Here is a 288,358-nt window from a genome sequence, read left to right as displayed (position 1 = left end):
GCCAAGTCCACCACTAAACCGTGTCCCTCAGCACCACATCTACACATCTTTTAAATAGCCCCAGGCATGGGGACTTCCCTGGGCAGCCTGTTCCAATGCCTGTCAACCCTTTCGGTGAATAAATTTTTCCTAATATCGAATCCTGGTGCAACTTGAGGACATCTCCATTATTAAATATGAAACGTTATTTCAAACAGCAGCTTTGCTCCTGGGAAATACCCAGAGCTTCCCAGACCGCCTGGACCCGCTCATTTGTCCGCACCATCATCCCATCACAGAGCCAAGGGCTGGGGCAGAGGGAGCTGTTGGGACAGAGGGAGCTATCAGGGCGAAACACAGGCAGGGGCAGTGGGGAGATAGCTAGCCCTGCTCGCCGCGCCCCGGCGGGACGGGGTGGCCCCGAGAGAGGTGCTGCCCGCCCGATGGGACAGGGATGGGAGAGGGACGGGATGGGCTTCACAACCAGCTGAGTGTCTCTGCTCAGCAGGGCTTTGGTGGCAGCCCGGAGCTTCTGCTCGGGAGCAGCCCAGCACGGGCTCCCTGACGCTTCGCTGCAGCACGTCCGCATGCGGAAAGGCCACATCAGCCCTCAGCAAAAAGTCGTGCGGTGGCCAGTAGCGAAGGCAGCGAGTACCCCGGCTGCAGTGGCTGCCAACCGCTTTCGCAAGCCAAGGAGTCTGCAGTGAAAAAAGGAAAAAAAAAAAAAAAAGAAATCCCGAAGTAGCAAACTGAAGCGTCTCTGAGCTATAACCCTGTGCCCCACAGGAGCGCTCAGCAGACCGGACACGCCGGAGACGTTGTGCAGAGCCGTGCTGGTTTCGCTCTGATCGCATGAGGATGAGGTCGGTTTTGCAATTTGTGATAACAGCATTTTGCAAGCACGATGGAAATGTGTGGTAAACCCCAGGCGAACTGGGGCAGCCCGTGCACACAAACCCTGCGACACGGGGTTCCAGCAGAGCCAGGCTAAGGGCTTTAACTCCGCCGTGCCCGTCCCCTGCGCTCCCGCGGCACAAGGCCAGCCCTGCCACCGCTCCCCAGCCGTCGGCCGCTGCCCGGGGCTGCCTTGCTTCCTTTGGGGCCGGCACCCGTGTGTTGGCCGTGCTGCCATTTGCGGAGGTGACCTGCGGTGCGGGTGGCCCCGGTCCTGCAGGGGCAGCAGGCAAAACCCTGCAGCCGGGCCGGCGGGGACAAGGAGCGCCGGAGGAGCACGGCAAGGCAAGGGGCGCGCTTGCTAGCCGGGGAAGAGCATTGCCGGTGGCTGCCCAAAGGCTTGCAGCGGGTGAGCAAAACAGGAGGAAAAAACCAGTTTGCTTTGACAGAGCGTCCCTACTGCCTGTGAACTGGTCCTTTTAATACAAGCCTTACAGCAGGGTAGCGAGCTGCTCATTTCTCCCATTAGTTTGCTTTGCACAGAACCCGACATTTACATATCCTTCGCACCCACTTTCTTCGCTCCTAAAATACACATACTGGGATTAATTGACAACATCCGCACTGGCACAGGGAGCGGCCGTGTGTCCTGCCCTCGCTCCAGCTGCTGAGGGACTCATCCAAAAGACAAGTAAGATGCCAGTATTTTGAAAGAGTATCACAGAATCATACAATGTTTGGAGTCAGAAAGGACCTTCAATGATCATCGAGTCCCAACCCCCCTGCCGTGGGCAGGGACACCTCCCACCAGCCCAGGTTGCTCCAAGCCCCCTCCAGCCTGGCCTTGAACACCTCCAGGGACGGGGCAGCCACAGCTTCTCTGGGCAGCCTGGGCCAGTGCCTCACCACTCTCATTGTAAAATATTTCTTCCTCATCTCCAATCTAAACCTGCTCTCTTTCAGTGTAAAACCATTGCTCCTTGTCCTGTTACCACAGGCCTTAGCAAAACGTCCCTCTCCGTCTTGCTTGTAAGTCCCCTTTATACATTGAAAGACTGCAATAAGGTCTCCCCACACCCTTGTCTTCTCCAGGCTGAACAGTAAACAGGATAACGCCAGAGGAGAGTCACCATGACCCGGAGCCCAGGCACATGCTGATTAATTCAGTTCCCCTCCCTTAAATGGTTTATTTCTGCTAATCAAGAAAGATTGACAGAAAACTGAACCGGTCACAGTAACTTGCTGTGGTGCTGATACAGGATGCTTACACAGTGGCACATCTCCTACTTGATATTGCATTTTGACTGAGAACCAGAATAACGTAACAGGTTAACACAACACATAATAGCTGTGGCAAAGTCTGGCCAACTCATAGGTCTGAAAACGAATTCTAAGTCATCAACCAGCATCACACAGAAGATTTGTCAGAGAAGAATGTTCTTCTTCCCTCTTCAAAATTTCACATTTTTAATCCATGACCTGGACGAAACCACCATAATTAACACAGAATGCAGGCGCCAGCTCCAGAGCTGGGCTCACTGGACACACAGTAAATGTTTTGCTAAGGACAATATAAAAATCACAGCTAACGCTCAGACAGACTCAGGGATGGGTCATGGGTCAGGGATGGACCACCCCTGGGGGGGCATGATAGACCCTCATGGGACTAACAGGGCTCATCCAATTTTTGAGCATGGGAACACGCCTAGTAGGGCCTAGTATGAGTGCTTCTGGGATGGCGTGTCCCGTTCTGGTGTCCACAACCTCACCCCAGCAGACAGCTTCAGCGACAGCTTCAGCACAGGAGCTTCTGCGCTGCTGGAGGTGAGACATACAGCAAAACCCTTTTCTGGCAAGACCAGCTAAGACCAGCCAGACACACAGACACTGAACTGAATTTTAAAGCAAACACTATGTCTGGGGGATCTTTTTTACAATTGCACATACTTTTCAAAGTCCATGGTGAGATTATCAGAGGCTGTTCTGGCAAGTGAGAAGCCACAAACCATGCAGAGCAAAAAGTACCCTGAAACCACCACCGAATCCATGAGAAAGCCTCTCCCCGAAGGGTTCCACAGGCCCACAACAAGCACACCAAAAATACCCTTTGGTGGGAGATGGTTAACCCGTGCTGGCCCAGGCAGCCGGACACCTGAGACATGGACTGCTGTAGCCTTCTGCTCTCATGCAGTATTTTTTCCCCAGTTATGAGCTGAATCAGCTTTGAGAATTTCCTCCTCAAAACAGCTTCAGTTATCCAGAGGAGCAAGGAGGCAAGAAACCTCAGTCGCAACCTAAGCAAGACATTGGCAGAGCCCTTTCCTTCTCTTTGTGACGAATACGGGTGACCAAGGCTGGCCAAGAACCTTGAGCTATTCCCCAGTCTCAACCCTCAGAAATAAACGCTCTTGGACTTCTTTTTTGTTTGGTTGTTATCTCCTTGAGGAGTCTCTAGGACACTTTGGAGGCTTCAGATAAGATTATGGCCAATTATGAAGGGAAGAAAGAGTTCATCTCTCAGTATCTTTTTGGACAAACAATCTGAGGCAAACAAAGTTTAGCAGCTTCTCTGGGCTTGCAGGGTTCAGGATCCCAATAACTCATTCTGATGCTGTAAACCCACAACACAGCCCAGCCAGTTTTCCGGCGTGGCAGCTATCTTATCTGCTCCGACCCCTCGCTCCTGCTGGCCAAACCCACCCAGCCCACCTTTTTATTGCAACCTGCCCATGAAACACTGTAGGGATGATTTGGTTTCTTCACCTTTTGTCCCGCTCCTTGGAGCCGAGAGTGGCCCTCAGCCGCCTTGCACCCTGGCTGGGTCAGTGCCAGCTGTACCCGGGGGGCCTTTGTGTCCCCAGCACCAACCCTGCACGTCTCCTCTCTGGCCCTCACGCTTTGCGAAACCCCGATGCAGCTGTTCACCAGCAGATTGGTGAATGGGTCCCGATCCCTGTCCGAGAAGAAATATCTCCTACAGAGGAGCGGCTATTCCTGGCATCCCCCTTTGTTTGCATTACTGTCGTTACACCCCACGCCACACACCTGGCGCCACCAAAGCTCTGCTAGACTGGAAGAAAAATGAAAAGAAGGTAAAATTCCTGTGCCCACACAGAAAGATCTTTTTATAGCCAAGGGGATGAGGTTTTTTACTCTCTTCCTATTTTCCACTTAGGGAGTAAACAGGAAAACCAACCTGGTCTGGTAGCTAATTTGGGAGCACACAGTGTCTCTCCGTGTGCCTCCCAGTGATGCTTCCCGCCCTCTCCTGCCATGGTCCAACACCCCGTGTCCCCAGAGCGTCCCTTCGAGAGAGCCGATGGCCCTCAGGCACTGCTGGATGGGTACAGAGACCCTGCTGGGACTGTCACCCAGAGCCAGCATTGGGCACATGGGGCTGGTCAGCATCTGTGCTCGTCTCCCCAGCATGTTCAAAACTTCTCTATGGGTCCCACCACAGATGGGCTGGGATCCAGCCCCTCCGAGCGAGCTGCAGATGGCCTTACACCTCTCTGCATGTGGCTGAACGGGTTTGTGTGCACTGGCATCCACACAGCCCGAACTCAACCTCTACCTGTGGACCTTCACTCGCGTTCGTGTTTGTGCTGCCACATCATGGCTAGAACAAAGAGGAACCCGGTTTCCCCCAGGAATTGGAGTACGGCACCGCCATGCATCATCCTTTGTTGCCCCGCTGGGCCACACGGCTGGGCGACAAGCTACCCACACGCACACACGCACACACGTGGGTATCACTACCAACTCTGGAAATTCCTCCCTCTAACCCCATCCACGTAGAACAAAGCTGAAGAACCCCCCACCGTGGTGGTGTTTCCCCCTCCCACCTCGCTCACCATCCCCAGTGAAAGTGGTGCGTTTAACCCCCTGTCGCTGCCTGTGCCTCCATGCTCACCACCCTGGGGGATGATGGACGCATGTCCCCAGGAGAGTGACCGCCGTCACCAAGCAATTGCTCTTACAGCAAAGCATCACCTCCTCCATGACACTGCCCAAGGGAAAACACGCCTTTGCCTTTAGCCATGGTCAACTGCAAGACAGAAAAAAAAAAAAGTAGCAGAGCTGGCAACAAGTGGAACCCAAAGAGCAGCAAGCGTAGCAGGTCTCTACCCGCTCAGCGAGACAGCCAGCGTCGAAGCAGTGAGCCCAGCAGAAGGAGCCTTGGTGGCAGCACGATGACTTTAGTCATAGTCACAAGGCTAAAACAGCCAGGAGGGGGAAGTTTTCTCAAATACCAGATAGGAAAGTTGTGTAACCACCACCCAGAGCCTTCAAACAGGGCCTGATTTCCCCCTCCTAAAATTAGGATGACTTCTCCATGCAGTTTCCAGCTGCATCTGTGGCACAGAGCAAAGCGGGGCGGTTGCGGTCCCTGTCCACGGGGTGGGCTGGGACGGGAGGGGGGGCTGCGGGAGGAGAGCGCCCACCCCATGGCGATGGCTCGGCAGCCTCCGGGGAGTCCCACATGCTCGCGGGGGTGGAGAAGCATTTCAAAACCCATCGCCTGCAAGGCTAATGACAGCAAACAGCTTTGAAGCTCCTTTACTGAGAGATCCCAGGCTGGTAAGCAAGGGGTGGACCCGGGGGATGCGCTCTGCCGCGACGCCTCCTGACGGGAGCCGGGGCAAGGCGCTGTGCCGAGGAGAGTTCCGAAGGACTCTCTTCTTGGACAAGCAGGAAAGCTTCAGGAGGCTTTGTCAACAAGACTACAGTAAGGGTTTAGGCTCGGTTCTTTTTGATCCCCTTCCAAAGCGGACAGCGGAAGCGAGGCAAACAGGACGCAGCCACGGGCGTGGGAGCTCACTGCATACGAACGGGTACGTGCCCGGTGCAAGGACATCCGTGAGAGCGGCGCTGGTACCCCCTCAGCAGCGGGAAGCGGGCTGGATGCTGGAGTTAAAGGCCGTCTCGGTCAGTGTTGCTCATTCCCAGGCACCATTCGTATGTGCATGAATCACCGGCCCTCCCTTTGAATCATCAATCACTGCAAAATCAATAAAGGCCACATACGTTTTTCATGTATCAGCCATTAGTCTGACCTTGTGTCTATCTCTGCAGAGGGTACGAAATAAAAGCATTTCAGATCAAAGCAATCAGCGCTAAATTTACTCAGCACCCGGTGGAGCCCGCTGATTTACAGCCGCTGAGCTCATACTGAGGTTGTTTCGGTTCCCGAGAGCCCTGGGCAGTTACAAAGCCCTCATCGTCCTCTAGAGACACAAGCAGGCGGGAGGGGGCTGCTCCAAAAGGATGTTCTTTGGGATTTGTTTATTTCCTTAAAAACAGGGACTGCTTTCTCTCCCAGGAGCAAGTGTCTATGCCCCACTCGGGGACGATGCATCCCCTTCCCCGGGCACCTGCATGGGGCGATGGCACCCGGGGCTGCGGGTGAGCCTGTCCCCCTCCCGCAGCACCTCCCTCCAGCCCAGCCTTCTGCGCTCTGCTGCTGCAGAACAAACACCTTGCACACCAAAACCTTCCGGAGACACGCCAGCACCATTGGGGAGACCAGAAGGGCTCGAGTCATTCACCAGGGCTGGGACACCGTAAACTCAGCCCTCTGCGAGCCTTGGACCACAGGCTGAAGCTGCCTCCAGCCGATGCTCCAGCCACCAGAACCGGACTGCCTACATTTTTTCTGAACGCATTTATTTCTTTTGGGACTAAGATGCCAAGAGCCTCCAAGCAGTGCCGCTGATGAATTACCAACACTATTGATCGCTCCTGCATCCGGCTTTCTGGGTTGGGCAGGCCCACTCTAATTTTGTTAGGGGCAGGCAAAGGGCCAGCGAACCAGGGAACACCAGTGCTCAGAGATGCCCCTGGGGCACAGAGACAGGTCAGCCAGGTCCAGAAAACCCAAACTCCTTCCAAACGCCCACCAGCCGGAGGTAGGTATGCCACTCTCCTGCATGGACCACTGATGACTGCACACCAACCCCTCGTTAGCCCATCACAGTGCCCGTAACGATCTCTGGCTAATGCTACTGCAGAGGCCACAGAAATACTTGCCTAAGGAAAGAGGATTGTTTGCTTTTTGGAATAAAAAACTGATCTTTGCACTAAGTGGGGAGATAAGAGGGTGGGTTAGGGCACTGCAAAGTAAAGCTCAGTAGCAGGAGACACACAGCTCGGACCTAAACAGTTTCAAAACTTCTCAAAACCTGAAATCAGAAATAACTCCGCTTACTAGAGGCAGCGCTTTATTATGGCTTGCTTTGGTTTTCACTTAAAATGATCTCCTGCCTACCCTTCCCCAGTTCTGAGTCTAGGGACTGTATCAGGTCCCAGCTATCCAAAGCCTCTCTCAGGAATGCCGCGGTCCTGGCAAAGGTGCAGGGGCCACGCAGGACAGATTTCATCCCCTTCTCACTGCCAGTCCATCATTCAGCCATCCTCCCCGAAACATTGGAGTCTACCTTCCTACCGCAGTCAAAGCACCATTCGCCGCACCGAAGGCACCCAGCAGGCACCATCCCTTCGCCCCCTCCCTATTAGCCACGGTGTCATTTCGCTGTGCCCCTCCATCCCACCTCCCTGCTTGACACCAGTGCATGTTTTTACTGGCAGCACCTCCGCGCTCAGCCCTCTCTCGGCACCGAAATAGCTGTGGCCAGGCTGCGGCCGGCCTCGCTGCTCTTGCGGGCGGTGCTTTCCTAACTGGGTTTGCCTCCTTCCAGCGTGACATCCACCCCTTTATGCTTCCCCTCGCAGTTACTCATTTCCAAGGGAGTTACGGCCGAGTGTTACGCCCCGGCTCACGCCGACACGCCGTGTGTCATGCACAGCCACAGTCCCTTTGGCTTTGCCCGGAGCACGTCCCCTTCCACCGCCCAGCCCGGGGCCAGGGCTGCGGGTCGGGTCCGGCCGCCCTGCAAACCCCCCGCTCCCTCCCCGCACAGGCAGAGCCGGGACAGCAGCAGGCTTTAGCCAGGAAGGTAGGAGGCTCACACGCCTCCCTCCCAAAAGGCCACGGAGTTTCTGAACTCCCTGAGGACCTGGGGCTCAGCCTCCACGGACCGGCCGGCTCCGCACGCATCGACAGCCCCAGGACGGAGAGCTCTGCAGCTGACACCGTCAGCCGCCTGAAATATTATGGGGCCTTTTAGTTTCGAAGGAAACCACAAGTGCCTTTCTGCCTTAACCTCTCCTCACTGGCTCAGCTGTAGTTGCAGACGTGGTCCTTGCCCTCCCATGCCCCCCGGCCCCCCCGGGCGTGCGGGGACCCCCTGAGGGACCCACCAGCGTGCGGTGGCATGGCACAGCACCGCAGGACACCAGCGCCAGCGCACACTCGCTCAGCAGCGCCAGAGGTGAAGTACTCAGTAACTGGGGAGCAATGCCCGGCCGGTCACCCCGCACACGGCTGCGGAGGACATCCCAGCCTTGGCCCTTCCCATGAATGTGGGTGCTGGTGGGCACCGTGCCCAGGGGCATTCCGTTGGCGGTAGGGTTTGGGAAAGTACGGCCATGACCTGCAGCATTTTCCAGCTCTGTGTAGTTGCTCCTGGCACTGGACAGACAGACAGACAGACAGATGCACACACTGCTGATCTCAGCCTGCCCTTCCCAGAGTCATCCCGCTGTACATGCACGGCAGGTTTGCCGCATGTATGCAAACCGTGGGTAGCGACCTTCGTATTCCAATTTGGCAGTCAATGGCACACACCTCTCCGGCTTGGAAAACAAACAGCCCAGCCCCATTGCTTTGCCTTGGTCCCTCTTCGGCGAGAACTCCTCTCACGCCAAAGCCTTCAGCAGCCCAAACGCGCATTTCCCAACAGCCCCCGTGTCAGCACCATGATGGGTTTCTGGGGTTTTTTGGTGCTCGATAGGCATCATCTCACAGAAGGAAACATACCCAAGCTGCACTAGCAAAATTCCCCAAAGATTATAGGGGGATTTTAGTCGAGGGTGATTCTGGTTTAATCTTGCAGCTGGGCTTACAATAAACCTTTGGACTAGAGCGCGTATCAAATAACTCCACCTGCTTAGCTGATTACACTGGGATATCGTTATATATATATATATATATAAAAAAAAGTTACTTTGACATTTATAATCAGACATGCAAGTTTAATGCTGAAGGATGGCACAGGGCCAGCTCGGGGCAGCCACCAGGGGAGGACAGGCTCCCCCTGCCCCGTGCCGGCGCAGGTCACCCTGGGACAGGCAGCCCCTGCCCACCTCTGCCTGCACAGGGGTGCGCTCCTGCTGGAGGGGAGGATGCCCACGGGATCGCCCTGCCTGCGACGATGCTCTCCATCACGGCGCGCGGTCTGCTGCCCTGTCCCAGCAGCAAGCACAGCGCCTAGAGCAACGCTGACCAAAAGAGTCAAGGGGTTGGGGTTTGGTTTTTTTTTTTTTTCCCCTTTACACTGCTTTTTACTCTTTTCCTCTGCCTTTGAAAATTCCAGATGAGAAAAATAAATATTGGAAGGTTATCCTTTGTATCTCATGATCGGATCACAAGCTAGCATGTGACTCGGGAGGGAAAAACAAGTCTTTCCAGCAGATGTCAACGCAGCGAGCGAGCTCCACTGACTGCTGTACCTTGATGTCTGCTGCCAAAGTCAATTCGTGGTGCATCCTTGAGGTAAAGAACCTCATGATTCATCAGGATCTTATTCTAATTAAAGAAAACTCAGATGACTTTCATTTTGGCTGTGCCTGTTTAGCAACTCTGAACGTACTGTGTATGTAAGGGTAAATAGCAGCCCTCAGCCGCTGTTTTGTAAACAGGCTCCAGCTCAGGAATGGCAAAGGCAGGTTTGGAGCCACCCTGTAAATCGTGTGCTCGGGGGGACTGAGCAAAAACCTCCCACTAAGCAAAGGGACTGATAAAAACAAGAGCCCAGGTGGCCACCCCGCTGGCCAGTAGCCCATGAAATGGTTTATAATACACTCCAAAGACCGGGGTGGGCATCGGTGAGAGGGGCCACACCGCCCCAGGGGAGCGGGGAGGCATCTCTCCATAGGGGAGAGGGGCCGGCAGTAAATAACCCTGCTGCCTTCCCTCGTAAAGCACGTCAGGGTTTGTCCCTTCCCAGAGGGCTGGTGCCAGGGTGCTGCCCCTGCCCCGGCACACGCAGGTGCCAGGAGGGCCGTCCCCACCTGAGCACCGGGGTCTGCCCACCGCCCTGGCATGGCTCCATGAGCCGGAGATACCGCGTCCTGCTGCAGCGGCTCCATGAGCCGGAGATACCGCATCCCGCTGCAGCGGCTCCATGAGCCGGAGATACCGCGGCTCCATGAGCCGGAAATACCGCATCCCGCTGCAGCGGCTCCATGAGCCGGAGATACCGCATCCCACTGCAGCGGCTCCATGAGCCGGAGATACCGCGTCCCGCTGCAGCGGCTCCATGAGCCGGAGATACCGCGTCCCGCTGCAGCGGCTCCATGAGCCGGAGATACCGCATCCCGCTGCAGCGGCTCCATGAGCCGGAGATACCGCATCCTGCTGCAGTGGCTCCATGAGCCAGAGATACCACATCCCACTGCAGCGGCTCCATGAGCCGGAGATACCGCATCCCGCTGCAGCGGCTCCATGAGCCGGAGATACCGCGGTTCCATGAGCCGGAGATACCACATCCCACTGCAGCGGCTCCATGAGCCGGAGATACCGCATCCCGCTGCAACGGCTCCATGAGCCGGAGATACCGCATCCCGCTGCAACGGCTCCATGAGCCGGAGATACCGCATCCCGCTGCAACGGCTCCATGAGCCGGAGATACCGCATCCCGCTGCAGCGGCTCCATGAGCTGGAGATACCGCGTCCCACTGCAGCAGCTCCATGAGCCAGAGATACCGCATCCCGCTGCAGCGGCTCCATGAGCCGGAGATACCGCGGTTCCATGAGCCGGAGATACCACATCCCACTGCAGCGGCTCCATGAGCCGGAGATACCGCATCCCGCTGCAACGGCTCCATGAGCCGGAGATACCGCATCCCGCTGCAGCGGCTCCATGAGCTGGAGATACCACGTCCCACTGCAGCGGCTCCATGAGCCGGAGATACCGCATCCTGCTGCAGCGGCTCCATGAGCCGGAGATACCGCGGTTCCATGAGCCGGAGATACCGCATCCTGCTGCAGTGGCTCCATGAGCCGGAGATACCGCGTCCCGCTGCAGCGGCTCCACTGCCGCTCCTGTCACATGATGGGTCAGTGGTTCGTGGGAAGTCACAGGCTGAAAGCTTGAAACAAACAAAACAAAACAAAAAACCAAGTTACTTTAGCCAGCTCCTTCCCCACAGGAAATAAAAATTGGAGCTGAGCTTTAGCAATTTGGGTTTGACCAGACTTATCTCGCCTGGGGCCCGGGGTGGGTTTGTCTCGCCTCTCTCCTGACCCAGCTCCCAGCCACGAAACGCGGCAGAGAAAGGACACGGGGGGGGGGAGGGGGGCAGGAGGGGCAGAGAAGGGAGAAAACACCATTGCATGTGCCCGGGGGTTGGGGGGGGGGGGGCAAAGGGGGGCTGCTGTAGCTCTCCTGGAGCCCCACACTGGACGACTCTGCGTGGAGACGAAAGTCTCTCCCAGACCTTCCCGTCCCCACGAGGCCGATGGGAAAAGCCGCCACAGCAAATATTCCCACGGCCGCTGCCCTCGTGCCCTGAGCCGATCCCGGCGCACGGCGCACAGCGCGGCACGGAGAGGCTTTTGCCCTTCCTTCGCCCAGGCTCCATCGACAATCGGGCAGCTATTTTTAAACCGTCTTTTTCTTTTCCCCCGCTTGAATGGCTTTCCCGTCGCACACGGAAGCGCAGGCAGCACCGACGTCGTCTCTCATTGTGATGGGAAAGGTTATCGGGTACAAAACAAAAGTGAAATCATCTGCTGGCATTCCTGGGACCAAAATAGCCGCCTGCTCTCCGGCGCTGACGTTATCGCAGGGGAAGGAAGGCTCCGGATACAGGCAGCAGTCCCGCTCCAGGGCTCACGTACCGACCCTGCAGCGAGCCAACACCCGGCCTTGCTGCGAGCGAGAGCAAAATGGGGCATTCGCGCCGCGAAAGATTAAAGATAACTTAGCGGGTGAGGTCCCAAAGTTGCCATCACGCCCAAGCAGCCACAGAGCCTCGCACGGGCATCGCTCCGGCGACAGCCCGGCAGAAAAGCTCGGCTCTCTCCTGTTAACGTGCGGCACTGGAGCCCTCCTGGGGACGGCTGGGGGGCTGTGGCAGATGGATGGTCCTACCGGGGGGACCTGTGAGCTGCCGGAGCTGCCCCCGGCAGCCTGGGGGCCGTGGCAACCTGACCGCCTGACTGCCCTCCAGCAGCGCAGCGCAGCGGCAAGGCTTGGCTGCCGGCTCACCAAAAGCACCTTTGCTATGGGACTTGTCCGGGGAGGGGGTGGTTATTGCTTTTTCCTCTTCCACAAATGGATTAAATCCAAGAAACGGCATGGCCGCAAAGCCAGGTGCATCCATCAGGCCTGTCCCGACAGAGGCATTTCTCAACTGAAATTTGTCACAAACCCCTGGTTTGCTGAAAGCAGAGCTTGCCACCAGCCCGCGCGCTCGGGAGGGCTCCGGCACGGGGCTGAGCCGGCAGCGTGTCGCTGTACGCCCGAAGCACTGCCCCGACCCAGTCCCTTCATTGCTTCCTGTCTTTTTGCAGCCGCTCCCGTCGGGCCCTCTGCGAGAAACGCCAGGGAAGCACCCAGCTCCGGGGGATCCCCACTGCCGGCTGCTTCCCAGGGACCTCCCACGCCTCCTGCTATGGGAAACGCAACCACTGGAAAGTCCGTGTTTCGATTTCTTTTCTCAAGGCAGGACCGTGCAGGCGCGGAGCAGAGCCCGGGGGGGATCCCCACGGGAACCGTTTCAAGTGGCACCCTGAGGAGAGGAGCCGGAGGGAGGGATCGCAGGGAGACCCCAACACCCCAGACCTGCTGCTGCTCGCAGCCATGCTCGCCATCAGCCACTAAGCCAAAAACCTGGGTAACGCCTGGAGGGCCAGGCTGGGAGGGCTGTGGGTGCTTCGCGGACGGAGAAGGCAGGGACACCCAAGACATCCCACGGAGCCCGGTGGAGATGGAGTGGCTGGCAGCCGGCACACTGGAGCTACGGCATCGGCCAGGATGTGGCGAGAGCAGGATTTGGGGAACCCTTCAGTGCTGAGCAGCCTTCTGTGATGCCCTCGGTGCTTCCCAGCCTGGAAGAGGAGCTCGTGTACTGGGCATCTGGGCTGAAGAGGTCAACCTTCTGCAAAGCACAGAGACTTCATTGCTTAAGTATCTCCCCATGAGACGACTGACGGGGGCGAGGGGTGAGATGTGGCAGTGCTGAAGCTGTGAACCGAGGAACAAGGGGTAAATTTTACTTCCCCCAAGCACACAGTAAAACCTTTACCAAAATTGTCCAAGGCATTTTCAAAATAAGCCGAGCACTCCACTGCCTGCCAAACCCAGATTCTGTTCGGAGAAGATTTAAGGCTCTTCTTCATTTGAATTGCCGTAATGAGCTAATACTGTGAGTGCCTCCAGCTGCCAGCAGCTGGCTCGGACTTAATTGTGCCCGGGAGCCTTCCCCGGGGGCTGCGGAGCCACCCTGTGCCCAGCCCAGCCCAGCCCAGCCCGGGCGGCAGGACCGGCCCACGGGCACCACAAATGTCAGGTTGTGCACAACCAGGCAGGTCGGGAAACGCAAGCCAGCACTGTCCATACGGAGCCCGATGGGGACGGCAGAGCTGCCAGCACGGGCTCCGGCGCGGCTTTCCTGGCTTTGTTGACGGGTACAGCTTTATCGCTGTTAAAACACCATTTGTTGCTGTGACTTTTTCCCCCCTTCTTAAATGTCAACTTGAAAAGAAAAATTCGGGAAAGGTCACTTACCAGAGAGACTGGAACAACTCCAGTCACTTGGATAAACACGTGTAGGGTCAGCTGCTGCGAGAGGGGATTTTAAAGCAGTTATTTACCTGGTTGAACAAGCGTTGCGTTTCTGCAGGAGGGCGAGACTTTATGTACCTTGCAGTAGGCAATCAATCTCCTTACCACCCATCCACCTGCTGCCGGGATCATTAACCCTTTGGGACACCTAGGTGGAGAAGATGCTTCACTCAGGATGCCCGATTCCCTCTTCTAAAGGGTGCGAGCTCCCATCAAAGCCCCAGCCTTACCCTGAGGGAACCGGGACGCCGCTGGTCTGATGCTATGGAGGGCTGTTCTGCACCCCTGCATGGCATGGAGCTGGTCACACTTGGTCCTTCGTTAACACTTGGCTGGAAGCAGTGTGCCAGAGACCCCGCTGGAGAGGAGCAGCATTATACGCTCATAGACGTGTGCAGAGCGGATCCAGAGTCAGGCACGCCAGGTCCTGTCCTTACCGGCAGTGTGAGCAGAGACTTGCTGCATTCCTCAGCTTCCCCCAGATGGAAAAAAAGGATAACGGGGACATCCCGTTGGTAAACAGACGCCTGTCTAAAAGATTAGCAGAGTGGGATGGGGGTTTCACTACCCCCAGCTAAGGCGGGGAACTGGGGCAGCAGTGAAGTGAGCGGTGCTTTCCCTTTCTGCCTTCCCAAGGATGCTTCAGCACCCAGCAAACACCCGGCAAGCCCTGGCAAAGAGCAGGCGGAACAGAAACCCTTCCCCTGCCACCTCTTACCACCCGGCCGGTGCCCAGACACCTTCAGCGCCTGTTTGACTGTGCCCAACGCTCAGAGCCCTTATCCTATCACCTGCAAGAGGGTGGCCATTTGCCCCTTGATTTGCAGGTAGTCCTCAAAGCTGGCAATTTCCCCTGCTGACAGCTCTAGAACGGGGCAGGAGTTGCGGGGAAGGTCTGGCAGCCCCAAGCACCGCCCGCTGTCCTTTTCGGGGAGCCCCGGACAGCTTCGGTGGGGAGGAACCACAGAGGGTTTCCTACCAGGTCTCACCAAATGCCATGGCACGCCGCTCGCCCGCCCGGCGGCAGAGCAGAGGGCATTCCCAGCAGCTCTAACTGCTCCCCTCGGCCCAAGCACTGCTCCTCTTTTGGTGCCAGCAGGGCACGGCTGGAGCCCCGACAACTACGGCTCCTTCCAAAAAATTCCCAGCTCCCAAAGGCGCGGGTGGAAGGGGCTTCTTTCACAGAGGTCAGCAGCCGCAGCGATAAGGAGCCGTCCCTACAGATACGGCCCCGTGATGCCCTTTAGCTCTACCTGCCGCCGCCGCGCTTGATCTCGGCGGGTATGTTTGTCTCTCACCTGGTACGTTTCCACCCCACCGCTGAACGTGCTGCCTGCAGCCAAGGCAAGGATTTGACTAGAATAATAAACCTTTTTCCACTTGTCTGCCCTGTCCCAGCTTTCATCGCCACGGCTTCTCAACAAGGGAAGCTTCAGAATCGCGTTAAACAAAATCCATTGATTTTTGCCCTTATTCGTAGCCAGCACGCTCATTTATGACTTGCACAGAGTGCTCTGTAGTGCAGCAGCACCCAAACTAGCACACGAACCAGAGCAGTTCCAGACAAATCTGCTGCAAGATGGGTCTCCAAACCACCACCACCGGCTCAACCTGTTTGGTTGATCAATGTCCCTAGACACTTGTGCTACCTCCGTTCCCTCAGCATCCTCTTGCTGCCCAGTGTGCATCCCACGCCCAATGCTTCCGCAAGGGCCTGGATGAGACCATCACCCACCACAAGCTGGTAAGGCTGGAGTCATTCTGGAGGGCCGGCGCTAATCCCACAGCAGGCAGGGAATGGCTTCACTGGCAGCTACGTGGTCATCCGCTTAGCAGCCACATTCACCGAGAGATTTCCCAGTGTCAGTGGGGAGCAGAGCACACCCCTGCCAGCCCCAGCTCGGTCTGTGGAGAGACCAAGCCAAGGGGCACACTGAGCCAGACCCAGGTGTTTGGGGGTAAGCACTCTTCCTGCAGCAAAAACACGTGACATGGACAGTGGGACCAAGTGCACCCTCAGCAAATTTGCTAAAGACACCAAGCTGTGGGGAGCAGTCGACACGCTGGAGGGAAGGGATGCCATCCAGAGGGGCCTGGGTGGGACTGGTGGGACACCTCTGTGTGCCCAGGAGAACCTCATGAAGTTCACCATGGCCAAGTACAAAGTCCTGCACCGGGGTCAGGGCAATGCCAAGCACAAATACAGGCTGGGCGGAGAATGGATTGAGAGCAGCCCTGAGGAGAAGGACCTGGGGGTGTTGGTTGGGGAGAAGCTCAACAACACCCGGCAATGTGCACTCGCAGCCCAGAAGGCCAACCGTATCCTGGGCTGCACCAAAAGCAGCGTGGCCAGCAGGGCCAGGGAGGGGATTCTGCTCCTCTACTCCGCTCTGGTGAGAGCGTCCAACTCTGGGCCCCCAGCGTAAGAAGGACCTGGACCTGTTGGAGTGGGTCTAGAGGAGGCAACTAAGATGATCAGAGGGCTGGAGCACCTCTGCTATGAGGACAGGCTGAGAGAGTTGGGGTTGTTCAACCTGGAGAAGAGAAGGCTCCGGGGAGACCTCATAGCCCCTTCCTGTACCTAAAGGGGCTACAGGACAGATGTGGAGGGACTCGTTATCAGGGAGTGTAGCGATAGGACGAGCAGTAACGATTTTAAACTGAAAGAGGGGAGATTTAGATTAGATAGTAGGAAGAAATTCTTTCCTGTGAGGGTGGTGAGGCTCTGGCCCAGGCTGCCCAGAGAAGCTGTGGATCCCCCATCCCTGGAGGTGTCCAAGGCCAGGCTGGATGGGGCTTTGAGCAACCTGGTCTAGTGGGAAATGTCCCTGCCCGTGGCAGGGGGGGTGAAACTAGATGATCTTTAAGACCCCTTCAAACCCAAACTGTTCTATGATTCCATGATTCTAAAAAGGGCACTGTCTGTGATTGAGTTTTGCTCTGCTTAGTCCTAAATAAAAGCAGAGCTCACAGCCTTATTTGAGACAGCTCCTCAGCTGCAGGAACCTGAAGACTTTATGTTGACCCTGTAAGGAAACCAGTGGTGCCGAGGGACCCCACATCAGCCCCATCCAAAATAACCAAGGCTGCTTGAACCTAACGACCTACATTATCGTGCGCAACGAACAGCTTTATGGCCTCCAGCAGCCACGCAAAGGATACCGCAGCCCTGCAAGGTCAAAGGCATAAGGTCTCTGCACAGTGGGAAACCACCACCACAAGGCTTTCAGAAGTTAAGCTAGACAGAAGAATTGTCAGCAGCGGGGAAAAGGGCAGCTGTTGGTCCTGCCAGTAAAAACAAAAAAGGAGAAACCAGCCCACCACCACTTCCAATCGGATGTGACAGCTCTGTCTGAGGTCCTCAGCAAAGCCAGCCTGTGTTGCAAGTGTGGCAGGAGACCCAGGAGCTCCCAAGCGAGGGGAAGTGGAGACCCCCGGCTCCAGGGGCGTGGGGGGGGTGAGCTATGGAATGCCACGTCCCCATGGCCAGCACTATGCACCGGCTCACACAGCTCAGGAAGGAGCCCAGGTCCCGGCTACATTTGTGCCATGGTCCCGTTAACGCTGGTGTCCCCTCCTGGCAGCCTCCCCCGAGCAGGGGGTGGGTTTCTCTAAGAAAACCAGAGACAGCTCGTTTCCTATCGATGGGGAAACGGAGAGCCTCTCGCACTTAACGGAGAGCCTCTCGCACTTCTGTGCTGGATGGGGGAGATGGCTTGAGGCAGCCTGTTCCCAAAAGCGGCAGAGCATTCCCACCAGGCCCCACACGCCCCTTCAAATAATTTGTATTTTGTGGAATTCAGTCACTTTAAAAAAAAAAAAAAAACAAACAACAAACTACAAAAAAACCCCAACAACAGAAAACCCTTCCACAGGCTTGCAGCAATATTTTGTCTGTAAATAATCTAGAGAGCAAGGTCACATTCCCAAGGGAGAGCGGGGCAGGGGAGGGTGGGCAGGGGGAGGCGGTGTGCGGAGCCGGGGGGGTGCAGCCCACTGCCCTGGGCATGGCCGGGCCGGGCTGGGGGACGGGGGGGACGCAGAGAAAGGGGGGCTGGGGGAAGGGGCAGCGCAGAAGGGGGGCCTGGAGGTAAGAGGAGAGATGATTTCACCTTCCGCTCGCCGGCCGTGGCGACAGGGGAGCCGCCGGCACTGATGTCTCGTAGCATCGGCACTGCCCGCTCGCAGGCACATCTCTGCGCCCCGGCCCCTCGTCTGCCAAACCGGGCACAAGCGACACCTCTGTCCTCCCACCCTTTGGCGGGTGCGCCAGGCCCCGCTGCCGGCAGGATGGTGTGCCGGCACACAGCGGGGCACACCATGCCCCCATGCGGGGCTCTGCCGGCTGGCGGGGACGGTGACGGTGGCCGGGTGGTGGGCACGGGCTGCCCCGCTCGCCCGGGAGCATCTCCCACCGCTGCTGCCGCAACGGAAACGCTGAGCGCTCCCAGGGAGGCAGCGGCTGTCCTGCGCGGGCTCTCCCTACCGGCATGGCACGGGATGCCCCGACCCCAGCATCCCCCGCTGCTCGCTCCGTGCCAGAAGCCCGGGCTTTTCTGGGCTGCCAACGGAGCCGGCTCTCAGCAGCAGCTCCAGCGCAGTGCCTTCGCCCTGCCAAAGGGCAGCTCCTCCGGGAGAAGGGAGATGCAAATCTCCCCCGGCTCTGCAGTGCCAGGAGCTCCGGGAGTTCAAAGCCCTTCGCCCGCAGCGAGGGGAGCGGGAAACCACCCACAGCCCTGGATGGAGAGCCGAGCAGATGGCAGAACAAACAGCACCGGGATTTCTGTTTCACATAGTCTTTTGCCCTACTCGCTCCCACGTTTAACCTTTTCTTCCCACGGACCAGACCTTCTCTTGGAAAAAGCGACCAGAAACACTGGAAGGGTTTCGGAGCGGCAGGTGGTGTTCTACTCATGGCAGGGGGGTGGAACTAGATGATCTTTAAGGTCCCTCCTAACCCAAACCATTCTATGAGTCTATGAAAAAAAGAAGAAAAGAAAAAAAAAAAAAATCAAACCCTGCACATTTTACAGACTTCTTACACACTCAGGGGTTTCTGTGGAGTTTTGAGATAGAAAAACACCTCCTGGGTTACATCCCACCTTCTGCTTGACAACGCCACCATCCAGCTTGGGTATGAAACGCCCGAGGAACCACACCACTTGCAGGCCCCCAGTATAACGAGGCTCAACATTCAAAGCGCTCACCGTGCACGTGCTGGATATCAGGAAACAAGTGTTTGCCCCGCGTGTCAGGCACCACCGGCCCTTGGCTGCCACTGGTCTCGTCACTACTGTTTTACGAGGTTATTTTATACCTGACAGGTGGAACTCGTTCTTGCTCATGCATCATAACCATTAGAAAGTCATCTAACCACCACCCACCCAGTATAGCACCAATACGACCACTCCTTCCGCAGACCGGTGCTCGGCACCCAGGAGGCGGCGTGGCGGTGCTGCCCGGGGCAGGACCATACTGGGTGCATCCCAGCACGGCCACGCTTCCCGCAGGCAGCCTGCCGGGAACTCCGGGGCCTCGGGAGAGGCGGGGAGCCCCAGGTTGGCGAGGGCACCGAGCGGGCGCCTCCAGCCGGAGCGGCGGGAGGGCCCAGCCTGGGTGCCAGGAGGTCGGGTGCCCAGTGAGCTTCTGCCAGCAGACCCCAGAGACCAGAGTTAACACCGCCTGCCCTGCACCGACTCCCCGCCGGAGCCACACAGCTCCGCCTACATTTTAGGAGTTTCCAATGGGCTCATCACAATTAACGCTTAAGAAATTAATTATAACAGTCGGGGATTCTTCTAAAGACACCAATAGCTACAAGGAAGAAGCCACCCAGCCTATCAGCTCAGCACACTCCAGACGGTGCTTTCTCTCCAGCACCGTGAGGAGGCCAAGAGCTCCTGCCTTCGGCCTCAGGCTGCCCATAGCAGAGCTCCAGATACCAAGCCTGGTCCTCCCCGTCGGGCAACGTGGCATGGACCACCTCCCCGTGAGACTGAGCCAGGCCATCATTCCCCACCCACCCTCTTGGGGACAAGACACTTTTTCTTTTCTTTTTTTTTTTTTTTAAAAAAAAAAAAAAAAGGGGGCCATATCCAAAAGCTGTAAGCAGAGTGTGGGGTTCCTGCTGTTACTCACCGTGTGCTGAGCTGTTCCGAGACAAACAAAAGAGCAGGTTGGGTCAAGCACAGGAACTCCCTCAAGTGAACTGTTGTCACAGGTCAGAATCGTTAAAGGGGTTCAATCCAGAGGGCACAAAACTTTCTGCACTGCGTACAGTGGCTCTCTGCAGACGGGCTTTTCTGACTCCCGGCGTCTCTTCCTACAGGGCATCATGGATTTCAGTCGCTCCGAGAGCTGGCGTGGTCCCCTACTGAATTACACCACCCATCTTAATAGGTTTAATTCTTAACTAACAGAAACGCGTAACGCACGTCAGCTCTGACACAAAATGGGTGACTATCCGGAGACCACGAGAGTGCCAATTTGTGAGGATCAGTTACGGGCCGCAGCGCTAGAAACACACCACGGGCTGGGCAGAAACAAACGGCCTGTTTGAAAGGAGACCTATTCGACGAGGAAAGCCGGGTCCTCTCTTCCTCGTCTCATTTGAATAAACCAAACAGACCAAGCCCAGGCAGAGAAAAAAATCCAACGAAACAATATTGTTAGCTGAGCACAGAGCCGATTCTTAGACTGCCCACATTTGACTTCAAGTAAATCAGGGCTTTGGTGTTTTTACTTTTAACTCTGGTCTCACTTAAGAAGTTCAGTTTGTGACAGGATGACTGTTAAAAGTTTGAAGGTAGCATTTTTAAGCGTTCCTAATAACAGCAATGTTTAGGAAGGAATTACACCGACTCTTTTTAAACCTGACAGCAAGTCATTTCCCAGCTGCGCCCGCTCTCCCCACACCGCATCTTGTCACGGCACGGACGAGCCAGCTCGAGGCTGGGACAGAAAGCAGCCGGAGAAACAGAAGTGAAACCCAGAAGTTTGTTTTCATTATCCAAACTGAATGAACACAAGAAGTGAAATTATGTGAATAAATGCCACGCACTTGATCTTTTTTCCTTCCAATAATTCTCTGGGGGCTTTTTTGGCTGCCCGATTAGTAAGTCATTGGTAACAGGGCTCTCCCGTCCTACCTGGGCTTGGGGACCACCCTGCAGGTCGGACCCCTGCTGCACCCCTCAGGATGGCAGCACGCGTGGGCCAAAGAGGACACGGCACCAGCACCGATTCCTTCAGCGAGACGTGCCAAACCAGATTTTTTGCATACCACAGCGGAGCAGCTCACAAACTGCCATCTAACACCATTCTGCAACTCGCATTTTTTGAGCTCTGACAGCGCCTCATTTTTTCCAAGTCAAAAAGAAACCCACCGGCTGGTTCAGTGCTCTTAAGAAGCCTGATGACTAGATTTCTCTCTCCTTTTATGAGAAGGCAACTGGGCTCCTGCGACAGCACTGCAGCCTTTGCCCGTGGCTACAGAAGGGACCCACACAGGGACCAAGTGCAGTGCCAGCAGATAACGCTAACCTAATGAGCTTAGAGGAGAACCTAATGAAGTTCAACGAAGGCAAGTGTAGGGTCCTGCACCTGGGGAGGACCAACCCCATGCACCAGTACAGGTTAGGGGCTGACCTGCTGGAAAGCAGCTCAGCAGAGAGGGACCTGGGAGTGCTGGTGGACAACAAGTTGACCATGAGCCAGCAATGTGCCCTTGCAGCCAAGAAGATCAATGGTATCCCGGGGTGCGTTAAAAAGAGTGTGGCCAGCAGCTCAAGGGAGGTCATCTTCCCCCTCTACTCTGCCCTGGTGAGGCCACATCTGGAGTACTGTGTCCAGTTCTGGGCTCCCCAGTTCAAGAAAGACAAGGAACTACTGGAGAGAGTCCAGTGGAGGACTACAAAGATGATCAGGGCAACGGAGCATCTCTCTTATGAGGAAAGGCTGAGAGACCTGGGGCTGTTCAGCCTGGAGAAGAGAAGACTGAGAGGGGATCTCATCAGTGCTTAGCAATATCTAAAGGGCGGGTGTCAAGAGGATGGAGCCAGACTCTTTTCAGTGGTGCCCAGCGACTGGACAAGGGGCAACAGGCACAAGCTGGAGCACGGGGAGTTCCATCTGAACATGAGGAAAAACTTCTTTACTTTGAGGGTGGCGGAGCAGTGGCACAGGCTGCCCAGAGGGGCTGTGGAGTCTCCTTCTCTGGAGATATTCAAAACCCACCTGGACGCGATCCTGTCCAACCTGCTGTAGGTGAACCTGCTTTGGCAGGGGGGTTGGACCAGATGATCTCCAGAGGTCCCTTCCAACACCAACCATTCTTTCATTCTGTGATGGCTCCAGTAAGACCTTTGTGAACACCACTGTGAGCTGGGAACGCCACCTTCTCCGCCACTCAGTCCTGCAAAGGTCTCCGAACCCAGAAAAGACTCCGAACCGGTATGAGCAGCTCAGCCAGCACCCGCACTTCTCCCCCTCCCCTCGAACACGAGACCCTGCCCAGCACTCGGGCGCCTCGGAGCCACCCACGATTGACGGCTTCTGCAGGCGTAGACACGTTGGGGCCCCAGCAGAACCTGCAGCGATTACTGCGTGCTAATTGCTAGAGAGGACGAGGCCTGTTGCATCCGCCACCTGCCCGGGAAGTACACCAACGCCAAAGATCTGAAAGCTGTCATGAGGATTAGACACAGCCTTGTGCTTAAACACCACCTACTCTCCTTCTGCGTTTAAAGAAAGGAACAGCAGCATCCTGCTTCCCTTTTCTGTGGCAGAAAAGAGGATGAGCAGCAGTTTTCAATTGAAACACGGGACTTCATTGAGACAAATGGTCAGGCTGAAACTGAAAAAAAAAAATAAAATCAGAAGAGTCATGCAAATGTTAGTCTAAACTGCCCTGAAATCAATGGGGCTCCGGTGATTTAAGCCCTGGTCTTCAAACCTACATCTCCACGATCCCCGCGGCCGCAGAGCGGCTTGGGGAGCGTGGCTCAGGCTGGGATGGGCCGGTTGCCCCCGTGCCAGGCTCCTGTGGCCTAGGCTGTGCCCGCTGCTCTCGGGGTGGCAGAGCGGAGCACCCTCGGGCGCGGGCTGCCAGCGGAGAGCGGAGCAGCTTGGCTCCAGGCATCAGGGACCTACAGGCAGCATCGCTGCTACAGTGCTGAGCCGCACTGCAGTCTCCCGACTCAGCCTTACAGCTCTCTTAAATTACCCTGGTTCTTCCAGCTCTTGGGAAACATACCCCCAGCCAAGCAAGAGTGGCAGACACGCTCCAAGCTGCGTCGCGTAAAGGGTCAGGTTTACGCCAAAGGCTGATGGGACTTTATTCAAGGACGTTTACAGACCATTTTCTTCTCTTTTTCCAGAGCACACTATAAAAACCCGCGTAACACCCTCTCTGCTATTGCTTTGTGGGGCCTGCCAGGCCAGGTTACGCTGGAAATCAAGATACTGATATTTTATCTTCGTCCTGCCTGATATTGAGGAGACATTGAGATCCGCTGCAGGATGTTTCCATGCAACATTTGACCTCTCTCTAGAGCATTTCTTGCCCTGTCATTTGCCACGCTTTTCAGCGCGCATCCCCCAAAGCATCCCCCGTTTTGGAAACTACCTTCACTTCCCAGCACGAGCCAGCTCACTCCCACCACGGCCTCGGTTTCGGGCGCCCAGGAGGACTGGGAGCATCCAGCTGCCGCAGCAGGCACTGTCCCTGTGGGAACTGGAGAGAGGAACCGAGCACGCCAGTCCCGCACCGCAGGCTCTTAATCCTTCTGCCGAGAGGAGCCAAGCCGGAGTTTAGAGAACTGGAAGTCAGAGAACAAGCAGACGTTTGTTCAGAGCGGGCAGCGCGAGGGGGAGGACCGCCAGCTCCTTCCCGCCTCCGGGGACTTACCGGTCCCTGAATGTCCCTTTTTGTCTTCTCCCCGCATCTGCGGCCGGTCGGCACAACGCCGCTCTGTCCGGCGCGGGGCCGCAGCCCCTGCCCCACACCTCCCCCGCAGCCCAGCGGCCAGCAGAAGGGGAAGCAGGGTGGCCACGGCGATGCCAACCGGGCAGATCTTTCCCAAGGGGAAGTCTGCCGTGCACTGGGTGCTCTTCCCACGAAGGGGCATAGGCTCTCGAAGGGCAGAGCGGTGGGGCGAGGGGCGGCGGGGGAGGGAGGCTGAGCGACAGGCATCAGAGCCACCAGGGCCGCAGAAACCTCTGACTTGGAGCCAGGAGTGTGAAACGGCTTTTTACAAGAGTTAAGCCCAACACCCTTCAAAAATTACAGCTGCTCGGTATTACTAATCTGAAGAGGGTTGAACCCTGTCACCCATTGCTCAGTCATTACTGTAATTCGTATCAGAAACTCCAGTTTCAGTTAAAAAGCATGCATGTGTGAAAGAGAGAGGCGGCAGCAAGTCTCGGCAGAGAAGAAACGAGAGCTCTGTCGCTCTCTACAAGCAGGAGCAGCTCTCGGAGGAGCCTGTCTGTACCCAGCTACGCTAGTAAACTGTGGAAAGCCTACAAAACCACCGGGTTATTTCCAGGCGCAGTGATGAAGATGGGCCTTTGGACTGGATTTTCCCCTTAGGCTGCCATACCCCTAGTTCTGCCTGCAGGACTGCTCTGCAATGGAGACTGATATCGCACTGCTCTGGGGTCGCACAGCTCCTCCTTTGGCGTCAAAGCACCAGGAAGGCGGGTACGAACCGATGCGTCCAGGTAACCACCGAAACATACCCTGTCTCAGTACCATCACCCATCCGATCAAATAAGCAGAAAGGTTTTTTTTTTTAAAATAAAAATACTTAACATTTATTCACCTTTGAAGGTCACCATAGTAAAATTGTACACGCTATGAGTAACCCAGGAACGTTATTAAAAGCTACGAGAAACATAAGGCAATTTGTACAACCACTGAAAGAAATACACAGCATGTTGAAAATAGAGTGAAACATTACTCAAACAAGACAACGCTTGATACGCACTAGAGTGACAAGAACCAGCATTAAGTTTTAAACAAAAATAAAGATGTCATGGCTACAAGTATTATACAGTGATAAATACTTCAAAAATATATTAAGATATATGGAAATTCTTGTTTTGTCAAGGAAATCCAGAGAAATTCCAGCCCCCACTGGATTTCAATATACCAATTAAAGTTTTAATATTTAAATTCCTTTCCTTTCAGTAAGAACCAGTACTGCAGCCATTACTGTCCTGTATCAATACTTATCTTCTTGTAGTGTAATGAAATCGGCCTAATGTTATACTAAGCCCTAATGCTTCTCGCATCACGGGCACTAATTACTCTAAATCAACCAAGGAGTTGCCTTTCGGTAACAAGTGCTGTGCGCCGCATTTGAGGCCATAAACCACATTAAATCACAGTCAACGTTCGCCCACTTTACAGTATGAATGGAAGGCGGGTTCGAAGACTTGCCTCCACATGTAGGTAAGACGTCTCGACCAGAGGGTTTAGTAGCAAGTCCACCATAAGGTTTTCCTAGCATAACATTGAGCACTTAGAAGTTACAGTACATGAACCACGCTAAAGTTTAGGTTACACCTTCAAACAGAAAGTCCAGAGGACGTTTGGAGACAACAGGTTTTGAACATGCACAAATGGTGGTTTAGTACACATTTGTTTGTGCTGTTACTGGGTAGCGAGTGAAGCGGTTTATAGCCAAGGGTTTGTTTGGCGAGACAGTTTTCCGAGACAGTTTAAAAATATAAGCTTCTTCTTAGAGGGTCTGTTCTATAGAAAATAGAGCGAAATCTGGTATATTGTCAGTTTTGAGAGTACTTTCCCGTGGCAAGATCCATTCGTCAGCCTACCGCACCACCAAGAGAAAAGCCAATCCTGCTATTCCAAACCCCGCTGCGGCCATGATCGCATTGCTTATGGTACTGCTCTGGTCAGCCGGCTGGGAGTCGTGTCTCCCGAAGAAGCGACAGAAGCCGTCCTGGAAAAGCAAGAGAAAAGACATTTGAGTTGGTTGGCTTACAATTAAGCGGCTTTCTTTTAACCAGTCTTTGAGCACAGTTTGGTTCACGCTCCCAGCACGGCGCTCGTCAGCTGCAGAAGTCTCTATTTTAATCAGGGAAGTCTAAGCCCGCCGCCCTGGGCACACAGAATGCTTTCCGAGAGCCTTTGCACAAGGCAACTGAAAGCAGTAACTACAAGTGTTTGTACGCTTTGCTCAAACAGACAATCGCAAACTTCCTATCGAGATGCTCAGCATGTCATTACGTTATTTTCGCCCTTTTAGGCAAGTTTCTGGTGGGAGCTGCCAGCATTGTTCCCCCTCGTTCAAATTTGAGAAAGCATCCGAAACACAGGATATGGAAATTTCCACTTGAAAGACAGGAGTCCGAAGTCAGTCCCGTCTCGGTGGACACGGGGCTGATTACACACTCTCTTGGAAGGGCCAAGTGGACACTGCTCAGGGCTGACCTATGACAGCGCAGAGCTGGCAGCTGCTCTCCCAGATCGTTATTTGTGATAATCAGAAGTGGCAGCAATACAACTCCAGATGGTGATGTTTGAACTCTGCTCCGCAGATGTCTATGTAAACAAGTTATACTCTTAATTTCTTCCGGAACTTTGTTCTTTACACTTTAATTTGTGCGAACAGGCGACGCGATTTTGCCAAGTGACAGCGTACGTTGTAGCCAAGCGCCATGCTGCTCTCAGCAGTCAGATGGACCAGTGACCACTGGAAAACCAAGTTCCTTTTGGTCTCTGGAAAAGTCAACGAAACCAGTGGCTGCTTCCACCTCCCTCCCCCTCTATTTTTAGGGCTTATTTGTACTCGCATCAAATATTCCACTAGGACTGAAAATAGGAAATGTGCAGTTCTGCGGGACAGCTGACACGTTGCGCAGAGAGGCAGGCAGGCAGAGCTGCGCGGATGCCTTAAAAGCCGTACTTTCAGCGTGCATCTCAGGGGGCAGGAAAGCAACAGCAGCCATCGCTTTACACCGCGGCGTACATTAACGCTGCTGCCCACGCGTGCCGGCTGGAGATAGAACAGAACCGATTTTCCTTTCGGTAATTTGACTTCCCGAGGCCCCGACCTGACCGGTTTCGGGACAAGCAGGGAGCAGAGCAGCAGGTCCAGCGGCCGGGTGGCTTCGTCCACAGGCATATTTAAAGAAGCAGCACGTTGGTGGTTTGCATTTACACTCGGGAGAAGACCTGTGCCGGCTTCTCGCCACAACCCAAAGCCCGTGGACCCAAAACCTTCTCCCCAACGAGCCGCCACCGCCTCTCCCATGGGAGAAGACCTCTGCCAGCCTGTTCTCCACAGCCCAGAGCCCACGGACCCAAAACCTCGCCTCCTGCAAGCCACCACCATCACTCCCTTGGGAGAAGACCTGTGCCAGCCTGCTCTCCGCAACCCCGCGGACCCAAAACCTTCCCCCCCCGCAAGCCGCCACCATCGCTCCCGCACTTTTAGGAGGCTGCGGCTGGGCGCGGCTGGCCACCAGCCCCTTAGCGAGCTAGCCACAGCACACCCGCAGGCTCCCGACCCCCCCCCCGGCGCGCACCCGCCAACTACCCACGACCCCGCAGCCGCCCCGCAGCCTCTCCCGCGCCCCTCCACCGCGCCGGGCTGAGCCCCGTGCCGCCCGCCCGCCCGCTCCGCGCTCACCCATCCGCCGTGCGCCTCCAGCCACTCGCCCCGCTCCTCGGCCAGGTAGGCGGCCAGCGCGGCGGCCAGGCAGCGCGGCCCCTCGCCGCAGCCCCGCTCGGCCAGCGCGGCGGCCAGCGTGCCGGCGAACACCACCAGGGCCAGCAGCCGGCCCCAGTTGAGGCCGCCCTCGGCCTCCAGCTGCGCCGCCACCCGCTGCAGCAGCGCCGCCGCCTCCCGCGGCTCGGCCCGCGCCAGCGGCGCGCAGGAGCGGAAGAAGGGCCGCTCCCGCCGCTCCAGCTCGGCCGCCGCCCGCCGCAGCGCCGCCGCCGCGGGGCTGGCGGGCAACGCCGAGCCGCCGCCGCGGTGCTGGAAGTAATCCTCCAGCAGCAGCGCCGTCTCCTCCTTCAGCGAGCCCGGCATGGCGGCGGCCCCGGCCCCCGCAGCAGCCAGCTGCCGCCGACTAAGAGGCGGGGCGGCCCCTCCGCCCGGCCCGGCCCGGGGCGCCGGGAGCGCTCCCCTCCTCCGGGGCGGGGCCCGGCGCGGGGGAAAGGCGAACCCGGGCCGGGGGGAGGTCGCCGGCGGGGCGGCGCGGCCCGCCTGGGCGCCGGGGGGGAGCGCTGCCTCCCCGCGGGGTCCGCCCGCGGCGGCTCCGGCGAAGTACCTTTCTTATATGGCTTTGGGGTTTTTTTTCCTCACCAGCGGCCCGAGCCTGCATTCTTTGCATCGGAGATGCTTCAGGTTTGCCTTCCCCCTCCATGGGGGTGGTGAGACACTAGAAAGAAATTACCCAGAGAAGCCGTGGGGGCCCCATCCCTGGAGGTGCTCAAGACCAGGCTGGATGGGGCTTTGAGCGACCTGGTCTGGTGGGAGGTGTCCCTGCCCACGGCAGGGGGGTTGGAACTCGATGATCTTCAACATCCTTTCCAACCCAAACCATTCTATGGTCAATCCCAGCTGTGCCCTTCGAGCTGTGAGTACCCTCAGCTGCTTAACACATCATCAAAACTCCCATAAAAACCACCCCAGGATTTATGGCAGGCCCAGCACAGGTACACCCAACTTGGTGTTTCCTGCTGGATGCCAGTTTGCAGGTGAGGTTCAGGCGGTGGCCCAGTGCAAAGCGTGGCTGTGACTGCACCGTCACTCGCTGACACCTCTCGTTGCACACCGGGCTCAAGGTGCCCAACGCACCAGGACAGGACTGCTTGGCTTTGCTCCACCTATCCTGAGTTACAGCTTTCTGTCTCCGTTTTACATCCCTGCTAGAAAATCTAAAAATAGATGGTTGGAATCAATCCTATTGCAATTTCTCAGATCACTATCAAGAATTGGCCTGATCTCTTCCAGTTGTTCCTAAGGCAAACTCTTAGTTTTACATCCCCATATTTGGCTTTTGTTTTCTTTTTAAGCGGGGAAATCTAGCCCGTGTTTATGTGCTAGAGCAGTAGCTGGAATGATATCTTTACTTCTCACCATGCTTTTTTTTTTTACTTTACTTTATACACATGCTTTTTTAACTAGAGTTTTCCTTACGATTGTTAATCCCGGAGCAGGAATTTCCTATTGCATTCCTCACAGCAGGAGAGCGAGAGGGAGAGGCTGATCTTTCTCTAGCAATATCCTTTTCCACCCTTCCTGTTTATATAGCATTTTTGTTTAACAGGACGGGGCCGTCTGACAGTGACTTTGCCCCAGCTATACCTCCCTTGCTCCCTTTCCTTCACCTCCTGGCTTGCGCCGAGGAGCGGGTCAGGAAGGTAGGGCCAGTGCCAGGGCTCTGACATGACACTGCTGCATCCCTGTGGCACCCGGAGCAGCAGGGCTCTTCTCCAAGGTGGGACGGGCTGGGGAAAAGACAAGCAGCAGGTTAAAACTCCTCCCTCTAGAAAGGAATAGAGGCGTTTCCGAGACACAAATAGCTTGACAGACCAAAGAGGGTGTCTCAAAACGCTGGTTTTTCCAAAGCCTCCCCAGCCAACCCTTAGTGAGCAAGAAAAACAATGGATACTTCAGTGCCCTGTTCCTCTATCTCCATTTATCTGACGGGAAGTTGAGGCCCGTCCAGGTTCGTAGCTTTCACCACTACCTCAAGAACAAAAAGGTGATTTTCACCAGCGCCGAGTCCATGCAGCCCGACTTACAAGTCCCCGGGCAGTGGCCCTGAAGTGCAAGAACCACCTGCAAGAACAGAAGTGCAAGATGCGATGTCGGCCTCATTCCCACTGCGGGGGGGAAGGTTTGGGCACTGATGTCGCTTAGAAGCAGCTGGCTCAGCGCTTTCCCCAGACCCTCAGAGGAAAGGAAATGAAACCATGAGCCTAAGTGAAGGAGGTGCTTTTCTCAGTGTCTAAACCGAGGACTTTCACCGACCACCTTCATGCTGACCACAAAACCTATAACAAAGTGGAGCAGACAGCTGACGCCAGCACAGTTCTCTACTGACAAGACAGAACTGCTGCATCTCAAGGTGATCGGCAAATATGGGTTACCCAAACAGTGATAGCCCGAGCCCCCGGCAGCATTTCGGTGTCCCACTGCAATGCAAGAATCCTGTACTCCCACAAAACACGTACTCTGCATTTTCCAGTGCATTCATGGGTATGGCGACAAGGATCTGGAAAGAAAACATCCGATATTAGCCGTGATCCTTCTGAGCAGGAAAACACAACCTGAATTCTGGCCTCCTGAATGCAGAAGGAGCTCAGATGGAGTCTTGGGTACTCGCGAGGACTGCTCGCTTTCAGGTGCTCTGGCTCACCTTGGCTATTTCCAGAAGATATTCCAAAAGCAATTTTCTGGTAGATCTGCATTCCACCCTAGATTATTGCAGGACAAATGATCTAAGAAACTGTATGGTGCAAAAAGTAAATGCCAAAAACCCCAGAAAAAATATCAACAATTAAACGTACCTAACCGATGGGAAAAACAACTATATACATGTTCTCAATATGTAAAATACAATTTATTGTATTTAGGCCATTCATAAGTATCAACACAATGTAGTATGTTTGAAACAAACATCTTACCAATAAATACTATCTAAACATTAATATTAATCTTTTGATCAAACATGTACAGTGTATTGACTCAGTATTGCACAGTGAGCTCTATTCGACGTTTCCATAGTGCATTCGGTTTGTTACCGGGATAGGTTACCACAAATATTGCAAAGCATCAGGGTTGACTTTTCCAAGTGAAAACAGCTGAACTATTTCATTAGGGACTGAAGGCTGATACAAATGTCAGCGTCCTAGGTTAGTCGGTTATGGATTCATGGAACCTAATGTTTTCATGACTGAGGAGACTTTGTTTCTAATACAATTTTTATAGAATTGTAAAAAAAAAAAAAAAAAGCCACTTTGAAACAGAACGAGGATGTTATCAAACTTACGTGAACAGCCAACTCCAGTGATCCGGTGATCAGTGAGCGTGTGATCAAGCACACTCTAGTGAGCTCGTTTTCTCATTTCAATATAAATATAAATCATATCTTTGATCTTTTCAGCGATGTATCTCGCCACGTGCATTTCAGAGGCCAGACCCTGCAAGCCCCTAGCATTACTCCACCCTTTGCTCCCTACACGCCTCAACTCAGGCCAGATTCAGTACCTGTCAGAATGAGCAGAGGTCAACACACTCTAGTCTCAATAGTTTTCAATGTATAAATGCAGATACAATTTCCCTGTAGGTCTATAACTAACCGTATCTCAGCTTTATCTGGTCAAATCTTAATTCTACAGCATCAGCTCCGCGCAGGGGGTAGTCCTGCCAGTTTGTATTGCATTACCACGCTGACACAGAGGGCTGGGTGCTGCCGGCAATGGCCCGGCTCTGCTGCTTCCCTGAAACCCAGCGGCTCCTGCATCAGGCGGGCTCGCGGGCTCCAGTGAGCACCGCATCAAAAGCTGACAGGACTGCGGCTCACAGCAGGTTTTCAACAGCTCATTCTCAAGTCCAGCTACAACAGAACTATGTCCACGCCAGTGGGAGATGACTGTTGGAGTAAGGACCATACGATTTGGCTTGTAAGGTTTGACCCGCACTTGCATGAACTTATGCTGCCGAAGGAGCTTAAAATGGGCATATTCTGCCTTAGTACACATTTAAGCTACAATGCCCTGCCCAAGTGGTATGAACTGCTCAAAATCCAAATAAGAATCATGATCATAGAATGACTGTGACTGACTTGGAAAAGATTTGACCATCAGTATAACGGTGCTTAGTGCTTAGCGTGTAGTATCCCTTAGTGCTTAGCATGTAGTATTCCTTTAAGTAAAAGAAAATTCACTCACCAAGTGATACAATTAAAAATTTCTAAGAAACTACTGGTTAAGTACTACCTCATGATTATGTAAATCATGTTTATATCCCTCATCTTTGCAGTTTATCATTTTGTATATAATTAGATATTTTATATTCAGGTAACAGAGATGAAATACTTATTTCTATCTAAAAAGACGGTAGGAAAAAACAGGGATTGAAAGGATTCCTTTTTTGTACAAAAAATACATTTTTATGACAACAGCCCGTACCTTCACAGTAGGTCCTTTGCTCCTCTACTTACTACCAAGGTTCGGTCATCCATAACGCCATCATGAAGTATCAGATTTATTTTTTTTTCCCCCACTTTCCAACACCAAAATTAAATGCACTGCAATGGAATGTTTCCAGAGTCTTATGCTACATCCTGATAAAATCAGGAATCGCTTTTTCTTTTTTTTTTTTCCTTTTTTTTAACTTTAAAAAGGAACTAAATTCATGCAAATAAATACATAATGTGCACTGAAATACTCAATTCTATGATACAGGTGACTTCAGAGAAAAGTCCCTTTATAATTATCTAAACTAGTTCTAATAAAAGAAGATAGTTTCAAAACAGAATTAAAAACATTTCATTTTACTACAAGTTGATGTTTGCTATGTGTTCAAGCAGATTACATTTTCTACCTAGTTGCATTAACCTGTGGGTTCAGTGTCACCCTTTTGCAGTGTAGCAAATATTTGATTTTGAGGCGTGGCTTTTTTATGCAGTTGTTGTAGTCCAGGGTATCAGTCTTCCTTTGATTCTGTGTACAGGATCTCAGGTTAAGCCCAGATCTGCAGAGAGACAGTTGAACAATCGCTTATGACATTGACTATTCTATCAAAGGTTTAATTAAAATTTGGCAAGGCACTCAGATTAGCGGTACAGTGTATCAGCAGCAATGATATTATTTAACACATAAGTTCAAAATTCCTATAACAGTTTGGCTAGCACTTTGTGGGGATTTTTTTAATTTGAATTTTCTGTTCATGCTTTACACTGTGGTTTTATATCCTTGTTTGTCCCTCTAGAGTCAATTGTCCTGTAACAACCCTTCCCCCTCGCCCCTTTTTTTAAACAATCAAACAAAGAAAGAGAGAAGCACCCGAGGCAGGTGCTCCCAGCACTTACACGGAGAGTGTGGTCCCAGGAGCCCGAGCAGAACGCCGTCCCATCGGGAGAGACCCGCAAGGTGCTGACACGATTTTCATGTCCAAACAGAATGGATACACGGGACCCTTTCAGCACATCCCAGACATTTATGGTGTAATCATTATAGCCTGCAAACAGTAGGCGACCTACAAAGAGAATGAGATTTCACAAAGTGAGGTCTTAAGTAGGTAACACGTCTTGACTGCAGCAAAGGCCTCTGCAGGAGATTCCTCACCCAATGTCCTGGTTTGAGCCACAACCCAGCCTTCCTGTGCCACCTTCTGCATGCAGCCAGCCCTGACCACTGCTTCCCCTGGGCTGGCTGTGCTCCTGTTAGGCTCCCCTGCTCCACTGCTGAGCTATCCATACTAAATGCCGAACCCATTAAAATGCATTAGTCAAAAATACAGTTAAGATGGAGCTAAATTATATAGAAACTGTTCAGTCATTAGAGATGGGGGATGACTCCAAATCACGACAGACTGAAGAGCACTTCAACAGCTAATGCAGGGTAATAATATTTTGCTCAGACCTTACGCAATAAGTTGAATACAAATTGTTGAAGGATTAGTAGACAATTTGGTAAGTGATTCATTGTCCCCAGCGGGACAAGATGTGGTGCTTGTGACCACGACAGAGACCTTTGCCCCTCTGTCCTGAGCAGAGGGCAGTTCACCACCCACTCATCCCTACAACAGGGTTACTGGAGGAGCTCCACATTTGTGCTGGGGCAGGAGAGAGAAGACTCGAGCTCACATCTCCAGATCTGTAGCGAGAAATGTCTCTGTCTTCATGCTCCTCTAACATACTTTTCCTACCTATTAATCATTTATTATCCTTTTATAAACTATTTATGTAAGTGCGCTTAATAGTCTAGTTACATTTCATGTTTCCTTTGAAATGTTTTTAATCATTATTGTGAAATTCTAGCCCAGCTGTAGTTAATGGCAAAATATTTCCTGCCTTCATTAGGGCCAGGAAAATACTTTTCATTACTGCAACGAAGCAATAGCTAGCTAGGTTATTTGAAGAGTAATTATTGAAGTGTTCAAGACCAGGCTGGATGGGGCTTTGAGAAACCTGGTCTAGTGGAAGGTGCCCCTACCTATGGCAGGGGATTCAGAACTAGACGATACTTAAGGTCCCTTCCAACCTAAACCATTCTATGATTCTATGATTTTTACAGAGCAAAAAAAGCTTCCATGCATTAAATGTTTCTTTTGGTACTCAGTATTACTTTCAATAACTTTTAATAACAAATGCATTATCAAATTAAACTGGCAAAATTTTACAGTTCCCCTCAAATTCCAACACTAAGACAACCTCCAAAGTTCAGTTCTCACCACTAAGAGAGAAGTCCACACTGGATGCTCCAAAAATGATGCTCTCTTTGGAATAAATTGCGACTTCCCTGTCTGCACGAAGGTCATATAAACGACACTAGGATTAAAACAAAAGCAACACACTTGTCTCAGTAAAGGCTGGAGTCAATGGCTACTACATTTCATTGAAAAAATGGGAGTGGGAAGGATTGCAGCCTAACAGGCATCATGGGGAGCGGCTGCTTGGCTTCTTTCCTTCTGCTATTTCTGCCCGCTGTAACTGGGACTCCTCTGGAGTCTAACAGGGATCTCAGCAACACAAGGCTGTTTTGTATAAACTGAGTGAAGAACTTGCTTTTCCAAACAACTTCTCTAAGCCTCCTGCCTGTCCTGCTATAGAGAGATGAGTAGTGGGCTTTGGACTGTGGCTACCCCCTGAAAATCTCCCAACCCTCTTGCTTCCCCGCTGTGGTTTCCTACATATTAGGTCACCCTGCTGCTGGGAAGATACCTGGGGAGACAGTCTCTAAAGACAACAGTTTAACCACAGCTGGAGTCTGGGAGACAGAGGATTAAGTCTCTGGTCATCTTTGAGAACATGGACCACACGGCACGGGGCTCAGACAGCCCCTTGGCACGGGGAAGCCTAGGTGGTAGTCCTTGCTCCGAGTAAGACGGAACAGCAAACAGCCCCTGCCCTGCCGTGAGGCCTCTCTGTCTGAAAAACCCACGTGAAAATAATTCAAGTGAAATAATACATTTCCATACAGATATTTGGTTTTCGTTTCTCATGGAAAATCCCCAATCACCTCCACGACCCACGCTTCCTGTTTTTATCATTTTCCAGCATACTTAGACTCGTTTAACATGGAAATAATGTATAGAGAGACCCGACTTCATTGCCATGCAGAAGGGCAGTCTGTTAGCCCTGAAATCAAAATGCACTTTTGAAACTACTTGAACTGAAAACCTTCCTCAATACGTTAAGTTTAAGCAAACCCTGGCCGGATGGGTTTGCTACTATTAAGACTTTACTAATGAGAAATGGCTGGTATTCAAGCCCGCACATAAAGGAAAGGCTGTTTCATTTGCAGGGCAGTGGGGAGCTGCGAGGTATGTGAAGTCCAGGTCTCCCAGAGCTGCACACTGATGAATAATTCCATCAGACTGTCCTGATAGGGAGTTGGGGTCACTGCAGGTGACAGCACTGCCTTGTGAGCATGCTTTTATGGCTTCCCTCCAGACAGCCAGGATTATCTGCTCCTTGAAATCCCTAAGTATATAATTCAGGTCAAGGATACCAGTCAGTGTACCAGTCCGTAAGGCTGAAAACACCAACCTCTTCATTTAAAGAATGAAGTAGATGGAAACTGCCAAAATCCTCCGTCAAAAGTACAGAGATGGAATTTCCCATTCTCCTGCTCAAGTCGGGGGTGTCAGAAATAGTTAAGAGAGAAAAACCCCATCAAATAAATTAGTAAGCACAGGAGCCCAGAGCCTGTGGTACTAGGCATAAAAAGAGAGTGCTCTCATTGGAATTTAATGATGGACAATTTCTCCATCTTACTTCCACAGATTCGCAGGTGCTGACAGTACAGCATCCGAATGCGTGGAGAGGCACTAGGCTCACCAGAGCTAAAGGTATTAATTTATAATCACAGCTTTTAAGACCTAAAAGCAGCGTACGCTCTCTCCAGAACAGCCTTGGAAGGTCTCCGCATCCAGTGAAGACAAAGGGAATGTTTCTATTGAGTTTAGCTAGTATTGGAGCAGACTCAAAATACGCTCTGAGGGCAAAGTACTTTAGAAAAAGTCTTCACCCTCAGGCAGCTTGGTGTGACGCTTGAATAACCAGGAGAAACAAGGTAACTTAACTACCAGCTCAGTCCCTGCAGGGCTGTGGTACAGCCAGAGCCTGGTCCCCCATGGGGACCCACCAGCTGCAGCAAGAGCCACCAGCATCACTCAGGGGCCCAAAGGCACCAGGTCGTTCAGTGGCATTTTGCATATGATGCGCTGACCAAAATTACATGTCAATACATACTGTACCCCTCCTAGCAGCATGCTCATAGGTAAGATCCAGTAAGAGATATGGTATCATCAAGGATGACTTGGATGTGGTGACTCACCGCAGTGAAAAGCATTGGCCCTGAGTCAGGATGACAGGGAGGAGATGTACACGGCCAAGGCCACCCTGAGGCTGCACTCTCAGGATGCACAGGGCTGCGGAGGCCAGCTGACCAGGGCTGACCAGCTCCATGCTCAGCCCACGGCTCCTCTGCTTGCCGGGACATGCGCACTCATGTGCGGGCTCCCTTCATGCTCTGCTGCTCCTTCTGACACAAGCTGCAGCATTTCGTCTGGTTCCTCCCATGTTGCGACCAACAACTATATGAAGCCAACACTCTTCCAGTAAGGCAACTAATTTTGATCATGACACTTCAAAACAGAGCAAATCTCAAATGAATATTTGGACAGTACCTCATGTAGAAAAGTTTGCAGAGGTGACCGACAAAGTGTTTCTAGATTTTCCCTATAGCATTATATGCAGTATTTAATATATACTATATTATAGCATTATTATTTCTGCAACTTTGGTGTCACAGGCCCAGTTTAGTCACTTAAAGTCCTCTGTGGATGTGACCTAGTCTTTTAGGAAAATCTGGCTTGGAAAGTAACAGATCTTCCCTCAATTAGGTTGCTGAATTAACATACCGTGGCATCGTCTGAACCAGAGGCAAAAGCATCTCCACTTGGGTAGTATCTGTGCACGAGTAAAAAAAGACCAGAAGACATTACATTACTTGGATGAGGTCAGACTTCAAAAATAGAACCAGCACATTGCTCAACATCGCAAATGTGTCCTCTCCCAGAAACATACTGACCTGACACTGTTGATATCTGAATCATGGGTTTCAAATGACTGGATGCACTGACCAGACCGCATATCCCAAACCATGGCTTTCTTGTCACATCCCTAATAAGACAAAAAAATTCACTGTGCAAATGGTGACATTCACCCCTCACGTGCCTGATACACGTCATCAAGCCCAGCTACATTCAAAGGCTCAGAACATCACAGCTCTGAGGGGATTTAACCAGCAAAGCAGCCCCAGAACTGGCTGTACTGGTACCCCCAAGCCTGCTGCAGTCGCAGTTAGGAGCAGAGTACGCCACGAACGCTGGAGCCTCGGTGGTGCTGCAGACCAGCACAGTGGGGTGCAGACAGGCCGGGGGTGTTTGCACAGGGGTCCCGTGCTAACCGGCACTCACAGCCCTGCTCTGCCTGTGCCGCTGCTGTACCGGTGCCTGCAGTCCCACCGTGCCACGGTGCTGCATAACTGACTCGCTCTCTTACCGCTTAACATGCTCAATATAAAACATTTATACCCAGCATTTAAAGTTTTATAACTCATTCTTTTCACACACTGAAATAGAAAATGCGATGCGTGCATCCGGAGGGTCTCTTGCCCAGCCTCCTACCAGAGTTAACCCCTGCACCCACAGGCTTGATGGCGTGGTTGGGATGAGAAAAGAAGCATAACAGCATTTCACCTCATTCTCAAGCTCTAACCTGCCCTTCCAAGCCGTGCTTTGGAAAGCTCATTTAACACTCAATGCTTGCCATGAGGTGCTCAGCTCTCCCAATGCTTTGGGCTGTAGGCTGCGACACCCTTGGGGCAGGAACCGTCTCATACCCGTAGGGCCATGCTCTCAGCTGGGATGTCTCACTGCTGTTGCAATCATGGTGACAGGAAAAAGAATACAGACTTTTCTTTTAGGAGTAACAGGAGATTTGAATACATATGACCCTGCCGAGGGGCAGGCTGTAGGTAGGCTCAGCTCCGGGGGGCTCAGCCTCTCTGAGGCTGCGTGGGAAGCAGAGGGCAGGGCAGGCCAGGCGGCTGCTGCTTCTGCCAAGCGCATCCTGCCCAGCAGAACATGCCACACATGTTATTTTTAAGCAAACATGATTGCTAATTAAATTAAACAGTGTCTTCACAATTCACATCTTTCTCTCTTTTTTTCTCTTGTTAAAATGAAACCCCACTTTTTTTACTAATGATGTCATTATTTAAAAGAGGTAATGTTCCTTTGCAACAACTTGTGGTTTCTGCACAGGGGAAACCAAACACGATAGAGAACATTTTGGACTCAGCAGATTTCCCTCTCAAGCCCCGCCACAGTCCAAGCCCAGCCCTTCGTATTGCTTCCATGTGCGCTGTTCTTACTGACCTCTCTGGGGGTTTAGGGGCAAGACCAATCTGACAAGGTGGTGCTTTGACTCCTAAGGATTTGAAGGAGAAACCAGCAACCACCTGTGGACAGAGGGGCCCCCTGAGAGCCATCCCACTCGCCCCAAGAAGCAGTGCTCAGAGGGGACAGAGCACAACAGCCCGGGATACAGCCCTGAGCTCACCCAGGAGGGCCGGGATTTTCAGTGAAGTTGTTAAATATAACAGAACCCAGTCTACAAGCTGATGTACTGGCATTGCTTATTCCAGCTCAGTGTAACTGTATTACGTAGGCGCAATACACAAGGAGTCTCTCTATGCCACCATACCTTCAGGTTGCACTGGTTTGGCTATACCTGCATTGACACAATACTAGACAGAACTTCACTGAAGTGGTATTTTGCATGTGATCAATTAAGCGAGTCCCTGTAAGCATGGACATGCCCACGCTGCTATATTGACACAAGTATGACATATTCTCTTAGCAGTACCATAGCTGCTTGCGATTCTTTGCCCTATAATAAGCTGAGCTGTTCCCAGGGAGAACGAATCTATCCTTTCTGGGAAGCAAGCTTGGTGACAGAAAAGCCCAGGAGGAGTAATGCACTTGGATGGAATTAGCTTTCAGTCACGCTTCGGAGCAGCTGTGCTAGCAGCAGGCAAACTGGGCCAGTGTGCTGGGCTCTGCTCCTGATGGGCCAGCCAAATTTGTTAATAGAGCCGTAACAGAAGAGGTCCAGGTTTAATGTGTAGGGATGGGACCATGACTCCAAGCACAACAAGTGGAATTTCCTAATCCATGGTCAGCACCCTCTGGCACAAAGGCCATTTCCATCAGCAAGCACAGGACCAGCCCTGGGCCAGCGCTGGTGGGGCTCCAAAACCAGGTACCTTCAGCAAAGTTACTGGTAGCAACCTGCCTCCAGTAAGAGAGGTCATCTCTCAGCTGCAGGTTCAGTTTTCTGATGTGGGAAAGACCAGGACCACCTCAAAAAGGAGCTGAGCCCCATCCCACTCACCTTTATGCCTTGCCTGCCTCACTGCCAGGCTGCATGCCGATGGCTCGGCTGCCCAGGAACAGCAGCAGGACAAGACTTGGAAGATGCCCTGGGTACTTTCCCAGACCAGTCTTGCAGCCCCAGCAAGGTTTGTGTGTTCCTCTGGGCCAGGACAGGGAGCGGGCAGTGTTCAACTGACGAAGGGACTTTAAATGTGTCTGGTACCACTGGAAGGCACAGGGGACTCAGCAACAGCTGAAGATGTGGCCACACCTCATCTCCCTGCTCCAACTTGTATAAGGGTTTAGCCAGCGTCCAAGCTACCCCTTGGCTTCTGGGGAGCGGTTGAGGGACATAGTGGCACGCACGTTATTTGCAGTCCCATTTTGATGCCCAAAGCAGGTGCCTGGCACACCCTGTCCGACTCCAGAGAGCTGGGCAGGAGAAAGGAGCCAAATGCGGGAGGTCGTCTGCTGTGCCAGGCTCCTATCCACAGGGGCTCACACCTCTGCTGCGGTACGAGCCCACTGCTCTAACTCTGAGCCTTTCCCTTCCTGGGAGAGGCGTTGTTTTGATCTTGAGCTGGATTGTTTTGGTGTGGGGTGGAATTTGCCAAGTAAGCAGAACTGCAGTCAGACTGGCTGGGTGGGTTTGACCCCACAGTCAGAGGTTTAATTTGCTCCAGCTTGGAAAATGTGATTGCAATGAGTGGATTGCACTGGGGCTTCCAACACATACTCCAGCACTCTCTCAATATGATCACAAGTCTCCTGCTTTGCTGCCTTTTCCCTTCCACATTCCTTAATTTTACATTATGATAGGAAGCTCCTGCTTACCCCAGAGACAAATGTATTTCCTGTTTCAGAAGGGGCCAGGTCCAGGCACAGGACATCCGCTCCATGACCATGGAAACTCTGTAGAAGCTGCCCGCTCTCAACATCCCACAGAGCACAAGTTCCATCTCCACTTGCTGTCAGGATCTATAGGATGTAGCAAGAAGAGTCACAATACAAAAATCAGCAGATGATCTTCAAGTTCACAAAGATACAACTGACACCCTATATGTACACCAAGAACGGCTTTAATTTAATGGAATGTTATGCAATAAATCAAAGCCATAAAAACAATGTGAATCTAAGCATAGTTTATGTTTTTTATTTTTAAGGAAAGAAGTTAGAGTGGAAAGCAGAGCTGTATTGACACAGCCATGCCTACATCATGTTTCAATAATGGTCAGTTTTGTGCAGTGCGGTTTGGAGAACTGATGGCAGCAAGGATCTGCTGGCATTTCCATATCCTCCAAAAAGGAGGTAGAACCAGACTGGTATTCCTGTCTGCCCCTGTATTTAACCCTATCCATATTTAGGCTGCTGGAATTCAACCCAGGTAAAGAGAACTGCTGGAGTTAAGTATACCTGTTTAACACTAATATTTTTTTCTGCTTGAAATAGCCAGGTTAAACCCAATTAATTGGGCTTAAGACATGGATTTTCTGAAAGGGAAGTAAGCCTGTCTAGACAGTTGTTTGGTAAGTCCATCACCTCTCACTTGTCCAAAACCACTTGTGTGTGAAAGGGCTTGAACATACACTGACGGAACATAGCTCACAGCCTCCCTCATCTGCTACAGTGCTTGTAGAAAGCACATGTGATCAGCGCTTGTTATTGTGGCTAAATCCTGATGGTGCTCAATTGTTCAAAATTTCCCATTGGCACCCGAAGCTGTTATGCAGTCACAAATTCTGTAGGCTGAAAGGGTCCCTGTGCACCGGCATGGAAGGAGGCAAGGGTGAACTCAGGAGGGCTCTCAGTCTTTATACACAGGTTTTTCTCATGGCCAGTGAGGAAATTCAAGGGATCCCAGTGGCTAGCTAAAAGTTAAAAAGAAAATACTCTTCAAGAAGAAAACGATCGCACAATCATGAAACCATTCACAGAGTTGCATAAAGGTTAAACACTGAACATGTTTGACAGATGCTTCTAAAACTCCTCCCATAAACAGAGCTCTGCAAAGCTGCAGAACAGACTGTTCCAAATCCTGCAGTAGAGAGACGCTAATACTCTGAGATGATAATAGCAGAAGAAAGTCCTGACGTCTTTCTGGCCAGCTTTTGAGCCTAAATCAATGAACTTCTCTGTTCTGAGGAATATTTGTACTTGGCTGAGGAATGAAGACTTTCAGCTCCAAGGATTTGCTCTTGTAATAGCGTGTAAGAAGGATATGAGGGGAATGGGAGTAGCTAAAGGTGTAAGGGAAGGGTCTGTTGGCAACCCAGAGCTGCAGCTAACGCTTACAGAGAAACGTTATGGACTCAGCTTCAGGGTACTGCTATAGAAAACCACACCAAACCAACTCTAAAAATCCAAAACCAGAAGGGAATTAACAATCTTTGCTATTAGACTCTGGCTCACTGCACGAGGGGCTCCAGCATCGCTGGATGGGGATCCTCGCCTGGCGCCTGGTGGCAAGAGGCAGCACTCGCACAGGGCGGGGGACAGCAGGGACACAGCCCCTGCTTGCCAGGAGCACACGCACCAGGGCCACCCTCACCTCTGCCTCCCCCGCTGTAGCCATGGGCCCCATCCTGCTTCTCAGCCCTGCCGCACTGCAAGTACGGCTGCCTGCCCTATGCAAAACACTCGAGATTCCAATTAACTGTTGCTATTAATACACATGGAGCATTGTCACGTGGGCAGCATTATCACACCGCAGAGCTGCAGATACCTAATTTAGGAAGCAAGGCTCCCCAGCACTCTGCGCACTGAGGCGGGGGAGGCTCTCTCTGGCAAGACTGATGTGGGGCACCAAGAAGGAGGTGCGTGAGCCGCCCAGCCCTGCAGCTCAGCGCTTGTCTTGGCCCAGGGTGGGAACATGATGAGGAACACAGATGGGATCCCCTCTTTCAGCACCCACACAGCCCAAGAGTGGCTTTAATCAACCCCCACATCTCTCTTTCCACTGCATTGCCAGATGCCCATAGGCAACCCAGCTCCTAAATTCCTACTCTGTCTTTCATTCCTCCAAGGGAAAACCGAGCCGTATTTTAAGCGAGCGGCCAAGGCAGAGCAGCAGCATTCGCAGCACTGAGCAGTGGGTGCTGTGGGGGCACCAGGCTGGGGGACACCTCCGCCATGTGCCCGGGCTTCTCCAGGACAGGTACCACATCCCTCGGTGACACCAGTCAGGAGAGCAGAGCTGCTCCACGCACACCTGGGAAAGCTCCTGCGCAGTGTGCTTGTTGCACTATGCACCCTCAGTTACTGAATGATTTTAATTCTGAGGCCGTTACATAAAAGCAAAAAGATAAGAAATCTGGGATTCTCTAGAATCCCCTATATAACAGTGTCCTAACAGAAGCTTGGCCAACCCACTTGCTTGTATTTGTTCCAATAATAACAGGCAGTGCTATAAATGATCACTAGCATCACAAGAAAATTTCTTTTTAAAGTCTTCAGAAAAATCTCTGAAGCACTGAATATAAAGCACCTAAATCCACCGTGGTATTATTTAGCAATAGTAATACATTGCCTGCAATAGCAATGCAGTTTGCTGTATTTAATATGGAGAAAAAAGACCCAACTTTTCTTTCTTTTTTTATTATGAAAAATAAATAACTATTTTTCCTTTCATAGGATTTAATCATGATGCCTATAGATATGAACAAGAAAAGAGAATACTGGTTTTCTACCTCATCAAAAACATTCCACTTAATTTAGACTGCTCTAATTACACAGGGCTCCTGCACAGCAAGGTCAGGGCTGAGCAAGCCTGAGCGCTGGGTACCTCCACCACTTGTTTCCATGGCAATGGACTTAAATTAGCACCTCGGAGTCATTACAGAAACCATAGAATGACAAACAACATACTCTTGGGCATCTCATGTCCTGAAATAGAAGCAATGAGAGCTGATATTTCCTTCAGAAGAGCTCCAAATATGTGGAAGAAGGGGACAAGGTATTGCCTTTCCAGCAGCTCTGCTGAGACAGAGTAGTGAAAATGCTTATTCTGCTGCTGAGCTGCGCTGAGCTGCACTGAGCAGAGCTTCAATCGAATTCAAAAACCAGAGAGGACAAGAGGATTATCCTGGCTCCTTTCATCATCTTTCGTGTTCCTAGAGAAAGAGATCTTTGAGATATTCACTACAGAGGAAGGTTGGCCTGGTCTAAGAAGATCTGCATTTAGTTCCTGGCTTTGCCATCGCCTCCCACTGTGTTCCAACCCCCCCCGGCTGCGAGATGGGGATAGCATCACTCCCTTCCCTTGATGGAACACACCACTGCAAGTACGGACAACACGGCTGGCCCTGTGGCGCCATCCTCAAGCTCAAATATCTCACTTGGGACAAACACAAAATACTAAGAATGAAAGCAAAAGCAAAGTTGGCTGGACGTCCAGGACAAAGCAGGCAAACAACACAGTCTCCATCAGCTGGCATAGCACATAGCCAACCGAGTCCTAGCTGAATTGCGTTTTTAACTATTTGTATTAGTTTGAGCTCCTAAAAGCAGAAGCCAGCACAGACCCAGTGAGCAGAGAACACACAGGTACCAGTGAGCTCCCTCGGCAGAAGCAACAAGCCTTTGCAGGACACCCGCATGACAGCCCGGCCATGGGTTGTGACAAGCATTTCCTTACAGCAGCTTTTGCAGCACCTTCATTGCCCCCAGCGAGGGTTTTCCAGCAGCCCCTGCACAGGGCAGGACATGGCCCTGGGTGCCCCAGGTGCAAGGAAGGTTACTTACACGGCAAACGAGCGCAGCTCATGTTAGTTGTCGCTGGAGGGTGAGCAGCGGGTAGGGAATGCATTTACCTGCATGTCTGAGTTAGTGAAGCTGCAGGCAGACAAGTAGTTTGTGTGCATTGCAACCGATTTCTTCTTTGCAGCCATATTTTCATTTTTGTCAAATGTCAGAGGGTACACAGAACACTTGTTGTCCAGGCCACTAAAGGGAGTAATAATAGCAATAACAGAGAGAGGAGAACTGGTTAAAACTGCAACGACAAAAGGCAAGTGGTGATAAGAAGGAAACCACCTGTCAGTGCGGTGCTGCCAACCCTTACAAGTACCGACTTCCCTGTATTGTGCTGTACGGGATCCCCCCGTGCAGGGAAGCCCCAGCTGCCTCACCAGCCTGGCTGCTTTACAGAACTTGAACAGCTGCGCCTCAGTATTTTTTACTCTCATCGAGTTTATAAATGGCATTGAATGAAACCTCATGAAAGTATAAACTGGGAGGTGACATAGCATTCACCTCAGGGTTAATGTTTCACAAAGAGTCAAACTGCCATATTTCTGTTGACATCTGTCATTGCCAGGATCAGTATTTAAGCATCATTATTTATCGACCTTAATAAATTTGACCTAACTCCTATGGAAGAAGAGACGGTACAGCAAGTAGTGGGTGTGCAGACAGGGCTTTTAGAAGAGTCTGGAAAAAAGTCAACAGAACTTCTGTAGCTGGTGTGCCCCTCCTGGACAGTTGCACCAGTTAAGCTGTGTCTCACAGGCCAGATGTGGGACTATTTTCTAAAGGGTCTGACTTGTGTCTGACCCTTTTCCAGAGCCATGGGGGGTCAGCCCTGCCCTGGTCCCTGGGATCCCAGCACACCACTGGGTGCTGGTTCTGTGCCTTAACTTAACTGACAGCACAACAGAAATACAGAATTACGTACTGCAATGCATGTATATCTTCCCTGTCTCTCTTACAAGTGTGAAGGCAGAGCTTTCTTGCCATTCTTTGAGTTTTAGTTAAAAACATACAGTTTCTGGACTCCCTCTCCACACAGATTCATGGAGTCTGCCTGTCTGTCTCAGTCTGCCGCTTTCTAGATTTCCGAGCTGCACAGTGAAGTCTCCCTTTGTTCCTTTCTCTCTCCCCAAGCTTGCTTTGTCTGTCTGATCCACCCAGTCCCTTTTTAAAAGATGTTTTGCCAACATCTCACATCTTTGTTGCATAAACTCATTTTTTTCAAACCTGAGCCCTCAGAAAACTTGGAGAAGATTATCAAGGATGGGGTTACTTCTCCCCACCCCAACTTGGCAAGATCTATTCACATGCTGGTAATCATTAATGACTAACCTTCTGTATGCCACAGAAGAAAGAGTACGAAGTAAGAACAGGGTTAAAACCACTCTCCCTTAGAAGGTATATCCAACACGCACAACCAAACTGGAACAGGGAACTTGCATGCATGTAGAATTCCTAACCCATGATATAAATGCTGAAAGAGGATTATTTTCCGTGCTTACACAACAAATGTTATTGCACTGAAGTCAGTGGAGATAATGCATACGAGCCATTATGGGAACAGATTCAGAGACACTGAATGTAGTCCTTCCACCCACAATCAAAGCACGCAAATTTCTAACTGTCAGCATCTGAAGGCATCGGGATGCCACTACAAATCAAGCTCCTCCGTGTAAGTGGCTGTGGAAACTGGGAACTTACCCACAAGCAATGGCACATCCAGATGGGGCATACGCACACGCCATCACCCAGGTACACGGCATCGTCACTGCATGTTCCTGAAACACAGCATCTCTTTAAACTGGGATGTCACCATTTCTCTAATCGGTGCAAGAAAAATAGTGTAGAGTAGTAAGTTCAGTATTTCTGTGGGACATCTGTAGGGTCAGTGAAAGGTACAGGTGTTTCCCCCAGCCATAGCTCAGATGTAAGGCTAAGACAACCCTTACTGCAGAACCCAGCAGAGCAGCAGGATGATGGCCAGTCCCTCCCTGACACTTTCCACCTTAGTCATGAGCACCAAACTGATCACAGAGCATGTTTTATTTGGGTTATTCAGTGCTGTACAAGGTCCACACTGCTGCACGTGTAAAAGTGAATTACAAACAAGCTGTTTTTTCTCAGCTGTGTGGAGCATGGTGCTGCGAGGCAGCCCTGGCAGGGCTTGGAGGAGCAGCAGCACCATTTTATATTGAACACCATAGCTGAAGGATCGCAGGTGATCACATACGTCACCTGGTACAGGGGATACCCAGGGAGGGCCTCTGTTTTGCTGGCTGGGCTTTGTCCCCAGCCAGGAGCCCTCCCAGTCAGCGAAGAGACTGGATCCTGCTGGAGACCATGACAAACCCCAGTGCCCTGACCAGGGGCTTTGCTCAGAGACAGGTCGAGGGAGGCGGTTTGCCCTGGGCCCCTTGGTTTGAGGTGCTGGTGGAGGTTTGCATGTCATCCCATCATCCCACTGCCGCTTGTGACACCTGTGTGCCCTTCAGCCCTCCATCTTATCCCACCATATTTGTCCTGCACACAGAAATCTGACTTTTGCTGAAGTTTCACTTACCTTGTTGGTAGTGAAGGAATCCCATACGATCACCTTCCCATCCTAAATGAAAGCACACAAAAAGAGAGAGAAATTGAGGCCTTCCAGAGATATGGCTGTCAGCCTGCTTCCCAGATGTGGGGAAACCTCTGCTGCTCATTTCTATGTCATAACATTTTTGTCTCCATTTTAACAACAGCACAATGGTCACAGCAAAGCACCGAGGAGACACTCCTCAGTAGCGTGAGTTTGTCTCTGACCAGAAGAAAAGCTTGTCTCCTCCTCACTGAGAGGACTGATGTCAGCTTAAGAGACCGATATTTTTTTTTACCTTTTAGCAGGTTCCTGAGAACTCCTCTCACTTGCAGCACACACCACGGACAGGACCATCTCCTCAGGAAACTGCCTAAACCCTCAATTGCCTCCTTTCAGCCACAATGTGTTTCTCCCAGCCTGGGATCACCACCTGCAAACAGGTCACCTCTCCCAAGTGATACCTGTCTGTGGCTCAGTACAGGGCCTAACAAATACAAGAGGCGACCTGTATTACAAATCATTTGCCGAGCTGGCACCACTCATGGGGACTACTTATGGACGTTGCACTGTTTATTCATCTTCCCCTTCCCATCTTTTCCTGGTTTTTCCTTTATTTCTCACAACACTTACTTAACCTTCAACTATCCATTGATACAATCTACTAAATAGCCATGGTAAGAACTCTCCGCAGAGAGCAACACAATCACTTTTTGTATGCCAGCTACACTCATGCCAGCTACTTTGCCTTATGCACATAATACCCTGTATCATGAAAGTGAAATGTTTAATACTGAGCAAGAATTGTTGCCGTACCTGGACCCACTACAGTTCTTAAAATAGAGTAAAAAATGCAAAAATGCATTACAATTTGCCCGTTCAGCTTTCTGATCTACACACTGACATTTTAACCACTTTAAAAAATGTGACATTAATTATTTAAAATTACTCTCTTTGCTGAGATCACCATGAATGGTAAAAACTCCCAGTAACTGAAGGTGGCTTGCAATGCAGATTGCCTATTTTTATCCCTCAAGTGAGACCCCTGACAGATTTCACATAGGTCAATGAACAGCTGTGAGATGCAACAAGCTTACTCGCTACCATACTGGGCTCAGGACGAACCAGGGGATCTAGAAAGTAATTATCTCATTACCTCCTCCAACTCATGAGACTGGTCTTGAGCAGGTGTTAGGACTGTTTCTCAAAATGCCCAAGTAAATGCAGCAATTTTGGCAGGATGTTTGAGGCTTTCAAGGTCACATCAATCATACAGACTGCAGAAGAAATTTCTGTGCACAGAAATCTCTAGAAGAATCATCATTTCTTCCCCTCCCTTTTCCTGCTTATTTTCTTTGAATGCGTATACTGAAATTGTTACTAAATATTTTATCTGTAAAGAACAAGGAAATAGAAGTGGCCTCAGATGAGTTCTCTCTGTTTTCTATTGTAGTAGGGAATATGGGGACAATCTGTATATGACTGGACAAGAAATATTTAGGGTATTAGCTACAACAGATGTAGTGACGATCAGAATCTTGGATTTATGCTGTCTGAACAAATACATTGCCAAAGAACTGCTTTAAGGGTTCTTGAAAACATTTACACTCTACACGGGTATTATCTGCAAAGAGTGGCACAAAACACAGCCAAAAGATTTGTACAGTGCCCAACAGTGGCTTTGAAAAACATCTGCCCAACAGCATACCTGGGAAGAGCTCACAATTCTTCTCTTGTCTTTGCACCAGTCCATACAGAGAACTTTATTTCCATGGCCCTTCAGGGTCCTCCTGGTCTTCATCACAAACTGGCCCAGCGCCTCCACACGCTCTGCCACCTGATGAACTGCAAACAGCTGATGGTTAGAGAGCCCTGCATCAAAGCTCGGCCCTGGCAAATCTCTACATTTATGGGTAATGTCGCTTGCAGGAATTAATCCATGAAGTCTAAGTCTATGGTGCAAGCCAACCAACTCTGCTTCAGAGCTGGCAGGTGGTAAAACCAAGGTGGGCAGTGTATGAATATATTCACCAGATAAAGATAAGGATGTGTTCACTGAGGGCTTGAATTCCAAAGCCGTAGAAGCTGAAGCTCTTGCAGACCATCACAGCCAAGTATAACTGGAAAACAGATTACCTCCTTGCCCCCTCTTATTGGGAAATCCTCAATCTGACTGAGGCTTAAAAGCGCACAGAAGCCTCCAGCGGAACATACGCCTCGAGGCACTCAGCAGAAGTGAAGACCACCTACTGGGTCTTGGAGGAAAAATCATACAAAAGAAGGGGGTGAGCATCAAATCTCCAAAGTTTCAATGGTAAACCACTTGTGCTGGACATCAGACTCCCAGCCGCAGTCAGCCCTCGGCTGTGCAGCAGTGGTGCAGTGTGATACAGGTACTAGCCACCGGTGCTGGAGGCTTCTCCTCTGTTGTGCCATCCCTTCTGGTGGCCAGGGGAGCACCAAGGGCCAGGACACATCTCTGAGTGAGCAGGGAAGCTTGGCATTTGCTGTAAGAGTGCGCTACCCAACTTCTCAACAATGCCTACAGACATCAAGGACATACTTCATGGGTGGGTCAGCTTTTTCTTTTATGGGAAAGAGAAACAGAGAGAGCAGGCAAGCAACTTTCCTGAGTAGCATCCTCTGGTGGAGGAGGAGTCAGTTCTTTCATACCTCATTTAATAGCAGTACTTTCAGCTGATATTGTTAAAAACCCAACAAATTTACATTTCCAATTGTGCAAACTCAGTTTGACATAAAATTCATCCCACTGCAGCTGACACAACTAAAAGCTGTCTCATGTAACCCTGATGCTGCATGCTGGGGTCATCTGCACATGTCTGGGAGAAAGTGTCATCTGAGGAAACCTAATTGCTCTGTTCCAACGTTGTTCACCGAGTGTGGAGCTGAGTAGAGCCACGATGTATCTTAGCACCCTCTGGCAGCTCTGACACACTTCACAAGGAGCATCAGGGAGGGTGGGAGTTGCTTCAAGTCTCACAGCAGAGTAGGGGTCCTGGGACAGGAGACCCTGGCACCAGAATTAATAATTACTGCCTAGAGAAGAGCTAATAGGATCCAGCACTTCCCTGTGTTTGTTGTGTGTTTGTCCATGCTGAAACCTAAGATGATCCAGCTGCTGTTAGCTAAGGGGGCAATACCTGACTCAAACCTTTTGAAATAACTGCAGAATCTCACATGCCTTAACGAGCTGGTGGAGGAAACCTTAAGCTTTTCAATGCCATGCTGGAGACCGAGCTCCACATCCCACGTGGCAGTGACTGCTCTGGAGCTGCAGTGCTGCTTCACTCTTCTAGAGCTGCAAGAAAGCTCATGGGCTAGGAAAGGCTGTCACAGCGAGAGTGCAGGCAGCCTTAACTTTGATATCATTCCCTGGCACAGGGTCAGGGGAGCAATTCCTGCCTAAGGCAGAGACTGATTCCTAGTGGATTAGCTTTTCAAGAGTTGTCCTTCAAAACCACCAGCCACACAGGCTGTGCCAGAATAATGTTCTCACCTGATACCTCTACTCAACTAGTCTCACCCAGCCAGGGGACAAGTGCTGTCCACCATTCGTGACAATTTGTCTGTACCATCTCTAACAGGAGGTCAGAAGCAAGTTTCTGACAAAGTACCGTATAAACCCACTGAGGAAAAAAGACACTTCCCCCTACTTTTGCCCATGGAAACCTGCCAAATGATCCAATCAAAAGACATGAAAACACAGGACAGGAGGTTATTATGGCAGCTGGAAATATGCTCGTGTCCAGAACATATCTGAAAAAACAAACGTTTCACAGACAATGGGCAAAGTGTTTCCATTATGTCAATGCAGCCGAGACTTTGTGGAATTGTCTGGTTTAGCCTTACTGATTCTCTGAGGACGCTTATCTCCAACCACAGCCATACTAATACTGCACCCGCCTAGCACAGGTTTTAGAGTCAGATAATTATTTTGAAGCATTCTCCAATATTGTTTCAAGATAGTTGAAAATTATGCACTCAGGCAAGTAGATCAGCTAAAGCCAATAAGTAGCTTTAGTGGTTTTACAAAGGTCTGGATAAAACAGGCTATTTTCCTAAAACATATCGTTTGGCCTGAACAGGAGGTGTGGACTTGATGCAGATCTATTGGGTCTTTGACCTTTTCTGCGCTGAAAAGCAGTTGGTCCTAATGGTGTCTTCTGCCCTTAAAAATCTATGGATCGCATGAACAGAACAAACTGTTTTATCTACACTCAAAATTTTAAGCGATAGAATTGAATCCTTAGAGTTGTAAGACTGCAAATCAAATGCACGTTTGGTATTTCCTTTTTCTATCCACATTTTTGAAAGCTGCTGTACAAAACCAGTTGAACAAATAAGGGCAATCCTAGTTCAGCCAACTGTTTGTTTTGGGAACCACAGAGGGAAAGTCATGATCAGAGCAAAAAAATGTGAAAGATACAATTTTAGATTAGAAAAAAAAAAAAACAAACCCCAAAAACAAAACAGAAGAGAGGCTTTATTCTGAAACTTGCAATCTCTACAGAAATAGTTCTGGGGATAATTTAAGTGCAAAAAAGCTCTTATACAGCATCAATGATATAAAATATGAGGAAGCATTGTTCTACAGCAGCATAAGACTTGTGTCTTAGAAATCATGTCCTAGCAATGCAAACATGGCTTTCCAATGTAAATTTACAGATTATGTATGTGACAAAGATGTAAATATCCTATGACTAATAATGACACACACAGTTACAGTACCACTGCAGTCATAGGTAAAACTCTTTGCGAGCAAAAATGGATTTAAGCATATGCTCTGTGAAACAGAGGCCCCACTACTTCTGATACAGAAGTTATGCTGTAGGAATATGATGATTTACGGCAACGTTTCTGTAATGAGGCCTTCTCCATTTGTTTAATGATTCCTACTAATAGGACTTTCAGATAACATATGATTGTCTAATTTAGACAAGAAAATGTTCTGTTTACTCCATAAAAAAAATCTTTTAACCCTCCCTCACCTGAAATTTAAGAATGTTTGCCAGTCCCTCAGTCTTGCAAAACACTAAGAGCTAAATCACTGGATACAGGCTCAGATTCCTCTTCAACGCTTAAGGCATCAAAACAGATGAAATAAAAGTTTTAATGACCCACTTTAATAAAGTGAGCTATATGATTTCAGGGGAATGCAGTAATTTGCATGTTTTTCTCAAAAAAAACCCCAAACCTGCAATATATTACAACACTGTAGTTATTAAAATGAAATAATAAAAATGAAATAATAAAAATAAAAGGATTTTAATATGTCAGGACAGGATTAATATCTATCATTAAGTTATTATTACTTTATATCTCAGGACTGGATTAATACCTATTTGAGAAGCTTCACAAAAATAAGGTTAGCTTATTTTTTCCTGAACAGGAGGTGGGGGGGCGGGAGGGGTAGGGAGAGGGCAGGGTTGAAATCTGTGCATGTCATTTCTGTTACCTTAACCATGGATCTTGAAACTGCAGCTGGTAAGGGTGAGTTATGCATTGACAGCTCGAGCATTGACTCACCCCGCACCTCTGAATGAGCACTGGATCCCTGCAAGTTGTTTCCTTGGGGGAATGGGGAAGGGGGAAAGAAGGAGCTGTTTTGGGAAACAATGTTGCTTTTTTAAGCCCTTCCACCTTATGTGAAATCCTGGCCCCATTAAGGCAAATTCCCATCAACTTCCGCAAGGCTGGGCTTAATCTTTGTTTCTGCCACTAAGATGTGCATTAAAACATGCAAATCAACCTCGGAATCCATAGAGGGGGGTATTTCACGCTCTCTTCCCATCTCGGCCTCCCCCAAAGGCAGTGTGCTAAGCCTCAGCCGGGCCAGAAGCACCCGCGGTCGGGGCGATGCGGTGCCGCGGGGAGATGCGGGGTGCCCGGGGGGGATGCGGGGTGCCCGTCCCCGCTGCCGGCGGGCGCTGCGGGCCGCTGTCCGCCGCAGGAGGCCGGGCCGCCCGCCCTCCCCATCCGCTTCCCGTTCACCCCGGAGCGCGGAGCCGCCGCGCGTTGCCGGAGCAGCGCGGCCGACCGCCGGTACCCACGGCGGCACCGGGCGCCCTCGGGAGGAGGATGGGGGGTGGTGGGGGGTAGTGTCTCCCCGGGGGGTGCCTGCCCTCCCCGGCTCCCAGCCGCGGAGCTCCCGGTTCGGGGCGGCACCGGCGCGCCCTCCCGCTGCCCCGGGCCGCGCCGCCCGGCCCCACTCACGCTCCACGTCGTGCAGCTTGGCCCGCTCCTCCTCCAGCTTGCCCTTCAGGCTCTCGGCCTCGTTCTTCAGCGATGCCAGGGTCTCGTTCTCCTGCAGCCCCTCGGTTGCCATCTTTGCAAAGGAAGCAGGGAGAGAGAGGAGATGAGCGCGGGAGGGAGGAGGAGTTTGCTCGCCCGGCTCTCGGGGATGCTGCCCAGCTTCCCGCTGCCGCAGCAACGGCGCCGGAGCCGGCGCGGCCCCCCCCCCGCTCCCGCGCTGACGTCCAGGCCCGGCTGGATGCTCCTCCGGCGCCCGACCGGGCACCCTGCGGGCAAACAGCCCCGGAGACAGCCGTGCGGCAGGCCCCTGGCACCAGCCTCGCCTCCTGCCCTCCGGCTCCCACCGGCATACATCCCAATCCACGGTCACGGCCCAAAGGCATCATTTCCCCAGAAATCACACGCCAAAAGGGTGTTTCTGTTTTGTCCCCAAACTTGTTTGTACCGCAAGTTGCACACTCTGGGGGTAAAGGAGGGGGAAAAAAGTCATCAGTCACCCCAGCAGCATTTAAAATACCCAACTAGGAAGACAGATCCTGTCCAGGCTTTGGGAATCCCAGCTCGGCTCCATCATTCCCTTCTACCCCTATGTCATTAGGAGACTCGGTCACTCAGAAGGTCTCTGGCCCAGCGCCTGTGCCAGCAGCACAGATGCAGTGGTGTGAACCCTTCTCTCTACTATGCTTTGCGTTCCTCATTTTTAAATTTTGTGTTATCAGGGTGGTTTTTTTTCTTTTCTTTTTCCCCTTAAACAAGCCACCTCTTTCCCCTGCACATTAGGGTCTGTTCCGTTCCCAGCCCTTGAAAGGGACCAGTTTGAAAAACCCCAAAGGGAAGGAAGAACCCTCCAGTCTGGTTCTGGTGTGGGCCTGGGGCACAGCTCCATGGCTCTGCAGGCCACTGCTCCAGTGCAGATGGGGAGAGTGCGCTGCTGCAGTTTCCAGAGAAAGAGCCGTGGCACATGGCCTTGTGGCATTCTGTTCCCTGGAAGGGGAGTTCCTTGACAACGTCCTCTTCTTATTACAGCAATTGTCCTTGATCTACACCGAGAAACTTTGCTCATATTGACTCCCATTGTCTCCCTTTAGACAGAAAACAGACAATCCAATGGCTATTGTTCAACCTGGAGATGTGCCAAGATTGGAAAGGGAGATAAGAAAATACGTGTTCTCAGCTGTTGTTTAGACTCGGGGCACATCCTGGACACAGCGTGGGTCTCAGAGAAAAGAGAAGTCCTTTCCTACACTGGGCTTAGCAGCAGTGTCACTGTCGGACCGGGATGCACGTTGAGCTGTTGAGCTCTGGAGGCTGAATTCAGGCCCTGGTCTGGCCATGTGCTCAAGGACTTTCTTCGTCAATGGGTCTGCTGGATTACTTCACTGGAGCATCAAATGCAGTGGACGAATTTCCAGTCTTCTCATTGTTCACAGAAACTGGTGTGACCTAACCCCACCAGCCTGATGGCCATGCAGGCAACCCTAAACTTGATACTTTGAACCCTGAACTGATCCAGTTACATGCAGTATCACAAAAGGAAAAGTAGGCAGTATGATCTATGGAGTTCACATACTGCTGGATATGGGAACATCCTTCAAAGCCCCTCAGGGTAAAGAACACATTGGAAATGCCTTCCAGCACACGGACAGTGCCAAGGAAAGAAACATTCAGTATTTTTAAAGCGATACCAAAAGAACCAAAAAAAGCATCTTTTAGCAGGAAAGTGACAGGAAGCTTCTAGTGTGTTATCTTCAGGTCTGAAAAATTAGATCTACTTACATTAAACTCAACAATATGGCTGTGTCCTAGGGGAGTGGCAGGGGAAGATTTTGAAGAAGAAACTTCATTTTTGAAGGATTTTAATCTACTACACATGCCCTATTTCTGACACCTGATAAATGTGAAGGGGCTCAGAAGTTAAATCCAACAAAAACATAGGAAACTTCTTGCCTTGATAGGAACCCATCAGCTCTAAGGAATTCAGCTTAGATAATGGCCGTATGTCAGACAGTTGGCACAGTGAAAAACCCAGGCTTTCTTGCCTTACTGATACGAACAGTCTCACTGCCCTGGGGAATGGCATTAAAAAGTCTACACAGAACAGCACAGAAGGTGAAAGTCTTTGGGAACCATACATGTTCAGACTGGTACATGATACTGGTCCCGGGATGACAGGGATCAGCAGAGCCATGAGGCGAAAGAGAAGCCTCTACTGAATACAGTGAACTCTAGAAGTGTGTGATGCATAATGGGTATTTCATTAGTTTGAGTAAAAAGTATTTAGCTCATCTGACCAAGCTGCTTAACTACCCATGTAGCCGTAGCTAACCATGCAAAAACCGCAGGTTAGGGTAAGGGTATTTGGGAGCTTTAAATTAAATGAACCACGGACGGATTAATTTAGAGGATAACATAGTACTAGGTCAACTAAAAAAGAAAAGCATTACCATTTAGTAAAAAATCAAGGCTTTTTGTTTCTCCCTTTTCATAAAATCTAACCATACTGAAGGCAATGTACTTTTAACAATGTATTAGCAATTGCTTAAAAAAAATAGTAAGTAGTAAATAATTTGTTAAGACAGTATTAGAATTCGCTATGCTGAAGGCCTGTTTAATCTGAAATGGCAGTTCAGTCAGCAGTGGCAGATAAAGTATAGGTCCTCTTTGTCTGGTCTCTGCTTTCAGATGAGTTTCAAAACACGCCAGCACAGAACAAAAGGCTGTGAAGGCACCCCACACAGGAGGTATGGTATGCAGAATATATGGAAAAGCGGTAAAAAGTAACTGTCCTCTACTTTGTAATCCATTAATTGTGCAGTAATGACTGGCATATAACAGTACTTGTTGCTGTGGCTTCATACTGACCACCAGCATTCCCTAGAAAGCTGACCACTTCCAAACGGGCTGCTACATCCTCAGCAGCTGTGAGCTTCCAAGTTGCCCAAAACAAGGACAGCTTCTTAGAAGACAGCTGTTTTCTCTGACTCTTCCCAATGGAGCAAAGGCAAGCTGACCCTTGGCATCATGTATTTTGAGGCTATTTTGAGGTAACCACCCTGAAAGTAGTCAGCTTTCTATAGAGCATTATTCTGTGGAGCTGCTACAGAAACACTGATCACCAAGAACTGTAGCAAAACCAGTCATTACTGCAACCATAAACCTAAGTTCCACATGTGGCAAATACACCAGGTTGTAGTGATGGGGATGCACAGAAGAAAGTTGGTACTGTTCTGTTAATAAGGACACTGGGGAAAATGGTCTAACAGCGTGTCACAAATTGTTGCCTATCTTGAAAGTTAGGTCTTTAAAATAAGTTTTCACTCTCACTAATTCACCAGCTGATCTCTTTTTAAATTGTAATTTAAAGCTAATTTACTAATACTTCTGTGGGGAGGCTAAACCGGCAAACACTGATTGAGTTTCTACTCATTAGCACCAATCTCTAAAGCAGGCAAAAGCCCAGAGGGAAAAGATTATTTTGTCTAAAAGGCAACTGATTGAAGCAGGACGACCTCAACACTGGGAATCAGCAATTTCTAATTCTGTTATCCCTCAACATATGTTGGGTTTGGGGAAATCACAAAGGCTGGCTGATGAAAATGCATGTGTGCACCTGCTGGACTGAAATTGGGAGCTGCATGTGCAAATCAGGAACTTGCAAAAAGATCAGCCAATTATACACCACATTATGCACATGCATCCACAAACACGTGCACAAGTGCGGAGAGGGGATATTGTGCATTTTGATATAAGCCAAAGCATACCCACAGCTCTGAAAAATCAATTCAAAAAAGGAAAGGGTACAGTTTCCCTACCCATATGTATTTCAGTGCTAGTACAAAGAGCTCTGTGTTCTGAAGATTTGTTTTTAAAACTTTAATAAAATAAATGTGAAGAAGCAAGCTAAAGCCACATCTACCAGAAAGCCCAAGCGCTAACAGGAAGCCTAACAGGCTGTTAGGTACTGACGCAATTCTTCCTGAAGCCGAAGTTCGCTTCCACCTAGCAGCTGTTTCAGTTGGTAAGAGTCTAACTTCCATAGTGCGAATAATAAGGAGAAAGTTGCAGGAACCGTAAATAACAAACAGCCAGTTTCCTGCAATTCCAGCATGCATTTATCAAGTCATGCAAAAATTTACTAGATAAATAGATATTTATAGGCTGTTGGCCAAGGAGGACCTGAACAAAGCAGCAATTTCAAAGTCAGGAGAAGCAAATAAACAGGGAAGGGACTGTCTTTTGTCATGCAGTCATTACATCTAAATTTCCTCCTAAACAATGTAATGCATGAGAATGTGCTGCGTCAGCCAGGGAACTGTACACAGTGCACCACTTACAATCACCAAATCAGTGCTCTCATCTGCCTGTTTTACAGTGTTTTGTAAACACAGCTAGTTAAACCTTTTTGCCTTCCTGCAGAGATCATTTCATCTGACACTCAAATACAAGAAACTGTTGGACCCTACTCAGTAATGGTAGGGACCAGTTCTGGGGAGGAAACAGTGATGAATGTCTTCTCCAACTGATAATACACAATGGTTCAGGAAGATAAAATAAAACTACTCCAAGTTGGAGTATAATCAGGACAACAAAATTCCTATGTTTACAAAAGGAGTTTTGGAGACCAGTTCTCCAGTAGTCACGTACGCTCATGACCTTAGCTTCGTATTTCATGTAAAAAAAAACCATCATAATCTCTCTAGAACAGTGCTCCCTACCAGGAGAGTGGGATAGCACCTCACCAGTAATTGCTAGATTAGAAAGCCTCCAACATCACCCCCTCTTTATGCAGGTGTTCTGGCAGGACCTGCTTGTTAGGCTAGCAGGTTTGCTAATCTCTCCCATTACCCCCTTCTGTGGAGACATGCACACATGGTGACAGCAGACACTCTGCTGCTGTGCAACTTCTTCCCACCTTTCCCTCATTGTCGCTACTTCCAACTCTCACAGATCCTCCACCCAAGTACCGTACGTAGCGTAGAAGACAACATAGTCTCAGTATGAAATGTGGGCCACAAAGGAGTTCTGACAGCACTTCACTTGTCTTTCAGTTTTACTGACACAGACAAGATGAAATTCATATCCCCCAGTCACTGATGAATGAGTTTATTGCAACGGTTTCGTCTTTTTTTGTTAAGTTCCATTAAAGGTAACAGGAAATGGTCAAGATCACAGGCCAAGGAGACTTTCACACATATACCCCAGAGCAGAGTTTAGACAGGCACATAACAATTGCACAGCCAGGGGAAAAAGCTCATGGCCATTTTCCTAACAAGAACCATAAAAAGCATCCTTGAACCTGGGGGCCACCTCTGTTCCAGGTTCTTGGAAACACCAGGTGTCTGCAGAGGTGTGTGTTTGGCAGTCTGTAGGCCTAGCAATGCTTATTTGCTGTCCAGAAAAATCCAACATAACAGACCATTAATATATCCAACCCCCGTTTTTTGCAGTCTTTCCACATTCTGGCTGATAAAATCAATAACATACCATTTCCACACATAGTGAGCAGTAGCTGAGTTGTTCTGATTTGATGTAAACAGCCCTAAGGGGCTTCTCTTTGGAGCACTTGTCACATGGACCAAATACAACTGCTAAAAAGGTCTGGTCACACATCTTTGCGGTTCGAGAGCTGAAAGAGAAGAAAAAGAAGGAAAGAGTGCATCCAGTCCAGCACAAAGCTTCCCACTACTGCTCTGCTAGCTAATGCAGCTTAGACTGTATATAGACATCTGTAGGCTGGATAATCTCTCTCTGTGATTAATCTCACCAGCTTGATGAACTGACAGTGTATGCAAGACACGCACACGCTCTGCAGATTATACTTCTATGAAGAAAAATACAAAGCAAATTATATATTTTTTTATAATGTGCACTGATTGCATACTGTTGTAATGTGCACTGTGCACATGGATTCACTACATGCAGGAAATTACTTTTAGTTTTTATTTAACTACTGTCAGCAGACAGTAACCACAAATGCATAACAACAGCTGGATTTGTGAGAAATCTGCACTGATCAATATTTATTTTTTTTCCACTGCATTTTTAAATGGTCAGTATTATGCATTATTTTTAAAGCTGAAAAGATGACCTAGGATTCAATCTACAAAAATATTATGAACAATGTGCTGCTTGAGGAGAAATTGATGTTTCAAGCACACTGAAAGCTGGGTCATTATGAGCCCACTTTTGTTCTCCAGCCAGGCATCTCTAGGATCAAAGCGCTATCATCAACAGAGAATTAAAAACTATTTGAGAGTCAGAAAAACAAACAAGAACAACAATGTAGTGTCATTTTTCTCAGTGCATTTTTCATAGGGAAAGTGGGATCTTTCAACACTTCTAAAATGAAAGCTTTTAACATTATTTAGACATGTACATAAATAATGAGTTTATGGTTAACAATTAGAAGAAGCTATTGCAAGAGAGATTTAAATGGAGCAAAAGAAATTCAATGAGCTATGCAGATATAGAATTTGTTTGGCTGGACATCACACAAAGACCAAACCAAACTTCATTCTATGCACCTGCCTGCATTCTGCTACTTATTCGTAAGTATTTCAGTGAACTACTTGAAAAATTAGATGATAAACTCAGAAATCCTGCCCACACTCAAGTCAACAAAAGTTTTGCTGTTGTCCCCAGGAGATGCCTGACTTCATCCCAAAACATGTGGGAAGCAATCTGTCCTGAAAGGAATTACGGTGCATTAATCTGAAATTTCCATGGAGCTTTCAATCAGCTACATGCAGTCAAGGAGGTTTATATTCCATTTGATGGAAAACAAAAAGTATGTCATGGAGTTTTTAATGCACTCTTTTGCAAACAATGAGACTGAGACCACAAGCTGCCATCCTTTCATATTGCTCCTAGCTTTAAAGTGACCACAGCACCAGGGCTCAGTTCTACTAGATTCTTAAAACTGGACATTTAGAACTAAATCACCTGTAATTCTGAGGTTCTTAGAATTAGTGGTTCCCACTGAGGGTGACTCAGGGGGCATAATCGCAGATTCGTATGCTTGGTGTGAAGCACCAAGTGACACTAGGCCAACTAGACTTTGGGAGGAAAACTCACTTCAGCAGCAGTGTAAAATGAGGTATTACAGGGAAAAATGCCATCTTAGTTGAATGAAATATCATTACTAGATCTAGAGACTTTAGCAAGGCTCTATTAGGTTTGGAATAAATATTCTGGGCAGAATTAATCTTCTTTCGATAAAGTGTGAGAATTTACTGGATACATAGAGGGTGAATCATACCTGCTATCAGTATTTTACTCCGGATGAGATTATGACGTATTACAAAACTTTGCTACAAGAGAAGGCAACGAAACTTCTGAATAATTAAGAAGCAGTATTATACCTGAGATTGTTTGTGGTAATGGTGGATTTGTATACTATTTTATAAAGATATAAACTATAAACCAAAAAGGCCTAAAAAGATTACAATGTCTTGTGCTGAAATTTTAAACTTACTAGGTTTTTAAAGTTACAGTAGAAATTTAAAAACAGTAGCACAGTGAAACATTAAGAAATATGCTACTTGCAGAGAAATTCTGTGCAATGAATCTTGTTGATGAATATTCAAAATTACTCACCTTTTCAAACAGCAAGAACCTGGAGATTCCCAAGATGACTAAACAAGCCGTGTGCAACTGCTAACGTAGAAAGGCAACCTTCCTATTAAGTCTACTTAAAGGGTATTTAAAGCTCAGCCTCTTCAGTTGTATCACCTCAGGTCAGTTATGTACTGACGATTATAGTTTAAAGGCTTTATTTTAACTGCCCTCTTTCAGAATATAGAATAATGAACAGAAACTATTGGGCAAACTAGATCTCTCCTGCCTGTTCCATATAGCAGGAATTTTTGGATGGTTTCCAAATGTTGAAGTTTAAACATGCTGAGGAGGTAACTGACAACTGATTTTTCCAACTATCGAGTTGACATTCTGACAAATAACACTGTCAATGTTAAGTCTATCTCATATTCCTACCAAAATGTAAAGGTCAAACAAATTGACTAGTGTCCTTGCTGGTTTTTCCTTGGATATTATTTTACTATTCATCTGTTTTAAGACAATACATTTTAAATCAAAAAGATAAAAAAATGCCATTTTTTTCACTCAAAAAATTTGGGGGAAACTTCTGCAAACACATCTGAAAAATTTAAAAAGTGCTGAAGGTTACATCTACTATTGAGATTCTACTGAAGTCACTGAAATCATGCCATTAGATGTTTGCATTTGATAGTCGAGAGGATGTGAGACAAAATGAAGAAAAAAAAGAAAAATTAGGTCTCAGCCCAGCAAAGCTTGGGTAGAAGTAACCTGTCCAAGTCTTTTTTATTAGATTATGGGAACACAGGACTGAAAGGGACCACTTATGCTGCTGAGTCCCGTTCCCAGAAACTGCAGAAGTCACGTGTCTAAACACATCCTGAGATGCCAATAGCATCATACACATCTCTCCATAAGCCATTTCAGTGCTTTCCCATGGCAGTAAGGGTCATCATTCAACATTTTCCAATTTGAATGAAACAACTTTCTCCTTTACTATCATTCTAGGAAAGTTAGCCTCAGTAATGCCTCTTCCATGTATCTGTCTTCACTAAAACTGCCTCTTATATGTAGAAGAATTACGGATAACAAACAGAATTTTGCACCTACACTATGGCTGGAAGCATTAATGTCAGCAAAAGCAAGATAACTTTCTGAGAGCATACAGTAGACCGATAATTTTTAACTTCCTTTTAGAAAATATATTTTGTTGTTTGCATACACAGGATTAATAGCATACTTCACACAAACTTCTCAGAGTAACCTAGCATCAAATTGTCAGAACAATTTTCCTGGATCAGCAATTTTTGTCATACAGACACACATGCCTTCTGAGATTTCCATGGGATGTAGATGTAAGAGTGACTGATTTTACTCATACCGTCCCAGGTAACAGACATACAGCTCCAGTAACTGTAAAAAAAGGCTATAAACAAATTACAGCAGCAAAACTTGCTTGCATTAAAATATTTACAGATTTTTTTATTATTATTATTATTTACAGAGCCAAGGACAGCATACCACTCTGACAGGAAGATAACCGATGTTACCGCAAAGCAACTGGGCCATTAAATAAATGTTTATGGTGCGATACAAGACTGACAGTATTCACTAATGTTCACACAGTTCCAAGTAATTTCTTTCAAATAATCCCATACTGAAAACGTAACTATTGCATCACTCAAAGAACTACAAATTGATTTAAAAGCTACTTTATTTAACACATTAAAATACTAGTCTACCTACACATCTGTGGCATTTTGTACAGCTTTTATTGTTATTGAACAAACCACAAAATTTTTCCTTCATATATTTTGAATGTATCTCTGTGGATATCACCATGAATATTTCACTGTACATAGTAAACACCAAGAACATTAAATAGCAAGAATGATTCCTTCTTTATATTTACAGATTGTTCCATGAAATTAAAAAAGCAGTACTAACACTGTGTAATAAAATAAAAAAAAATAATCAAATAAATTGTTCCTTGCTGTAATATTTAACTAAATTAATTATAATCCCTTAAATATTTCAAAGCTTTAGTACTCAATTTTAATAACTATATCTAATAGACTAGCTAGAAAAGTAGCATTATTTAATGAGCAATTTATAAGAACAGTCATTGTGGTGAGGTGAATGCTCTTTCTCCAGTTGTTCTGAGAGGGTCCAGTACTAAACGTTACTGTTTGTCGCAGTCTGACTACAGGGAGAAGACTGAACAAAGCAAAAGGGGACCACTTCTGCTTCTAAGGATCCTGCACTTGAAATGAAATAAAGATGGAATGTAAGGAATTAAGCTTGGTTTATCAGTAAGACCAGCCCACAGCAGCTGCATTCACTCGTACTCAGTGTTTGGATGGGAAGGGGGAAAACAGCAAAAAAGAAAGGGAGAAAGAAGATGTGCACATGTGTGCCAAATGAGGAGATGCCTCCTGTTTTTTAGAGAAACAAGCTTGTAATTCAACCTGGATCATGACATGAATATTATATCTGACTTTTCTACTATAATGACTGATATGAAAACCCAGGCTTGTCACTGCAGAGAACAAAACTGAAATCTGTCTTCAAGAAGAGCACCTGAGTCCTTCCTCTGGCTGAAAAGCTGTCTGGCGTGCCCGAACTGCAACACAGTGAGCCAAGCCAGCACGCCTACAAAAAAGCAATTCTTTCAGACTGATGTTGGTTCCCCAGCTTCAATGTAGCTATTTATATTGATTTTTTTTTAACAATTGTGGAAGGACCTTCCCTTCCCTCCTACTACAGTCTTCTGGAGGAACTGTTATAGAAGACTTCTTTTATGAAAGCAATAAGGGTATAAGAAGTATAGGTGAAAGCTACTGTAAAACAGATCCATTATATCAAGGCAATGAACAGAATTACCTTGGAAAAAACCCTCTTGGTACAGAAGTGAAGGCAAGGAAAATTGTAAAGTAATAACATTTATCACATGGCAGTCTTCCCCTCTGACTGGTGCTGACAGGGCACCGACGCAAACTTGTCAGATAAAATGCTTTTTTTGTCAGGTTTGGGCTAAAAAATTGTATGGTTAGCTTTGTGTCCAGCTGATGATATAAAGTCATCATTGTAGGACCGTAACGAAGGGAGAAGAGTAAGAAAATAGAGAATGAAATCACAAGCTGAAATTATTCCTACTTTTTAAGTCTTGACTCAAGAACAAGTTTTTAAGTTTGATTCACTGCAAGCTGCCACACTATCCACCAGCTGGAGAAATGAACCACAAAAGTCCGCCTGTTTTTATATAGTTTCTGAGGAAATACCAATGCATTGGGTTTGTTAAACCCTTGTGAGAAAGCCAAGTTTGAAGCTGCTGGGGACTTGTATCATTTCCAAGGCATGTGGAGAGGGGGTGAAAGGAAACGTCACTTGAAAGAGATATTTGGTATCGAGCATCAACTGTGGAACATCCTCACGATTGTTTAGCATAGCCTGAAATTATAACAGAAAGTGTAAGAAAATATAGTATTAAGAATCAAAGCAAAACCAGCCCATTGTTTGCTTCCCATTGCAAATCTTGCTTTCACATGACGTTACGGAGACTTGTTTTGACCAATTCCAAATGTCCAGAAGCTGAGCAACTTAGTAGTAATATGATGTAAAGGTCAAGTATAACTACATAGCATCAAAGACTGTGTGTATGAAGTATCCTGTAACTTGAATATGAGATAATAGTTGTAGCTCTTACCTGGACTTTACGAACAAACGATGGAGTCACTCTTTTCTCAAAATCATCTATCGGAGTGTATGAGTTGAGGATCTTAACTATCTGTTCAAATTACAAAAGACTATTTTAGTATGTCACAAAAAGTGAGAAGAGAAAAAGAAGAAAGCATTAATACAACATCTTTATTGATATTTAATGGAAGTTTCAGTAAAGAATTTTACAGTAATAAGAGAATTTTGACTGGTCACCTAATGAGTTGTTACATATATGATGGTTGCTATGACTTATTTCCAGAGGTGTCAGCAGGATCAAGGAGATGAAGAAAAAGCTGACTCAATTAAGGGAAACAACAAAAAAACCCCTGTGACAAAGTAAAGAAAATACATTGTGGAATAAAAACATGGGATAGAACAAAGCAGGCAAGTATTCACCGTGGGAGCAGTTAAAATGCTAATAATCAGGAATAAGGAGTTAAAAAAATTCAGTTCAACAAGTGGTGATATGGAATGCTGAGGAATGCTGTTTTTATCAAATGAAAGGCCAATAGCTCTTTGCAACAAATTATTTTAGATAGCTAAGATTCTGCAATTGGTCCTGCCAGAAGAAAACAGATGGTTCATTACCTGCACAGTAGAAAGAGATGTGCAGTGTTCACATATTTCCTTGGCATCATCATCTGTGATCTTTTTGACCTGAAGGAGCCAGGCTGCTTGAGACAGAGGCTCCAAAGTTTCTTTGACATTGCCGCTTTGAAGATTCTTGTCCTTTAGCCATTCTTCCAAGTAGCTGATATTACATCTGGGTTAAACCATGAACGGACAACAGAAATGTCAGGTTCCACCTAACAATCAAGTTACATTAAAGACTTATACAGAAGGAATGCTCCTGTAATGCAGTGTTCAAATTCATATCTTTCAAGTTAAAAACGATACCTGTAGATCATAAAAATCAAACAATTAATATCTTATGGATCTGTAAGTTTAATCCCTTGCATATTTCAATCCTTTTTTTTTTTATTATTTCTTAAAGCTTGGATAATAGCAAGTTATTAGTTTAGCTGTTGTTTACAGAAAATTACTAATATATACTTGTATTGCCTATTACACTGAGCACTGTATGTCTTTAAAATATTAATTTATAACTGATCTTATATAGGAAATAAGAACAATCTTTGCACATTACAAAGCAGGGCTGGGCTTATAACTGATGACCTAAAGGTTAAATCAGCTTTCTTCTAGTAATATTCCCAATGGGTCAAGATTTTACTGATTTTCTTTCACTTTAGTCTGCAGACTATGTAATGGAGAACAAATGAACTGTATCTTCTGCAAAACAGTTAGGAGCACGTTCTCTTGATGGTCGTCACAGGACAGATGACGCCCTATCTAAACCCTCAAAGGCTCTGTCTCAGTACCTTTCTCGCCACAGAGCATGAAAAACGCAAGTCAGCTTTTGACTGTCTGCCAGCCAGGGGACGCTGCACCTGTTTACTATAGTAAGAAAGAATCAAAAGTATTATTCATCACATCATGACAGAACTACCATGGAAAGAATCCTAACATGTCTGACTTTAAACTCCAGACTGTAATTTTCTCTGTCTTTTCCTCCATTAGTGTTTCCATGGAAAGAACAATTTATTTGTATATATGTTATGTAGGGAAAGTTCAGCCCAAAAGCCAAAGATACTTTTCCTTTTTTTTTCCAAAAAGAGTAGAAACCAGTTAGCTACTTCCAGTAGAATGGTTACAGAATATCCAGTGACTTAGCAATAAAGGCCATTACATAAAAGTGTTAAAAACTCATTCTCAAGCAACTGCTTGTTGGAACTTTCCTGACTTTACCTTATCTGCATTCCTTTTCTACAAGAGCACATGTCCTTGCGGAGGAAGAGACTATTGAGGGTGATAGCTCCAATCAGAAAGAAAAGCTGCTTCACTGCCTGCTTTAGAAGCTCAGAGTCCAAGCCATTCTGGCACATGGTACTATAAAAATAGCTGAGCTGTTGCAGGATAGAGGTCATTGTGTAGGTATCTGTGTCGTCTATACTAGAAGAACGTTTACGGAACCCTGTAGGTTTCAAGCCAGAAATTCCCTGAAGGCTTTCATATTCCAGCATGCCTGGTACTGAAAGACAACAGAAAACAACTGATAAGACCAACAACCCTAAAGCTCCTTTTAGTTATGTTAACTTAATTATAGAACAAAACCTACTTTCAGGATATTTTAAAAGTTAAATGATCCAAGAAAAATAAGATACTGATAAAGGCTTCCGGAGCACACAGATTTTTAAAAGCCTTTTGTTTCTGTAGAATATTGATTGATTTCAAAGCATTATCCCGCTCCAGGTAATGTTGTGAGGAAAAAGTCTTTCCAAACCCTGTGGGGAATGGTATATCCCGTGGGGATATACCATTCAGTGGAATTTATACGTGCAGAAACACACATGCAGGTACACATATGTATAAATCAACAGGAGAAAGAAGTCTGCCCCATCCTTTGCCTCCATGTATAAGCTTTATTTGTATACTTCACAAGCTACATTTAAGCGTGTGTGGGTTGCTGCTGTCTTACCGATCATGGGCTGGATGTTGTTCTCCATTACAATAATGAATTGGTGATAGATACGAATGGCCAAATCACTAAGAATTTGTCTGTATTCTGAGAGATCAAAATGCTTCAAACAGTTCTTATTCTGTTGTGGAGTGTTACACTTCATAAATTCCTACAAGTAAGTTGTAAATGTAATTATTAGAAATCACATAGCATTATAATTATAAATTGTTACTATAATGTAATGTATATATTAGAGTAACTCATTCCATCTCCGGCTGAATAAGAATGAGACTCATCTCAGAATGAGTCAATGCTACAGCTAATTTCAATGGATACTTCCAGTTCTGGGTTTCCTGTACTTAATTTTCCAGATTATGTTGACATTTACTCTGTTCCTAAAGTCTGCTAAAGCCAAAGGAAAGACATGCATAGACTTCAATGAACTCTGGAGCAATTCCTAGATCACTTAAAGAGAAAGCAAACTTCATCCCCCAACCCCCCCAGAAAAAAAAAAAAAAAACAACCAAAATGCAGTTTTTAAACTATGTTGGGGAAAAAAAATAATTACATTTTATTGCTGCAAAGGAATCTCATTTTTGGACTTTTCATCAGCATAGTTCTGACTTCAAAAGTGTAGACTGAATCCTAACTTGTGTGAAGTCCTAAATGTTCATTACAAATACAGATTAAAACTCTAAATTCAAACCTTTCCCTAACATTGTACTAAATTATAAAAGACTGTTATTAATTAAGGTTTAATGTTTTCAATTCTCCACTGCTCTTTAGATGTTACCGATACGACCACAAGAGGGAGTATTGTTGTTTAGACAGTACACAGTTACTCTGATTCCAAGGCTTTATGGTACCTCTTTGCTTTAATCATGAAGACTATATTCTTATGTGCCTATACAATTTCAGTTCAGTCTACCTAAGTTTATAAAACCTAGCAATAGAATATAGTAAGAGTTTGCAATTTAGAAGAATTTGTAAGAATTTTATATTTTGGGATGAAACTTAGCTTAAACAAGCAAGTGAAAAAAGGGTATTTTATTGTTTTGCTGCTTTCCTGAGGTTTTCTTCTGTAATCTCATATTGGTAGCAGTAGCTGTTTGAATGGTCACAAATATAAAATAGTAAAATTGGGTTTTATATACATATATATGTAGCTGGACATCTGAAGTCCAGCTCACATTAAACTCCTGTGGAAGAGATAAAATTAAGTAGTAGTTTCCACATCATGTCTTTAACCTACTTTAGCACTTTAATGTTTCCTTGATTTCACTTGATCTGTTAGTTCTATACTGTCATATTATTTGTGCAAGACATATAAAACTACTGCAGAGTAATACGAATGTCTAAATATCTGGAAGGAACAGTGGTGAGCTTGCGAATAATTATCTATTATCACTATTTGAAGTCTGTCACAAGTAAAGTAATGGAATTACTTGATGAAATCATTCCTACCTCTTCCCCGCTGTACTGCTTCAAACAGTTAAGAAAATAATACGTGTTGGAAAGCCAAAAGGACAACATCTCAAAGTCTTCTGAATGTTCCTAAAAACAGTAAATAACGCAGTCATAATTGTATTGTCTCATGAAGTTTAGTTATTAAATTAACTTAGGATCATTGCAGAATTGGTATAATAGAGCTCAGAGATAGCAGAGGGAGCATACAGCATCTATAACATGCTAGCTGAACAAATCAGGCTAATACACATATAGCAAAAATCCCTCTGTTATCTAGTAAACGCTATTTAAGTCTTCTTAAATGACAGACTGGATAAGTAAGTCTGAACCAAACAGTTTTACACATTTCTACATATCGTGTTGTAGTCTACTGGAGGCCTTCCGGCAAAAAAGCATGAACAACGCCTGTGTACACAAACAAAACTGAACTACGTATAAACACAATTCTAACTATGTCTGTTTAATTTTGTTAGCTAAGTAAGCAGAAGCTTTTCTAATGGATAAACTGCGGTATAAATTTGTTTGTGAACAAACTGTAGGTGTTCTCTATACAACAAATTCAACTGCATAAACCATAGTCCTTTCCTGCCTGTGCTACAAAGCATGCCTTGTGTTTTACTGCATCATAAATCCCTAATAAAGCATTCACGTGGCTGAATTTGTTATGTAGATGAGACAACAGGCTAACAATTCTTGTTTATAACTTGATTTTGTAAACTGGCTGGCAACATAACTTTAATCATTTGGGTACTAATGCGGCAGTACCAAAAACATGTCAAGAAACCATTACACTAGTAGAAGAGCAGTGCAAAAACCTCTTCAACTTCTGATACCTACCTGCTACCAAACATACTAACCTTCATTTCTGTCCATCCAACTTTTACCAGTGCTGAAAGTACAGGTGCATTCAACTAATTAGCTACTCATTGTAAAATGTAAAATACTTCAAATAATTTTGTCAACAAGCTCTTCAGATGAAAATAATTTCTGTTAATGCATTCTGTGCATTCTATGTTCACCACAGTAGGACCTTACCGAGAGGCTTTACAGGGATACTACTACAAACTTCAAAAAGAGTGTCACTAATGATTATTATTCTATTATAGGAATACTAGCAAATGGAAGTGTGAGCAATCCCCAGGTACTATGCATGCATCTTGTAAACCTTACATTAAAAATCAAAAAGTACAGTATGGCCAAACGTAATTCCTACCTTAACAACTTGTTTGATACCATCAATGGTTACATTCATGAAAGATTTCAGCATGTCAGCATCATTCAGATAATCTGCATACCTCACACACATGAATAGGATGTGAGCTGGAAGGCCAGGTATCATATTTACTACAACTCCCCGTGGCTTTAAATCTGCATAAAGGAAAGTCAACAGGTTTATTATCTAAAAGTCAATGTATTATTCTGAAAAAGACAAGCACTATGGGGTTTATTTCTTCAGTGACCAGTCACTTGATAATTGATTTACTGATTAAATGCCTGTTTCTGAAAACTTCTGTAACGATACTGTTCATATAAGGGTATTAATTAAGTTTTCCAGAGTAACAGGAGAATATTGAAGCAAATTCTATGGTCCACCATGGGCTATGCCAGACAGGACAACTTCAAAAAGCAATTTGCATTTAACTACCCACTGGAGCCCCCACCAAATTCTGGCATTCCTTAATGATACACCTTTGTTCACAAAGATATAAACATGCACAAGGCTGAAGTAGGTGAAAAGAAAAGGAAGATGTTGTTTCCAAGCAGTAGTTTATAAGGGTACTCATGTGCATAGAAAATTTGTCGAGTTCACTATTAATTATATGCTAATGCAAAAAGCTGGCTTGGCAGTAAGATTGGTATGGTGAAGTAACTCAGAGGAAGGACAAAATTCCTCTACATGAGAAACATGAAAGTACAGTTCCCTTCAGTGAAGAGAATGATATGGAAAGGACAGGCAGGAGAGAATCCATCACACGTGGATATAAACCAAATGACTTACAGACTTAGGTGACCAGGAAGAAAGTAAATTCAAGTCCCTGAAGTACTCTGGAGATTTATAGCTTTATAAGTAAATAAATATTAAGAAAGATAATAGAGTCAGCATTATGTAGGGTCAGACAAACGATTTTACGCAGACAAAGCATTTCTATATTTGAAATGACTGGCAGTGGAAAAAGAGCAATACAGAGCCTCCAAGTTGTCTGGGTGCTAAGAGAGTGGAAAAAAGGCAACTTTGAACATAAGTGAAATATGGTGCCTTGTAGTTTTTGTTGTAGTGTTCTACACTGAGTATCATTGACTACTGATAAAATTTGAAGTGTTACTAAAATACCGAGGATCAGATTTTGAATAATCCTTTCTTCGTCCTCTTTTTTGTACTCCATCATTCCAATGTACTCTTTGGACAAAGTTGGCACATGAGCTTCAGCTGTCAAACACAAGAGCACTGTTACCTGCAGGTAAACGGCTAAGCTAAAGTTCGTGTTAGAACAAACAGTTGGAGTAAAGCAGTTTTCTCTGTAATAAACAGAGTATGGGCCCTGTTCACAATAACACTTTTAGCTTATGGTTCCAAGCATTATGAGTTAAATAACATGTATATTATTAATGTGATTAGTTTCACTGCATTCAGTGGAACTACTTGCACTAAATAAGATAAATACATCTCTACATTAGCCACCTCTGCAATGTTTTGAAGTGTATTCTATAGTGAAGAATTACTTGCTATATAAGAGCTTTGTACAAACTAACTTCAAATCAGGAACCATCTGCCATTTGAAGGTAACAGGAGGTGCTACTCATCTGATGCAAAACTAACACTCTGTTGGCTCAGAGACAGTTTGTGTAAGGGTATGAATTAACTTTTGTTGACAGAACCTGATGCCCCTGGCTTAATCTTTTATCGTATAGTCTAGGTCCCATATGTGCCCATTATTTAGCTGGAAAAAAATACAGGAACGGCCTCTTATATAATTTTTGTTGATGGTTCCCTGGCACTTTTTTCTGAGGTTTTAAAATTTCTAACCCCACCCTAAGCCCTACCTTTTTCTTTTTTTTTGTTTTAAATATACTTTCTTTCAAACACACACCAAACATCCAAATCTGTATCTATAAACAAAAAAATCATGTAACAATAGCTTACTTTTTTCAATAGTCCTGGTAAGAGTTTTGATCTGATCCTCCAATTTTTTTATTATTCTGTCTTTCATGTCTAGTTTTTCTTCAAGATCCTGTAATAATCAAAGTCAGTGAGTTCAGAGCAACCACAATTAAAAAAATGTCCTCTACTGCTACATGTTATTGCCACCATTAAAGAGCACTGTGCTGTGCTTTTAATTATATTTGGTAGAAGAAACAAGAAACTTTCATATCTTTTTTTCTCCCCCAATGAATTGAGAAAACTCCCTGCCCACACCATGAAACCATGATTTCTTTCTTTTTATCCTGCATTTCAGGTACAGTTTCTTAATAATAGTTTCATTTGCTTACCATGTTTTCCACAGTAAGTCGAGTTGTTTCTTGCTTTATCTTGCTTTTTACTTCATCCTGGATTTCATCTTGCATCAGACCATTGCTCAGCCCCTCAATTTCTTGGGTTGTGACTTTCAGTCTCTCTTTTTCTTTTATGTCTATTTCATTCTGGGCCTCATTTGTTCTAAGAATAGATAGATAGGAAGCTTTGTCTCTTATTCTTCTTTCATTAAAGTATGGTCGTATCATACTGTTCATTACTTATTAACTGCATGCAAGGCTGTAAGGCAAATCTTACACTGGATGTGGTACTTTAAAGAGTTTAAGTGACTTTGTTATCCCAGCTTATGGCAACTACATTTCTTACATTAAAAAAAAAAAGAAATATATATGTATTTACCGTCTTTGTGTTATATCCCCTTCTAGCTCATAATGCAGCCGATTAGACATCTCTTTCATTTTTTTCGGTAATAATTAGCAACAAAATCCAAAACAAAAGAAAAACAACAAAATCACTTTTGCTTACTGTTCTGTACTAGTATTTAGTAAGTCTATTCTTACACTCACAATTTTGTTTCATCTAACGAAATTGAATGACATGCCAGATAGTGTATCAGAGAAATATCTGACTACTCCACACTACACAGAAGATTATATAGGATGGGGAATTTTGACACTACTAACTTCTTGCAGTTGGCAGTAAAACTACTTGCAAATTTGATATCAATTGATTGGGAAGACACTACAGTTAGACAGACTCAGAAACCTCAGCAAAGTATGCTTTCCTAAATTGAGAAGAGCTTTCAAACAAGCAAATTTAGCAAGAACTTTTCACTCTGTCTCCCACTCTGAATTTTTCAACACCCTCTGAAATCCACCACATAGAGTATGCCTTAAGTTCCAAAACGTATTTCCTTTTTATGGTTGTTTCCAAAGGGCATACTCCATGGCACATACTAATACACTTGCAGACATCCAAACCATAGAACTGAATAACCTAAAAAAGGTTAAAAAAAGAAAAAATACACATACTTGCATACATTTTATTCTTTAACAACAGAGATATAAATCACACAACACATTTTTCATTATGTTTCTTACATTTTACTATCAAGAAAGTAAGTAATAAGGCAATCAAGTTATCATGTAATATTGTTTCAGCTTTTAAAAATTCAAATATAGAGAATTCATCATGTTCATCTTAAACAAATGTAAGACTAGGGACCATATCAGTACTTTACCTTTCAGCTTTACAGTCTGCTCTTGAAGACGGTTTTCAAGATCTAATTTTTGACTTTCAAGTTCAGAAACCTGTTGTTTAAGATCTGGGATTACCTTTTAGAGAAAGAGGAGATTTGTAAGTTTCACCACCTTCCTTCTTTTCAAATGTCTGCAATAGTTCCTGTGACACTGGAAGACCTTCAACTGCAAATAGTCAAAGACTGGAGAGACGCTGTGAAGGAGTGCTGCTACCTACGTGCCTGACTTCTTTAACTCTTCTGGAGGCATCTGCTGCTGGCCACTCTTAAAAATGAGATAGCGAACTAATTAAATGTTTGGACTGGCCTAGTACTATGATTCTTCAGTTCTAGTTTAAAGGAAAACACTGTGGCTTTAATTTCCCTAGCTCAGTTAACACTGGAAAAAACCTCAATGTCATAAAATCATATTTTAAAAATAACATTGTAAGTAACTTTTCCTTATGTTTTCAAATTTAGTAACTTTGTTTTGAAAATATTTCTTTAGTTATTTTTAACTCAGCAGAAAAAATTATATGATATATACTATCCTCTGGAATAACAGCACTTCCTTGTGTTAGATTGGTTTTACACAGTACTAATAATTTGAGTCTGAAGCCTTGCTGGCAATTTGTTAGCAACGATATGCTTAGCTGCCCTCTGGTGGGGAAAGCCTCAGAACTGCACAAATCTGTAACCACCATGAATCCCATAGGTGTCTGGTTTTTCACTATCAAATTAGAGAACTTGCCAACATGAGAGACAAAAATTGCTTTAGAGAGGCTTCTGAGAAAAAGATGCTAATTTATTTCCTCTGACTACAGGGGAAGCATGAAATAACTAAATTCTGAACTGCAATGCCTCAGTACAATGAAAATTGGAGCTGGTTGCTGTGGGTTGACCCCAGTTTTTATAGCTGGGCATGACATTATATGGTAGGGGATACCCTTCTGGTCAGCTCAGGTCTGCTGTCCGGGCTGAGTGCCCTCCCAACTTCTTGCCCACCCCCAGCTTAACTTGCTGAGGTGGAGCAGAGCAGGAAAAAGAGAAAGCCTTGACACTGTGCAAGCTCTGTTCAAGCAACAAATCCAAAATGTAGCATCATATGGACTGCTACAAAGAAACTGAATTCCATCGCAGATGGATCCAGTACACTGTTTTAATACTGACCTATAGAAAGTTACAGCATCACAAAACTGCTTTTCATTAAGTCTGAAATACCGAAAGTGTTCCACCAGAAAAAATATATGGCCTGACCAAAACATAGCTTTTTTTTTTTAATTATCAGATGAGAAGTCTAAATTAGGTAGGTATTAAAAAAGGTATGGTGAGCTAACTTTCTGGTCACTGTTAAACGTCCGATTCCTTTTTTTAGTTAAAATTCTGTGTAAATAAAAGCCCTAAATAAATACTTGTTTCTTCATGACTTCCATTATAAAGCTGCATTATCTGTAGAAATTATTGCACCCCTCAAAATTTCCTCGCATTGTTGAGAAACACAACAAAAATATGTGTATGAGCTCAGCAATGGACATCCTGGCAACATTTTGAAGTCCAAAACATCTTTATAAAATCTGAATATTCAGTGACATAAGGGTACAAGGGTTCAAACGCATTCTAAAGAGTCAGTGTCTCCCTAGCTATCAACAGCAGAAGCCAAAGCCTCTGTGTGTGCACTATACATCAAGTCAGAGTTTGTAAAATGGTATTTTGCTATTCTGTGATTAGAGTCAAATCTCAGTTCAGGTTTATGCAAAAGAAAAGGCAAAAAGCCTCGGTGAGGCTGCCCCAACAAGAGGTACACTGGGATGATAAATTTGCCTGCCTCCTAACACACTACACTACCCCAGCATGCAGGGAAAGTGCCTGTATGGATGTGCAATCTTAGACGGCCCTATCTGTTCAAGCCTTGAGATTTCAAGGACACGAACACAAGATTTTGAGGCCTTTGTGCCACAAACACATTTGGATTGTTTTACTAAGTAACAAAAGCATACATTGCTTTATTACACCTTGATCTTACCAGGTTTTCTGAAGTTAGCCTGCTAACTTCAAGTCGAATACCATCATTTATGTCATTTTCCTCTCGAAATAATTTTTGTAGATGATTAATATCTTGGCTAAGATGTTCAACTTTAAAGTTCAAACCTTCAATCTCCTTTTCATATATTTCTTTCTGAGACTGAAAATGACTTTCCAATACTCTGTTAAAAAAAGGGAGAAAGAACATGGCAGATGTAGTACGACCTTGATGCAATGGGTCAAATTTAATATGTAAAGTGAAAACAAAGCATTGTGGTTAACATGTAGACTTTCCATTACATCACCTGTGCATTAAGGGAGTTGAAATTTATGCACGATATCTCAGAGGAAACCCATTTCCCTGACTGACACATACACACTTATCTCACTGACTTAGTAAAAGTTTGTTAAAGTGATTTTAAGCTGCTCAGCCAGTCATACAATGTAGTGTTTGTTCATTTCTTAAACAGAAGTTTCCGTTTATTTTCTAGATGACAGCTTGGAGTTATAAAAACTTTGAAGAACTGAACTAACCTTGTAGCTTTTTTCAAGCCCTCATAAGCAAACCACAGTTCTCCATCCTCATTTAAGTGTTCCAAATCCTCCGTAGAGAGTCTAGAATACAAGACAATGTCATTAGCATGCAGGTGAACAAAATGTATTTCTTAAGCTTTTTTTAAAGAGAACTCAGAACAAAATTACCTGCTTCTTACATCTTCAAAATCATAACTTTCAAGAAGCTGTTTTGTAACTTCTGACATCTTTTCTGGGAAAAAAAAAAAGTTTATTACATGAATAATTTTCTCCGCACATTTCAAATTAAGTTTGATTATAAAAATCAAGCCAACCTCTTTCTAAATCTACAAGGTTCTTTCCTGGTACTCAGTAAATATATCTGATTTACTACAAGAATATGATGAAGGCCTTGGTTCTACTTCTGGACATGTAAGGCACACTAGATAGGTATAACACCAATATTGATTTTTTTCTAAACACATCAAACTTTCAATGCAAAGTTACATCTTTCTGTTCTGAATCTGGACAACTGCTAGAGTTGTACAGATGATTTGTCATGTAGTGCTAGGTTACTACATTAAATGCTACAGATACAGGTTTGCTCTATGACATTGTTAGCATTGAACAAAGTGCACAACACTAGTGCTTCTTATTAAGTACCTTTTCCAAAACAGAATCCAACTCAGCAAGTTATTTAAGCGTATTTGATATTTATTGGACTTAAAGGCTAAAGATAGGATGAATAAAAGCTAGATAATGTACTGTTTCCGTATTCTTGGGTCTCTACAAGTTACTTGCTAAATTCTAAATGAAATTTACATCATTGGTATTGATTTTTAAACACAAAGGAGAAATGTTTGAAATCGGAGTTTCTTCAAAGGGGTACCCCAGATCTCAGTATTCAGCGATCACTTTGTAAAACTCACCTGTTGGGTTTTTTTTCCCCTTGCAAGTAGAGGTATGAATAGAATGAAATCACTATGGGATGGGAAAGAGAGCTGAGTTTTTGTCAAAGCTAACATGGAAGAAATAAATTTAAAATGGCCTGGTTCACATCATATTTGGTAAGTTCTCTGAATTATCTAATATGTAGCTTACCCCTCAGTTCTCGCTTCTGTGAATGGGCCTGCTTTTCAACATCCAATTTTTGTGTCTGCAACAGTTCGATTTCCTTTTGCAACTCAGGTATTTTCTGAATCAGACAAAAATTACAGACTGAGACAAGGAGTGAATGACAAGGGCTGAGTATCAGTTAAATCATAACTATAATTATAATTAAGAACAAGTTCATATAGTAAAATGCTTAAAAACGTATCGTGTTTAAAGCATCTGGTCCTCAGGCATCAGAGCAGAACAGTGATGTGTTTGTGTCACAGAACTGACCTGGAGAAAAATTGTGACTTTACATAAAAGTAATATTTTCAGGTTCAATTTATAAACTACATTTATGAAAAATCCCCTAAGAAACTAATACTTTCTTGCAAAAAGGAAGAAAAAAAGATTCACACATTAAACATAAATATTCAGGCACAATTACTCTTCAAAATATGCGCTTATTCTGCAAGCAATAACTTAATCATATTTTGTACTACATGAAAACAATGCAACAGTGGTGTATCAAATACAGCTTATTAACTACAACTTCTTTTAAAAATGCAGAGATAAAAAAAAAAAATCTATAAATAAAACACCCATATTCTATACTTGCGTTATGTAGTGAAGATTCCAAAATGAAATGCATCATACTTTACCTGTGCTTGTTTTGTAAGTTGTCCTACTTCCATTTTCAAGCCAACCTGAATGACAATTTCTTGCTGAATTTGATGTTGTAGCTGAGTTTTTTCTTCTTTCAGAACCTTAATTTCTCCCTTTAGCAATTCAATCTCCTTTTCATAGTCCTGCTTCTGATTTTGGAAATTTTTCTCAAGTATCCTAAACAAGACAATGAAAAGGTGGTTTTATTTTCCTACATGCATAAGTGAAAGAGGGGGCTTTGGTTTTGTCTTAATTTGAAAGAAATGTTTAATTGATGAAAACTCAAGGGAACCATAGTTACTTGAAAATGCTATCCTACATCCTCAGAATCAATATACAAAACAGATGATAATAGGATGAGAATATCCCTGGATTTCCCTACATCTAATTCAGATATTGGGACTGAATTCAAGGCTGAGTTTTTTCCACTTAAAGGCTAATTCTCTAACTCTTTGAGAGTTAGCCTACCTAAGCGGCTTTCCGCTACATTTATGTTCACAGTCAGCACTGAAAAAGGACAGAGCAACAGAAAGCCCTGTGTCCTTCTCAGAAAAACATTTTAAGCAGCTTTCCATTTTTAACTAGTACCTGCTGGAATGGACTGCCTTCCAACATAATATAGCTAATAGGCAAAGCAGAAAAACTAGCAAAGAAGTCCTCTTAGTATAGTCTGAAGTTATCTGCAGCTGAAATGAGACTGAGCTGAAATACCACACAGCTTCCAACCCTCAGGAACAGTGACTGATTGCACCCTTCAGAGAACAGCATTTACCTGGTACCTAAGGTTCTCTGTCTTATACTGGAAAAGCGTTACTGGGAAATAAATACTTGATCTGAGAAAAGCATGTTGCAAAGCAACAACCATTTATTGCATAATAATAGGATTTTTAATACTGCAGATGAAATACCAAAGGGCTTAAAAACTTTCCCCCTATACTTTTAGCCAAATGTCCTTTACAAACACCGCTTTCCTTTAAGCTGAATCTTTCAATTCTGTCCTTTAATATTCACTACACAGGAATTTTGACCGGTATGGCCATCAGCTGCTCTCTGAGCCCTGACTGAATTCTGAGTATGTTTCCAAAGAAATCATTGTGATCAGGGCTGCCTTTCAGTTCTCAGAAAGACACGTGAAAACACGGGAAACTGCAAAAGCAAGAGCAGTCTCAAGCATACAATATAATTTCCTGTGTGTGACTGATGCACAGACAAGCATGTGCTTTTCCTCAACTGTACATGAAGTACTTCAGTACTAGCATTAATGTCCAAGAACACTGACAGACTTGTAAGTGATGTGAGCGTAACACATTTACAGCAGGAGAAAGAAAGGCGGGGAAACAGAAAAAATGACCGCTGTTTCAAAGCAATAAAATTCAGATTCCATACATTCTCTGATTTTCTTCTTTTTGTACATCATTGAAGAGTTGCTTCGTGAGGTCATCCATTTTCTCTGTCAAAAAATATTTCAATATTTCAAAGACCTTCATGCAATTATGTGCATTTATTAAAACAGTATGACCACAATGAGAAGTTTTGTTTTAATAAGCAATCCTTAAAATATTTTTAAGCTGAAATTACTCTCTCAAGTGCCAAAAATTATCACAGTAAATTTGACAAGTAATGCTATAGAATAAAAAGGTTCTGAAACACCAAAGTGTTATTCATCCAAAGTATACTTGACCTCATGTGCTGCCTGTGTCCTTTGAAATTAGATTCATAAAAGTAATATATCAAAGGAACCAAGAACGAAGCAACATTTTGAAGGAACACATGTGCATGAAACAGAAAACACCATAGGAGGAGAGCTTTTGCTACTGAAAGAACAAATTTAATTTAATTGCTAAATTGAAAGCATTTGCACTATACATTCTAAGCAAGTGAAGCTTAGGACCTACTTTTAATTTACTGTAAATTCAGCATTTATATTGCTTTTATTAGAACAAAAGTAATTTATCTTTGCCAAAAACCTGACTTTACAACTTTCCCCCATTATAACTCCTTTAAAACTCCTTTTAGTTATTGTACCTTTCATTTCCTCAGTTTTTTCTTGGAACTTTATTTCTAAGGTCTCTTTCTGTTCTTGTAATTCTTTATTCAGATTCTCAAGTTTTAAGATTTTCTGTACACACAAAAAATAAGAATAATATACAAATTACAAGGGAGGAGAGGAAGACACAGGTCACAGGAGGTCTTGCATTTTAACAAGCATATATGGACTCCCTTCCTTCCCTGCCACCTCCCCCCCTCCCCCCCCCAAAAGTGAAGTTACTAAGTAACTCTCAAATCATTCATTTGATAAATCAAATAACTGAAAAGACTATTTAAACTAAAATAAAAGCACCCAGATGGCATTTACAATGTACCTGTTCACTGTCCTCTTTATATTTTTTCCCTTTCTCTTCACATGTTCTCTTTTGAGCGGTTAACTTTTCAAGATCTAATTCGAGTTTTTGAATTGTATCCATGTCATTCATATGAGTTGAAGCAAGATTGGTCAATCGTTCCAGCAAACCATGATTTTCTCTACTCTACAATGAGCAAGACAGGTTAGAAGGAAACAGAAAACTGCACACCTGAAACTGTTTAATAAAATTTTGAAGGAAGCACCTGACCTATTTCATATCAGTCATGATTATTTCAACCAAGGATTGTTTCCATCAATTAGATTAAAGCTACCACATAAGGACAATTTGGCTGGTATGGCTCTCAAAAATAAGCTGCAAAATGAACATAATATGGAATTCCCAAAAGTTACTAAATATGTTGCACCAGAGCAGTACCTCACACATCCTTCATCCTAATACAAGTAATCCCATCCAGAGATTGGACAGGCTACTTAAGAAACAGTAAAAAAAAAAAAAAATGTTCATTGCAGATTCTTCTCATTGGCACAACCAACCAAAAAATATAAGGAAACTCAGGATAATTCTTCCTACCCTGGATGTAGGAAGAATGTGAGTGGTTTATTGTAAAGGACGATATCCCTTACATATTCTCCTGTCTTGTCAAGTAACATATAGCTATTGTAATTCACATAAGCCTCTAGTCAACATGAGAGCTCTGAATAAAACAAATATGATAAAAAAATTAGTACAAATCATAAACTGATTCGTGTCCCTCACCTGCTCTTCTATCTTTTTCTGCAGTTGCTGAACTCTGTATGAAAGCTGGATATTCAATACAAACCGCCGAATATTCTGAAATCTGCGCCTGGCAAGCCATGCACGGGCATATTTCTGAAGGATCACAGCCTTGTGTTCTTCAAGCATCTTTAAAATAAAATATTAACATCCGTCTGTAATTACCCGTGGCTCAATCAGCATCAGTTATAACATTCTGTGAGTCTGCATACACTGGTAATGACAATGCTTCTCACAGAAGTATCAAAATACAGAAATACCTGAACCGTTGCAGTAATCACACTAAATGATCTGCATCAACCAGAGTTCTTGGTAGCTCAGAGATTAGATCTTAGCTACTGCGTTATCAGTATTTTTATAGCAATATAAAAATAGAGTAGAAGGTATGAGAACCAGACATGCAAAAGGTAAAGTATTAAGTAACACTGCCCTTGTCTCCATCTTTCTTATAGAGCAATAGCTGTTTCCAGTTACTGAAATAAAATTTTTGATAGGCTGTACCTTCCGATATTTTTTTCTTGCTAGAAATCCTCTTGTATAAGCTTGAATTGTTACAGCAGCCACATGGATGAGCTGGCAGAGTCTACGGACCAGGTAACCCCGACAGTATTTCTGAATAATTATAGCTGCCCACGTTTGCTTCAGAGTTCCTGCAGTTATAGCTTGCCTTAATTCAAAAGACAATGAAGTTTACTTAGGTCACGCTAGATTTTTCACGCTCATTCCCTCAGTCAGCCAAATCACACACACACACACACACACACACACACAAAATATATTGAGAACAGGCATCCACTATCTAAAATACAGCTTTTTCTTCAATCAAAGCGAAAGAGAGGGAATTATCCACAATCTTTGAAATCTGTTCCACAAGCAATTGTTCTGATGGTCTCTTTCCAAAAATTTCAAAGCCTACATACCTTCCTCTCAGTCTGCTCTGTGAACGACTGGTGCTGTTGGTGCTGCTGCATAATTCCTTGTAATAATTTGTACACGCTAATTTGTAGACCCTTGTAAATTGCTTTTTCTTTCTGCTAACTGACTTCTCTGGCTTTAAAGCTATGTAGTAAGACCAAGCCAACAACTGGGCCACGCATCATTAGCTAAGGACTGAGCTTAGAGGTAGACAGGCCTCTGAGGAATCTGGCAGACAACATTTGAAATCTGTTAGAGTATTTTCTTCGTGTAAGCTGAATAACTTGATCATTTTCAGGTCCATAATTACAAGCACGAGGAAATGGAAATACAATCTGAATTGCTCTTTCATAAAATTACACTTCCAAATTAGCATTGGGCATTAGTTTGACCTTCTATATCCCTTCAGGCATGCCCTAGCAGCAAATTCATTTATCAGCCAAAAGTACCGTACAGTCCGCTGGCCCCGGAAATACTGCTGTATTATAATAGCTGCTTGTTTTATGCGAAGGAATTTCTTCCGCTGCAGCCAGCCTCGAACACTCTTTTGGATCATGATGCATGCATGTCTCAGTTTATCCGAACGCAGTTTTTCTAAGTAAGCAACCTGTCCTGCTCTGAAGAAAATTTTTGTTCTCCCAAACTGATATTGGTTATGATCCTGAAAAAGAAAACAATAGGTATATTAAGTTTTTAGTTTATTATTGTAGACCAGACACTGTCTTGCTTTTATAAATTGTCACTTCAGGCAAGTTCTTCTGAAATGACATCGTGCTCGATAAGAATATCCTCTCTACGTTCTTTGTAGATAGGAATATATGGGGGGAAAATTCACTTAGCAGGAAAGAACCAAAGAATTACATCCAAAAATTGCACCCTAGTGATCTCAAATTAAAGAGAGGATCTGGACTTATCATCAAGGCCTTGAAAGCAACCTCTTCACCCCTCCTACACGTCTGGTTCCTTGGGCTCAACAGTACTTTTTGGTGCATGTCTGGCATTGAATCAGCAAGCTGTGTGAGCAAGAACTCAGGGGAGAAGCTTCTTTTAAGCTCAGGCTCTCACCCTTGGCCTGTACCAGAGCTATGCTGCATTCCACCATCAAAAGGCCTCATGTGTGCATAAACTTCTAATACTTGACAAACGTATACCATTTACTGTTCACTGGTTGAGGTAGAGTATCTTCCATTTTACAAGTGAAAAGAGGTTAAATCATCTGTCTACAGCCACGTCATGACTGTGTCACAACACAAGGTTATTGACTTGCAAGCCTATGTGCAACACTAAATAAGGAAAGAAAGTAATAGTGTAAATACCTCTCCTATTTGAGGACATACTACTCTTGGCAAACGAGACCTTTTATTAATAATAGATGCTATAATACATAATGGGTCAGTGCATACAAACTAACCTGGATTAGCCGTTGCAAAACAATCTTGCAAATCTGCTTCTTATCATTTATGGAGAGTTCCTGCTGTGTCATAAGAATGCTGTAACGGCTGAAAAATTCAATGTAAGTCCATCTGGAAAACAAAAAGTTAGCAAATGAAATTCATTTAAGAGACACCTAAGTATTTTTTGACATACGGAGGCCCACTGCTCTCCCTACCTGGATGGGTAACTCTGTGCACTAATCCGAATAGTTTCCAAAACACCACATGCTCGCAGTTGCTGAGCCACTCTTTTTGAATCAAACCTAAAAAAAAGCAGAGTTATATTTTACATTTTTGCTGGGTTTGGCATGCTATAATAATTATAACCGTTCTACTAGCTGGATTTCTATTTCTGCCCATAGGATGCAGGGCTCCCTACTTTTTATATGGTGTCTTACTTGCTTTTTTTTTTTTAACGTGTGATAGGGAATATCTGGGTTTTCTTTTCCTGCCTCAAAACAAAAGGAAGACTATATTTATTTTACTCTTACAAAAAGTCCTGTTTCTTTTCAATATTAACTGTGAAAGCTCATATCACCAAGTAGCAAAGAATCATGCCAGTTTCAGTGCAAAACACACAGAAATAAATTCCTTCAGCAGTCTATTGGGAAAGAACTCTCTCTAGGTACTCTTTAGCACACTGATTATGAATAAACCAGGATCTACTCGTGAATATCCAGGTTCAAGATTATCAACACAGGGCATTGAAAGACCCTTTCCAATTCTAGACCAGAGCTGATGTGTCCACAGAGCACAACACTGCAGTGTTAATCCAGTACTAGCTAACAGATCCCTGTGGCTGACAGATGACTATATCATTCTTTCACAAACTTATGGTAAGCTCTTCTAGTCTAATAATTCAGACATGTTTTTATATTATCCAAGCTATTTCCCCCCTCATTGCTATTACGCAGAATAATGAGGTCTCAGCGCAGTGATAGTGAAACAGTGCTATTTGTAACATGTTTTGCATGGACAGATTTTCTCTGGCTTCAAGAAAATTAGCTAACACACTCACATTGAAAATAAATAATTTAGAATCAAAGTTTCCCTCCTCCCTTCTACTCAGATACGACGAAAGTTTTTATTTCATTTGTCATTACACTACCTTCCAGCTAAAAGCAGCATAACTAAAACTAGATTCCACATCTGCCCACAAACCAGACCAATAGCTGCACCAAGGTTAACTCTTGCTTACAGTTAGTGGTTATCAAGCTAGACATAGGAATTATGCAAACTATCTGGCATATATGATTGTATTATAATATTAAAATGCTAAAAATTGGGGGGGGGGGGGGGGGGGGAGCCAAGGCTATGCTCAACACTGCTCATACCTTTCTGACCTCTACAGCTTCTCTAAATACTTCTGTGGACAAAAGGGAAGTTCACAAAGAAAATGGCAGTGGCTTTTATTCTTCAAATATGAATTGGTGCTAATCCATACTGCACAAGAGCAAATACACCTAAACAAAGTATCCATCAACTTAAATCAAAGGTGGACAATCTTTCCCCTAAAAACATGACAAACGCAGAGACACTAATATCCGACTAGAAAAATTTTACAATAATACAGAATTTTTGAGGTATCAATAACTACTACTAAATGATTCTATTTTTCTAAGATGACAATATTTTTTTTTAATTCTGCAGTCTTGAAAGGAAAAATATGTTCTGTATGGGATGTTGTTCAACAATAAGAATTTAGATTGCTGACAGGTAGCTACTGTGAAATAGAAAAATAATCTTTTAATTTTAAAGCTAATATAACAGCTCAACACCACTAACATACTTACTCAAAAGGCAACTTCTCATCATTTGGCTTTATGCATCGTACATAATGAGGGGTGGTTGCATTGAGTGTCGCCATCAGTAAAGACAAAGAACTCCGGAACTACAAAACATCAGACATATAACAGTTTTGCTAATGAAACATTTCCAGCTAAGGAAAAAGACGAATCTTAGGGTTTTAATTCTTTGTTAGGTTTTGGCTGGACACCAGGAGATTTTCTTATGGATTATATCTTAAACACAGGAAATTTAACAGTCCTACTGTACCTAACAGTCTCCTATATACAAATTAAACACACCTACTTATACCCAGACCTGGAGCACTGCACTGAGGCTGGCTCTTGCTATACTGAAAGCTGGATAGTCCACCGTGAATAGTAACAGAATACAGCACTGTAGTCTCAGACTGCCCAGTACGCTTCCCTGAAAGTATGAGCATCACAGAATAGCACATTTATGTAGTACCTTATTGCCAACAGTCATTCGGAGTTGTTTGTTAGGTGACTTGAGAACAGGTCTTGCAGATTTGATGTTTATAGTTGAACTGAAAGGTGAAACGGACACTGGATTGTCTTGAAAAAAACTTGCACACAGATGAAACTAAAAGTGTGGTGAAAGAAGCACAGTTAAATACTGTGTAGCTGTAATAACATTTAAATAAAAATTACACCTACTGTAACGTAAAACACAAACCACATCCATCTTAATGCTTAGGCCAGGTATTGTAGGACTTGGAAGTGGAACTTTAAGCCACAAACAAACAATGATTGAAGAAACAGTTGCAACAATTCTGAGTCTATTGTGAAGCACATCTACATTTCACAGACACAACTCAACAACTGTTAAGCTATTTCAATATGAGGAAACATGGAATAAATATAGAACAGAGTTAAAAATAAGACCACTTAAGGTTATATTTTCACAATATTTGATTTAAATTAAGAATATGTTTTTTGGTCTGATTAAGTTAGCTTCTTAACAGTAATCCTGCAGGCTCAAGGCTGTAGACCTGAAAGGGACAGGGCCTTCAAGCAGATGGGAAGTGGCAGGCACGTAAAAGACATCTGATGTTTTCCCTGCCCTGACATTCTCTCAATCTCTTTTGAAGAACAAACAAAGGCAGCTGTTAATGATAAGCCACCTACCATAGCTACATGTAATGACTACAGAAAAAAAAAAATTAATTGTTTGGTTTCAAGGATTCCAAAATGCTATTCAAGGGAGATACTAAGAAAACAAAAAACACTAACATAACTAGCAAAGTAAATTCACATGTATGAAAAAGTTGAATACTGTGTTTTTTCATCTTGCATGTTATTTGATGTTAAAAATACACACTTGTAGACTATTAATAAAAATTAAGACTAAAATAATTGATTCAACCTATTTAAAAAATCTTTTTTGATCAGAAAAAAATCTTTTAAAATCATACCTGAATGAATGCCAGTAAAATCAGATATTCAGAAAATTAATCATTACTGATTGTTCACAAACCTTGCTCTCTTTCAAGATTTCAATCAATACTTCATGTACTGTATCTCTGTTCTTTTCCAGAAATCCTTCATATTTATATTCTACCTGTGCAAACGGGTGAAATCATTAACTTTTCAGCAATCCATGAACAGTTAGCAAACCAGTAATTTTTACTCTCTAAGCTGTGGTGGCCAAAAGGTCTTTATTAGTCTTAAACACGATGGCTGAAACCCTGCTTTTACTGGTTTCATTACAGCACACATACATACATGCATACTGCAAATTTAGAAGCAGGGCAAACTGTCAGAATCCACTATCAACTGCAATTTCCTCCTGCCTTCATTAGAAATTTCTTTCCTCCTGTCTTCATTATGCTACAATTTCAAATCAAACTACCAAAAAAGGAATATTACATTTGAAATGTAAATAACTGAGACTAAAATGTGTACAGACTACAATCTTAAGTATTTTATTTATACATTGCACTCTTTTTCTGCCTCTTTATCTTGATGACTTATTTTTATACTCTCAAATTCATTACCTTAAGCACTTCTTAGGTTTAAATGGCATGTTACAAGCAGTATTACCAATAAATAAATAGTACTATGTATTGAAGGCAGATTTTATAGAAGTTCCAAACCTGTGGTTACTATTTCCTCTATTTTGTAAGTTTGCTTCTTTTATGAACGAGTTACTGCTAGAAACAAGGTGAAATAATACTGGGTTGTTTACACTATACCTTATCAGCAAAGTGTTGAATGATGAAAGAAGTGTTTGACATCCTCGGCTTTTCAAAGAGCACATTTTTATTGACAAAATTATTATACAGCTTTTGAAGCCAGTTTTCATCTGTTCCATGAGGTAACTGTAAAAATGAGAAGGGCAATCTCTAACAAAACTCTGCTGGACTGTTAAAAACTGCAAAACTGCTCACTATCAATAAATCCTGTCTGAATAATGCATCTTCAGTGAGTTATGAGGCCTAATAACAACCAGTTTTTGTCTTTCCAGAACAGCCAGCGGCTCCCTGTAGCAAATCATTTTAAGAAAGGTGGTCATATTAATGTTAATTAGAGTTAATTCTCTGATGAGTCATAAATCATTTTGTCCTGAAAGGATGCTACCTGTAATCAGGAACAATCTGATCCCTGAGAATGCTAATGAGCAGAATAACAGATAAGCTAAGGAGATAGGGAATATTCCCTAATCTCTCCCATATTGCTCCATGGTTTGGATTCTGAGAAGTATGACTTGCCAATATCACCAAAGCACCTTTAGAGACCACTTTAAGAGAGCTCACCTTTCCCTGCCCTGTTCTTCACTGACAAAGCTACTTCAATGGGTTTGGTAGCCTAAGGGAATCACAAATATGTAGAGGAAAAAAAATAGAGATTCAGGAATTGCTACAGTCAGGAGAGAAGCACAAAGAAAAAAAAATAGTAAGACTAAAGAAGAGAAAGCAAAAAAGTAGGTTTGGTGCATTCCACAAGAACTTACCAAAAAGAAAAGGAAGACTTCTTTTGTACCAAAATTAATGATTCATGGAATAACTGAATTGTAGAAATATTGGTGGAAGAGACTCCTGGAGACTGGGTAGTCTAAATTCCTGCTCGGAGCAAGACTATCACCAATACTAGATCAAGCTTCTGTTTGAACTCAAATCTGGAAAGTATCCAAGGATGGGGATCCCACTGCACTTCTGCTTTACCTGTTCTAGTACTGCACTACCCTCACAGTGAAGAAATCTAGTTGCTCAGTTAGATTCTAGGTAAGAATCTAGTTTTAGGTTCTTAACGTTACAAGACAAAAATAGACTTAAAGTGGCTTACAATTAAAATTACCAAATAGAGGGCAAACATTAATGCTCTTTTTATGAGAAAAATGCTTTACTCCCCATTTAAAAAGAACAAAATACAGATTAACTCACAAGCTTTTTATGAGCTCATAAATACAAGAATTTTTAAATTACCAAGCACTCTTCATCCAGAAGTTCTAAAATGCCCATTTTAGCTTCAATAAGGTCAATGACAGGTTGGTTATCATAGAAGTCTATTAAAGTCCATGGGATATCTTCCTTCATATATTCTTCTTGTTCAAGTTTAAAGACATGCTAGATATGTGAAAATTATGAAAATGCAAGGTTACAATTAAGGAAGCAAATATATACAATGCATGTGTGTGAATGCATATATAAGATAGAAACAAAATATTTATGTAGTATATTTTTGTAGTATAGTATATGCCTGTCTTGTAAGAAAAACTCAGAAGTTTTAATTTGTATATATGTACGCATGTATATATATGTAAAAATAAAACATTTTTATCTATTACTGGATAGCCATTATCCAGAAATATCCATTACTCAAATACAAATAGCATTTGCTGTTATCCATCATTGATAATTTCAAAACTCAAGCACAATAAGATAAAGAACTATAACAAATGAAAAAACATACCAGGTTGAACTGCTGCTGTAGTTTTTCATTAGCATAATTGATGCAAAATTGTTCAAAACTATTCACCTCAAACGTTTCAAAGCTGTAACACATTGAATAAGAAAAAAAAAATATGGTGATGCAACAGTATTGGAGAAAAAAAATAATCCCTTGACATTTAAATACAAATGGTAGTATCCTTGTAAGACTTTGGAGCTATCCTAATATTTCTAAGAAATTAAATAGCCATAAGACTAATGAAGATGCTAAGGCATTTCAAAACTTCCCTAGAAGTTAATGTTACCAAACATAACAGAGCTAAAAAAATCCAGTTAAATCTAACAGTATCACATCAAAATTTAAATTTAAACCTCACTCACAAAAAATACTAATATTTATAGTTGCTGAACACTTCCACTACTTTGGATGCTAAAGAACTTACATGACTGTGACCTTTTAGTAAAACAAAACCCTCCACATTCAACAGCAGCACAAATCAAAAAGTGCCTCTTACCAACTCCAAAGAACAACTTAAAGTAAATTTGTTTTCAGAGAAATTCTTACCCATAAATGTCCAAAACACCAATAAAAGTATGTTGTTTGCCAGGGAACTGCAAAGCTTGGTTGATTCTTTCCACAATAAAGTCAAATAAATGAGAATAGATCTTCTTTGCCAGAGCATCCCTTGCATTAACAGCCTGAGTTCTTGTCATTGGCTTTATTACAGTCTCTGAGGTAGTGATAATCTTTCGGTGGCACAGCCATTGTGCCATTTTGTCACAGTTTAAATCCAAAAGTTCACAGAATATATTGAGATGTTTATCATCCAGCTTTAAAGAAGATAAATAAATATTATTAGATTACATATAATACTTTAACTGTTGTCTAGACAGTGAATTCCTGGCACCACTGACATCAAACAATGACTTATATTTTTAGATAGACCGTTCACTTGTTCATCTGGCAAAATATCAAGAGCTAAAGCAATACTGGATAGAGCTCCTGATATAGGAGAGAAAAACAGTCTGGATGAGATGCTTTGGATTAAGACATTGAAAGAAAAAGTTACTTTAGTCTATGTTTATGTGTCCTTGTTTTTTAGATTTGCATAATCTGCTGGGAGACATTCTGAGCAGCTTTGACAATGCTCTGTTTCCTGTATTGTGCAGACAGTCCCAAATGGCTTTTCCAACAGCTGTGGAACAATTGGATATGGGGTTCTCTTAGCCGTATTCTGCCTTTTATTCAGACTTTCTGAACTTGGGCACAAAACAGGATTCACATAAACACTCGCCTGATTCTATACCGACGGAGAAATCTCTCAAGTGTAGTACACCAGATTTAATGCTGCTCTGAGCCCCAGATATGAGGAAAACTATTGCTAAAGGACTTTTGCCATAAAACATAAAAGAAAATGCTTGTATGTGAATGAACTACTTCCTTACACTGATGGATGACCTTTCATCTCCAACAGCTGTTATTTTCACGTTGCCTAAGTGTAGGATTGCTGCCAGCATTTTAAAAACATCCATCTGAAAATCTCTCTTCAAACCTAAAAAAACAATTCTTGATTATTTTAAATTCTCAGAAACAGTACAATTAATTAAAATAGCACAATGCTGGATTACTTGTTTTGTTGTGTATCCAAAAATTGTACGGCATGTCTGCAGACTACTATGCAAAGCCTTGGTTCTGCCTACTTTCTCCCCGTCTGATCAAATGAGAGATTAGGCATAAATTCCTATATCTCTCCAAGTGCCAGCTCAAGCCCAATTTGGCTTTCACATAAGCCATAAAGGGGAAAAGAAGCTTCCAATTCCACTTCGTGCCACAGCACGTTATCTTAAGGGTCAAGATGACTCCAGCCCGTACTGATTCTGAGCCCTAACAATGAACACCAATTGCTAACAGCCATTTGCTCTTGCCTAGTACTTTAAATAACAGACCAACAGTGCAATGTATAAGCTATGAAGAAAATTGTTTTGGTAATTACTACTGACATTCTGAACACTTCAGAAACAATCCACCTTTGCCCATTTCAGAGAAAAAAAATATTTCTTTTAACCTATTGAGTAGGTATTCCCAAGAATTTACCCAGTAAGGCAAACGTCTTCTGAGTTTCCACCATATTTTCTCTGTCATCAACTCCTTCTATTACTGTGCTGCCACCCATTCCTGTGTAGTTAAATTCTTCTGCACTTCCTATAGATAAGGAGCAAAACTTGTAATGCTGGAAAATTCGGGATTGGGGATAGCTGCTTGTTAAAGACTTATAACACCAGAAAATTAAAGATGTTGTCAGATGACAGCTCTTCAGCAACGAGCTGGAGGTCCTCTTTTTCTGAGAGAAATCCATGCACCTAACTCAGTTAAGCTGACATGAATTAGTATCCATAACTCCTAGCAATCTTAATAGTTGATCTAACAACAAGAATGAAGACTGAGTAAACATATACCTAAGGTCTGCTTCTCCCAGGTGGCATTAAAGCTTCTCTGGAGATAAATGAATCAAGCCCCCTAAACTGTCATTATGGCATCTGTCACTATAGAAATATCAGAGTAAGATTTTCAAAGACACTTAGGTACTTGATCATGCACTATTCAAGTTACTAGGGATTTGCTACCAAGTTCAATACAAGCAGGATTAATAGCTAAGTGACTTAAAAATGCAAGTCCCATTACAAGCCTGTGAGATTTATGCTATAAAGCGCTTAACATCCTAGCACTTGAAAATCCAATCTTCAAAATACTGCAATGAAAAGATGAAGAGTAGGTTATTTTCTTTAGACCTACCCAATTTAAGATGCTTAAATTCAGGTTGCATAGCAGATGCACACAACTGATAAAATATATGGTAGTTTCTCTCATTCTCTGACTGTAAATTAAAACAAAGAATACCATTACAGGCAGAAAAAAAAAAAAAAAAAAAAACAAAACCAAACCAAAAACCAAAACAACAATGAAACAGAAAAACATTCGATATTCAACATTACTGTAAAGAGATAATGATACTTGAAGGCTAAATTCTGCCGCAACATTGTTTGACAAAGAAATTGCCCAATATTAAAATGGCAGATCTTAGACTTCAACAAGAGCTTTGAAAGCAATAAATTCAAGTATACTTTTTTAACAGTACGCCAAATTCACTCTCCAAGGCTGTTACTCTAATAATTTCTTGAGCCTGAACAACCATCTACTATTAAGAACTGACAAATACTGTAACGAACAACTGTGTAGGAGTGCCAAGCTGAAACACTGCCCTGTGGTAACTCAGAAAACTCTTTATTTCCAAACCATCCTTCAGGCAGCAGATATATAGAAGTATTTTTCATAGTACTTAAAAGTTAACAATACTACTAAAAAGAAAAGATTCATAAAAATAGTTTTATAAAATTAAATGTTTTCTTTAGTAGATTATCACAACTATGCTCTGACACTAATGAATCACATGCAATTTGTGACTGAAAGTCACAAATTTCTCAAATACTTCTTGTTTTATCTCACGGAATTGTCCCGATATATATCCTCCACATAACATAAGGAAGAACATGGAATAAATTAGTTTCTTCTTATAAATAAGACTAGCTCCTATTAAAAAAAAATAAATCAAAGGATGATTAGACATACTATTCAGGACTTCAGATAACATTTTCTATATGAAACTAGTAAAGGACAGTACATTAGTAGCTGTGCTGACATTGAGTGTTTTTAAGTTTATTTTACCTACCTGAAAGACAACTCTGGATTTCTCAAGCAGGTATGTTCTCATGTTAGCTCCAATGATTTGGTAACTCTGATCAAAACTGATTTCAGTGTATTTTCCAAATCGACTGCTGTTATCATTCCTTGTGGTTTTCGCATTGCCGACAGCCTACGGAAATTATAAACTTGCATCTTTCACAAGAATAACTTTGTCAAAACACGACTCAACTACAAGTTCCTAAAATCAAAGGTTCTCGAGGATCCATCTAGCATTGAGCTGTGAGATTTAAATTTTGAGGCCCAAATTTGAAGATAAACCTCAAGTCAAATAGTATAACACTACATAAACTGAGAATTAAAGTACATCTTCCCATCATAAGGGCCGTTAACCTGTTTCTATTCCAATTCATAAAAAGAAACAAACAAACAACTTGTTTAATATTGTTTTCTCATCATCCAATTAACAGGATGCGGTCAGATAAAACTCTGGAGGCAAACTAGTGCTTCCAAAGGCCACCGACTACCTCTTTCCATGAGTAACAGTCAGAGGCTAAACTTCTAATTTAGATATCTAACTCAGACAGCTAAAACATCCCTAAAGATTTCAAACAAAGGTTCCCAGCAGCTCTCAGAATTCTTTCCTTGACGACTACCGACTTGACAGATACTCTCTGAAACCTACCTCGGTTATTGGATTGGATGCCAATACTTTATCCTCCACATGTGCATTGCTGCTTGACCTACTCACAGTGGCAAAGTATCTCATAGTGTATCTTGCAGACACAGTCTTTCCAGCCCCTGATTCTCCACTGACTATAATAGACTGATTTTTGTTATTTCTGAAAGCAAGTAACCAGACAGTTTAAAACAGACATGTCTAAAATGCAAGTATAAATGTAAGAATTACATACAAGAAACAAATGTATGAAAACACAGCTGCAGTGAACTCTTATCTGTTCCATCTTTCATCTGTTCTCTTACTCCTCTTCAGTTGTAACCTCTAGGCTGATGTCATTGCTATTCACTCGGCTAAAGTTGACAGTGTTTTGCCCCTCATCAAGAATGAAAATAGTTATGAATTCTAGAAATTCCTCAGCTGGTTAAGGAATTACTCCTCCTCTAGCTAAGTTAGCCATTCAAAGGTATTCTTAATAACCAATGGCACAGACACAGTTAAATTAAATTACAATTAACAGTGACTACCACTAGACTTCTAGCGTTATTTACGGACATTAAGCAACATACTGAACCTTGCCATTTGTTTGTATGCTTCTTCTGCCACAGCAAATATATGTGGATCCATGTCCCCCATGTTTTGCCCACTATATGCATGGATAATGGCATCTCCATATATTGGCAACTGTTTATAGGGGTTTATTGCAACCAAAATGATTCCTGCAACCAAGACCACAAAACAAAAACACAAGACAGGTTAGTTCAATTAAATGCCAGTTTCCGGCAACAGCAGTTAAAGTGATACAAAGTAGCAATACTTTCTAAACTAGGTAGAAGATTCTGATCAAACTAGTCTATACTCATACAAAAATGAGTTAACTTGAATGAATTAAACTATGCTTGAGGAAAACATTACTCACATCATATTGCAAACTAACACAAGATTATTATTTTTTTTAAGAATTTTTTTAAAACCCTGCGTTTTACTTTGCTTACCACTATAGGTGTAGATAAGCTTAGACTCCACAAAACGAACTTTAAGATTGTGTAGAACAGCTGGTTCATGGAGATAACTAAGTGCAGTGAGGTCATTTTCACCAACGAGTATGTCAGGATTTCGTAGGGGTGGCAAAGCAGCTGGATCAACAGGGTAATTAAGTTCCTGTCAACAAAAATGACTTGAAATATCATAAAATGCATTATGTTTGCATAAACACAAATTGATCTTCTATCTTTACACAAAGTTACAGGGTTGACAGAGCCCTGTCTGGTGTTGTATTTCATCAATTCCATGTATCCCACTGAATTTAGGGGACTTGGAGATCACAAAAGTAAGACGGAGCTCTTCGTTGTTCATTAAAAAGAAAGCTACATTCTCTTTATTTACAATATTTTGTATTGAAATCTGTAAAAACGGGAAATGTGTTTAGCTCTCTAAACACATACATATTTCAACTACAAATGAAATGGTGGACCATCTGCAACTGAATGAAAGTAAACACCTGGTCAGAACTTAAGTCAGCTCTAAAACTACCCTTACTTGCAACCCTTCAGTTTTCTTTAGACAAAGTTTAAAACTCACTTCTGTTTCTTTCAACAATAATACATTTAATACTTGTCTTTACAGAACAGGAAAGCAGAAATACAGAAATACCATTTTCAAAATATTAAATCTGTAAAGAACTCAAGATACGCAAATTAAGAGGTCTTACATAAAGTAACAACTTCAGAAAAAAAAAAAGCAACAGCTAGCTCTGTGAGAAATAACTACGCCTGCCTTGCACTTCTGATTGACTTCAACTTAAGATGAGTTTCAGTGCTTGTTTCAAAAGTGCAGTGATCTTCAAGGTATGTGTTCTATACTCATGTTATACAGATAGTAGAATTGCACTCTTCATATTTTTAGATAACAGCTGTTTACTGTACAAATTTCACTATGATAAAATTCTGGTCACTGCAGGGTTAACATAAAAGAAAATATGGACAAGTCATTTAGATCCCATAACGAGTCCTATGTTACTACATAAACATATCTCAGCAAACCCCAAAATAATTAAGGTTTTTCTCCTTACAGTTCCATCTTCTAGTTGCACATGAAGAAAACGGTCTCCAGCTTTGTAGTTTTTTGTGATTTCTGCAGACTGCCAAACTTCTTCATTATCAGGGATCCAAACCCTATTGTACTACAACAGAAAAAAAAGATAATAGTTAGCTTAGCTATTATCATAATACCAGACTTGCATAAAAAGAGAGTTTTCAAAAGTCAAGTGCAACCTAAAAGCTGAACTGGATGCCAGGACTTTTGGGGATTATTCTTAGCTCTGTCCCTTTCAGCGGGCTGTATTTTTGTGCTTTAGTTATTCTTTGTGAAAGAAAAAAATGAGAGCAGATTCATTAATTTCAGACAGCTTGTTCTGCTCCTGTTTAGTGTAAAGTCTGCAGAACAACACAGCGTGCAGGAAGGTGAACAAGGGCCAGACTGTTGCCAGGCTCTTCAAACCCTCTAACACTGAACAAAAAGAATGAAATACACTTAAGGCAGAGCCCCGATTTCTAGGAGATTTCAAGAAAGTACCTTTTTTACCAGAATTTAGACTTCACTTCCCTGAATTCAAATATGGGTTACCGAACTTAGAAAGCCTTTTGCCATAGGCACAGATGTATACACAAGAAAGACTCTGTACAGTTACCTTTCTTTTCATGGGACTGACGTGCAACCTCCAAACATCTTCCCCTGTTCTAGGGCAAACTTCAAAGCCTACTGGCAGATTTCTTTCTTTACAAACAGTCTGCCAGCTTAGCTGAGCTCAGTCCCAGTAATGTACTCTGACTCTGTCTCAGGAAGAAAAAAGCCTTCCTAAAAGCACTTACTTGCAACAGAAGCAGATGAATTGTACTCTTCTTTTAGGTATTTGAAGAATCAAGACAACAGAATTACCTCTAGCATTCTGAAGCATAAATGTTTGAATGTAAATTACACTGTTCAAACCACCTAGTTCTCCTATGCTGGAGTTAAAATGCTGAAGCATTAGCAACATCTTTAAATGCTCTGCCCTAGAAGCTATAGGAAACACCCCAGAAACTGTAGGAAACAGCATTCCTAAAAAGAACATAACACAGCTGGCAACCTCAGTAAGTCAGGAATTTCTTCACTGATGTGGAGTGTATCCTTCTCGTCCTGCCAGGGTTTAACAAAGCAGCATCCCTAAAAGCCTCCCTAATCGACTCCAGCATCAACTATGTGTTAATAAACACTGGGTTTAGTAACACTGAAATCACTTCTGTTCAGGGATTTGCAATTTGAGACTACTTCTGACATGTCACCGTCTTTCTTAAGCGCCGGTGCACAATATTTTTTATACCATATAGTGTGTATCTCGGATGGCAATGAAGGTGACATTGAAGACGATATTTGGAGAGGACAGGAGGAAGGACAGCAACGTCAGAAAAAAAGCCTGAAAATCACCGGTACATACTAGTACTGAGTTTCTTATGGGCCATCTCTACTCTAATTTGTGATAAAGTAACACTAGAGAGAACAGAATCATTCAGTCCCTACTTGCACAAGCAACCATGCTGTATAATCTTCTTCCAGCATCTTTCTGTTTTGATAGCCAGAACATTTCATTTAATTCCCCTAACCTAGCTCTATTAACAGTCAGTTTAAACCAACTGTGTTTAAATAAACCCGTGAGAACTGCTGCAGCTGCTTACTTGAAAAATTAACATTAGTCAAGGATTTCATGAAGTGTTAGCATACCCACAGATACCTTGGAGACTCATATACCTTCTCATTTTGGTGTTGCAACTGTTGGTTTTGGCAGAAATGACTTTTTTTCCTCTCTAATTTGGAGGAAGCCCTGGAAGCTCCAGCAGATCTTCAGAACATGAGGGTCTTTGCCCCAAAAGCCCCACTGAACACATTGCCAACTGCAGGTGCCTACAGGTCCCTACAAACTGCACTGTACCTCAACAGTAGCTTCCCCAACTCTAACCCCTGAGGATAAGCACCAAATGATTTAGTGTAAGACCTTTTGCAGGGACATCCTGCAAGTTAGCTTGTGTTGCTCAGTGACCTCTCCAGTTGAGTTTTCAGTATCTCTAAGGATGGAGATTGACCTTGCTGGTCGACCATATGCCAACCTGGTGTGTATGTCAGGTGATGAACACTAATCAAAACCTCAGCCACTTTCATGATACCTCTTGGTTGATGCCTTCAGCATGATGGCATTTTGTCATGCAAAATCAAAAATCACAAAGATTTTCTCTAAACAACACCAAACCACTATGATGACAATGTTTTCATCTAGCCAACCAAAGGCAGAAAAACCCACCTTCACAAATATCTATTTAATGGGCAAATGAAAGACACAGCTAAATGATATCAGTTTTAATTTTGCTTTTATAAATTGACTTTTGTCTCATTCCTACCCTACGCTGATTTCCTCGATTATAAAAAGCTTATCTATTCACAGCTGTTAAATTCAATTCTTTATTGCTGTTATTCTATGTGAGTCAGGAATATCACCACCACACAGCCTCAGGAGCACATAGCGTGTTCCCACGTAACAAAGTGAACTGCGCCAGGTCACAGACAAGAAAGGGAGGAAAAAGCATGTGACTGAAGTACTGATTCTTCAGAAAAGGTCCCTGCAGTTCCAGGAGCCTCCATTGGCAAATGTACCCAGCCTGCCAAAGTTCGCTTTCTCCAAACCCTGCCTTACAAGTAAACACAAGAGAGTTTGCTCATTTTCGTATCAAGTTACACCCACACTCCTTCCCCCCTTCACCTGCCCAACATCATTCCTGATGAAAAAAAAAACATTTGTTCTTTCTGCTGCTCAGAGTGTGGTACCAACACAACAAATGAGTAAATACCAGTGCTGCACACGGCTAAACAGGAGTTTATTATGGCAGCTGCTTTTGCAATAGAAGAGATATAGGCTTATAAATCAGTAACACATACATGTTATTTTTGTTATTTAAAGCTAAGCAAACAACTCATACGTCACAATACTCCCGTGACTACAGGAAAAGGGGAAAAAATTGTGCAAAAAAATACAGCAGCCGCATCAAGGAGAAAGAATCTTTGTTTTAGTGCCAAGTTCTGCCAAACGTATTCAATATTTGCATAACAAAACCAGCACGCACTCTGTGATTAAGCGGCCAGGGAAGTGCTGTTAAACTTTAAAATTGCCTAATCGCTCGCTGGCTACCGCCTCTAAGATCTACACCTCAAGACCAGAAGTCTCAAAAAAAGAGGTATTTCTCTCAAAAAGAACTATTTCCCCATGCTACCCTGGGATTTTATAGCCGCTCAGCTACGCTTTACCTCAGCTGTCCCACACAGGCGATGCGCCCTTACGCGCAGGGGACACCTTCCCTCTGCCGGCTCCAAACCGGCCAACTCTATCAGCAACACAAATGGCTCAACATTTTAATGCCCCAGAAAGCACAAAAAGCCCAGGCACGCTCCGGCGAGCTTGACATTGCTCGCCCGGCCTGGTTCCTTCTCCCTCCCCTCACGGGGCGGCGGTCCCCCTCAGCGGGCGCGGGAGAAGACGCCGCCCCTCCCATGGCGGTCCGGACCCCCTCAGGGCCCCCCCCCGGCCCCGCTCACCTGGGTGTAGAGCTCGGCCAGCGCCATCGGGGCTGAGCCGCCGCCGCTGCGGGCCGCCGGCGGGGAGAGAGGTGTTACGGGCGGTTCCGCAGCGGGCAGGTGGCCGCGGTCCGCCCCCGAGGCGTGGGGAAGCGGGGCCGGCCCGGATGCGCGGCCTGTCCCGCCCGGGCACAGGCATTCCCCGCGGAGGAGGGGGAAGGCGGTTCCCCGCTCCGCTCGCCTCAGGGACCCGCAGCAGCCGGTGGGAGCGTTCCTGGCTGTGCCGGGCGGTTTCTGCGGCCGGCTTGCACGCTGTCTCCTAATTTTGAGAGGTATATAAATATAGTGGGGAGGGCGGAGTAGTGCCAATCGCCACATTGGCGAGGCTGCCATCGTGGAGACTTTAGGCATTAGGAGTGCAATTCGGGCTTGAAAGGGCTTTGAGGGCTGAGCAGTGTCTGGTTCAGCTGCAGAACAAGGGGTGCTGAGGAGCCCCAGTTAGGAGTGGTTGTTTAGGAGCACTGTGTTTGTTGCCTTGCTTTCTTCTATGGCCTGCAAATCCCCACGGCTTTTGCCATTTTCTCCTGCACGTTGTTCTGCTCTTCTGAGTAATTTTTTGACATCCATTGTGCTGGTATGCAACACCGTGTGCTGAATGTTTGTAGAAAAAAAAATTTACTTTGCTATTAATATGGTATGATCTTATAATTAGTTCATTTGTTAATGTGTAAACAAAGGAAAGGAAATTAAAAAAAGGCCTTGTTGATGTTCCATTTCCTAGCTGCCCGAGGGATCACGAGGGGAGCCATTCCTGGCCGCGTAGGGAAAAACAAACATTAATTAGGAAGTTCCACCTAAACATGAGGAGGAACTTCTTTACCTTGAGGGTGGTAGAGCACTGGCACAGGCTGCCCAGGGCGGTGGTGGAGTCTCCATCTCTGGAGACATTCAAAACCCGCCTGGACGCGTTCCTGTGCAACCTGCTCTAAGGTGTCCCTGCTCTGGCGTGGGTGTTGGACTAGATGATCTCCAGAGGTCCCTTCCAACCCTATGATTCTATGATTCTATGAATTAGTTATAAGAGACCATGAAGGAGCTTCCCTGCCAAACTTAGAATAAGGTAAACACAACTCAGAATGCATTTAGTAAGCTTAGGGCACTGATAGGTATTACAATTAAATACCCTTTACGAGGAAGAAGTGAAGGGAGGCAGTGGTGGGTAGGCGCCCCAGGCCCGCCAGCCCTCCCTGCCCGCCCAACAGCTTCCACGGCACAGAAGACAACATTTTAGCAAAGTACAAATCTTAATTCTTATTGCAATAACAGTTACCATTTGGTGACAAAACAACCTAACAGAAGTGGGTTACCTCAAACAAATTATTTTCAAATACGCCCAGCGGTTTACGGCGGCCTGTTGGTATCTGGGTGGGTATTTATACAGTCCTCAGCTTTTAACCGACTTCCTTTGGCAGTCAGCACCAAGTCTGCCACGGAGGAGGAGGGGACCCGTGGGATCGTCTGGGGACTACGCCAGCACACTGCTTATGGACAACCAACCAATCAAACGAGCAAACAAAAAATCCCAAAGCAAATCTTACAGTTGTATTTTTATTTGGACATTTTCCAGTGATAGCTATTAGGCTACAGGTTTTATGATGCATACGTTTACTAAGTACAACATCAGACACTACAACAGATCAGAGCTCAGGTCATTCTGACAATGTTTTGGTTTTCATCTATGTACTGCAGTGGCATCAAGTGAAAACCTATGTTTAAAGGCTTATTTATCACATGAAGTATCGGCATCTTAAAAAAAACAAGTGTTTACTCGTAGTTTTTGTACGGTATTTGAAATGCGTTCAGTTTAAATGACAAATTACACAGACCTTCAAATTGCAAATGCTGGTGTTGCCAAGTTGGGAACAAATGTTATTGGGTATCAATCCACTTTTCAACATTGAAGTTGATCCTATTTTTTTCCTGTGATAGAATATACTGTCTAAGTCGCATTTAACTGACTTACACACTTTCACGTTCCATCCCAGATAGAAGTCTGAGAAGCAATTTTTCCAAATTTGGATAGAAGACTGTGTCCTAAACATCAGAATAAAATGATCACTGGAATAAAAACACACCAAACTGAATGAGGTAATTATTGTGCAAAATCTCTAGAATAACTGTATATAATTCTAAGGGGTCATTGACAAGTATTTTTCCAGCATCCGATAAAATCTATCATAGCAATAGATAATAAATTAAAATATAAAAGATATGTCCACATTAAAAGAGCATAACAATGATTCAAAGGAAAAAAAAAGTTGTTAAAATAATTCTGCATTATATTCCATGGTTAAAGAGATATTTGTCCTAAGATGAAAGATATATTATACACTGACACTAAAATTTTACTTCTGAAAAGTGCATGTAAAATACTGCCATGTAAAATGTTAGATGAATTACCAATTACACATCTATTCCAACTTAAAAATATTTTCCTTTAAAACATGTCAAGCAGCATATACTTTTAATGTGATATAAAAGTAATACCAGTCAAACCACTGAGTTTAAGGATAATACCTATAAATTACTAAACACTACTTTTTTTAAGGAAACGATACAATAAGGCTTTTTACAGGTAAACAAACTTAAAATATAAACAAAAATACATTTAGGCATACATTTTAATACACTAATGCTGAAGTAGTGGATACGTTTCCCAATCTACAGTATGAACATACTGTAATGCCAATTGTTTGTTTTTCAATAGGAGAAAAAATTTGCAGGTCAGCGTGTTCTTTCCTAAACTCGTTACAGGATGGGAAGGCTTTCCCGTTACATTCTCACAAGTACAGTACCCCTAACAGCCTGAAAACTACATTACACCTTATTTGGAGCCACTTAACAGTAGCTATAGTTTCAGAAATCAAGTAACATTTGAAAAAAGAGTGTTTGGTATACCATGCACAGGAAAACAATCTAAATCATTTAGCAAAGATTGGGTTCTTGGAAGTACTGGCATGATCCATCAAACATAATATGGGGCATACACATTTGAAAATAAGATGACACGAGCATCTTAAAATGATACTGACAAAATTTAGGTTGTCTTTACTACTGATTTTAGGAACCATACAAACAGCATGTCTACCTCTCAAGTAAAACATAACTGAAATGTTTCAGTCTGCTTAACAGCAATTTTTTTTCTGAGTTTGCAGGCAAACAGATTAGTACCAAATAGTCTAATAGTGTACCTCTAGATAATTTCTCAATATTTAAAAGAAATTAATGTTAATGCTAAGTTGCTAATTATTATAATACATAAAAAATATTGCACAATGCAACTGAGCAATGTGTGTGGCTTTTTTTTACATGTATATTTGAGCCATACACCACAAACTACCTGTTTTAAAGTTCAGAATTGGAGCCTTAAGCAAGGCTTCTGCACTTACGTTGCACATTGTGAAATGTGAATTCTATGTAGCAGATCCAAGATGTGTGAGACGGATGAATCTTTCCAGTAAGGTGTGCAATATCTAAAATAACTCAGTTTTTCATTATGCACTCTGCATCTCCAACCATTGAATTGGCATGAATCATAGTTAAATGACAGCATCATAGTCAAAACCTACTTAATGTTCTTGTTAGTCAGCCTTTCAAAGAATGAGAGCCTTGGGCTACCGCAGAAATTGTCTATTAAAGGTTTTCCTCTCAAATTCCAGTATGAAAGAATACTTTTTTTTTTTTTTAAAGTGGCAACAAACCAAAAGAGATTATACTCAAAATACACAGTCGTCTCTGGAGTCTACAAACAAAGAAGAACATGAGACAGACTACAAAGTCTAAATAAATACTAAAATCATTATTGACTTCTGATCATCTGCTTCAAGATTCTGTATTTTTAGCTAACTACTTTTAAAAATAACTAAACATGTAATTTCCAGTGTGCTACTTGTGCTTAGTTACCATTTTCCTCTACAGGTGTTATTTGATACCATTTGCAAAAATCCAGATAAAATAACAGACTGCATCAGACTGTAAATAAGGTTGACAACAAAAAATGAAATATCTTATTTTTAGTGCTTAGTATGGTACTGTCATACATTTAAAAAAACACAATATTCAGCAGCGATCTGGTATGCTTGGTAAACCACAGTACTAACAAATGAACACCTAAGTTATAGTGAGCTATAAGACTTATCACTAGAATTTATGTCAAGCTGACATAAATAAGGAAGTGGTTTAAGAAATAATTTTATATATTGCCAGTTTGTGTTTCTCCATTCCAGTTTTTACAAATTAATTGTAACAGGCTCCCAAGTGACTCTGTATTCTACTACAAAATGCCTTACTTTCAAGTCTTCCATGTTCAGGACTGTGACTGTCCCTGTTGGTCCCTGCCTATGAGAAGATTACATATGGAGTTTAATTTACACTATTTAAATATGTTACTAAAGATCTAAAAATGTCTCTAGACAGCTGAAGACACAATTTTTGTCCAAGCCCGATTTCCATATTCTGGAAATGTATGAATCAGTGATGTCCTCATAAATGCAACGACTGAATACAAGTGCACATCTTTCTATTAGCCTTCAATCTGTGGTGCTGTTATGTGGTTTTCCAGCTACTTGTACTACAGATCTGGGCATATATAGATTGTTTGTTCAGAAAATGTGTTTTCAGTGGCTCACTATGTTTTAACGGTAAAGATATCAGGCAACTGATTCTCCATCTAACATGGACAGTATATCCTCCGGATCAGACACGTGATATGAAGCCCAGGCCCAAGCTGGCTGGGATCTGAATGGTTTCTAATGCCAGAGAGGATGGATTAAATGGAAAAGTAACAGGAAAGATGTGTTTAGCATCCATGAGCAACTGAGGAGAATCCTTCCTGTCTCGCAGACGCATCTGCAAAGATAAGAAAAGTGATTACATTAGCATTTAGCCACTTCATTGATAATAATAATCTTGCAAAGAGGTATTCATCTGAGTATTTAATCTGTGCTTACAGATACATGTCTGTGTACAGACACACACTCTACACTAACTTCACCCGACACATTTGCAACAATTGTGCTATTAACCTGTAGTTACTTCCGTCATTTTCAGTTCTGCATATCTTCCCCTTACAATGCAATCTGAAGATATTTAGATTCCCTGCTAAAGGAAGAATTTGCCTACTCTCTGGTAACTGCATCTTTTCAGTAAGTGGAATTACAGTTTTATTTCAGTTTTACGTTCCCAATCTCCCTTATCCTGCTACAATGCAATTCAATTTCTAACAGACCAGAAAGATCATCTTTCTTTCTTTTATTTTGCTCTACTGGCTGCTTTTCTTTGGAGTTTTCAAAATATGTCATTTTCATCAATATATAAAAAACTAGAAGGGCTAAATGAAGAACTCTGGAATGAACATACACCTCAGTTTTCAAAGCAATCGGAACTTATCATGCAGACATAGGTCTGACAAAAGTAAATTTCCATATATAAATGTTGCCACTTGAAAAGTTGGCATACAAGTGTGTTTACATACACAAAGATTTATAAGCACTGAAACCTCTCACCTTCCAAAAGTTTCACACATACTGACAGGGAAACTAACATTTTCATGCAAGTCTGGAGGCAATAAATTGTGATAGCTTAAAATTCTAAGGCTGACATCACCTTTTCAACATAGCTAAAAAACAATAGCTAAAAAGCCTAGTTTACTTCAGATTCCTGAATGTATTTCAGGACACAAGCTATTCTGCTTCATCAGAGGGGTTCTTAGAAATAGTCATATGATTTTTGATGAAAAAATGTAGCCATACCTGTATTGTACGTATAAATGATACCAAGACTCTCTCTTCAAACTCATTAACTGGAGTATACAAATTCAGAACTTTTACAATCTGTGAAGAAGAACAACCATTCTTAGGCTCATTTTACTGATGAATCGACAGATGCATCTATGGTTGCTAATAATATACTTTTTAAATTAGCTATTTTAAAAAGAAAATTCTTTACAAGTATTTGTTATTTTTTTTACTTTATTGATTCATACATAATTTCATTACCAGCTTAACGCTATGTGTGCTTTGGAGGTAGAAATTCTAAAATTCTACATGTGTTTGGAAAATACCAAACTATGGAAAAATCAGATAAATAACTGATTGGGTTCCTACACCCCCTAGAAACATGCTGTATTTCTCTCCCTAATTTTGACCCTGTAATTATGACCACCTGTACCTTCCATTCAAGAGAGTGTTATGACTTCACTATTTTTCAAGAGAGTGAGCTGTTTCTCTAAAAACAGGGCTAAAGCCACTACTGGAAAGAACAGCAACATAAAGACTTTAAATAATAATATGAGTTAAACATGTGAAACTTATAAAAACTTCTGTTTACACAAGTCTCTTAAAAAAAACGAAAATGCTTTTCAATGAAGTTAAAATACTTGAAGCATGTGGAATTTTAATTTCGTATTTAGGTACAAAACTAACAGGTTTTCCAGCAATGTGAATTACTAAATCACAACAGCTATATGAATGCAACCACTAGTGCCAACATCACTGTGAAAGAAATGGAAACATTTCTTCCTTTTCCTGATGGGAATGTTCGGTAATCATCAAAACTGCTTGGATCCAGTTATTCCTGTACAAGCTTTATGCAAATATAGTTAAAAGAAAAAGTGCAACCTATCTGTACAAAATCTAAGCTTTCATAAATAGAAGTCTTTGGCTGTTTACTGAGATACACTCGGTTCAGCCTTTCTAAGGCTAATGGGTACAGTAACTTAACACTTTTGTTTGCAGACCCTGAGACAACAGCTTGCTCTGTGTGAATTGTCCATTAACTTAACTGGATACTAATGCCAATGCAAAAGATAATTTCCTTGTATCCTAGGCAGAGCTGCCTGGAGTACAGAAATGTCTTAGAGTGAAGAGTTTTCTCTAAAGATTTTCAAACTATGAGACTATAGTACTACACACTGCAAAATCTATTGAGCTTCCTCTCATTTGGTTAAAACTTATCTTAAATATCAGACCTCAGAAAAGATTTCGTCCTTTTTTTACCCCTCCAATTTAATCTGTTTTAGTTTAAACAAAGTAAGAAATCTTCAAAACAAAGTAAAGAATCTTTGATCCATGTGTAACAGCAGTGCAGGCAGGCATAGCAAACACCAACAAAGCAGAGACCCGCTCAAAAGTGACAGCAGGACAGACAATGAGAGTTTGCTTACCTGGGCAGTAGTCAGTGCATTGCACATCGAACAAATGGCTTCTGCATCTTCATCCGTTTTCTTTTTTACTTGCAACAACTGTGCAGCCTGGATGAGAGGTTCCAGTGTTTCTTTAGCGCCACTATTCATCAAATTTTTATCACGTAGCCATTCTTCCAGTTGACTCACGTTGTATCTGTACAAAGAGGTAAGAGTATCAAGACATTAATGCTTGATTATGGCTAAATCAAAACCACATGCCATTTCTCTTTCCTAATGTTTCTTCTTTGTCCTTACATGTTTTTCCTTTGCACTTGTCATTTCTTGTAATTTTGTCTTCATACTGTTTCATTCTGATTAAGGCAGGAAATTTTGAGTTTCAAAACTACAGCCAAAGAGTCCCACTAACTTGCCTTTCCCATTTGTTTCTGCTCCTATTGATTGCAGGAATGTGACAAGTATAAGAAGAAAGGCAAATGAGATTTTGTCCATGCAAATGAACAGTGAGGCTTGCAAGGTTACTTGAGGGACTGGAATGCCTTGGCTAAATTTCGTGGCATATGCCAGTAGAATGCATTGGACAACTGATGCCAAATGCAGGAACAGAATAAGATGGCTTTACTGCAGAATGCAGCAACCCACAGTATGGATTAACACAGCAGTTATCCACTGAGCCACCAGCATACAAAGAAAGCAGCAGGCATGTTTGTTATTGTTTTCTAAAAGTTGTGAAAGCAACTACTGACATTTCACTCACAGTTCTGCTTCCTACTTGATGATTAAATACTTTTGTTTTGCTTCTACCACATTTCCTTGAAAGCCAGGCCTAAATTAACCAAGCTCTTTATAACTGAACCACTCAAAATCAGTTTAACAGCATCTGCAACTATTTGTGTGTGGAAAAATAAATATTCAAAGTATATCTGCTATTTCATCAAAATGATGTTGACCAGTGTCAAGAGTTTACTAAGATTTCCAGCAGCACATTCAAGAAAAGTATAAAATGAGCTCTCCCACCTTATCTGCATTCCTTTGCTCCACGAGCACATGTCCTTGCGCAGGAGAAGATTATTAAGCGTTACAGCCCCAATGATGTAGAACATCTGCTTGACAACCTGTTTGATCAGCTCTGGATCCATTCCGTGCTGACACATCACTGAATGGAAAGAGTTCAGCTGCCGAATAATGGAGTCCAAAGTGTAGGTTCCTTCGTCAGCAATGCTGGATGTTCTCTTCCGCAGACCTGTTGGTTTCACCCCTGAGACACCTTGGATAGTCTCATGCTCCAGCATTCCTGAAACTGCATTTGATTGACAACATTATTATAAAGACTGAAAATTCATATATGCAAACATATTGTGCACAACAGCAAAACTTAGTATTTCCACAAAAAGAACAGGCTGGGCTTTCTGCTAGCCACACTTTGCCATGATTTCCGGCAATTCTCTGTGTCCCACTATGTTCTGCAAAATCTAAGCTTACAGGGTTTTTACAAAGATTCCAGCGTATGTATTTGAAAGGATGGTCTAACTCTAGCTCAGCAAAATACTTTTTTTCCCTCTCGTCGTCATATGAGCAGCAGAGTCAGCAACCCAAGAGCTGTTTCATTCTTCTAAATGGCACGATTGGAAAGCATAATGAAATTTTGTGTGAGAGTACTGTCTGACAAGAAAAATGAAAAGTGCTTTTAATGAAAAAAAAAAAATCTCTGAACGCAAGCTTTATCACTGCTAGCTATTTCATTGCTGATTGCTGTCCACAATAACAACCAGCCAGTTTTCTCCATATTCATTTTGAGTTATCATGTAATTAAAGTCCAGATTTTCCACGGGATACTTCCCAACACGCAGGGCAACAAATGTCACACTGTCCTAATAGTTCCTTCCTGTAAATGCATGGTTTACGACAAGTATGAATAAGGTATATCCATTTATTCTGTCACTGCCAGAAGAACCAGCCACAGTTTTTCCTTTAATCCAAACCTGTTCAGCGTAGTCCTTGTCATCTATAAACAGAATACTACAAGAACTATTAATAAAACTCTACCGGTTAGGAAGAAATACAATATATGGCATATTACCACCATCATAGTTTTCACTTTGGTGTTATGGTGTGAAGTTTAAGGAATTCAACTTTGCCTTACCAATCATTGGTTGCAGAATGTTTTCCAACACTCGGACAAGTTGTTGGTAGATCTGAATAGCCAAGTCACTCAGTACTTGTCTGTATTCAGCTAAATCAAAATTAGTGAGGCAGTGTTCATTTTGACGAGGTGTATTATGCTTCATAAACCCCTGAATTAATAAAATAACAGAAACAAATGCTTCAATGGATTACAAAAATACTACACAAAACCAGTATTGATATTTTCTCATGCAACTGACAAATAATACTTTCAAAATAATAGTCACAGCCCCTCAAACTTTTATTTTGAAGTTGTTCTGATTGAGGCTAATGCTAAGATTTGCTTTTCAGTTGTGACTTGTGCCACGTCTGCTTCCTTGACTTGCAAATTCAAATATCTGACACAGGAACAAACTCTGCCAACTTTCTGGCAGGCAAGACCCTTTCCTCCCACTCCAGCGTGGGCACTCTCACCTAGCTGTTTATAGCCAAAATCCCAGTTAAGTATTAAGAAGAAATTAGGCATATCACAGCCTCCAAACATAAATTGATCTGCCATACTGTGGTTAAAGGGTTTAATATGGCCTTTTTCATAGGTACTTCCGTGAATCATTACTAAACAACATAATGGTAGCACCCAGGTTCTTCTACTTAATCCGAGCTGGCACTTTCAGGAGCCCAATGTCATCTAGCTTCTGGGCCCCCAGCCTGTCATAAAGGCAAACCAGTTCAAATCTTATCCCCCCGTGCTTCCCACTGATTTTCAGCATCATTCCAGAAAGTGTAGCTGTTTTAAGAGACACTGACTAGATTTTGAGATATGACAGGAATTTGTTGAAGACTAGTGCTCACAAGAGCATTGCAGAGCAAAAGAAACCAGAGTAGGCACACTGCTTACCTCTTCTCCACTATATTGCTTCAAACAATGCAAAAATCGGCAGGTGTTAGATAGCCAGAAGGACACTGTTTCAAAGTCATCACCTCTTTTCTGAAGATAAAAACAAACACATTTCAACAAGGACTGTTAGGAGGAATAAAATAATAAAATGTTAGATGAACAATTAAACACAAAATCTACTTTCTTGTAGCTGCTCAGATTCTGAGGTTTTCCAAAACATTGTGTATTGCAGTAACATATTAGAAAAGCAAGGTTTTCTGTAATGTTTTTCAAAAACTTTCAAAATATTATTTCCTCCACAGATACGATCCTTCTGTGTTTTACAGACCCATCCTAACTGCTCTGTGCAAAAATCACAGGGCAATGTGACTGCATTCCCAAAAAAATCATTCTGTGGCACAATGACTCTTGTGAAGAGTGCAGCACGGAGGGCGGGAATGATGCAGAGCCAGCAGGAGGAGCAGAGAACAATTCAGTTTGCATTAATGTCACTTACATCATAACCATTTTGGCAGCCTGATATGGAAAATAAATAAAACAAAAAGCCCTTCTCGCCAAAGAACACAGAATCTAGTATATGCTGAGAAATTAAAATTTCTAGAGCTCTGTCGCATGCACTCCAGTCACTTAAATATATCCAAAAGTTTCTATGAATATCTAAGCCCCTACAGGATCGTTTACTAAACACTTTTTCAAAACATGTAGCTGGATTAAATGCTTGGGTTTTGAGCGCATCTGTTTTATTTAAAAACTATAAAACTCCATAAAGCATATTTATGTCTTAATATTGCTTTCAAGATACCCCTGGAGTAAACTCTCTTAACCAACTCATTGCAAAGACTTTAGGCAGTAACATATTATCATCAATGTAATCTGTAGGTGAATCAAATGAGGAAATCTGTGAACCAAAACTGCAAATTAAACATTTTAATTAAGTATTCTGAATTACAAAGACTCACTATGCAAACTTTGACTGCATGCAAAGGTTTACAGGCATAGCTTCAGAGGAGGAAGTCTATTCAAAATAAAAAGAAGGTAGTTCTTTTTCCATGAATTCCAACCATCTGTGGCATTATGTGGATAAAATTCTATCACTGTGATGTACTGCTTGTTAACAAAGTTTTGTAACTTTGGTGGGAAGACTTTACCAATCAGAAATCCAGAGCCAATTCATCGAAAGTCTTTTCCTCACTCCTCTAACATAAAATCAAAAGCAACTTTTAAATTAGTGTTTTCCTAAACCAAGCAGACTAACCTTCAACACTTTTTTGATGCCATTGATAGTGGAAGTCAACAACGACCGCACTTTTTGGTCATCATTAAGGTAATCCGCATGACGTACACACATGAACAAAATATATGCTGGTAGTCCTGGAATCAGGTTGACGGCTACCCCACGTGGTTTCAGCTCTTGGGAAAAACAAACACATGTTGTTTTGTTAAGTATAAAGCCATTGGAAAGTGTTATATGTGGTGATTGCAACCTCCCTACTTAATTGTACAAACATATCTATATATGACCAGTGAAAACAAAGAGTAAAACTAAGAAGAGCCACTTTCTTGGTAAAATATCAGAACAGAATAAAACATAGCTGCCTGTAAAAAATATGCAGACACATTAATATGTACTATACTAATCAGGAAGGATGATTAGACTACAATACACATTTATGAATTTTAGACAAACTGAACACTGTCAAAACCAAAATAAGCTATTAATTTCATAATGCAAACTCTGTGTTCTTACCATTCCTTTTTCAGAGTGTGTGGGAGCAGAGGAGGCCGCAAATGAGAAAGATGCTTACCTAAAATAAGATTCTTGACGAGTTTTTGTTCATCTTCCTTCTTATATTCTAACATCCCTTGGAAGTCCTTTTCTTTCCGTGGAATGTTAACTGGACGGATAGGTTCGTCAATGATTTGTCCAGGTGATATGTTCTCCATCTGGCCCACTTCAGTGGGGAAGTAAGAAGAAATTATATAGTATTTTCCAATGAAACCAATGCATACCAGAGGAAACTATGACATTTCTAAGGAAGAACTCCAGCATATAGCACTTATCAACAAAACCCCTGTTAAACAAAACTATAGATTGTTGATAAAGGCATCTTGGGGTGGCATTCTTCCTTTGAAGAAGAGTGGAAGTGTGTGAATAGCATCCATTAATCCAGACCCACTGCTCGTTTCCTGGATCTTATCATATAAAAGCACAAAGGTGAAGTGATAGCCATTAATCACTTAATCCCACATTAATACTGCAAGAATCACTGTTAATTGTTCTGCAAAATGCCAGCATTTTTCAATCGTGCTGTTTGTTGCCTATTGCGGTAGGTTTACCTCGACCAGCAGCCAGGCACCCACACTGGCTCCAGCACGACAGGGCAGAGACTATTAAGAGCAAAAGTGAGAAAACTCGTGGGTTGAGATGAAGGTGGTTTACCCGGTGAAGGAAATGGGGGGGGGGGGGGGGAAGCAAAACAAAGGCAATCAATCACAGCCCCCCACAGGGGACCGATGCCCAGCCAGCCTCCAAACAACAGCTAGCATGTATGCAAAAGCCCCCTCCTCTGGCTCCTGACCTTAGGTGGTACAGAATATGGAATATCACTTTGGCCAGTTTGGGTCAGCTCTGCCGGCTGTGTGCCCTCACGCCATGCAGCTTACTGAGGGGGCTGAGTGGGGAAAAAAGAGAAGACTTTGACGGTGTGCAAGCTCTGCTCAGCAACAGCCAAAACACCGGTGTGTTACCAACATTGTTTTAACCACAAATCCAAAACACAGCTTCATAAGGCTGCTATGAAGAAAGTTAGCTCCATCCCAGCCAGACCTACTATAGCTTTCTAAGTTAGTTAGGTGATAAACACAGACTAAACAATGCTTTCAGGAAGATTTTCCCACTCCCTATTGTCTCTGAATACTATTGTGATCTTCTCCATAGTAGTAACCAAACAATATTGAAAGACTGCAAAAACAAACTTAGTTTGAGTAACCTTTCAAAAGGATGTATGAAATATCCACCTTGTTGCATACAGCGCCTCACAGTATCACATTCAACACCAACACTCCACCTGATTAGGTTGCTTGTTTGTTTTTGAAACACTTCATCTCATGAAAACCACTTCCTCTTCTCCCAGCTGCGTGCAATTACAAGCTATTGCGCATCCTCTAAGCGTGCTAAATGTGTGCCCCTGTCAAATGGGACAGGAAATGCAGAAATCCAAACTGGACCTCAAGGAGAGCTGCCACTAACTGAAGGATAATAATACTCCTGTTAATCCAGGTTTAACTTGGCATCACTGCTTTTTTCAAACACTGAAACGCTGAAGACTACACAGTCACTGATTTTAATCTTAGTAGTCAATAAAACAACTCATTAGGGAGTAAGCTTGTTTCTGGAAAAAGCAAATCACCATAAAAAGCTTCTGAAAGATTAGGACCAGGATTATTTAAAACCAAATTCATACTTCAACTTTATAACATTATTAATTGCTTTTAGCAATTAAAATTACTTTACTTATGCACAGATGTAGTAAGCTCTCAGTCTCACCAGTCCTAAGATCCTAAGGGAACTCACTCTGATGCTCATAAAAATAACATGAGCTTAGTCCATATCCCAGCATTCTCGTATTCAAGTCTGGCCAGCAGCTCTGAAAGGAAATCTCAACTGGAGAAAGACAGTCTCAGCATTCTTGGCTCCAGTGATACAGAAATTCACAAAGGAAAACTGGGTAAATTATCTCTGCCTGCTTCATATTTAGCATTGCTTTTGTCTTCACAAAAACAGATACTGTCTTTGAGTGCACGTACAGCGCAGGTAACATTCCTTTATGTTCAAATGGTTTCTGCCTTCAGAGAAACATCAATCTCCTTTACTCATCACTTCAAAATATGAGAAATCTTCTAAAGGTTTATAAAGGAACACACAGAGCTACGAGCATACCTCCTGCTTCTGAAATCAATTAAGAGGCTAACACTACTGAAGACCTCATGCCCTCCTGCCCGCTAAGACAGATCACAAAAAGGGACAACAACGGGATCACAAAAAGTAAACCAAAATATTTCTCTCAAAATATAAAAGTACCTTCAAGTTCACCAATCTTCTTAGCAAATACTTTCAACTGCTTCTTTAACTTGCGAACAGTTTTGTCTTGCTTTTCAAGCTGCTCCATTAAATCCTGTAAATTAAAATGAGAGAAAGGTTAAGAGATGAGAAAAATCCCATAATGCGAGACAGAGACAAAATCAGTGCTGTTAGAATTGCAAGGTGGTGAGGAAAGCTGAATAGTGGTGCCATCCTCTGGCTGAGGTTTGCAAGCTGGCATGGTGCCTATAATACAAGCCAAATATCAGAAATATTATTAAGTTATGTGCAGCATGACAAAGACAAAGCTCTTAGGCAGGTATATTCTGCAGACACTCAGAACTAGGTCAGTTTTCATGGCAGAAGACATTTTGCTGCAAACACATCTCCCTAATGCTTCCTCCCTGCTCTTCTAAATGCCTCATGGAAATAATTTTCTTTATTATTTAACAGCTAGCCTGTATTTCTGCATCATTTATCCATGCCTTCAGGACTGCCTCGTTATTCAGACCTATCTATTTTATAAGATGATAGAGAGAGATTTGCAGAAAAACCATAACTTGCACTCAAACTTACCAAAATCAAACATATGACATTTCTTGTGATGCTCTGCCATTCCCCTATTGCTTGCTGTCATCACATTTCCTTAGACCGAAACCGGGTTCTTACATCTTTTTATTCTGTATCTGAACAACACCTAGCACCTAGAAGTCCTACTCTTGCAATAAACCTGTATTTTTCTTCCAAAGGAGCACTCCCTAAAAATCTATCTTGGAAAAATTCTGTGATCCATAGCAGTATATTCATAAAATAATCACGTAATCAAAAAAAGGGAAGTCTTTCTAAAGGAAGCAAAAACCTCAAGCTGAAAAACCTGAAAGCCATTCCAGGTGAAGGGTTTGAAAGCAGCTTAAAAGAAAACTGCCCTTTCATAAGCATGATTCTTTGTGGCACTGGTAAGAACGTAAGAGACCATGAGCTCCTTGCACCAAAACCACCATCTGGGAAACTACACCTCTCCTCAAGTATTGAAAAATAACTTAGAATTAGGCACAAAATTGCTCTTAATCATGTAGTAAAGAGTTTACAACCTAATATAATATACTTGAGCAATAAGATAATTATGCCTGTTGAAAGAACAGAATCGAGGCCATGCTTCACATTCAGAGCAGTGTTCACTTTTACAACAGAAATCTTGTTAATAACACAGTATACTTATTGTCATGTACAACAATTTCTCCTGAAATTAATAAAAAAATACATGTAAGTCCAACAGACTGTTTTGAATGTATCAGTGAAGGGATATGATTTCAAAAAAACAAGTATTTGAGGAAGAATAAAGTTCCTTCTACAGTTCCTCTAAACAAATGGAAAAGATTTCACATCTCATTAAGATTCGGAATCTCATAAATTATATTCTTTCAAGCTTACATATGGTGCTATGTCAATTTGTTATTTTTAATTATTATGAAAATATTATTTCCAATTTTATCCTTCATATTTTGCATTTTTGAAAAATACTAAAAGGTTATGTATTTTGATTCTGTACACTTCTTCATTCCAGATGTCAGCACTATAAAGAGATCTATGAACGAATTCAGGCTATGACTGGATCGCAGGCATTATTCATCTTGGTAAGCATCTGTACGATCAGACCTCTGTTTTGCTGAACTGAATTTCAATGTATCAAAGTTTTAAAGCAAAGAGCGGTTCTGAAGATTGAGCATCTTCTGCATCACGTACCTCTTTTTCAGGGCAGTATTAAGTCGTATTCAAAAAGAAACTGCTTTGCTCACAGCGCAAGGCTTATATTAGTAACAAAACTGTGCATCAAAAAGAGACACAGATTACACAGAGGACACTAAGACTAACAAAAAAAGCAGTGAGGGAAGTAATTGGCATCGTGAAGCTCTCTGCAGGGGATTTCCTTTGAAAGGGAGAAAGGGAGGCAGCCTGCTTTTCAATTAGTGCTCCAGAAATAGCGAACAAGACAACAGAGAAACAGGATTCACGTGATCTACATACAATCATCCGTTTGTAAAGTGAAATCCGGTAGGATTGATACTTCTTGGGATCATCTGCATACAACTCCTCATAAAACTGTAAAAATAGGTACAGGATTGTTTTTCCCCCTTCCTTTGAGACACTGATACTTCAGTAAGCACTATATAAATTAAATCAGATTAAAACAAGATCAAGAATATCTAATTTCAGGTCGTCTGGTCCTTAGTTGTGGTGTCCATGCCAGCCTCTTCCAGAGAGAAGCTGATGTAGATGAGCTGCAGAACAGTTCGGTCTTTTAAAAACTGGTAGTACTAATACTGTGAAAGTCTGGAATATACCCTTCGTGAGAACCTGGACAGGACGTTTTCTTACGCTAATCAGGATGGGATTGCAGTGAATACTGCAATTCTAATATTGCATCTGGAAAGCCTGTAAATTATTTCCACTCTAGGGCTAGGAGTGGAAAAGCAGCATATATCTGACTCGGAGTGGACTTGCAACACTCAAACATCAGAAGTGAAATACTATGGAATGAGTCTATATTTAACAAGTAAAATTACATTCATTGTATTTGAAAATAAATAGAACTCCTCTGGGATGTAATTACAGGACTGTGTGTTGTCTTGGGAACACAGAATGTGATGAGTAGGTCTCTTGGGGGGAAAAATGGCTAAAAATCATAACATATGACTAAGCAGCAGGAGGGAGCTGTCAGAGGGAGCTGTCAGAGACGTTCCCCCTTCACCTTTGCCAGTGGGAGACAGCTGCTGCTGAGGCAAACTTATTTGCAGTCAGTTTTCCAACATCTATTTGCTGAATTATCTGATGCTTTCCCCAAAACTTTTGGGTTTGAGGCTGACAATAACTTCTGTAACGTACATAAGCAGGAAAGACTACACCTTGGCTTGTTTAGAGGAAGCAATGACACTCAGAGCTAGGATTTTCCTTCCTGAAGTAGCATGGTTGCCTTTACCAATACACAGTGATAAGTGAATGATATTCCAACACAGGCATCTCTGGAACATGTCCCCAGAAAAGAACTAGCCTACGCACGATGAATATACTCCTCTGCAGGGAAAGGTAAGGAGTTTCACCCATCTTTCCTTCATACAAACATGTTGCACAGTAAACAAAGAATACCAACTATTAGCTAAGTGACTTCTAACCAAGTTTCTTTTTCTGGAACTATTCCTTTCTTCAAAACATACTGAATAGCTGGAGCTTATAACACAATGGATTATCTGTGTAACTTCAGGCAGGGAGGAGGGAAATGGGAAGAAAAGTGACATTAAGTAACTGAAGAACTACATCAGAGTTTTTCAACAAAATAAACTAATATATTACAGAGGAAAGACCACTACTTGGCACGAATACTTTTTATGAGTTCCCTGGATATCAATCATTCTATTTAGCGATGATTAAACTCATCAGTTGAAAGCTGGGATCCACAAGCTTTCTCCATGCCACAAACCTCCAAGTTCCCTGAAATGTTATTACTTCCTCGGCAATCATAAGTCTCTCGCTCCCATTAGCTTACCTACAAGTAAAACACCGCACTCCTGCAATTTTTTGCAGGAGGTTGCCATCTGAAAACTGCTAAGACCTTACAGGTGCAGCAAGTCTGTAGGTCCCTTAGCTTGCTCCTGCAGCACCGTTTCCCTTACCAAGTTCTCGTTAGTCAGCCGGGTGATCTCATGCTGTAGACTGGCTTCAATGCGGGCCTCTGGAGGCAGCTGCAGGTTCTGTGCTAGGAGCTGCTGCTGGCGATTGTTTTCTTCCTTCAGACCTTGGATCTCACCTCGCAGCGATTCCAGTTCGTTCTCGTGGCTCTTCTTCTGCGACTGAAGCTGAGACTCCAGCAGCCTAAAGAAGTTGAGCGACAGTTGCGTGAACACACTTAGAAAGTTACTTCCCCAATTCTCAGAGGGAGTGTAAAGCTTTAGCTGCTGCTCAGGAACAATTAGCCATGGCTTGCAAAGGAAAATGAAAAAGGCAGAGTACTCTTTAAACCCTTCAGTATGCCTTCTAATTAAATTAAGCTTGCATGATCAAAAAGTGGAGAGAAACTAATTGTGATACTGCTTTGCATTTCCTTTGTGATTGAACACATACTGTGTATGGTGCCAGTGAGAACATGTGGAGTAAACATATTGCTGAGTCGTCACAGATTGTCACTGCTTTTAAAGGGACTTTAAAGAGGTTTTACCTCTAACCAAATCAAACAAAGTGTGTAAGATGAACTGTAAGCGAACTGTGCTCGCTTAAGCTAGGACCCTGCAATATTAACAAAGGGAAACCTTTTTATAGTTAACTCTGTTCAGTCAGAAACCATTTAATTGCAAATGCACAGAAATAATTTTCATTTTTACATCAAAACCAACATTTTGCAGAGGGTTGCCATTAGCACGGGAAAGATTAACCACAGAACCAAACTCAGGACTGGGATCCGGGAGCAGTATTTTATCCTCAGCACTGACTCGCTCTTTCCCCTGGGGCACCTCATGTCTCAAATTCTTCTCATGTGAGATGGGGATACCACGTACCAGGCTCCTTCTGAGCAGTGCTGTGGGCATCTACTCCTGCTTGCGAGGCCCTGTCCAAGCGCTCTGACTCACCATTCTGTACGGACACCCACAGGAAATGACACGACTACTGACTACTAGTGTTCAATTAGACAATCTTTCAGGGTTTAAATATGCATAAGGCAGGCACATTTATTAGTAACTAGACTGATCAAGCACGCAAGGGCAAATAGTCATTCACCTGCATTGCTCTGCCATTTAATATAAAGCTTCTCGTCTCTGCATGGCTAGGAGAAGAAACAAGAGGCGCAGAGCAATCATTCGCGTCCTGCTCTGCAGAACACTTGCTCTCAGTTAGACGGTCACAGGCTTACAAAACAATGTTAGGCGGAGAATTTGTTAGCACAAGAAAAGGAAAGACTCGAGTTAGTGGCGTTCATTGCAAAATACCTCCTTCTGTAGTTACTGCTACCAAATGTGTACACTGAAGAAGACCAGCACTCCTGGGCTATTGACTTAGTTGCCAGTGCAGGACTAGGAACCATTTTGGAAGTCTGGAACGCATATTTGGATATGGGCCCCAGACACGCACGTGGAGCCAGAACAGCATTTCCTAACCAGGTGAATCTCGCCCATTACGTGACCAGCATGCAGTCTTTGCAGAGACTGCAGGGATTGCGCTGGGGCTTGATCAGCACCACGATGAACTCAAGATTACTTCTGTTTGTTGGTTATTTTGTGTCTTACAGTTTCAATCTGGCACGGAGAGACGTGGGAGAAGAATGTTCGATTTACTGAACTTGAGTCGCAACGAGGAGAATAAGACCCATAACTATTTGAGAGTTAAAAGTATGCTGAAGGTATTTAAACAATAGTTTTATAATTAATAAAATGACTGTACTTCTTTAGGCTGAGACACTGTAAGGGACATTCATATTGATATCCAACATAAAGGCAGACAAATAATACACGGCTACAAATCTTCTCCAGTTGTAGAGCTTCTAGTATTTCACCATCTATTTTTGTGCAAGTATTCTTATGAATTATGTATTAGCTGTTGCCACCATCCTAACTTTTTAAATTATATAACTTGACAAGTAGAAAGGTTTGGGGACTAAGTTTGAGGAAACTCTTTAATTTGTATAATTTGTGATGAATATTTTTCTAACTGTTAAAGCAGTAGAAATACTGTAGATAAAGCAAACCCATAGCAAGGGGCACAGTTAGCTAGAAAAGAAGATGCAAACGAAGAAAAAAAACCATTCTGAGAAATCTGGTAACCTGTTGGCTTGTTTTAACCCTTCATAAACCAGCCAAAGTTCTCCGTCCTCATTCAGCATATGATAGTCCTGGGGAGATTGCCTTTCAAGAAAAGTGTTTAAAAAAAAAATACAAGAGATACGTGATGGTGATGAGATGACATGTTAAGGACATTACACACTAAATTACAGTTACTATAAAAGAGAAACAAGCAATGCTCTAAAACAACTTAGTAAATTACTTTTCTTGTTTATATGTATTTCTTCTTAATGTCGAAATTCAGTTCTCGGTGTTAGCCCAACTGGTTACAGCATTTCTTGCTGTTGCAATAAATGTATTATGACAGACTATTATGACAACTACTGCACAAAAGGTAAAAAAACAGCATGGGGAATGGCACCCAGTTTGAGCAATGTAGCAATTAAAGGCTAAGATGTAAATCCAGGAAACTTGATTTTGGATTTCCCCAGTGTTTCCTAATTCTTTCCAATATTGCATACAGCAATTTTACTAATCGAATCAAATTATAACCCCAACTACAAGTGTTCTCTAAGTATCTAGACTTACATGGATGCAACTTACTGAGTATGATATACACAGTGTGTCACAGCAGACCCCAAGTGACCGTAGATTAAAGAAAGAGAGCTCGTACCTGTTTGTTTCCTTCAGTCCAATATATGCCTGTGCTATTTCTCCTTTGTCTTTCATCTTTTGTACATCCTCCAAGAGGATTGTTGAATCTGTCATGGTATTCTGGAAAAAGAATGATGATTTCCAGGGTAAAAATTAACAATGTAATTGTTTGAATCCATGTTTTTGTCATTTTACCCACCTGGAACACTAATCCTTAAGCAGCCATATTAAAATTAGTGTGGGTACCTGAGCAGGAGGTTGGTCCATAATTTCTATGTCCATTTGGTGTATCTTTTAAAATGAATGCATGTAACATGGTGAAATATCACTCTGTCTAATAAGCAGGTTCATGTGTTAACCTGTTTTCATTTGTTCATCATGTAAAAGGAACAAAATAAATTTCATGAAGTGATGAATTTACATTTTCTTTCAAATTACCAGGAACAGCTGCTAATACTGAAACTGAAGAAGCATAATTTTGTAAACTTAATTCTACTAATATTTCTTAAACACAGCATTGCATGTAGTCTTTCAAATCTCATAAATAAGGTCCATTCCTCACTTCATACATTTTAAGCACTCCAGCAAAGGAGGAAATTATTCACAAGGGCTTGAGATTTTTTAACTTAGATGTTCATAATACCATTATGTTTCAGTTTTGAATGTTTACTATGGCACTTTTTCTTCAGTAAAACTTGAAATACTTAACAGATATTTGCAGTCACCTCAGCCAGTCTGATCTGAGTCACTGCTGTGGATAATTACAGTGGAACCACAGGACTCTAATGAACATAAGTGATGGAACTCTGACTTTTCTTTTTGACTTTCAAAACAATCAAATGCTGTTTTCCTGAGTAAAATTTTGCAAAGTATTTACAATAACAACTTTGTGGACATAAATTTTGGACCCTAGGTCTTATACCTAGTATGTTTTATCTAATATGAAATCCAGTAAAATATATAAGATCCTCAAAGAATTATTCCCAACATCCTTACGAGATCTTTGTGATTTTCCTACTATTATTTTATTACATGGTAAGACTGCTGTATCTCACTTGCCAATCTATCAAGCTTTAGCCATCTGAACATATTTATTATTTTTGTGCTGATGGAAAGAAATGCTAATTACTCTTATATCTTCAAGAATACCCTACCTGCTGTAGTTGTAATATTTTAATTAACAGCCTTCATTTAGAGTCAGTTCAGTTTCTCATACTCCTAAATACTGTGTGTTCAACTACATTTTCTAATCAAACATTCATCAATATCCAATATCTACAGATCACAACATGAGTCCTGGATGTTTGCTGTATGACAAGAATAATAAACAGTATAAAGCAAGGTAGTTCTTCATACCAGAGGGTTTTTTGTGAAAATTATGGATTTTGCAAGTTAACAAAGATGTGATTCCTGAATCACAGTGCTGCTCTTACTCTTCTAACACACTCAGCAAGATACGTTGATTGAGCTGACCAGACCAATTTCTGAATCTTTCCTTTCATGTTCAGGTTACCATAAACGAACAGTTCAAAATTTAACCTGCTTCTTTTGAAGTAACTTGTTCCCTTGCATGAAGTGGGAAGACGGGGATGCGGGGGACATAGGATAACGAGAAAGGTTCTCCAGTGACAGCAAAGTAAAGTGCAAGAACAACTTCAAATACATGTAAGTTACTTATGAGAAGCAGGGAAATGACAGCTGAAGTATTGTTGAGGGTATTTTTAGCATTTAAGGGTTCTAGTTTATAAATGTAGAAGAAAACGTGTACCTTATCCTCCTGGCAATCAAATTGGTAGGCAAGAAAGAAGAAAAACAAATCATTAAAAAAAAAAATCTGTCTGTGCTGCAGCTGTCCAACCTAACAAGCAGAAGCTATCTGCAAACTGGCTGACAGCCGTCCCACAGGTCACCTTCATATTTCCCTCATACTCATAACTGCTGTAAAAACAATCATACAATCCCACCATTGCTGAGAATAAGTTATTCAAGGATTTACTATTCAACTATTTATATACAATGTTCTACATATTGTAGAAAAACTTGTTTTGTTTTCTTTATAATTAATCGCTTAAAACAAGATATGTACACCTTCATGCATCACAGCCTTTTTTTATTTAGGACAAATATAACTTTGCAGTAGCAAAGGAAAGATGCCATATCTCTTCATTCCTTGCTGCAGTTATGAAAGACTAGATAGCTCAGTTCAAAGGAAATTACTAGTTCCTGGATTTATGTGATACCTTTTCAGGTATCACTCTTATTTTCAAAGCTATTACTTTCCTAAGTATCTCATCAGAATTAGAGCTTTTTAGAAGACATGCATTTCAGTGGTTAATCTTCTCAACAAAACCACATAGCACCTATCCAGCAATAATATGGAATTTATATATCTTCGTAGGTTGGTCATCTTCATGAAATGTTATTTATTTTCAATCATCTATGATCCCGCAAAGATTTAGAAGAAATTGTTCCTTGTACCTCCTACTGAACTATTAATTAGAAAGAATTCTTGAGAACTACTGTAGGTTTTCCAGTCAAACTACATACTCACTAGAGAGATGAAACTGCTCCAAATGAGAATTATTTCTGCATTGTTAAAGTAGTCTGGGAAGATCCTGGCCAGACCATCGGTATCTGCCAGTCTGGTGTGATTGGTACGGTATCTTTAAATGAATGCTGGTAGACAAACCCAAAATTGGTTTATTAATAGAATCTCCCAATTCGGACTGCTGCAATTTGTGCACTAACAATGGATCAGTGGATTACACTTGGAAAAGCTTTCAAACCCAGACTATTTTACTTTGCCTTTTCAAGTGTGCTGTTAAATTAAATAAAGCACGTCAGTGATGCAATGTAACTTTACTTCCCAGTGCATCTGCTGACTATTATTTACCTTGGGTTGAATAGCTTCTTTCTGGCTTACAAGCTGAGACCTCAGGATGAGGACTTCTTCCTTGCGCACTTCAAGCTCTTCACTTACTGAAGTCAGCTGATCCAGGAGGACTCTATATGCAGGGGCACCAGGAGCAGTTACCTCTGGAGATCGTGTCTCTGTGAGGGCCTTCTGCAGCTCATTCAACTCATTCTTCAGCTTCTTATTCTCAGATTCAAGTTCTTGACGCTGCAAGAAATAGGGACAATTCTGTCACACAGCAGCATTCGAACGTGCCTATAAACCACAGCTACAAAACTATGGATAGAAATGGCAAAAACGATGAGTAACTGCAACAAATCAATCAATCTCTCCCGTGTCGCTGGCCTCTTGACTACGGTGAATAGTGCCTGGGAGGATTCCACTAACAGGGCTAACCTTTTGTCTGAAGTGCTAAATCAGAACACATACATGAATCAGACAGATTTGATGGGGAAAAAAATACCAATCTTTTTTTCCTCTTATTCTCCCCCTAACAAATAAAAATAAAGTTCACAATGAATACTGGTCAGCAGGCTAAGAAGATTCTGCATCATTCAGAGATATTAGGAAATACTTTTAGTTTTAGTGGTCTAAGGTACGCATTCATTTAAATAATGTGTTTGGAAAAGAGGGCTACATTTATCACTGTATTTTTGCTCAAATTAACTTGCGAGCTGCACTAAGTGTCTCAACAAAGAACTCCCCCTGTACTAGGGGATCTTTTTGTTCTGCAGCCCCAGCCACACATTCTACACCTCAAAAAGGACAATCCTACAATAAAATGATTGCTGGGGAATTTTTGTTCTAGTTTCTCCAGCTAAAATTCTGGAACAGGAGGGACTATGTAATTTTCTATCCCAGCACATACAATTGGTGGCAATATTCTCACTAGAAAATAACAGGAAAAGTAACAGAAACCTCCGTTTTATTACCTTGAGCGACTCATACTCCAACTCTGCACCTCTTATTGGAGGCCTTTCCTCCTCCTATGAAAGAATACAGACAAACGTGAGAAACAAAAATCCAATCCTTTCTATTTTTTAATTTAGCTGAGGCAGGAAAAGGAAAGGGAGCTAAAATTATTTTCCTATAAAACTGGAAAACACTCATTCTGGTACTGCTGAGTGCTTTAGTTTGAATATGAGCATTGTCTCCTTTCATTTACTTATGAATTTATGACACAGAATTGGTTAACATATATATAATCATGTACAAATCTGTGACAAACACACTACTGTCACTGCTAACGAAACAGCAGGATGAATGCTGTGATGCTCAAGAAATTCACTGGTGGAACAGTAATAAGAAACAATTGCCAAAATTGGTTTCATATTTTTATAAGTACTTAAGGAGACCAAATCAGAGGAGAATTTCAAATCAAATTTGCTCTACATGTCTAATCCCAGTGCTTTGGCTCTGCATCCTGGTTGAAACAGTTCTTATTCTGACTAAAATGAATAATTACTCGTTCCCCCATCATTTATAAGTAGAATTTCTATATTGCTATTCCTCAATAAAAACAGCCTTTTTTTTTTTTTCCTCATTTTTTTAAGCAAAGTCCCAAGCATTTTTTGTTCCTGTTAACTTCCATCACAGGATCTCAAGGACCTTAGAAAGCTAAATAACCGGTCCCTTGTTCTAAGCACCAGGCATAAAACTTGTCGTTAAATCAAGCAAGTAAAAGAGGAAGATAAGGATTTAGTAAAAGCCAGTCAGCATTCACACAGCTACTATTTCACAAGAAGGGATACTCTGGTGTCAGCATTTGATCAGCTAGAAGGAGTCCACCTTAGCTTTAGCACGGAGAGCCTGTTCTTCCTTTTTGTCCAGTTCATCCTGCAGGGATTGCTTTTCTTGCTCCAGCTCCGTAACCCGTTTCTGCAGTTTGAGGAACAAAGACATATCCAACGGTGCCTTTTTCTCACTTGGTTCCTGCTTTAGAGAGAACAGAAGGAAGTCAAGAAGTATTCCCCTTCCACATCACAAGGAAGCACTACAGTGAGTAAAGATGGGAAACAGATTGGGGAAAGAGAGGAACAGAGAAATGTTGCTTGATTCGGAGAGTTGACTACTGGCATCTAAAATATTTCATCAGCTGTCAAACGCTATTTTAAAAAAGGATCTATTAATATAAAACGTATCTAAGCCTAAAGCCTAGCAAAAGAAAGCACTAGAAACTACCTAGCAGACAGGAGGTCTATAATTAAGCGTACCTTTTATTCTTACTTGTTTGGAGGGGGAAAGGAGAGAAAAAAGTCTGTGGTTAGACTCACCTGGAAACAACTGTAAATAGAGGCTTTTTTTTTTTTTTTTAGTTTTAAATTATTTCTACAGTAAGTTTTTCAGCTACAGAGAAATATCTCTGCTGATTGTAGATTTACAGGTTAATTTAGTGGGATGTGACATAAATAGGTACCAGAAGATATGTTTTATGCCTTTTTCCTTTTATTATTCTAATTATACAGCCTGGTTTGGGCCTAATCCACTACCTTTCTCGCTATTTTCTGGGCAAGGACCAGTGCCTGTAATTTGAAGACGCATCAGAAATTGCCCATCAGCCATTTTGTACTTCATGTAGCAAGAAGATCAAAGCATTTACTATGAAGTGCACCATAAAATTTTGAAGCTTAGAAAAGGAACTAGAAAATTAATATTAACGACCGTAGCAGACAAGCAAGCACAGCCATTTCCACTTCATCTCCTTTTACTGTTGAGGGGAAGAGTCATAAACCACACCAACAGCTCAGGAAAAAGAAAACAGTCTTTGAGTTTTCTGGCTTTACTGGTTTGTGTTGAGATGGAACCTATTTTTTAATGTTAGTCTACAGTCAAAATGGAGTTTGAAATCTTAAGGGGTTAAACAAATACAGGTTTAATCTTTTCAGTGCTGCATTTGTTCACACTCTTGTGTGAGTTAATTTTTTTCATTTATATTCTAAATACCAAAACTGGCCTAGAACAGCAATTTAGCAAGTCTATTAGCCAAAGGAGAAGATGACATTTGTATGTGAAATCCAATCACATGTAGTTGCACTGTCTTTTTCCTGATTATCCATGAAGGTAGGAGCATCCTTCTGGAACAATTATGCAAGGTGAAAAATACAAGTAGGAAGGCAAATTATGAAAGAGAAAGAGACATAGAATGCGTGTCAGTATCAGTGTGGCTGGGTATTTACATCCACAGTAGAAAATAATTTTCTGCAGAGGCTTTCAAAAACAGTAAGGGCAGCCTGTAAAAAGCAACTGTGGGGATAACTAACCTAGACAGAGGGCAAATGGAGCGAGGTGTGCGGTGGCTCACAGTTAAGAAGATCTCTAGAATGCACAGGAAAAGCTTTGCGTCTGCAAACTGCCAAGGACAGTCAGACCACCAACCTGAGGGCTCTCTGCTGTGTTAGCAGTCCCACTCCTTTGGGGAGGGGCCAAAAGGGGGAGTTTTCTTGGAAAATATGGAGCTGCACCACGAATTATTCATTACTATTATTCATTAGCTGAATCAAACCAGTCAGCTTTCTGAAAATTTTTGAATATCCTAATGTCAAGGTTTAGGCTGGGCTGGCCAATAAACGATTGACAGATGTTTTCTCTAAACCCCTCTCCCTTCCCAGAAGGCGAAGGGCGAGAGAATAAAGGAGAGAGACTTATGGGTTGAAAAAAAACCTAAAAGAGCTATAATGAAATATTAACAATAAAAAGAAAATATAATAATATTAAGAAGAATTATTAATTATATATTATATATTGATTAATATTAATAAGAAAATAATGAAATATATACAAAACCCATATCAAGCTCCTAGGATGACAATCACATCACCAGCAAGCACTGGGACTGGACTCTGCAGCAGATGGGAACTGGATTCAAGAACACATGGATTGGGATCAAAGGCAAAGGAACAGAGAGAGTCCTTCTTGGATACCAGCCATTGAAGAAAGAGGGCTGACCCTTTGATCCCTCAGCTTTTATACTGAGCATGAGACAGATGGGATGGAATACCCTGTTGGTCAGTTTTGGGTCACCTGCCCTTGTCCGCTCCTCCCCGCAGGTGGGACCACTCTACACTTTTCTGCTTCCAACCCTCCAACTCGGTGCATAACAAAGTTAGCTGCCCTTGGTTGTTATAGCAATAAGTATAAGCAAGAGCCTCTCTGCATACCATTCCTTGCTATTCACTATAAGCATCACACCTTATCACTGCTAGAAGCCAAGATTGCCTGGAAAACATACCGTTAATTTCAGAGAGCGCAGCAGTTAGAAGAGGCTTAACTGGAAAGTAAAATTACTGAAAAGAAAATTGGTTTTGTTCTATCTCAAACCAGGACACTTAAGATTTGTATCACTGCATATGCAAAGGGATAGTTCATTCTTGGAGTTTTAGTCACCTCTATGAAATAGAGGAAAAATGAATCAACATGAGCTTCTCACCCCTAACAGGGAACTCATTCCATGTAGCTACTAAGAATGTGGCTAGCCACCTTGCCACTTTTAATCCTTGAATATACACTATAGAGACTTCTCAGGAAGTCTCACTGGTTTTCTGAATTCCCACTTTGTGCTGAAAAAGTGATTGTGCTTACGAACACTGGCAAGCAAATGTTTTGCAGATGCAAATCAACAGGATGGCCAAGTATCTTGTCTATGTTTACTGTAATATAGAAGAATTCAAAGCATACTTTCACAAAGTCTTTTACATAGGACCACAACTAACTAGAGAGTGAACTATTTTCAAAAAGGAAATGGAAAAAGTTGGATTGAAGCATTAGATATCTCAATATGAGGATATGGACCTCACAAGCACATGTAAAAAAAAAAGAGGTAAGAATAAGTTCAACCATTGATCAATGAAAAATTGTGGGAATTTTTTAACATTACCTCCATCCTCACTGGTAAGTCTTCCGCTTCTGTGATCTCAGAGCTAAAAGTATATTCAGATTCATTGCTACTGTGAGTCGAATCCGTTCTTTTGTGTCCAGGCTTGGGGATGTTCTGGAGCGCAAATGAAACAAATCAATACCACTATAGGGTTTTCCCCGTGACTGTCTCTTCACAATCTATAATCTAGCTTGTAATATTTGGTGTTATTTCACAGCTATCAAAATTTATAGGACAAGATTTTTGATTCTGGTCTCTCATGCCACCTAAAGCCTACGAGATATAGTTCACAATCAAATATATGGAGATAGGTCAGACCCTACACCATCAAGTATTACTGCAGAAAGCAGAATCAAGCAACAATGCAGCATTTTGTGGGAAAGAAGAGCTCAGTTTACAGGAAGCACAGGCAGCAATTCTCTAACTTCCCAGATATTGTATAGAAGAATATTTTTTCTTTCTGCCACATAAAATATTCCTAGCACTACTTAAAATTTAACACTGGATGAATGTGGTACAAACAACCCTAGCACACGTGAATAACTTCAGGGCAAAATAAGGGTGGATGGCACGTGCAACACCACTAGCAAAGTCACAGCAGAAATTTAGCCTTCTTCACAAACTTAAAAATAAAACAAAATTAAAAAAAAAAACAAACAAGCAGAAGTTTTAAATGTATTTGTTTTGGCTGAGCTAATCTAATTAATCAATATTTAAAAGGACAAATTCTCTTTTCAGGTACAGGTCACTGCCAAACAGCTGACAGCAGAATCAGTTACTAACTTATACCATTAGATTCTGCCTAAACATGTTTGTGAACAGCTTTTGATTTCTCAGATGTTTAGCCACTTACCACCATTAAGTTCATTTCATCCTTGAGATCATCATAACGCTCCTCTAAACGGCTGAACTCATTCAGCAGGTTCTGGTACCGTAACCGTTCATCATTCAGATCTAGCTCAAGCTGTTTCGTTTCCTCCACTAACTTCTTTTCCATCGTCTCTGCCATGGAGAACAGGAACCCAAAGTGAGAACTCCAGTTTGACCTACCCTGCAGCGCATCCATCCTGGAGGTACAGGCACATGACTGCACCAGGAACACAGATGGTGAAACAGTTTACTGTTTGAAGCTGGTGTGCAGCATCTGTGCTTTTGTAGGCAAACATTAAGCCAAATACATGAAGAACTAAAGCATTATTGTGGTAACCACACAAGGGTTCACTCAGTCAAGTTAGTTATTCTGCTAATACCTTGCATTAGCAATCCTGGGAGGGAGGAAGAAGAGGCACTAGTCCAGTGCTGCATTATGTGAAAAGCAAAACGTGAGATGCTTTGCGCCTCAAGCTCACTGACCCTCCTCATCGCAGCTGCCTCCATCCCAGCCTTCGCATCTAGAGTTATGCTCCTCTGGCTGCCATCTACATAGTCACAGCAGCCAGAAGAGCCGCAGTAGAGTAATTGTATTAAATATCAGAGCCTTCTTTTTAGAAGTAAAACGCTTTGTAAGAGTCACCCTCATCAAACCCTTAGGACTTCATGAAAATGCAAACAATAAATAATTCTGATCCATGTGAGTTCTTAAAACAAAGAAATGAAACCATCAAACTGAAAAGGAATGCAAACTAAGGCAAATTAGCCCAATCTATGCAGTGGAGTGTTGCTTTACAAGGCAACATGAAGTAGAAAACCTGAGTCAAGAGAACAGAGCCAACCTGTTATTTCCTTTGCCTGGTCGTGGATGCGGCGGTTCAGCTCCTCCTTTTCTGTTTTCAGTAATGTGTTCTGCTCTTTCAGCTCCGACACCAGCTACAGAGATAATAAAATATTTGACTCAGAATGCAGTTCATCTTTCATCAGTAGCTCTAACAGGAACTACATCCTTGTTGTGAGAATGAAATCAGTGACCTAAATTATGACATCTTAATTTCCCAAATTACATGTCTTAAATATGTCCCACTGCAGATTCCCCTGTTCTGCACTCCATTTCTGAGCAGATGCCAAAACTGCCTTGAACCACTCCATAATACTTTTCAGTAAAGTCCCAAACATGTAATTTATTCCTTAAAATAGAAATATTCCTAAAATAGCAAAAAATACGGTAGTTCTGTTGTATGTTCCATTGCATTGGGTATAATCTAACCATAATCTAACATCTTGCCTCTGCCCAAAAGTTGTGCCACTTTAACTGTGCCCAGGTTTGCCAGTTACTCATTTGTCTCTGATTATGGTTAATATGCATTTCTTTTGCTTAATCAATTAATATTTTTCCTTATGTTTATCTGATCTTGAAATGTATTCCTGCAGCATCAGGTAACGATGGAACAGCTCTTCCAATATTTGAAACTTGTACTGTTATCAGCAAGTAATCTTGACAGGAAACAACCTGTTTGATATGTTCATGGTTAAAGCTAAGATAAGGGGTTAGTCAAAACCTGTTGAACTAGACTGCGCATGCATACATGTGTTCAGTAGACTGTTTAAATTAGGTACCTTGGAAGTATAAGCAGGTACCTTGGAATACTGCATATGAGACAGATTTCTGATATCTATGTGATTACACTCTCTAGGTGGGTAAAATGATTTCTTTTTATGAATGAGCTACCTCTGACTAATTGAGGAAGCTCAAGTATTTGGATTTGCAAAATACTTTTAATATCGAAATCTGAATAGACTGAATACATGTATTTACATACAATATATAGATTTAGTATATTCTTCTACCGCAAGTGTAGTTATTTAGGTATCAAGCCTATTTAGGATTGTACAGGTATACCGTTGCTTAAAAATACTGTAAAATTATCAGCTACACAACTGAAGCAGTTAAGCCTGGGCAAAACCTGAGTGGACATCAAGCTCCTATAAATTTTCTCATGCATCTGAGACTGCATACTTGCCTGCTCGGTTTCATGTTTGTATTTGTCTGCCCATTCCTCAATGGTCTTCTTCTCAGACTGAGTTTGGTGCAGCTCCTTCCGGAGCTTGGCAATCTCCTCCTGAAGGCTGAGGACACGGTTGGTTGCGTTCTTGGCTTCTTCCTCACTCGTCCGAAGCCTTTCCACATCACTCCGCAGCTTCTCTGTCTCCGTACTGTATGTGATCTCCAGGTTGCTCAGCTTCTCCAGCAGAGATTTGTACTCTTTGTTCTTTGTAAAACACAACACAGACATAGCAGCTGTTAGAGTTCTGGTTTAAGGGAACCTTCTGGTTCCCTACAGAATATACCCAGATGTGGGAGCAAAAGAGCAGCTTCCCCATTTCCAAAAAGCTTCAGTCTGTTTTTGCAGAATTGCTTAACAAGGTGACAGAACAGTCCAGTCTCAAAGCACATCAACACCCCAAATCAGGCAGGGAGCCCACACACGTCAAATGTGATCACCTCACCTTCCCCTTAAACAGAGCAACCGATGTGCTTCAAATGAAATACTGACGTTAAGGGAGCAGATATTTTCTCTCAGTGCTGCTGAGAGACGCAAACGGATGCTTTACTGTTCCAGTTCTACTACGGCCTCCTTTTCTCTTCTATCAATGTTATTCAGCAGAAAAGAGAATTGATAGCTTACAATGAAAATTCAGCGTGCGTTTCTGTGAATGCCCACAGTGCTACTGAGAAGATTTCTAAATATTTTCCCTGAGGCCAGGGAGCTTTTACCTGCTCATCAATTTTTCGCTGCAGCTGCATGATCTTGTTCTCCAAGCCAATGTGAAGCTTCTTGTAGCGTTCTACAGACCGGGCCTCTATCTTCAGTTTCTTTAGCTCCCTCTTGGCCATCATGCGCCGGTAACAGCATTGCAAGTAAACAATTGCCTTCAAGGTCCTACGGTAGTGCACTCGAGCCAGCCAGCCTCTTATATGTTTCTGAATAATAATAGACTTGTGCTCCCGAAGCATCTACAGTTGAGAAAAAACACCACAAGGGGCATTAGAGTTGCAAACTACACCTGCTCAGTTAAACAGGCTCCATAATGAGAGGTGTAAAGGTGATGTACACATAGAGATGTACACCTCAGCCTGAAAAGGGAAACTTCTGTTGAAGAGTAACAAGGAATGAATATGGAATTAATTTAAACAAAAAAGAAGAGGAAAAGAAGACAGGAATAAGGAAGATGACAGGGAACAAAATGAAAAGGAACCAGAAGGAAAAACATGGAAAGAAAGAACTGGAGGCACACTGAAGAACCAGACATTCCTTTGTGTTGATGTCAGATCCAAGCTAACTACAAAACTATATGGTACCTGTTTGCGAGATTACAAATACAATCCTTTATTTTTACTGCATCTTTTACCTTGAAACATCTTAGAATCATTGACGTATGGTGCACAGGATTCATCAATACAAAGTTTAAAATTACCACAGTTGATATGCAATGCAGCTGTAACACATGAGAACCCACAGGAAATTGTAGCAGCTGTTAAAAATGGCAGCCATAGTCTAGCTGACCAAACTACAACTTGGGCCAGTTTTCCATTTGTTTTTTTTTGGTTTTGGGTTGTGGGGTTTTTTTTGGCCTTTTGGGGGATATCTTAAACTTGCCATCATGGAAAAATCTCCATTTATTCTAATCAGAAATTTAATATTGCAATCATTCCAAGTTATTTCATGGCAGAAATTTCAACCATAGCTTTGAGGTGTAAAAGAAAAAAAGATCATAATTTTTTTTTTAAATATTTTTTTATGAAAACCAGTCAAGAATGCCAACAACCTTCATCAGTGTGTTAGCCAGAGACTTCCAGTAGGAAGAGTCCACTACTTGTTTTTGGATCCTTCAGCCACTGATTCAACCAGAGATCCCCCAGGTCTGGAGAACCTGAATTCCAGCAGACCACAGCTATGCCCAGAGAGCCTGCCCAAACCCCCAGGGCTTTCAGACTTTAGAACTTTAAAGTTCACATAATAAAGCTTCTGCACATTAAACTGCTTACTCTAAAGAATGAAACTATTTAAGATTTTATTTTACTTCTTGGATTTGGTAGGTTAACGGTCATATGCAGTTCACATTCTTACACTGAATTGCCACAAAGCTGGTAAGACAAACTAGCAGGATAACAACAATTTTATTTTCTTTTATTGTTCTTAGCAAATGAACTGAAATGTGTTAGAAGCATTGCATTTCCAGATCAATGAATTTAAAAGGTTCACTGGTAAAATGGCAAGATTATAAGATACACAACCTTTCTCCCTTAGCATTTATTTCTGCAGAAAAAATGAGACTTGAAGTTCCAGCACTCGGTTAAATAGCACACCGAGGTAAGGAAATAGCTATCTCAAAAGTACAGCAAGGTCAAAAGCCAAAGTCCTCCTGACTGCATGTCATACAGTCAGCATTCCTGCCTCTTTCTTACATGGTTCCTGGAATAGTCCTTCAGGTTGCCCACCCGCGGGTGCCTGAACAGCTCAAATACAACCAGCTTTCAACATTTTCACCTCAAGTTTGAAAGCAACAAGTCCCATAAAATACCTCCATCGTGCAGGGACGGTCCTCATCTGCCAGTGAATTCTCACCCCCATGCGATCCAGTGAGGAAACCGGCCACTCCAGCATAAGGTGACAGTTACCAGAAAAGTCACTTAGTTTACCAGGTATTTCCCCGGAAAGCTTATGTGAAAGCCGTGGAGGAACTGAACTCCTTGTCAAGCTGAGAAGCACACTGCAACGTCTCAGGCAGAAGCTCTCCTCAGGATGTGTGAAATAGATGATTCAACCATTTTAAATTCCTTGAATGAGTCACGTGACTGCAACACATGCCCTCTCTTCTAACAACAACAACAGGGACCTTTCACAATCCTAACGAACAACACGTGTACCATATATTACTTACAGAGTCACGGCTTAGCCCAAGTGTGCTGTCACAGGGCCACCCTTTCGGTTTCACTCATTTGCAATCATCATGAACTTCAGAACAACCGTGTTTACCTTCCCGTGGCAAGCAGAACCTGCGCGTCTCTCTCTGGCCACCCCTGCGTCTCAGCTTTAATAAAACTCCCCCTTAGGAGGACACCGTATACACAGCACACCACCGGGGCACTTGTCAGAACTTCATGTTTTAGTGTGCTGAACAATCCACTGCTCGCGAGGGATACTCCCTGACAGGCAACTCCGACCATGCCTTATGGGGACCCCTCCAGAAATCTGCCATCTCTATTAAAAGGGAATAGAACAGGTTTATAAAACCCTGGGCTACAGGACAGATGTGGTGTGTATCACTCCCACAACTCCCTTCAGGCATACAGAATCATCTCCCGTTTTCCTAAGGATGGCTTTTGGTGCGCATATTGCTGTGACCCACGTCTCACTTTGTCACATCTGTCAGATTGCTGTGAAAAACATATTTTATATAATCTCCCAACATAAAATATGCTTCGGAATAATGAAAATGCTCAGAATTCCAACAAAAAGGCAAGTAGATACCTGTACAAAAGCACAGCCCAGTCAAGCATGGGGATCTTACTACTTAGAAATTCTTATTGGGGATTACTCTTTTTCAAACTTTCTGGTTAGTATGTTAGAATGCTGTAATTTGGACATGTTCACATGTGACTATCTAGGCAACTTTAATACATATGAAAAATATACAGAAACTTCCCAATATAAAAGAGAAACGCGCGGAACATAAGCACTAGTTGGCTTTTGGTTATATGCCGTCAATATTTACCTGCTTGGGAGAAAAACAGAACTCTTTTGGCTAACTTTTCAGTGAAATACATAGGGATGCCGCCCGGTTGTGTAGGGATGGGGTCAGGAAGGCCAAGACATGCCGGGAGCTGAACTTGGCAAGGGACACAAAGAATAATAACAAGGGCTTCTACAGGTACGTCAGCCAGAAAGGGAAGGTCAAAGAAAGCGTACCCCCTGCAATGTGCAAGACTGGGAAACTGGTAACAACGGACGACGAGAAGGCTGAGGTTCTCAACAACTTTTTTGCTTCAGTCTTCACTGGCAACCTCTCTCCCCACACCTCTATATCAGAGGGACCCAAGATAGGGACTGAGGGAGCAAGGTCCCTCCCACTGTAAGAGAAGATCAGGTTTGTAACCACTTGAAGAACCTGAACATACAGAAGTCTATGGGACCTGACAAGATGTATCCCAGAGTCCTGAGGGTAGTTGCCAAGCCACTCTCCATGATATTTGAAAGGTCATGGCAGTCAGGTGAAGTCCCTGCTGACTGGAAAAGGGAAACATTGCAACCATTTTAAAAAAGGGTAGAAAGGAGGACCCTGGGAACTACTGGCTTGTCAGCCTCACCTCTGTGCCTGGGAAGATCATGGAACAGATCCTCCTAGAAGCTATGCTAAGGCACATGGAGGACAGCGAGGTGATTCAACGCAGCAAGCATGGCTTCACCAAGGGCAAGTCCTGCCTGACCAACCTAGTGGCCTTCCATGATGGAGTGTCTACATCAGTGGACAAGGGAAGAGCTGTGGATGCTGTCTATCTGGACTTCTGTAAGGCCTTTGACACGGTTCCTCACAACATCCTTCTCTCTAAATTGGAAAGATGTGGATTTGATGGGTAGACTGTTCAGTGTATGAGGAATTAGTTGGATGGTCACATCCAGAGGTTAGTGGTCAATGGCTCAATGTCCAGATGGAGATCAGCGACAAGTGGCGTCCCTCAGGGGTCCATGCTATGACCAGTACTGTTTATTATCTTCATCAATGACAGAGGGACTGAGTGCACCCTGAGCAAGCTTGCGGATGACAGCAAGCTGAGTGGTGTGGTCAACACACCTGAGGGACGGGATGCCATCCAGAGGAACCAGGTCAGGTTGGATGGGGCTCTGAGAAACCTGATCTAGTTGAAGATATCCCTGTTCACTGCAGGGGAGGTTGGACTAGACAACCTTTAAAGGTCCCTTCAAACCCAAACTATTCTATGATTCTATGAAATATAGGCTGACTTTTGAGCCTAGTTAAAACAATTCATGTAGACAAAAGTGCCATGGAACATGGGGGCATTTTGTAGTCTAACCATTTGAATCACAATTGTATTTCCAGCTCTGTAATCACTGATGAGCAAATTCTAATTTCTCAATTGAATTTTTATTTTTTTACCAAGCATAATCAGGAAAATATTATCAATATCTCTCCAAAACAAACCCAACATCAATAAATTTAAAAAAAAAAAAGAAAACCCCACAACCCATGCTTAAGTTTTAATCTCCTATTTTTGTGGGTATCTCTTTGTTAACATTAATATCCTTTAGTATATTCCATCAGCCATTTCAGAATCACTGAAATTAGGGGCAGAATAGGAATAGTAGTGCATCGTGTATGTATATAGATGTGAGCAATACTGACTTGGACTCATGGAGGCACATTCACACAAGGCCATTTTCAGTGTTTATTATAAGTGCCTCGACATTCTATTTAATAAATGAAAAAACGTTCTCGAGAAATGCTGTAAATCCCTGTTAAATTCTCCACTGACTGCACTGAAGGTCTAGGTACATCCACATTAGATGACAAAGTGAATATCTCTAAAATGACAAGTTCATTGATTGCAGTACCAGATCTTTCTAATTTCCAGGTGCTGTCCTTCAATCCAAGCTGTGATATTTTGTTTGTGCATTATGTGTAACAGCACAGACACAAACATTTCAGATTCTGACGGGGACACCACAGAGCAGCTTTGTCCTGAAAGTACATGGAAATAAAGCCAGAGTGAAGAAGTAAATAATTTTGATTTCTTACCATTTGGTACTTGTTCCTGGCCATGTAACCTCTTAAGAGAGCCTGAAGAGCAATAGTAGCAGCTCGCATGCATTGGTATCTTTTGCGGACCACATACATGCGCTGGAACTTCTGAATAGTGATGGCAGCCCGTGTTCTCCGCAGGAACTTGGCATAGCTAAAAAAGAAAAAGATCACAAACAATACCTGGAATTATTTTCCAGTGCTTGAATACTATTTTTTTTATATCCTATAATTTTTCCCTCTTTCTCAAGAGCTACATTTTCTGCTTCAGTTTCTTCCTAATGTTCAGTGATACAGCATATTTAGTTGCTATTCTACCGTATGGCTGTACAACAGCATGACAAACTAACCTTGCAAGGTTTTATGGGGAAATGTTTTCACTTCCTCTGAGAACTGCGCTACAGAACTGACAAGATGACCTTAGCTTAATTTCTCATCACTTTTTCTCCAGCTTTAAAGCTATTCCCACTATGCCACCTTCCAGATCTCCTCTCCTAACCTCAACCTGTAGAGAATATTTACTTGTTCTTGGTGCTCTCAGCAAGACAATTACAAAGCATCTTGACCTAAGCCTCCTTCTGAAGGTTGATTCTTACAGTCTTCATAACCACCTTGTCTTTGAACAATGACACCTGTACTCCTACCCTTTTCTCTGGCCTGTCCGTGGCCATCCCTCAGAAGTCAATCCAAACAAATGAGACTGACTGATGGATCTCCCTTCACAGCTGCACCCTGGATGAGGAATGGCTTCTCCAGCCGGGCAGACAGACCCAGCTGGGAGGGCACATGGAAACTGGGCAATAAGGAGTCAGCCAAGAGTCCTGCTTTACCTCACCTGTAACCTATCTCCTGGTACGACTTTGTACTCTGCTCCCACTAACGACATACTGTTCTAAGCATCCCACAGCCAGGGTGATACTGTCCTCCCAGGAAAGTCGAAAATCGGCAGGACAGACATACTCATTACATTCAATTTCCTTAATTTCCCTGGAAAATCATTTCCTCTCAGCCAGCACAGGAAGGAGAGAACAAATGCATCACATCTAAATGTCCTACTTAAAGGGATCTGAATTGAGGCTAGTGTGGGTTTTCCCACGAGCATTGCTTACCATCGTGCTTGGTACCCTCTGACATATCTCTGAACGGTGATGGCAGCCTTCCTCATACGCACGTACTTCTTTCGCATCAGCCAGCCTCGGATCGTCTTTTGGATGCGGATACAGGCAGCTCTCAACTTATCTGCCCTTATTTTTTCCAGATAGGCTACTTGACCAGCCCGGAAAAATATTTTTGTCTTACCAAACTGGTACTTATCCTTGTCCTATTTTCAGAGGTAAAAAGAGAATCAGTTACAGCATTACATTTTAGTGGATTAAAAAAAAAGGTATGAAGGGCTAAATGAAAGTACAGCTAGCAAAGAGGCAAAATTGCCTGTGTAATATTTCAAGTAAACCTAGACTTAAATTAAGTAGGGGAGAAGAGTATTTTCTCTGTATGATTCTTTCAATAAATTAATACAATAAGGCCACAAGCGTGGCCTAAAAGAGTAATGTGAGATTTTTGCTTAGACAACAACGCCACAAAGATTATAAGAGAAGTGGAAGGCTACAGGAGGCAACGAAGGGGCCCAGTGGATGAAAGCAATACAGGTAATGCACATGTACAATTTCCTGCTTAAATTGTAGATGGCCCCTCTGACCTGTCCATCTTCAACCATGTTACACAGCACAAACAAAACAGCTGGGGTTTCCGACACGTACGCAGCATTTACTGCCATCAGGACTAAACCAGACCAAAGCATCTTGCTGCTGCTCAAACACAGCTGAAATTTCAGCATTAAACCAGAAACTGAATAATACTCTGTCTCTATTGGCTACAGTACTCACTGGAGGGAAAAACTGAGAATATACAAAGGTACATTGAAAAAAAATTAATTTTGTTGATCGTTTGATGTTAAGTTAAAAGGAACAGCAGTCAAAGAGCTACAGCTTAGGATACATTTAACACTATACATTAACACTATAAATACAGACATACGCATATAAACCAAAAGATTTTTAGTTAAGTCCACCCAACGACAGAGAATTTAAGAAGCCGAGCCCCAACCTGCCTGCACAGTATTTTTTTTGTTTCCATAAACATCCTTACATTGGCATTGCACTTCAGCAAGGTAAGCTTTCTTGCTTTTATATCTTCAGGAAACTTTGTCTCTTTCTCTTCCTAAGTGACACTTCTGAGTAAGTCTCAGTTAACCACCTTCTGCTGAGAACTGGCTGGAACTGCCTCTTTGGAGCCTGCCTGCCCTCCGCTGTTCATCGGTCCTTAAGAAATCCCAAGAAACACACCAGTTCAGGTGCAACACCAGTAGTATGGATGGCACAGCCTGGGAATGTAGGGCTGCAACTGGAGGTAGGAGGCAGAGCAAGAGGTTGCTGAGCTATGAGGACAGCCACAGTGCTAAGCAGGGAGACAACGTCACGAGGACGAAAGGACTGAAAGAAGTGGACTTCAGCACAGGAGCTGAGAGAAGCAGTGTGAAAGACACAAACACATACACAGACAGAAACACCTCCACATTAGAAAACCTCCAGATAACTACACCTTACTTAAGGTGTGGTTTATACATCTTGTTGTTACACAAGGTAAGGCTCACCCTCAACCCACCCACACTTAACATCACTGTCTTCCTTTCCTGTGATACACTGGGAAATTCTACAGTTCCTGTGCTCATATTGCTGGTTTGGTACTTTGTAGAAGTACTGCAGTAGTGTGGCTATGAGGGAGTAAGGCATGCTGTCTACTCCTTCAGCTTCCAAATGCTCTTAGCACTAAGTCTAGTACCAGAATCAGCTTCTCCAGGACATTTTTACATGTCTGCTTTCGGTCACTAAGGACATCTCTCTGCTTCATCAGAACACGGTAACGGCTGAAGAACTCTTGGTACGTCCACCTGCCCCAAAAACAGAGACAGCGTCAGTCCCAACGATGAATAATTCTCTTAAAAAGAAGAAGTGCAGCTGAAAGCAATCTAAAAAGCAGCAAACACACCTGGATGGGAAGCCAGCTGCACTGATTCGGATGGTCTCCAGGACACCACAAGCTCTCAGCTGCTGCACTGCCCGCTTTTCATCGAATCTACATAGGAATAAAAAGAGCCTGTGGGTGTGGAGATAGTTTTGCATTACGTGGGACCTCTGGCCCTGCGCACACCCAGGACAGGAATGGCATGGAGAGGGAGCAGCGGTGGGATGTGATGGGTGGTTAAAAAGTTCAGGTAGTGCTTCTGCAACTCAGCGATAGCAGAGGACAGCCTGCCTGGGGAATTGCCCGAGCCCGTCGGCTGCTGCAAGCTGCTTGTCCTGTCCTGCTTTCCGCTGGCATGCCCAACAGCCACGGGAGTCTTTGTGTGCCCGGATTTACTTTTGAGAAAAGCTCTAAGCAAGTTCAATATATGAAAAACTGATAAAGAATAAGAAGTTGGAATCTGAAAAAGCAAATTCCAGCAAATGTCAAATGAACTCAAGGAATGCAAACTGCCAGTCACACTGAAAACAGCTAGCAATGAAAAAGCTGGTATTTTTTCTCATATATCACCATAAACAACAACAACAACAAAATCATCAGGAAGTATTTCTCCCTCTACTCATCCCAAAACATCTCCTGCTGCAAGTCCATGTACACACACACAATGTCCATAACAAGAGAAAAGAGACAGACCACTCCTGAGCGAGCAGGGGTTAGCAGAACCTCCATCCTCCGAGGCCCTGGGCAATTCCCTCCCATGCACGGGCCATACGAACCATACATGAACCAGCTTACGTGAACGGAAACTTGAAGTCGTTAGGCTTAATGCAGCGCACGTAGTGTGGAGTTGTAGCGTTCAGGGTTTCCATCAGCAGATGAAGAGAGTTGCGAAACTTTTTGAAAAAGAAAAAGGGAAAAATATCAGGGAATAGCCTCAATAAGCTCAGTCGTGTTTGAGATAACCTCAGGAAGCAGACCTAGACGTATTTGTTTATTTGTAATACTGCTTTCAGGAATAAACACCAGCTTGTTTTTGTTACGGCAATAGATTTTAGTTTCAGATACCGTCTTTGGGTGAATTATGTTACAGTGAGACTTTGAAATGTTAGGCTTTACAGGAGTAAAGCTCCCACATCAGCATGTGGTAATTTACAAAAACATGGGATAGACTGAGTTATTTTCAGCTTTTGACTGTCTCACCTACCCTAATCTTTGTCTGATCTATCTCTTCATGACTAAACCACATGGCATATTACTAAATAGCCATTTTAAATCAAATTTTAAATCAACAGAGTGATAAAAAAAAGAAGTATCAATTTTTTCAGCTCCACTGATCCCAATGTCAGACCTACTGAAGAGAACTTTGAAAGTCCGATATCCGAGAGTTTTCAGAGCTTTACTTTTAAAGAAGCATCAGGACCACAAACACCTAACGTACTGCAGTATATCCTTCTATCCACACAATACCCAAATAGCTAAAGAAAACTATGAAAACACATCTTAGATGTTTTAAGTGTATTGGTATGGATTTCCCTCCTTCTGTTGAAGTCACGATTCTAAGCCAACCTCTATTTCTACACAGAATACGATAAAAATCACTTTTGTATTAGCTTTCTTTAAAATTTATAAATTAACACACATGGTTGACTGATAGCAGTAGCATGGCAGTACCCCTAACACTTCAACTCATAGTTTCAGTTTGACAACAAAACTGTTAGGCCTCTACCAGCCTCAGGATACTGTCTGTTTGCAAAATCAGAAAAGAAGTTCAAATCAAAAAGGTAAGTAAGTGGGCATGGGTTCTCTTGCACGACTTGCAGAAGATTGGAATTTGCAGCCTGTACCATGAACGCATGCCAGCAGACTGGCGTTCTGTACAGTAGTATGAATAACCACTGCTAATCCCACTCACAGCTTGACACAGCTTGCTTGGGGAAGGTTACAGAGAAATTATGAATATCCACATCAAACACCCTCTGAATTCCCCGATTCTCACTTAGCACCGTGACTAGCTCATGACACTGCACAGACGTCTGCTAACATCTTTGTTAAATGATCGACAACGACCCAAGGCAGTTGAGAAAGCCCAGGCATTTTTGGTGATTTTATCTGAACTCAGAGCACCCGAGAGATGCGGCTGGTTCATCTTCAAGAATTGGCAGGGGACCCTGATACAAAGAACTTACGCTTCCTGAGAGCTAATTTGTATTCCAGGCTGTCCTACAGTAACATAGAGAGTTATCCACACAGAGCTCCTGGAAGCCCCAGGCAAAAGAATAATGCCACTTATCACTAGCAAAGTGGTACAGGCTGGCAAGTAGATAAAAAACGAGTCCTAAACTGTCAAAAAAGTTCCCCTTGGCTTCTACGTATAGTCTGAGGGAAAATCTGTCGTCTGCACAGACTGGGGACATAACCATCTTGAGAAAACACCTGTTAAAACTACTGAGTGGAAAGTAACAAAGAAGAAGTGAGTTCTCCAGCCACACTGATCTGCATACTTTTAATTTAATTCTGGCACATACGCATGGACATTTTATGTTTAGCCCATTGATAACTGGAACCAAGTCTGCTGGGGACTGAACTCCCACTTGCGATTTGAGTCAGATAACATGGCACACAATCAAAACGACCCAGTATAAGATTTTTCAAAGCTTCTCAGCATCCAGCATGTTAAATCTGTTCTGAAAAACACCAGTTTTGGTTTTGGCACCACAATAAGAACTGAGGCGCCTGAAATTGTGGCCCAAAATGTATTAGTAATTAGGATATATTTGCTCCAAACTGTAAGTCCTAATCAGCTGCACTTGTCTCAAAATCACAAGGGATCCCAAGAAGCACCAGCACACCCTGAGACCTATGAGACAGAGGGAGGGAGAGATAATTTAACAGAGCTGCATCTTCAGACTCACCTGATGTCCCACAGTTTTCTTATGCTCCTTGCTGGCCTGGCCTGGCCTGGCCTTGGCTGGTTTTACAGCTGTTCGAGACAAAGGCACGCGCCCTGAAGGGGTTGCTGACGTGGGACTGAGGACCTTCTCCTCATCCTGGAATAACTCTGGTAACAGCTTAAACTGGTATTACAGCAGAAAAAATACAGAGGGTAAGAATCCAGCAAGTGATTGCACCTGTTTGTGTTTACGACAGTTAGAATCCAGGCTCAGTTTTTGTAAGCGTGGGTTGTTCTTTTTAACTCTACATGGGGACAAATGCAAAAAAGCATTCAAGCTAGTAGTATCGCGAGTGGGCCATGATTTAATACTAAAAATTTTCTGGGTTTGATCAGTGAGTCTCCTTCTGAAGATAAAATTCTGATTGGAGGTTTTTTTTCAGTGAGCCAGCAATAGCTTCCATGTAAAACTGTTAGATACCGACAGCAGTTTCGTAAGTACCAATTGAAATTACATCTGGTTGCTTTGATCTAAGAAGGAAACGACGGGGTCCTCTCGTATTGCAGTGGTGCGTCAGACTCCTCTGTGGTTGAGAAATATCTGGGACACTGAATAACCCAGCAGGCAACAAAGAATATTCCTGCTTTATCACTCTAAATTGAAATAATCAACTTTAAAGAGGAACCTTCAACTAAAAAAAAGCCACAAGCCAAGTTTATCTAACTGAAGATCTACTCTCAGGCCAGTGGGAGTGGAGGAAAAACCTGAAATATCTTTCCAAATATCACTCAGGGCTTCCGGTTGTCTTTCTCTAATGGCTTCAAAAATACACCCATATATAATAGCTGCTTGAAGTAACTTCTAACTAAAAATAACACCACCAGGTCTGTCTACTGACAGCTATAGCACTTCAGAAGTATTATAAGAGTAAGAAAATCTGAACTTCTCTACCTGTCAATGAATAATCTTTTATCTAGCATCTGTGCATTTTCTCCCAAGAGATAGGAGCATTCAATTTTCAGTACTAGAAAGTGCTTGAGCTAAGTACAACCTAAAAAATAAAAAAATTGGTTTTGCCGTATAAAACTTGGTGAGCATGCACGATATCCAATGAAACATGCTGCGCAACAAAATGGTACTTGTGCTCTGTGGTTGCGCCAGATGGACTAGCAGAAGGCATCAAACATTCCTCAGTAGCATCCAGCACAGCACTCCAGCATAATATAATGACTATGGATGCTACGAAGGTATCCTAAATTCCTGAACTAAAAAAGGAGTATCACAGCTTAGCTTTATCTCACCTGAGTCTGCCGGATTAGGAGCACAATCACCTTAGATTACCTCTGCAGCTGGTGGAAGAATGACACTTCCAGAGGGTGATTTAGCCCGTCTCCTTCCACTGACTCAACAAAGAGTTCAGTCAGGATGACGGGGCTGCCACCACCTCATTCAGCTGCCCGAGGTCAGATGGAGTGAGTCGGTATGCACAGGCAGCCGAGCTACAGAGCCAAGTCATTTCATCCCATACAGAAACTTATCTGAAGGCAATATGCTCTGTCTGAGACTCCCAATGCTCTCACACACCAGGGGTGGGGGTGGGAAGGGGGTGCCCAGTGTCTGGATTGCAGATGGATGAGCTCTTCTAAGCTGTCAGCATATAAGTCTCATTCCCTTTTTCCAACCCTGGGAAAATCTGCCTGTAAAACCGAGCAAGGGCATTTCAAAGGCTCCGTTTTCATAGACACTGCCTCAGTTACTGCAGTGTAAGAAAGGAGCAGCGTATGGCCTTCTGCAGCAGAGGTCAACGACAGGAGAGCACTGCTGAGATGATCCACTCTCTGGGGGCATTCACGTTTTCGTTTGGTTTTGGTTTTTAGCGTCTTATCAATTTTCTTGGTTTTGCAGAACGCTAGCAGTGTTCAAAGAGAGGGAAAACACTGATCAAAGGGTAGATAATTCACGTGGTAGAAAACAAGCAAGCAAGCATTTTTTCCCTGTAATTTTTTCAGACGACTTAACAGACATGCTGCTAACAATCTTACACATCATTTCTTTCAATACAGAGCCACAACAGAAGATTTTAACAACATGCCAGTAGCAAGCATAAAAGCTGAGGACTGTTGTATTGCTTTCATGACACATGCACGGAAACTGAACTACTTCAAAGAGGTCCTGTGGGTGGATTTACAGAGAAGACTAAAATAAATAGCTAAATACTACAGTGCCTGCCACGAGCAGTGTGTGTCATGCACTTTGGAGAGCAAAGAAGCATCGGAGCCGTGTGCGAGAGTGGGCATGGGTAGGATGACAGATGATGCGTCCAATTTAGAATTACCTTCTGTTGAATAGGCACAGCAAACCCAGAAAACCGACGACGACAACAACAACAAAAAAAATAAAATCAGAAATGCAATCCCACTACAATTACTAATAAAGAGGGCCTGCTGAAAAATAAAAATGAAACATTCTTCTTTTCAAACTCTATCTTCTTCACAGTTTAAATTTGTTGGAGTTTTTTTTTTAAAAACACTGGTTTTGGTGAAATTTACCACTGGGGAAAACCGTGCTGCTTCTTAATGTTTAGACTGAATTGACTCAACCTACTGAGCCTGCCCGAGTTGTTGTCATGCTGTTATGGTAGCTATGTCCCCATCGTCCCTTACTCAACTGCACTACATGCCTCGGAGCACCCCTGCAGCTGCGCCCTGCACAGCGCACTGCCACGCTCTGTCCCAGCCAGCTCCCCGAGGACGCCGCCCGCCTCCCACACACACAGCACTGACTTCACTCAAACCACTTCAACGCTTCTCTCAGAAGAAAGTCGGCTGTGGTTTTTCAGTAGACTATATGTTTTAATCATATAGCTGTATATATCTGCTCAGAATAGAAAGAGAAAAGAAAAATGTTGGGTTTCCTGATAGAATAGCATAATTTTAAGTAGCCTGTCCTTGATACCCAGCTTCCTGGGCCGTTAGAGCTAGCAAATCCCCAACAGCCATCAAGCGCAATGTCAAGTTAATTGCCTTTACGTTTCAGAAGAGCACAACTAGCATTTTTGCCATTAAAAAAAGCAGACGATGCCACTGAAGGCCTGTTCTATAATATTCCTTCACACAGTATTTTTCAATTCAGGTGTTATCTTTCTTTCACAGTTATCAAGAAGGCAGGACTCCGTAAGTTCTGGTTTGGGTGCTTAGGGTCTATACATTTAATTTCTCTCTCATTCTGCTTCTGGATTGGAACTTGTCTCTCCTTCAGAAATTTTCTGCTCAATTGTCTGGCCATAAACCAGGAGCTTCTGTTTTCAGATTACAAAATTAAGGGCTTAACTGTTAAGCCTTCTTATACTACTGTAGTATATTGGAAGTCCTCGATTCCTTTACAGAAAATATAGCAAAGTTTTGTGAAAGTAAAAAAAAAACAAACCAACCCAACACCCCCCAAACACTGAAATCAGTGGCTACATACGGACTGAAAGTACACAGAGTAAAATTAGGCTACAGGACTTTCTAAATTCATACAGATAGCAAAGTAAAACACATACTATGATCAATTTCAGTGGATCTGATGCTAAGGGAGAAATATTTCCTAGTTCTATATGAAATTTGATGACCCTTAATTTAAGGATTCATAACTGCAAAAGAAGAAGAAAAAAAATGCTTATACTAACCTTACTTGATTTTAGGACCTTAATTTGTTCTTCGTAAACTGTGTCTTTATTCTTTTCCAAAAAGCCTTCACATTGATATTCCACCTGAAAAACATAATTTTACAAAAAAGTAAGTATTTAATAAGAATATTTTGCATAAAATTCACCAGCTGTAACATTCACGTTTAAAATGGATAATTCTTGTGGATGTTGAAAATACTGGCTCCCAAGTGCATCTTTGTTAAATATAGATTTTCCACAAAGAGAGTGCTTTCCAGTAAAACGTAAAACATTAAAACATATAGAGATGAATACTGTTATTGCATTATACCAGATATATTTCACTGCTGAGAGACGCTTGTGGTAAGACAGCATGACTGAATGGTTCCTGTAAAGGTGAAGAATCAAAACGTGTGTTGAGCATCTCCTTCACTGAAGTTATCGGGCTGCAAAACTGTTTGAAATACAGATGCAACTGAGAACAAAGTATCTCATCCTGTCTCATTAGCTGAGAGGCAGTAAGAAGATCTGCCTGCAGCTTATTATAAAAATGCCTCACTTGTACTCAGAAAGACTATTTTTACCAGAAGCAATATGAAGTCTGAATGTTGTGACAATACATAACAATCTTCTATCGCAGGGCCACGGGGTTTCCTGGACCACAGAACAGCCAGAGTGTCAGATAAAAACCTGGTGTTTATTTCACTGTCCAAATTCAAGGCTGAACAAAACCCAAAAGCTACCGTCAAGTTTTTGTCTAAGAGTCTAAGTCTGCACCTTAGAATTCGATATTAATTAACATAAGTATGCTAATTCTCACAAAGTATCTCACGCTCACTCTTCAATCTTGTATCAGCAGAATTGCAAAGCGTAAAATACAAGAGCAGACCCTGACAGCCATTCCATTCGTTCAGAGCAGACAGACTGGAAGCCACCAGCGGCCCCTCGTTCAGCGCAGCCATTTAGCAGCGCTTACGCGTCGACACCATGCCCCCAGCTGCAAAACATTTCAAAAGATCCCTCGGGGGGAAGAAGGCAGAGGATGCGCCCGAGCTCTACCCACAGCTCAAAGCCCACTCTGACATCCCCTCGGGTACCAGGAACGGTCTTACTGCGGGACACAACGCCACGAGAGGGCAGCAGAATCTCTGCCTTCTCCCACAGAAGACAGCGTCAAGGCACAGGGGTTACTAACCTGCCAGCTACAGCTTTATTTTTGCCTTCAAAATGTCTATGCCTCCACGTAAGCACACAGGAAAACATAAAATGCTTAGCACAGACGGCGCATCACAGCTTAGAGCTTCCCCAATACCTGCTTGGAGCTACTTTTAGCTTTCCTTGGCCCTCACTGCTCCGACTAGGCATAGGAAAGCCTCGTTTTCACATACCAAAGTTTAGCCTAATGAGACGTATATGAAATATTAATTAAATCCTTCTTGTTCTCTCATCCACTGAATAAAACAGAAATCATGAACCTAAACAGTTACAGAGATGTTCTTGTTGCTTTCGTTAAGGTAGCACTACATGCAACAAGACGGGACCCCTCTTCTACGCGTAAATTCAAGAACTTGGGAGAAATCAAGTGGAGGCAAATAAAGGCCTCCATCCCCCATGTCAGCACGTACAGACCTACTGATAAGAACCCCAGAGCTTCTCCAAACTTTTTTTGACAAAGCTGACAATATTCTGACAATATTTGTTTAACAGGACAATTACCTTAAAATTATTTTAATACTTTTTATTTTATTTTAAACTGAGGAGTTGCTCGGCGTGATGATGCTTTGTGGGAACTGAACAACACATGCGCTCCGCTGAGACACCCCTCGTACAGCTTCCTAGAAACAGCCATTCAGTGACCAGCAGAGGTGAGGGTGGGAGCAGCACTTACTGCCCCAGTGATGAGAAGGTGTGTTATCCTCTTTCCTCTTTGCACATTAAGGTATTAGAAAGGTATTAGAATCGTCAGGGTTGGAAGGGACCTTTAAGATGATTGAGTCCAACCATTAACCTAACACTGCCAAAACCACCACTAAACCATGTCCCTCAGCACCACATCTGCCCGTCTTTTAAATACCTCCAGGGATGGTGATTCCACCACTTCCCTGGGCAGCCTGTTCCAGAGCTTGATAACCCCTTCTGTGAAGAAATTCTTCCTAATATCCTCCCTAAACCTCCCCTGGTGCAACTTGAGGCCATTTCTTCTTGTCCGATCGCCTGTTACTTGGGAGAAGAGACCAACTTCCCCCTCACTACAACCTCCTTCCAAGTAGTTGTAGGGAGTGATAAGGTTTCCCCTCAGCCTCCTCTTCTCCAGGCTGAACAAGCCCAGTGCCCTCAGCCACTCCTCGTAAGACTTGTGCTCCAGACCCCTCACCAGCTTCACTGCCCTTCTCTGGACACGCTCCAGCACCTCAATGTCTTTCCTGTAGTGAGAGGCCCAAAACTGAACGCTCGAGGTGGGGCCTCACCAGTGCCAAGTACAGGGAAGATGGCAGCAAACCCAACATCATTTTGGTATTGCTCTTTAGCTAAAACTACAGTGAGATATATGATTTTCTATTTTGTGTATTTCTATTAGATAACTGGAATTGATACAATTGTGCTGTGAATTGCAAATACACTAAGCTGTCATGTTTTGAAAAAGGATGGTTAGTGGTTACAGCATGTGACAGAAGTCAGGAGCTCTTGTTTGTGTTCCTGGATCTGCACAGCTGCCAGGTCAACTTTCTTCTCCTGGCCGGGTGTACAGGCGGGCACACATTTTGCAAGAAGCCAGGCAGAGCCAGCGATGCTGCTGCCCAGTCGCTGCCTGCAACAGCCGCCCACCCCAGCATCCCCCTCCCACGCTCAGCAACACCAGCCACAGCAAGAGGTACCTGAGGAGAAGTCCTTACCTTGTCAGCAAAGTGCTTGATGATAAAAGCCTTATTTGACAAACGTGGTTTTTCAAAGAGGGCACATTTATTCAAATGAGTATTGTATAGTTTTTGGGCCCAAGTGTCATCTGAGCCTTTTGGCATCTACGGAAGAGAACACACAGCCATTTAAAATGTCTTGAGAACTTTTCAGTAGCAAAAGAAACTAAGACAACAAGGGACAACACTTTGTGGTTTGCTGTCCAACTCCAACTCCTTGGATGTCCAAGCACTGCCATAAGCAAGTAAGGCAGTAACCAGCTATGCACTTGCCTTCATGATGCTCTGGACGGGGCACCAGCCAGAGCAGGTGTAGCTGCTGTGTGACACACACCACACTAGTAACACCTCCAGTGTCACACACCTGCAGGCGGGGATCCAAGAGGTGTCTGACCAAGCAGCATCTCAGCGGGTCAAAACTCATTCACCACCATTGAGAACACTTGTGATGCTTTGTGCTACACAAGAACCCCAAGCTGGGTTTCCACTGAAGTAGACACCACGTGCCATCCCCTGTACATGGCTTGTCGTAAATTAAACTGAGATAAAAGGCAAAAAGTGAGACACCAAGCAAGAGGCAATTTGGAGAAATCTGACGGGACCAAAGTCTGCACTTGCTACACTCGGGAAAGAGAAAGTTGCCGGAGTCAAAACAAAGTTTGATCAGAGACCCAGAAACAGATGCAGACACATGACGGAGAGGAGGGAAAAAAAGAGCATCACTGAAACCGTTTTTTCCCCTCCTGTAATTGCCAATTCTGTTTGTATATTCTCTAAATCCTTTCAACAGCAGAGTGTCAAAACGATGGCTGCACACAGATGACTTTTGCCTGTGAGGCCCCAGAAGCGGGACGGCTGATGACCTCTTTCTCTACGAAAGCCCTTGAACACACACCTTGCACTCCTCATCCAACAGATCCAGAACTCCCATTTTGGCCTCTATGAGGTTGATGCACGGCTGATTGTCGTAAAAATCAATCAAGGTCCATGGTATTTGTTCCTTCATATATTCCTCTTGTTCCAGCTTAAAGACATGCTACAGGGCAAAAAGAAAACAGTTTTCTGTGAAATAAAATGCAGAATAAATACATCTAACACTCACTTGAATTCATCCTGGCACATTAATCCAGGCTGTCAAGTGCCATACTAGTTCAACTGAATAAAGCCATTAACAAGTAAATGTATGAAAAAAAAATTAACCTTTTTTCCTGGCCTAAAAACAACAGACTCAATTACAGCGCTCATCCATATTCTCTGCAAATAAGGTCTATTTTTTCCTATCTTTTTACTATACTGTCCCACAATTACAATAAGCTCTCTTCTCTTATAAGAAGACCAACGCAAAACCCAGAAAAAATCTCAAGTGAAGGAACAGCAACTTATAAAGTGGGATGTGCCATGCATTTATGATTCTGAAGTTACGAATACTGCTCTATTTTGAGTAAAATTTCACTATAAATAATTTTGCGTTTCCTCGTGAAAGAAGAGAGCTCCATTTTCTCTTAAATGGCTGCTGATTTTTTCCCAAGATGATGCACTGCATTTAAATATACTCTTCAGCAAAAACCTGCAAGAATGACTCCAGGAGTATTAGCACAAGAAATCCTTGAAGCAAAATTTTGGGGAAGATTAATCTGGTAAGAAGATCAATAACAATGTGGTTGCATATTTATTCAAAAATATTATCACAAAAACAACCTGCACAGCTTCCATGAAATGTGCATAGGAGATGAATTAAAACTTGAGGGAAAAAAGATAGTAAGCTATTAAACAGGCAAACTGTGGTCTTAATAGCACAAGCACTCTTTTTAAGAACAAAGACTGCTGACGCCAGTTATTTTAAATGATGTTTTATCTCCCGTTTAAATTTTAATGCCCGCTAACGGCGCTGGCAGGCAGAACTGAACCGGGAGCATCCCTAATGAGCAGCAAGGGTTGGGGGCCACCACAAAGCCCTGGGTTGGCCTCGGCTCCCCCCAAGCTCCGAGGACAAGTCCACAAACGCCTCGCAGATCTCTGCCACGCATCTGCCAGGCACCAGAAAACTATCCTGACAAAACGGTTCACCCCTTTTTATTTCATTAGCTTAACGCCATCCTTCCCAAAGCAGTGCTCCTTAATGGCGCCCGCGGGAGCCATTTCCACCCTGCCGCTTAACGGCTGCGTTACACGCTGAGTTAATTCCTGACAGGAAAGCCAATGGTAGCGTTTTATTGGTGACCATTATTATCCAACCTATGTCCTGAAAGAAAACATTTCTCCACTGTAAAGGAATTAGCAATTATGTGGTGAAAAATGTCTTCAGACATGTACTTCAGATGTCTTCCACATAGGGAGAACTCTGTACAGTGCTGGGCTCCCCAGTTCAAGAAAGACAAGGAACTACTGGAGAGAGTCCAGCGGAGGACTACAAAGATGATCAGGGCAACGGAGCATCTCTCTTATGAGGAAAGGCTGAGAGACCTGGGGCTGTTCAGCCTGGAGAAGAGAAGACTGAGAGGGGATCTCATCAGTGCTTAGCAATATCTAAAGGGCGGGTGTCAAGAGGATGGAGCCAGACTCTTTTCAGTGGCGCCCAGCGACAGGACAAGGGGCAATGGGCACAAACTGGGACACAGGAAATTCCATTTCAACATGAGGAAAAAACTTCTTTCCTTTGAGGGTGGCAGAACACTGGCACAGGCTGCCCAGAGGGGCTGTGGAGTCTCCTTCTCTGGAGATAACTCAAAACCCGCCTGGACACCATCCTGCGCAACCTGCTGTAGGTGAACCTGCTTTAGCAGGGGGGTTGGACTAGATGATCTCCAGAGGTCCCTACCATTCTGTGATTCTGACCTCATTTTCCTTGGGGGCTGTGGGTGGCAAGGCAGGGGCAGGCTGCCCAGGGAGGCCAGGCGGGCTGTGGGAATGCGAGTGGTGGCCGGGCAGTCCCACAGCGGCCTGCCCTGGGCCAGCCTTAGGCTGCGCCTGCTGGCACACAAAGGCTCGCTGGCTGCCACCACAGGCACGGGCCTTTAAATTTAGCACAATTTCCACCTGCGTGTGCGTACCTGTATGGCAGCTTAATGGGTCCGTGTCCACCGGCACTGGATTTGGTAGCTTGGTGGGACATCAACACAAAATCCCCATCGCCCCGTCCTTCGTGAGAGGAGTGCTTATAGCAACAGCGTGAGAGGGAAGGGAACATGGGCACAGTGATCTCAACTAAAGAACCTAACCCTTACAATTCTTAACAGTGACTAGATTTTTGCTGTAGAGCCGAGAAAACTCCAAGATACCTCGCGCTTAGTAGTTACAACATCGCGCTCATGGAGCTGAAGCCAGCCGTGGCACTGCAAGATGCTGGGGCTGGAAAGCCCAGCCGCCGCTCCAGCACCCGGCCGGCTCCCCGGCACCCATCCCTGCTGCTGGGACGGACAATGGCGCGGGGGGATGTGGTCCTGTGAGCGCACGCTGCCACGGAGGTACGCTCACAAAGAGCTCAAAGCTATTTCTGTACTGCAGCACAGCCGAGCAACAGACCTGGCATAAATAACTCGCTTCATCATGATGCAGGTAAGATATATAATTACAAACGTCACTAAGGCTGAGGGGAGAGAGAGCATCGTGATCTCTCTGGAGGAGGCGCCTCTTGCCACACGTCAGTCATCAGCTTGAGGATGCGGCTGAAAACCCTCACAAAATAACGCCAGGAGGAAGCGCGGGTGGCAGATTTCCAGCAGCAAAGCCGTGCTCTCCACTGCCTGCGCACAGGCTCCTGCCGGAGGTTACGGAGATACGGCTAACTCCAACTTCATCCACACGCTGCTCTCAGTGACAGGCAATCTCGGGGTCTTAATTGCCAAGCGCTGCTTCTGTCTTATAATTGTTACTGTGATCGGAATTTCAAATAGTCCCAGAGCAGCAGTTAGTCATAAAATCTATTTCTAGGAGATAGTCGATCTTTCCCCATCCCCCAAAGCCCACGGCCAGGACAGCTGGTTAATAGACTGAAGGAATTCACCGTAACCACTGGGGACCCAATTAGCAGAATGGACTTGGGCGAGGGGAAAGGGAAGAGGAAATGCCAGTCATTTCCTACTTACCATATTGAACTGCTGCTGCAGTTTTTCGTTGGCATAGTTGATACAGAACTGTTCAAAGCTGTTGATTTCGAATGTCTCAAATCTAAAATATGAAGATACTCAAGATTACTAGTGCAGTGAAAAAAAACAGATTAAATGACCCCATAATTTTAAATTCCCTCCCCCCAGGAATAATTGCATTATTCCAGGCACAACAACAATCAAGCAACAAAGCACACAGAGAAATGGCAAACTGCAGTACACGGGCAATTCAGTGATGCTCCCTCTTTAGGCAGGGACAAGGAACACAGGGAAGGGGACCGATGTTCCTGGACAACACGTTAGTTATCTTTGTCCTCTCTAGAAGCAGCACCCTGGAGGAACCATGAGATGACAACTCCCTTGTAACTTTCCACAATGCAATACGTAAAGGAACTACCAACAGCAAAAATCTGAAATCCAACTATAAGTGTCAAATCTGAAAGTCAAGATAAAGATCTTAGATAGCATGTCAAAACTAAACACCTACTTCCTTCAGCTGGAATAAGCAGCTGCTAAAGGATTGGGGTTTTTTTTGTGTGACCCACGCAGATCCATGATAAAGACAAAGACGCTTTGCAGTAAGATAATTACGTAAGAGGTGACATATGTCTGACAAAAAGACTCACCCATAAATGTCCAACACTCCAATGAAAGAATGCTGTTTTACAGTAGCGTGAAGGGCTTTGTTCACATGATCTACAATCCAGTTAAAGAGATTAGCATAGATATGTTTGGCAAGTGCATCTCTGGCATTGATGGCATGAAGTTTAGAAATTGGCTTGATGTAGGTTTCGGTTGCAGTTGCGAGCTTCCTATGGCAAAGCCAGTGGGCCATCTCTTCATACTCCACACCCATGAGGTCACAGAAGATGGTGAGGGGTTCATGCTTGGGCTAATAAAAACAATCTCGTTAGGTCCTGAAACAGTATTACCAATAGCACCCACCCAATCGTGCAATCAGCAGAGCTGCCTGCTTGCAGTGATCCAATAATAAGCAGCAACAGCAGCTTCCTCAGCTCTTCCTCCTTCAAACGTATCAAGTTCCCTACCCACTTATCACATTCACATCACTGAAGTAAATTAGTGAATCACAGTTTCCCCAAAGGCATTTTGGCGAGCACAAGAATAGTGAAAAGCCCCACAGGCAACCTGCAACCTTCGCAAAAATGAATCACCTAGCTTCACAGGGATGGACTTGCTATTTGGAATTCTTATAACTAAGTTTTGAGTGAAGAAGCTAGAGAAACGCAGAGGACAGGACATCACCTGTGTGCTGGGGACAGAACGGACTACAGCTCCTGAGCGGTGCTCTCATCTGCTCGTATACGTCCCTGGCAGGGAGTGAGGGGCAACGGGGCATTGCAGCCCACGCCAAGAACGAAGAGGAAAAAGTATAGAAGGGCTTTAGTGCTCTGGTCTCAGTATTTAACACACTATTTTCTCACTGAATTCTGGAGACAAACATTAAGAGATGGGAAGCCACAAATGATGTTCTTTAGCTCTCAAATTGGACTGTACAAATGAAAAAGCGGACCTTTGCTTAACCAGGTAAAATCAACTAGCAGGCCTTGCACACTGATGTGGGTCTATAATAATTCTGCATTAAAAATCCATGCAGTGCGCTTACCACTCAATGAGTTAAGATACTACACCTCATGACTAACAAGCAAACCGATAGCTGGAGATCAAGAAGGACAGACAGGTCTTTCCTCCTAAGGAACTCCCCTAACACTACTTCCTCATCACGTTCACTTTGCAGCCGCTGGCTCAACAGCACACTGACAAGCAGCGGCTTGACAAGGACAGATTACAGGGGACTGTTACTACACGCCCGGTAGCTTCAGGGTACATCAGCTTTATCTTTCTATTTCCACGTCCTGACTTCTCTGGGACTTCTTCCAGTCGTTACAGCATACAGGTCCCACGGCACCTCCAAAATCCAGTTAACTGAGAGTGTCTCCTTTCAGTTTAGCCATTCCACTTCGACTAGCTCAGAAGACAATAATAAAGTAATAATAATGAACACTGTACAAAAGACTGTCACATTAGGGTTACTCAAGCTGACATTAAACAAACTGATTCGTTCACACAGCACCGTGCGGAGCCCTTCGCTGAGCTCCCTGAAGCACCACCACTGCATCACGGCGCCAGCGCTTCCCAGGCAGACCAGGCGACAGGGCTCTGCAATGGCATGGCTATTGTCAGAGAGCAGCACGGCTCAGGTAGCGGATGCCATCGAGCAGACATTCATCACCGCCTGCTAGACGTTTACCACGTCAGGATAGGATTGCACAGGAACGCGCAGCTTTGTACTAGCTCATTCAGTGGGATTCCTGCACTGGAGATACCCATTACAACACAGGCTAGCTCATCGTGTCCTGGGGCTCATCAGCTCTCTACCTGTGATCATTAAATGACGCTTTCTTTGTAGCGAAAACCTTTTTAAGACACACCCGAGCGCCAGACTATTGCTGTGGTTTCACAGCAGCTATCCATTAGATCCCACGGACAGATGGTGTCAGACCAGGCGCACTGATCATCTGTGGCCCGATGAAGGACCTGTTGTCTCAGCTCCAGAAACTGCTACTGCAGATCCTCGAGAAAGCGACTGGTAGTAAAAGGAGAAAATAACCCTGCAACTGTTGCTAGTATTTGAAGAGAAAGATGAAGACTGTAACCCAGCAGTAGGCATTCAAGGAAAGGCAAAAGGAGAACACGGTCACTTGCGGAAGAGAAGAGCGACAAGTCAGATCTCTTCTGTTTCTCATCTCCAAAATATGGACTTCAGTAAGCAGCCTTGGTCCTCATTGAATGAGGAGGTTTTTGTCAGATCAGACTATGCAGTCCTCATTGCTGACCTCCACAAAGGTAAAAAAGGACTGATAAAACCACGACACTTAGATCATTCATACGAATCGTATCTGTATATCCTATGCTCATGTCTAGACATCCCAGAGGACTTTGCACAGTATTTGCTTTGCAACTGATGAGGCCATTTTGGCATTTAACAATAAAAAAACCAACATCCGGCAAAACATTTACTGTGGGCAGGAAATGTATTCATGTAGGAACATAAAGATCTAGACACCTGCCCAGGACTTCAAAGCCTGTCTGGTAGACTGTTCTAGGATAGATCAATTAAAGTTTTGAAACAGAATTAAGGCAGCCACTGTTATAATACAGAAAGTACTATCTAAAGCTTCTAAACTGAGAAAAGTTGAATCCATCTGCAAAAAGAACTGTGAAAATCTTAACAAATTAGAAATAAACATATTGCTTGCGTTCTTATATTGTTGCTGGTTTTCAGAAGAAGTCCCTGCAAACAAGCAGAAGGCAGAGCTGTCAGAGTAGAAACCATGCCCTTCGGCTCATCTACTACTCACAGGGACAGTGCAGCTGTCAGAATCCCGAGATGCAAACTCCACATTGCCCAAGTGAAGGATGCCAGCAAGGATTCGAAAAATTCCCATCTGGTAGGTATCGCTAATCCCTGAAAAATTATTAATAAAACATTTTGAACGAAGAGAGAAATAAAGAACCACGAGCTGCTGTTGATGAAAAATTTTATTAAAAAGAGAAAAACGGTGACCGCTGTGTGTGTTTTTCTGACTATGGCCTTTGAGAGTACTGCTTGGCTCCACTTCTATTAAAAACATTTTACAACCAGATGCAAAAAAATTATTCCATTAAAACGAACTATTTAAATTGCTGTTTCAAAGTTCTTTGTCAGTGACCTCCAACACTGTATATGCTACACCAAGGGAATCCACCATTTACGTTCACGTAACGTGTGCTCCTCCTACGCTAGATATGCGATTCCACTGCAATTTAAATACCTTCTTAAGGCAATAAATTGTCTCAGTCCCAAACGTTATCAAACTCTCCTGTTTTTAAACACAACAGAGTATGAAGAAAATACACACAAACAATGTAGGAAACACGTGCTAGTGTATCGGATTTGGGATACGATTGTGTTTTACAAATTACCTAGCAAAGTGCAGGCCTGCCTGGTGTTTACCATTTCCTTAGCATCATTGACACCGTCAATCACAGGGCTTCCACCTTGCTTCGTGTAGTGAAAGTAATTTGCGTTCCCTGTAAGAGAAAAAACAAATCTTTTACACACACTGATGCAGAAATTCACAGCGCATCTGTAAAGCTGTGCAATGATTAAGTTGCTCTTGGCAGAATCCACGATTTGAATGATGTCAGTATATTTTTGCCTTCTGGCTCACAGGACCCGCTTACTCTGGAAACGATTTTTTTTTTCAAGATTAAATAGCGCAAATAAGTATTCTTGAGCCACCTGGTTCCTACAATAGGCCCTCAACATATTCTCTACCAAACCTTGGTTCAGACTTCCACACCTGTGGAATAATCACTTTGGAAGCAATTATTCTCTAAGTCTGAGCCAACCATTCAAGTGGTAAGTGCAGAGTCGACAGCAGCAGCTCTTTGGAATTATGTGGCAGACATCATTGCGCTGTCATTGCATCAGGATATTTAAACAATTCTACTTTGCCCGTTGTCTTCTCATTTCTAATTTTTCGTCTGGTTTAGTCTTGTGAGTATCTGTAATGCGTTCTGGCTGAGAAGTCATGGTCCGAGAACTGATAGCTTCATCCACCCCGGGGACAGCGCTGGGCTTTGCTGGGAGACCAGCAGCTCTCCTGGGTGCTGTGTAAATTCCTGCGGTTTCAGTGGCCGGGCTTCCAGCTGCAGCAACAGACTCCTTTTCTTCTGACCTGCTAAGGTTTCAAGAATGCTGAAAGAGTCATCTGCTAAATGGCTTCCTTAGTTATAATTACATCAGTTCCTTTCTTTCCTGTATCAGCAGATGTGAATCCTAAATGTGCCAGAACGGTGTAGAAGAGCAGAGAAACACTTCAAAACCAGAAGGATATCTCAGGAATTGGCACTGACAGGTTGTGCAGTTTTCCCACTATGAAGCTAACTTTTAAAAATATACAAGAAGCACTGAAATTTATATTGAATTTTAAAAGCGATGAGGTGATTGCCTGTCCCAAGGTCATCATAATGCCTTTCTTTCACAATGTACCAGTTCCTGCTAAATGAGAAACCTTTCCTTTATCAACATTTTAATTTGAAAAAAGAAAAATTTCACTTATCAGTTTTGTGATCACCGAGTTAGCAGAGATGGTAAAGTAATTCTTGGTAACAGCCCAAGTGAAAGTATGCAGATGCAAAATAAGCTTTTCAGGTGTTCATACCAGAAATGGTAAAATTCTCTAGTAGCTGGAGCCACGCAAAAAAGGTTTTGAAGGACCAAGAGAAGAGAATTTCATCCTCGCCACTGGAAAGCTACTCTGGAATCCAGGACATAGTAAGTCCTAGTGATCACAACTGCAGCGTATTAGAGCATGCTGAATAAACAAATCTGTTACTTTCCTTTTATCGAAAAAACACCAAATTTGAGATCTGCAATTTTAGGTATTTTCAGTGTATTTCAGTATTTGAAGGTTTAAAGTTTAGAATATAAAAGCCAGCAATTCATTTGGTTCTATGGCTCAAAAAGCTCAGAGATGCTGCTTTGTACCTACAGTTACGCAACAGAATGAACGTGAATTTCATACCTAATCGTAGAGTTTTAAACTCAGGTAATGCTGCAGAGGCACATAGTTGGTAAAAGATGTGGTAATTTCTCTCCTCTTCTGCCTTTAAGAAGAAAGGAATTGATTATTTTTTCACAACTTAACAAGCACCGGAAACATCCATGAGTAGAAAAGAACTACTATGTTTAATGCTTTCTCTAACATTACATAAAGAGCATAGAAGCTGCATGGAAAAAGGAAAGATAAATCAGCATCTATCATTTCCTTTTTCATTAATTTAATCCATTTGCAACAGCAAGAAGCATGCAGACGTTTTCATTTAAAAAAAATGTATGATTTCACTTTTCAGAACTGTGGATTACTATTAAATATAGATCAGGATTCTATGGGTGGGTGAAATGATCGTACTTAAAAGCTTTTCATTTTCCAAAAATAACTAATACCATTTGCCTCAGCATTTATAGTAAGCTGGTGAAGGGAGTATTTTTCTTGCCAAGGCAAAGCTGGAATTTTAAAATGAAGGACAAACACAGCTCAGAAGGTTATGACTCGTGACCAACACCATAATTCTGAATTTAAGCGCTCTAAATTTTTTTACGACTTCAAAACAATTGAAAAACCCAGAAAAGGTCTCACAGCTAAACCATGTGCAAGAAGTCTCTCTTATTTTTAAAATATACAGCAGTACTTCATGTAACACTCCTACACAATGCAAACTGTAATTACTTGTTTTACACCTTTAGGCAGCAGCCAGTCAAGGATGAGTCCATTTTTACTGAGCTCTAGACTCTAAGGCAGGCAAAGGTGGGGAGGAGGCGCGGGAGACAACACCGTTTGGATCGGTTCAAGTGTGAAATACCAAAATGACGAGAGTTCAAGAAGGATGAAATGACATATTCTCATTTGCCTAAATAATGGCAATTAAGACTCATCATAATTACTGCGATAGCAGTGGGTTTTAACAAGAGATTGAAAGTGAGCTAAGATGGCAGCTCTACAAACCACAACAGAGAGCTCTCCTTGAGCACGAGTGGTTTCTGCTAGGTTTGAAGTCCTATTCTATAATATTATGGTAAGCACAAACTCGTATCTAGTAGTGCACTGAAGGCATTTCATGTTTAAATACGCAGCCTTTTTAATACACATTTTACAGCTATGAATAATTCATATAATAAAGGCCTGAGTTGGTTTTCCTTCTCTCCCCCTCCCCACACGTGCTATATTACAAATACACTATTACAGCCATCTCTTCGGAGAGATACCCAATATCAGCAAGCAAGAACGTTGGTTGTTTTTTTTTAGCACAGTCCCACAAATATACAAGAAGATGATTGCATCGGTATTACCTGAAACACCACTCTTGATTTTTCCAAGAGGTAAGTTCTCATGTTAGCACCAATGATTCGATACCTCTTATCAAAACCAATTTCAATGTATTTCCCAAAGCGACTGCTGTTGTCATTCCTTGTAGTTTTGGCATTTCCAATAGACTGAAAAAAGGGAATATTGCAAAGGTTAAACAGCTTTTAGAAATTACCCAATCTATCTAATCCTCTACATGGCTCATGAAAACTTAACAGTAACTTTGTCCTGGTTTCAAAATAATCAAGAACTTAATAAAGAACGATCTCGGCCTGGTCATCAAGTTAAATCAAAATCTGGTTATTTCATTGACGTAAGATCTGGACCTGATCTTCCTAGCAATGATTTCACTTCCACACAGTCCGACATTCCAGCTAAAAATCCCTTCTTGCTCTCCGCAGTCTTTTAAAAGGGACTAAAGAGCCTAACAGAATGCTCACATACACCCAGATTTCTCCTAAGGACTTCATAAAACTATAACAATTATTTCACACTGTATATATTCATACGTGTATGTGTACAGATATATGTATAATACTTGCAACGTCTGTAAGTCCACCTATGATAAACCCATAGACCATCAAACAGCCCCCATGTGCTGTCTGGCTAACAGTTTGTTATCAACCACATTTCCAAACTACTTCTGCAAACATATCACTATAGACTATTTACTGTGTGCTTAAATATAATCTAAAAATTAACATGTACAGACTCACGTTCATTTTCCTGAAACCGAATCCCTTCCATAGCAGCTCAGTTACTGACTCAGAGAATGCTGCCCTACGTGCCTAACTTTCTCAGATTACTTCAATGCAGCTTCATACACCATCAACAATATTTAATGTATTTCCTCTATAGTACGTGGTCTTGGGATGCCCAGGGCAAATGATGACTATGGTTCCTAAACGGCGTGGGTGCGCCTCTGCCTTACCTCATCAGCGTTAGGATTCACCCTGCAACAGGCATCCCCTGGATATATCAGAATTCAAGGCATGCAAATCACAACATGCCGAACTTCAAAGCAAACCATTTTCTCTTCTCAATTAGATCATGTTTTGGACATCATATAGCAATTTGCCTTCCACAAAAAAAAAAAAAAAAAAGTCCTACAGATATCTCTGTCTCAAAAGGAACAGCATTTGAAGTAATTCAGATACAGCACACTGCCTTTTATCATATGCCACTGTGTGTATGTTATCAAGTACCTAACTCAAGACACATCAAGTGCACCATAACTAAAGACCACAGGTTGTATCTTTCTCCTAGTTCACGTAGCCATCCATAGGAACTCTGTACTGCAACAAGACTTGGGAAAAACAAACGAGAGCAAATAGCAATGCTGAGCATCGGCTTTCCAAATCTGCAAACAAAAGGCAGGCACGTCGGTAAGGGTGACATGGGCACAGCGCGGGAAGCGGGGATTAGACCTCCCGAAACCCCGCTGCCGCAGCAGCAGCACGCACGCCTGACCGGGCAGATGTCGAAGCGGGTATCAGATGAACAGCTGCTATCAAGGATGCAACAACAAATTGCATCTCTGCAGTTCTAAGAAATACTGAATTCATTCAAACGGAACCTACTCAAACTGCATTTCTTGTGTTTTAAATTATTGCTACTGTGATATATTTTGTTGTTGGTGGTGGTAGCAATATAGTATTACAATATTTTCAGAAACCAATTATTACTTTGAAAAGTATTACTTATAAAAACAATTAAGAAAGTCCTTGGTACCATAAGATGGCTTACCAGAGTGCTTACTAAGCTGTACAGTTTGCATAGCTACACAGGGCAACAAAGAATGCAAGGTAGGAAATTACATATAAAGATGTGTTTGAAGACTCGACAATTTCTATATTTGCAAAAGGAAAACTGTATATAGTTATTGACTACAAAACTAATTATTTATATACTTGCCAGAAATGTATAGTGTTCACTTGATATTACTGAGTATTTAGTAGGCAAAGATGATGTGAAATTCTGACGCTAATGATGGCAGCTTATAAAATCCTGTTTAGGTTGTCCAAATAAAAATTAAAAAATTAAATTACTTTATGCTCCTAAGATTTTACAATCAATTTAGCAAATGAGGAGTTTCCTGTTTCTTTAGAAGTAATTCCTTCTAAGGAATTACTCATTTTCTTCCTAATCTACATGCGTTAATTTGTGTTTCTGCTGATTTATCGACTGAAGAGTTCGAAACATTAATTTTGCTATCCTACAGTCTGTCCCAACAACAGATTTCACAACACTCACTCTAAAACTTATTTAAAATTCAAGTGTTTGAAGTTAAAAGGATAACTTTCATCCAATTATAACAATGTTTAAAGTAACTGAAGTTTTGGATATACCTAGGATCACGAAACTGCTATTAACCCTAGAAAATAAAAATAAAGCACCACTATTGTTTTTAGGGGATAACAAAAGGTATGGATGGAAAGTTCATTTCTAGTCCTCAATTTAAGTTTCCCTGCTTTGGAAATTAAATCAGACAATTAGTGGTGAGCTGATGGCCACCGATGGGGACATGGGGTCGGAGCAGTGAGAGAGAAAGAAGGATGCTTGGCTTAGGCTTTGAGACCAAACCAAACAAGTGGCGCAGGGAAACCTGTAGACAGTTTGTACTTCACCCAGCAAACAAACAGCAAAGTGCAGACACATCCTGCAGTGTCTCTCACCGTAGCTGTCACTTAGCAGACAGGTGGTGAGGACACGGCCACCTCCCTGGCCAGATGTCTGGCCTCCGTGGTGTGCAGGGGAAGGCAGCGGGGGCGCTGGGCACCCCCGGTCCTGTTAGCATCTCAAGGTGGCCAAGGATGGAACGACACTTACTGCAAGCGTTGGAGAGGTGAAAGGAGTCCTCTGGGATTAGCTCAAAATGGCAAAACCGCCATGGCTCCCCGGGACCCAGGCTGCTCCCGCTGGGGTAGGTGCAGCCCAAGGCAAGGCTCAGCTGCCCTGGCTTCCTCCCATGGCTGGACAGTTGGATCCCACAACAGCAGAGCCCACCGCCCAGCACGGCACAGCTTCTTTTATCCCACAAAATAGTTTCAAAACACCACACAGCACCACAAACCAGGCACAATTACCTTGTGGCAGAACACACACAACTGTGATGGGGCAGCTATAGTTTGAGTAGCATGAACTTCTCACGCCAGGAGGAAAGAAGGAATAAAACACAGTTCATTTTTAAAAATACGAGAAAGAACAGAATGGCAGCGTTTTGCATTTCACTTTTCACTGCGTGCACTCCATTTACTCATGCCTATCCACTAACACTTCACACTGTTGCATAGAGATGCGAAACATCTACCAAGGCATCAGTTGTCCTGAGCATTTTCTTAGGTTGGTCACAGGCACGCGCACGTGCATGCCTACGGACAGCGCTACTTCTCTCAAGGAATTCCCCCAAGACTGCTTCTCTCTGGTGAATCATTTCTTAACATAGTTCCTTAACTTCAGCTACAACTTGAATCAACACAAAGGGAAAGACAAAAAAACAATTCGGATGAGCCTAAGGAATGTTTGCCTCCTGGCCACGACACCAGAATTACAGCATCTCCTGAGCCTCCTGGAGAACAGGAGGGAACAGTACGCGTTATCCCACAGCCTATTGCCAGCATCTATGCTCCCAAGCCAGTGGCTTTAGGACTTGACTACAGTTAGTTACACGAATTTCCAGAACCAAAACATTAGTCTGAGCTAACTATAGCAAAAGTACGTCTTCTCTCGTGTTTTTCCCCTCTGACAGGAACTGCATGCATTTCATGCAACTTTGCTCTCTCAGTCTATCTTTCCTAATCACACTTCCTAAAATTAAACATTTGCTTTACTCAAAAACTCTCTTCACTTCAAAGTCTAATCTACCTGCCCCCACTGTGTGATGTACGTGTTCGGCGGGTAAGACCAGAAGTTATAATCCTCTTTGGAATTTTACACACAAAACCAGTCTTCCGCACTTGCATTTGGCCAGCGGTCTGGGAACTACCAGTGTTACAAAGCCAAATAGATTTAAAGCAGCATTCATATGAAAATTACTTTTTTACGTGAAATACATTAACAATACTGAAACATCATCTCCAGTCTTCTCTCAGTCTTTCATAAATACTACAAAAAATGATGCCTAAAGCACGTCCCGGTAAATGGATTAAACCCAAAATTTTAAAATACATTTATTCTAGGTTCTTTGATCCTTAAAAAAGTATGGATTGCTCTCTCTTCTGAATGCTTATGTTAGCGCCAGAACAATAACTGCAGCTGGAGGGTGGGGGTTAGTGCAGTAGCTCTCTTACCTCCATGATGGGGTTGGAGGCCAAGACTTTCTCCTCAACGTTGGCTTCACTGGCAGATCCACTGACCGTGGCAAAGTACCTCATGGCATACTTAGCAGAGACGGTCTTCCCGGCTCCAGATTCCCCGCTGACAATGATCGACTGATTTCGCTCATCTCTGAAACACAAAGTCATGTTAATTACCAGCTGTTCCCTCAAGGACGCTCATTTTTTGTGTCCCTAACTTGGCAACGACCCTTCCACCGTAAATGTTAGCAATCCGGCAATAATGTAAATGCACGTGGCAGAAACCAGGCTGTTAGTGAGCAAGCCGCCTGAGTGGCTGACGGGACCGCCTGCGACCAGGTTGCCCAGCCGGGACGGATGCTGCCACCACAGCCCAGCCAGGCCGCAGAGCCGCTCTAGAGAACCTGGCTACAGGAAAGTACCTGCTACCGCTATCCACTACGGGCTTCTGCAGCTACTTCTATCCAGAGTCTCTGGTAAAGCGCTCCACTAAATTATCAGTGCTCATTAGTAAAGGTCATTAATGCCATCTTACAGACAGAGAAATCAACAGCAGAGTCGGCAACAGAAACCTTTCGTCCTTCTGAGCTAATCATCAGCTTTTCCCAGCATTGTTCTGAATCTGAAAAATCCAAGCAGGGCTGTTCAGGACACAAACAGCAGCTCTGGAGTGAAGACGATCCCTTTGTTGTGAAGTAATTTCTTCTCATTTAAAAAAAACAATCTCCATTTGCTATTAAAACAGTTTTCGCTCATCTCAAAGAGGGCTCCATCCATAAACCCCAACTGTATGACTAATAAACACACTACAAAATAACAAGGATAGAAATTAGCATTAATATAGCCTGAATCTTTTAAAATAAAGACCATTCTTGCTTTATACAGTATTTTATATTTCCAAAGCAAAAGAAGTTAAAGTGAATGATATCTCAAAATACTCCTATCAGCTGGGTGAGCTTAAATCTATCTCATGTACTGAAAAGTGGAGAAAGAAGGAACAAAATTTTATCCCAAAGCTTTACAGATCGGGGGCCGGAACACAGAAAATACAGCCAAGCCCCAGACCAGGCTGCACTTACAGCACAGTAACTGTGAACGAAATTTTGGGTACGCACATGTTCAGGCAGCACATAGACAGTCTGCACAGCTTCCAAACGCCTGCTGAGGCCACCAGTAAATGCTATGCAGGGGAAGCGAAGAAATATGCATGGAAAAAACTATTTGTGGTTTCTGTAGCCTAAAGGTCCTCCAGGAGATCTGGGGGTCTATTTCTGAGATGGTTAAAAAAAAAAAAAAGCTGCTGATGAAATTACGAAGCTAAATTACAGATCACGTTGTTACTCTCAAGCTGTTTTCTACCTTCAAAAATATTCCCCAAGCCCCCAGGTAAGAGCACAACTCCAGCATCTACTTCATGTTGCTCAAAGACGTAGGCTAAAAGAGCCTCTGGGTACGTCCCACAGCTCCGGGAGAGCCAAGGTGGAATTCATTTAACCAAACAAAGGCACTGGATGAAGCGGGTTTCCCCCATTTCGGTAAAAGGAAATTACTTTAAATGGCTGGGTGCTGATTTAAATTTAATAGGAAAATGTTAAGAAGATCAAAGCAACCTCATTTTATGTTCTCAACTTCCATTTAACACATGCGATAGGTGCGAATGACTACAGCACAGTTCACACATCCCCATACACCAAGCTGTCCGTCTCAGGGGGAAAGTTGGGGGAAAGCTGAACTGTTCAGCTCGATATGGGGTTGTGTGCAATCCAGGTTCCGTAAGCTGAACTGCCAGAGATGCCAGCCTTGGCCACAGGAAAATGAAAACACCCACCAATGAGACCTTTCCTTACAGCGGCCATCAAGCCTGCTGCACGTGCTCCTGAGGGAGGTTGGTGGTGCCTGGGATGGCCGGTGGTAGTGATGAAGACTTCCAGGTGGGAAAGGAAGAAGAAACACTCTGGCTTCTTCCCCATCCTCCCTGAGTCCACCAGCGGTAGGTAGGCACACATGCACGAGGGACAGCCCGCAGCTCTGCACATCGGGCAGTGGCATGAGCGATATGGATGCTTAGGGTCAAAAAGAGCAGTGGAAGGACATGGGAGAAGTCCAACCAAACACATAACATCTAGGCTTAAATGGGACAAACCATAACAAACAATTTTCCTCTCGCACAGACAGTTCCTGCAGTGACTCAAAAACAGAGAGCAATTTCTTCATAGGACTGGCATCGCGCTCTCTTTTATTCCTCCTGTGCTCTTTCAAATAAAAAAAAAAAAAAAGTCATACCATTCTAAAACATGAAACTTGTGATCTGATTTCAGGAGCTGCCTAACATAGGAGATGGGCAACAACATAACAAGCTCTTCGTTTGTAGATCACCTGCTCTATTTCATGTATTAAATATCATTAATATAGAAAGACCCGTGAAGCTCAAGTCCTATGAAACGTATCCTCTGATGATTAAGCTTATTTTTAGCTTAGTTCCCAAAGTACAGAAGGCTTTCAGAAAACAAAGTAATGCAACCTCAGTACTACAGACTTCTGACAAAACTGTCAACAAAAACTCTGCTGCCAAGAGAGGAACATCAAAATAAAGGTGTCTCATTCTACCTGTCACATCCCTGAAGGACACGTGTGTGAGCGTGGAAAGCGCACGCTGGTTTTGCAGGCCCGAGTCCCACCTCGGGAGAGCAGGAGTGGTAGGAAACACCAGGCTCTTCAGAGCGCTGCAGAGGAGGGAACTCCATCTTTCCAAAGACAGTAATGAAAAAATGAGGTTGAAAGAATTTCTCCTTAAAAATACCGTAGCTAATTAGCCTAGAGTTTCTGTCCCCCACGTCGTAAGATACAAAGACGTACTCTTCTCCTTAGCACTCATTCATGTGCTCAGGAAGAAGGGATCCTTTATTGCACTACTGTACAAGTACATATACACACACTTTCCATAAATTCGCCTAGAGAAGATACGGCTGGCTCTGTGCGAGCTGAAAACGTTGCTGCCATCTCTTCTGCAATGAATATTTGTGTTTGCAGCAGCTATGGCAATCATGAGAAACAAAGGGCTCGCTCACGGTCTGCGGCAGAGTCCTCTCACATCGCCCTCCCGGCGCTCCATCCACGCTCAGAGCCACTCTTGTCTGCAGAAGTACATTAGTCCATTGTTTTGCTTTAACACACTGCAGTGACCGCCCTTTAGCATGTTATTCTTTCTGCTTCTTGGCAGAGAGAAAGGGAAACACAACAAAATGGCCAAGATCGCACTCGACATTTGAAGAAGGAGAAAGGGCAGCATAACACAACACCCCAAACACAGCAGCAGCAGAGGATGATGAGCTGTTGCTGCCACAACATGCTGAACAAAGAGGCCCTACTAAAGAAAAAAAAAATATATTTTGTTACCTAAAAGAACTTGTTTCCATGCTTTAGAGAAGATGACCAAAGGGCTGATGCCTTCTTGGTTATGTCGCAAGTTCAACGCTCTGAGAACCAATCTAACTGGAGACACTGCATGTCAGCTGATGGATGAAGCTGATGTAATTATATTCAGGTCATCATATCGTAAAAAGAGTTGCATTGAGATAAACAGTGTCTGCATACCTCAGCCCTGCTGATTGTCGATTATACATCCGCTAAAGTGCTAATCCCAGCCTTTGGTCTATCTGGAGCTGTGTGGAGTGACTGAAAAGTCAATCATACTTAAAAGTTGGACATCCTTTGTGAATTAGCAATGGTTTGCCCATAAATCATCCATAGGAGCTTTCTGCGGAGTTCCTGGCTCTTTCCAGGGAAGACTTGGCGTGTGGATGTCCCACTACAGGCAGCAAAGTACTTAGTCTTTCAAGAAGGAAGGTGGGGTAGTCCTGCCAGGCAGCTGTGTCAGCTCGTCAGAGGGCTGGTTTATGTCATTAAACTAAAATATAACCTCCGCTTACATGAAATGAAATTTTCATAATCAGGCTGCATTCAAAACAAAACAAAACAACAAAAAACCAAAACAAAACAAAGGAAAAAATCCCCAGAAAGCATAAGTAACAACAGCCTGAGTTCCTTTTCAGGTATAAATAGCACCTTTGGAGTTATTTGTAGCTAAATCATTAGCCCCCAACCTTTGACCTGACATTTTCAGCACTTCACATGTCACCAGTCGGAAAAAAAAAAGCTATAATTAAAACTTTCAACGAAACAAGTAAGTAGGGCAACAGCGTTACGTGAGACACCACTTTGCAGCCTGATGCCACAATCCATTATTTATGCAACACTACTTCATCTTCTTGGAGCTTTTTCTCTGAATAAAGCACGTAACTAGATTATTTTAAAATTAAGATTACTTCTGAACGGAGGGAAGATTTTAATTATGCTTTTACAAAGAGAAATCAGGGAAAGCGAGCTGGGAGACAAGAAGGAGGAGGAGTCTTCTTTCACCCAAAGGTGGATAACGATCACGTCCTAGGATACAGAACTACGTTGCAGTGATACAATACTAAGCCAAATTATCTTGAAATGAGGTGTTGAACCCCAGCAGGCTGAAACCGACTGACCGGGAGCAGTTTACCACTCGTGGAAACACGAAGTATTATGTCAGGGCATCGGTCAGGATCACACTCAGCTTTTGCCATTTCTGAACAGTGCAGGAGAATAAAGGAATGACAAAACCAAAATAAAACTTCGGTTTTAAGATGATAGGCCCAAACCTTTCACGAACTGAAACGTGAAACGATAGGCTGAGATAGCTTGCAGAAGCAGGGGACTTGATTCAGAAATCTTCCACATCCATTCTCTCAGGCCTATGCTTTAAGAGTCACATGAGGGTAACAGCTATTTCTTGTCAAATAAAAGAACAGTAACACACTACGGGATAAATAACCGATAATTTAAAATAGTGTTATCTATCACAAAAATAATGCTGATGTCTAATTTTGAAAGGTAATATTCAGATGCTGTATCTGAGCCGTACACAACTCCACTCCTCATGACAAGTAATGGCCATAGAATGAGCAATAAGTGTAATTAATTTTTCATATCATAGTTCCAGTAAAGGACAGAAACAGATTTGCACACAGGCTGGTAAATTTTAAAGACAATTTTGCTTTACGTACAAAATTCTGTCGACAGGCAGTATGTTTATGAGAAAATCCACTGTCAGAGTGCCAAAACGGAATAGATGTAGACTTACCTAACTCCTGGAAGCTTGAGATTACAACCTACATTCCAGCAGGGTTTTTTTTTTTTATGCTTTGAAAAACCATTGCAAAATTCAACACTGAAGATAGCTTCTGCTCAAAGGAGGTTCAGCACTGGGGAAAAAAAGAGTGCTACGAACTGACTTGAGGTACCTTACATGCAGAAAAGGGTTTTGCAGAACACGAATGAAATGACGATGCACAAGAAACCAGAAAGTGGTTTAGAAAAAAAATATCTTGTTTTCAAGACATGAAAAAGCCCTGCATATATCTTAACGCAATACTTTTAACAGCATTGACTACTACTAACTTTAAACTCTGTATTTCATAGAAATCTAAGGGAGATGCTTTCAGAAGGGCTCAGAACGGAAGAAACGGTACTCCCATGAGATCACGGCTGTCAGCTGCAGTGGGAGCAAGAGCAAGGCTGTCACTGGGCACCTTCAATGTGTACACAGTGCTGCAACAACACGGACTAATCATCGATGGCTGTCAGCATCTAAGGCAGCTTTTAACGATTTCAGTTGACCAATGGAAAAATTGAGGGGAAAAAAGGAAAAACAGTGCAAGAAATGAAACATTAAAGGCACTAACGATTAAAGGCAGGGTTGCAATTTTCAAACAATTTTCATTCCTTAAGATCACCACAGCCACTGAAGCTGGTTCCCTCAAAAACCAAAACAGCTTTACTGCATCACAGCCGTTATTTCCACAGCAAACTGTCCAAACAGATTAGGATAATCAAGACATATAGACTGAAAAATCCCTACAGATATTTTTGTTTACCTTCTTCCTCTATACCAATAGAAAATCCCTCTCTGAAGCAGGAACGCTAAAACAGTGGAAAACCTACCCATCAATACGCATTTCAGAGGGGATTAAAGAAGCCCAGAGCTATTCAATTTAATCATCAAAGCACAACATTGTTTTTGTGTTTCTTTGCTTCTTATGACTGATGCATCAGATGTATCATTTGATCTTGTCTTTCAGACTCATGACTCCACAGAAAATAACGTCAACTAGATGTATATAAGCACACACCCCACAAAAACATCAGCCTGGGAAAACAAACAAAAGGAATACAGAATTATTGACATCAACCTCAATATTCGTATCAATGCATCCATACCCAAGCCACCGGCATCTCTACCTGGCAGAAGCGTATCTTTAACAGCTGATTTGAAAAGATTCTGACATGGACTTTGAAATGCTTGCCTGTGATGAACTACTTCAAAGTTGAGTTGTCTCAGTGCCATATAAAATAGATGAGATTGGCAGGAAAGAACAGAGCGAGATATTCTTAATATAAAATGAAGAGACCAAATAACAGGGCAATTTGATGAGAAGAACATTAGTACTTCTTTTGCCTTTGGTCCTAAATCCTCTGTTTGTTAACCTTGAGGACACTGCCAAGCTGCTGATATTTTTAAGGAAGCCTCTTGTCAGGGCGGTTTGAAGGCCACCAACTTCAGCCCATCTTCTCCCCTCACTGCTCCAAGTGCTAAGAGGTTTAATTAAACCTACTGCCCTTTTTTGTGGACTTGCTACTGGTTTCTTCTTTTCTTTTGGAGTAACAAGTTTAGGTTATGGCTAAGGGCACCAGCCCCACGGAATACGAGAGTTTCATTTCTTATTTAAATCAAAACAGCACAGACTGCTGCTAAAGGCCTGATCCTGCAATCTTCAAACATTGAAACCTCCTACTGCTTCAATGCAAGAGCTAGAACACAATAAATAGCTTTTATTTAATCTATCAGCGACAGTCTGGTCTGCTTTATCTCACTGCTGTTCCTCTACTGCAGTTCTGTGGTACTAAGGTAGACTTGTAAGCCTGAAATTGCTTTGCATTTTCAAAACAGTTAGTTTTGAATGATCAAAGAACCCGACACAAACTCCCAGGGAAGGAACCTGTGACTCAGGGAACATTTGGGACAGATCCTGTTCTCAGCATACATACGTAATTACCCCAACATCAACGTGCGTCATGCCCACCAAAGACAGAAAAGGAACTTAGCAATATGCCATCCTACAGCTGAATTAGGGCAGCAGGAAAACCAACCCGAGAAAATAACTTTAAAAACTAATGACATTGCTGAAATTTCAGAGAGGCTTCATTCTGCAATGCTGGCACATCGGAAACCTTGCTGTACTTCCATGAGCTGCAGCTCCTCCGAGAGCCACGGGATTAACCAGGGACCAACGCAAACCTAGTTTAAGCTCAGTGACATGTCTTACACACTACGTGACAAAGCTGATTCCCAAACTGCGCAAGGCTACACGTCGGTGCATGCAGCTGATATGATTAAGTGTCCCCAGCAATGCAAACATAACTCTGACCTAAGTAAGCATCCTATTTTTTGCAGTCAACCTCTCAGCATCCCCGTTGCATATCTGTGACAGCATGTGACCAAAATAACCTACAGTATCTCCAGTTAGAACATTCACGCGTCTTCGTATCTGAGAGCATGACTAAACAAATCTGTTTAATAAAGACCAGTTTCCCCCCATGAGGCAGCTGTAACAAAAACAAGAGCACAGAAAATTTTACCAAATAACTTCCTCATTGGTTAAGATGAAATACAAGAAGTTTACACAATGCACTGAAAATAAAAGCAGTGTGGAAGGGCTAAATATCATCGTAACTGCTTTATCGATGTTCCCAAATAACTCAGAAGTATTGATGTTATAGGAATAGAAAAGTACATCTAATACTCCACCGGTCCCAAACGGCTTATTCAGTCCTGGAATAATCACCCACAGAAAACTCCTTTCTTGTGAAATCCATCAGCTATCCTCGGGTATCAATATAAAGTTAAGAGTTCTCTGTAATATCAAATGTTTTGTCAGCTTCACAGGAAGTAGCTTGATTAACTTATTAAGAAATTTAGGGAGGAAGTTCCCAGCCCTGGCAGGCTAAAGGCAGCACTGTCTTCAAGGGACTGGGCGTCCTCCAACGCAGGGGAGAGGGTGCACAGTAGACAAATGCGGGGAAAAGAGCAAAGCACCAGAAGGAGAAATCCGTTGTACAAGATGAAACGATAAGGTTTTGCACACCTCGCCTGAAGGCTCACTAAATAGGTCTGACTTCAATAAATGTTGAAACAAATACAGCGTTCCCTAAGAATACCGTGATTGTAAACTTGAAACCAAAATACATCTGTATTTTTTTTCCTAGAACACTCTTTCTTCTTTTTTCAGCACGAAACGTGCTTTGGGAGAGACACAAGGATTATTTTGGCAGAGCTCAGCAGCCCGTGCTCTCCCCAAGACCTGTCCTCCCCGGTCCCCTGCCAGGGGAGGTCCCAGGTCCCCGCTTTGGGCAATCGTGCTCCACGTCTGGGCGATGCTTCCATTGGCACTGTTATTTGCTCTTCTCAAAGACCAAAATTGCTTTTTGCACTTACCCTAAAATGAAAGGCAGCTGTAAAACCCACCAGCCCTGGAAGCTTTACACGAGTCAGTGCAGTATATTTAGCTTCACCTCTGCCTGAGTGTGCTGTTGTGTGGGAGCAAACAAGGCTGAACATGTTCGGCAGCACTTGTTCAGCGCAAAGCCCTTTGAAATTCAGCCCAGGGCGTGCAGCATCTGCTAGGAGCCATTCTAAAATCTGGCAACTCTACAACCCCAGGATTTGCTTTTCAAATAGACATAATTTAACCGTTCGATAAATAAATAAGAATTAATTCGGCGGTTTTCTAACACTCTCAGACCGATCGAATAGAGCAGCAGCCAGGTCCAGGCAGCCTTCCCAGCACCTCTTGCAGCATCTTGCCCTTTGTAAACCTTCTGAACAAATTATTTTAATCACAAAGTTCTTCGCAGCCCTAAATAAGTTCCGTTATCCAGAGACAGGATTCGGCTCTTGACCTCCTGAACATAGCACAGCATGTCTGTTTTGTCCACTTACTTTCCAACTGCTTCAGGTAGTCCACAGAATGTAAGCACATCTTTCCATTCTCTCCACATAGCTGCTGAGCCCCTCTCCCTGGGAGGTCTCCTTAGAATCATAGAATGGTTAGAGTTGGAAGGGACCTTAAAGATCTCACAGTTCCAAAACCCCTGCCATGGGCAGGGACACCTTTCACTAGACCAGGTTGCTCAAAGCCCCATCCAACCTGTCCTTGAACACCTCCAAGGACGGGGCATCCACAACTTCCCTGGGCAACCTGTTCCAGTAAAGAATTTCTTCCTAATATCTAACCTGAATCTCCTCCTCTTTCAGTTTAAAACTGATCCTCCTTGTCCTATCGCTACACTCCCTGATAACGAGTCCCTCCCCATCTGTCCTGTAGCCCCTTTAGGTGCAGGAAGGGGCTATAAAGTCTCCCCAGAGCCTTCTCTTCTCCAGGCTGAACAACCCCAACTCTCTTAGCCTGTCCACGCAGCAGAGGTGCTCCAGCCCTCTGATCATCTTTGTTGTCTCCTCTGGACCCGCTCCAACAGGTCGATGTCCTTCTTATATTAGGGGCCCCAGAGTTGGAGGCAGCACTGCAGGTGAGGTCTCCCCAGAGCAGAGTAGAGGGACAGAATCCCCTCCCTGGCCCTGCTGGCCACGCTGCTTTTGATGCAGCCCAGGATGGGGTTGGCCTTCTGGGCTGTGGGCGCACATTGCTGGCTCATGTTGATCTTCTCATCAACCAACACCCCCAGGTCCTTCTCCTCAGGGCTGCTCTCAATCTATTCTCCACCCAGCCTGTACTTGTGCTTGGCATTGCCCCGACGCAGGTGCAGGACCTTGCACTTGGCCATGGTGAACTTCATGAGGCTGGCATGGGCCCACCACCTTCCTCTGGAGAAGTCTCCCCTGCAACCAGGCAGCACTGAGAAATGCCCCCCAGCACTCTACTTTCACCTGTACTGCAGGCACCTGTACCTTTTTCCCCCCATTTTTCAAGTTTCCTCCTTGCAGTGCTGCTTTGCACAGTGGGCACAGCCCTCCTTCCCTGCAGAGCCACGGCATCCCGGCGTTCCCAGTGCCGAAACCTCCAAATTCACTTGTATTGGCACATCCCAAAAGGTGCGGCCTGACACAGGTAATTATTTATTCCACCCTCAAAGGGCTGTTGTGCAGATTAACGAGGTAACTTTCGTAAAACACCCAGAATGTGCAAAGTGCTATGTAAGCACTAAGGATTATTATTATTAGAGACCAAAATGCTTTGAACCGTTCTGTGGCGATGTGATGAGGGGGGGGGAAAGAAAAGAACAAGCGAGTTCCTAGCGTGATGCCCCAGGAGCAGACAGCAGCCCCATTTCGTGGTCTGCTCCACCGGCACACCCTGCACCCATGGGTTTATTTTGACTACCTGGATCTAACATGCTCTGACCCAGCACATCCCGCTCTTCACAGGCGCCACACATCAACAACTCAGAGACACCTTCAGCTGTGCCCTGAGTCACAACAATCGCTCCCGACTAAGCAGTAAATTAATTCTTCGTAAAATCATTCATTTTTAATAGGCATGAAACATCAGGCCAACAAACCATGTTCTTTAACCACATTTCTAAATATACTTCCAGTTTAACTGGTTTTTTAAGCCTAACAGTGTTTCTCACTGACATCTTCTTCAGCTGCTGGAGAAAAGAGAACGTTCTGAGCACAGGACCGGGGTCTGGAAGCTCAGCCTGGGCTGATCCAGGCATGGCTACGGCACACCGTCTCTGCCTTACTTGTCTTCTACACGAGCAGAAATTGATATACCAGTATTAGAGGAGACAGGCTTTGGGGAATGCTTCTAAAGTGCCTGGAAAACATGTCGCCTTGCGTGAAAGCAAACGGTATTACACAATATATGTTACCTGGCACAGAGACCCCGTAATGCTGCAGGAGATGAAGGTATGCAAAATATAGCACGTTATTTTTTGGATATTGAAGACAAACTAGCTTTGAGAGAATGTTACCGGGAAACCCATTTAACTGCTGCGCTATATACTACATACTCTATTCGCACATATTTTATCGTCAAGCTGGTGTAATCAAGTCATCAGACACTGGATCAGGATTTTTGATTCAGGGGCTCCATGCCCTGCTTTTGCCACCTTGGTGAACTCGCCAAAGTTGCTCTCCCACTCCCCACGTCCATTTCAACTTGTAAAATAATGACACTGATCTCTTCTGTAGAGGACTTTTAGATCCAATCATGGAAAGTGCCAAACGAAGGTGAAATATTACTATTATACATAACCTGAATTCTCTTGAGTCTGGTTCCAGCTGCAAACTCAGCCACTCCAAAACACCTCAAATTCTTAAGCATCTTTTGGTCCTCTTCAACAACAGCTTGGTAAAAACACTCTGCAATACTCTCAAAACCAGCAGATGTAGGTGGTTGTTGTGTTGTGTTTTTTTTTTTAAATTAACAAATCGCACCACTTGCCATTTTAATTGTATCCAGGAAACACAGCTCCTGACCATAAAAATGGCAAAAGGTGAAAAGATAATGAATTGATGGTAACATCTCTCGACACATAGAAATGAAAGAAAACCGAGGTCAGCACATGCTGCAAAATCATGACAGATTGCACTCCAGAGGAGCACAAAGATGAGCCAGCACTATGCAACTGATTTATCGAGGGATTAGTCAGAGGTCACTCCTGCAATAGTGTAGGAAAGCTCATTGCTTAACTACCAGCAGGACACCTCACATGAACTCTAGCTTCCAGCTAAGGCCACACTTAACCCTTTTGTTGCCTAAAAATAATCACTGCTCCAACTGGTAGGTCCCTGATGTTACATGAAGTTGATTAGCCCATCCGCTCTCTTGTACCTGTAACACCATAACATAGAATCATAGAATCAGTGAGGTTGGAAGGGACCTTTAAGATCATCAAGTCCAACCATTAACCGACCCTGATAAAAACACCACCACTCCTAAACCATGTCCCTAAGCACCTCATCTACCCTTTTCTTAAACACCTCCAGGGATGGTGAATCCACCACCTCTCTGGGCAGCTTATTCCAATGTTTAATAACCCTTTCAGTGAAAAAATGCTTCCTAACATGCCAGACCCAAAGTATAAGAGACTATTCCAGAATCACCTGTTCTCACCAGAAAGGACAATTTCCCTTTTCATTCTAATTTTCACAACAGAGCCCCAAAAGTATCATCTTTTTTCAAGGTATTTCCTTTAAAAAAATCGTACGTCAAAGCCCCAGGTCAAAGGTGGCCCTTGCAGGTTTATGCAGTGCCCACCACAGCAGCCTCTCGTTTCGTAACTGGATGCAGAGCCGTGACGGGATGTTAATCATCCCCCTCCCGACTTCTGCCAGGAGGGAATAGAGTATCCATTTATCAGACACTCGGAAGCAAAGCAGCAGCTGATCAAACATGCATTTTTGTAAGAGGACATCATCTTGGGATGCCTGGGATAACTGGAGCCTGTCAGGCAAGGTGCTTTCAAAACACCCACTCAGCCGCTCACCGAGCTCCTTTTGAACAAAAAGCGACAGAAAAAAAAAATCTTCCTGTAGCTGAGAGCCATCAGCCACATGCCAAAAAACTGACAAAACGGAGAGGCGGCCTGCTTATTAAAGGTAATTAAATGAAAATGATACACACCAACATTGAATAAATCATACTTTGTCCAAACAGAAAAAGCAAAACTTTGGAGACTGACAATTTAAACACTGTTGTTTTCCCTCCTGGTATTCATCAAGTTTCACGGGGATCTCATCAGTACGTCATTCTGTTTGCAGACGTTACTTTCAGCTTGCACTTTGCTAGACAATTTACTAATTTATCAGAAGGAAATCTCCAAGTTATTCTATTAAATTGAAAAGTACTGAACTCTGCTGTATCTGTCATCAGCCACATGTACAATGGAACAAACCAGACGAATAAAGTGCTGATAAAAAATACATTATCTTAATTACTGCAATATACCCTTACGAGGCAGGCGAAGGGATCCTGCGTAAGACTCATTTAGAACTTCTTTCCCTAATAGCGGTAGAAAACTGATAATCATAAGTTTCACACATTAATGCAATTCTTAACAGTTTCAAGAGTATAATCATCAACATCTCCTCTTACTGCAAACCATACAGTTAAAAATGGAGGTTTGTACTGAATATTACAAAGAAAATGAGCTGCACCTGCTGATGGATATGATTCCTACTGAAGCTGTAATTCCTACTTCAAAAAAATAAAATAAAAAAATATCAAATATCTGCCAACTGATGCTTTGCTTCAATTTTCATAGCTACCACAGAGGGGTAACTGTGAAGACTGAAATTCTTTTTTTGTTAATAATTTGGAAACACTGACTTACAAAGGTGGCATGCATTGGAGTTCCAAAGGTTCAACACATGCAAACACCCACGTGCTGACATTGCGATTTATATTTCTGAGACAAAAATAAGTTCTTTAATAATAATTTGCTTCCTTTTAGATTGCTTCTCTGCCTTAAACATTGTCCCAAACCTGTATACGTTTGCTCAAACAAAGCAAACTACCCATGAACAATACATGGCCTATCCCTCCAAAGAGAGAGACCTCGGCGGGCAGGCCCCAGCTCTTCCCAAAAGCATAGCTTGTTCCAGCTGTGTACAGCTATGCTCCTCCAGAACCCCAGCAAGCCCCCAGAGGGCTCTGCAGGAAAGCCCTGAGGCAGGGGGAGGCCCTGGGACAGGTTCCCCCTCCCACCGATCCCACTCCCTCACTGGCGGATCTCCTCCTGCTCGGGTGGAGGGAGAGATCTGCTCCAGAACCCTCACAGCTGCCGGCTGGAGGATCGTACAACCCAAACCAATAAAGCTACTGGTAAGTATGAGGCATACGTAACCCTAAGTATAACACAATTTAAATGCTGTTGTAAAACTAGTTCATTGCTTATTTTGAGCACAGCAGAGGAAAGGCGTTGGAAATGAAGCTGCCAGCCTGGGCAGACGAGCTGCAGGAGACGGAGAGGGCAAAGGAAGAAGGCAGAGATGCAGATGAGAAGAGGAGAATAGAAGGGGAGAGTGGAGGGAAAATAAGAAAAAAAAAGCAAAAAAAAGAAATAATAATAATCCAAAATGAGATTAGTCTTAAAAGAGTTGTGCGCGTTTGTCCTGGTTTGAGGTGCTGAGGTGTCCATTTTGCTGACAAGACAAGAAGCTACTGAGCAAACAGTAATCGCTTATTTGATTGTCAGCTACGGGTAAAGATGAGCCGTGCCCCTTTTCACTAACCCACAGCTGGAAACTGGTGACAGAACCGCTGTTGAAAGAGGAAATAATGGACGCCCCAACGGGCACAGCCCTTCACAGCCCAGGCACACCACACCATCCGGCTGCCTCTACGCAGAACACTTCACGTGCGAAGGTATCTTTATGTGCTGCTTTATGCTGCAATTAGCCCCAAGCAGTTGCCGAGTATCACGTCTCATGCACGAGCCAGATGTGAGCTCCATCCCCGTCTATTCCAGCAGTCAACGTTTTTGCACTGTATTTTTTCTGAAGACACGAGGCAAATATTTAGTGTAGAATCATCAGCTTTCCTGATTGCTGTCATGGGGCATTTTCTATGGCTGAAGAAGACCACAGAGATCGTTTAGTTAAAACCATGCGCACGGAAAGAGTTTTTCAGCCACAGCAGATGGGGTAATGAAGCCGGCAAAAACAAATTCTAAATCATTAAATCATAAATTAACAAGAAGACTTAAGGAGCAAATATTTAGAACAGCTCACTGAAGCCTTATGGATAGAAGCATCATGACCAATTATTCCAGTGATCATTTAGACGTGGAGTTAGGAAAGATTAGAAACCACAGAAAAATAAATCTCACCAATTACATGCATAAATGCAGATTAATGCCATATGAGTAGCTACCATATGAATATTCAGTGCAATTATTAAAGCGTTAATGAAAATGAAATCCAATGAGCAAACCCAGTATGTCCAAGTGACAGAAAAAGTTCTTAAAAAAAAAAACCAAGCAAAAAAAAAAATAGAGATAAAAGGAAATAAGCATTAGGAAACTAAGTAAAGAATGAAATTGTTACATCAGTGTAGAGGAATTTTTTTCATTTTCCTTATGTGCTCAGATTTCATTTTGCACCTATGAAAGTACTGTCAGTTATTCATAAAAGAATAACAAATTGTTTATAACATGTTGTAGACACACAAAGGCATTAATTCATTAATGCAAAAGGATTATTTACGATCATTTCCACGCTTATATAACTTCTCGTCATTTGTTTCAAAAAGGAACTTCTACCACATCTTATTTGTTGTTATTCAGGACAGCAGGACTGCTGGAGGGCACAGCCAGAGCTGGAGAGCAGGCAATTAACACAAAAAGCAAAAACCACAGCAGAAACTCTAGCCAAATCTCAGCCCTCCGAGTCCCCCTCTGAGGGCAGAGGATGCAGACGGTGGCAGATAGCAATCTCCGCGGCGTGGGCTTCAGCCAACAGGCACACAGAACGCAGGTGATCCGGCAGTGTGAAATTTCAATGCAGGCGAGAGGTAAGCCCGCTCCAGACAGTGGTTAGAGGCAGCTACTGGAGAGACAGCCCCCTCCAGCCTCTTACGCGCACCTCTTAACTTTAAGAACAAAAATTCTGGGAATTTGGATTACCTCCATCACTGACATATAATCGCAGGTCACCGTACCGTGCCTCAGGCGTAAAATAAGGCTAATAAATTCTTATTTTGTAGGGCTTTTAGAGGGACTTCAGCAGCTAGTCTGTCTGAAACAACAGTGATCTAGATCTGTAAAACAGTCCGCGAGACCGGAAGAGCCACAATGCAGATGTGACTGTCATAACACGCAGTTTCGCCTTTATATTCCCATACCAGATTATATGCCTATTTTCTTAGCAGAAAGGAAGTAAGGCGAATACCTCTGCCACTCAACAGTGCAGATGGAGGGTAATTTCAAAATAGCTAATGTTTCAAAAATACCCTAAGACATGAAGCGTTGCACTGTGCTGTACCGTTTTCTTTTGAAATTATCTATTACGTGGGTACCATGAATCACCATTTCACATACGCAGCTGACTAACTTCACAGTGTACAGAGCATTTTATTCATTCTAGCTCTCATATGGATTCTTAAATGAACAGATAACTAATTTCAAAGATGAACGTCTTGTCATTTTCAACCCCTTCTCCCCTGGCCTCCCCCTCCTGCAGTACGGCTTGAGGGCCGTCACAGTTAATCTGGAGATCTGCCACTGGTTTAATTGATTAATTTGATCATGCGCTGTATTGTCAACAAGGAAAACTGTACCAATAGCTCAGAGCTAACCAGGGAGAATACCGAAGACCATCTTGTTAACCAAAGACGGCACAGTACCCCAAAAGATCTTTACCCTAGAAACGAAATATTTGAAAAGCTCCTCAAATTGGCAGGCTCTTGGGGTGAAGCAGAAGAAGTTTCTAATAACCACTCTCCTTGGGTGACAAGTTCATCTTCATGCAATATTTAAAGAGAGGAGGATTTCCTGCGCAGCTGTTACCGTCTCCTTAGAGACGCCGTTTTCAGGCACTCTGTGCAATCGTCCCTCTGCTCCCTCTTAATTCCAGGCACCAACAGCCACAGGCGGATTACGTAGCCGGGACTTTACTGACGTGACGAGGAGCCTATAATAGCACTCATAAGCTGAGTGATTTTTATTTTTTTTCTGTTGTCAGTATCACATATAAACATGAAACAGTAAAGAATCTGGCACTTTTCTCTTTAAAAATCCACTGACGATTAAGAAGTACCTCCAAATTTTGCTAATCAAACTAAAACAACATAATCTTACAAAGCGCTGGGCTAATTTTAGACCTAAATACTGACGAGATCTGTGGTTATTCCTGTTACCTCTCAGTGGCAACGATCTCCCCATAGCATACGTAATGCTGTACCGTTCGCTAACTCAGGCAACTTACCCTCTTGTGAAATGTACTAAAACCCTGGATAAAAGACAGATCTTGCAAAATATTTAATGAGCTATAAATTAAAGAGAAGGCCATCAGCCTTTTAATTCTTATTCCTTTTAGAAAAATAACGAATACAAGACCTGTGCTCTACAAACCTGGCCATCTGCTTGTACGCTTCTTCAGCCACCGCAAAGATATGTGGATCCATATCCCCCATATTTTGGCCACTGTACGCATTGATGATATCTTCGCCATAGATAGGCAGTTGCTCATACGGATTTATGGCCACTAAGACGATACCTACAAAGGACATGAAAAAAAAAAGCAATTGCTGATAGTTGTTTCAAAAGAAAACAAATAAAAAAATGGCTTTAACACCAAATATTGTTCTAGCCCTTCTAAAAATATTAACTAGAGAAGAATAAGGATATGATATTACTGACTTCAACAAATATTTATTCTGACCACAGTTTTGCATACAAAAAGTACCAGAAGAGTTTACTTCTACCCTGCTTTAGAAAACGCACAGGGGACAACTTTTTACTTTTCCTCTCTATCTGCCTTTTCTAAAGCCAGTGTGCACAAAACAACCAGATTCAGAGTGCGTCGACTTGAAATGCAGCCTGCTCGATGCAGTAAACCAATGCATGTGCATCGTACTACAAACTACACTGTTTTACTGTGAATTACAAATGTTAACATGATTTGTGAATTCTAACTACTATGTGGCCTCGCTGACTGCCAGTTTGGATATGCGACGTGTGTTAACCCTTCAGCCGTTACGCTGTGCCCAGGAATAACATCTTCAGTTTTTGTAACAAGCAACAAAGGAGAGGTGTGGTGTAATTTGGATGTCGGGGCATCTCTACCAGTCAGGCTGGACAACCTCTGGCTCAAAGGGATAAAGAAAAAATACACGCAGACGTATCCCATAGGGCTGATACATAGCAGTAGACAGATGGCTCAGGAAATTAAGTAATTACAGCTGCAGAAGGCACCATAAAACCATCACTTTATACATCTGTGTGTATAACTACTTCCCATTTTCCGTTTTTTCCACCCCAGTTAAACACATACCTGCCTTTTTTAACACCACTCATTACTACAGCCTTTCTAAACTCATGCCATCCTTTCATTCTCCCCGCACAGAAAAACTGAGTCTTACTCCATACACCCTTCCTAGCCACAAAGCCAGAGCTCAAATGCTTTTGGTATGATTTTCTTTATCACGAGAAATGAGGATTGCTCTGCCCACGGGGACGATTTGCCAAAGATTACGCACGCTTTCCTCTCCTGCAGCATTCCCAGTGGGCAGGGAACATGTATTTGCTCCATGCAGGGGTGAAAACACTGGTCACCGCCCCACGAGAGCCAGCCGCGCTCTCTTGACGTAGCAATGCCCCCTCACCTTGACAATGGGATAAGGGAGGCAGTGGGGTTGGGAAGACAGTCTAATTTTAACTGTGGCCATTTTAAAAATAGAATTTCTTCTTACATATGTATTTTTGGTGCCCAAAAGCGCCCATGCAGGTGCAGACGGCCGCAGAGTGACTGTAACCAAGCATGCTACGCACGCTCCTTGGACAAACCATCCCTGAAGAATCTGCACCAGCAGCATTTCCATAGCACTCAACTCGCTTCTAAATTTATTCAGAAATTCATAGATGCGCACACACACTTCCTCAGTGCGGACCCCAGCCCTCCGCCTCATGCCGTGACGTCTATCTCAGAAATTTTCCATGGAAAAGATGGGAGAAGAAAAGTGAAAGCACCTATAGTCTGCCACTGCTGCTGGGAGCATCACCCCGTTTTTAAATGCTGGTATGCCTTTATACATCCAGCACAAACCCTAGCAAAAAGATTAAACAACAATACAATATCTTTCACAAAAAGATCCGAGAGACCTTGATCTATTTCCTTGAATATATGGCAAGTTTTATGGCCAGACACACCCATGGAAAGAGAGTCAGTGTTTTTCCACCAGCCATGACTTCACTGAAATGACTCAGGAGCTCGAGTGAAAAGTCTCTATAAAAATTTATGTCAAGTTCTAACGCTGTAGTGATGAGCCAAAAAATAAGACAGGGCGGGGGGGGGGGTTAGGGAGGGGAAGGGACCTCAGTACTAGCAGACTCGAGGAATATTTTCGGTGTCATTTTTAACATCTGCCCTCTGCAACTGTGAAAAAACCAGTAAAAAGTTAAGTAAGGTCGCGCCGCGGAGCCAAGCCTCCCAGGCTCGCACGTCTAACCAAAGAGATATTAAAAGAAAGCTGCGCGAGGCTTCAGACAATTCCCTCCTGCTTTTGGCTACGTTGGCAAAAATAAACCCTTGAGAAATTCAAAACAAGCAGCCCCGTGACAAGGCTCCAGCATATCAAATCACTTAACTTCAGTAGCAATCTGTAAAATCAGCAAGCGACTGCCATCTGGAAATAGCCAAAACAAGTGAGTTAGGAATTATATGCTTTCTACGGGACTTTTAAATCAGCCCGTCTCACAGGACTATAATCCAGATTAATTTATATATAACTTCTCTTTATCTCCACTAAATCATATTGCAGTTTTAAGAAATAACATGGGCATTCCCAAATCAGATCTACATGTGGTTTCGTTCCTACATTTACACTAAATAAAACTCTGGCTACTCTCTTTGCCATTCTTCTTAGCTAATTCTTTTATCTTGAACATTTTCACCCACGTACGGACAAACTGGATATTAACATAAATAAGTTATTAATTTAAATTAAAGCTTGCTCTCATGCACAGCAGGCAGTGCTTTATGCATCTGAACTAACCAGCAGTATTCGTTGCGTTTTCATTGCAGCCATAGCAGTCCTTCCATGTAAGCATTCACATTTTCCTTTTTAACTTTTCAACTTCCTTCATTAATTTTTCGTTTCATATTCCCAACAGTAAAGCAATGTTATAAATCACCGCTGAATTGCTGGTGAAAGGCTGACTTGAAATTAAGAAATCAGGAGGTTTTCTGATTAAAAGCTTGGATTACTTCAAAGTGAAATTTTAAAGAATTTAACATCTATTTGACATATTACACCGAGGACAGCATGTTTGAATTAATTTCTAGTGCCGTGGACATCCATCCCTCCCAGTTCTAGTTCTGCTGGTTGAGAATAATGTTGCCATAGTTCTCTTGGTGGATTAAAGTGTTTTTAATCTCCTTTGGGCTAAATCAGCTGCCTTAGCTCAAACCACCTTCACGGGGTATTTAAACTACCCTGGGTAATGTGTGAATCAGATTAAGGAGGCAAATACAACTCCTGCCGCGGGCAGAGCTCTAAGGCAATAATCTTTGCAGAGGGGAAGCCACTTGTACTCAGGACGGGAACTGATGGCGCGGTTTGAAAGGTGAACGTCCGTGGCCAAAGGACCAGGTTTTCCAAGGCCGACATGCCAAATTTATTTTCCTTGGCTGACAACATAACGTACATGTGCCTACGTCCCAAGCGAATAAGTCCACAGCGTTCTGCATTCCTCAGGTCACCAGTTAGTGTTAAACCTCCTTCCCCCGCACTTTGACCACTGGGAGGGAACCCCCACACTACTGGATCCACGCGTTTTTAACAAACCCACGTGCAGTTCCCAGACTCATCACTTCAGACGAGTTTGGCAGCAAAACAGCCAACCAAGCTCCGCCACCCCAGGCCCTTCGGCAGACCCACTCCGTGAAGAGCTAAAGGCCTTCCAGCCCTACAAGAAACTATAAAACCATGAAACTCAGACTGAAAACCCCCTACAAGCTCAAAAGCCCTTTCACAAAACGTTCCCCCATCACGAGCTTTTCCGTGGGAGCACTAGGGACAGAAACACAGACAATATCTAAACCGGGGGAACTGAGGTGGTTTCCCAGTGCCAGGACCGGAACTCAGCAGGGGTTGCCCAGAGAGGCTGTGGTATCTCCATCACTGGAGGTACCCAAATACTCAGACGCTTTGACTGGTCCAAGCCCTGAGCAACCTGATCTAGCCAGACCTGTTTTAAGTAGGGAGCTCCACCAAAGACTTCCAGAGGGCCCTTCCAACCTAAATTATTCTGTGCCTCTAGTCATGCTCCGACTGCATGATGGGATGAGACGTGGGTATGAATCATTTCCCACTCCTACGAGGAGGAAGGCTGGCTGCAAGCAGAGGGGGGCAGAGTCTGATTCAGCCCCCCATGGTCTGGACACCGCTGAGAGCAGAACAGGGAGCCGATGCGTTCTGCTGAGCATCTGCAGGTTAGGAATAGCCGGAGTGAACAAAATGTGGCAGTACACTAATGCCTGCAGTCTGCCCATCACAACATGTTTCACGTGCTGGCTGCCTTAGCTCTCCAGACCCGTCACCATGGGCGGAGCTGTAACAGGGACCAGAAGAGGGAAAATCTGACCCTTGGCGTACTCCATGGGAAGACCAGGACAGGACAAGGCCTTCAGCTGCAAAACACAAATTCCTGCTGCAGACACCCGCGGTCACAATTAGCCGATATCACCTTGCAACATGACTCCCATATTCCGTAGTTGGCAAAGGAGCACAAAGTACCGTGGAGTTACAAACAGCAAATCTAATACATGATGACATCAAGAAGGCTCTTGTCATGTGATACCCAGAACTGGGACTGCCCTACAACTTTGTCTCTAATCAGACTTTTAAGTTGCATATTTAAGAAGAAATCATGGGGCATGTTTTCTGCTGGCATAAACTGAGCTACAATGAATATGCAAATGACAATTTGACTACACCTACTGGAAGAATGTGTCTTTGCCTTAATCGGACAATTATGAGAAGGAAATTTTCAATATCTGGTTTCTAGCAATCACATTATCATATTACGTTTTGGTTTACTCAGCGTAAAATGTAAGAAATCCACCAATGATTTAAACTGTTTCTTATGCACTAACACGATATCCATAGTACATATTTCAATATTTGAAAAATTTAATATAAACTTTCAATACAAAAAACTTTGTTAAAGTTAGCAATGTATTTTGACTAAACACTGAGATTTAAAAGAAGCAAACGCACATACAGAAAAAAGCCCTGAAGCATGAAAACTAAATTTTAAGCCTAAACTGTCTCACAATGTTTCTTTAAATCTCGTCTGCAATTTTGAACCTATGATGAAGTGATCATTAAAGTGACTTGCCCCGTTCTGGCCACCTGAAGATATCACAGGCAATTACAACTTTGAGTAACCTCTACTGAGAGTTCAATGGTATTTTTAAACCCAAGATTGGTCATTAGCTGCGAGCGGACAAGCACTGGCTCATGCACTGTTACGGATTCAGTCCTGTAGTGGCACTGACTGGAAAACATGAAAAAGAAAATAAGCTGGTATGTCCCGTACAGAGACAGAGGAGCTCGATGCAGAGGTAGGCATAAATCCACCAAACCGCACGGGCGGCCTCCCGCACCGTGTGAAGCTCTGCTCCAGCCCATGCCTACCTAAGCAAGCCTAAGGGGAACACCAACCAGCCAGGAATCCCATCGGCACACAAAAACTGCTGAATACACATTTTATAAACAGAGCCCATTGGGAAGGTATAGAGGGATACAAAGCAAAGTCAATTTTCTCCGAACCTTAACGTTTTCAAGTCTATTTGATGCACTTAATGACCACAAACACAGGGACTTCTGTCAAAACAGCCCAACTGGTCCTATCGTTAAATCATTTTAAGTTAAAAGCACGCATATCAATAATCAACTGCCCTTTTCCTGTCTACAGCATTCTCTGTAAAGATCAGGGTATGAAAAGACAGTACTAACCACAATAGGTATAGATTAGTTTAGAGTCTATAAATCGAACTTTAAGGTTGTGTAAAACAGCCGGTTCGTGGAGATAGCTGAGCGCCGTGAGGTCATTTTCACCAACAAGTATGTCGGGGTTTCGCAAGGGCGGGAGTTCCTTGGTCTTCGGATCTAGGCAATATTCTAGGTCCTGCAAATCAAACGGAAACGCATGCTGAAAGAGCTGGTGCTTAGGTTTCCTCATGCAGTCCCTCCAACCATTCTTCCCAGCAAAACATGCCCAAGTTACAAAAATACGATGCAAGATTTAACTTAGCTGGTGATTTAAGGCAGCAGTTCTTTCTCCAAAAACGTCATTTAAAATTTCCCGAAAGGGTTTTCTGTATGCAACGGGTAACCGTAAAGAGACATCGTCTTTTTAAACTATTACTTAAGAAAATCCCTTTCTTTTGCTGCCAAAGATTTTTATTAAATAAAACAAAATATGTTATATCATAAATCAAACTAGGTTTTCGTATTGCTTTCCTCTTGAGTGGAACAGATTCCCATCAGTCTATAGCCAGCTTCACACACAGTCGTATGACGCGAGAACAGCGGCAGAACGTCATGAAGAATACATAAAGTGAAAAAACCCCTACTTACAACTTTTGCAAATATAAACTAGTCTCTAATGAAGATGTCCGTCTCTAGACCTAAAATTACTATATTTACCAGCTATTTTCTTGTCCCGACACAATGTGACTTAATTGACAAACACCCCCATTCTGCTACACGCGATACTCAAGTGTGCAGTGTCCCCACACAGCCTGGAATACGGGGCTAGGGGGGAATAATCTTGTCACATTAAAACAGCTGTACTCAGCTTGCCACATAAGAAATGTGAGTGAGTCAACGACTGAAATGCATTCAAGTCAAATATTTTATTTAGAAACTATTCTATATATATATAATCTGTTCTTTTTGATTTCATGGCCATGTGGGTCTCTACATGAAAGTAGGATCTAAGCTGGCCACTGGTAAGAAGAAAAGAAATTAAAAGTAAGTATTTGACCAAGTGCAGTAGATCTTTATTTTCCATGAGAAGACCTCAGGGATCACCATTATTATATATTAAAATTAAATAACCATTTAAATGGCATGAAAAAAATTGAACCGGCCTTCACTAAAAGGATGTGAGCTTTTCATAGACATGTCATCATTTCTCTACACAGTATACAGCATCAGTTTTGTAATGCTTTTAATCCCTGCCCCTTTTTATCTTTATTAATCTTCTGGTGGTTATGCTCAACTTAAAAGTCCCAATTCTTTCTCTGCAACACTGTTCTCCTAGCAACACTGTTCTCACTGGAATATCAAACCAGGGTTGTAGCTTTAACGGCACAAGTAGAAAAAGATGATGCAACTGACTGTAACAGGCAGTTGGATAAAAGCAACACATTTTATTTCATTTTTAAAAATCAAGCAAAATGGATTTTTGTAAATGAACTGTATAATTCGTCACACAAAAAAAATAGTACTCAAAGTCAGTGGACAAGAATAATTGCACATACATAAAGACGGATATGTTTTGACAATATAGCTTCCCGTGTTAGATACATCAATCTCCGGTCAAGAGCAAGAACAATCAGCTTATGGACAATACGTAGACCTACCTTGCCCTCTTCAAGTCGAAGCTGGAGAACTTTATCTCCAGGTTTATAATCTTTGACAAGTTCTGCCGACTTCCAGACCTCCTCTGGATCGGGGATCCAAACCCTGGCATACTGCAATACAAAAACAACAGCAAAAGATCAGTGACTTTTTGCTGCAGTATAGTTAAATCATCAATATACATGACACCAAAACCTTCTTCTTTTTTTTTTTTTTAAATACATGTTTAACAGCCAAACCCTTAAGCAAGAGACAAGTTAATTAGTACATCTGAGGTTAATAAGTTATTCTATCGATAAAAGGCCACACAAGGTTAATTTTATTGCCTACACAGAAAGAAAAGTGCAGTTTCCATGTAAAATAGTGTTCCAAGATACACATTCAATGCTGAAAATCTACAAATTAAAACACAACTGTGTTTTCAGAGAGATCAAAAACTTGGCTATCAAAAAACTTACTTGGAGAAACTCTTCTGAGCAGATTCTAAATGCATTTGCAACATAACATTATATAGCGCTTTTTTTCCCTAAGAGAACACTTGGGCACATCTGTGTTAATTCAGGCAAAGCGATCTCATCTCAAGTATTAAAAGCTCTTTCCTTTGTAGTTGCAAACAGGGCAAGTTTAAAATGGATTATCTCCAGAATGCCAAAAGGAAAAAACTGAAAAGATTTGGTTGAAAAGGCCTCCAGATAACAGAAAAAAAAACCAAACCAGCATTCCAAACAATGACCATTTTGACACAAACTTTATTCATAAAAGTAACCCAGAACAAACATATGACTTGTTTTCAAAAACAGAAAAAATATTCGTATTTTTAAATGAGTGATGGTATAATGGTTATCTCATATTCAAGAATCAATTATAGGTGTATGGAAACCATCTAGTTACTTACACAGTTGCATGTACGTGCAAATATGTACATGTGAAAACCGCTCTTGAGTAACACAAGGAAAAGGCTATGACATTTTAAATATATTAAAGCTTCCAAACCGATGCTCTTGCAGGGCCGAGAGAGCACCGAGATCACCCCACACCCGGCACCTTTGCAAACAAAACACCTTCTCGGCTTTAGAGGTGCAGCCATGTTGCAAAACGTTCTCAGTCCACTAAATTATTTCAAAATAACTGTAATTATTTGTCAAAGCACGGCATTTCATGGCAGAGAAAATGGCATTTGGTCACAGAGCTTCATCACCTAATCTCGCACAACTGATTTTTGCATGGAGCTTCTGTCTCAAAGAATTCTGAAGCTTTCCCCCCCCTCTTATTAACCCAGTTTACCCACTACTTAAAATGGCGAACTTCTGGTTTCTACTAGGGATTTTTTGAAAGACCAAACTTCACGTTGCCTTCGTGTTGCAGGGCGGGAAAGGACAAATGAGTTGAGCAAAGGCAGTGGGTTGGGGAGCGGGAGCCGGGGGGGACGGGACAGGCACCCTGCCCAGCCAGGGGCTGCCAGGGACCCTCAGCGCCTGCAAAGTATTGTGAACTTCACGAAGCAATTAACTCCCCATACCCGGGATGCTGCTCGAGAACAGGGCACCCGAGCGATTTACAACAGCCTCAATCAATGGCTTCTATCTACCCGTAACACAGCGCAGCCTTTAAAGCACTGCCGCTGCCTTCATCCACACAGCTCCTCAACAGCTCCTGCCATACATGTAAACCAATTCTCTCCACCAAGTGAAAAAGAGAAACATAATGAAATAAAGAATTAGAAATTCACTTTCATTGTTCCCACTACAGAATATGCGATGCTCCCACGCCTGGTCTGTCTTCATCTCCACCGGGTGTTTATGCCAGCCCTGAGAATCTGCTTTATCGAAAGACAAGAAACTTCATTCTTCGTAGTAAATATGTCGCATTGTTTGTTGCTTTTTTTTTTTTACTTTGAGCTTTATTAGTTTCATATAAACTTGCTATTGCTTTCGGTACAAAAGGGCGGTATTACCTCATTACCTACATACCCTCTTCCCCACTCCCCCTAAAGATGTGAATACTGATGAATTATTTGAAAAATGAAAGATCACACACACAGTTCCTCAGTACGTGTTCCGGCCATTCACTGAGCACTGTACGTAACAGCAGCGGAGGCCAACAAAAAGGCAGCGGGGCTGCGGGGCAGTCAGCAGCCAAAGCCATGGCTTTGGCCACTTGGATCACCAGTTTGTCTTCAGCCCTGCTGTATCCACAACTCGCAGGCTAAGAAACCTCGTTTGGGTTAAAATGAAGGTGTGGGCTAACAAGTGCGTGTGCCACTGCAAGTACAAACCTACAGAAACTACAGAATACTTCCAAAGTATTTGACCGGGACGTGACAATAGAGGTGCAGTACTGGAGTCGAGTAGCGCGCTCGGGGGCAATGTCTTCTTCCCTTTCCACGTGGCTTTTAAACAAAGGATTCCCTGTAAAACTTCATAAACGCATGTACATCCAAACTTACCCCAAGGTACCTGTTCACAGAACTCTCTTTTATTTAAAAAAAAACCCAAAACGCTGAGCGAAAGCAGGATGATTTGCAGTTTAACACAAAGATGCTGCAGCATCAGACACAGCTGAAGACCAAATATGTACCGCACTTTGCCTGAGGCTTTTTTCCCCCTCCTCAGCTACAGACACAGTTACCCATCCTCAATATTTCTGATGGGATATTGCTTCCCTCTCATCGCAGGAATTAACAGAAAGCAAAGAAGATGTAATATGAAAGAGGAAAGCATTTAAATACTGCCTAGCAGAACAGGTTAGCAGGCTGGTCTCCTCTAGGCTACACAAAGAAAAGTCTCCTGATGTAAAAAAGGCAGCAGCCTTGTAAGACACAAATACTGTTACCTTCAGGCAGCAAACGCTGCGTAGCAGTTTCTAACTACATGATCTATGCCAGCATGAAATGGGCACCTTTCATTTATTCAGCTGAAACTGTACATTTTCTGCTGTCTGGAGCAGGGGAAGAGAAAGCAGAGAACAGATCACCATAGAAACTGGGTTACTACAGACAGCTGAACCTTCCACATGACATAACCCTACAGATATTGAAGTCATCCTATGAGAGCTAAGCTGTAGCTTTTCATCTCTAGCATCACTGCCGAGCCATAAATCCCTGCCAAAGAAAACACCTGGTGAAAAGAACAGGTGGGAGGAAAGAGAGAGATGTTCCTAATTATAAGCATCGAATCATTCCACAACATTCTCACCTCATTAATCCAGCAGAGTGATTTGCAAAACTCTATTTTCATCGATTTCATAGATTTCTCATTCTGTCTTTTATATAAGCGGCTGATGTTCAAATCCCATTGTTGCCTAGCCTTCAGTGGGACCCAGCCCTAGAGCAAAAGCCAAAGCACCACCACGGGTAGAAGCAGGACCGAGAGCCTCTCTCTCGGGAAATACCTTACTCTAGGATGTCTGCTATTCACCCCTCTTTATTTACTACTATATAAATCCATCTTTATGACTACGCTACAATAAGGCTAAAACATGATAAACTAATAGAGACGCTGATTTACAAATCAGCCTTCTACACAGGGAAGGAAATTCTAACCCAAAAATGCACTGAAATGACAATAAAAATTATGGCAAGAAACAAATGAACTTTACTGAAATTGTGCCTCATTACGATCAACGAATGTATTACTCTTTGCAATAGCTGAATGTAAATTTTGAACCACCAGAATAAAACTTCTGTTAGGGGAGATAACAGTGTGATTTACTTAAGGAAAGGTAGCGAATGAAATTTCAGGTAAATATTGTTACCCGTCACGGTAACCCACCCAAGCTTACTGACAGCGTCACTTGCACTTTTCAGTACCGATTTGGCTCTAATCACCTTAGCTTTGCTATCCAGGTAATAATGCTGCGCTTTCTCTGCGGGCACGGTTCTGGCTCACCCCTGATGACTCCTTCCTATCCTCGTCGGAGACGTAGGGCTGGAAGAGGCACGAGGAGCACAGGCAGCCCATGGTCCTCCCCGCCTACCTGAAAGCCACACCAGCAGCCAGCTATCTCCAGCCCAGCATCCACAGGAACAGCGCTTGCTCTAAACTAGTTTAAAAAAAAAACAGATTTTTTTTTTTTCTTTTCCAGATGAGATACTCTTGAATTCAGAAGGAGAACAAATAAATAACTGCATATCGACAGGACTATTTCAAAACTCAGTTTCTTGCCTAGACTTTCTCCCAGCCTCAGCAGACTGACGTAAAAAACCCCACCACCTCCAAAATCACATGGAAGTGTGGAATCGCCATACTCAGTTCAAGGAAGGACAAGCTGGGCTGCTGAAAGGCAGTGGCTTAGTGATCTCTGTGTAGTGACTCTAAAAAAGTTCACAGCAGAAAACAACACAGGGAGAAGTTTTCATTTTCCACTGGCAGGTCAGAAAGCTAGCTGCGTTACCACAATTTTATATAATGAGCAAATATAATAGAAAATCACCGTATTCTCTCATACCACATGATTTCATCTTAGATCACATGAAGAAATCAGCAGACTATAATAATTATGTACCAACTGAGACCATATGACTCACAAAGCCTCTCTTCTGAGATATTAGCCTCTTGAAGTACTAATTGACATTGCCGGCAGAATGGAATTAGCAATGCAAGTGGCTCAGCAGTCGCTTCAGCACTCAAATAGTTTTCCAGTCCCATTGCACAATCCCAACTACTGCAGAAGGAGATACAGCTATCTTCCCAGCTTAACAGCTCTTTTGATAAGAGCTGAAAGAGCTCATGAAATGATCTACATCCTAAAAAGAACAGGAAAAAAAAAAAATTCAACTCATAAAAAGCTGTCCCTAGTTTCTCAGCGAGATCCACCCGTACAAGTGAACCTGTATGACATTCACTTCAGCAGAGATCATCTATTTATTTACTTATGGACAGCCTCAAAAAACACACTCTTCCAGGTGTTAACCATGAAAAGACACTGCTCCTCTCTCTTTCAACAACGACTTCATTTTGAGGTAGGAATAAAGCAGCTCATTAATGTCTGGATCAAAGACACGCCATCAATGCCGGCAGTGCTAGCTGAAGGAGCCGATGGAACAGCAACACGTGGTCAAAGTCAAAGCTAAATTTGACCAAAAGCAGTCAATGTGAACCTGTTGCTAACCGAACGCGGCCACCTGGAGACAGCAGGCTGGAAAAAGAAAACTGTCTGTGGTAGCGAGGCAAAACTACAAAACAGAGCACAAAGTTGAAAAAGTTCACACTGCAAAGTACTGAACTTATCTATGCAAAATGCTAAATTATTAGAAAAGGATTTCCTGAGCTGTGTGATTTCCTTGCACGGGGTTGCTCTGAAAAGATAATTTGGTGCTATTAGAATAATTTCCTTTCAGCTTTGTATTTTCCCTTTTACTTGGTTGCCGGTGCCACCACCGTGGATGATAATACTGAGCCCCGAAACCCTTGAAACGGCAAAGTTTACCTTTTATATTAACAATATGAGCAGAGGCACAGCTGGGTGAGTAACAGGCCGAACACAAGTCTTAACGTGACCAACCTGGATGCCCTACAAAGAGATCCCGATCACTCAGAGACGCAGCGAGATCAGGTCCCGTTTCTTCCACCGCTGAAACCACTAAAATTTCTGCTGTCTGTCCTGCCACGCGCGGGCAGTCCTAAGGAAGCACCGCATTTCTCTTAACAAAGGGCGGCTGCTGCTTGCAGTTTGGAAAGAAAGACAAGACCTGACTTTCCTTTCATAAAAATGCCAACTAACCAGGAGGGAGCAGAAAGTAGAGCATTTCCGCGACAAGCAGGCCGGAACAAAACCTCTGACCGACTCATCTACATTCTTCCTACGACCTGAGGGAAATGGCATCATTAACTTTGCAAAAGAACCAAATCGATTTTCTTAAAGGCAGTCGCACTCTTTGGGCATGGAGCATTATTTTCTGTCTTGCTGCTCAGCAACGGCCATTTATATACCTCTGGTACAGTTTAAGGCCTGATATTTAGAAAGTATTAATTTAAAAAGACATTTATATCATGATACGCAGTGGAGCAAAATATGTGACGATTTGTATTAATGTTTTATCTGACAAATAATCTCACATAGTTAGTTTACCTAATAGGAAGATCAATAGTCCCATGTTAGCACATAACGCTCCGACTCGTGGGAATTTCCTGACCGGCGGCGTGTGGTGCTCCCATGAGGGGACAGCGGTGACCCGAGCTCTGAGCTGCACCCTAAGCCACCACCACGACGAGCTTGTGTACTGCTGACGCCACCAGGTTTGCAAATTCGGGTCAAAGTGCCTGCAACACTCAAGGTTAAGCACATAAGGCTCTGCATCCTTCACCACGCACAAGGAAACTACTTGAATTGCAGCGCAATGAAAATAAATCTGTTGTACTCAAGTATTTAACCCACTGCATAAATATCCACTACTTTTGAATCTTAAGGATATAAAAGTCTGGGGTTGATTGATTGGTTGGTTGGGGTTTTTTTCTTTCTTTTAAGCATTTTTATAAGGCATTCTTTGTATTGAGAGCCTGGTGGCTTGTAACACCAAAACCAACCTGTACGTTGTTTGCCAAACACGCCTTGATTGTACAAGGTACAATCAAAAACTACCAGCATCCCACAAAGAATCGCTCCAGCACAATTTACAACTATCTTCAGCCACTGGGAGAATGTCCGCTGACTTACTTTTACCTGAAACTTCACCTTACTTCAAAGTGATGCAAAAAAAGCTAAATCCCAAACATAGGATACATATACATGCTACTATAGGCAAATCTGATCGGCAAACAGAAACGTAGGTCTCTTTATTTCTTTAAATATTACAATTACTAGCGACCTTTCTGCTGAAATTCAGAGAAAATGATCACCCTGCAAATCTACCCGCTGGGCCTGACATCCAGGCCAGAAAACTCAAGTGTTTCACTTTAAACTACCAAATCCATCAAAGAATGGTTATATTCCCAGGTTGCAGTTGACCAGTTTTTTATAGGAAACATTTTAAAGGAGTTAAAACATATGAAAGTATTTCAGTATTTTAAAAGTCGTGAATTTTCTTCATCTTTAAAAATACAGCTTTCTACATTTTACGTTGATTGTACTTGACCTTCTCTTCAAAACACGGTACAGAGACAGATCGGATTTATACTCAGTCACTATTGACCCAGACAATACTTCAGTATTCCCAGTGTTGCCCGTTCACCCCCCCAAGATGCTGTGTGCGGGAAGGGCATTTGTCAGCTCCCGTTGTATTTCACAGACCCCCTTTCACAGGCTCCTCTCCATCCTCAGCCACGGTGGCAAGTGTGTACTCTGTGATGCCGGTAGCACTGGCCGCTGGAAGCCACCGGACAGCGGTGGGGAGTCACATGCAAACCCCGCTTGGGTCCACCATGAATTTGCCCACATGATGCTTCTGACAGGGCTTAATTAAGGCTGCATTATCAATTGAGACACAAAACCAGCTGAATAACCACAATAAGATCAGCAAAACCAGCAAGCAGAAGCGGGACGCCTACCCCAGGCTGAGCGACGGGAAAATATTCTGACTCATGTCAAACTTCATTTGGGGTCATACCCACAGAGAGAGGTATACACAGTATGGCATTTCCATCCGTACCACCAAAACAAAGGCCAACACTGAATTATATGCTAACGCTTTCAAAAAAGTTAATTATAAGTCTGCCTTGAAACACCTAATTCATCCAACCCGAAAAAACATGTTACAAGACTTGTAGAAGAGTGGCCACAAGAAATTTAAGGGCAAATGAAACAACGACAGCCATCCCCTGAACCTTAAGCTAATGAGACATGTTGCATTGAAGAAAGAGCATTAGGCAAAGGATGCATGACTTCATGCTTGTGTGCTTCCAGTGAATATTGTGGGTATATTACAAAAACACTCCAATTTAAAAATTTAAAAAAAAAGTCAATACTTAAGGAATGCACAAAAAAAACATTCAACATGTCACGATTAACTTCATGGGTGCCTGAAGTTAAGAGCCAAGAAAAGATACTATGAGGCCTAATGAAACAAGTGGTTGTAGGATTTTGTTTTAACACTAAGGTGATGCAAGTCATAATATAGACTTCACAGCATAATTAACTAAATGCTGAAAATACGTACTCTTTCCAGGCCACTGGTACACACTCAGCCAAGGCCCTCGTGCTTCTTATATTTTTTTTACAGGCTGATGTCACATCGTCAAACGTTGATTTCATTTTCCCAAGCTCTCAAATGGATTTAGGATCTTACAGAAGCTTTTTATAATTCTTTTCCCCAAAGTTTCTCGGAGACGGACTCGTTTCTCGCCGCAGGCAGCGCGGCCCGTGTTTCGCCCGGGGACAGAAGGGGCTCGCAGCACTGGCTGCAGCTGGTTGCTCGGCCCGGGTTCATACAGGCAGAGAGGGGAAGCGTTGTCTTTTGTCCCGGCGTCTCGGCTTCAGCACACAGCCATCTGCACCCCTGCCAGGGGATTATCTGGTGTATCCAGCAGCCGCTCCGGCAGGAAGGGGAAATAAAGGGCTGTATTGATCCGGCAGATGCAGTGCCCCGTGCTGTGCTACAGCGCCCGAGTTTGAAACAAGAAGTTACTGAGAGAAAAAGTAGCGGAGCCATAGCTGATCACCTAGCTCACAGAGGTGAAATAAGGCTAAATTTTCTGATATTTGTAAAACATTCAGAGTACAGACGATTACTGGCTTAACTGTGAGAGCTTAATTTAAAAGTTAAAAAAAGAAAGGAAAGATATTTGGCATAAACTTGGATGGTAGATAAGGCTGTATTTCTCTTGAGCATCTCTCTGTAAAGTTGAGTTCAAGTCCAAACAGCATTCTTTTGTTTTTACTTAATCCCTGCCCCCCAAAAAAAGTCACACTGAAAGTAAAATACCTGCTTCAGGTTCTAAAAATCCAAAGTTAACTGATTTCTTTGTTTTGTTAGAACAACACAGAAGCCCCAGGCTGAGATGTAGTTACAGCATTAGAACAGAGCTTTTACTGACTCAGCGTGAGTTATTCAGGGAAAACTAGTTTTAGTCAGCTAACCCAGACCATAACTCCATCATTATGGTCAAGTCCACACCACAGACACCTTTCTGCCATGATATAACAGCAACCTGACACCAGTGAAGCACATCTAACAAAGGTGTATGTGGTCCCACCATTTTTCCATGGGATATTAGCAGCAAGTTCCCCTGCAAGGAAACCAGAAACTGTACGAACGGCCTGGCAAGCTCTGACTTAAAACCAGCAAGCGGTGTTCAACCCCTCAAAGAGCCTCCACAAGCTCCAGGGGAAGCTGCGAAAGCAGAACTAGGGTTAACGGCCACAACGTCACTCTCAGAAGCCCTCCAGCAAGAGCGGCTGCGTTTCTTCCCGGGGATCCTCAGCCCTGCCCCGGCAGACCCCCGGTGAGCAGCGCGGGAGCCGCTGGGTGCAGCGGGGTGCCCCGGCTGACAGCACCCCCGCACTGACCGGTCCAGCCCGTCCCGCGAGTCCACCTCTAACCCGGAATTTATGAGAAATTATGGAAAACACCTCTGTGATGGCAAAGGGAGTGAAATTGAAACCTTTCACGCTAGTTGGAAAGTACACCGCATTTACCCTTAGAGAAACTATTCCACTCCGCTGCTCCACGAGCGTTACCCCTCTGATTGTTTGCAGAAAGTTTATATTGCCTTTGTATTTCCGGTACCTAAGGAAGTTCAAGGAAGAAGTTCACTCTGACAACAAATTCTAACATCTTCTGCAAATGCTTCTCCTTATATAAGATTTTTTTGAGAGATAATGTCCTAAACGATAAAATTATGGTCTGGCATGTTTGAAAAAGTCTTATGTATCTCCAGATCATAAGTCAAAACTCTACTTCCTTTAAACTTTTATTAATAAATTATTATACTCATAAGCTATTATATGCTTGGCTATACAGCCTTCACCTATGTTAAAACCAAGAAAACAACCAAATATATTCTACTTACTTTAACATACGTATAGTGTAAACCACCTATTTCCATCCCGTATCTCTTGTAACACAGATTTTCAGCACTTTCAGAGGCAGTTGGTGTTTCCTGTCCAGGCAAAATAGGCTCAATCTCCATGGAAAATATTTCCATATTTCTTGTATTGGTGTACACTAACTCATAAGGCAACTTGGGATTCTCTCTCTCTGGTTCCCTCAGCAAAACAACTGAGGTCATCTGCTTTAAAGATACTGATGAATAACCCATGGAGTCTGCAGAGAGTAACGTGTGACAAGCCATGTTGGGGCAATGAATTCCCGCATTGTTAGACCGACTCATAGTATTTTTAGTTTATTTCTCTGGTTCTACAAAGAGCAAGAGTGTCCTCCTGTAAATCACAAAGTAATTGCTAAATCCTCTTGTCTTGTGATAATCAAATTGAAGAACTCAAAGACACTGTCAGTAACTGCAGCAAGACTTCATGATTTTTCATATCCATTTGCAAAAAAAGAGACCAGATGGGTATGCAAGTCACTCGGATGAGAAGTCGCTGTTCTCCTATATTTAGGACTGTCGAGCTAGAAACGTGCAGTTTACATCTAACCACACAGCAATCGTAGGAAACTTGACACGACCAGTCACAAGTCGTTATTTCCCCCCTGTGTTAACTACTATAAAGGCAGAAGGAGAGCTCTTCAAAGCAACACGGCTTTAGCCTTTACATTTCATTTTAAAGCGAGGGCTCTCATCAGACCACGGTGTAAGTAGCCTGGAAGAGTCTGCTCTCAACCATCCCCAGTGTCTCCTCAGCTAAATCAACTCAACAAGCCACTTCTCCCGCTAATTACCGGTGGCAGCTTTTATTCTTTGTGAATTACCCTGACAGCCTTACCTACAGCCACACCTGAAGCGAGGTTAAAAGGCAAAAATGAAGACTTGATGAGCGATGAGGGAAAGGCAACAGCTTTCAAGATGTTCAGAAAATAACTGCAACTTTCACCAAACAGCATGGAGGTAACAGAGTGGAAGACAACCCTACAGGCTCAGCTGCATTCTGCGTTCCTGACTGCTTCTGCTCCAGTTTAACCTCCACACTGCTCCCTCAGACTCTTCGTCAGCATGGTGACTTCTCATTCAAACTTGCTTATTTGATGTTAGGTTTGTACCTTCTTCTCCCTTAACACTTTAAGAAGCTTTACCCAGCCTTGAGTACCTCCATGCCATTATTATTCAGGGAAAGATCTCTGACAATTCTTGCTATTATCCCAGATTAACAGGCCAGCGACATTAAATCCGTGCCACTAAGGAGAACAGATGGTATAAAGACATAAGATCTCTGCTTTTGTAAGTATTCCATTTTCACCTTCTTCAGAATTTGCGTTAAAATTTGCAAATACTCACATTAAAAGTCGGGTCGATATCTGCAATCCACAGACATTCAGTAGGAGCAAAGTCTTTAAACTTTATTAGTAGTGCCCAATGTTTCCTGTGCTTACCTTCGAGCTGCTTAATGCCCAGGACTCAGCAAGAAAGGCGCTCCTCTAATGTAATCGCACCAAGTACTTATCCTCTTTTTAAAAACGGCAACAACAACAACAAAACAAAAAAACAACACAAACTTTTTAGCCAGCACCGATCTCTTCTTTACATTTTAGTTGTATATAAATAGACTAAGATATATAGAAACAAAGCTACTAACTACTGCAATAAACTGAGAGCAGGCAGCAAAGCAGCTATATTGTGAGAGAAAAGGCGCGGGTTGTGACCCGGATGGCCAGGAACGGAGGACACGAAATCGTCAAGATCATCAGCTGGATAACTCTGGTGCTTTTCCCGTTTGCGCCGCGCTGGGCAGTTCAGGTTACCCGTCTCACACGGTATTTCACGTTAGGCTGCTGCCTGGGGCAAACTGAGAAAGTGGGCTATGCTAAAAGAAGATGAGCGGGACCGTTATCTCCCTGAGATGGTGGGGGTCCTGAAAGCAGAAGCTCCTCCTGAAAATGCACTTGCTATTAAATATTAAAATTGGGTTTTAACTAGACAGACTCTTGCTATTAAATATTAAAATTGGGGTTTAACTAGACAGGTCCTACTGCAACACTGCACACACAGAGCTTAATACAAAGAACTTGACGGCGTGTCCCTAAGGGATGTTTTCACTTGTTTTCCTGAAAGAATTATTCTGAGCAGGTATAGGACAGCAAAGTTATTTCCCTGCAGTAAGAGGAAATAGAGAACCGAAGGCCCAACTTTCAGATTTACATGCTTGATTTCAAAGCATAAAATTAAGCAATGCGATTTCTCACATGGAATAAAGACAAATCTTTGCAGGGCGAGGCTTAAGCAAACGCAGGGTTAAGCAAAGCCAAGCTGCGCCGACAGCGAGGAGGGAACGATGCTGTCCTCAGCAAAGGGTGGCACCAAGCGCGGCACTGGCATGGAAGTGCTGTTCTCTGCCAGGAAAGTCACTAAAAGCCTTGCTATTAGCGTTGGTAAACGAGGTCTTAGCAACCCAATCGTACAACTCTCCATCCTGGACGCAGCTCAAAAGTAAAGCCAACAAAAGGAAAAAGTTACTGCACAAAGAGCCTTTGAATTCAACACAGTTTGAATTTTCTCTATCTCCCACGACCTTTAGATAACAGGTTTAATTTTGTGCCTAATGCATTTCTACTTACCTAGAAGTTCTGACACCAATTTAAACCAATCAAACTCTTAGGACCGTCATGCCCAAAACAAAAATACACATTTGTTGTGGTGTATCATGAGCAGGGTTACAGTCTATGAAAAATAACTTAAGCAAAAAGATACAGTCTGAGGAAAAAGTCAGAGCCACAGACATGATGAAGATTTCCAAGAACCATGGGTTTATTCTGACCCTACCACCCTATTTTCTGCAACAAGAACCACCTATTATTAAGGGAAAACAGGAAGTTCTTCCTTGCTATTTCAGCAGCAGAAAAAACAAGCAGAAGGTGCACGTTGCTGCTTCAACTCATTCGAGCAGCCTGATAACGAAGCAGGAGGAACAACAGGCTTGCTCAAAAGCCGTTTCTTGGCCCTGGGCCCAAGGGTACAAATACTCCCTGTCAGGGACAAGCGCGATGCACGCAGCAGTAACCACTGCCCCACTACAGCGAGCACAACATCGGATAGGAGGGAACCCCTGTACGCTTCGCTGCGCAAAAAAATGGCTGGGTGGATGGGCCCAAAGAGTGGTGGTGAGTGGAGTTAAATCCAGTTGGCAGCCAGTCACAAGTGGGGTTCCCCAGGGCTCAGGATTAGGGCCGGTTCTCTTGAATATCAACAGTTCTCTTTAATTATCAGCGATCTGGATAAGGGGATCAAGTGCATCCTCCAGTAAATTCACAGATGACACCACATGAGGCGGGAGTGTTGATCTGCTTGAGGGTAGGATGGCTCTGCAGAGGGACCTGGACAGGCTGGATCGATGGGCCAAGGCCAATGGTGTGAGGTTCAACAAGGCCAAGTGCCGGGTCCTGCACGTGGGTCGCAACAGCCCCATGCAGCGCTACAGGCGTGGGGAAAGCTGCCTGGTGGAAAAGGACCTGGGGGTGCTGGTCGACAGCCGGCTGAATATGAGCCAGCAGTGTGCCCAGGTGACCGAGAAGGCCAACGGCATCCTGGCCTGTATCAGGAATAGTGTGGCCAGCAGGACTGGGGCAGTGATCTCGGCACTGTATCACTGTGATCACTGGCCCCTGTACTCGGCACTGGTGAGGCCCCACCTCAAGTACCGTGTTCAGTTTTGGGCCTCTCACTACAAGAAAGACATTGAGGTGTTGGAACGTGTCCAGAGAAGGGCAGTGAAGCTGGTGAGGGGTATGGAGCACAAGTCTTGTGGGGAGCGGCTGAGGGAACTGGGGTTGCTTAGCCTGGAGAAAAGGAGGCTGAGGGGAGACCTTATCGCTCTCTACAACTATCTGAAAGGAAGTTGGAGCGAAGTGGGGGTCAGTCTCTTCTCCCAAGTAACAGGCGATCAGATAAGAGGAAACGTCCTCAAATTGCACCAGGGGAGGTTTAGGGAGGATATGAGGAAGAATTTCTTCACAGAAGGAGTTATCAAACATTGGAACAGGCTGCCCAGGGAAGTGCTTGAGTCACCATCCCTGGGGGTACTTAAAAGAGGGGTAGATGTGGTGCTGAGGGACATGGTTTAGTGGTGGCTTTGGCAGTGTTAGGTTAATGGTTGGACTCAATGCTCTTAAAGGCCCCTTCCAACCTAGACAATTCTATGATCCAACCACACAAAAGAAAACACAACCAAGTACAGGAGCTCAGACTCCAGTCACTCCCTGACTTCATACATGCAAGCCAAGCTGAGCTGACTTTAATCGAGGGGCACAGAACAAACCACTGGCTCTTATCAGAGGAGCTCTTGCTGCCTGATAGCGCAAAGAGAAACTGGGTCCATCCTTCTCCCCCCAGCCAAGATGCCCTTCAAACCAGCAATGTCTGTACAGATGCTCACACATACACGCAAGCGTCAAAGACTCCAGTAATATAAACTAGACTTCAAATAGTTAAATATCTGTTTCCTGTATGCTTTGCGTTGTCAAGTCATGAAACCCAAATTCAGTGAACGTCCCTGTAGGACACCCCGAGGGGCTGGCTCCTCCAAGGTCTGCTCCAGAGGGTCTTCTGACTTGCCAGAAATCTGGGCCCCATCCCGCCAGTACCCACAGGACAGCAGGCTGGCCAGCTGTGCACTGCTTTTCCCTCTCAGCAGAAAAACCATCCACGATTAACCTTACTACCACTTCTTGCTTTTTTTAGATCCTATTAAAAATAGACCATCCAGAAACAGTGAAACCTTGTGATACTGGCCGTTTCTGTGACTTCCTCCAATTCAAATGGTTCAATGAGCAAATTTCAATAACAAAAATACTTTCTTTACTCCTACAGAGATTAAACAATGAGTCTCGTTAAAGGGAGAGACAAATTACATTGTTATTAGAACACATGGAGAGGATTAAACTCCTAAAGGCCCCAGGAGGAGACCCTAAGAGCCAGGTACATCTGCCTGACCGGCCGCCTATCCCTTCAGACACAACCTGGAGCTCTGTGGCTCACCAAAAGATAACGGTGGTCACCGCGCACATGTCCTGACTTAGCTCAACAGACTTTATCTGATCATTTCTTTATCTAAAAAATAATAGTAACCCATTACCTAAGCCATCTGGCACATGCTATAAAATCACTGCAGTAGAAACAGACTGCAAATAACCAGTGGCAGCTCGATGTACAGACATTATTCTGCAAGGATTGCTGATGACAGTTTGGGGGGGATTCCACATAATCCACTAATATTATTAGGTAAATGTTTTAACATGATACACAAAGAATTAAACAAATAAGACCAATTATTACAAACAGGACCTTCACAATTATTCTTTACATGTAACAAAGAATTCACACAGCTTTCAAGATTAGGTCTACACCTAAAAAAAAATAAATAATATAAAGCTATGATCCCCTCTTCCCCAAAAGTAGCTCCCAACAGTGCTACGTTTTCAGCATTTCATTAGGCCTACAGGATACACCCTCCCAAAAACTATTTGTGGGCTGCAAGAAGGTTAGATGAGCAGCTTGCCGTGTCTCTGTCCCCAGGTGGTACCGCTTCCTCCACCGCCACCGGACACACTCGGCATCCGGGGAGCAGCCCTGGCCCAGACTGGGCTGTGAATCAAACCATTGCTCGTCTTGCTTCCCAAGGCTCACAGATTCTTTTAGTAAGAATTATACATTGCTGACATATAGCAAAACTGCCATTAGAAAGCTAAGAGTTTTTCCAGTTTCTTAGGCTGCTGTGGTTGGCATCTGACTACAGGAAACGTTCGTTTTTTTTTTTTTTTACAAAAACATAATAAAATGTCAAGGCTAGGTTGAACCAAGTATTGTTAGACTGTTGGGTAATTATACCCCCAGCGATTTAAAGGCAATAGGAATAAAGTTGGTGCGCACAGTTGTGAGTTGTCACAGGCAGAGTTGCCATCGCGTTTATTCCAGTGACACAGCAGGTCCCTGAAGCAGATAATCATCTGAAATATCCCCTTTTCTGCATTAGATTTTTAGAAGTTCTAAAATATACTGTAAAGGCTCGCTGCAATGTGCAGATGTAATTGCGTGACAGTACACATTTGATTTCTGCCACAGCCTCCACTCTGACCTGCACAGGTCCGACGCCGGAACACAGCGGGATGCTCAGCGACTCCCATCCCTGCCTTACTGGGCAGCACGGCCCTGGAAGAACAAAGCAGCGATCTACTGAGGCAACTGGTTACTGTGTAATGTGCAGAAAACACTTATGTCACACGCAATAGTTTGAACAGCAATATACAAGACCATATAATTAAGGCAGCTTGTTTTTAACCCTTAAGAAAAGCCCACTAAGCAGCACAGAAATTTAGAAACACAGTTATATTTTCTCTCTTAAGCTCAGCTGGTTTTTGCTGTGTTTCCCTCCCCGTGTGCCATCAGCATCCCCAAGAAGAGCCATAACCTGGTCAGAATGCGCCTTTTGCCATTTTCGCTTGCGAGGACCCAGCCCAGCCCAAGCGGAAGAGCCTTGCAACAAACACCCTGCCTTCCAACCCGGCGCAGCTGCCCGCAGACAGCCCCAGGAAAGCAAGAAAGGGCTCCTTGCGAGGCCGGGGACGGCACAAGCGGGTTTTTGTTCTGTGCAGTTCCCTCTGACGCTTCCCTAACTCCATTTACTGCTTACAAACCCTCAAACGGAACCGTTTCAAGGAGAGAGCAGCGGGGCTGAAGGCCAGCTGCTGCGTTCAGCTCGCCCAGACCCTGCTCTCTAGCGAAAACTGTTTACCGATTCCTCTACGTTCAAAGGAATATTTCCACTCACTTTACCTGAAATTGGGTTAGGTAAGTTAGGAGCAAGCTAGCTGGAGCTAGCTGCCTCTAATCCCAAAGATGCTGGAAAGGGAGGGACATACCGGCAGCAGCAAGAATTAAAACAAATGAATGTCCTACTGAATGGATAAATAAATAAGCGCATTGCACACAGGCACACAAAGCTGAAACAGAAATCTCGAGAGGGCAAAGCAGCGTGCTCTAGGAAAGGACAGCATGAAAGAGGAACAACTCAAACCCGGGAAAAAAGGATGGAAATGGAGAACAAAAATGACTGAATGATGTCAGCTCTTCACTCGGACTTTAAAAGAGGCGGCGCAAACACAGTGGCCGATCTGCTTTGTTAACTTTCACGTACAGGCAATGAGAGCACGTGCTGGGGCTTGGGTATACGCACCTGGACCTCACAAAGTCTAACACGAATGGTGAAGTCGGAGAGTTCCGGGCCTAGGCAAAGTGTTCTCCCTTGTTCTTAATTTCCAAGGAAAAGGAGATTACACTTAACAAAAGCCGACGCGTGGCCTAGATTGTCCCTATCAATTTTTATGGTTTAGCAGAAGTAGATATATATCTGTTGTTGGTCAGTAGTTACTGAAATGCTGATCAACTACAACCGAGCACCGCTCAGTGGGGCTATGGGAATTCAGGAAACACATCAAGATTCTCCTAAGTTTGTTTCCAAAGTCAAAGAACCAAAACTTTCCGAAACGGTCTTACAGCAGGACCACCAACCTGCCACTGACAGGACAAGTTAAACGCAGCTCATAGGCATAATATTTTAAATAGGAATGCCTGGGATATAACCCATGGACCAGTTTTAAACTGCTGCACCCCAAAACTGAAGCCAATGCCTTCCAGCAGAGTCTGTATTTGCAGCATCACCGGGCACAGGAATACAAAGCCCGGCACAGTTTGGGCCCGTTGTTCACAACCAGCTTGTGAGCACGCTAGAGCCAGTCCTTTAACTTAAATCCCAATTTCCAGATTAACTACAACCCTGCGCGACAATGAGGCTGTCTGTACAGTCACCAAGTTTAGATGTACACATGGATGAATCAAAGGAATAGGATTTCCATAGGAAACTTCTTAAAAAATGTGTATTGCTGGTTTCTAACAAAAAAATAATTTAGCTTGGGAAAATAAGAGTTCCTTTACGCTATCAAGAGGGCACATGTGGTTGGGACAGTGGGTGCTATTTTTACGCTGGCATGCAAAGAACCAAATTTGAAGGTTTAACAGCGCATGTTAGCAAAACCGGACACGCTGAAGCACACAGCAGAGCACCCCACGTCCACAGACAATAGTTGGGAATAAGAAGTCTGCTTCTCCCGTTCCCAGACAACATTTGAAGAGATGCCGACAACTTCTTTGCAACACTGGTCATCCAGTCATTAATGTAATTTTACCAACGGCTGTTCCAGCTGACTCACATGAACACAGCTCCCTGAACAACTGGGGCAAGCTGGGAGGCGGGTTTCCAGCAGGACAGGGCAAGGGAGCTGCCAGGTCCTTCCCTTCAGGACACACACACGCAGTCAGCAATGATGCGCTGCAAATCCATACCCTGCCCTGCTCGCCAGCAAAATACCTATGCCAATACCATACCTTAAGTGTCGATACTATACTGGAAGCTCTGGTGCTTTAAGCAGCTGTCCTGAATGACAACCCTGACTCTGCCTGACAGTATGAAAAAGATGTGCAAGTCGCTCTTTCTGTGCCTGCATATGGCTCTAAAGAGGACAAGAGCAGCCTGTGGTGTGTGACAGTAAAGCACAGAAGAAATCTTGTGGGCCATCGTCACCCGGCGAGTCCCTACCGGAGGATCATCCCTGCGCTTGTTTGACTTGATGTTTGCTCTTTTTACCTCTGCGTGCTATGACCTTAAATCCATTATTTATGTTACTTAATCAAGGATGAGATACTGAACGCGATTTAAACAGCATGACGGCTTTACTTGGGGAAGAAGCCAGCAGAGAGGGACAGCAGCAGAGACAGTCTCTCCTGAAGGCCCAGCAGCTTCCCCATCCCAGCGCCCCACTCGGAGCCATGCCTTCCTCGGGAGCTACGAGGGGCCCGCAGCTTCCCACTGTAACGCAGTCCCAAGACAACAGGACATGCACATTTTGGGGACAGCTTCTGACCAAAGGATTTAACCACTCAAAGAAATGAATTCAAGGTCAGGCAGGGTTGGAAATTAAAATAAAAAAGAGAATTATTTCTGATCAACTCTTTATGAGACATTTCAATGCCATAATAAGAACACTCCACTGAGAGAGATAAATCAAGAATACCTTTCCAAAATAACTCCTTATATAGAGGAAGGTCTGCTGGGCAGCTGGGAACAACTCTGCAGTACCATTGTTCTCTTGACCAGAATGCTAATTTTCACCCCTTTTTGCAAAGACAGTTAACAGAGATACTCTTCTGTGAGACACAAGACACCAAGATGCCTCATATTGACTAAAGTATTTAGGATTCTTTAGAGGATGCAGACATGCACCTCACTCCCTCACATCCAATCTCTCCAGCACAAATATACTATTTGGGTACGGTCAAGCCTACTGAAAGGACTGTCCCGTTCGATTTGTATGGATGCTGTCCACCATATCCAACTGGGAGGTGAACTATTCATGCCAAAACAAAAAGGCTCTCTCCTTACCTTTCTCTCCTCACACAAAGAGCTAGACTGGGGATAATCTGGGGGTATTTCATTAAGTGGCTGAAGGATGTAGATGGCATTGCTTTCAATAACACACTTTGACTGCAAGAAGTATTTGGAGTTTGCCATGTGGTACTGCGGTGCTCAGGCCTGGTGACCCCGGTCATCACTTCTGCCCTTAAAAACCTGGGGTCTTTTTTTGTTGTTGTTTGTTTGTTTGTTTGTTTCAGATTTTTGCACTAGACCAAGGCAGAGCCACGAAAGCAATGCATTGCTAGCGGATAAAAACATCATTTCCACAGCTCTGGGTTTGCAGGTTTTGCCATCACCGAGACACGGAGGGCAGTGACTGTTTCCGGGTGGAAGCTGGTGAGATACTAACGCACACGGCTAAAAAGATTAGAAAAACGTCTGTTTGAAGAGCGTATGAGAGTCACGCACCGCATCACTGCTGACTGTAGGGCTTCTGAACGACTGCCAAAAGAATAAATACAATCTAAAGGTGCAACGTCACCAAAAAAGGTTAGTTTAATTGTTGTCGAAGGCGTTTTTTCAACACGGAACGGGACGGTGCTTGCCGAAGGAGATGACGGAGCAGCACGGAACGGCGGGCAAGGGCGACTCTACCCCAAAACGGAGCGACGCATCCCTGCCCGGCCGGCCCCGCCGGGCGCCCGCTGCGAGAGGGGGCAGCACGGCCGGTTCCCCCGCGGGGCCCGGCCCGTTCCGGCGGGCAGACCCTCTCCGGGGACCGCCGGAGACCCAGCGGGCCGGGCACGCACCGGCGGCGGGGACGTCTGCCCCGCGCCCCGCCGGGATGCGGGCCCATCTTGGGAAGCGATGCCGGCGCCATCCCTCCTTCCCTCCTTCCCTCCCTCCCTCCCTCCGCCCGGGCCGCGCTCCCCCCCGCCGCCGCCCTACCTTGGTGTAGAGCTCGGAGGCTGCCATGGCGCCGGGCGCGGGCGGGCGGGCGGCCCCTCTGCGGCAGCCGGGAGGCGGAGGCGGCGGAGGGAAGGAGGGAGGGAGGGAGGGATGGAAGGAAGGAGGGAGGATGCTCAGGCGGCGGCCCGGGCGCGGCGCGCCATGTTGCTACCTGGCGGGCGGCGGGGCTGCCGCCGCTCTGCGCATGCCGGGACCGGCGGGCGGGCGGCGCTGCCTCCCACCGGAGGGCGGGGAGGGGGGCGGATGAGCCGCTGCCCTCCGCAGCACTCCGGGCGCTGCCGGACCCCCGGGGTGCCGGAGCGAAAGGCAGGGCAGGGCCGGGCCGGCCGCCCCCCGCCCCGCCTCCCGCTTTGGGCAGGGACCGCGATCCCGCCCCTCTCTCCCCATCCCGCTTCTTGGTTTGGTTTGGTTTGTTTTTTTTCCTTCTTTCCTCCTAGACTGAACAAATGACTCATTTCGTCATCAGGGACGCTTATAACGTGTGTAGCTTTCCGGCCCGCGTACGGCCGAGGTGCGGCTCCCAGACGCGGCCGCCGCCAGCGCCCGGGGCCGGTCCCTGCCTTCACCGGCGACTCTCCCGGCAGCGCAAACACATGAGCCTCAGCTTATTCGGATTCACACCTGGGTTACAGCCTACAGCAGCCGGTCCCACCACCCATCCCGTTATTCCCACCGGGCATTCCTGCATGCCTTTCCCTGGTGCCAAGTTCCCCTTTCTTGTTTTCTCTCTCCAACTCTGATCCCATCCTTCAGATTGTATACAGCCTCTCCCAGCTTGATTGCCTCTCAATCATTCAAACCACTACTAAAAACACTCAAGAAAACCAGGCCCAAACCATCTCCTTCCATATGCAAGTCCTGTTCTCACCCAGAAATTATGGTACACACCTTTGAAAAGTTTAACTTCCATGTCAAAAAAGGGAATGAAAAGCATAATCCATGTTCTAGCTCGGTCTTGAGATGGCAGCTCATTTACTTTATGAATCATCAACGGGTGTTTTTTTACAGCTCACGCTATGACAAGAGTTCTTCTGACAGCAGAACTGAAGCCATTACTATCTTCCTGTATTTTCCTTTTTCACCTTGGGACTGCGTCCCACCAGTCCAAGTGGTCCAAAGTACACAAGTTTGAAACAGTTATCTTTGCCACACTCTCCACCAAAGTGCTTTGACTTTTTAAGTGGCATCATCTCTGCAATATTCAACTGTTTAGACAACAGCTCTGTATTCAGTGGATAGTATCTGCACTCCCCCTGAAACTTGCTGTGACTACCAAAAAAACAGACGAACCTGTTCTACAGAGAAAATGAGCCCCGAAAGAGTAGGGTGATCTGCTCAAAATCACGCATCAACTGAGTAACAACCAAAAATAAAAATCAAGCTCTCTTGACTCCCAAAATAAACGCTCCCAATAAATGCTATAGTCTAGCTGTACTTCACAGCTGCTGCCTAAGGGAAAAGAGATGGAGAAAGCAGCAAGCGCAAGTGAAAAAGAGTTAGGATGAAAATATGGAGCCTTACCTGGAGTTTGCACTAGGCGCAGATATACAGTCTTCATAGGTAGTAAATTAAGGTTAGTAAATTCAGAAGAGGTGAAAAAAAACCCCACCTTTATTTTGCTGGAAGAGTTCAGAGTTGAAACTCTAATGAGAATTGAATTAAAAAAAACCAAGACACCTTCCTTCCCATGTTCTGCCAGTATCACCAGGATTATCCACCACGATTGCTGGTGCTGCCCCATGCCCAGGAGGCTCACTCCCATCAGCAGAACTGGATACTTGCCCTCAGTCCTATGAGAAGCCAAGAATTGGTTCCTGCGAATTGTTGTCCAGGTCAGGGGTGAGGTTTTTGGCTAAGAAATTTGCACAGCTGCTCTTCATGTGGACACTATGGCAAAACAGAGATCTATACTAAAGCTACCGGTCATCTCTCATGTGTAACACAAAAATGACTTGGGGTTCATTTAAGAGCGTGTTCATCCCCCTTTAACAGGCTTAATCTAAGAATCTGGATGTACGAACCACAGAAATCTCACAGTTTTGTTTTCAAAAGGGACCTAAACCTCCCCTCTGACTGTCTGCTGCTTCACATCTGTTATTTAATACCCTTTCTTCAGGATGATCTCTTTTAAATTTAAAGACACTCATTTCAGGAGTATGCTTGGACTGTGGATTACTGTATCAGCCATTCACAGCTGGAGCTCAGGAGCTAAATGTAATTATAAGCCCCCGCAAAAAATAGACATCCGAGTCCAAAATATGCTATGATTTGACACAATTTGCATAAACCAGGATTTCAAATCTGTCATTAAGGACAGGAATTGGGGGCACTGAAAGTTGCCAAGAAACAACCTGTTTATAACGGATCTAGACTGACTACTTATTACTTTAACATGCATCTCCTGCATCAAAACATTTGCTGGCAAGACTTTAGATGTCCTCATCTCATACCTTGTACAGCATCTTTTCAAAAAGATCATTAATGGCATTTGATTTCAAAGCATATATCCCAGGGTACCCCAGCTGGCAATGTATGGCTGACGTAGCTGACACAGTCCACATGCAGAATTTTATACTGAATTTGAACCCAATTAAAAAAAAAGATAGAAAATTATCCTTCTATGAATTGAAACTAATGTATTTATTTTTTTTTTCAGAAGTGACTACAATGCATCTGTCTTATCTTTTTTTTTTTTTATGTCTGTGTTCTGTTTACATCCGCGATCTGTTCAACTGTGGCAGAAAAATTCCCTTCTCAACTAGGACTTCCTATTCTGCTGCTGTCACACTGTACCACAAGTGAGCAGGGGATTCTCTGTTGGCCAAACAAAAAAGGGAAATCATTAGCTGCACAGAAATAATATATACCAGTCACATAAGGAACATGGGATAGTTTATGTGGCACAGTGGATGGGCCTATCCGCTCCTTCAGAAAAGCATTTGTACATTCAACATTGACCACCAGTTTAACTCCAAGCGGAAAGTCTGGAAAGACAGACAAAGCCAGCCGAGGAATTCATAGGCTAAAATGCTCCTCCTCCCCTTTCCTATATTCTCACACTTTTACACTAATCCTATAAAAGTTACAGGATTAGACCTGTTAACTTTTAACTGCAGAAAACAAACAGGGCTGGCTTCAGCCAGTACTGGTTGAACAGTTACCAGTTAAGAACCCTGAAGTGTAATGCAAGAGATAAGTAGGAAGAGATAAAATTATGTACCATACACCCATCCTCCAAGAAACACCTGGGATTTACTTCCACGTTTTTTGGGCTTACAGAAAAGACAAGAAAAAAAACCTACATGATGAAATTCCCACGCAGTCAGCTTGCCTTGATCCACCTATGCCTATACTAAGAGGATTTCTTTCCTCTCTAAAACATCACATACACATTTTCTTTTCAGTGTATTAGCCAAATTTTTTTCAGCGGTATAAAAACCATCACCTGAGAACAAACCCAAAGTTCAGCAGAACCCAGAGTTCCCATTCTTGCATTTAAGCATCCTTGTAATTTCAGCCATATAATTCAACTCCTAGAAAAAGCCACATTTTTAAAAAATCTGAATCCTGTTGCTCAAGGAAGACTTTTAGGGTTGTTTTTTTTCCTCAAACCCAGTAAGGAAACAATGCTACCGTACTAACACAGACAGCAGTACCAGCAGAGGTTGAATCCAGTCTCTGCAGAGACTCCCTGTACCAGGAGTGTTAATGACAGTTATTTGATTATCCTGTAATATCGTCAAGGGAAGTTGACAGATTATCTATAAAAAGAGGAACCATATTCCTCTTTTACTAAGAGCTACACCACTGTTCTGCAATAAGGTAAAAAAACTAAACCCAACTGAAACCTGTTATTACATTTAGACAAAGTCAGAAACAAAAACTACTTCATCTTCCCATTTTAAACCAAAGTCAAATAAACATCTATCTGAATTCAGTGGCAGCTTTGTCAATATTTTCCAAAACAGTAAACAGAATTCTGTGCCTGTTATAAATATGTAAGAATATTCATCACAAACATATATCAAGCAGCACAAAGACGTACCGCCTGAGAAAGACAGGAATAATCTGCCCCTAAACTAAAGCTTTTTCAAGCATATCAGTTGAGCTCAAGGTGCTCTGCCTTTGTGCTAGGACTCCAGAAACATTTTCAAGATAAATATTTAATGGGAATAAATGCTTTGAATATGCACAGAACTTTTCAGATTTCAAGTTACTCGGGATCTGTAGGTGCCAGAAATGAAAAAGCCAAAGATGTGAATCTGAAAGAGGGTGGCTCACTTGAACTGAAGCAGGAATAAGTAATCACACATTCAGCCCAACTCCCAAGTTAAAAAAACCCAAACATTCATCCTGCTTGTGTGCTCCCCCAGTCTGTTCTCCCCAAGCCCACAGAAAGCCCCCCAGCCACCAAATAAACAAATTCCTGCAATCTTGGCTCCCTCCTGAGCAACGTGGTCACATCCTGCCAGCACAGCCACTAAACGCAAAGCCTCTCTGTGCGCCGGTCTGTGCAGCCCTCCCTGCCACAGCTCCAATTAGAAACAGATTTGGGCAATAAACCTGTATTTAAACAGCTGCTTGATGCCACTCCCTCCACAGAGATTCAGGTAAGTTACTTTAGGTTAGTAATGCCAGTGTTAATGCAGCCTTTGCACTGCCTCAGCACGGTATTTGAACAACGCTACTTCAATGGGACGTTTTACTCCTTGGTTTGTTAGAGATGCAGCGTATAGAGGGCGTTACTATGACCTTGGTGACCGAGCTAATTGTGTAAATATACCACCTGGATCTTGGAGCTGCACAAAGATCAGCACCTAAGTCACAGTCTGAATATGAAATTAGCTGGACTTTTCCCGGCATCTTGATTTCTTGGAAACATTGCCGTATTTAGGCCAACAGTCTGTAGCAATGCAAACATCTTCATGCCAAGCCAATTCCCAGATATCCCCTTCACTCAGTGCGAGGGACCAAAACAATCATCTGTTACGGAGTTTTCAAACAATAAGCTTTAATTGCCTTATTAGAAAAATAAGCACTGAAATATATATAAATGTGATTACATTAAAGTAATTCTGTAGTCTAGCATACTAGAAACCAAAGCCCAGTCATACTTGTAATGATACAGAGTAGCAAGATTTAGGGTTTAGAAACTTTCCATAGAGAATACCGAAGTATGCAGTGTCTTTTAGGAAACCACAGGAAAGACCAGACAAATCTCCACGTTGCAATAAAAACTAAGTAGATCAATTTATTCTGTATACTATACAATGTGTAAGTTTGTAAAGAACAATTGACATTTTTGTCACCTTAACATCTTGACTGGGTGTAAATATGTCCAACAAAATGTACTCCTGCGGCCTTTACACAAACACTGTCCTACTACATCGAGAACAATGAGAGGGAAGCCTTTGGTGCTACAGATTTGGGGACATATCTGAAGTTGTAATTAATCCACTTATCTATCTCGAATAAAACATCGGTGCTATCTGCTATTATAAGCCTACATGAGTACTACTCTAATAACTAAACGCTGTCTATCTTAAAGGCAAGATATGAAAGGGACTGCCAGTCTACAGTGTGGACAGGTTTTCTTTGAAAAAGGTAATTATCAAATGGTAAAACTCATATAATACATTATGTACATAAGTTTGGATAGCTGAGTTATCTTGCTGGAGTAAGCTGAAAGTAAGCATCGATTTGCAGTCATGTTTGATTTACTGTTAAGTGATTATTGTACTTACGTTTTATACAGTGTATAGAACCAAAATAGCTGTGCCTGCTGCTGAGGTCTGACAGATGTGAAGGCTCACCATCAGTCATTGACCTACTTAGTATTACAGTACTTCAAATATACACATGGATAATATATTCATAGCTGAATTTGTAGTAATCTTAAGAACTGCAAGTCACCAAGCGAACATCGGAAGAGCTTCCAACCAGGATGTTCCAAACCAAGGAACACCCAACCAGCAGGACAAGCCAAGTTGTAGCTGAGTGGAATGTTTAAATTTAAATGGCTATATTTTTAAGTCTTCCCAAACATCAAGAAAACTCACCTTACGTGAGCTAGAGTAGTGGCACCAGACGATACACAGCAAGTTACCTTAAACTGTTCAAAACTTGTTTCAGGCCCAGTCCTATCATTGAGTTTCAATTTCATTTATACATACAAAAATAAAGAAGGATTTTCACATTAGGACAAACATCTATAAAAAGCAGTTTGCTTCAATATATCCAGTTTCCTTGCTATTCTCCTAGCCTAATTTCATACTTAAAGAAGTAGGTCTGTTTCTTCAACCTGTTCTGCAAAAAAATCACAAAATTCTTTGTAACACTATTGGAGGCTAAGGAATAAGGACAGGCTTGACAGAGCCCATTTAGTTGCTAGCAAAGGGCTACACAGACTTGAAAAAGATCAGATTAGCAATTTCAAAATTCTCTGGAATGACTCCTCTGAACCAAAGACATTATATAGACACCAATATACTCTGATCACATTCTGATCAAAACAGAACCAATTTAACATTATTAATTTTCTCTTGATCATTTTCTTGTTTGCCTTTAGGAGAGAGCATTGCAGAAAATATGGGCCAGTGTTCTTTTTGACTAGCAGTCAGCAAGACCTTTCTGAATATGTCAACACAAAGCATATCCTTTTAAAAACTTGCATCTTTAAGTGTTTTCTCTTATAATACCCACATCGGTGCTTTGTTTTTAATAGGCTGTTTCAGAACTATTTTTTTAAAGAAAAAAGTATTCAGTAAACTGATCTTGAGTTTCTTATATTCCCAAAGAACATCAAGGCTGCGATCACCTCTATGGAAATCAATTACATTATGGACCACATTGCACTTCTAGTATTTTGAGTTCATTGAACAAACATGCTTTTAAATGCATCAAGTTACCTGTTGTGGGAAAATAACGGAAGATTGGTGAGGAGGATTGTAAACACACTCACATGACTTGCAGCTGAGGTGTCGAAAAACATATATCATACTAATCCTTGTTTAGTCTTGTGTGTTTAACAAGTAGAACATCTGTGTTTAGATAACATAGGCCTGTGATAGACTTAAAGGCACCCTATCGAACACACTGGAGATTCCTGCCCTGCTGTGGGAAAGATTAAAGCACAGTGGAAAACTACGCCTGCGTGAATCCCTGATATAACCAGCAAAAACGTCAAGTTCAGTGATCCTCTAGCACGGACCAAGCTCTGCAGTGCCTGTGTTCCCACTTGCGTGCCTCTGCCCAGGTGCTGCTTCAGGGATCACCCCGTTAGCAAGATAACGAAAATAAATCTACTCTTTGCATTTCATCCATGAATTTGTGGTTGTTCCTGCATCCTGCCTGTGCCGGCTCACACACCTGTCTAATAGGAACTATGTATTTTGGCAACCTAGTACTTATGACCTGCATCATAAAAATGAACTGAAGTTCATTCCTATTTTCTGACATGAAAAGTTACCTATTTCTCAATAGGCCATTATATAGATACCACTTCCAGTTCTTTGTTTCCCCAAAGCCAATGAGGGGCTGCTGTATAAACAAAGAGAAAAGGAGTTAGTTTACTACCACTTCAGGAGTCCAAGGGGAAAAAAAAAAAAATAAAATACCCTTCTGCTTCCAGAAGTCTAAAATAGCGCAAAGACAATTGCATATTAAGCTTTAGCAAGCCTAGATTTGGAGTTTGCCACACGGGAAATTCTCTAAAACAGTACATTTAGCCATCTCCCATATCACCAGACAGATCATTTCAGCTTTAAAAGCTTAAAGAGCTGCTAAACAGAAAGGCCACTTGCCTCCAAATACAAGTACAAATTCCAGATTGATATTTGAATGCTGGACATAGTTGTGAAACAAAACATGCAACCGCAAAAGCATAAGGCTGGGTCAAATGTAAATATAAGAGTTTCACAAATTTCAGGTACTCAATTTTTACTTTCAGTAGCAAGATTCTGGGCTCTTAGTTTCAGGACAAGACTTTGAAAGATACAGAGTCACTTGTGCTTTGATTGGCACATTATCTGCTTTTTAAAATGTCAAACTAATAGAAGTTTGCAAAAGGTTGTGCAAAACTATTGTATTTACAAAAATGGCACAAGAGTGAATTCAACAGTCTATGCACATGCACACTTCATTCACATCTTCAACAAAAGTGTGTCCTAAGCTACGGAACTGAAAAGAATACCAGCTTCAACAGGCAGTTGTCAATAAGCACTAGATTCACAAGAGTTACACCAGAATGGGCAAATATTGCCCAAGTAAAAACTCTATTGTTAAAGCTGAAACAGGTTTAAGGCCGTTCAAGTTCAAAAGCAGAAACAAAATTCAATCAGAGCCCTGTCTTTGTTTTTATACATGCTTTACCATCTAGCAACTTGTGGTCTAAACCTCTATTTTAGACAACAAACCCAAACACAGAAGAAAAACCCAACACAACCGGAGGTTATATTAAATACAAATATGCTGTAATTAAGATGAAATAACAAAAGCAGAAACATTAGAAGTTGTAAAACTTGCGATGTCACTTGCTGGAACCAGTCCTACACTAGGAAATGGGCAATATGTACATTTTCAAGTAGATTACATTGCTCTAACCAAACTTGTCCTTTTTAATCAGTGCATTGTTCTCAACTAGTCCAAATACTACACGTTTTACTCTTAACAGTACTCCCTTACAATAGCAGCACATGCTATCGCTACCTGCAAAGCTGTCAGTCTCATGACTTAGTGTAAGAAAGAAAAAGGGGGATGTGAGGGTGAGAAATAACTATCAAGGAGAAACAACAGGAATGAGAATAATCATGCAGTTCAGCTGTTCTCGTCAGCCAGCCAGCTTGCTAGCAACGAGAGATGGTTTCCGCTGTGGAAGATCCTGTGGAGTAGGAATATGGTCACCAGTGACTTCTGTCTTGTCAGGAGCTGCAGTAGGCAGTTGCTTATTCTTCATCTTTGCTTTAGCCATGTTGTAATCACCAGAATCAAAGTATTTTTGCTAGAAGACAAAACACACATATATTTAAAACCCTGAAATCTTATCAGATGCATGCAATGAATTACGTGGTTAAACAGATTCTTTAAATTTTAAAAACAGTTATAAAATCTTCCCAATTTGGCAAGGTAGCTCTATAGATTCAAAACCCCCAAAATCTTACCAAGACTATTAAGAACACATAGCTAAACTCATAACATTAGGTAAGTATACAATTAAGGTTCTGCACATACCATTGAATCCACACCATACGTGGAACATCATTTTTGCCCTGATTTTCCCAAGAGCTCGTCTCCCACAAGTGAAACCTTGGGGTTTGTAAATTTTTTCGCAGTGAACAAGTTCTGCAACACAGAATAACTAAACAATGCACGAACTAAAGCTAGAGAACAGAGCCTGCTCTATCATACCAGAAGATCAAAGTAGCACAAAACTGCATGCTAACAAGAAAACCTCTTATCTGCATACATTAAAACAGTGAAACTATAATCCCTAAAGTTCCCAAACCAATTATTTAGTGAAGTCAAATCTACTGTGCAGTCCTTCTGAAAAGCACTATGTGAAGAAAATTCTTATCCTACACTCCAGGTTTCTTCTGAATACAGAAGTGAGTACTTTAAGTTTGAATTTCTATAACAGTGTTCTTTAATATTTCAGCGAATTTTTATTAGCATTATCAGGGGTTTTTTTGTTGTCAGATTTCTCAAAAATACTAAGTTATCTATGGATGTTAAAGTCAAATGACTGTTAAGATTTATCTGCATCATGGTAAGATCAGGCATGGAATTTCATCCAAGGTGTGCGTGAAGTCTTCAACTGCTCATTGACGTATCTTGCAGGAAAAGTTGTATTTTGTTTCAACTTACTGTGAGATCTACTATTAAGGTACTTGTAACCCATGATTTTGAACAGATTGTCATATAAGGCCAAAAAAAAAAAAAAAAAATATTCAGGACAAAGCTTTACACTAGCAACTGCTGCTTACAGTCACAATCACCTCTGAGGAGAAGACTCCCTAGTTAGCTTTATACACTTATTCCTCAGTCAGTTGAACAACAGCCATCACCACATGCCATGTTTAAGTGCTTCTAGGCAGCATATTACTACCATACTCTTTATTCTACATTAGTACTAATGGGGGTGGCAGTGTGTTTATGCAAGGCCTCCTGAAGGCAGCTTTAAATGTTCCCTGCCAGACCCTTAAAGTTATCAAATCTGTTTTTCCCATGCAGTCAGTAGTACGTCTAAACCACACACTTTATACTCATAAATATTCCCAATTCAATCCTTTTGACGGTGTAATCCCTATTTACACCACAATGTTCTAGCACTGCATCTGCAGACTAGACCTCAAGTTACAACATAATCTGATGTGGAAAAAGGGCTTTCATATTATGCCCTTCAAGACTGAAGTAACCAAAAGAAACTTTTAAGCAGCATCTAGATAATAACAGAATTGCACAATCTTTTGATTCTTACTGCTGTTAACAGATATCTACTTCTGTCCATGTAAGAACTCCAAATAGAGTCCCTCTGCAGGAGTGTGGTGTAACAAGGTTCTCATCTACTCTTATTCTGGACAAAGCGTGCTAATAATGGCGTGTGCAACCAATGCAGAACATTGCTGGAGAGCAAGTATCAATGGGCAGAGCATGTCCTAGTTGCCAAATCAAAGAAAATCTGGGCTACAGCTGACTACATACATTTAGAAGAATATCTGAGAAAACCTACCATCTTTTCTGCATTAGAATATCAGTCCATTTCTTCCTTTAACTTATTCCTGTATCTTCCTCTGATTTACTCTAGCTTCTCATAGATGGCCTGTATTTGATCACCCCTTTCAAACTGACTACGTCTGTCCAGGTGTCTTCATGTCACAAACACTATCTGAAAGTATATTCAATATCCTCACTCTATTTTAAACTTCAGCAAGCCAGGCAGCCCAAAGTACACCAGGCGTCTATATTAAGATGCTTCTTCATTTAAGACACTGAGCACACTAAAGAAAAATAATAAAAAATAAAATGGAAGAAAGTTATTACCACCACATCAGGAGTGGAGAACTGACAAAGGGAGAGTACGAATTGGAATCCACAACTTTATGCCATCTTTCATCAAAGTAGGAAAATCCTAAACACTTAGTCAAATAAGATGTCCACTGGTCTACCTCTGCTCAAATTTGAAAATATAGGCTGCAACAACCTTTGCATTAAATAGTGCTATAATCAAGATGAAGATATTGTACAGATTGTTATTGTTGGTGGTGAGTTTTCCTCACATTTGCACTGAGCGCAAGCAGTCATAATTCCTTTATGGCCATCAATCCTTAGGGAGTGGATGCTGGTCTGTTTTCCTGAATTATCATTACAACACATACTTACCTTCTCCCTTCTGTTTCTACACATACACTGAAGTCTCATTTAGGCTGCCTTTGACCACATAACAGCTCAACTCACAAAAGGAGCCACCTAATCTACCACCTGCCCATGCCCAGCAGCCATTAACTACGCTGCAAACATTCCAACTTATGAGAGAAAGCTTATCCAAAAAACCTGCCAACAGCAACAATTCCCAGGAGATGTTACCAGATAGCACAGAATTAGATCAGCACTGAACTCCAACAGCTGGTTGGCGAAGGATTCATACTTGGAATCATTGCATGCACTCAAAGCGCCTAGAAAATAGTGGAAAAAAAACCCAAACAAACCCAAAACCACAAAAAAACACACCCCAAAACAGTGTGACAGCAATGAAAGCACCATCAGAAGTACTGATATGCTAAGATTATTCCAAGAACAGAGTTTCCACATGCCTGAAAGGCATTACATAATCACTTTATGAATAATTAAACTAAAAAAAATAAACAGTTGAATAACAAAGAAAATAAGACACACTGGTTAAATGAGGAACAATACTGAAATGCTAACTCACTCTTCTTTCTTCTATCATTATTTTTTGGTTAGGGTGTATATTCAGAATTACACCGTCATTGTCAAGCTGCTGCTGTCAGATGGTACCACGCTTAGTGTTTGCTGTGTTACATATGCTAAAAACATGGATAATAAGAGTGAACATACCTTTTGGGGACATAGGAATGGTCAAGATAAGATCAGTACAAAACAGGGATGAGGTTCTGACCCTTAGTGTTTACTACAATGTTTTTTATGAAGTCTATCACAGCAGCACTGAGCCAGCTTTCAAGTTTATTTTTTTCTAAAAAGTGCAGTTGAGCCACTGATGCTGTAAACACCTATCCTGCCAATTTGGCATTTGTTTTGTAGAAACAAATTTCTCTTCCTTGTGCTTTCACAGACAAAGTTTAAATGTCTTAGCACTCTTTTACTCATGCAAATGCCTGTGGAGTAGAAAAAAAAAGTCACAGAAACAGGAATTTTGGAATTTCTTGTCCGCAACCCATGGACAGTAAAGAACTCACTCCTTTTTGAAGCCTCTTCCTCAAGAAGTCTGAGCCTCCTGGCTTCTGGCCCAGATGAGGATATCTTGCTTTCAATTTTGCTTCTTCAACTTTTTCTGGACTGATCACCTTATCCTCCATTTCCTGAAAGACAATTAGCAATACTGTAAATGAAATTTACAATAATGAACTATTTATGCAGAATACCTTTGCAGGCAATTCACCAACATGCCAATTGCAGTGTTCACAGAGTGTGTTCAATTATATGAACAGACATTTTCATACATTCTCTCTCAAATGCTGACAGCAACTGTAGGAGTTCAGCCTCCCATCTTAGATACCTTTCCTGGAGACGTGTTTGAGTCTAATGAATGCATTTCTCTTTCACATAAAAGTAGACTATACTAAAATTAAATTATTCAATTTGGGGGAAAAAAAGTCCCCCAAACAACCCCCTCCCCCCCATTTTTTGGTCAGAACAAGGGTTTCACTAAGAACAAACAAATACTGAAAGCTGGGCAAGAGCCACAGGACTTTTCTTCAACTGCCCCTGTTTGATCATGAAGTTGCACGGAGAGGCTAGCACCTGCATTGCCACAATCCAGTTTGTATGACTGCTCTAACTGCAATGTGTCGATATGCACTGTGAAATACTGTTAAAGTAGCTCAGTCTCAAAAACATGCCTGCTATCATATTAATAGCAACAATACTTTATTTCTCTATACATGTCTATAATTATCCTAAACTTATGAGGATGCAAACAGCTAGATAGTCCATCTGTGTAAAATAAAATGCCTATTTTATGAGTATACTGTAAAATATGGGTTCTCAAAGTAATCATTTGAAGATACTCATTTGGCAAAAACTACAATTTGTACATCCAGTCTTTCAACACTGACCTCCACTTTACACTCATCTGTTCTGGTCCATGTAGCAATTTGATGCATGAAGTACAATTTCTTCTACTAGATAATTTCTAAAATATCCTCCATTCAAAATTCTTGTTTTGCTCCTTTCCAGTATTTAGCCAAGGGCTTTTTTTTTTTTTTTTTGGCATGCAAACCATTGCTTGTTCAGGGAAAATACATATTGATTTGCACTGACTGCTGCAGTTCTTGAATTGTTATTATCGTCTGAAGTCACAGAAAGATTTTTAGGCATGAGAGAAGAATGGCCATTGAAATCAGGAGAGGCTCACATTCACCTGCGACTAAGGTTTCATATCCACTTAGAGCTGCTTAGGCAGCCCCTTCACACTCTTCTCCATCCACGTCATCATCCCTTGCATTGCATCAGTCAGCATGACTGCATGTATTCCATGTGAATGGGTTACAGATATTAATTCAACAGAAAAATAACTGTGTGTCCCGTCCCCCCCCTCCTTGTCGAGCTGAGTTTCATTTGGATCAGTTTCCACAGTCTGGATTATCAAGCAGCTGCACAAACAGGTATGTTAGCACAGCAGCAGGGAGGACAGGAACACAAGCAGCTGGGAGCTACTTGAGCCAGAACTGCCAAAGAACTAGAGCCACCACACTAGCCTACCCCAGTGCTTTCCTGCACCTCTTACAAAAGCTTGAAGTTCTGTAACATTCAACATCTTGCTGGTAAGAAACCTCAGAAGCAAAGGTTATAACAACAGATTTAGAGGATAACATTGTCTAATTGCTCCATTAGGCCAAGACATCTCAAAGACAGCTTTGCACAGTACAGTGAGAATCTGAATTAACAGTTCTACCAAGGAAAAATAGACATTCTTGTAACAGTTTAGGAGAAACTTCTTCGCGGACAGGAACCAATGCAATGCAATGCAAAACACAAATAAATCTACAAGGCAAAGTTTCCCTGATGCTGCTGAACATAGAACTACAGTCTATACTATTTCTCGGTATATAATATCATATTAGCCAAGACCACAGTTTTCACACGTTATAAAGATCATTCTTCAGCTGCTGTTCTTCCTATTGTGCTTTATTATCATGCCAACACTGACCGGGTTTTCTCAAAAGCAATCCTTTCTGCTAAACACTTTCAACATCTAATGCTGAATCACCGGGTGCTCACCGTTGAGCCAACACACAGAGCATTTGAGGGGGCATGTTTTGCCAATACTAAACAAAAGGAGGCAATTTTTTAAGAACAGAGGGCCAACAATAAATAGCTTACATAAATACGTATTCATGGTACATCAAAGCAGACATTTATGCACACTCACAGGGCTGACAAATCATTGCACAGCAGGCAATCAAAACACAAAATACTGTCTTATGCATCAATGCAGCTGAAAAGGATACAGACTATCCTTGGTCCCTTACTCTTGATGACCAAGAATAACTAAGACTCAAAAAACTACATAAGACAAATTAAACAATTTCAATACGAAGACTTAGGGTGCCCAACAAAACCAGCTGATGGCAGGTTGAAAAAATACTTAAGACAACGGTTCTTCATATAAAATACAGTTAAGCTGCAGAACACCTTACCAAAGTATATAGGAGGTGCCGAGAATTTAGATGGGATTCAGAAAGCAACTCGATGTGTTGATTCAGAAGGCTTTTAAACCACAGATTGCTAAGACCTGGGATAGTTTCCCGGAGATCACTGCATGCGTGTCCTGACCTTCTATTTTTCTATGGACTAGACGGTATTGAGCGCTCTTGGAAATGTGTTGCCGAGCCACAAATGCTTTAACCCAAGTTGGCAAGGCCATTTATACATTTACAGCATTCTCCCTTGAGTTACAGAAGCAACAACCAAGTGACTAACAAATGATTGAGGGGAGGCGGAAATCATGATATGCCACGCTCTTGTTCCTAGTGACAACCACACAAAAATTTTAATTTTAGTTCTCTACAGGAACTTAACACAGCTAATGAAGTCTGCTTACTTCATCAAAAGGATTTACCAGGAAGGCAGTAGTTACCTAACTCATTTAAAGGTAGCTTTTGCTTTTAATCTTTACAGAGGTACTGGCAGCATAAAGTTTCATATCTGCTGGACAACTGAACTGCATGGCTAAAAAAAGAGCCATCAGCCTTTTCAAACTCTGGTATGAAGAGCTCATCCTCTTTAGCGTGACAAAAATATCAGACAAAATGTAAAGCAGAAAATGGGAAAAACACGACAACAGCACAACTCTACAGTGAACTGATGTGGCAAAAGCCAGTCCAGAAACAAAATGCGCCACCTTCACAGTTTCTTGAAAAATATAGGCTTTTAAGGCAAGAAGAGTCAGTCAACCAAGCATATGTTCTCCAATGTCTAAAGTTTCTTTGTTGCTGAACTTCCCCCTGCCACTATCCTGAGTTTTCACATGGAGAACAGGAAACGCTGGTCTTTGGCAAGTTTTCAATTTATATCACTCTCTTGTTTAACACCTTTCTCGCCTAATGCATGCACAAGCTTCTCACACTACATTAGAAAGTTTAGAAGAGAGGTCTGATCATGAAAATGCTGCCTCAAAGTTTATTTAGGGGGTTCATCTTTTTTAAGCATACTTATGAATAAGTACTGCAAAATGGGTTGTTTATATAAGTATTTCAGAGCTAAGCATTAACTGAGTCAATGTTCAATTTTGCCTACCCAGACAAACAGTTTTAGTGAAGGTTACTATTGCAATGCCATAATAGCACTGATATCACAGTATCCTAACAGGATATAAACTCACAGAAAACAAAGTTTCATTTTATTGATGTTATTAATTTGTCTTGAACACCTCAGCAGATTAAAAATAAATTAGCAGATCAGTAAGGGACTAATAGTCTCTCTAATAAAGGGTAATTTTTCAAAACAGTGCATAAGCACTGCATTTCAAGACTTCAGCCTGAAACTCAGTTAGCGAGATCAGTCCCAGTCACCTGACTTCATCAGAACACACTAGAAGGCATCACAATAAACTTGCTACCACATGTTTTACTATGCTCTTATTACAGAGCTATTCTAGGAGTGCTGCATAGGCCAGGGATTTATTTTTATAGGCTTTGAGCAGGAACGGTATCCCTTTAGTAGCCTACCTAACATGAATGTAAAGTCGAGCTGCAGAACACACGCATTTAAGAGTAGATTACAGACCTGCCAGAGAAGCTGGTTCTGATTACTGTGCCTATTGAGAAGGTATCATTCCATATTAATCCCCAAAGCTCACCTACTTGTATGACTAACTCATATTACAAATTGTAAATTATTAAACAAAAACCTGCCAGCTGAGGCACATTAAGCTTTTTCTTTTAGTGTCCTTCAAAGCAGCACTTGTTTCATAACTGCTCCCTATCAGAAATAGCTGTGGAGACTGCAACCGAGTCCATATAGCAATGACAAGACTATAAACCAAACGGCTTCTTAAAGTCACAGCCAACAGAGGGAAATTGCTCACAGCATAGAGTCATCTGTGAAGCCAAATCCCACTTAAGAGAATATAAAATTATTAGTTACAGGGATGACATAACACTGCCATCGCAAGTTATTCTTTCTAAAAGCCTCAACAAGAACAGGCCACAGCCGTTGTGTTTTGGCTATTTCTTCACCTAAACAGCTTACATTAAAAGCTGAAAGTTTTCTAAAAGTGAAACAAAAGTTTAGCCAGCGGATTACGGCCGGTTTCCTTGACTGCGAGCTGACATTCTTTCTCCCCGAGCACCGGCGGAGCGCGGGGTCGGCCTCAGGAGCGGGGACGCGCCGGGAGCCCGTCCAGGCCCGCGCAACGCCGACCATTTACCAGAGAACAGATTCCCCAAGCGCAGCAGCCAAGATGGTGGGGCCGCTCCTCCGCCTCCAGCCTCCGCCAGCCGCGGGCGCCAGGGCCCGCGCCCCCCCCGGCCGCCCCGACCCACGGCACGGCGCCGCCGCCCCCGCTGGCCCCGGGCCCCGTCCTCCCCGCCGAGGGCCGCTGCGCTGAGGGGTCGCGGCGAGGAGGGCGGCCGGGCCCGGGAGAGGCCGCCTGAAGGGCCGCGGCGGCCCGCGAGGCTCCCCGGGCTGAGGGACGAGAGACCCAGCCGCGGCGCCCCCGCTCCGCCTCAGCGGGCGGATGGAGGCGGGAGAATCCCCGCGGGCCTCCTTCCGCTCCTCGGCGGGGCTGCCGGCCACCCACCTTCTGCTCCTCGGCCGAGGCGGGCTCGGGACTCTCGGCAGACATGGCGCCGCGGCAGCAGGACGGCGGGGAGAGGGCGGGAGAGGGAGGCGCGACCGCCGCTCCTCCGCGCAGAGAAGCGTAGCGTAGCGCGGCCACCTCCTCCCGCACAAGATGGCGACCGCTGACAGGACGGGGCGCCGGCGAGACCAGAATTCCTCCGCGCTCAGTCTCCGCGGCAGCGCGGCAACGCTGCCGGCGCCGAGCAGCAGGCGCTTTTCCGTCTCCGCCCCCTGACGTCACGTCCGCTGCAGGGCATGCCGGGAGGTGTAGTCCGGCGGGCGGCCTGCTTGGCCCGGAGGTGAAAGAAAAAAGAGCTTCGCTGCTCGGCTCGAGTTAGTTCTTTTTGCCGACATTTGTAGATGAAAACACGAGGAGCTGAGTCCTCGTCAGCTTTGTTGGAGGATCTTTTTTGAATCCCAGGCGCCAGTTGGCAGGATCGGAGCTCTCAGTCCACTGAAACATCCTAATGGCGCAATACTGACCTACATGAAATATTTTGTTCCCTCCCTATCTACTTTTCACTGTCTGGCAGAACAATAACCTCCCTTGGACTCTCTTAGACTTTAAGAACATAAAGGAGGAGTTTAAATAACTCGCTGTTAATAAACCTTTAGGGGTCCCTAAATAGGGGGATTATGGGCACAATAAGATATATATTTTACTTAATACTCTGTTAAAAGAATGTACGCTCCCACTTTTCCTGTATAAAATGTATTTTCCTAGCATTTTACAAAGCTTTCCCATGATTTTGGCCTCCAGCCCTCCCACGGCAGTGTATCGCCATGTACTGGTTTGAGCGACACAAGATTATTTTCTCTTTCAGTAATTTTACTTTTCAGTAAGGTCTCTTCTAATGCTTGGGAAAACTGCATTTTTAGAAGACTCTAGTGTCTGGATTTGTAAAAATTTTTACTTCCTAGCCAGCTACAGTACAGGGGTTTAAAGGTCTCGGTGCTTCCGAGCTCTCTGGGTGCAGGGACGAGGAGAAGCGAGACCCGGGCACTTGACCCAAGCTGGCCAACAGGATTATTTCATACCATGAACGTCACATTCAATATACATCAGAAAGTTTGCTGAGGAGTTTCTCTCTTCTATGATGGCTGCGATCCTGAGAACTTCTTGCCCCGGTGCCAGACCCCTGAGCCCTTCCCTCCCCCAAGCCGTAGCACTCACAGCGTCCCACATTTGCTGTCCACTGCTGGGAGTGCACAACTTCCTACAGATAGAATGGGCTGAGTATAATCCTCGTGTATTTTATATTGGTATCAAGATCAATATTGCTTCTTTAGTATTATTAATGTTAATTATTTAGTCTTATTCTATTAAATCTGTCTATATTTCAACCCTTGGGTTTCCTTGTTTTTCCTGGTTCCCCTTCCCAGGCAGGGAGGGGTTATCGGGTGATAGAATAACTGTCTAAATGACAATAAATTGTTGTGGGTTCTTCAAACCATAACACGCCAGTGTCTGGTGTGTTTTCTGGCTGAGGACTGGCACACGCTCACCGCGCTGCATGCCATGTGGTACACCAGCTCCAGCACAGCTCGGGAAGGATGGGCAAGGACCGGCTTTGCGCTGTCAAGGTCCAGAAGACAGGCAGAGACAGTTCAGAAAAGTCTCTCAGTCAAAACAGAAGCTGTAAAGTCAATGATTTTGCCACAGTTGAATTCTACAAAAACTGCCCTAAACCAATAGTTGGAAGTGTTTTTTTTGAGCAACCGAGAGATTCGTCCAAAGACCAGGATTGTATAATAGCGGGGAACTCAAGGAATGTGCATATTCCTTGTTCAGAAAGGGATACAGCAGAGTAGATTGCACAGGAAAATCACAGAAGGCACTAGTATTTTTTTCCTAATGATAGAAAAAGCAATGACAACAGTGGGCATGTCACATTTGCTTCCAGCAAAATCAGACAGAAACAGTCTGAAGGTGTAAAAAAAAAAAAAAAAAAAAAGTAACACATTGACCATAAAAAGGATGAGTTCATAGATTTTGAAAGGAAGCACAACAACAAAGCAGTGACCAGCAGACAAGAATGCAAACTTCAGGAATTTCTTTCAAATCTATATAGGAAATTAATGTGAGGGAAAGCAGTTTTGAGGATTCAGCAGTTCCTTAATGAAATTATTTCTTTACAGAAACAAGTGTAAACTATACAGTGCAGAGGAAGGATGGAAGTAAATTAAGAATATCAGGAAAAGCACAAGTTCTTCAATGGCCTCAAATACAAGAAAGCAGCATATAGAAACTAGGTCATTTTTTTAAGGATGTGCATCAAAAGCAGACCATGAAGAAAAGGGACACATCGTTACTGAAAATTACTGAACCAACTATGTAAAGACCAAAGGATTTAATGTTTCTTTTGTTCAACCTGACAGGGTGAAGATAGCTAGTGTAATAAACTCGCAACAGAATATAACCTCAAGCTGGAAAAAGGAAAGATCAGTCTATAAAATACTTGCCATCGGTTCTTTTTTTTCCTTATCTCGTAAATACTTTCAACTTGAATGAAAAATTATCCTGGAGGGTTTAGATAACTGAGTGAAGCAATCTCTAATTAATTAGCGGTCATCTATATAGGAACCTGTAGAAAACGAGCAGGTTTCCAGGAGGCTGATCAGATAGGAGTAAGGAGAAGACAGAATACAAGCTATATAATTAAGCTGTCTAATTAATAATCACCTGAGAAATCATCTAAAGTAAGCACTCAAAACCAACTGAGTAGCTAGACATAAATACACAATTAAGAACATGGGTTTCAAAAAATTATTTCCTTTAACCAAAAGGAAAGAGACCATGTGGAGAAGTGGGTGAAGTTGGCTGAAGTTCCAGACACCTTCTGGCGTTAATAAGGCCTCTGAGACTTCCCCATGCAAATTAGGGAAACTTAACTAGACAAAAATTTAATGTGGTGGATGCAAGTTTTGTTGGCAATGGCTATCAGTTATTCAAACAGCAGCAATGCTGTGTTTAGCAGGATTTCACAGAGGGCTTCCCAGGGCCGATACTGCTCATCAGTTCCACTGGTGACCCAGATAACATACTATAAACTTTCTTAATATTAGCAGATTCTATGGAGTAAGAGAAGATACAAGAACACTAGAAAATAATTGCAATTCAGATTCAAAGACCAGATCAGATACAAGCAGGCAGGACTACTACGTTATACCCGATAACAAGATGAATGCAAGTTGACATCTCCCAGTACTGAAAAATCAAGTATTATAATGGGATGTATGAATCCCATAAGACTTTAATCCATAAGACTTACCAACCAATCCTTCCAGTCTAATTGGCACAGAGGCACCCTGCTTGGGATGCTGTGTCCAGCCTGAGACACTTCAAGACAGATTCAGACCAAAAGAAGGAAGCACAGAGCCAGAATTCTGAGAGGTACAGAAAATAAAATCTACAAGGCAAAGCTGACTGAACAGTCTGGCATTGTCTTAGATATAGAAAACAAGACTGAGAAGGGAGATACAAGAACTGCATTGTTTTCTTTGCTTATAGTGAAAAGGCCAAGTAGCATTTGACTTCAACTGCAGCAAGATTTAGTTGGACATTATAAATAGCTTTCTGTGATAAGTATAGTTTAACACTGGAAGAGATTCCTTGGAGCCTCCATCACTGCAGGCCCTCATTAACCACTCAAACGTTTGTCAAAAATAATTCTATACGGTTGAGCCTATTGAGGAGCAAAGAGAAGCAGCAAAAGACCTTTCAAAACTTAGTCTAGTCTCATTTCTTAACCTACACACAGCAGGTCATGTGGTATTTAGTTCATATTTTAAGAACATTCAGCATTTCACCAGGTGTGTCCCTAACGAAAAGTGTTAACTCAGATCGAGCTGTAAATGGAGAATGATTTAGTTAAATCAAAGTTGTGCATGGATAATCTAAGGTCACTTTCATTCTGAATCCATACAGGGGCTAAATGTGGTTTGACTACTTAAGTCAACACAAATTTATTTCCTAGACATGACTTGTAGTGACCAAGTATTCAAAATCCACACTTCTTTGCCGTTCAAGACAAATTAATATATTACTTTGAAGGGAGAAAAGGATGGCTTGAAGGAGTCATTTAAAGTTATCAAGATACAGACGTACAAACATTGCATATTGTCAGTGCAAAATCTACTACAGTAATCTACTACAGGCAAATTGTGACTTTTCATTAAAAGTCTGTCCTTTCCCACCCCCTTTTTCATCAAGTATGCAAGCAGATGTGCACCATGACACAAATGAGTACTCCGAGGATACAGGCTGTTTGCTTATGACTCAATAGTAGCTACAAAGAAACTAGGACACATTCTCATTATGCTAGCCTAGTTCCTAGTTCTGTACACAGTACAACTGCAGTTGTATTTGACTCTTCTACTACCACAAGAGACCTTTTCTCCATTTTACAGGGCGCACAAATGACTAGGAACTGCAGACAACCTCATCCTGTACAGTTTTTCCCAAGTCTCTATAAAAGAAATGCTAGCTAACCTTTGAAAACCTAGTGTAACAGAGGGGAAAATACTGCTGAAGCGGGGATCAGACTCAATAATATCTGAGCTTTGCCCTTCTGGAGCAATAGTCATTTGAATGTACAAGATAGTTGATAAGTATCATCTGGAAAGTCTGGTCTCCCTTACTTTCCCTGGCAGGCTTCCTGGAGATTTCACGATACAGTGACTTCTCTCATCTAAGGGCAGTGCTGAATATACAAAATGCACGTTCATTCCTTCTGCAGTCTTCATCAGATAAGCGTGTGATACTCCCAAATATGAAGGTCACCTTTCATATTACTGACACTCTAAACACCTACAGCGATGCAAAGAAAAACACATAAACCAAGGTAAGACAGTTGAGAAACTCCGAGATCTTCAGCAAACATTGTAAAGCTTCATTTTCATTATTAAATGTGTACCTCAAATATAATCAAATGCTTCTAACTTTATTTCTCTCAGTTACACAGTTTAACACGTAGCATAAACTGTTTATCTGACTGTGTTTTGTTTCAGGAATACACATACATACTGGAAAATATTTATATGCCCAATGTAGCATTTCTAGTAAAACTTCCTGTGGCCACCTAGTGGCTTAAATGGAACTGACCTATTAAAAATATTTAGGATTACATGAAGATCCTCCTTATCTAAAAATAAAACAAAAAGTACAAGTTTCATAGCTTTTGCATATAATTAAGATATAAATACTAATTTGTTTGCACGGTACATCCTTTAACACAATCTGAGAAATCAAATGGGGGAGGGCGGGAATTTTATGTGAGAAAAACTAATAGCAGAAAGCAAAATTAAAGTGGCCCTTAAGGAAAGAAAGAAATCGAGGGAGCAAAAAATGAAGTGAACCAATGATCTAAATGCATGAGTAAGTAAATTAACAATCTGGACTATGGTATTATTCAATCTGTATGAGAGAATGAAAAGAAAAAGGGTACCATTAAAAAGAAAAAAAGAAGAAAGCTAAATGGTTGCATAGTATGAAATGTTATGGAAATTCACCTGTTGTCCCCATTTTCAATAACTTAAATGAATATCACTTAAAACATCACACAGATTAAAGACATCTGTATATATTTCAGATTTCAATATTAATGCCAAAAATACATAGTATGATTTTACATAGGATTTATGCTACATTAGAACACTAAAGACAAACATCACTTGAGTATTAAATGAAACATTAAATATTAAATAACTGAAAAATAAAATAAAAAGTGTAAACACTAAACTAACTTGGGAATTTGCTATTGCAACACATCCAATGAAGTGGTTTTAAACAGTACAAAAAGATTAGATTTAAGTATGTTTCCAGTCTACTTGGAATACACAAAGCTCATTCCAGAATCCTTTTAGAAACTGGTCCAGGATCACTTAAGAACCTTCTCACTCTTGAGCGCTATTTTCATTCCTTTACAGACTTTATACTGTCATCTCTACCGATCTTCGCTTGCAAGGAGTAATCAACAGTAAAACGAATACTTTAGTTTGCCACTGTTTGCTAGCATCTCGGTGAAAACTGAGGATTTGTTGGAGATTCAGTGTAAGATTTGAGTTCATATGCGGCGCCGCTATCAACTTCCATGGATTTCCGAGAGAATAGGAGCCTTACATCTCTGTGGAGGTAGATCTTTCCAGATTTAGAACTCTGGAACCTGAAAAGATACAAATATCTGTATTATCTAAAACAAAAGAGTAATCTTTAAATATTATTCAATTAAATGCATTCCTTTAAGAGGTTAAGGCCAAAAAACATTTGAACATACAAAATTAATCAGTTAAAATGAAAGAAATAATAACCTAACATTTTCAATCTACTTTGTTTCCTTTGGCATTTAAAGGCTCTGTTCCTAATCACCAATGTAGTGCACAGCTTTGAAAGTGGGACAGAATATTTGAAGCTCACACTGCAGTTATGTACACCAAAGATTAAGGTTCTCGGCAATCCAGAAAGGCAAAAAGTGCTCTTCAGTGGGCACTCCTGAAAATGCCCAAAGGGTGGCCTAAGCACACACAAAAGGGAAAGTTCAAATACCAACAAAGGCATACATACATATCAAATGTGTATTTCAGTGCTAGCTATCATACAGACAGATTTCATTACTCTCTTTGGGAATGTACCAGCAAGAAGTTTACTACTGCCTTACACCACAAGCCAAATTTAAGTCCAACTCGAGAAGCAGTAGGTATGTGGATCTCTGCAGGCAGACAGAAGTTTTTCACACAGAATACGGAGCTATTTCAGAGACTATAGTTCACTGGCCCAATCACCAAAGTAAACAGCAGCCAATTCCTGAGCCCATTTATCTTTTATGCTGCGGCTAAACAGCCTAGTTCAGGTCCTCCAAACCTGCCAGGAATGTGCCAGTTCCACTTTCCCTGAGATTTAACAACTATAGACAGAGAGATGAGATCTGCATTTCAGAGAACTGTATTCTATAGTCTTCATCTGGCAGAACTCCTTAATTTCCTTCCCTCGACCAGGAAAGGCAGGAGAGCCTAAGGAGCATTTCTTATGGCAACTGAACTTAATGTTGCTATCACTATGTCACCATAAGGGAGAACAGCTATTATTATCATAATGACCAAATGATACCATTACAAATACTGCATACACGACTTACACAGCGTACACGAATTATCACACATATTACATTTGCACAGATTTTTAATAAGCATTTACTCATTGAACCCATTGAAGCAAAATTAGTATCTCTAGAATAAACCTAGCCATAATCAGACTGCAATTCGGAGAGGCAGAAGAAAAACAGACAACTACAGAAGATCCGTGAAGGTTTCATCCTCTGGGGCAGGTATGTGGTAGAAATGGATTCTGTGCCACTGTTTTGTTCAGACGAATGATGCAGAATAGCCTGTAGACATCCCCACAGCCAGCCAAAGGAAAATTCTGCTCTCCTAGATACAGCTGTCAGGGGCATTCAATGTGGCGGGGTCCAGCAGAGTGCTCCTACTGGCTGCCACAGAGTTCCCCTCCATCATTATTTATTTGCCGGGTGCTGTCTACCTGGTAGGCAAAGGGGAGAAGCTTCTTTCTTAAGACTCTGGAGGCGAGCACAAGAAGGAAGAGTGAAAGAGGCAAGGGACAAACTCAACACCACAAACAGTTAATGCAGCATGTAGCTCACAAGACTTTTTAAAATGAAAAAAATTATCGAAAGATCTGTTGCAGCAAAAGTATGATTGAAGTTCATTCATATAGATGAGAGAGATCTAGCTATCCAAGCACCATCGTAAAGTAGAGCTCAATTCCCATTTTACACATGGGTCTATCACAAAATAATTAGCAAGGTCTATTTTTAAACTTCTCGAGCTCACTATTTTCTGTTAGTGAGAATCCTGCAAGACTCCCTTTGCCCAACAAATAATGCTTCCCTATAATGTGGCTTTTCTAAGCAAGACACTTCACAAAGATTGAAGGAGGATGAGTGGGGGACAGCAACAGAGTCTGGGGGATTCTTTTCATCTCTGCTTCCATCACCTAATTTTGGTCTTTCAGAAATGTTTATCGTAGTAATTGGGATTTAGAAATGTTGCTTTTTATACAAAATGCATTGTATTTATGCAAATACATTGGCATAATCAAGAGACAACCATTACATACACCCTTGCAGGGTGGTGATCGAGTGGCCATCATGGGACTGGCTCCAGAGCTGTGGTGGCTCCGGTAGTTTTGTGTAAAGGAATAAAGAAAAACACAACTGATGTCTCTGACAGATGGTGTCCTAGGAACAGGATCAATAGACAAATACAGGAAGGCTTAAACACACAAATATCAGATGAGCTAGAAAGTCTGGCAGAGGAAAGAAAGTGATAAACATTACTGAAGAAATGACAAATACAAGCACAAACCCCCTATGTATATATTTTATAGGCCATCAAAATTCACAAAGAACAGAGTAAGCTACAGAAACAGGATACAGCAGGATGATCACAAAAGCATATGTAGCAAGACATGTTTTGCAAGTGGAAGACTATACTGACAGATGTTACAGATTGTGTTGTAAAATCATTAGGACAAGGATACAAATTTCAGGATCAGGAAAAATGCTGAGAGATCAGAAAGATCAAAAAGCAACTAGTAAATCAGTAATCGCAGGTATCTTCAGCTTCCACCAATAAATGTATCATATGCCACGTTAGGAAAATATTTTTTTTTAAAAGTAGTGATTCCTCAAGGTGTTGAGAAACTTTTTAACAACCAGTTCCAAGCTTACCCTCTACCTAGCCTTCAGTAACAACCCCTGTTTAGCTGTTAAGTAAGAACAATTATGCTCCATGCAATTAAAAGAGGCAGTATGTCAGTAACTAAAGCTGTTGACAAAGCTTTCAAAACTTGAAAAATGCTGAGCTGTGGGCAGGGTAACTGTTTAATTGCATTTTACAGGGGTGCCAGAATGCGGCCTAGAAGCCAACGGATGGTCGTCACCCTCAACCCTGGACAGAAACGAGACGTGAGCAGAGCTGGACTCGCAGCTCTTATGCTCATGTAGGTTCAATTACAACGCAAAAAACATTGCTTCACATGCAACAACAAATTCATCCCCAAAGCATCTTCAAGAAACGACTTAAGCTGCAGGTGCAACTCTTGGTTGTCTTGTAGTGATAAAGCTCTGCTGTCCGTGCAAGCGACATTTTATATCTGCGGGTATAAATACAGTCTAATGTCGTATTGAACAGTATCTCCAACATACAAAACTGCATACACAATAAATCTGACACTTTAAAAGAGTGTTGTAGAAAATCTGGCCGCCAATGTTAAGTTGCAGACCTATGCAAGCATTTTTGCTGAATTACCACTTGAAAAGAAGCTTTCATAATGTGAGTGCTGACAACTGTGATTAAGGCCTCGCAAGCAGACGCGACCAAAATGCAGCTTACTGATGGTGACTTCATTTGTTTTTTTGAGCAAAATTTCAACACGTAAGCTTAAGATGCCTGTTTTCAACAACTACTGCAACTAAAACTGAAAGACTGTTCTAAGCCAACTTGAGTAACAAAAAAAAAATCTTAATAGTTTAAACTTTTTAGGTTTGTATATAAGTTTTCAGTAAAACTTGTTTGAGGAAACACTGCTGCTTTTAAAAAAGAAGTTTTAAAACCAACTTACATGTGAATTAATATACTACTAAGACTTTTTAATCTCTCCTAATTAAAATCCATCTTTAGTAAAGAAGGCTACTAGATTGACAAGTACGTCTTTTATAAAATCAGAAGTACTCTGTATAATAAATCACAAGACAGATCAACGTAAACCATTGCAATATTTCAAGGCGTTTTGCAGTTCTTCCATTATGGGAAAGGACCCACTGTTTGGGTTCATCTCTGAAGCGAAAAACTTCTGGCATACTCTTCAGGTATTCGCTTTCCAAAGTATGCAGCTAAGCATCATAATTATCAGACAGTTTGTTTTTCTAGCCATAAATGGATTAATTTCCAATTACACATTATAAATCCATGAGTTGATCCCCATCAGATGTCTGAAAGCTGAGCTAAATCATACAGATATTTCAAACCTAGAAGCATCAAAAGTGCTACATTTCTGTCTCTCAGCAGGTATCAGAAATAGGAAGCTCATGAAAGAAGACTTCTAGCTATAAAAGACGACTGAGAAGAAAGCAGGTTTGCCTTCAAATAGAAGTAATTACTGTGTTTGTCTACAAAAAATTTACAAACTGCATTAAAGCAGAAACTGAAAGGGGACGCAAGTGTACTACTCTTCATGCTGGTACACCAGACTTGGCTATAGATTTTTGCCCACCTCTGCAGCTGATGCCTGCCTCCAGTTCCTCTGCATCACTTAGATCAACATTACAAGTGAATAGAGCCTTTTATTTGGGCTACACGCTCTTTTTCAGAATTTACCCCAGAAGGAAATTTTTAGAAAGTGGTTACTAACTTAGACACGGCAAGTTAGTGTGACCTGAAAGGATGAATTTCAATCCAGGCTAAAATTCAGAATGAAAACACAGTTTAACAGCCTCGTCGTGATGCTATTTTCACACTCCAGTAAACCAACACATATTTTTTTATGACTGTCAACTTTCATTTAACAGCAAAGCTTGTCCTGGAATCACTGCCCTAGACAAAGTTGTGTTTCAAAAGTCTGCTGGGTAGAAATCAATGCCACTAAATAGGGAAAATAATATGTACCAGAAGTAATTCTACAACAGGTTAAAGAGAAGCGTGTAAGAGATTTGATTTTGTTCTGCTTGCTCGCTTCAGAACGTCAGCCGCCATTGGGTTTCCAAATGCTGCAATGAAAGCACCGGCTCTGCACGGATGTGGTTTGTTTACTACAAAAATGCAGGAAAAAGTCTGCAAACTGCAGAAGGACAGAGTATCCATCATTCCTCCTTTGTTTCGAACCGTAGTCTCCAGAACATCCCGAGAGCAGCAGCACAGTATCTGATTTCAGGCAGTGCTTTGTAAATCATTTAAGGAAGATTGTGTGAATATTTTATAAAGTGAAAAGCATTATCAGCAGTATTGCATCATGAAACAGGTATTTACATTTTTACCACGAAACACTGTATTTTTAGGAGTATCTCCAAATGCTTTTCATATTTCAAGCTATTCTGGTGAAGAGGCATGTGTGTAGGACACTGGGCACCATCTCTACATTGATCCTTAGTTTCAGCTTTTGCCCATGTAATATCCACACTATTTCCTGTAACCTCAAAAAAAGCACACTGATTCAGCCAGAACTAAATCTCTCTTGTTAAGAAAAGAATTAAGCTTTACAAGGCTTTACAACATACTTCAGTGCCAAGACCGAGCTTTATATTTTAACTTTTGTTTCTCCCAAGAATCCTAATTATTTAATTGCTCTTCTTCCTCTACCATCCAGCTTGAAGACCAAGTTAAAAGTATTCTTTTTAAAAAAATAAGTCCATATACAGAAAGGCTGGCTGGGAAAGAAACCATGAGATAAATTTTGGCAGGTACTTGTTTTTTGTGGTTTTGTTTGTTTGGGGGTTTCTTTTTTGTTATGGTGGGGTTTTTAACTCTGAGGAGCTTACCTCAGATGTATGAGGTAGCGTAGTAGCCTTTCTTCAGTCTGTTGACTGTTTTCTTTATTGACAGTTCTCTTGATTTCTCGTCTCACAGGAACAGAAAAAGTTCTTTGCCGTAGGAATGTTTGATGATTAGCTGGCATTTCTCTCAAGTCGTAGATCACCACAAACATCTTCACCACAGTTTTGTTAGGGTTAAATAAGGTCTGAAAAGACAAACAATTCAATACAACACTCTTTAGAGATGAAAAATAAATAAAACAAAAAAAATACCAAAACCCAAAACAAACTGCACCTGCCAAAAGAGTCGTCATCCTAGATACACTTTGTTCTGGTGCCATACAGAAACATTTATGTAACAACACTGTGCAGTTTTTCTGTTTTTCAACCCTTCAGCTACCAGCAATTCCCATTTTTAAACATAATACTAAACACAACCTAATCTGAATGAAACACTAGTATATGACTACTATTATTTTACTAATCCGCATCCCCATTTTTGTTTATTTTTCCAGTCAGCTTTTTGTCTACACTGTTTTCTAGACATAATACACTCCCAGGAAGCACAGTGGTGGGCTCCGCTTTTAAACCTGAAGTTACCAATGTGTTACCATGGACTGGGTTCTTAGAAGTAGACTCTTGGCTCTAAGCAATGACTGATTTACTTTCTGATTTTATTACAAAAAAAAATAGGTGGTGTTAAAACTTTACAAACTTTAGATACAACTGAGTATCTAATTTAATCTTAATCCCTTTAGAAAGATTTAAGAATTTGGACTGTGGCTATTACTTCTCCATTACTTCTTCAAAGCCATAGTGTCCCCAACTATTCCAAATCTTCAGTAATCGATTTTAAGTCTCTTCACAGAACAGATGGGTTCAAAGGTTGTGAGCCTTTTTATCCCAGAAATTACACATAGATTTCTACTTTGAATAACTACAGTACCTACAGAGATGCACATTTCCACTGCTAGCTTCATGCTCATCTCCAATAACCTCATCTCCTCTGCATGACTTTCTTGGTATTAGTGGTTTCAAGGCAGCCCTATCTGCTGAGTACGTACCACTTGTATTGTTCCTGAAGGCGGTACCCGATAACCCCTTTTACCAAGGGACTCTAAAGTAATTACACCCTAGGAAAAAAAAAAAGACACATATTTAGTACACAGGGAGAGATATAGACAAATCAAAATGTTCTATTCATGTAATTGTATTTATTCGAAAAACAATCAGTAATGAATAAAAACTAAAAATAGGGAAGGCGATGCACTTAAGACGGTTAAAAATCAACAGTAAGGGCCTGACAAATACTTTGGCAGATCATTAAAAGCTGTGCAGTAAGGTGTATGTTCTCTTGGAACAAAATCCAAGTTTCTACATCTCCAAATTACCAGTCAAGGAGCTATGGCGAAATAGAGCTTTCTTTTCCAAATGGCTTGTAAGCTAAAAGGAAAAATCATCTCCTTTCCATTTTTGTATCACCTACAATCACACTAATACTGCAAATCTCACAGAACTATTTCTGTTTTCCAAAGGCAGTAGATGCACTTAACCTTCTATTCTAATCCAAACTTTAGCAACGATGACATCTGTTTTTGTAGCAGCTGGGATCTACAGAGCTCCCGAGTGTCCCCCACAGCACTGCAGCACTGCAGAGGCCACCCTTAGGGTGCTGCCCTAGAACACACGTTTGATTAACCTGCAGTGCACAACTGTTGGATCCCACTGCACTGGGCTTCACTAAAAAACCCCAAACAAACAACAGAAAAAAAGACCCCAGAACAGGGAAACTAGCTATACAAACAGAAAACAATGTTTCTGATGATGAAGGCACTATACAAATGTTGTATTAATCCTGGGAGACTCAGCCATAATACCATGTTTAGAGCATGTGGAAAAGCCTGAAACAATGAAACCCAACTAGGAAAATAAGCAATGATTCTTTAACCGTTTGAGGAACACCAGAATCCCTTCACCTCCTGGAAAATCATGTGAAATAATCCAGAAAGATGAAAGCAAAAAAAACCCCGGATGCCTCTTTGCAGTGATTAAGAGAAGACACATACAAGTTTAAACTCTATTACTTGAACTTAACTTGCAAAGCCATTTCATTTTCTGAATACTTTTAAAAACAGAAGGTCAGAAACATGGTAAGTGCTATGAATTTAAAGTCTAAATATTGGAATAATCAGATGTTCAATGCTTTACTTACATGTTTAAACAGACTATTTACCATATTTTAGACAGAAATACACATATGAAACCCTCCAAAAATTAGATCTGTCACCCAGGTAACACTGAGGTTCCTTAACAGGCATTCAGAACAAATCTAGCTGTCTGATTCAAAGTTAGCATACAAGACATCTTTTGCTTTTTACAAGGAAACACTTTTAGATATCCAAAAATTGTGCTGTCATTGTAGAAATGTGGAACAGAATTAGCACACAGATACTGAGAACACAGATACCGTGTCAGTGCGAACATCAGCAAACCATGCAGCTTGTGAGAGTGCCACGTGTCACGCTAGCTCAGATGATATCTGCTTTAAAAGAAAGGGCTGGATAACTTCAGAGTCTAAGGTCTCCATCAGCACTTGTACCTTGGCCTGCACCTAAGCCACTTGCTGGCAGAGTGGTTAGTTGCCCAGGGCAGCTGCTTGTTGGGACAACAAAATGTATCCCATTAAGTTTGGCTATTGCCTCACTGCCTATTTTAAGTTAGATGGATAAAAGAGATGGTGAGTGCTGATCACTCCAGTGCAGAAGGAGACAAATACGTTAGATACCCCAAGATGAGAGCAGTTGGGTGGTGGGGCAAAGCAACGGGAGAAAAAGCACTAGGGAAAGGAAGAAGGGACAGGAGAACTCCATCATAAGCAGCTGAAAACAACCCAGGTCCCTGCAAATCCTCACTTCTTGAACCCTCTACTCACTGAGCTCTTGTTCTTCACCTCCTCCTATCAGAATTTATTTAAAATAAATCCAACCACACACTTACCATGTAAGGAGAGGGTGCATTATCATCTGAAACACTGTAGAATGACACTTCAACTGGCAGAGTCATGTGCGTGGGACAAAAGACTCCACTTGCTCCCACTTCTGCTGTGAAGCCCTCCACAATGCCGAGTGGGTCTAAGCGAAAATTCAGGACAGATTCCTGAAAAACAAAACACATACAGCTTAGGTCGGGAATGCCTCAAACAAAACATAGCAAAACTAAGCAGCAAACAAGGAAACAAGTTCATATAGGAACTTGGGCCTTTCATAAGGTGACCTGCCAAAAATCAACACTGAGGCAAAAATTATGATGAAGAGTGGAACATTCAGCAAGAAGAGAGTGGTTTAAGAGAAAGCATCATCCAAATCCAGTCTCCATCCCACTGAAACTGGTGAAAAAGCCCACAGAGAATTTTATTGCAGCAGGATCTATGCATTATTTTCCTCGACATACACTATCTGAAAAAAATAATAATCTAGAATCTGTAACTTCCTCAACATATTCATGGTAAGATACAACCGTTAATGCACCAGCTATTAGTTGTTGCTATTTGATATGCTACATGAAGTGAAAAGCTGGAGACTACACTTCAAATATTTTCTTTTACTACACTGATTTAACCCAGCTTTTGTGACATATTAAGTAGACTTTAAGAGTGAAAAAGTAAATCCTTGTTTCTAGGTACATATATTATAAACATGAACAATTATAGGTTGTTCAATCTCATTTAAGTCAACAGAACACCTCCTAACTGTACCATAGTGGGAAATAAAAGTTACAAGCAACTCATTGCATCTGAATCACCAAGACAGAAGATATCTGGGGTGTGAAATATGTGCCTTTACAATTGAAAATTAAAACAAATTTTATTCAATTTAATTATGAACTTTCACATTGTAATCAGGCTGGAATTATTCCCAGCAATGCACTTTTAAAAGTAGTACAGAAGAATACTAAAAATACCACAAGAATTCTAGAGAATATGCAATACCTCAAAGTTTCCCAGAAGGCTAAGACTTGTTACTGGTGGAGCACTAGAACTTAGAAATGGTTTCCCATGGTTCTCTGGATCACTGTCTCTGTTTATACACTGTTGTGGGCTATTAAAAAAAAAAAAAAGACAGAATAAATATAAAGGATAAACACGTTTGCTTTTGTCTTCTGAGTATAAACAGCTCTAGAAAGAATCATTTATTTTACTACAAAACATTGTCCTAAAGAAGTAACAGGTAAACATTGCCTGTTAATACTTTAGCAAAACATTTTCTAGTTAGCTCAAAAAATACTTTCACAAGTTTTACATTACAAAGGATAAAGACGATAAAAATCGGGTTGTTCATTAACTCCATTAGCAGGAACCAAAGTATCAGATTATTTGCTCTTGTATGCAGATCTTTTTGTCTCATATCCTGAAGTTTCCAACATCAAACTACCATACTAAAAGCTCTTTATGTTATGTGTATTAATGTATAAAAGGTCATGGTTGGTCCCTTTTAAAAGTTGAGTTCTCTGAACAAGTTAAGGCTAAATGCTTAACCCATTCAACAGTAAGAACAAAGCATAACACAAAAATAACACCAATTTGAAGAAGAATCAACAATTACTATCTTTTCTGTTCGAAAATTCAAGTGTATCTTACAGCATACCTACCCCTGCATGGGACAAATCCTGGCAGCAGCTCCAGAGCCATGTCCCAGAGCTGTGCTAACCTCAGCTGCCAAGCTTTATTTCAAAATAAGGATTCCTTTGAAAGGCACTTATTTTTTGTCTTTGCTAACGTGCTTCATTGTTGCATACAGGTATGTATGCATACAGGCCTTATGTCTCCCCAAAATTCTTGCTGTTTCTGGTAAATAAAACATACCTTCTTGCAGACAGACATTTCAACTGCAGCAGTGATGAATCCAGATCAAAGCACCCCGACTGTGTTTTTCTCTGAGGAACCTCAAAAGGGAAAGAATATGCTAATTTGAAAACTGAACCTCTAGTAAGGACAATTTTGCTAAGTAAGCTCAAGTTTGCCAAGAATATTCATGACATTAGAAAATTATAAAAAGAGAGCAGAAGAGAGTAATTCATGTACATTCTAAATGTAGTGCAGAAAATTCTAAAATTATTAATGATGAGACTGTAAATTTTGATTAACAGGCAATACGTAAATAAAGACTCATTCAAGAAGCTGATGTCTCTTTGGAATGATACAGAACATTACTAATAAACAGGCTGTAACAATTCCCATCCAAGTTCCCTGAAAATATGACAGCCTTTACTAGCACTGAAGAATAAAACATATCACGTGTTGATTACAAAACATCACTACTTCAGTAGTTTTAATTGGGACTCCCTTTTTCTTGCAACATCCTACAAAGAACTGTAAGACTTCCCCAATGTCTTTCTGCCTTTTCACAGCAGCTTTGTATCACTTAGTCATTCAATGACATCTCTGATTGCTGAAGAATATACGGTACAAACTGTTCACAGAAACAAAGGTTTGGAATAATAGGCAATCAGGTATTAATAACACACAAAAACTCTTAAATGACAAAATATGTTAGCTTACTCTTAAAACACTGATCTTCAAAATGCTTTCTTTTGGGCTCTAAAATAGCACTGAAGCATTTTTTTGCCACAGAATTTTCTGATGTCACCTTTGGTTCATCTTTATAGGATCTCAACAACTACCTCTAATATTTTCTTTTCCAGAATTATCGTTCAACTTCATTTGAGTGTTAACTCTCAAATTTCCACTTGTAAGAATATTCACTCTGACACTTCAAGTAAACACACACACTTCCCCTAGGTTATCTGTCAAATTTTCTACCAGATTTTAAAAGAACAAGATACTTCCTTTCTCATTTAAAAGATAAGTTGTAATTTCAACAATAACTTACAGGACTTGATAGGAGAGGCAATCCAGTTCTGGGATGAAAAGCCTTGGTTGAAGTTCCATCCAAGGATCGGAAATTATGTTTCCGCCATGTATTTGTGTGTTTTAGAGATGGAGGTGCTTTCTGTCAGCAAAACAAATTTACTCAAGATATCAATGGGACGTTTCAATGGCCTAGCAAGGTAATACTTTGCTTGCTGCAACGGAGAAGACTTCTGAACCAGGTTGATCTGCATCACACTAGCATATTATGAAACATTCAGTATAAATTCCCCGTGGCTCAACCTACAGTCACACAGACCGCTCACTAAAGGTCACATACCATATTCAGACACTGGTATATTTATAAAAAGACAGGATGCCTTACTTATGCTTATGGAAACCGTCATTCATAATGTTATCACGGTGAGAAGAACGAGACAGTGTTCTTCTCAATGTTAAACTTATAATTAAGAAGGTGTGGAGGAGGCACTACCAGCCAAACATTACTTCAGACCACCCAGAAGCCAACAGTAACACGCTGCTTCCTGTGAAGTCAGACTTAAATCCCTCTTCATATTGGTCCTTAGCAGATATAGGGTACAAGCTATCTGACTAAGAGCAGCTATAGGAATTGGCCTTTTCCTCTATGTATTTACCTGTGTCTCTGGGTTCTTCACCCGCTCACACTTAACTATGCCGTCTTCTGTAGGTTTCTTTTGAGAAGTGCTTTGGAAATCGAGGTCTATTGGCTCTTCATTCTCATCATGTGCAGTTTTCGTTTTATCTTGTTTATTTTTGTTTTTGAAACTGTCATGGTCTTTATTTAAATAATTTTCAATACTAATAAGCTGAGTGTTTTGCTCATAAATATTTGGGGGTTTTGAGTCTTTATCTAAACACTTGAGCTCATTTTTGTGCAAAGAGTCAGATACCTGCATCACAGTTGCTTTTTTTGTACCTTCAAGTATTCTGCGTTTATCTATCTGTAAATTGTTAAAACTGTCCGTGCCATTGTTCTCACTAACAACAGTTCTTTCTTTAAGTTTATTTGTGCAAATCTGTTCATCAATGCTGCTGAAATTTGAACACTGTTTAATTCTATTGGTTATCTGGTCTCTCTGTGCATAACCAGAATGTATCGTTTCCAATTTACCTGGCAATTCAGATTTATTTTCTTTAATACATGATGACGACGTGTGAATGTTAGTAAATGCATGAGAAGTTTTATTTGACGTCTGATGAAATGCATTTCGGACAGCTTCACTGGGTTTTGCTAAAACCAGTTTTCTTCTTGCTTGGAGTTTCAGAGAAGACTTCAATTCTCCATCAAACCTAGAAGGACTGACAGGAGTATCAGGTGTCTTCGTCCTTGATTTACTGCTGTCTTCTAACAAAGAAAAATCAGATTTAGCAAAAGAAACAGGAGACAAGTCCTTGCCTTTCTTCAGCAAATTTTCATCTTCATATGTACTTCGGAAAATTTTTGAAGTAACTGGGCCAGTCTCATGCACTTTGAATGGACGTCCAGCAACATGAGAAGTAGCTGGATCACAATGAATCAAGTGTTGGGCAATCCTTGCTATCACCTCCTGCCGCTCCTGAAGCAGAGAATCAATCAGGGGATTACTCTCTCCTACTGACTGACGGCCACAGTGGTTCGCTGGAACACGGGCATCGAGCAGTGGGATCTCCGGTATTGCTCTAGTTTTGCCATCACCACCATCTTCTTGTATTGCATTATCTAAGTTGGCAGTAGAAACAGGGGAGGTGTCCTTGCCTTTCCTTGGCAAGTTTTCATCTTCGCAAGTACTCCGAAAAGCTTTCGGTGTAGCCGAGCTGTTTTCATGTATGTTGAATGGACGTCCAGCAACAGCTGGTGAAGTAGCTGGATCACAGTGAATCAAGTGCTGAGCAATCCTTGCAATGACTTCTTGTCGCTCTTGAAGTAAAGAGCCTATCAAAGGATTGGTTTCTCCTGTGGGCTGATGAGGGCAATGACTATTCGAAACACGGGAATCAACTAGAGAAAAGGATTTAAAAGTTCTGACAGGTGTTTCATGAGACTGTGTCTTATTGTCTGCTGTAGCATTATAACACTGAACTTTGGACTGCGATGCGCCAAAGTCAGATCCAAGTCCAGTAGATGGATAAAGTTTTAAATTTCTGAGAGATGTGGTAAATTCAGGTGTCTTTTTTCCATTAAGTAGGCCTTCAGGTGTCATTGTCCACGTCTGTTTCCCACAGAAGCGCTGCGGACTGGAGGTACTGCATTGCTGTGCCACACTGGAACCGCTGTGCTGATGTAACTTACGCTCTTGCATTCGCTTTTCGTAAAAGCTAAGGTTGGTGTGAATACTACAGGTCAAAACTGGGTAGTTTGATTGTCTAGGCAAGGACTGGACGCTGACTCTCAAGGCCACATTGTGAGAAACATTAGGAACGGGAAAGACATGCTCAGTTGGTGTCTGGGAGAACGTCCATTGCAAGTCCACATCTGCAGCGCTCACCCTGAAATACAGGAACGGCATTTACAGAAATGTCTAAATGAAGAGTCTTTAATTATCTATGTCATGACACAAATATCTAAGAAAAAGCATTAGACACCAGCAACTGCTGTACTTTGCGAAGTATACGAATCCTACGCAATCACCAAAGTACTGGGCCAACAACGTGGCACCTTCTGAAAGCAAACAGGAGGGAAGAATGGTTTTAAGACAAGTTGCAACAACCTGCAAACAGCAAATGGGTTTTCTTCCACCCCAGACGTACCTGTACAGAATGTTTCGAGGAACAGCACCATGCGAAACACTCAGCCACGCGCTTAGCTGAGAGAAGAAAACAAAAGAGCGAACAGCCAATAAAAGGGTCTTCTCTTCAATAAATCGATCTCCACTCCTAAAATGTATTCAGAGAAACACATGGATGCTGGTAAGAATATACACAGAGAACTACTAGAACTAGTACATTTTCAGATCTTCATTCTGAAAATAAAATACAGCTGAATCAAGCCAAACAATGACACGCCTCAAGCATTCTGAAGATTACGAAGTCTCATTTGTTTTTATCCACATAATTATTTATACAATTTAACATAACAAATAATGTATAAAAATGACCATTTTCATCTAGGAGCATTTCACACTCTGCATTGCACAAGGCACACTGCAGGAAGTATGAGTACAGGAAGACTACGATTAAAAGATGCTTAGATTTCACAGGTAAATAGTAGTTTTCTTAGCTCAGTTCTCATGGCAAAGGGCCAGTTCAAAACCACTAACTGATTACTTTCAGGACTTTAATATACGGTTCTTGCAACTATCACCTAATCCTAATATCCAACTTACTGTCGAGGAACTGGCTCCAAAATCCACCTTTCTAACAGCAATGCATCTTGTTTGATTGCAGGATCATTTAAATCATTCCCCTCGGTGGTGGGCCCTTCATCACTATAACAACAATCTGGAAGTAGCATCACTTCTACCATGATTGGAATATTGTTCTTCCACAGTAGCATAACCTCAGATCTGGTTCGCCTGGCTTGACGACACTGAGGGAAAGGGAAAATGTCAACATATACAAGCCATAAAAATACTAGCCAGATTTAAATCTACTTTAAAAGCATGTTCCAAATTTCTGGAAAAAGGCAAGGGTCAAATTCTGTAAATGAGGTTTCACCAAACCAGAGATAAGATTCCAGAGCCACTAAATGAAAAATAATTAACAAATACTTGATGGTTGCTGTTCCAACAACTTCTGTAGAAAATTACAAGAGCTCATAAAAAGACATTTCCCCAACCACTATACTTTTCTACCTTGTATTTCTCTCTCCACAAGTCATCCTCTTGGATAGACACAGTCAAGCAGTATCTTTATAAATTGTGTCTCGGAGCGGGCTAACTTCTGCATGAATAATAACTTAAATTCACACAGTACTTAGTAACTTTTACTTGAGAGATGAGATGCTCCAACCTTACTCCCAAACAGACTAGCTAGATTTGATGTGGTTGTGGGTTTTGGATCACTAACTTTTCAACAATACCTGGAAAAGCAAAACGTTAGGCAAGTCAGCCTACATTTTCTCAAAAAAAAAAAAAAAAAAACCAACAAAAAACAAAAACCCCAACCCCAAAAAAACAGACCAAGAATGCCAAGTATAGCGCTTGCCATTTGCATAATAAAGACTCAAATAGGTACTGCATTCAGGTAGTCATGCAGAATTTCATGTTCAAGGATAAAAGGCTTAATGATCTCTCATTTTAAGGACAGATCTATTATTAGTACAATACTGAATTACAAACTCGTTTAAATGCAGGACTGACAGAAAGCAATTTTTGTTCATGCTTAACTGTGAATCTACCGTGGGGCTCTCAGCTGACTGTAATCATGGCAGCACAGATGCACGCACACCCTGACATTTTAAATGAAATGGGTACCATCATACCTGAGCCAGTTTGTCGCTGCATTCATGCTTAGTTGTTGGCGGCTGACTTGATTGTGCAGGTGGGCAATGAAAGCCCTCTGTTCTGCCCTTGATCGAATACTCGGGCGTTCGACCTTCGGTGATCAACAAGGCCAAGGAGACCAGGAACTCCTCAGCTTCATACTCAAAGTATTCATCCAAAGTATCTGTCATTTCAAAAAGAAAAAATAATGACATTTGCTTTATAACAAGTTTTCAGCTGTTGGCTGTCCCCGCAGTTTGTTTCAATTTACACTTAACGAGAGCTACGGGAAATGGATCTTTGTATCAGACTGGCTGCAGTCTCTATAAGGCCCAAGTCACTGTACCACCACCAAATATCTTTCTTCATCTCATAACGGTGTCACCACAAGCAGACAAAATTAGAAAAACTCTCAAGAAAGCTTCATGTAGTAACTGGTCAATGCACCAGATTTCAGTGGAGCTGAGAAACAACTGCTTGTGTGGTGAACCACAGCTGGATCACAGCTTCTCTAGAAGAAAATAGTTTCCTGGGCTCTAGTGGGAGAAGTCTGATGGCAGTATGACTTGGCATCGTTAGTGTCATATGACAGACAGAAAGAGAAGTCACAATACATCATAAAATACATTAAAAATTGAATAAGAAAAAAAATAGAAAGATTTACTTCTATTAGAAAAAGTGGGACACAATGTTCTTTAAGATTTTTATTGCGAGTCCCTCCTACTGAGAGCAAGACCCATTTTTAGTCACCATTAACACACAGGAAAGGTTCCCAAGGAACACATGGAGTATTCATTGTTTTGTCCCATGGTCAGTCTAAACTTGTGCAAAGAATTAAAACTCAACAAGTCTCCGCAGACAAAGCAGCAGCTGGCATTGCTCTTCACGAATTACCCTGGCACACTCGATTCCTGCAAAGGTAGGATGCACCAGTCCCCTGATTTTATAGTGTTTTGTAGAGCACCATTCTCCTCCTCCCTCATCATGAGGATGTCACACATCATTCAAACAGACTGAAGTACAACCAGATTGTGTCGTAAGTTTCAAAATTATTTAGTTACTGAAGAGGCTACAGAAAAATCGCTTTTCCAAGAAAGCTAAAATACATTCACTTCATAGTCTATTACAAGAGCAGCAAAGAAAAGCAGGTGGAGGCAAGGCTGCCAGCAGTTCTTTACCTTTATTTTTATGCTTTAGGGGAACAAAAGCACATGACATCTTCACAATTTTAGCTTAAATGTCCTATGTCATCTACCAAAACAAAATTGCCACAGGGACAGAGTTAATTTCTATTCATGTTTTGATTACCATGCATAAAATACCTTTCCACTTGGAAAAAAAAAGAATTCAAAAGTCTTTTTTGTCTTCATTTTCTAATAGCAGAGTATTTGGCAAACAAGGCAAGTCATACTTGAGAGATCCATACAAGGGATGCACAAAACAAAAGCTCCAATTAAATGTGCAATTACCTGCATATGCAAATTGTAAAGTATGTAAAACTAGCTTTTGCATGTATATATTTGTCTAGCCCAGGCTCGTACTCCACAGACCCCAAGGCTTATTGACTATTTTGAGGGTTCTACATAAAGTAAATAAGAGAAGTCAGCCCACTACCAGAGCACTCAGTTCATTGCACTGGAATCCTTCATCTTTGGTGACTCTTTTTTCCCCCTTTTTAAAGGAATGCACTTACACAGCTGCTTTGAGTGGCAGGGACGGGCTATAACCAGGACCCTCTTCCTGCCGTACATGATCTGTCCATGGCACACATGTTTGGGAAGGGACTCTTCCCAAACAGGTACCGGTGCCAGCTGCCTGCCCCCCGCCGTGAAAGGACCGTGGGCCCTGGAGGAACAGGGTGCTGCCAGGACAATTCATCTGACCACCGCCTGTCCTCGGGCAGCAGAAAGGTCAGAGGATAGACGAATTACCCTGGAGGACCCCATATGGCATGTGAACGATAACATTACATCATCTGGCATGAGTTAAAATGGTCATTCATCTGACGGATGGCAGAAAATGACTAATAAAGGGTGCATGAAAGATTAAAGGAATGGTAAATAACAGAGAGGAGAAGACATGTAGGTAGTGATATGAGTCACTTACAAAATTAGGCACCTGCAATTTTACTATTTTTTTTTCAGCTGTAAGTCTGGTGAACAATAGGCAAGGCATACTTAGGGATAGGGAAATGGGATTTGGAAAGACTCTGAAAAGGATTTGGGTATTACAGATGACAGAAAAAATAACTGCAGTGTTATCTTGCTGCTAACACAAGCATCATGCTCATCTTTGTATGTCCAAAGGCCATGGTAATGTTAAGAAAGCCACAGCAGGAAGGATCACTACTGAGTATTTTTCCTACTCTGACACAGAAGTCCCAAAAATCTAGGCAGTGTTCAGCAGGAGTGGTATTAATTTAAACAAGAATTGCCTCATGCTTAGGCGACTGAACAGAAGGCGAATTCATCCCTGAGAAAATGTGTAAGAGGAATTCTATTTAGTTAAAATATGTAAAAATATCTATGGCTTTAAAGAAAAAAATAAAGAGCTTGATCAAGACCTGCATGCACTTATGCAGACAGATCCTATCTCAAACACCTTCCTACTGTAACAGGAACATGCACAGTAAGATGTGATACCTGAAAATTTACACTAAAGAATTTTAAATGACAAGTAAAATAGACATGCCCTTTAATTAACATTAGCAGCTTACCATATGAAGCAGTAGACCTTCTAGTATTTGGCTCTCTTTTTTAGAAAGAATTCATATTTGATCAAAAGCTTCTGGACTTGACACGAATTAATAGATAAATCCTATGGCCTGAGTGCTTCTGCTGATGTGTTTCAATTCAGGTAAAAAGCCCACCACCTTTTTGCTTTAAAAAATTTGATACTAAAGCTTATATTGTATACTTAAAATGCTTAGTGTCTTCACAGATACATACCACAAATTTACATAACAAGCCATAGACAGTTTAAGCATGTCCAAATGCAAGATCCAGTGGATCTAATAAATAAGACAGATCTAGTGAATAAAGCAAATAAATCTGAAATAATCATTACTCAAGATTCAGAATACATATGCAATATTACTTTACCTAAACACATAAAACTTACTTTTAAGTTCAATTTGCAAACATCATAGAATCATACAATCATAGAATGGTTTAGGTAGGAAAGGACCTTGAAGATCATCGAGTTGCAACCCCCCTGCCATAGGCAGGGACACCTCCCACTAGACCAGGTTGCCCAAGGCCACGTCCAGCCTGGCCTTGAACACCTCCAGGGATGGGGCCTCAACAACCTCTCTGGGCAACCTGTGCCACTGCCTTACCACCCTCAAAGTGAAAAACTTCTTCCTAATGTTCAATCTGAACCTGCCCTCTTCCAGTTTAAAGCCATTCCCCCTCATCTTATCGCTATAGGCCCTAGTAAAAAGTCCTTCCCCAGCTCTCCTGTAGGCCCCCTTTAGGCACTGGAAGGCCGCAATAAGGTCTCCCCAGAGCCTTCTCTTCTCCAGGCTGAACAGCCCCAACTCTTTCAGCCTCTCCTCATAGCAGAGGTGCTCTAGCCCTCGGGTCGTCCTCGTGGCTCTCCTCTGGACACGCTCCAGCAGGTCCATGTCCTTCTTATGTTGGGGACTCCAGAGCTGGATTCAGTACTCCAGGTGGGGTCTCATGAGAGGGGAGTAGAGGGGCAGAATCACCTCCTTTGACCTGCTGGCCACACTTCTGATGCAGCCCAGGATAGGGTTGGCCTTCTGGGCTGCAATCACATACTGCTGGCTCATGTTGAGCTTCTCCTCAATCAGCACCCCCAGGTCCTTCTCCTCATGGCTGCTCTGCAGCCATTCCCCGCCCAGCCTGTATTTGTGCTTGGGATTGCCCTGACCCAGATATAGGACCTTGCACTTGGCCTTGTTGAACTGCATGAGGTTGGCTTGGGCCCACCTCTCCAGCCTGTCCAGGTCCCTCTGGATGGCATCCCTCCCCTCCAGCGTGTCTACTTCGCCAAACAGCTTGGTATCATCAGCAAACTTGCTGAGGGTGCACTTGACCCCATTGTCCATGTTGCTGACAAAGATGTTGAACAGTACAGGTCCCAGTACCGACCCCTGAGGAACACCACTCGTCACTGCTCTCCACTTGGGCATCGAGCCATTGACCGCAACTCTGAGCGCAACCGTCCAGCCAGTTCTTTATCCACCAAGTGGTCCATTTGTCGAATCCATGTCTCTTCAATTTAGAGACCAGGATATCGTGTGGGACAGTGTCAAACACTTTGCACAAGTCCAAGTAGATTACATCAGTTGGTCTTCCCTTGTCCACTGCTGCTGTAACCTCCTCGTAGAAGGTCACCAAATTTGTCAGGCATGACTTGCCCAAGCTGGCTGTCACCAATCACCTCCTTGTTTCCTATGTGCCTCAGCAGAGTCTCCAGGAGGATCTGCTCCATGATCTTGCCAGGCACAGAGGTGAGACTGACTGCCCTGTAGTTCCCTGGGTCTTCCTTGTTTCCCTTTTTGAAAATAGGGGTTATGTTTCCCCTTTTTCAGTCGGCAGGAACCTCGCCAGACTGCCACGACTTCTCAAATATGTTCGCTAGTGGCTTAGCGACTTGATCTGCCAGTTCCCTCAGGACCTGCGGATGTATCTCATCAGGTCCCATCATCAGACCTATTATTTCAGAAGCAACCAGTTTCCTGCCTTAAGGATGGAAGAGGAGACCCAACTAGATAGAGAGACATATTTGTATTGGCTGCAGTTACAAAAACATGATGTTGTTTCAAAATAAAAACTGCATCCCGTTAAAGGATGATAAATAGCAAGTATTGAACTAGAAAATGCTACTGTTTTCATAACAGCATTATAAAGACAGGGCCAACACTTGAAAATTATGTGAGCAATGTAACAAACCAGGTATTTGAGCTGGACTTTTTAAAAAAAAAAAAATTAAAGCACACATAGCAATGGATATTGAGAGATAAGTTTTCCTACAAAGTCCATGTGGCATATTGACTTCTTTTAGCTCCACTAAATTTCTATATCATTTAGCAACTTCTAAGAGTTTTCATAAAGGCAAAAACCCTATAAATATTGAGAAGCCTGGTAATTGTTCCTGTACAACAGACACAGATGATGCAAGTTGATGTAATTGAGGACAAGGGTGGAAAGACATTTATAGAAACAGCAAACTCAGTGTTTAGTTACAAAAAGTCTTACTCTGTGTGTGCTGTAACCGTTTGCTTTTGTGTAAGAATCAGCCCTGTTTAAGACACACATCACATTGTGCAGAGAATAACCTCAATCCTATAATCTGACTAGACAAATATGATTTTTATTCTGCTTCATCTCTAGCAATGGAACATGCAAGTATATAGCATAAATACACATCCCTGCAGCATCTGGATTTTATTCCCATTAAAATAGCAAAAGATCCAGTTATTTGCCACAAGTACATAGGAATTAAAGTAACAAGGCACCACAGCCCTTTAATCAATACATTGAACTAAAGTTTATTGATCGGGTGGTCACAAGAGATAGCAGCAGATGTCAGACTACTCTAGAAGGAAAAAAGAGAAGAATACAAATTTAGACTGAAGCTACTACACATAAACCAAAACATACAATACTGCAAAACTGAAACCTAGAGGCACATCATTTTGTCTTCCTTTGTCTCCTGCACATACCAACATCAAAGACTGATTTTCTACATCTTCTGTACAAATAGAAAAAAAAAAAAACATTTAACCAGGGATGTCATAAAGAGAGAGTCTTCAAATCCTTGTGTTCCCCTCTCCACTACACACACATGCACAATCACTGGAGCACTGGAATGAATAGTAAGAACTCAAATCTCCCAAAAAAAGTTAAATTGACTTGCATCCTAAAACATCTATGGAAGTTAGGTATGTGGTACTAGCGAGTCCCAAATCCACTTAACTGTAACCCAAGAAATCTCCCCAAACTTCAGTTAATCCCACAGTGCCCAGCTGACTCCTTTCCCAACTGGGTCACGCTTGTGTGGACCAGCTCCCTTCCCTTTCCTATCTCAGCATTTTCTGTAATAATTACAGAAGATGTTTTCCTGAAATACGTGTATTAGAAGAGCATTTAATCTATTTTCTAGGCTTAGACAGGAAACAAAGACATTTGGTATCACATAACCCATTGTGCTCCAGGGGCCACCAGAAGATACATCTGTAAGCCACCGCCCTGGGGACAGCAAGGCAGTGAATGATGCCAGCAGAGTTCCTTCTGCCCTCTGCCCTCCTCCCATCATGACCAGGCAGTGCTACAACTGTAATCTCTCTTAGTCCATGCTTATTTTATTGTCCTAGCACGTTTTATACTACACTGGACATCACAAACATCTACTGAGCTTATCCTCTTCTTCTCAGAAGGAGAGGTCCCTTTGGTAAAGTGCCTTTCTTCAAAGACAGACAAATTTGTTCAACTTGAAGTATCTATAAGTCCTGACCTCCACTGTTTTGGAGGGCTACATTCTTAGAGAGTCCATAGAACAACTAATAATTGCCTTTAAATATGTTCTATAATAGCCCAGATGTTCCCTGAAAAATCTTTAGGCATTCATAATGGATTTTGAAGGCCACCAATTTAAAGTAAGCAGATTCCTATTTCACTTCTTAGAAAGTTGAAACCCAGTAAGCAAAACACTAAAAATACAGAGCGCATGGTGTAGGCTGTCCGGATTTCCAGCTGACGCAAGCCCTGCTCCTGCCCTACCCCAGCTGTCCAGCCAGCACCGTGGCACCATTGTCCACCTCTGCTCTCTCCTTCCTTCATGTGCTACAATTTTTTTGAAAGACTAAAAATATTGCTGAAGTACTCGGACCTTGTTTTTTGTACTTGTAGTACAGGCAGTCTGCAAGGAGATGCTTCAGTCTGAGTCTCGTGGCAGGAGAGTCAGGTACGCTGGAGAAAAAGTGGTTGCACTGTCAGCGTTCAGAACCCATCACGTCCTAGCACAGGCATCACTCTGCATTTAAAAAATTCCAGCAAAAGCTCTCTGGCCCTTCCCCCAAAACAGCCAACTCTGAATAAGTTTTATTATCTCGCTATTCCAAGAAGTAGGTTAAAGGTAGCTCCTTATTTTAAGAGTAAGGCAGGGATTCAAGAAACTACTGTAAAGGAAATGAAACACAATGTAAACATTTGACTAACAGCTTCTCTTCTGGAATTAGAAACACCTACGGATGCTTCAGTTAACTAATTCCATGTTGTGCTTCACTTCAAAAGAGAGTTGCCCTTGAACCCTCCAAATTCATGATTCTCTGAATGAGCAGTCATGTTGTGTCTGCACATAACAAACCCAAAATTATATCTGAAGTCACACACTTCAAAAGCCTTGCAATATTAAGAGTTTAAATATGATTTAAGCTATCAAGAATTAAAGTCATGAGATTGCCTACTTGCTTCAAGAAACAAGCTATTAGTTCAGTTTACTTAAATTCAAGCAAATGCCATGAACTGGTTACCTTATCTTGCGAATATTCCTATGCAGATTTTTTTTTTTTTTGCCACATTGACTCCTGTCTTAGATTCTTAAGGCTTAAGACCTTTGAGCTTGGGGACAGCCATTATGAACACATTAGGAGAGCAGCACAGCACCTCATCTTACTCTTGCTGTCTCCTTACCTTTTCCAGGGTATCACACTGAACCACTACCTGATTATCAAAGCAGTTCAGCTGTAGGCAGGAGATGGCAGCCTAGGGACTTGACTTTAGGATCAATGCATACCTGCTGTTTAAGCTATAAAAAATTGCAGGATCTACTTAGTTTTGTGTAGGAGGATAGGGAAGGATTCACCTTCCTTCACCTACCAGGTGACAGGAAGATATTCACCTGCTTTTGTGTTATGCCGGTTTATAATTAGAAAAGCAAAACAAAGCACACCATCTTGTAAGAAAGGGGGTATTTTTAAAAATCAAGACACAGCTACATGGCAGCTGATGAAGTTAGTCCAGGGATCCAGAGCAATAAAAAAAATCAATCAGTACCAATCAGTGGCATCAGCTCCACTCCAGACTGCAGCACTGCAGTAACTCCCCTGCTATGTGTGTATCACTGCCGATCTACCACATGCTTCTGCTGGATGCCTCTCACAGCATCCAGAGCTAATCTCGAGGCAGCTTTACCATAAATAAAGTTACCAAAAAGAGACTGGTATTAAAATCAGTCTGCGGGGGAAAAAAAAAAAACAACCATCACCACACACACAATCTACATTTTACTAAAACTTATTTAGTTTCAAACAGCTGAGTACAGAAATAAAATCCAGTTAAATTAATTTAAAGCTTAAATTTCCTGCACTAATCTCAGAAACTACCACTCTTTGAGAGTGTAAAATGCAGACTGTTAAACTGATCTGGGTGTTCCCATCTTGCTTCCTGCGTTTTGGCTGACATCCTATTTTGCCATCACCATACTGCTTACTGAGTCACTTCTCTTCTTCCAACTGTAGCTTTCTATTTTTATCTAAGCAACAACAGTCTAACCTGCTTCTTTTGATTTTTTGGCATTAAACCAAATTCTAGGTCAAATATTTGCATTTTGATCAGGGAAACTGGTTTTATTTTCCCTTAACTGGACAAAGAAAAGGAATACTTAAGAATAAACGATGTAAGTTGAATTGTTTCTTGATCTACAAGGAAATAACAAATTGTGAAGTAGGTCAATCATTATGATTTCAACGTCTGTATTTAGTAGGAAAGCAATACCTGAAAAGGTGAAGTTTCAGTTCACCAAAAGTTGCAAGAGAACTCGTATATTCTAAAATACAGTTGTTCACTGTACCCTGACATGGGTAAGTAAGTGCTGAAACATCAGTGTAAAGCTGTAAGATTATCAGTGCTGCAATGTTCAGCATTTTAAATATAAGCCAGTTGGAGGAACAGAACATATGCTTTTTGCTGATCCCTAAACTTACTAGTCTACAGAACGGGTTACAAAAGATGCTACTTGTACTGACACGCTACAACCGGACAGGTACTGAAAACAGAAAGGACTTGTCTCAGCTAATGCCCTTACTTAAGCACACATCAATTTGTGTTTTCCTTTATATTACAGTTTCCTAGATTGTGATTTTGTTAAATTTGACTACACAATAAACTCCGAAATTAGAATATAATGAAACACAGTCAGAAGCAGACCAAGTAATTTCTAAGTTTTCATTCTTCTCTAGCTTTTTATGTTTTCCTTTGATTAGCTGGTGTTCTAAATTAAATTATGTTAGAACAAATTGTGTAACTCGATAAATCTACCTGAACAAAAAAATCTTAAAAAAAAAAAAAAAAAGATAAAGCAATAGAATTTCTAATTCAGCAACTCAAAACTATTTTTTCAGGTATTTCTGCTAGTTCAAAAAAGAAAACAACTAGGACAAAACCCTTCTTTCAGAATAAGTATGTAGTGCTAAGTATAGAATAAACATTCAGCTGTAAATAGAAGGGAATAAAGGGTTTTTATCTAGCCTTCACTCTCACTAACAATATTGTGATTTACCAACCTCTTAAATATGCTGATATAAATTTTGCAGAATTATTTTGAAAACAAGTTACTGAAATGCTCCTGTTTTAAATCCCACCCTAGTTCATAGGAGGAAGCAAGGGCAATGTGGAGATCAGACCTAGGCTAGCTTCACAGTCACCGCCACCATAATGTGAAACCACATCCAACATGCTTGGTTTAGGGAGCTGAAGGAGCCGTGTGTCACCCTAGAACAGAAAACAGAGTGCACTTAAGCTTACAGAATATGTCAAAATTTCTTCCTAAGGCGTCTTCTGGAAAAACAATTAAGCATTTTTATATTACAATATAGATTTTCCAATATGATATTTCTAGATATATAATATAGTCAATTTTTTAATATTTTTTTTTCACGCTTCATTCACTGATGTTGATGATGATGACTCTTTCATCTTTCATCAAGGCTTCCCCAGCCAAGGAAACCATGTTTGGAGATGAGGATGATGTCGACTTATGACCACCTTCACTATTATTACTAATTCAAGACCCACCTTAGCAGCAACTACATTGCTGAAGACATACAGACAGAAGATGTTCAACTTACTTGACTTTATGTTAGCTGTAAATATCATACTGCAGTGCCTCCATAACTGTTGCTTTCTTTTCAAAGGAAGCCCAACGTGAATTAACAATGACAAAGCACATGTATTTGGCTAAGCCTCATCTCTTTCTGAAGGCATATCATCCATACGACAGTTGCAGCCAATTGAGTACTGGGAAGGCCTAACTCCATTTGGAAGCCAAAACATCCCTCCCATTAAACAGGTTGAGAGCAGCTCCGCATTAAATTCCAGCTGTATAGCATTTTTATAATACATAAATAAAAATACACGCCAGAAGTTTTATTTGAGGCCTTAAACACAATACAATTTGGGACAACAGACATAAGTTTCCTCTTTAATTTGTTGAACAATCCAGCTTGACAAAGATTCAACTATTTGCAGACTTCTGCAATATTTTATACAGAGATTGGTTTAAAGATGGAAAGCAGTAATTTGTGATAATAAATCACTCTCAGATGTTACTGGAAAACAGCATGGGACTGTTTAAAAATCCTACAGTAGGTATCTCAATGCTTATGAGACCTGCCAGAGAGAGCAGCCCTCTACTTAAAACACGACATGTTTGCATCTTGTGACGACTGGATTTTGCTAAAGTGTTACTCAGTTTATTCCTCTGTAGCTTATCATCTTCACAATGTACACAAGTATCTTTGGGAACACCATTTATAGTGATGTGGGGGTTACACTTGCCAAAAAACATTGGTTTTTAAAATTTCCCCACTAACACTAAAAATTAATCTCTTTGGGGTATTTCATGCTTTATCTCATCACCTTAAATATTTATTGTGCTTAGAAACTTTGACAATACACTTTGAAGTGTTCTTGTGCTCGTTTTCCTGTTAATTCTGATAAAATAACGCTTCTTTTCTGAGGAGGAATGTAAAGTAGCCTTCAGCTCTCAAAAAGATTTTGAGTGAATGATTTGGAAGAGTCATTAAGGGCCTGAACAAAACTCTAATGGGAGCACACAAAGCTCCTGCTACGCTCTGTGTGAGCACAGGTTCAACTTTGGTTTATAATCACCAGGCAAAAACCAGTATTCTTCTTCCCCAAGATCACTGCAAGAAAAAGAACGGTTTCATCATGTGCCATTTGCTTCAGACCTCTTGAAAATAAACCAGAGCTAATTTGAAAAGTGCAACGTGAAAGCACTGACTCATTTTTGGGTGGAATCAGCAGGGATGCCACAACCACGGCAGTCAGGGAAAACCCCTGAAAAACATACCATGTTGAGTTATGGGATCGCACACTATGGAAACCCTTCACTAAGCACTCCGCCTTCAACACAGGATTGTTGTCAAAGCAAGTGAAGTTTTCTAAGTACTAAAGCACTCAGCCTTCCACACAGCCTGAAAACTTTCCACAATCAGTAGCCAAACACTCTCATCTTCACACCACCATCAGGTGCCAACAAGCCCATCCGATGGTTTTTGATAGCCATCATCTTCAGATTCTGAAGTCCGGACTGCTGACTTTAATAAGCTAATTTAAACTTGCACAAATCAGACATTGCTGGTAATTCATCCCTGCTTTTAATCTCTTGAAAAGTATCTGCCTTCAACATACAGAAAGATACAAGACAACTGTTTGTAAAGACTACTGAGGAACCTCTTCTGTGTTGAAAATCTCCTCAAAGCTACCTATAGTGTCTATTTTTAACAGATATTGTAATTTCTCACTTTTACTGTGGTAACAAAATAACCCCAAAACAGCAGTAAGCCAGAGAAGGCTGTGGGATGGGGGTGGGCAGAAGTCTAGATGATTTGGGGAAAAAAAAAATAATCTATGACCTAGTCCACTTCCTGGTGAAAGTAGTCTACTCTATTAAAAGACTATTAAAAAAAACCTGAGGCCTCCCATGTGCATGATCAGTATGCAATTTCTTCAGGGACAAGAATTTTGATCGCCATCTAGATGTGTCAACGTTTTCAAGAAGTTTTGGTTTTGTTACCAGCATTACAAATTTGTAAGGGTGGAAAAGAAGTACTATCAGCAACTCACCCGTGCAGCGATAAGCGCTGCACCCACCCAAAAAGCAACCTTTCTCCTTCAAGGGTGCACAACACTCAATTTCAAATATTCAGTTATCTTAGAGGAACCTACAAAAACTATAATGTTATGAATGAAAAGAAAGCCTTGAGAATGCCAGCACTGTTACCCTGGTCAGCTAATATCCCTGTTTCAGTTAACCTGAGATCCAGATAGAAAGTTAGTTTGGTTTATTTTTAAATACTAGAGAAGAGGACAGTCTGTACAGCTTTCCACGAGGCTGAAAAGACCTCATGGGCCAGGAATTAAAAATCTGCAACTGCCTGGGCAGTAATGAACTTTTAGTTCAATCCAAACCATCAGAATAGTCATTTTACATGTCTAGACCTATTGCATCTGTGCAAGTACTGAACAGCTTGATGGATGCAGGTTTTGTTCCTCTTTGTTTTCAGACAATTTGAAGAATTGCCAGGATCTAGCTGAGTGACACTTATATTGTTACATTTCAGATTTACTTTAAGATTTTAAAAACACCAATCAGACTAATGAAACTCTGGAGCATTCAGACCTTGTTAGGTTTTCCCTCCACACATAGACACATCTTAGAAAGTACCTTTTTTAAAACTGGGCCCACTTGAACACTGAAATTTCAAACAACACACTTGTTTGCTTTCAAAATTTAAGTATCTGCTTTCTCTCTTCCCTTCATTTAACCATCCTGCCAGGCTTGCATTGCAGCTTTGAAGGCTACCAGGAACATCCAGCCTCTGGGCACCGCGTGGAACAAAACAAGTTTATGACAATCCTAGATGCAAGACACTTGTCTGAAGTGCCAAAATTAACACTACTAGAGCAAGAATAATAGCGGTGTATTCATAACATATCTGTTCAAAACAATTCGCCCTTCTCAAGGGAAAATGTGAGTTCATGGATGACTGCGCCGTTGCTGGCACGGAATGAAGACAGGCATGGTGAAGGCCAGCAGGCAAAAGTCTCCCTGCACAGTGCTGACCTCGAGTCACCCACCATCCCTGGCCTCCGCTCCGCGTTTATTGGTTGCACGTGTGTTTTGTAACACCCTGTACTGCATATTCTTAGAACATACTTTCCAGAGAACCAAAGGGACAGGGCTCACCCCTCCACGACCACTTCCAGCCCAATCTCACCAGCAGCAGCAGCATCCTGCTCCTCAAGATAAACTAGCAGTTTATAGAATAGTAAAGGATCCAACCTCTACGTTTCCGTGCTCTAAAATCAGGTGACCTGGGAGTCAAGAGACGGAGCAATAAATTATTAGGCAAAACAAAACACTACACTAAAAATAGTGTACACGAGTAGCGTATGAAGAACAGTTTTTACCCAAGGCCCTCCACAGCCCCTTTTGTATTCTGTGCAAAAACAACTGACATAAGCAAAGACAGATAAACAAATAAAAAACAACTTTAGTTCCTCCTTGATAACTTGCAAATACATATTTAATCAAAAGCAGATAGCTGGAAAAAAGAGTTTAATTTAGAACCAGCAGAAAAGATATTAATGTCCAAAGTAAATATTAAATGAAACTTAAATCAGAAGATGTCAAAATTACTTTCTTTTAGGGAAAATTGCTCCAAGCTGCCTTCAGCTCAGATATGCCAAAAAGTCACTATCTGCTACACATCAGCTACTAGCATAGTTCACGCAACATTAAGGATTTGCCCACTTCTCAGGTTTAATACATTTAATAAATTATCGTGAATGCCCAAGTTGAGCATCAGAAAAAAAAAAAAAAGTCCCACAAACATTACAGAATCCAAGTGCCCAACAGATGTACTTGTTTTGTCAACCCTTTCAGTTACCAAAAAGATTACAGAGATTTTCTGTTAGAAATCGATAAAGAAAAATTTACTATCAAGTGAAAACAACGCGTAATTTTATTGGAGAAAGAGGAACTTTTTTTAAGAGGTAACAAAAAAATAAGTGTAGAAGAGTATAGTCAAAAAGATTTTAAATTTACATATGACTACGCTGGACATTACTGTAAAGAGCTGGTTATTGCAATCACTTATCTTCAAGAACTAATAAAAAACATATCTGAGAGATTTTTAGCACAGAACATTTTATTCTTACCATCTGAATTAGTGGCTGATCTTGAAAGGACCAGAATCTGGCATGGGAATCCAGACAACAAGCAACCTGCCCTCTTTATCCCCAGAAAAACGTGCAAATTGGGTCCACTACACCCTATTGCAGGGTTGGATCCCCAGGAAATAGCATTTAGATAATTGCTTTCAGCAAGAGTTGGTTTTACTCTTGACTACAGAAAGACACAGTCTGAAATCCTAAGATTTTTCTCAGAGATACGTTTTTCACAGTCCAAGCTGTGATGAAGCTGGAAACCGGCCCTGCCAGTGGGGACCTCTGGGCTGGGCACAACCCACGTGAATGCCACCCGGGCTGCAGCTAGCAGATGGCAGTGCCTTATCTGCCTGCTTGGGGAAGTGCCAGCAGTACCCGCAGGATTTCTCATGGAATTCATCACCAAAAATGAGTGTGAAAAAGACATAGAAAATATTATGCCCCACCAGCATCCAGCCTTGTGAGGAAGGTACATCTGGACAGTGTCTAAAGGGAAACCATATTTTCCTGTTGTCTTTTTTGCCTCTCAAAACATCATCTTTCATCACAAATGACTTTATTTTCAACTTTCAAGATCTTCCGTGGCTTACCACCATTCCTGTTGTTGCCCACTCACTATTGCAGTAAACTTCCAATTAGACTGGTTACTTTAATCCCTTGTACTTCCTCCCCGCTGTGTTGCCCTATAGCTGGGAAGAACACACTTGATGCAAAATGACTCTGCTTTCCAGCTCCTCTGTTACGGTGACAAAGGCTTGTTAGCCTGTACACTGTGAGCACAATTTATCTGTCTCATCAGTATTATCCTTTTGTTTCCTTACAGCCCTCTGTTGGAAGTCATTGATTTCATGTTTGATACTTGCATGAGGTCTGAGGTGAGGATGGTCTTTCCTTCCATCCTTGTGTAATATCCAGCAAAACATGCTACCTGAATGTGCCTTTTAATTTGTATCACAGATAACAACAAATGTCACAGATTGGTCAGGGTTGGAAGGGACCTCTGGAAATCATCTAGTCCAACCCCCAAATAATAATCTTCAGGTAAGAACACCATGAATTTGCTTCCCTTCTCTTTAAAAGTAATGTTATGACTGAGTTACACACCTGGAAGCAGAAGAATTCCTTGATCCATCTAGACAATCAAACACAGCAATATGATACACGCTGGAAATATAGTTTGAGAATACAGTGGCTTGGTACACATCTACAAGGACTTCCCTCATTCTGTAAAGAAGCCACTGTTGTAGTGTAAGACCCAGAGGCACACATGTACCTCACAAAAACAGCTAGGGCTGAAGAAACTATGTGTTCTTAACAGCACTGATAAAACAGACTTACAACAGGTTGCTTATGCTTTATGAGAAGTGACCTGCATTAAGTAATATACACAGCTCTTGTTCACAGCTTTCCCAAGGGACCAGATCAAAACCTGCCTCAGAAGCACTTCCCTCCAGTAGTTTCAGTGCCATGAAGTTTAGTTTATATCCTAAAAAGAGATACTGAACCTTCTGTTTTGAATTCAATTATACTAGACACAGGAACTGTAGAGTAACTTTGCTATAGAAGATAAGAAAGATATCACTCGGGCTCCTTCCAGCATGCTCACAGCAGCCAAAGGCAAGCACCTGTGCAAAAAGAGCACAAAGTAGTGCTGTAGCAGTATTTCTCCAGAATACTCTCCCAGTCTTTAACAGTTGCACCAAAGGGGCAGAGAAGGTCCTACCCTGTCCAGTGGCTAACAGCTTCAACCCTCTCTGAGGCCCCCGTTACAGACCTCTACTGTCCTACAGTGACATTCCCCTACTCCCACCAAGGAGGACAAATGCCTGGCTGCAAGGGCAAGTCAGATGAAATGCCATGGCCACTCCACGAGCTACAGGTTCTTCCTTGCTCCTCTGTACCATTCCCAGGCCAGAGACACAGAGCTTCCTACCCCTTCTCCCTTTCCCCCTTACAACACTATTCTAGTTGCAGTAGGTAATTTTCATGCTGTTAAATGAAAACGATTCTGATAGATCCGCTCAGACTATAAACGTTCTTATTTAAACTAATGCTTTAACTGCCAGGCATTTTAAAGTATACAGTGCTTCAGACATCTTTTAGAAAGATCTTACAGGAACTAAAATACCCAAGGCCTCTAGGAATTCGTATCCACATAGTTTATGTTTTCTCCTCCTCCAGCTGGTCTGCTTTGCCTTTTAAAATGTATTTTAAAGTTGTAAAACCAACAAGTCATCTTCAGTTCCATAAACTTTGCTAAAACTGAAGAGAAAAAAAGTGTTAGTTGCCATGGCAGCAGTGAGGACTCTCTGGGTCAGGATGCAGAGAACTTCTCTTGTTCTGTCTGATCATTTGCATCAGAAGTTCAGCCATCTGTTATTAACTATTTAACAACAGTCTTGCTTGTTAGCACTGGTGCTTGCTATTTAAGTTTGCAGAATCTAACTCCCCACCTTTGCCCCTTTTGTAAAGCTATTAATTAACATGGAAATCCATCTGAGGGCTCAGTTATCTTTCGGGTAGGATGACCACCATTACTTGAACTTGGTGAATATTCTCTTTTCTCACCAAGGAAAAGGTATATACTTATCACCAAGTTGAGTGGTGAGGTCAACACACCTGAGGGACAGGATGCCATCCAAAGGGGCCTGGACAAGTTCAAGGAATGAGCCCATGTGAACCTCATGAGGTTCAACAAGGTCAAGTGCAGGATCCTGCATCTGGGTCGGGGCAACTCCTGATATCAATACAGGCTGGGGAATGAAAGGATTGAGAACAGCATTGATTGAGATTGAGGGGGACTTGGGGGTACTGGTGGATGAAAAACTGGACATGAGCCAATAAGGTGTGCTCACAGCCCAGAAAGTCAGTCACATCCTGGGCTGCATCAAAAGCAGCATGGGCAGCAGGTCGAGGGAGGTGATTCTGCCCCTCTACTCTGCTCCGGTGAGACCCCGCCTGCAGTACTACGTCCAGCTCTGGGGTCCCCAGCATGAGAAGGACATGGACCTATTGGAGAGGGTCTAGAGGAGGGCCATGAAGATTACCAGAGGGCTGGAGCACCTCTGCTATGAGGACAGGCTGAGAGAGTTGGGGTTGTTCAACCTGGAGAAGAGAAGGCTCCGGGGAGACCTTATAGCAGCCTTTTATCCTCTAAGAGGATCTGAAATATATTTGTCTACTAGATGTATACATTAAGAAAACAAAAACTTAGTTCTCACATTTACAAGCTCAGAATTTTGGAGTTAAAAATCTTTTATCTTACCTTGACTTCACTATCTTAATTCATATCTCTATGACCCAAGCAAAATACTGACTCTTTCTGAATCTACTCCCAGGAGAGTAGGCTGCTCTTGTTGCTCTTCATTCATCATGCTCTCAGAAGAAAGTGGGAGGCTATACAATGACAAAATAGGAACATGACCGTTTCTTTTACTGTTCCTAAAACTACTTCACAAAAAAAAAATAAAAAAAAAAATCAGTACTATTAGGGGCAAGTAAGAGGCTCTCAGCAGGAAGTCCCCCTTTCAGTCATTTAACAAGGAAACACTGCACCACGTATGCTAAGAGCATTCTCTTCACAGGCACAGCCAGTAAAGCTCAGATCCTAACTTATGAAGTAGAAGAAAAATCTGAAACGTGTTTATGTGGTAATATGGAAAGAGAGCCGCAGATCATCAGAAGAGTAATTCACACATCCAAATAACAGGACAGCATTCTCCAGGTTAGTCTTCATTCAGATGACAAGCAGCCTGTTATATGCACTAGCAATCTCAGTGTGGCAAGACCTGGTGCAGAGACAGCACTGGCTAAGATGCCTTCTCAGATTCTATGAAGATGAGAGATTTGGTAGATATACCAATGTCCTGCATAGGACAGAGCTCATATAATGCAACAGTTTAAAGACCCACACAATACTGTATCAACACAAGAACTCAGTTAAGTTTCATTACTTCTGGTTCCAGTGAGAACGACGCAACTAAACAGTCTAGAACTGTCTGAAAAGGTGGGTTTTTTTTCAGCATGTTGAGGAAAAGTCTCCATTACAGATATTCAACTTCACATGTGAAGGCTTGGTGAATTACATCCAGGGCAGCTTTCTGACTATCAAACCATGCCAAGTCCAGAGACTTGGTTCAACTCCAAGAAGCTATGCAAATGCTGATGGCATACCTAAGCCCAAGAGAAATACAGTCACACCAGGGAAGAACTGTTAAGCACATTTTCTACCGAAATGTGAGGCACCTACTAATGCCAGAGCTGCCTTTTTTATTTATTTATTTATTTGCCCAGAATAACTGGGGAAAAAAAAAAAAAAAAAAGAAAATGAGAAACAAACCAAACAGTGCAAATGCACTGTTAACAGTAAAGCTTTTAAAGAATATTCACAAGAAGAAGAGATAGAAACGCTCAAGAATTCAAGAATTTTATTTTAATGGATAACACATTAAACATTAGATATATAGTATGCAGGTTAAGTAGGAGCTGATACTCTTAACTTTATTACAACATCACACCAGTTAGAAATCACACCTACAAGCTGGAAACTTCTGTAGGCACTGCTGCTAGAACAGAACTAGCTACGAGGGTGCTTAAAGCACACAGGAAAAAAGCATAGGACTTGTTAGGAAGTGTCCTCAGGTGAGGAATGTAAATTGAGAATTCCATTATTTTATCTGAAATAAAGACAACACAAAAAGCCCAGAGCAAGCTATTTTCATGACATCTGCCCTCTTCTACTTCAGTTCCTTTCTGTATTCATCTTCTCTTTGTGCTTTCTTACTTCATCTCTCAAAACTTCGATGTTACAACCTGTTCATTGTCATCTAAGCGGTGGGTAATTTATCTTGTGGAACTTTGTCAGAACACGTTTGACCACCCAAAATCCTCCTCCTAGCTAGTGAGGCTACCTCCAGCTTCAGTAGGTTTTTTTCAGTATTTGCAGTCCAGATTATTTAGAGGGTAGGGTGGAGGGAAAGGAATAAGACCAGCAGAGACCAAAGGCAGAGACTGTACTTCATCAGAAACGCAAGGAGCTCTGAAAGAACGGAGCTGAAACTGATGATGGTGGAGCAGCATGAAGCTCCTCGGGTAATTTTTCCAATGCTATTAACCTTCACCTACAAGGCCTGCCCTTAAGCGGTTAAACAGTAACCTGCAAAAGTAAAAAAGTTACAAGAGAGACAATACATGCTTCTCACTTTAAAAAATTCTGGGAGAATGGCCAGGCCCATATAATTGTTTTTAAACTTTATTTGGGAGGATAAATAAGGACGTTACAACTCTCAATCTATGTAAAAGACTGCTCATTTTAAAATGGACACCAGAGCCTCCTATGGAATTTTGAACACATAAAACAATAGAACATTTTTGATAGTGTTAGAATTGAACTGTGTCACACAGCACAATTCAGCTATTTACAAGTTTCCACATTGTAAGTCATGTTATTAAGCTTTAATAGCCTTCTGGTACTCAAAAGAATAAAAAGTTACATAGGGTCAAATTTTAAAGGCTATACAGAATTTCAGCCAAGAATCTAGTTTGCCTCCCTCTCTCCCACTATATGGTAAAGTCTGCCATTTTGCTATGTAGAAAATTAAAGTAACACATTTGAAATTTAATATATGCAATTCTGAAATTTCACTTTGTCCTCTCAAAAATTCCTCACTACTTTATAAAGCAACGCTTCAGTGATTCAAATCCAATATTCCCACACAAACCACAAGAGTACACTACTGGAATTGTTCCTCCTCCTGTATCAGGAGGTGAACATCTAATGTCAGCAGGCTCGCTTAAGCTAGAGCTCCGGTACCTTTCAGAGGAACACTGACAAGCTCTAGACCCAGGATGAAAGTGTATGCAAGCACTTGGTCGGAACAACATTTGCATTTTTAGAGAACAGGTTTGCATAAAAAGGAATGGATAATCCTCAATTCAGCACTGACTCCAGTATGCTATTTAATTAGCTTTAAACATAGCATGTAGTTGAGCAACCAGTAAGCTGCTAATTAAAAATACATATTTTTAGTTGCCCCCAAAGCTGACATATTTGCATCAGCTTCATTTGCCCCAAGACAAACAAGTAGTGTCAAAGGGCTGATAATGCTTTCATGCATTGTTTCTCGCAGAAATCAAAATACTGTAATAGTTTCCTCCTGCTGGCAAGGGGGGGGGGAGAAGAGAGAAACTTGACCTACATAATGAGGCGCTGAAGAAACTCAGTTAAGCTTCAGGGTGTTTTTGGGAGGGGGAGGAGAGATTTATATTTTTTCCTCTCTAATAATGAAGAGTCAAGCAGTTGTGTATGGCTACACTAACTACAAGCGTTGGCTGATTTGACATTTAACTAGATGTCTCACTTTTAAGGCTTAAAAATATCCCCCTCCTGTTCCAGGCGATTTAGTACTCTTGCACTAACAATGTAATGAATTAACAGAGTTAATTTTTAGGCTGTCCATTACCTTCCTTTAAAGGGAGGTCGAAAGAAAAGACCTCACAAAACCCTAACCTTTCACAGGCTCAGTACACCAAAGGAAGAACATATGGTGAAACTGTTTGGGGTTTTGGTTTTTTTTGTTTGTTTGTTTTTTGTTTTTTTTTTTTTTTTTTTTAAAGGAACTATTTACAGACGAAGCAGAGCACACTTCTGCAGCTCCACTGGAGCCGCAAACTTTAGCGGAGACAGATTTCAGACAACCACCACCAACCCCTGCCGATTACTCTCACGGTTACAAAGCTTCAACTTGTCCCAAGCCCGGGAAGACCGGCCGGCCCGCTGCTACCGGCCTCCAACACCCACCCCCCGCCCCGCTCCCGGAGCCCCCCCGTCGCCCCCAGCCACATCACCCACGGACACCCCGCGGCTGGAGCAGCGGCGGGGGCCGGTTCCCCGCCGGTACGCACCTTCTCGGCGCGGCCCTGCGCCCCCGCCGCCGCGCCGCCGCCGCCGCGGGTGGGTGCCCACGGCATCTCCCACAAAGGAGGCAGAGTAGGGGCGCGCATAGCAACAGGGCCGGGCGGCGATTGGCCCCGCCGGGCGAGCGCCGGCCTCCTCGGCGGCCCGGCCCGGCCCCCCCGCAGCTCGGCCGCAGCAGCGGGCGCGGGGAGAGCCAGCCCCCGGCTGGGGGGAACAGCGACGCTGCGGCCCCGAAACCCACCCGGCGAGCTCCCCGCTCCAGCGTCTATCTTCACCCCCCTCCTCAATTTTTTCAGTGGCCTCTTTCGGGGACTGATTTATGAAGTTGCTTTAAGAGACCAGTCTCCAAACTGCAGGCATTGTTCCAGGTGCAGTCCAAACAACACGCTCTACCGCGTTGAACGCTTTCATCCAGTTCTTACCTATTGGAAAGGCTGAGAGAACTGGGTTTGTTCAGCCTTGAGACAAGAAGGCTTATGGGAGACCTCATCACCATGTTCCGGTATTTAAAGGGTGGCTACAAAGATGGAAACTCTTTTTACAAGGAGTCACACGGAAAAGACAAGGGGTGACGGGTACAAATTACTCCTGGGGAGAGTCTGATTGGACACAAGAGGAAAGTTTTTCACACTGAGAACGATCAGCCATTGGAATCATCTCCCCAGGGAAGTGGTGGGTTCCCCAACATTGGACACTTCTAAGATTCAGCTGGACAGGGAGCTGGGCCATCTTGTCTAGACCGTGCTTTTGCCAAGAAAGGTTGGACCAGATGATCCTTGAGGTCCCTTCTAACCTGGTATTCTATGATTCTATTCACAAAAACTAAAGTCAGATGACATTCACCATATTAACAGAATCAGCACAAAAAAAATATTTTACTCTTAGCCCAGCCACATCACAAAACAGGAATAAAACTCTTGTTCTGTAATTAGATGCCATGAAACTATGAGAAGTCCAGATCAAACTAGACTTCACAACCACATTCAAAATCCAGTAGCACTCACTAACCCATCCAAGAGCATGGGAAACATGCTACTTACTTCAGAGAACAATGACTCTTCCCCACTCACATTTTATATAAAGGTATCATTTAGCTGTGGTTGCAAGAAAACATAGCCTATACAAGATTTCTAAGTAGACGTTTTATCCGAGGAAGGTTGAATACCTTTTAGTAGTCGGCCCATTTAAAGATTGTAGATACAGATAGTGCCTTACAGAAAGTTATATGCAAAACATACTATTTCATTAGTCACTGACATTCAAGCTTCCTGTATATTTTATCTCAGTTTGCTTTCCCAGTATTTTTCTTTCATGGAACATTTACTTCTACAAAAACACTGTAGTTTACACAGTTGTCTGCAAAAGCAGTTTCAAGTTTTCTTAATTGAGCAACCGCCTAGCCTTTGAAAAAAGTACTCGGATGATTTTCTATGAAACAGTTATTCAATATCTATGGGAGGAATGGGAGGGGTAAGAGGAATATTTATCACATTGGTAAACACAGTATGTTTAAAAGTTTTGCTAACAAGAGGCAGAAGCAACAACCCCGAGCCAATTCCCATGGGGGCCGGCAGAGACAGCATTCAGGAGCCACTCAATTGTTTTCACCAGCCAACTAATAATGTTTTAGTGAGGAGCAGCTGCCTCTAGATGATAGGCATACCTACCCACCACAATGCTCCTCTACAGTCTCCCCAAATTGGTCTACTGGACCACAACCACAAAGACCCTTTTCATACCTGATATTCTTCAAATACAGTAAAAGTAGGACAGCATGTTGACACTCCAGCTTTTAAGCTTACTGTCCTAAGCCAGCCCTAGATATACACAGCTGAGCTCTGTATGTATTTGGAAGAACACCCCAGAAATGGATGCATCTGGCCTAATAAAGTGCTAAATTTAGAAATGACAGTATTAGCAATTCCACCAAACAAAACCCACCTTGAAGCATGCTACTCATTTATCAGTTTGATCTTGTATTCTTCCACAAACTCCAGCAGAGGCACAAGATACCCATGATAACAGGACATTGTTAGTGTGACTGAACATAAGAGAATACAGTAGCACAGAGATATACATAGTACTTTATCCTGAGCCGCATATTCCCCAATATAAAGCAGCTGCACTCAAAATACTACTAATACCCTTGCAGTTTTAATACTGTGCAAAATGACTAAAAATAAGCAAGATGAGACTGTATTTTAACCCACCTTCTGCCACAAAAAGGGTAACACTTATTAAAATAAAAAACAGTAAGGTCTTGATAAGAATGGATTTTATCCAACACCACCTTAAGGAATAAGAAGTCCCACACATTTCACAGAGCAGGAAATCCCAGCCAAGCGTGGTTCATCTGAGTATCAAGTCAACTACACATCAATTCAGCAACACTTGCCAGTAGACTTAATTGGCACCAATCCCATGTTACAAAAAAAAAAAAAAAAAAAAAACACAAAAAGCAAACCAACTTCAGCCTTTGGAGGGCCATGCCAAAGCACAGGATGTCTAGTAACAATTTAGTTCAGAAAAACACTCTAGTTCTGAGTACAGCCCTGCCTTGTGCAGGGAAAGTGGGGTGTGCATGCAACCCCTAAGGAGCAAAGCATAACTGATTTCATGGCACCTTATATTTACACAGCCTAGTTGTAGAGACAAGCTAAAAACAAAAGCACATTTCTACCAATGCATACCTTGTTTGAAACAATCATTTGGATTGAGTTATTAATTCGCAGAATAAGCACTAAGCACTCACGGAGACAACCCTATTCCCTTCTTCCCCTTCAGATGCTCAATTCCTCAGAACAAAGCTGAGCTCAGTTCCTGATGCTTGCAATGCATGTTAAAGAGCTGATAAGATATACCATCCAGTCTTAATTTATGTGTATCTTTCCTTTTTCCAATGTTTACAGTCAAATTTATTGAATAAGAAAGACTACATATAGGCTATAGCACACCTAGAACAGTTGAAAGCATCAGGTGCTAACAGTTCCACTATGATTTTAAACCAAAATCAGTGCAGATCATAAAGCTTCTCAACATTTCATACTAAAAGCTTAACTGAAAATGAATACAACCAGCTTATAAAGTGTCCTAAAGCATTTATGAAACTGAAGGCCATTATATAGTCTCAAGATGAAGATGGGATGAAAAAGCATACAATGCATATCAATCAGCATCACTTAACCTTTTCTCTCTAACAGATCCAAAATACTTTCTCACAGAAACTCATTAAATCAGTGAGACTATCAGTAGGAAACTTTCAAAGGCAGTACAATAATAGCCAGTTATTCCAATTTAGGGAACTTAATCACTCATGGTAAGATGAGGCAGATGTGTATTCTAGCAGTTTTACGCTGATTTCCTGATCTTTACCTTCAAATTTTTCTAGTATTATCAACTATTCCTCCTGTTTCAGCTCCATATACTAGCTACTTGGTCTACTCATTCAGTTTTTCTAACAGCATACACACTTCTAAAAGGGGTCTTCCATACCTTCGTTGTGCTAATGTGGTGTAAGCAGTTACACTGTCTGAACATCCTACATGGGGAGTACTGCCACTAGCATCATTATGGTAGCAATCATTACCCAGCCCTCTCCTCCAGTTCTAGTCCTCCAGATATGTTGTTTCTCACAGCTTCTCCACGGTAAACAAAATTTCTTTGGCCATTTAAATAGCATGTGCTTCAAAAGAAAGAAGCTATTTCCCCTTCAAAATAAAGCAAAACAAAGCCGTACTTTTCATTAAGAGGCCATCTGAAGTGGGAAACTTGTGTAGGAAATATGCTTGAGGAATTGTGCTTAAAGAATTATATAGCAGAGAAAAAAAGGATTTACCTTCGAGCAGCATGAGTGTTGATATTAATCCCTTTCCCCAATCCGTCCACTCCCAGCCTATACTGATCTTGATTATTTTGTCACTGTTCATTTCCTACTGACAGGAAACTCCTCCTCCTTTACTCCACGTCAGTGGAATATTTACTAAAGCTCTTCTCTTCCCAAGGCATCTGTTTTCTTCCCCTCTACCCCCAAGTCCAACTACTTCACCAGAACTAAAAGCCTGACTAAAATGCTGTAACAAAAAAGAGCAAGTAAATAGGATGTCTTTCTGGGGCTGTCTCGTAACTATTCAGAGCTAACATGCAAAGAAAATGCACTGATACTTGTGACTTTACAGAAAACTGCATAAAGCATCACCACAACGTTTTAACGATTCACTCGGCTAACACAGAAGTTATGCCTTCAGCAACTAGTCATCACAGTCATTTCCTCAGATATACTCTTAACCACCCTCTCTGCCCCTCCAAGTCTGCAGACCAAACTTGCTGGCCTGCCTGAAAGCGTGAGGGAGCAATGGCTGGTTCCACTTATGTTGTCAGGCTGGGCCCTGGCAGGGAACCAAGGAGAACAATACCTGGCAGGGGAGAAGGGTGTCCCACCAGTATGGAAAGGAAAAAAAAAAAAAAAAAAAAAAAAAGAGCATGCTGACCACAGCAGCTCTTCCCACACCTCTCCTCCTGACTCTCAGAAGCAACCACCATCCCCCCCACCATGGTACAGACTGTACTGAGGATATGGGCTAACATTTGCCATCCTCAACTCTTTGCTGAATTTATCTCTCTGCCCTTCCTCCCCCATTATACCCAATGACAAGATGATACTTGCACAGCACCCTGAGAAAGAGGCTTAATTTATTGCAGCGCACAAAAGTGTGAAACATGCCCTAGAAATCCTGAAGGCTCATCAGTAGGCAAAAGGAATCTCTGCACGCACAGCACCATTAAGAGGTTAAACTAGCACAGGCAGTCACCTGCTTGTAGTCTCACTAAAGAAGTTCACAGACTACAACGGACTGACTTACCAACCTGGTTCCCAGGGATCTTAATGGAAAAAAAATATCACTAACTTCACAGGATACACAATGTAAAACAGATGACACGGCATATGTGCAACCAGAGATTCCTTATTCAAATACATTCTCTTTTTTTATTACACCTCAGAAGAAAATCCAACTTTTTTTTTTCCCCCTAGGAACAAAAAGTCATCCCTCACCATAGGTTTGGGAAATGCATTGATCACTGTTAAGAGAAAAGTGTTAAGTGCCCCATGGTTACTGGGTACTACATACCTGGACAGAGAGAGATTGGATGCCTTACCACAAAATGAAAAACGGTCAAATAAAAAAAAAAAAAAAAAACATGTATGGGGGGAGCTAAAGAACTCCTCTTACTGCCCTTAAAGAAACAAAGTTGTCCAGAAGACTTCTCAGTAAGACTATTTTGGTCACCTTTATTCTTAATAAGGATTCTTCCCTTCAGAACACCCATGGAAGTGTCGTTAGTATTTCACATACGTTGAGTGCTTCCCTTCCCATGTGTTCATCTGCCTCTACCGATTCATACACAGCTCTTCTCCAGATTATCCCTGAGAGCATCCTCATACTATCCCATTACATCTTTGCATTTTGAGTCAACATAATGTAGTAACACCATCCCAGATAGCAACTTTAAATAGTTTTGGTCCCAAAGCTAACATTAAAAGGTAACACAACCATCACTAGTGAAAAGAACTAGCCAGGCCCATTTAACAAGGAAGAAAATATACTAATACAAGCAAGTATAAACATTTTATTCAGTCAGAATAACACTGAATTGTTAAGAACAGCTGGAAAATTTTCATGACCCTTACAACTCAATTATACTGTTTCAAGTAGCCTTTATAAAAAATCTCTCTTCCAATCTTGGTACAGTTATGCATGCAGGTCAAGAATAACTGCACATGGCTTCAGCTGTGTGCTTACAGCTATGGCTATATTCATCCCACCCTGCACTGGACAAGCAGAAAAAGGAGTATGTAATGAACATGAAAGTCTTCCAAAGTCCAACTACCTACACATCCAAGGGACGCTCTTCTGTATTTGCATTCACCCAGGTTTATAGTTATCCTTAACTGCCTACTGCTATATGAAATTTTTGTACTCGGTAATACAAAGGCAACCATGCAATTGTACACACACTTCTAAAACAATTTAAACTTAAAAAGTGGTTTCTGTCTAAACATTAAATACAAGTTACCTGCAAAAACTTAACAATGTACTACCACCTTGAAAATCAATGATGTGAGACACCTTCAAAAATCTAAAAAACATAGTATCACGTCAGAATGGAGAAAGTTATTATAGCTGTACTTACAGTTAAACTGCAAGATCTTATTGACTAAAGGAACAGCTAGTAACTGCTGGACTGTTATCCTTAACTTATTGCTGATAGGATAAAAGGCTGTGGCTATTTCACCACCGTTTAACAGTTGCTATTAGTAGACATTTGTCAAAATAACAAAGAAACATTTTGCAAACAGTGAAGTAGACAGAGCAAGTTCTTTTAGCAAATGTCATATAGCTGGTTTGTTCCCGTCAGTTACCCTGTTTTCACAGAAGATTTCTAATTTTAATAAGCAGAATTTCATTTGGCAACAAACTCACATCTCTCATGAGAATCTGTATTTATAAACGTTAGCTTATTTTTAAAAACATTTAGAAGCTGGCGGACCTCAGATCCAATAATAGTTTCAACACCGCCCTTAACAACTAAGACCAGGGATCTGATCCAGCATGCCGAAGTTTCTCACTTCAGCAAGTAAAGAATATGGTCAGAAGTGTTTAGGTATATAGCCCAAGCCTATGGACTTGGCATATCCACAAGCCCCAAAATATGCACCCAAATCGCACTCCATCTGGTTTAGCAACAAAAGCCCCTCTGAAGGCAGCTAGTATGGACAACTCTGACCAACCAAAAGGAAAAAGGCAGAGTTGTTACTAGTATGGTTTGCTCTCCCTGAGGAACAGCCACACAGTGAAGAACTCTCACTATTGAACATGGATAAGAGCACTCTTCCAACCAAAGAACTACTTCTACAATGGCAGGACTTGCCTCGCTGTCAACACTAGGTATGAGCTGCAGAACAAATAGGAAAACTTTACTATAAGCAGGTATTTCAAGCCAAAATTTAAGATTTTCCAATTCTACAAATGAACATCCTTAGATTTATTTTTTTGGGGGAAAAAAAAAAAAAGACAAGCACCTCAAAGCTAAGAATTCTTCTAAGTTAAATTTTTGTAGTAGAAATTTAACAAAAGAGCATATATTCCCATTTCTTGGGTGCAAGGACAGAGTTGTATTAAAAGAATCTAGACTCTACCCTGAACTAAAAAAAAAAAAAAAGACAAAAAAGGCTTGTATTCCTGTTCACTCATCCTCATCCACTGCATCTATATATTATGTGTTATCGGGACAAATCTGCTCTCCCCAAAGATTAGGACTAGATGGCTTCATGCCTTGTAAATGGAATCTGAGTGTAATATCCTGACCACCTGTCAGTTTGGTTGTTTTTTTATCCTGACCAGTTTTAGTTTTTCTTTCTTTTAAAGGATAAACTTGTTTTATTTGACAGTAATCCAGATAGGAAAAGCAGACACACACACCCCCTTTCCTGACCATCAGAGCTAGCCTCCCTCGCCACACACACCTTCTGGCACGTGCCCCTGGGTGGCAGAGCGTGTTTGCCAGCACGGCTTCCTCCCGGGCCCGGGAGCAGCGTCACCTCCATCCAGCTCATTATCACCCAACCTGCACTTACCTGTGGCAACCAAGCCCAAAGCATTGCCCAAACACTTTTGGAGTGACAGCTCCACTAAGCAGGAAGCACCTCATTTCCAGTTTATTACTTTGTTTACTGGCTACATCATTCCACCACGGAAAAGTTTAAGTGCTTCGTGACATTTCACTGAGAAGATATTATAAAATTAATGTGTCTGTATCACAGTGCAACATAGGACACTAAAATACCACTCATCCCTTTCCAAAAGATATTTTCACTTCCCGATCTGCACACTCTCTAGCACATCATCTTTGCTGAAAAGTTTTCCACCAAATCTTTCACAGAGTTAATACAGGGCATAAAATTTACCCTTGTTTTTAAAAACAAGGACCTTATCCAGATGTCCTAACTTAACAATTAATTCCACAACTTCTAAACATTCTGGTTCAGCTCACTTTCCCCCATTCCCATGCCTTCTCATCCTTCCTCCTAAGAATTTGAAGAAAAGCATTCAATCAACTCTTCCTCTTCATTAATCTCTCTTCCAAGCTTTCTTCACAGTTACATCCATAAATCCTTCAGCTATGTTTCTAATAGGAGGTAGTAAACAGACTTTTGTTGAACGCAAAGAGTTAGCTCCTTCCATACTAAACCACCAAATAAGGTGGAAGCAAGTCTCTTAACCCAGTTACTACAAACAGACCCAGAGGCACATATCCAAGTTTGACTTGCAAAGAAGGAAGGAGAAGAGAAAAAGCAATTTCAATACTGATTGTTCCTCTCTTGTAGACAGAAAGCCATTTCTTTAAATTAGGATAATCAAGGAGGGAATTAATGCTTCAGAAACCAAGAGACAACTGCTTTTTGCTTAATTTGTAAGTGAAAACAGAATAGTCTCTACACAAAGAACACACAGCAGAGGAATAAACAAAGCAAGGTAATAAAAAAGTAAGAAAAGACTAGAATAAGGTGATTAAAAACAGCCAGCATGCTTTTAGAGATAAACAAGCCTGTCTTCCTCCTTTAACTGATCATTCACGCAGTGAGAAGGAGGGAGGAGGAAGGAGCAGTAAGTCTGAGCTAATTAGACTATAGTAAGACTTTTGATGTCTTGTAACATTCCCACAATAAAATATGACTATACTGTAGATTCATCTAAACCACAAGATTTTTTCCAGTTGTGCACCAAGTGCACTCTAAGAGTACATAACAAGCCTTCCCAGTTTGGCAGTAAGCTATCACCCTGACATTATGCAATGTTTTCATTGACTCCGATGGTGAAACAGTGTGTTTATACAGTTTAGGAACAAAGCTGAACTGGAAGAGGTTGCAAGCACTCTGCTATGAAGTCTAGTTCTGTCTTCCAAACTCAATAAACTGGCAAAGCGATCAGAAGTCATTAGAACGAAGTTCAATAGAAGCAAGAGCACAGCCCTGTACTTGAGAAAGGAAACAGCAGTCCAAACATGCAACACGAAGCAGCTGACTAGGCAGCTGTACTGCAGAAACTAAATCGTGGTACCATGGATCAAAGCTAGGTAAACTGATACGTTGTTACTACAGAAAGACTAAAAAAAAAAACCCACAACGAAAACTCAAACATCACTCCAAAAACATCATATGTAAGAAAGGGAGATAAATCATTCTTCTCTCTGACACTGGTGAAGCCTCAGCTGAAGCAACGCAACCACTGTATTTTAAAATGCTTCAACACTTCACTTTAAGAATGGCAGTGTAGGAAAGGTAAAGACAAGCCACAGCCATCGGTATTTTAGTTACTGCACTCCCGAGACCCGGTATAAAGGTATTCGTGTGAATGTGCTTAGAGCAACCACTGCCCTTCCACACTGACACCCCACCTGATGGGCGAGTCCTGAGCGATGCTCGTGAGACATGTCCTGTGAATGCCCTGTGTCTCTGCACAGCAAAGGATTAAGTCCACATTTTTACCTGTGCTTTCAATCCTCTCCTCCTCACTTGCAAAACTGCTCCACGGGTTTGCTATGCAACACTCCACATTCCATCTTCTCCTCCATAGCGCTTTAATATATTACATGTTTATATCTGTAATTTTCAAACTTTCCTTATAATAAAAGGGAGGTAAGTACCTGAGGGCTAAATTCCCCCTTTTTCTTCATTTCTGCTCATCCCTCTCCCCTCCTGTTTTAAATTAAAACGTTCTATAACATTTCCCACTTTAAAAAGTGGTTGCACATTTAGATCTTCCCTTTCTTCTCCTGCACCTCTGATTTTTGCTGGCGATAACAAGAATCTTATTGGTAGTATGACAAAGGCTAAACCATACCTTCTCCCAACATGCCTGAGCATTACAATCTTATTAAGCTTAATTCTAACTACAAGAACTACATCTCTCTGCTCCAAATGGATTCTGATATAATTAGTTGTAAGAATAAAGAAAAAACCCAAAACACTTCAAGCCTTCTTAAGTCTGTTTCTTTGCATTTCACTTGGTGTGTGGATTTGCAGTCTGGATTTTGAGAGTCTGTATAAAAGTGAGACTGTGGCAAGCTGAGTGTTCTGCTTCTCCCCTGTCCTTTGCTATTAATTTGCAACGATTGGAAGCAGGTGACTGCACACTTGACTGCTTGTGTCCTGTGGTGCAGCTGCTATGCAGAAAGCAGCACATGTAAACATTTGCATGATTTGTGCCTCCTAAGAGTCTCTGTGGGCCGCATGTGGCATTTAGGCAGCACTTTCACAACCCCCTTTGTGCATGGTATTGCTCTGTGACATTAGCACAGTTAAGCTAGAGGTATTTACTAAAATGGCTGGAGATACTCTCCAATGTTTGGCAAGATCCATGATGTATTTCAAGATTTTTGTTAAAAGAATTTCAAGACATTAGTTCTGAAGGGTTTCACCCAGTGTGTCATAGACATTTTACAAGAGAGAGGAATCTTAATATATTAAGTGTCAGGTTAGGAAAAAAAGCAAACAAAAACCAAACAACCACACAACAACCTAAAAACTCCCTTTATAAATTTGGTTCCCTTTATACCAGATTGGCTAAAAAAAAAGGCACCTGATCACTTCTCATACAGCAACTAAAAATGTTTCCAACGTTCTAACTTTTTCTGCCTAAAAATTAAAGAAAAGAACAGACAAAAGTCATATACAGGTTTTGAACTGCTACAGCAGAACATTTTAAGGCTGCAAAAACTTGAGTTTTACCTGGCTATTTTGAAATTATTTCACCTTGAGGATAAACAGTTTTCAAACTTCAGGGTCTGGTATGAAAATCTAAGGAGATTCTAAAAACAACCTGCCTTGCTGCAATTGATCAGGTGAAGGTTTAAGCAATTAAGAAACAAGGAAGAAAGCAAAGAGAAAAGCCCATTTCAAATCCCTATTACTTAAATGTCATTAATTTATGCGTATGTTACGATCAGTTCTGTATTATCATCACACCACATAATCCTCACCACATATACATACAAGAAATCCACCTAAGAGTGGTCATTTATGCGTTGTCACTATTAGCAAACATGTCATTAACAAACCTAATTAAGATGTGTATGTCATGTAAGTGTTAGTATTTAATACACGAATACCTAAGCTATATTAAAGTGTTTCTCAAAACACCAAAGTGATTATAACACAAAAAGAATGTGTTTTTAAAACTGAAAGCAGCCAGCTAAACAATAGAACCATCAAAACTTTAAGAAACCCAAATATCTAAGCAACGAGGAGTTTTTTAATTAACACTCAGAATTCTGTGATAACATAAGATTTGTTTTTAAAAAAAATAATTTTGCTTTAACTAACAGGAATCGATAATCACTGCTCCTGAGGATCAAAATAGAAGTCATGACATATTTTCAACTCTAGGGGCATCAGCAGCTGTTGCGATACTGCAAAAGAGCTGAAGTGTTTTTATAAACATATACACAGACAGTCGACTTTATTTTTCCGTAAAACCAGATGTCAGTAATCCAGGTAAGATAGTAACCAAATGATCGTCAAAAAATAATATTTCAGCACGCTGTTATGGTAAATCTCCTTTAAAACTTGAACAAAAACCACTGTCGGGTTATAAAACAAAACAGATGGAAGTTACGGTTATTTTCAGGGTGTTTTTCAGCTACATTTTGACATTTCTGTGCATGTGTTGGCATTGTCTGCCGACGCCCGATTTGCCTTTGACCGACTCTCGCTTCGGCACTGCAGTTCTGTGCTAACAAGCCGGCTCTATTTGAGACACAAACTGCAGTATTCCCAGAGCAAAAGGAGTTTGCCAGGGTGTTCGCCTCCCTTCCAGCCAGCCAAGACAATGGAGAGCCGAAGGGCAGGCAGGACACCGGGCTGTTGATCACCCTCGGCGGGTGCCTTCGCACTGCCATCACCGTTCCCCAACTTGAACCCCAGCACCTGGATTCGCTCCCATCCCCCAGAACGGCAGGGAAGGGGATAAGGAAACAGAGCGACAACACCGCAACAAAACACCGGGCTACTTCTAATCCTAGAAACAAAACAAAAACAAGAAATAGCTTGATAAAGCGTTTACCTCGTTCCGGCTTCATTTTCTCCGTTTCCTCAGAGAGGTCCGGCCGGAGCCGAAGTGCTCTGCTGCTCCCCCCGCCAAGACCGGCTGTGGCTGCCTCCAGCTAGCGATATTAATTATTTTTTTCGCGTGTGTAAAAAACAACCAGCCGGAGGCCCGACCCCGCGGGTAGCAGTGGGCCCACCGGCAGGCGGGCAGCGGCGACGGGCCGGGGGGGGGGGGGTCTGCGGGCCGGCGGCCTCTCCCCGCGCCCGGCCGGGCTGTCCTTCCGTGACACGGCGCCGAGCGGGGCTATTTATAACCTGCCGGGGAAAGAATCCCACAACAGACCTCGGCTCTGACTCACCGCGGCCCCAGGCGATGGCAGACCCGGCCGGAGTCCCCTCCCTCGCTCCCTCCCGCCTGCCCCGAGGAGGGCAGCGACAGGTCCGACCCCCACCCCCCCCGCCCCGCCGGGCCCTCAGTCCCGTCACCGGCCGGCGGCTGGCGGCGGGGGGCTGCCCGCCACCTTCATCCCCGGCCCCGCCGCGATTCGCCCCGGTCAGACAGCCCGCGCCTCCCGCTGTCGCGGAGCGCTGCTCTCCATGGCTCTGCCTCCTGCCCTTCCTCCTCCTCCTCCTCCTCCTCCTCCTCCTCGCCGCTGACTAACTCCCCTCCTCTCCGCCGGGCACTCCCCGCCTCCCGCCGAGCGGGGCACACACATCACAGCCCGTCGGCGGCGGGCACGGCAGCTCGACCGCGGGGGACCCGCCACGCTCAGCCACCGGCACGGGGAAACGCGGCCGCCGCCCGCCGCCACCACGGGGCCCCGCTCCGCTCCGCGCCCATCCCGCCCCTCGGGCCGGGCCCAACCGCCCCGGTCCCACCCCTCGCCCTCCTCACGTGACCCACGGCGGCCAATCGCCTACCTTCACTTCCTGCCTGCCCGCCCGCCCAGCAACTCGGTTGTCATGGCAACGGAGCGCCAGCCCGGCTGGGGCCTACCGGCGGCGGCGAGCCCGGCCCGGCGGTGGGGAGCGTGGCCGCCGTTGCGCCGCCGCCCCGCAGACGGCTTGCCTGCCGTTTGTCGGTTTACCCAAACGGCAGCCTTCCCCCTCCCTCAAGTATTTGGGCAGGCAGGTTCCCCCCACCCCCCCGTGGAGGAGAGCGGCCCCTCACTCACCCAGCTCCGCCGGCCCTTCCGCCCGCTCCCGCGAAGGGCCTTTCCCACACTGCCGTCAGCGGCCCTCCGGCTCTCCCTCCTTGCCCTGTACAGCTACACAGGTGCCTTCGCGCTGCCCCCCCGTATTTCCACAGGAGCGCCTGCCCATCGCTGTAGGGATTTATACATCTATATATATAGGCGCCCGCTGAGCGGGGATTCAAAGTGTGAACTGCCCGACCGGCAGAAGGTTGTGCCCCCCGCCCGCTCGCACCGCCCGGCCAGAGGAGCTGCCAAGTAGGGGTGGAGGCCGCCTTTTGTATTCCCGGCCCCGGGGGAGGCTGCTGCCCCGCCGCCCTCCCCTCGCACGCCCGCTGGCTGCCCTGCCTGGCAGCACCGGGCTTGACGCTCACTTGACACCGATAACGATTTTGTGCGGAAAAACAATGGAGTCAGCTGGGCTGTGCTTACATAACCGCCTTAATCCAGCAGAAATTCATGTTTCCCCGAAAGGGACGGGCCTGCCTGGCTGCCTGGCAAAGCTCGTCAGGGGATGCCAACCTCCCCTTGGCTGTGGCCTTTTCCGTTCCCTGAGCCCACTCCGTGGGCCCCAAAGAAAAGGGGGGGACAAGCTGCTGTGGTGATAGGACTCCCTCTTTCACCAAGAGCCCAGGTTTATGCAGGCTCAAGGGGCTGCGGTATGATGGCCTCGTGACAGCAGAGAGAATGGAGAGGGTACCGGGAGATGGCTGGTACCAGCGCAAGCCCCACAGACAGCTCTGTTGCTCTGGGTTGGACTCGGTCAGAAAAGGCAGCTGGGATGATACAGGCCTCTCTTGGTTTAATGTGGTCCTGTAGTTGGGATACACAAAGGCACCGCCGCACCTCCAGTCATTACACTGGCAATTCCCTGCCACTGTAATTATTGTTTACAAATGCTTCCATCTTATAGACTGAGCCCTATGGGGGCACTCACTCCCTACAACAAGATGACTTAGAAATACACAGATCTTCTGCCCTTTCTGTGGAGAAACAATGCACGTGGGTCAGTCAACTCCCCACCCTTTCCAGTGTGCCACGATCCCTGCAGATGAATATACACTTAGGACCTGCGTAGCCACCCTTTTCTCACAGCTAGCTGAGCATCCACTGAAGATATTGCGAAGAACGTAAAATTCCTGAATAATTCAATTGTACGCTGTTTGACTCAAATGAACTGGACATATTTCCCTCTTTCATCTATCAGTTGTACATCATTACACTAGAAGGGTGCTTCACAGAATAAACTGTCCAATAAACACCTCTCTTTTCAGTCATACCCTAAAATGCATAGGCAAGTAGTAGGGTATCACACGCAGTGCTTTGATATTACACTCTTAAGTACATGAGTGTCACTTCTGTTGCTGTGTGACTGCTGTAGACGTGTTTGGTAATTACAGATCTCAGAGCTCTCTGCCGGATGCAATATAATTGCAAATGTGGCAATCTAGAATTATAAAAGCAGGAATTTGACTGAGCAATAAATAGTGTAGATGTGTGTATATGTGAAGTTCAGCATGACTCCACTCAGCATGATTCAACCACCTGTCAGATCCTCCTACCAGTGATAGTCATCCTAATGAAAAGTCACATCCTTTAGGCCACTAATTGTTACTGTAAGACATTGCAAATTAGTTTGTAGCTTGTTCTAATACTGGTTTTACAGTCAAAATCAAACCTGCCTTTCTACTGTTTAACTACAACTGTAGCTATTTAACTGTTATGCTTCACATAGTATTTTTCAATAGTTTTTAAAGTCTTAAGCTCATTCTGGCACTTTTTTTTTTAAACAGCTCACCAGACAAAAATAGGCCCAACTTCCAAGAAAATGCTCTCTCAAAGCACTTTTTCCATAGTGTTTTCTTAATTAATGAGCCAAACAGTGAGTGCACAGTTTTCCATTACTTTGTGGTTCTTATCAGGATTTCAAGCCAATAAGAAATCTAGGTGCCAGCCTGAAAACCATTTATCATAAAAAAAAAAAAAAAAAAAAAAAAGAGTTGTAAGGGATATGACAAGAGTAAGCCAGGTCTGGAGTGCAGATTCCTATTCCACGTGACTGCGTGGGAGATTTCATGGTCAGCTTCCCCTCTTGAGTCAGACCATTTCTGGACCCAGACAGCAACGGGCCTGTATGAGACACAAGCTTCAGGTCCAGCTTCACTTCAGACAAAGAAGGACTGTTTCCCTTTGGACCACACAGACATATAACAGATCTGAAAAAAACAGGAGAAAATTGAGAATGGTTAGGGAGACCTAATTATACAATATTTCATGTATAAAATTAAAAGCAAAATAAACTTCCCAAATGAATTTGTGGACTTAGTTTGGCTAAAATGGCTAAAAATAGCCTTGAACTCCTAACTTGAACTCATAACTTTCCTCCCAGTCACCAACCAAATGATGAGCGCTGCATGAATACACAGAGAATATAAGGCATAAGGTACTTCAACCATGGGAATTCGCTTATACATACTTGAAAACTTTTTGAGAACAATGACAGTACTGAACTGCATTTCTGACCTCAGAAGCCGAACATCAAGTTAAAACATCTGAAAAGCATATGGCTGCACTCCACATCACACAAAAGCAGGATTAGCTTAGAAACACTAACAGAACTTTAACCGCCCTCCCACTGCCAAGTCTAGACCAAGATGTACTTCTGGGAGCAAGAGCAGGGACAAAACCAGGTTTCCTATTGGTTTGTGTCTCATGGTTGATTAACTTTGGTGTCTAGACAGGTGAGAGCTTAGGCTGCAACATCCCTGAAGTCAAAGCAGCTCTTGCACATAGAGTCTCCGGTGTTGAAAAGGGCTGAGTTTCAGTGACAGCCTCTTCCTCAGTGGAAACCATAACAGGGCTGCTCTACCTTCTCTTTTTCCTGAAATGTGTCAGACCTTTCTTCACATGTGAAGCTTGGCTGAAACTGGTCACTGGATTTAAAAAAAAATCCCTGCTTGGGACAGCCTGACACAGCGTTGTCACATAAGCCTTGTTCATATAGAAATGATATTTTAAAAAGATAAATAAATCAAGATGAACGTATGGCTGTGTTTTCTTTTAGAACTTCAGCACTTTACGCTTTTGGCACAGTCCCTGCAACCTGGAACAGAGTGTACTTTAGGTTATATCCTCAAGTGCCTTTTCAGCTTTAGCTGTCAAAGAAGTGATGTCTGATGCAGCAGATCAAGATTCCTGTGATTCCTGGAGACAATTACTGCCTGTTAAGTGATGTGGCACAACCGCTTTTGACATGGCGGCCACCTCTGTGGTATAAAGTCACCACGCTTGGGAGAATATTATCGCCAAAGGATGAAGACAATCAGAAATACACTAGAAGATACAGTATGTAATGAAACAAATTTGAAATGTGCTAAAAAACCCTACGAAGAATCAACTGTAATTTAATTGTCACCAGTAGTAACCACTTTGAAAAGAGCATTAAAATAGAAATGAGTTATGTGCTTGTAGGAATTTATTAGTCTGCAAGAACAGAAGAGGCAGCTGTTACTGAAACTGAGAGAATTATAGACCAATACAATTAAAATGTCAATATGTTCTAAAAGTTTAATTTTAGGGGTTATAACCATTTTGGGTTTCGTTTTTAAGTCATCAATATATACAGATAAGTGGGTCTAGTTGAATGGAAGAGAATTCATCATAATTCTTTCTCAAGATACCTATAACCACAATAGCAAGGATAGCTTGAGAAGATTGTCTTCTATATGTACGCATGCCTATCTTTGTCTTATCGTCATTGGCTTCAGACTCCAGTACTTCCAAGTATATGTTTTAGCTGCATTCGTCTTTTTTTTCAACAGCTAGATTTCAGTATTTTACTAGGATCAACCCAACCATATTAAGAAATACATTAAAAATACCCAAACTGCATTTCCTATCCTTACAATTTCACGGTAACATTGCTCATTATGTCATGCAGAGATATCCAAGTGGCATTAAGGCAGTGCTTCCAGGGTTCCTCCACTTGCTTCATTTCGCGCTGATCTGAGAGGCCGGAAGACCTCGATGGCGGGAGCTGCAGAGGAGGTTTTGTTCTGTATTCATCTCCAGCCCATGCAGAAGTTCCTCTGCAAAGCTTCTCAACAGCGTAATTTTGAACAACCCTTAGGCCTCTCTCAGTTACTTTTGGGGCTTGCCTCAGGATCAAAGACAGGAGAATAAATTCATCTCATCTTTACATTTTGAATCCCCAAACACAGATTGTCATATCAAAAAGTCTGGCAAGATGGGCTATATTCGTATTCTACAGAGTACTACATAATGAGAACTCAGTGTAGGGGGTACGTGCTGATACAGATGCACATAGGGATAGGAAATGAAAACCATCAACCCAGGATGTCCAACATTAGCCCCTAACAATATTTGGGCATTTAAATGAAACAGCCTCGTTTTCAAATGAAAAACATCTCCAGCTCCCATTGACTTCAGCAGAATTTGTCAATTCGCAGCGTTTTTTAAAGACCAGCCGCACCTCTACACAGGTTCCTAATTACAGAATTAGGCACTTAATTTTAGACACTTATTTTTGAAAATTTTGGCCTATGGGCTTGATTCTCAACTTGTTACATCAGCTCTCCCTGGTATAAATGTGCCAGTTAAGTCAATGGAGTTACTTCTACAGGAAACCGGTTTCATGACTGGAAAATCAGGATCTGTGACAGAGTAGGAAGATCAGTAGTTTAGTTTTCTTCCTTAGAAATATACAAATCATGGTCCTGGTGCTAAATATTTTGAAGAGAGTAAACAAACATAACAAGTGTAATCAACAAGTGTTCTACTGTTAGACACTGGTGTTTGCTAACTTACAGGGATTCATCTTTTCATACAGTACCTACCAAAAATCCTGTTACTTAATTTCACTACTAATTGGCCCTTTCAAAGTAAAAATATATAGCTATTATGATGTTCTTACCTCTTAAATTAATTTTTTGAAATTAGTAAAATGGCATCTGGGTGGTTTTTTTTTTCCCCCGTGTGCTCTCACATTCCTTTATTTTCCAAGTAGTACTTTCTCACTGCAGACACAGCCAAGACTGTGCTGAGAGGGAACTATGAGAACAGAGCAGTAATTGCACTCCTCTCCAAAGGAAAGCTTATCCTTCTCGCCAGAAATAATTTCCTGGACTCCACACTTTGCTACTAAACCTTGTTTACATACTGGAGATTCCTCTACTTGGAAGCAACCCGGTCCCTGTCCTGTGCTGCTCCTCAAGTTCCCCCCATCACATGGGATGCCCTGTGCCACCTTCCCTCGTCTGGCAGCAGCCACAGGAGCTTAGCACCTCTCAGGATGGAATCTTCTTCTGCCGCTCTTCCAGAGATGAGGTCTAGCCATCCGGTCTTCTTGCCAACAGAAATTCAGCCCTTCCTGCATTTCCATAATTCACGTTGGAAACAGTAACTTGTATAATCTCTTCTCTGTTTGAAGCAACTCCGAAAATAGTATTTCATAAACACCATGTGCTTCTTTAGTAAGCTATCCGTGATGTGTAATTAGATACCGGCTCCAAAAGAGAATAGTGCTGTCTCATCTGAAGCGGTGACTGGTAGTAGTGGAAATACAGAAGTATGAAGATAAAGACATGTGCAGATTCTGCTTTACAAAAAGACTAACCACCTATTCTGGATAAATGTCAACATAAGCGGATACCTACTCAGTAAGATCGCAACAGCAGTTAAGTTTCATTGCATCAGCACTTGACTAATCAGGCAGTAATGCACTGAAAAGTAAACGATCTACTTGTGAAGAGATCATTAATTTCTGAAAGAGAGGGAAATTATTCTCTTTCACATAGAAGACCTTCTCTGTGGCTGTAATATTCATTCTAGACTGGAAACAGTTGGGGTTTTTTTCAATATTTTTTCAAGGGGATTGTGCAAGTTGACAGATGAATGCTAACATTACACAATGTTTACCCAGGACTGAGCTTGATGGAAACATTAATCAGAAAATATATAAGTTTCTATATTAAAATTGAAGTTTTTGTAGCAGCAGCAAGCCCTGACATTCCCCGAACAGAAGCTAGAGATGCATGTTTGCCAAGAGAAACAGCAAGATGTCGCCAGCGATAGAAGGTTTGGGGAAAACAGAAGCACCAGAACTGCTTCCAGTCTAGGTCATCTCTCACCACTCAGCACTCTCAGTTTACTTTTGCGCAGGTATACCCAGGAGCTATACCCCAGCTACTCATTGCAGTGATCCGGCAG

General features: G+C 42.8%; 6 protein-coding genes across 8 annotated transcripts; all 6 read right to left on the bottom strand.

Moving 5' to 3' along the window:
* Positions 1-24,566: 24,566 nt before the first annotated feature.
* BCL2L10 (BCL2 like 10) lies at positions 24,567-27,857 on the bottom strand. Its single transcript, XM_082488674.1, has 2 exons — positions 27,443-27,857; positions 24,567-25,750 (listed from the first exon to the last, which is right to left on the bottom strand). Exons 1-2 carry the CDS (start codon positions 27,842-27,844, stop codon positions 25,619-25,621), a joined length of 534 nt encoding a protein of 177 aa, XP_082344800.1. The 5' UTR covers positions 27,845-27,857; the 3' UTR covers positions 24,567-25,618.
* Positions 27,858-29,506: 1,649 nt separating this feature from the next.
* On the bottom strand, positions 29,507-58,701 carry GNB5 (G protein subunit beta 5; the record flags this gene model as incomplete). The annotated part of the gene is made up of 13 exons (XM_082488956.1): positions 58,512-58,701; positions 52,989-53,100; positions 48,463-48,599; positions 46,743-46,784; positions 45,884-45,960; positions 44,245-44,377; positions 40,271-40,414; positions 37,087-37,178; positions 36,917-36,965; positions 34,223-34,319; positions 32,855-33,025; positions 29,914-30,038; positions 29,507-29,602 (listed from the first exon to the last, which is right to left on the bottom strand). The coding sequence occupies exons 1-13, from the start codon at positions 58,635-58,637 to the stop codon at positions 29,507-29,509; spliced, it is 1,401 nt and encodes a 466-aa protein (XP_082345082.1). The 5' UTR covers positions 58,638-58,701.
* Positions 58,702-63,878: 5,177 nt separating this feature from the next.
* On the bottom strand, positions 63,879-98,496 carry MYO5C (myosin VC; the record flags this gene model as incomplete). The annotated part of the gene is made up of 41 exons (XM_082488862.1): positions 63,879-64,031; positions 64,288-64,368; positions 64,890-65,064; positions 66,108-66,390; positions 66,838-66,988; positions 68,284-68,373; positions 69,500-69,654; positions 70,619-70,714; positions 71,429-71,516; positions 71,776-71,941; positions 72,158-72,209; positions 72,999-73,092; positions 75,019-75,199; positions 75,552-75,632; positions 75,720-75,783; positions 76,632-76,725; positions 77,285-77,465; positions 78,675-78,738; positions 79,314-79,407; positions 79,652-79,816; positions 80,411-80,557; positions 80,930-81,095; positions 81,793-82,004; positions 82,755-82,866; positions 82,953-83,039; positions 84,570-84,667; positions 85,030-85,164; positions 86,059-86,142; positions 86,777-86,902; positions 88,007-88,147; positions 88,494-88,575; positions 89,037-89,302; positions 89,918-90,024; positions 90,567-90,674; positions 91,266-91,347; positions 92,200-92,343; positions 92,857-93,013; positions 93,425-93,569; positions 93,846-94,011; positions 94,922-95,032; positions 98,470-98,496. 41 exons carry the CDS (start codon positions 98,494-98,496, stop codon positions 63,879-63,881), a joined length of 5,211 nt encoding a protein of 1,736 aa, XP_082344988.1.
* Positions 98,497-103,184: 4,688 nt separating this feature from the next.
* Positions 103,185-208,428, bottom strand: MYO5A (myosin VA). The gene is made up of 41 exons (XM_082488861.1): positions 208,287-208,428; positions 187,892-188,002; positions 186,258-186,429; positions 180,649-180,793; positions 163,462-163,618; positions 159,157-159,300; positions 157,832-157,913; positions 156,225-156,332; positions 155,621-155,727; positions 152,864-153,129; positions 152,217-152,298; positions 149,027-149,167; positions 148,111-148,236; positions 145,238-145,321; positions 141,589-141,750; positions 139,472-139,569; positions 138,701-138,787; positions 138,494-138,602; positions 136,762-136,973; positions 135,650-135,806; positions 130,608-130,847; positions 129,853-130,101; positions 128,671-128,764; positions 127,812-127,960; positions 126,959-127,072; positions 123,874-124,017; positions 123,018-123,071; positions 122,065-122,292; positions 119,191-119,291; positions 118,560-118,640; positions 116,421-116,619; positions 114,778-114,852; positions 112,753-112,846; positions 110,477-110,623; positions 109,927-110,081; positions 108,672-108,761; positions 107,793-107,943; positions 106,667-106,949; positions 105,671-105,845; positions 104,259-104,339; positions 103,185-103,356 (listed from the first exon to the last, which is right to left on the bottom strand). Exons 1-41 carry the CDS (start codon positions 208,311-208,313, stop codon positions 103,204-103,206), a joined length of 5,634 nt encoding a protein of 1,877 aa, XP_082344987.1. The 5' UTR covers positions 208,314-208,428; the 3' UTR covers positions 103,185-103,203.
* A 4,870-nt stretch (positions 208,429-213,298) lies between these two features.
* On the bottom strand, positions 213,299-226,008 carry ARPP19 (cAMP regulated phosphoprotein 19). The gene is made up of 3 exons (XM_082488721.1): positions 225,805-226,008; positions 220,739-220,861; positions 213,299-217,305 (listed from the first exon to the last, which is right to left on the bottom strand). Exons 1-3 carry the CDS (start codon positions 225,847-225,849, stop codon positions 217,135-217,137), a joined length of 339 nt encoding a protein of 112 aa, XP_082344847.1. The 5' UTR covers positions 225,850-226,008; the 3' UTR covers positions 213,299-217,134.
* Positions 226,009-231,008: 5,000 nt separating this feature from the next.
* Positions 231,009-281,329, bottom strand: ATOSA (atos homolog A). 3 transcript variants are annotated; one of them, XM_082488890.1, is made up of 13 exons: positions 280,954-281,329; positions 257,349-257,436; positions 247,696-247,880; positions 246,599-246,801; positions 246,024-246,149; positions 243,911-245,762; positions 243,277-243,396; positions 242,250-242,329; positions 241,377-241,485; positions 240,386-240,544; positions 238,453-238,521; positions 237,395-237,594; positions 231,009-232,009 (listed from the first exon to the last, which is right to left on the bottom strand). In XM_082488890.1, exons 2-13 carry the CDS (start codon positions 257,398-257,400, stop codon positions 231,856-231,858), a joined length of 3,309 nt encoding a protein of 1,102 aa, XP_082345016.1. In that variant the 5' UTR covers positions 257,401-257,436; positions 280,954-281,329; the 3' UTR covers positions 231,009-231,855. The 3 variants fall into 3 exon arrangements, with proteins under 3 accessions (XP_082345016.1, XP_082345017.1, XP_082345018.1); XM_082488891.1 differs by lacking the exon at positions 257,349-257,436; XM_082488892.1 differs by lacking the exons at positions 257,349-257,436; positions 280,954-281,329 and adding an exon at positions 268,822-268,839.
* Between the last annotated feature and the right edge of the window lie 7,029 nt (positions 281,330-288,358).

This window comes from Vanellus vanellus (assembly GCF_965231255.1).
Source record: "Vanellus vanellus genome assembly, chromosome: 11".
Taxonomy (NCBI): domain Eukaryota; kingdom Metazoa; phylum Chordata; class Aves; order Charadriiformes; family Charadriidae; genus Vanellus; species Vanellus vanellus.
This window is presented reverse-complemented; position numbering and strand designations above follow the sequence as displayed.

Coding starts and splice junctions, on each gene's coding strand:
- ARPP19 (XM_082488721.1), bottom strand. CDS start 225,849: ATGTCTGCCGAGAGTCCCGAGCCCGCCTCGGCCGAGGAGCAGAAG. Junction 220,862..225,804: donor CCTCGGCCGAGGAGCAGAAG/GTGGGTGGCCGG, acceptor ATTGTCTTTCAG/GAAATGGAGGATAAGGTGAT. Junction 217,306..220,738: donor GGAAGAGGCTTCAAAAAGGA/GTGAGTTCTTTA, acceptor TTTGTCTTCTAG/CAAAAATACTTTGATTCTGG.
- MYO5A (XM_082488861.1), bottom strand. CDS start 208,313: ATGGCAGCCTCCGAGCTCTACACCAAG. Junction 128,765..129,852: donor ACAAACATGAAACCGAGCAG/GCAAGTATGCAG, acceptor TTATCTCTGTAG/CTGGTGTCGGAGCTGAAAGA. Junction 103,357..104,258: donor CATTTATACGTACAATACAG/GTATGGCTACAT, acceptor TTATCTTTGCAG/ATGCGTCTGCGAGACAGGAA.
- BCL2L10 (XM_082488674.1), bottom strand. CDS start 27,844: ATGCCGGGCTCGCTGAAGGAGGAGACGGCGCTGCTGCTGGAGGATTAC. Junction 25,751..27,442: donor TGGAGGCGCACGGCGGATGG/GTGAGCGCGGAG, acceptor TTGCTTTTCCAG/GACGGCTTCTGTCGCTTCTT.
- ATOSA (XM_082488890.1), bottom strand. CDS start 257,400: ATGTTGGATGTGGTTTCACATTATGGTGGCGGTGACTGTGAAGCTAGC. Junction 242,330..243,276: donor TGCCTCTCCTATCAAGTCCT/GTAAGTTATTGT, acceptor TTCCCTTTTGAG/GTTCCTCAGAGAAAAACACA. Junction 238,522..240,385: donor ATGCACCCTCTCCTTACATG/GTAAGTGTGTGG, acceptor TTTTTTTCCTAG/GGTGTAATTACTTTAGAGTC.